Raw genomic sequence first — 275,982 nt, 5'->3', positions numbered from 1 at the left:
AGGGCTACAAAAGGCACACATTGGATGACTTCTCACTGCCAGTGGTCCGGTAAAACCTATTTCAGTGTCTATTATTGCAGAAAATGTTTTTTATTTGAACTTATTAAGTTGTGTGGTTTCAGGTACGCTATTAGCAAATTGTGAGAGTACAGCAGTATGCAATTCCCACTGGAATCATAACTGAAAATCATGACTTCTCACTTTATAATTTAGTTTAATGGAATTTCAGGCAAAAGGGAGGTGCTTTGTCTGAAATCTTACATTGTATTCCACATAGCATATTGCTACCCTACAGCACAGTGGTATACTGTACAAGATAGTAATCTGTCACAATCGGTGATCTGCTTGTGCATCATGACCTTCATTTGAGCTACAGTAGTAGCTTACTGGCTCCAGATTGCTGAAATCACATGTGCCTCACACTCACACAATGTCCTGGTGAGTGCATTATCACTTATTTTGAGTGACAGGAAAAAAAACTGCACTGATCCTGTCTCACTTGAAGCAGCACGTCCAGCACAATAGGTTGTAAGCGAATGTTTGAAGATGGTTTTGAACTGGTGCCCCCTACCCAACTGACACACACACATACACACCAGCTCTCTGATGGCAGAAAAAGCACTACAGATTGAAGTGGGTAAGCGCTGCAGCGGTGAAGCTGACGACACAACCCATTCCCGTAGTCCCTGGAGAGCCTATCCAAACGTTTCAGACTGCATGCAAAAAAATAGCAAATTAATGCTACTGAAGGGCTCCCACCCACAGGAGCACTGCCCTCATTTTAAAAATATATTTTTTTTCCTGAGTATTTTCAAATGAGTTCAAAGGATATGATTTCGCACAAACACCTTGTTACTATCTACCTAAACTACTTGGAATATTGTGTTACTGTAAAGGTGAGGTCATTGTACATTTGGTGTTAGTTGATATGTTAAATTAACCAACAGTTGGTGTTAGTTGATATGTTAAATCAACCAACATTTGGTGCTAGTTGATATGTTAGGTCCACCAACATTTGGTGTTAGTTGATGTGTTAGATCCACCAACATTTGGTGTTAGTTTATATGTTAGGTCCACCAACATTTGGTGTTAGTTGATGTGTTAGATCCACCAACATTTGGTGTTAGTTGATATGTTAGATCCACCAACATTTGGTGTTAGTTGATGTGTTAGATCCACCAACATTTGGTGTTAGTTTATATGTTAGGTCCACCAACATTTGGTGTTAGTTGATGTGTTAGATCCACCAACATTTGGTGTTAGTTTATATGTTAGGTCCACCAACATTTGGTGTTAGTTGATGTGTTAGATCCACCAACATTTGGTGTTAGTTGATATGTTAGATCCACCAACATTTGGTGTTAGTTGATATGTTAGATCCACCAACAGTTGGTGTTAGTTGATATGTTAAATCAACCAACATTTGGTGCTAGTTGATATGTTAGGTCCACCAACATTTGGTGTTAGTTTATATGTTAGATCCACCAACATTTGGTGTTAGTTTATATGTTAGATCCACCAACATTTGGTGTTAGTTTATATGTTAGGTCCACCAACATTTGGTGTTAGTTTATATGTTAGATCCACCAACATTTGGTGTTAGTTGATATGTTAGATCCACCAACATTTGGTGTTAGTTGATATGTTAGATCCACCAACAAATGGATAAAATAATAAAGTCCTATTGTTTTCTAAGGCTGTTAGTGACTACATTTGTATTATTTAATTTGACTAAAATGTATTGATATGACTACACAAAGATTTCTATAATCTTATATCTCAAGGCCAATTGACCTACACAAAATTAGATAGTTTCCCACATCCTCGAAAAATGTAAAAGCCCTTTGAAACACATTACTTGAGGTTGAGTCATCATGCCTACAGAATGCCTTTATATAAGAATGACATAATGTCTGTACATATAATGGTAAATACTGCAATTCAATTGTTATTGTTTCAAGTAAGGCCACTTAAAGGGGCAATCCGGGATTGTAAAAACAACAAACCGTTTTGAAGCTATACAGTGTTTGTTTACAATTACATTGTTCACAAACAGCAGAGTACAAACAAGCTTATATTATGGGTTTTGATAGTGTAAGACAGTTGAACTACCGTAAGCTTGTGAGGTGTTAGTTATATTGTAACAATCTTAACCCATCACCTAGCGACCTCATCAGGAGGCCTAATGGCTAAGGTGTTGGGTTGACAGTCGCTGTAACTTTCCAAATGTGGGTCTGCTGCAGACCCACTTCCTCCTCACTTATCTAACGTAGAAATAAAAGTTATCCGCAAGCTATCGCTTACTTGGGCACATATGGTGCATGTGCAGGACTTCTTCTTTGCCATGAGGTGAAGCAGTGAGCAAGAGATTTGTCAGGCAGCAGACCCATGTTTGGAAAGTTTGTTTATTAATACATTATTTAAGATATTTTATCTCAAATTCCCAACGGTATAAAGACTAACCACCCAGACAACCAACTGTGTAAGTTGAAATGTAATTTTCTCTAACACCTGGCTTTGCACGGACTGATTGTTAGCGACGCTTGTGTTATGTATTGGGATTATGCCGCAGAGCATCATGGGGGTTATGTGTGTTGAGATTATCATATTCTAGATAAATGTTTGAACTGAATTCCTGTCTCCCGTCTCATCATTATTGAATTGTTCTAAAGACGTGGTTATGAAATCCACTAGACATAACAAAACTTTGGCTACAAGTATGTCTGAACCTACATTAACTATTCTGTCTGGAAGAAGTCAGTTTTTACAAGTTTAAAACTGTTACTTTCTGTGGTTTAGTCTGTGAAAACAACATGATTAAAAAGGGAGAAATATGCAGTTCGTAAAGGAAAGGACATTTATTGAACTGTGAAGACTAACTTTGTAATTAAAAACTGCTTAATTAGCGCATTTGAGGATTAAACGTTAGTGAGAGAAGTGAATGAAGATCATGTGACTGAGGAAAATATTGCTGTGGCAGAACAGAACGTAACCATGTTGAGGACAATATTCAAGTGACAATCAGGAGCCTTTTGATGGATGAAAAATGGCTGGAATTGTCGGAAACATTGGTCAGCTTGATGAAGGTATTGAGCTGTTGAACTCATGTACAGAACACTTTGAATATTTTTTTCTTGCAAATGACATTGATAAGGACAAAATTGTGCCTACATGTTTCAGTGTAATGGCGCCAAAGACGTTTAATTTACTACACAGCCTGCTACACCCAGACAGGCCAGGTAATAAGATGTATGGGGATATTGTGGAAATACAATATATATACAAAAATACAGTGGCAAGAAAAAGGTTGTGAACCCTTTGGAATTACCTGGATTTCTGCATAAATTGGTCATCAAATTTGATCTGATCTTCATCTAACAATAGACAAACATAGTGTGCTTAAACTAATAACACACACATTATTGTGTTTTTCTTGTCTATATTGAATACATAATTTAAACCTTCACAGTGTAGGTTGGAAAAAGTATGTGAACCCCGAGGCTAATGACTTCTCTAAAAGCTAATTGCAGTCAGGATTCAGCTAACCTGGAGTCCAATCAATGAGACGAGATTGGAGATGTTGGTTAGAGCTGCCTTGCCCTATAAAAAACACTCACAAAATTTGAGTTTCCTATTCACCGCATTCACAGTTTGCATTCCCAGTTTGCTATTCACAGCATTGCCGAATGTGAACCATGCCTCAAACAAAAGAGATCTCAGAAGAACTTAGATTAAGAATTGTTGACTTGTATAAAGCTGGAAAGGGTTACAAAAGTATCTCTTAAAGCCTTGCCATTCATCAGTCCACAGTAAGACAAATTGTCTATAAATGGAGAAAGTTCAGTACTGTTGCTATTCTCCCTAGGAGTGGCCATCCTACAAAGATGACTGCAAGAGCACAGTGCAGAATGCTTTGAGGTTAAAACTTCTTATGGCTGCAGGGGCAGTATTGAGTAGCTTGGATGAATGGTGCCCAGAGTACACGGCCTGCTCCTCAGTCCCAGTTGCTAATATATACATATTATTATTAGTATTGGGTAGAAAACACTCTGAAGTTTCTAAAACTGTTTGAATTATGTCTGTGAGTATAACAGAACTCATATGGCAGGCAAAAACCTGAGAAGAAATCCAAACAGGAAGTGAGAAATCTGAGGTTGGTTGATTTTCAACCCAGCCCCTATTGAATTCACAGTGGGATATGGATGAAGTTGCACTTCCTAGGGCTTCCATTACATGTCAACCGACTTTAGAAACTTGAATGAGGCTTCTACTGTGTTGTGGGGCTGAATGGGAGCTGAATGAGCCAGGTGTCTGGCAGAGAGCCAGGTCCTGGTCACGCGCAATTCACATGATAGCGACCTGCGTTCCATGGCTTCTCTCCTCACAAAGGAATTCTCAGGTTGGAACTCTATTGAAGATTTATGATAACAACACCTTAAAGATTGATTCTATACTTAGTTTGAAAAGTTTCTTCGACCTGTATTATAACTTTTTGAAGTTTTCGTCCGACGTTCGGATAGACCTGCACGAGCGTTTGGATTTGTGTACTAAACATGCTAACAAAAGTAGCTACTTGGACATAAATAATAGACATTATCGAACAAATCAAGCATTTATTGTGGAACTAGAATTCCTGGGAGTGCATTCTGATGAAGATCGTCAAAGGTAAGGGAATATTTATAATGTGATTTCTGATTTCTGTTGACTCCAACATGGCAGATAATTGTATTTATTTTCTGAGCGCCGTCTCAGATTATTGCATGGTTTGTTTTTTCCGTAAAGGTTTTTTGAAATCTGACACAGCGGTTGCATTAAGGAGAGGTATCTATAATTCCATGTGTATAACTTGTATTTTCATTTATGATGAGTATTTCTGTAAAATTATGTGGCTTTCTGCAATATCACCAAATGTTTTTGGAACTAGTGAACGTAACACGCCAATGTAAACTCAGATCTTTTTATATAAATATGAACTTTATCAAACAAAACATACATGTATTGTGTAACATGAAGTCCTATGAGTGTCATCTGAAGAAGATCATCAAATGTTACTGATTCATTTTATCTCTTTTTATGACTCCTCTTTGGCTGGAAAAATGGCTGGGTTTTTCTGTGAGTTGGTGGTCACCTAACATATTCGTTTGTGGTGCTTTCGCTGTAAAGCCTATTTGAAATCGGACACTGTGGTGGGATTAACATCAAGATTACCTTTAAAACGATATGATATACATGTATGTTTGAGGAATGTTAATTATGAGATTTCTGTTGTTTTGAATTTGGCGCCCTGCACTTTCAATGGTTGTTGTCATATCATCCCGTTAACGGGATTGCAGCCCTAAGAAGATGTATTAAGAAGAATCCTAGTGTTAGCAAAAGACTTGCAGCAAAAGAACATGCTAACATCTCTGTTGATGAGTCTATGATACGTAATACACTAAACTAGAATGGTGTTCATGGGAGGACACCACGGAAGAAGCCACTGCTGCCCTGCCCGGTCAACTCTAAGTGCAGTCATTGTGGTGGAAAAAAAAGGAAAGAGAGCTGGTCAGCGTACCTGAATGGGCAACACCGATAGTACAAGTCCTTAACAAGGATGGTGGAATCACGATATGTGGAGACTTTAAAATCACCCTCTGTTGTTGGCTGAGCTGTATCCGCTACCACACATCAACAACCTTTTCGCAGGCTTAGCTGGGGGTCAAAAGTTACACAAAAACAACCTTTGCAAGCCTACTTGCAGATGCACGTGGATGAAAATTCAAAGGAGATCCTTACCATCGTGACACACAAATGTCTCTTCAGGTACTGTCGCCTACCGTTTGGAATCACAAGTGTGCCAGACCTGTTCCAGAGGGCAATGGACCAGATCTTGAATGGATTACCAGGAGTACATTGCTACCTGGATGACATCCTCGTTACTGGAAAAGATGAAGAGGGACATTTAATTTTTAGCTCAGTGCGCCTGTCTAACTTAGTTTTTTTTCGCAAAGGTATCATTATCTGGCTAATAATGGGGGCCACTCATTGCTACAACGGAATGCCGCTAGTGTCCCAAGAAATTGTCACTTTCCTACAGGTGAATGGCGTACAACACATCAGGTCCGCACCATATCCTCCTTCTATCAACAGGCTGGTGGAGAGGTTTCTACAGACCATGATACATGCCTTAAAAGCGTCTCAGGGTCAAGGGACACTGCACCGATGCTTGAACAGGTTCCTGCTATCCTACAGGATCATACCTCACTACAACCAAGGCTTTGCCTGCATCGCTACTCATGAAGCGAGAGCTATGCACAAGCTTCGACCTACTCAAACCTCTGAATGCAAAGGAGACAGTGTGATGTCAACAGGAGAGTCAAGTCAAACATTGTGAACTGAGAGCAATGGACAGAGCTTTCAATCCTGGAGAAATTGTCTTAGCTAGGAACTACCTCAAAGGACCAATGTGGGTTCCTGCTACAGTCATTGCTCAGACTGGTCCTGTGTCCTACACTGTCCAAACTGCAGAGGACGTCATCTGGAAAAGGCACACAGATCAGTTACTGTTGAGTAAATGCACAGGTTGTTGAGTAAAAGCACCAGTTGTGAGTGGTCTGGAGCTGTTGCTGGGTGATGCCCTGACCCAGCGATTGTCATCTAGAGGGTCACAGTCACCTTCTCAGGACACCAGCTCAGCCGCACCAACACAGGTGTTTGGCGAGACCGTGACACAGGCAACTCGCATGCCTACACCTGTGTCAACGCCACAGTCTAAAGGCATTGTTGAGAGTCCCGTTGACCACCTATGAGAAATAGGTGGGCACCTAGATGTTTGGACTTGTGGACAGACCCTCCCAACAGTTAATGTAAACTCAGCAAAAAAATACATGTCCCTTTTTCAGGACCCTGTCTTTCAAAGATAGTCCGTAAAAATCCAAATAACTTCACAGCTTTTCACTGTAAAGGGTTTAAACACTGTTTTCCATGCTTGTTCAATTAACCATAAACAATTAATGAACATGCACCTGTGGAACAGTCGTTAAGACACTAACAGCTTACAGACGGTATGCAATTCATGTCACAGTTAAGAAAACTTAGGACACTAAAGAGGCCTTTTTACTGACTCTGAAAAACACCAAAATAAAGATGCCCAGGGTCCCTGCTCATCTGCATGAATGTGCCTTAGGAATGCTGCAAATAGGCATGAGGGACTGCAAATGTGGCCAGGGCAATAAATTGCGATGTCCGTACTGTGAGACGCCTAAGACAGTGCAACAGGGAGACAAGACGGAAAGCTGATTGTCTTCGCAGTGGCAGACCACGTGTAACAACACTTGCACAGGTTTGGTACATCCGAACATCACACCTGCTGGACAGGTACAGGATGGCAACAACAAATGCCCAAGTTACACAAGGAACGCACAATCCCTCCATCAGTGCTCAGACTGAGAGAGGCTGGACCGAGGGCTTGTAGGCCTGTTGTAAGGCAGGTCCTCACCAGACATCATCGGCAACAACGTCACCTATGGGCACAAACCCACCATCGCTGGACCAGACAGGACTGACAAAAAGTGCTCTTCTCTGACGAGTTGCGGTTTTGCATTTATCGTCATTTCTGGGGGGAATGGCCAGCGCAGAGCCCGGATCTCAATCCCATTGAGCACGTCAGAGAGCTGTTGGATCGGAGGGTGAGGGCTAGGGCCATTCCCTCCAGAAATGTCAGGTGCCTTGGTGGAAGAGTGGGGTAACATTTCACAGCAAGAACTGGCAAATCTGGTGCAGTCCACGAGGAGGGGGTGCACTACAGTACTTACTGCAGCTAGTGGCCACACCAGATACTGACTGTTACTTTTGATTTTGACCCCCCTTTTTTTCAGGGAAACATTATTCCATTTCTGTTAGTCTGTGGAACTTGTTCAATTTTTGTCTCAGTTGTTGAATCTTGTTATGTTCATACAAATATTTAAACATGTTAAGTTTGATGAAAATAAATGCAGTTGACAGTGAGAGGACATTTATTTTTTTGCTGAGTGTAGGAGGGGAGGAATTATGCATTGGGGTTGTGCCGCAGATTATCAAGGGGATTATGTGTGTTGAGATGATCAGGTTCTAGATAAATAGTTGAACTGAATTCCTGTCTCCAGTCTCATCATTATTGAATTGCTATAAAGACGTGGTTATGAAACCCACGAGATGTAACACCTAGTGTGCATGTCAACACCACCAGCATTGCTAAAATTGAATAGTAGGTTAATTTGGGAGTTCATGTGTCGTCTCCCGGTCAGGGAAAGGGAAGGGGGGCATTGACAGTTCAACTGTTCATTAGTAAGAGGCAGATGTCGGCAGCAGAACAAGTTTTAAATAAGTTAAGACTAGGTAGCTTGTTCCAACAGCATATCTAACTAGCTGATTCATTTATATGCGCTACACCACAGGAGGTTGGTGGCATCTTAATGTTTTCCATGTGTTTGATGCCATTCCATTTGCTCTGTTCCAGCCATTCATTTGAGCCTTCCTCCCCTCAGCAGCCTCCTGTATGCCATACACACTCATAGATTCTACCCACACATCCACAGGCACATACAATGACACTCTCGCACCTCCCCACACATACACACACACCCGCATGCACACTCACACACTGAAGCTCATACACACGCACACACACACACAACCACACGGCAGGTAGCCTCGAGGTTGGAGCGTTGGGCCAGTAACTGAAAGATCGCCCTGATTACACAACTTTCACCAGTATCCCTTTCATTAATTGGTACTGATGTTGACCTTGTATATAGTGTATATTTTTTGTATTTCTCATGTGTATTTCTTTTATATGACATAGTATTACTGCAACGTTGAGGAAGAGCTCAAAGAAAGCATTTCACTTTACTGTTTACACCTGCTGTATCCTGTGCACATGACAAATAAATTCTGATTTGATTTGATTAGATTTAGTATGATCAGCTGATAGCCCGGCCCAGTGGTTGTAGCTTGCTTATGAGTGGAGGCCTTTATATACAGTGCCTTCAGAAAGTATTCACACCCCTTGACATTTTCCACATTTTGTTGTGTTACAGCCTGAATTAAATGGTTCTCACCCATCTACACACAACAAATGTCACTGGCCTACATACATACAATACCCCATAATGTCAATGTGAAATTATGTTTTTAGACATTTTTACTAAATCATTTCAAATGAAAAGCTGAAATGTCTTGAGTCAGTAAGTATTTACCCCTTTGTTATGTCAAGCCTAAAAAAAGTTCAGGAGTAAACATGTGCTTAACAAGTCACATAATAAATTGCATGGACTGTGTGCAATAACAGTGTTTAACACAATTTATTTAGCTGTACCCCACACATACAATTATCTGTAAAGTGGGTCCCTCAGTTGAGCAGTGAATTTCAAACACAGATTCAGCCACAAAGACCAGGGAGCTAAGATGGGTAAAACAAATGAAAAGCAGACATTGAATATCTGTCACGCCTTGGTCATTGTATTTTGTGTTTTTGTTATATGTTTGGGTAGGCCAGGGTGTGACATGGGTTTATATGTTGTATTCGTATTGGGGTTTGTATTATTTGGGATTGCGGCTGATTAGGGGTGTGTCTAGTTAGGTTTGGCTGCCTGGGGCGATTCTCAATCAGAGTCAGGTGCTTGTCGTTGTCTCTGATTGAGAACCGTATTTAGACAGCCTGACTTTCGCGTGGTATTTTGTGGGTGTTTGTTCCTGTCTTAGTGTTGTAGTCACCAGATAGGCTGTAATAGGTTTCACGTTTCGTTTGTTGTTTTCATATACAGTTATTTCATGTACCACGATTATTTTCATTAAAGTCATGAATAACCTACACGCTGCATTTCGGTCTGACTCTCTTCATTCAACAGACAAACGACTTTACAGAAACACCCACCACTTACAGACCGAGCAGCGTGTGAACTGGCAGGATCTAAAGGAGGACGTTATGGACAGCAGAAGCATGGAGTATACTACGTGGGAAGAAATCGACAGGTGGGCAGCCGACCCAGAGCGAGTTCAGGAGCCCGCCTGGGATTCCCTACAGCAATGCGAAGCGGGCTATAGACGTATGGAGTGCACGGCTATACAGAGCGAAAACCGAAAGTAACGGGGAAAGCGCAGAGAGAGAGTGGCTGAGTCAGGAGTCAGACCTGAGCCTACTCTCCCTGTTAATCGTGAAGAGCAGTTGCAGTGGGAAAGGCTGCACCATTTGGAGATTTGGACATGGGAGGAGGAATTAGACGGTAAAGGACCCTGGGCGCAGCCGGGAGAATATCGCCATCCCAAGGAGGAAATAGAAGCAGCTAAAGCGGAGAGGCGCAGGTATGAGGAGGCAGCACGGCGACGCGGTTGGAAACCGGAAAGTCACCCCAACAAAATTTATTGGGGGGAGGCTTAGGGAGAGTATGGCTGAGTCAGGAGATAGACCTGAGCCAACTCTCCTTGTTCATCGTGAGGAGCCAAGTAGGAGACCAGAACCAGAGCCAGTGTTAGAGGTGAGCGAAGCAGAGACTGTGAAGGAGTTAATGGGAAAAGTGGAGTGGAGAGTAATGAGGGAGTTGCTAGCTTGGTGCTATAGATATAATATTCGTCCGACGGATCGTGTCGGGGATTTGATAGCACCTGAGTTAGCGCTCTATACTCAACCTGAGGTGCGTGTTAGTCAGCTGGTGAAGTTGGTGCCAGCCTCACGCATCAGGCCTCCTGTGCACATCCCTAGCCTTGCACGTCCTGTGCCTACACTGCTCTCAAGATCTCCAGTACGCCTTCACGGTCTAGCCCATCCTGTGCCACCTCCACACACCAGTCCTCCGGTAGCAGCTCCCCGCACCAGGCTTCCTGTGCATGTCCTCGATCCAGTACCACCAGTTCCAGCACCACACACCAGGCCTCCAGTGCGCCTCGCCTGTTCAGCGCAGCCAGCGCTTTTCTCCTCTCCTGCACTGCCGGAGTCTCCCGCCTGTTTAGCGCAGCCAGAGCCTTTCTCCTCTCCTGCGCTGCCGGAGTCTCCAGTCGGCCCAGCGCGGCCAGTGCTCCCAGTCTGCCCAGTGCTCCCAGTCTGCCCAGTGCTCCCAGTCTGCCCAGTGCTCCCAGGCTGCCCAGTGCTCCCAGTCTGCCCAGCTCTGCCAGTGCTCCCAGTCTGCTCAGCTCTGCCAGTGCTCCCAGTCTGCCCAGCTCCGCCAGGGCTCCCAGTCTGCCCAGCTCCGCCAGTCTGCCCAGCTCCGCCAGTCTGCCCAGCGCCGCCAGTCTGCCCAGCGCCGCCAGTTGGCCCAACGTCGCCAGTCTGCCAGGATCCGCCAGAAGTGCCAGTCTGCCAAGATCCGCCAGATCGGCCAGACAACCTGAATCATCCAGTTCCACCAGCCAGCCAGGATTTACCGGAGCCTACTACGTGCCTGAGCTTCCTCTCAGTACTGAGCTTCCTCTCAGTACTGGGCTGCCTCTCAGTACCGTGCTTCCCCTCTGTCCCGGGCTGCCCCTCTGTCCCGAGCTGCCCCTCTGTCCTGAGATGCCCCTCTGTCCTGAGCTGCTCCTCTGTCCTGAGCTGCCCCTCTGTCCCGAGTTGCCCCTCTGTCCCGAGCTGCCCCTCTGTCCCGAGCTGCCCCTCAGTCCCGGGCTGCCCCTCTGTCCCGAGATGCCCCTCTGTCCCGAGCTGCCCCGCTGTCCCGGGTTGCCCCTCTGTCCCGAGCTGCCCCTCTGTCCCGAGCTGCCCCTCTGTCCCGAGCTGCCCCTCTGTCCCGAGCTGCCCCTCAGTTATGTGGGGATCAGGGTGAGGACTATTAGGCCATGGTCGAAGGAGAAGGTGGATTATCCCAGGATGCGAAGGGGAGGAACTAGGACATTTATGGAGTGGGGTCCACGTCCCGAGCCAGAACCGCCACCATGGACAGACGCCCACCCGGACCCTCCCTATGCTCTTGAGGTGCGTCCCGGAGTCTGCACCTTAGGGGGGGGGGGGGGGTTCTGTCACGCCTTGGTCATTGTAGGCCAGGGTGTGACATGGGTTTATATGTTGTATTCGTATTGGGGTTTGTATTATTTGGGATTGCGGCTGATTAGGGGTGTGTCTAGTTAGGCTTGGCTGCCTGGGGCGATTCTCAATCAGAGTCAGGTGCTTGTCGTTGTCTCTGATTGAGAACCGTATTTAGACAGCCTGACTTTCGCGTGGTATTTTGTGGGTGTTTGTTCCTGTCTTAGTGTTGTAGTCACCAGATAGGCTGTAATAGGTTTCACGTTTCGTTTGTTGTTTTCATATACAGTTATTTCATGTACCGCAATTATTTTCATTAAAGTCATGAGTAACCTACACGCTGCATTTCGGTCTGACTCTCTTCATTCAACAGACGAACGACGTTACAATATCCCTTTGAGCATGGTGAAATTATTAATTACACTTTGGATGGTGTATCAAACACCCAGTCACTCGAAAGATACAGGCATCTTTCCTAACTCAGTTGCCAGAGAGGAAGGAAACCACTCAGCGATTTCACCATGAGGCCATTGGTGACTATGAAGCAGTTACAGTGTTTCATGGCTGTGATAGGAGAAAACTGAGGATTCGGTAACAAAATTGTAGTTACTCCACAATATTAACCTAACCACAACACTAACCTAACCCATCAGTCGGATTTTAGACCAGGTCATAGCACTATATCTGTTGCATCCCTAGTTATATAAATGAAGTGGTTAACTGTATGGATAAAAGGCAACATTGCAATGTCCTCTTCATTGACCTGTCAAATGCTTTCGATACTGTTGATCACTCACGGCTTTCCCCAATTGGCCTAGACCAGACTGCATGTAACTGGTTTAAAAATTACTATACGGATAGAACTTAATGTGTATCCACTGATGATTTTAAATCAGGTTTCCTGATCAACAGGGGTTGATTCTGGGTCCTGTACTTTTTTACTGTTTACATTAACAGTATCAACTTGTCTGTAAAAACATTTCACCTGCACTTGTATGCCGATGATAGTGTTGTGTATGGTATTGCCCCCCACGGTTGACCAGGCTCTATCTGAACTACAGTCTGTCTTCATTGTATTACAGAAAACCTTTATTGACCTGAAATTAGCATTGAATGCCAGTAAAACAAATTATACTGTATGTTGTTCTCTAGAGCGGATAAAAATAACTCTGATTTAATCATATGTACTTTGGATGGTGCATTTGGATAGATGAAAATATGTCTTTTAAAAAGCATACTGGTGAGTTTATTAAGAAGCTGAGAATAAAAATGGGCTTGTTTTATAGAAATAGGTCCTACCTCTCGCTAAATAGTCGAAAGCAGATTATTCAATCGATGTTCCTATCGGTCCTAGACTATGGCGACATCATCTACATGAACGCAGCTGCCACTTCATTAAAGATGTTAGATGCTGTTTATCATAACGCACTGCACTTTATTACTGGTTAAAATGTTAGTACTCATCATTGCATTCTCTACCAGACAGTCGATTGGCCTTCTTTGATGATGACCAAGCTGATCCTAACTGTTATAATGTAGGCCTATTTCTATTCTGCCCTGTTTATCAAAAGTGTTGGAAAAACTTGTCAAAAATCAACTGACTGGTTTTCTTGATGTCTATAGTATTCTCTCTGGTATGCAATCTGGTTTCTGCTCAGGTTATGGATGCAACCTTAAAGCTCCTCATTGATGTCACCATTGCCCTTGATTCTAAGCAATGTTGTGCTGCTATTTTTATTGACTTGGCCAAAGCTTTTGATACGGTAGACCATTCCATTCTTGTGGGCCGGCTAAGGAGTATTGGTGTCTCTGAAGGGTCTTTGGCCTGGTTTGCTAACTACCTCTCTCAATGAGTACAGTGTATAATGTCAGAAAATCTGCTGTCTCAGCCACTGCCTGTCATCAAGGCTCAATCCTAGGCCTCACGCTCTTCTCAATTTACATCAACAACATGCAGTAGGAAGCTCTCTCATCCATTTATATGCAGATGATACAGTCTTCTACTCAGCTGGCCCCTCCCCATATTTTGTGTTAAACGCTCTACAACAAGGCTTTCTTGGTGTCCAACAAGCTTTCTCTACCCTTGACCTTGTTCTGAACACCTCTAAAACAAAGGTCATGTGGTTTGGTAAGAAGAATGCCCCTTTCCTCACAGGTGTGATTACTACCTCTGAGGGTTTAGAGCTTGAGGTAGTAACCTCATATAAGTACTTGGGAGTATGGCTAGACGGTACACTGTCCTTCTCTCAGCACATATCAAAGTTGCAGGCTAAAGTTAAATCTAGACTTGGTTTCTTCTTTTGTAATCGCTCCTCTTTCACACCAGCTGCAAAACTAACCCTGATTCAGATGACCATCCTACCCATGCTAGATTACGGAGACATAATTTATAGATCGTCAGGTAAGGGTGCTCTCGAGCGGCTAGATGTTCTTTACCATTCGGCCATCAGATTTGCTTTATCTCAATCTCTTCATTCAAAGACTCAATCATGGACACTCTTACTGACAGTTGTGGCTGCTTTGCATGATGTATTGTTGCCTCTACCTTCTTGCCCTTTGTGCTGTTGTCTGTGCCCAATAGTGTTTGTACCATGTTTTGTGCTGCTACCGTGCTGTGTTGCTAACATATTGTTGTCATGTTGTGTTGCTACCATGCTGTGTTGTCGTGTTGCTGCCTTGCTATGTTGTTGTCTTAGGTCTCTCTTTATGTAGTGTTGTGTTGTCTCTCTTGTCGTGATGTGTGTTTTGTCCTATATTTTTAATTTTTAATCCCAGCCCCCATCCCCGCAGGAGTCCTTTTCCCTTCTGGTAGGCCATCAGTGTAAATAAGAATTTGTTCTTAACTGACTTGCCTAGTTAAATAAAGTTTAAATAAATTTGAAAAATTAAATGTCAAATAGGTTGATACATTGCTATGGTTTTATTTATAAAGCCCTTTTTTCAAAAAGTCGAACATCTTTACTTAACTTTAGACATTCGAGGGATGGCTAACTCTGGAAATGAATTTGGTCTCTACGGAGTAAGGTAAATCAGCTTTTAGTTTTCTTGCCCTTTATTTGTGGAACGATCTTCAAAATGTTCTTACATTTGATGTTTTGATGCCTCTAAGGCAATTCAGAAAGCTGACTGAGAATTACTGATGAATGCTTGCATTTTGTGTTCATATTTTGACGTGTGTATTTACTGTAATTTATGCAATTCAGGGCTTATCTGTAAAATAGTATGACTCCCTGATAAAATAAAGGTTCAATTAAATTGACAGAGTGAAAAGAAGGATGCCTGTAGAGAATAAAAAATATTCCAAAACCTGAACCCTGTTTGCAACAAGGCACTAAAGTAATACTGCAAATAATGTGGCAAAAGCAATTAAAAAGTTACCCTAAAATAAATACACTCCATATTTTCAAGCATAGTGGTAGCTGCATCATGCTTGTAATTGTTAAGGACTGGGGAGTTTTTCAGGATAAAAAATAAATACAATGGAGCTAAGCACAGGAAAAATCCCTGAGAAAAACTTGGTTCAGTCTGCTTTCCACCAGACACTGGGAGATTAATTCACCTTTCAGCAGGACAATAACCTAAAACAGAAGGCCAAATATACACCTTTGACTTAAACCTTTGACTTAATGCACACATTTCTAAAAACATGTTTTCACTTTGTCATTATTGTGTGTAGTTGGGTGCATTTTATTATTATTTTTTAACCATTTTGAATTCGGGCTGTAACACAACAATTCAAGCTAACTGTGATTGTGGAGGTCTAAGGTATTATTTTGGCTTCTGTTCCCTTTTTAAAACTTCGCAGGTGTCAACAATGTGTTATGATAGCTGTTGATCAAGAAATCAGACTCGGTAATGTCAATAGCAGAGTGTAACATTCATAATAGTAATTGTTCCTCTCCAAAGTAATAATGGAAATGACAATATTTAGAAAATTATAATATTTGTGTTCAGCAAAGCCTTTCCCTCGAAATGGCTATCTATGTTTCGACCTAAGACTTACAAACTCAGAGACGTTTGGTAATATGTTCAGTCTCTGCAAAAAGCTTGTCAATTTCATAGAACATCCGTGACGCCTCTTATTTACTTTATTTCGCCAACATGCCAATACTTAGAATTCTGCTTTTTAGAGACACACATAAAAAATGTCATTTAATTTTGTCTGTCCATTCTGTAAAACATGGAAGTTGTAATTTTGCATGCCAATGTGATGTCGGTAATGTTGGATTGGCCCACTACTCAAAGTAGTCTCATAGTTTAGACATGTAGGAGATGAGTCACTAAGGGTTTTTTCTCTTCTCAAACCTTTGATTGCGCATAATTGGATGAATTATTTAGTGAGGTTACCAGCCTGTCCAAGGTAGGCGGGTCACTTAACATTCTGGGAAGGACTAGGAAATCCTCTAGATTTGTCGCACTTCAGGAACTGAGGTCACTAGTTCTCCCTGGTCTTATGTGGCATGAGAGAGTTGGCGCTTTGATGAGACCTGTTTACTTTCTAATCCCCATACATATGTACAAACAGAAAGAGGAAAGAGGTGAACAAAAAGAACAAAAACAGACTGGATGCAGCTTTTCTTTCCTCCCAAGGCCTTAGCTTAAAGACAGGTCATGTGATGGGAGAAATGTGTTGGTGGTCTCAAGCTATGACACTCCCCCCAACAACTCCACCGGCTCCCTGACCCCCCTACTTACAAAATCTCCCGGCCTTCTGTCTAATTGGACTGCAGGAGAAGAGAGATAATGGGTGGGTGTAGGGGTGGGGGCATAAATGTGACCGTTTTTTTCTCCAGGGAGAGTCCCAAGACACAGTGGAAAAGGTAAGATTCTCTGCCTGCGTTCATACTGCTGGTAGACAAAAGGCCCTCAGTTTCCAATGCCACTGAAGCATCACTTCATTCACCCACAGCAGGGAGAGGGATTGATGGAATGGAACTGCATCTTAAAATGTTACTTAAGACCCAAGGCAAACATGCGCTGAACATTTTTATAAATGTATATGGGATGTTAAATCTGAACAGGGTGTTGTGTTTCCATGGTACCCCAAATGTAATAGGAGGTGCAGCATCAGCACTCTGAGATCAAATATTTAAATGGACACAGACTGTTCTCGTATCATCAGGTTTCCTTGTAGCATATGTTTCACGGTAACACATGACTAAAATGTTCATTTTACTAGTTCAAAGTTAGGTATCAAAGTAAAAAAAGATGAATCCTTTTTATCAAATTCCATCCTCACATAGGGAAATAAATGTCCAACATGGAACCATAATTTAAGCCATATTGGATTACTCCCCTCTTTATATATGAATCACTGGTTGAATGGCCATGTACTTTGTGTGCAAGCGCTTTGTACTGGTCCATATTTCAATTGTTGCTGTGGCAAAAGAGGGCTATAGAATTTTTTAATATGTGACAATAATTGACAGCCAATGTACCAGGTACAACTTAATGACCTTGGCTGATATAAGCTAACTCTAATACATTTGAAAAAAATATTATTTTTATGAAATAATCATTGACTCAAATAAACAGAAAGCTGTTTGACACATGGTCGTACAATTTGGTACACATGTAGTATGGTAGAGCAGTAGCCATTCCAGGGGTATTATGCCATTTAGCCAGATGGTGGGCTATTTGCTTATTTGTTTGGAAACCATATACTACCTTGATAACAACAATAATCACATTCGTCCCCAGACTTTCATGGATTTGACCACTGCAACTCCTTTTTTAAGAGACGTTTTTTGTGTTTTTTTCTCCAGGGAGATTCCCAAGACACAGTGGGGAAGGTAAGATTCACTGCCTATGCTCATACTGCTGATCGACAAAAGACCCTCAGTTTCCAATGCCATTGAAGCATCACTTCATTCACCCACAGAAGAGAGAGGGATGGACAGAATGGAACTTTGTCTAAAAATGTAACTTAAGATCACTGCAACTGCTTTTTAAAGAGACAGTCCCCCTTGTATGACATTTTTTTGCATTTTGAATGGTTAAACTCTTTTTAAATTCTTTTCATAGGCCGGAGTGGGATTTTTTTTCCTATTCCATAGAAAACAGTACTAATGAAAAGTCCTCCAAGGGTTTTTGAAGACAGAGACTGCAAAGGCCCTTTTCACTGCATTGCTTGGCTTCCAGGCAACGTTTTTTCAGTGTTCATTTTGACAGATCTATAACACTTTTAACAATTGTAATCTTCCAACTAACCCCATCTAGTTCCGAAAGTTTATAGAAGTGAGTCAGACCATATATAGACCATATTCATTCCCTCAATCACATTTTTGAATTTGTGATTGGTCACATTTTTTGTTATATTTATGCATATTTTTATTTTATTTTTTGTTTACCATTTATTTAACTAGGAAAGCCAAATTCTTATTTACAATGACGGCCTACCCCGGACAACGCTTGGCCAATTGTGTGCCGCCCTATGGGACACCCAATCCTGGCCGGGTGTGATACAGCCTGGATTCAAACCAGGGATTGTAGTGACGCCTCTTGCACTGAGATGCAGTGCCTTGGACCACTGTGCCACTCGGGAGCCCTAAGACTATGTACTCTCACTTCCTCCCCTCTATGTTATAATGATCTTTATCCAGTTAACTTACGAACATCTTTTCAAAGTCCTTTGACTTTAGTGGTAATATTCGAGAACACACTGTGAAAACAACATTTTGAGAGAGTTGCACTTTTTGAAGTGCACTTTTTTTTCTATTAATTAAAGGGTAAAATGTATAACATATGACATTTATTCTTCTATGCTCCTATCATTATTTATTAAACTGTCTTCACACAATTTGTTTATAGCAATTCCATCTGCAGCTCACTATACTGTACATTTTCCCATGAGTGAGTGGTTAGGGTTTGGATTAGGGTTAAGGTAGCAAACAAAAACCCTCCCCCAAAACACGTATGCTACTGTTGAACACAATCCTGGTTACCAGCTTAGGGGGACTAATTCCATAACTAAAATGTCCTTCCCCTTGTGTCAGCATTTCCGTTATAGCGCTGTGTGAGTTCACCATCCTCTGAATAGGCTACAATAAGTAGCATTGCAACCCAAAATAATACATAAGAAGGTCTCTGCATAGGGCATTACACCCCATTTGAATACCAACAAAATATGAAATAAACTGCTATTCAAACCCATTGTCAATGAAGGTACAACATGGCCTTTTTATCATAACTGGATTATCATCAAGACGAATCCATGAAAGAAATTGAAACACACATGGCTTTTTTTGGTAGCCATATATATATATATATATATATATAATATATATCCACACTCGTGCCACACATTTCACAAAGTTCAAGATATTTCACAACAACAGCACCAAAGAGCTTTGATTGATTTATCACCCCCCCTCTTTTACATTCATTCATTCATTATTTTGCAGATATACTAATCATCAATTAATTACAGACGTGAATAATTTACAATAAAATAACAATTTTAGGTACAATTCTCATTTTCTTTCTTATCTTTTATACTACAGTGATTTCACTCAGTCACCTCATGCTCATTTCCCTCCAAACCTTCCGCCATGGTGACTGGTCTTAAAACATTTCACATGAGAAAAGTTGTTGTCTCAATTAAAGATTGCAAACCTTCTGCACCATTTTCAATCCTGTCGCATCAAGCTCAATTCTGTATATCCAACTATGCAAGCAGCATTCTGAAGTTCAAAAGCATTCCCAGAACCCATTCTCTTTTCCCCACCCCACATTTCCAAGCTTTACTCCAACTCTTACCTGTACATGTAAATCTGGACTACCACTCTAATATTATTCAAATCACAGACGAAAAAGTGGAATACTGCATCTTTAAGACATGAAAGTCACAAATTTAGACTGTGTTAAAAATCATATTGGGAAAACCCTCACAGAACCATCTAGAAAACAACTAACACAGAACCATTGAACTATCATACTGTATGACAACATTTTTCTTTAGTTTGTTTTGGGCCAAAAATAAAAACAAATACAAACTGGTATAAAAGACTGTTATTGTAGCTTAATATTGGAAAACTGCATATGTAAATGGCATTTGCATGTTAAATACCTGTGTTCCTCATGAGTATCTGCAAATGTAAAAAGAGACCTGCGATATTTTCCGTAAACAGAAATGTCATATTTGACAAAGGGCCAAATTAACTCCAAGTTCACCAGGCCGTCCTGAACTGACAGTCTATCACCTGAATTGCACAAGCTGTAGTGCTTGATAACTCTAAGTCTACACACTGTGACACAAGTCTACCCAAAACAAGCAAATAATAAAACACAAAATCAAAAAAGGTACCATCATGTTACACCCAACCACTCAAAAGCTTTTTATGTCATGTGTCAATTACCAGTAGCTAAACATTTGTGATGTGTTACCCAAACATAAACAGACTCATTTTCTGTGCTTTTTGGGGGATTACTATTGCAGAGAAATACATGTGAGAAAATGTGGCTAAGAAATAAAATGCTGTTCCTTGGTACTCTCATGGATATTTGTTTCTCTGATCATTTGTATTGAAATTCAGAACTTGGAGATTCAATTTTAATTTAGTGCATAAGTAAGAATGAAAATGTATACATGTGTATGTTTTTGCTTTCCTCCCTCTGAGAGGCATCAGATGTTCAGTTGGATTTACATGAACAACAACCACAACACAAACAGGACAGAAGAGGGTGAAACAAACAAACTAAACCAAGACAATAAAAAACAAGGAGAACAACAAAACAAATCCAAATCCTTTGAAAAACATCATTCCAAAACGTGTTTGTCCACACTCTCCTTGCCATTGGTCCGTGAGTAAGGTTCAAAAGCAGAAGAGCTCAGATAGCGGGCAGACAGTTCCTGCAGGTTCCCGGCCAGGGAGCCGGCCATGGAGAGCGGGTTGGAGGACATGCGGGTGGCCACGCTGCCAAGCAGAGAGGGCATGGGGAAGCTGAACAGGCCGTGAGCTGACGGGGAGCTCTGGAGGCCTGCCACCGTCCCTGAGCTCGTCACTATAGGTAGAGGGGGACTGCCGCCGGCCGTCCCTGAGCTGGCACCACTGCTGCTGCTGCTGCTTCCGTTGCTGGCCATGCCCATGGAGGGTCCTCGCAGGGCGGCACCAAGGGAGCCGTTGCCACAGTGCTGCAGGAGCCCCGGCAGGCCTGGTGGCGTGAGGAGCCGGCCCTGCTCCAGAAGTCTCAATACACTGCAGGTGGCCGCCGTCTCCGACACCACCGAGCGCAGCTCTGAATCTTTGCCCTGGTCCTTTTTCTGTTTTGTGCGTCGGTTCTGGAACCAAACTTTAACCTTGAGGGGAGGACAAAAAAAGCAGTAGAGACCTTCAGCAACAGGGTCTATTTACAAAAGCCAAATTAATATACTTTGGTTAATATGGATTATTTTCTAATATCTGTAGGCATTTATTGCAACACCAATGTTTGCAGAAAATGACTGAATAATTTGGATTGTTGTAAATAATTACTAATTCCCTTGTGATCTCAGTATAGGTCACTTTGATGTCCACATGAATTGAATTGTGATAGTAATAACATTGGTAGCATTGGTAGCACGATCAGGGGCCCAGCTTCTACACCTTCTACACAGCTAATTTACAGAAATACGGATTAAATCAAAACCATAATGCCTTGTAAATATTTACATATCAATGTCACATTAATGGATGTTATCAGAGTCACACATATACAATACAGTACTGTTTGTGGTCTAAACTTGAACAAAACCTTCTGTAACGGGAGGCATAAATTACTTTAGAACAGATTTTTCTTCTAGTGAAATGCAGACTGTAAGATCAAGTAGTTAGAAATTAATCAAATGTATTTCCATGACCTTAGGCATTTTATGAAAATGTAAAATAATTTTTGAACTCAAAGACATGAAAGTAACAAAAGCAGGGTCAGATAGTAATGAGTATATATGTACGTGTGGCTGAAGTATACTGTAACAAGGATATGAGTATAACAAATTAAAGTGTGCATACAGATAAACATGGCTATTGTATTCCTATTCATGTGGATAAAGAAAAAAACGTGTTTGTGAAGAGGCCATTTTGACGCTAATGAAGTAATGTTACTGCATTTGCATTGCACATGTTTGATAGTCATTCAACAATGAAAATAGACCTCTCTTTTCCCATTTGCATTTCATATATTTCTATTTTATATATTCTATTCCTTTTCCAAAAAGGATAATTGGAGTTTGTATTTTTTTTGTTGCAGTTTTCTTCATATATTTCCCCACCTCTATCAAGTCTGTGGCAATTAAACCTGATTGCTTTCATACGGACCATAATTAGAGTGAATGTGTCTCAATCAATGAGCCTCCAGCTACAGTACCTCAAACTGCAGCTACTTCAATCACATCTGAATAGCATGTTTTCCTCCATGTAGTTGTTGTAGATAAACAACTCAGTAATTCTCAAGGTTAGTTGGTCAATCGCAAATCTATTTTACACTCTGGAAGTAAGGAATTACATTATGACCATATTCCCTCATGTTATAAGAATATCCTCAATTATTGGTGAACATATTTTATCTGAGAGGATACATTTTCAACAAGGTCCAACAAGGGGCTCTGAAGCCAGCAACCCAAACAAAGATGATTAGGTGTGCACACTTCAGCATATGGCTGTCGTTTCTTAATGTAACACCCCAAGAGTGCATTGGAACAAAATGTTAATTTCATGATGCCATCATTAGAGACCACTTCATCAACGAATGAAGGAGACATTTGAAGATTTAATGCAATCAAGGAGCATGGCGGCGTGCAACATTTAATGTTGCACGTGAAAATACATTAAGAAATTCAAGCCTATTGTCCTCCCTATGAATGGGGACCTAAGGGCTGTGTGAAGTCTAAAGCACCATTATTCTATTCTAAAAAACACCAAAGAATTCTGAATTCATTGTGTGCTGACATGGTAAACTACATGAATACTGTAGCTGAATACAAAATAAAAGCATCAAATGTATTGGTCCAAATGTATTGGTCAGGAAAACATGTATTTATCATTGTAAAATGTATGCATGTATGTATGCATGTATGTATGTATGTATGTATGTATGTATGTATGTATGTATGTATGTATGTATGTATGTATGTATGTATGTATGTATGTATGTATGTATGTATGTATGTATGTATGTATGTATGTATGTATGTATGTATGTATGTATGTATGTATGTATGTATGTATGTATGTATGTATGTATGTATGTATGTATGTATGTATGTATGTATGTATGTATGTATACACTCAAGTATAAATTCCCCGAGATCAATATGAATATCTCTTGTAATGATCAGAAATGTGTGACAGAAACACATGTCTATTCTGTGACTCAGAAAATAACTTTGCATAATGCTCCAGTCTGACCTCTGTCCAAAGTCAAGCTTGTTTAGGCCCACTGAAACGTTCATGATGTACGTAATAAACATAAGGTAAATGTGGCTGACTATGCCATTAGCCAGCTTGCAAGATAAACTAGGAAATAAAATTGTGCTACAAATATTTTGGACTAAGCTCTCTGAAGCAGAGAGCAAATTTCCCTGAAGTGAAAATTATACATTGGAGGGTGACTAAGCTTGGTATCTCTTCGAGAACGAGCAGACAAGTGCAAATACAGTTCACCCACAGTAGGCGCAGTGTGACCTTTTCCTGACCCCACAGCTAAGCACTTTTTTCTTTTTTTAAGGCCTGTGGACTAGAGACATACTGTTTCTGCACTGAAAATGAGCCTCCTTTATGCAACAATTTAGGCTAACAAGGCTATAGAATTTGTTGGGATAGCAAGTGATATGAGATGCATAGTTCACTAGGCTAAATGAAAGAGATTTGATTTGATTTGAGTTTTGTATAGGATCATCACTTAACTTAATACTATTGCTAGAGCTATATGATCAGTGATGCAGCCTTTTTCTAAATGATCTTTAACTAATCAGTCAGCTAAATAGAAAATGCCAGGGTTATAGTAAAACTTGTAAAGATTGTATTGGAATAGGATATGCTTACAGAAGTATGATGACAATATAGAAAACATTGCATAAGTGAGATAAGTGTGTGTAATCATACACTCTATTTTTCACATTTGAGATAAGATGTTGAAATACATAAGGGTCGTTCCACGAATAGAGTGCCCTTTATGTCCATGTGAGATTATCTGTGTACATTTTGATTAACCACTAAATACTCCAATAGTAGTGTTTTCATGTTTGTCCGACTTCTAGGAAGATTGTAACTCACTTAATTTGTTCATATTTAATTTAACTAGGCAAGTCAGTTAAGAACAAATTATTATTTTTAATGACGGCCTAGGAACAGTGGTTAACTGCCTTGTTCAGGAGAAGAACGACAGATTTTTACCTTGTCAGCTCGGGGATTAGATTTGGCAACCTTCCGGTTACTAGTCCAACACTCTAACCACTCGGCTACCTGTCGCCCCTTAACCCCAAGATTTCACCAAGTTTTCACCATCCTTGTAAAGCCCTAGTTCTTTTGTTGCTTTGAAAAGTAATTTCTGAAGATGATTATTTATTTACTGTGATTTAGTGTTTAATATTAAACATCTAACATTGAACATCTAATAGTCAAATCATATTGTAAAAGTAGGTGAGCTGGTTCTACTCCTTTTGGCCATTGGCTGGGGTTTTGTTGTAGAAAACTGAGTATAACGAGCATAACATGTTACACTAGATCGATAGGCTAGCCCAATTTTTTGGAAAGCTTGCATTCAATTGCCCCTCCCTGTTGTACACAACAAGCTTCCATTTCCTCTGTCTCAAGGGGAGTTACAGCTGATTTAAGATGAAATCGTCAACTTTGTTACGGTCAACCCTGTTACGGTCAACCCTATTACTTTAATTGACACTTATGGTCCTTTATTATTTTACTTAACCTCTTGACATGGGAAAACATATTTTTCTATGAAGTTGAACAAGTGCTCTTTATTACAGAATGTTAAAATGGAGTGAAATAGAAACAGTTATTATTTTACAAAATTACACTACCCAAAAGGCACTCTATTCGTGGAATGACCCATAACATATCTATGATAACACAGAATGTGGATTTGGTATTTATTTACTGATGGCCAGAGTGAAATAGGTACATGTATAGTGTTGCTTGAATTTACCTGCGTTTCAGATAGATTTAGCTGGCGGGCCAGTTCTGTTCGTTCCCTCCCAACCACATACTGGCACCTCTGGAACTCCATCTCCAGACGATAGAGTTGCTCTGCGGTGAAAGAGGTCCGGGTTCGTTTGGGACGGTCCAAATCCAGTCCCTTTGGCAGAATGATCTCTCGGATAGACCCTTTTGCATCTACAAAAAAAGAACAAGTGGCCATTGAAGATTTGTCAATGATAACTATATTCAAAATGTAGAAACACTCTTGGCTCATCATTATCACAACATCAGAATGACCATTCATCATTTTTAGTAATGTGTGTAGGCCTTCTGTTGTCCATGAAATGACCGATTACCGTCAATGAAAGACTTAAGTCTTGTTGCAGTGCATAGAATAAAGCTATATGAAGATATCGAGGATGATTTCATGTTTGCAAAATTTAAAAATGAACCATCCAAGTATGCACATGAATATGGTACATAATTTATATGAATGCATCAAATGCACAACATCAACCACAGTAATATGCATAACTAAAATTAACACACTGACATTTTCCAAACCAACTAGTGTACTTTCAAAAAATACTAGGGGATAATCTCAACCACATTAAAAGCAGTCAAAAATAACAATGAAAAATTTTTGAAAAAGCACCGTTTACAGAAGAAAGTTGATCAAAATTATAATACAAATACAAAATACATTGATACATTTTTTTTATTTCATTGTGATCATTTCCTTTGGTCAACCCATTTAATTGCATCAATACTCTAGTCTAGATGATCATATTTTAGCATCTCAATCAGTACTCTCTCCTAAATAGTAAACTAACCTCAAAATAGGTGTTTTCCCTATAGTTTTCTACAATCAAAATGTAGTGTGTAATTAAAAAGTTGTACTTTTGTCATGTAAACAGAAAATAATTCAAGGATATACCTTTAGATAACGTGATATTAATTGTATAACTGTATGAGCTTTTAATGACTTAATAAAAATAGAGAAATGAGGAATAAAAATAAGGAAAATGTTTTTTCTTAAGAATTTACTCAATTAACTAAAATTAACTATTACTTTTTAAATTGTGATTATTTCTCCCATCATCTAAAAGCAGCCAAAGATAACCTGAAAGTATAAACATTTATGTTTGAATTTAGTTGTCATTTCGTTGCTAAATTATTTCCATAACAATCAGCAAGGATATATTCATGTTTTCAAACAGTCTCCATGTTTGACCAACTGTGTTAAACAGATCAAATAAATGATGTGTGCTTATTCTGCTACAATTTAGCCCTGAGGCCAGACGACACTCAGAAAGAGTACTAAAACAACATAACAATTAACTAATTTATTTGTATTAACTGCATATGAAATACCTTATCTTATTTAGAACAAGTTGATGTAAGCAAATGCATTTTACGTCCATTATTATTACTTATTCATCATCTGTGTCAGAATACGATAAGATAGTGAAAACCTGTGTATCTTATGATTTGAAACTTCTATGAATGTTGCTTTCAAATGAAATAGTATTTTCATGGAGAGAGATAATATAGAGTAGCATGAAATTCATCCTTCATTTTAAAACCAAATGTACAGTACTTAATATCTTAAATAAATGTGCTCTATGATTCTAGAAGTGTGCTGTATAATTCAATTTTGGAAGAAACAAAATTGTTGTGAACGCAAACCATTTTGATAGGAGTACATCACAGGGGTAAAATTCGTAACATTCAAAAATCATAAAAATGTGCAGATAGTACATTTTTACAAAAGTGCAAAAAAAAATGTTTGTATTTACTTTGAATTCAAAATGGTTTCACAAAAAAAAATCCCAAAACACTTTTACAATGACTAAAACTACCACGAGACAGAAAAGAGTGAGTGGGGGTGTGTGTTTTTTTATTTTTTTCTTCTTTGGCATAATGTTGCACTCTCACCCGAGAACGCCCCGGAAGCTGCAAAAGGGACTATAGCGCATTGTTAACTGATAGTGCCTAATTTCCTGTGCTTTTTCTGAAAATGAACGAGTGATAAAAACAACAAAATAAACCAAATAGCGCTCGGGAGAAATATGCTTCTTTGTGTCAAATATATAAAGTCAAATAAATAAGTTTAATGATTCTAATGGTTAGGAAATTTTAGCGATCCAATACCTCAAATATACTGTACATACTGTATAAAAACGAAGCATTTGGTTTTGAACAATGGAGCAGTATGTCTGTAAAAACCAAAAGCTATTTCTATCCTTCTTGAGTCTACACAAAGCCAATACCAGAATCCCATATCCAAAACATCCGTCTGGCAATTCAGCATATTTCACATAGCAAACTATCTGATTTCATCCTGTGGATACATATAAAATAAAGCAAATGAACAAACAGAGTCCATACACTGCAACAGGAGTAAACATGAGTGGAAATCCTCTCACCTCGGACAAGTATTCTCCTGCAGTAGTCCGGGTCCCCCGTCCCCCGGTTTTTCTCACAGCTTTCCACCGTCCCAGATGGCGAGAAGGACTCCTGCTGATCCTTTAGGAAGGTTTTGGAAAGGTTTCCCTGGGAATCCTTGCCGTCGTTCCCATCCTTTATGCCGTTCTTCAGCCCCATCCCTGGTTCAGGCTCTTGGTTGTATCTGACCTCCATACTAACTTATCCTCTTCAATGTTTCTTTCTTTTTTCCCTTTGTCAGGTGAAGAAAACAGTGATTACAGAGAGTAGTGCACGTTGTGTTGTCTCAGCTGTGTGGCTTTGTTTTAAAACAGCACCTTTTAGACCAGAGAGTCACCTACCTAATGTTCGGGGAGCGCTTGCCTCACCTGCCAAGGTACCCGATTATCGTTGTCCAACTCACTCGCCCAATGATCATGGACTTATCACTGAAACTCAACAGCCTTGTTACATACACATCAGGCTGATAGATGATCTCCAAATAATCAGAGCCATGGACCGACGCACACTCACTGTTTCAATTGATTACGGTCATTTTGCTGCCTCCACATTTGCGTAGCCTCATGAATACACTAAATTGTTTGGGAAATATATCAGGTCCTAATGGAGGGGTTTGCTCGCTCCGTCCCTCTCTGTCAGCCAGGGAATCAAGAAAAATGATTGGTCTCACTTTGCAAAAAAAGCCTTCCTGAGCACACAGACACAATCACAGAGGTACGACACTTCCAGAAAAGTTCCCAGGCACTTCATTCTTCGATCCCAGAAACATGGCCAGCCATTTTCAGCGTTTCTCCAGTGTTGGTTGTCTGGCCACGATGGCTAACTTTAATCGCATTTACTGTGTCTTTCGCCAATGACCGTCCCTCTGCAACATACAGCTCTCACCGCTATAGTGCTATCCCAGGCGAGTGGGAGGGAGAGAGGGATAGAGAAAGAGAGAGATAGAGAGAGAGAAAGTGAGAGCGAGATGAGAGAGAACAAGAGAGAACGAAGAGAACGAGAGAGACTGAGATAGAGAGAATAAAGGAGAGGCGGAGAGACAGAGGATACAGAATAAAGTGAATCCACCCCAATTGGAATTTGTACTGGCCACGACAGATGATTCACAAAAATCACCCGGCTCTGCTTCACAGGAACTGTGTTCAAGTTTCCTGTGTTGACCCACGTCACTCAGCACGACAAACAACAACAACACGTAGAGTAGCCCACGGGTCCTTGTCATTAACGCTGCGTCCCCACCATTCATATATATGCACCACAGAAGCAGTCTGTTGCACTAATACAATCTTAACCTGCACGATCTGAAAAACACAAAAATGGGACAAAACTTGTCATTAGTGCCTACACTAACACCCCTGGAACGGCCCCCCTCTCCAGCACTCTCCTTCCACCCCGCTACCCACCCACCAACTTTTAGCTATTTTCATTGTCAGAGCAACAATATCTCAGGGAACAGCAGTTGCCAGTAATCCAATAAGACCATTGATTAGGCTACAATGACTCAATTCAAACCAATGGCCTTGTGCAAGGAACATTCTCCGGCCCTTCTCGTCACCTTGTGGGGCCAGAAGCCCTCTTCAAGCTGCCCCCCTCCCTGAACACCATTCATTCCTTTATGGGAAACAGAGAGGAAAAGGAGTGAAAGATGGCAATTATCTAATTGGACTATTAACAAACAATTCTGTGAGTGTGGCTGCCAGGCAGCAAACTTGGGGTGGGTTTAAGGGCCTCATGTTGGACTAACTTTATTCACTGAGTGTTTGGGGGTGGCTGATTGGAGTGGAGAAGGAGCGATTGTTAAATAGAGGTAAAAGGGGGCTAAAAAGAAAGCAACTGAAGGGGACTCCTACTTCTCAAGCTGTGTTGCTGAGCTTCAGCCTGGGAAACAGCTTGTACATGCAGCACTGTGGCCTCTCGGGTTCCAACAATGGCTCATCTTGAAAAATACGGTGCTCAATGGACAGTTCTACAGCAATACTGCAAAGACAGTACCGCAGAATAGTATGAATATAATGTTAAAATGCAAAATCCATGTTATAGACCGGCAAATAGTATGCCCATTCAACATTTTGAGTATTCAAAAATCAATGGGTGGGCTTGTTGGTAAATTAAGTGCTCTATTTTTTGCCTTAGCTACTTGCATGTCATTTCGCAGGCTTCACTGCTAGTTTTACAATTCATTCCAATGTTTTCATCACAATGTGTTTGTTGTGTTTCTCATTTTTAATTATGAGCTCACTTGAAAGCTTTGCATACATCAAACAAGGTCGCTCTGTACCTGTGTAGTAATGTTGTAATTACTATAGTAACACCATTGTATTAACATGTGGTTAATCACTTTGTAATGGTTATGGGGTTGAGTGTTCTTTGTTAGTGAAATAAGGAACAGTCAAGATACAGAAACCCTGGACCCACTCCAATTGACATACCGCCCCAACAGATCCTCAGATGACGCAATCTCATTTGCACTTCACACTGCCCTCTCCCACCTGGACAAGAGGGGAAATAACTATGTGAGAATGCTGTTCATAGACTACAGCTCAGAGTTCAACACTGGGGACCCTGGGACTGAACACCTCCCTCCTGTAACTGGATCCTGGACTTACTCATGGGATGGCCCAAAGTGGTCAGTGTAGGCAACAACGCCTCCGCCATGCTGACCCTCAGCACGGAGCCTCTCAATGGTGTGTGCTTAGTCTCCTCCTGTACTCCCTGTTTACCCACGACTACATGGCCACGCACGACTCCAACCACACTATCAAGTTAGCTGACAGTAGATAGATAGACTGGTAGATCAACGACGGTGATGAGAAGGGAGGAGGTCAGAGACTTGGCAGTGTGGTGCCATGACAACAACCTCTCCCTCAGAGGTAGCAAAGCGCTAAAGAGGGTGGTGAGCACCAACAGCCCAGTACATCACTGGGGCCTAGCCCCCTGCCATCCAGGACCTCTATATCAGGCCATGTCAGAGGAAGTACCAAAGAATTGTCAAAGACTCCAGCCACCCAAGCCATAGACTGTTCACTCTGCTACCATCCAGCAAACGGTACCAGACTATTGGCTCTCATGACCAACAGGCTCCAAGACAGCTTCTACCCCCAAGCCATAATAATGCTAAATAGCCATAAGAGTGTTAAATAGTCCAGATAACCATCATTATTTACCTATCTGCACTGACTCTATGCACACTCACAAGACTATATATACACACTATATAGAGTACCAACACTCATACACACACTACATTGATACTCCCACACACATTCACAAACACACATACACAACACAAGCGCACACACACAGACACGCACACACATGCATACCAACACAACACAAACACACATATACACACACACGAACACACATTTTTACACTCATCATTTTCTGCTGCTACTCTGTTCTTTATTTTAGTCTTATTATCTGTCCTGATGCCAAGTCACTTTACCCTGCCTTCATGTACATATCTACCTCAAATACTTCCTACCTCTGCACATTCATCTGGTACTTCCTGTATATAGCTCCATTCTTGGGTATTTTATTCCTCTTGTGCTACTGATTTTCCTTGTATTATAATTTTTGTATTTGTTGGGAAGGGCTTGTAAGCAAGCATTTCGTTAGGTCTATACACGTTGTATTCGGTGCACGTGAACTCCATTACTACGCAATCAGATTTCAATAACTAAAATGCTCCGTACTAACATGGTTATTACGCAAGTATAATAGCAAGTTTATGTAAATTGTTACCAGAACCAGCAAGTACGCTAATACTGGTCAAAGTGTGACTGGTTGAGCACAATATGAAGAGGAAGCCATTGGTTGTGCTGCGGGTACTAAATGTGCATAGCCTTCGCCAGTATCAGTCCTGGCAGAGCAGTGTGCCTTCGGATCAGATGGCAAAAGCAAAGCGAATACACTTAGAGGCTGCACCCCATGGTGCATCAGATTTTCCACTCTATCCAAAAAAGAAGATTACATCACTCCCAATAACGGGCATGAGACATAACAGTCTAAGTAACAGTAACATTTTGCAACAGAAATAGCACTCTCCTTTAGCATTATCCTCCTACAAATACAGTGGTTTCCGCTTATAAAAATCACAGATAAAATCATTTATGGTGGGAAAAAAACTAAGGGAGAGAAACGTTACTCTGCTCGTAAGAAGCAATTGGTTATAAGATTGTCAAAGTTGTGTAGGTTGAATTTGTTTATTTTAAGAGAAGTACATCATGGTACACATTATTCACGTATGTACAGTTGAAGTCGGAAGTTTTTCAACCACTCCACAAATTTCTTGTTAACAAACTATAGTTTTGGCAATTTGGTTAGGACATCTACTTTGTGCTTGACACAAGTAATTTTCCCAACAATTGTTTACAGACAGATTATTTCACTTAAAATTCACTGTATCATAATTCCAGTGGGTCAGAAGTTTACATACACTAAATTGACTGTGCCTTTAAACAGCTTGGAAAATTCCAGAAAAGGATCTCATGGCTTTAGAAGCTTCTGATAGGCTAATTGACATCATTTGAGTCAATTGGAGGTGTACCTGTGGATGTATTTCAAGGCCTACCTTCAAACTCAGTGCCTCTTTGCTTGACATCATGGGAAAATCAAAAGAAATCAGCCAAGACCTCCACAAGTCTGGTACATCCTTGGGAGCAATTTCCAAACGCCAGAAGGTACCACGTCCATCAGTACAAACAATAGTACGCAGTACAAACAATAGTACGCAGTACAAACAATAGTACGCAGTACAAACAATAGTACACAGTACAATCAATAGTACGCAGTACAAACAATAGTAAACACCATGGGACCACGTTGCCGTCATACCGCTCAGGAAGGAGACAGGTTCTGTCTCCTAGAGAGGAACGTACTTTCGTGTGAAAAGTGCAAATCAATCCCAGAACAACAGGAAAGGACCCTGTGAAGATGCTGGAGGAAACAGGTACAAAAGTATCTATATCCACAGTAAAACAAGTCCTATATTGACATAACCTGAAAGGCCTCTCAGCAAGGAAGAAGCCACTACTCCAAAACAGCCATTAAAAAAAGCCAGACTACAGTTTACAACTGCATATGGGGACAAAGATCATACTTTTTGGAGAAATGTGCTCTTGTCTGATGAAACAAAAGAAATAACTGTTTGGCCATAATGACCATCGTTATGTTTGGAGGAAAACGGGGGAGGCTTGCAGGTCTGAAGAGCACCATCCCAACCGTGAAGCATGGGGGTGGCAGCATCATGTTATGGGGGTGCTTTGCTGCAAATTCTCTGTCCTAAAACAGGGAATTTGTACGAGGATTAAATGTCAGGAATTGTGAAAAACTGAGTTTAAATGTATTTGGCTAAGGTGTATGTAAACTTCCGACTTCAACTGAATGTATAGCTCTATGGCAGATGGTAGGGAAACTACCCCTAATGTTTCCCCAAACTTTCATCAACAGTATCCCACTTACCACTATCCTATCATATAATATGCATCTGTAGCTTCATTCAAAACCTCTTTCAGAACACCTAACAGCAGCAGCCCCAATGACATATTGGTCATCATGGGTGGGCTAGCGACTGTTTACAGAAAAGGCCAAGTGCAAGAAGGGCCAGTACCACAACCAGTTCTACTAATGCCATAAAACATTCATCATGATCACAGCCAGCATGATTGTTGGGAAGGTTCAGTATCAGAACCTTGCTCCTTCAGTGTGATTGTGTGTGTATAGTGCAATGGATTGGGAATCAGAGAGAGGGCATTTCAATATCCTTCCAACAATCAAGGCAGGAAACCAGAGGTTTGCTCTAAACACATTTAATGCCTCGATAGAAATGTATGTGTTTTACAAACAGACGCCCAGAAATCAAATAGGCCTGCAGGTAAAATATAAATTGGTTCAATGGTGTGGCTTGACATTTGTAACTATCTAAAATATGAAATGGTAAATGTTGACACAGTCCCAGACAATAACATCCATCTGTATTTCTATTCTAATTCCTTTATGCTGCCTAAGCAAATGGTACTCCTGGCATTAGTGAAGAACCTGCTCAGTCAACCGAGAGAACCTGAGAACTCTCTTGTTGTAGGTCATTAAAGGCCTAATTACCAAGCTTCCCAGTGTTTTATGTGGGTGATGTTACTTGGCACTCACTAACAAAGCCTCTAATAGTAGATAATTTGCTACCAGGGGATAGATAGACCTATGCAAGTCTTTACATGTTTTTTCAAAATGTTCTATCGAAGGTAAATGCACATATTTAAAGAGTTGTACGTTTGCAATTAGCATGATTATGTCCTGCACAGTAGTGAAGCCAACTGTTTTCCAAACTGAACTCTGTTGTAAGGAGCTTATTGTACATAGGTACCTAGGAGACTGCACAGGGAGCTGAGCTGGAGAGTCTTGTTGGGGGTTTACAGCACAAGCTGTCATTTTTATCCTGCTTTGACATTTATATGTTCTCGTCAAAACCCTTGAGCCTTTACATTGGAGTGCTTTTGGTTACAAGTGATATTTTGAAAATAAACTTGCCTCCCAATTATACTCAACATTTTGAGAAGTGGGTTTGCACTCAGTGTACTGGGGTTTAAAAAATGACCAATTGTGACAAGTGAGCTAATAATTGGGATGAATGAGTTTGTATTGGGTCCAGGTGCCATATGTTCTTAAAGGTCCTAGCTACGCCAAAAGAAACTCTGTTGTTTTCAAAGAGCAGGGCGTGAACTAATCTTATGCCCTTTCTCAATCATCAAGTTATAAAGACCAAGTACTGTAAACGTACTGAATCCTTAACGTATACCACACTGAACACTGAAATGTAGCCCGTAAATGAGGTGAGAGAAAGAAAGAACTTGATATTTAATGTCTTGTCGTACTGCTGTTTCATTTAACAAGGCCTAAATAAATGATGTCTTCATATCAAGAAACAGAAAGGAGGCACCATAATCGTAACCAATTCATATTCCACCAAAGCTTTACCATGAGACCTGTTCTCCCCTCTATGACCTCAGTGAGGGGGAGGGAGAGGGCGAGGAACAAAAGCCAGCAAGAGAGGAGAGTGAGGGGGAATATTTCAATAGGGTCAGTCTTAGAAAACAAAGGGGCTATCTAGAACCTTAAAGGGTTCTTTGGCTGTCCCCATAGTAGAATCCTTTTTACAGAGGGTTTTACATGGAGCCCAAAAGTGTTCTACCTGGAACCAAAAAAGATAAAACCCTTTTCAAACCCTTTTTTCTAAGAGTGTAGGCGGTCGTCACACACCGGGCCTGTCCCTATGTAGTGACTGTACCACAACTGTACATTGCGTAATAGGTACAACTCACAGCAGGAGTAATCCTCAGTAATTCTCTATCACGTAATACAGTTAAGATGAGGTTAAATGGAGAGCACCACAGCCTCCCCCACTCGGCCTCCCATGTTTCCAAACACTCACAAAGATTTACCCCAAAAATCCATCTGTGCGCCTGAAATGACATCTATTGTTGGGTGGGGAAAATTATCTATTTTAAAAGCCTTTATGGAGCTTTTCATCAAGACTGTCATCCTTAGTCGAAAGCTATACAGTGACTGACAATGGCACATAAGTGTTCCAGAGATACAAAGGAACAGCTCAAATTACACCTGTAGCAATTACTACACCGATAAATTATACAGGACAAAGAGTGCTATCTAGAATTCCTCGGGAATACTGTAGAAAAATCTAAGGCCCATACTTGCTTCATCATAGCTTTTAAGCAGTCTGGTAATGTTAAAAAATGTATTATATTTTAAATAGTAGATTAGTGCATGCACACTTTAATGTTTTATTTCTTTATATATATATATATATACCAGCCTCCTGACTATTCAGAATATCCAGAATATTGAAAGATACACCTGCCAATGTAAAATATTTATATTTTCAAATCAATTAGAGATAAAATGGTATAATTTGTTTTCTTATTCTCCTGGCTACACTTCATTGTACAATAAGATCAATTAAACTGTGGGCCTAGTCATACTGATGTGGAGTGATGTAACACAACGGTTTTAAAGACCACAGCACAATCGGTTCAACACAAAGATATCATAGGAAGGTAGGCAGACAATACCCTCAGGGTGAAAACAAGGTGTCACTTTGTATTTCCCTCACCATCTTGTGACCAACGGCATGAGTGTTCACATGGAGGCCTGAGATGCCTTCACGGGGAACAGAACATGAGAACTGTATTGCATGTGAGTAATAACAAACAACGAATATGAAATCTGAATGAATTCAGACTTAAAGGGAACACTGTAGTCTTGTAATGTGGAGTTAGAAGTGCAATGGTGGTCTAATTAAGCAATACGCCCTGAGGAGGTGGGTTATTCTTAAGCACAACGTAATGCAGAGTGGATGGTCACAGCCCTTAGCCGTGGTATATTGGCCATATATCACAAACCCGAGGTGCCTTATTGTGATTATCAATGTAATTAGAGCAGTAAAAATGCATGTTTTGTCATACCCGTGGTATACGGTCTGATATACCACGGCTGTCAGCCAATCAGCAGTCAGGGCTCGAAACAGTTTATAATGAAACATATCTGATCAGATAAAATCCAATTATTTTGCTCTAAAATTGTGAGGGATGCAGTATGAAGAGTTTGATTGGATTCTTGCTGATATACTGTAACTCTCAAGGCTATGATTTTAAAAAGGAACTACACTCTCGACTGATGAGGATATGATCATGTGCATGTAAAAAATCAGATACAGTTTACATCCCAGCAAATGACAGAGGGTATAGAAAAGACTGAACATTTTAAATAAATTACTGCATTTAATCATGTGTATTATGATCCCATTCTATCAATATCACCAGAAAAAAATGGTTCAAGGTTAGTCAAATTTAAAAAAAATATTGTCACCTGACGGTTTCATGTGAATAATTGTTACAAATATCCTCAATAATCAAACAGCATTCTATCTGGATCTGTAGCCATATGCGATCATTCAGTCTCCAAAGAAAATCAATACCTTCATAAGTAGCCTACTTCTTCAATAAACAAACCAATGCAGTGAACCAAGTCTGCACAACAATGACTACCTGGATGAATTCAGCTCTTTTCAAATATGTCCCCATTACCCTGTGTTTATTCTTTCTGTATTGGGGTGATATTCTTGTCAAGTGCATGGCCTGTTCTTCCTCATCAGAAAGGATATGTGCTCTTTTTAGTGTAGGCTCCTGAGGTCCAGATCAAGGGGGGGACTATTTTGATACAACCAGGAAAAAACAGAATCTTACCAACATTGGCAAATCATTGGAAGAGGGAAAGGGATTATTGTGCTGAGAGTGATCAATAACTTGATAAGCATTATAGATGTGCAGTACCATATACTTTAAGGAAATAAATACAGTACATTCAATTTCACGTGTACAGTTGCTCAACATGGCATCAACACAAACTTATGCACAGTGGTTATGCATAAAGTCACATTTGGACCTGTGAATCATTTAAGAGTAAACACTTCAAATAAAGCATATAAAAACCCATTTCATGCAGTCCAGATTGCTTTGATGAAAGGAATAAGAAAAGTAGCATCTATATATAACACTGTCCGAGATGACTAAATATGTCTATGTCCATGTTTAGTTAAATTCATTAATATCTTATTCAAATAGCATAAAACAAGTCATATAACTATGATCGTACTGTACTGTAATTGTAACATTTTGTGCATGGCAAAATGTTTAAAGGAGAAAACATTCAGCATTTGAAGAACGATTCATTATGTATGTTTGCATACAGTTATTCAACACCTGCAACTATGAAATCTTGACATTGTCAACTTCAATGTAGCCAGCATTTGGACAAAGGTGTGCAGAGGTTTATTAGCTTAGCTATGAGATTTTGGGTGTTGGGCTTCATTACAGTATCTTATACAGCCACAATAACATCAATATGAAAACTATAAGCATCTCATGTTTGAAAATATAAAAAAAAGTAACCTTTATTTTACTAGGCAAGTCAGTTAAGAACAAATTCTTATTTTCAATGATGGCCTAGGAACAGTGGGTTAACTGCCTGTTCAGGGGCAGAACGACAGATTTGTACCTTGTCGGCTCGGGGATTCAAACTTGCAACCTTTCAGTTACTAGTCCAATGCTCTAACCACTAGGCTACCCTGCCTAGCTTGAATAATTCAACATATATTTTTTTTTAGATTTGAATATTTCCTGTGCACATTGATTGATTATGGTGCAGCCAGCCACATTTAAGTCTATTGATGAGTATCCCCTCCCCCAACCATCCTCCAGCCCCCCGCCCCTGAGAGTGTCCCACTTTAGCTTGGTATCAGAATTTCGTCTTCAAAGCTCTGCTTATAGGAATATCCTAAAGACGTATTTAAACTCGTCTGGCAGCCTCTTACACATTAGAGCTGTCCCCTGTTCCTAAACGGGTAAATTAGGGGGAAGAACTAATTCTATTTAATCAGACTCTGATTTGGGAATTAAAGAGGTCTGGTTGTGGGCTATTTTGAGATTACAGTTTTAACTGGCATGTCTAATTTAGAACAACAAATGCGAAAGATAAATTGATGATTACTGTAACTCCATCAAAATGCTCTGACACACACCACTGTGAATGGTAGGCCACTGTGACAGTGAGAAAATTACATCCAAACTGGACTTATTTTAGGGTAGAATACCTCAAATGCCCTCCGTATCCCCAAACAGTTGACGTATATAACAGTTACTAACATGCGAACTGATGGTGCATGTTTGGGCTACTAATGGTCAATCAGACTATTTTACATGTTGATTATGGTATTTTTACTGCCTGTGTATTCAAAACATCTCAAATTGAATGTTTATTTGTTTTAAAGAAGTAAGGTGAGCCGTAAACAAACGATGACAAAGACCAAACAGAGAGGTGATCAAGGACAGATGATAAAATATGGCCATGGGTTTCAATAAACTGCAGCCTCCTCAGTTGATGACTGAGACTGGAGGTCTCTAACTATTGAGGCTCTACCGCCATCATGTGGCCATCCCCATCCCCTGTAGTGATAATGGGTGGGGGTATCAGAAACAGATCATTGTGAACAAAGATTATTACGCGTTTACAGATTAGTAGTAAAGCCATAGAGTTGTCAATTCTTCCGTCTGTGACTCGAAAAACATGAAAGGCACTTGTTTTGGTATACAACTAAGGGGTGGAGCTAGGAATATATAACCCCTCTTAAAATATCAAAAACAGTGTTCTACATGCAAGGTATAGCAGTCCATGACATCCAAGAGACAGTTAAACCATATTTTGAAAGTATACAATGTTTGTTTACATTCTTGTTGTTTGTAAACAATGGAGTACTAAAACCATTTTAGCCAATCGCAACCACAGGACAGAACTGCATGCAGATGTGCATTAGAATGTTACTATGGTTGTGTTACACTGCTCAGACGTTGCAGACACATGCAAGCTTATCCTTCTGAAAAATGTAAAGTTATTTCGGGAACATTTAGGCAAGTTGCTGGCTAACTCATTGATCGTGCTTTGTAGTACACCGATTTGCTTTAGTAATTTAGCACACAGTCTTATCCAGAGCAACGAACAGTATTTTTTATTTTAATTGAACCTTTATTTAACAAGGCAAGCCATTTAAGAAAAAAGTCTTATTTTCAACAACATCCTACCCCAGCCAAACTTTTACCCAGACAACACTTGGCCAATTGAACACCACCCTATGAGACTCCCAACCTGGAAATGAACCAGGGTCTGTACTGATGACCCCTAGCACTAAGATGCAGTGCCTTGGACCGCTACGCCACTCGGGAGTGCATGCATTCTACTACTTTTCCATACGGGTCCCCCGTGGGAATCGAACCTACAACCTACAACTGACTATTCCAACTGAGCTACATGGGACTAACCCTCAGCAGATCACTCGATTTCATGTCATAATGAGACTACAATTAAACTAAAACGTTCCTGAGTCCCGCTCTATGGACCTATCAGGAACATTGGCAGTCACAAGTTTGGTAATTATGCAGCGTTCATGCGCTATCGGAGTTATTGAAAGCTCCTAGTTCCCAGTGGGAAGTTTCACTTAAATGACCCTCCAAGTCGGAATTTACAAGTGGGAAACTCAGATAAAATGTTGTTACCCAAGTTGCAGAGTTGTGATGTCTCACCACTGACCAAAACAAATAATTTTTTCCCCATTACAACCTTATCACTATGCATGATGTAGCTAGTTTGACCATATTGCCAATGCTAACCAAGCAAGCTTACTTTATTATTAGCAATGCTAGCTTATCAAGCGAAATAAAATCTTAATGGTTGAAGAATTTTTCCGACTTCAAAAGCACTTGAGCACAATCATGTCGGATTTATCACTTCCCACTTTCCCATTTCCCAGGAGCATGTGAAGCCTATTGCCACAGGAAGTAGGGGGGCTTATGGTGCTACAGCACCCCCTGAAAAATCATAATTAAAAAACAAATGTATTTGATTTTATTGATTTGTTCTTTTATATACATGAAAGTAGTGCAGTGGGCCTTTACTATTCCTGTATTAGCGGTCCTATATAGCCATCTGTCGAGGTGCATTTTCCTACCAGTGGTGTGTTTCCACCAAACAGACTTGTTGCGGATAAAAATGAGTGTGTGATGACATAGTGCACACAAAATGTATTTTTTTCGCTCAAGTTTTCATTGGTTGGTGGCACCTTAATTGGGGAGGATGGGCTCATGGTAACGGTTGGAGCAGAATCAGTGGAATGGTATCAAATACATCAAACATATGATTTTCATGTGTTTAATCAAATTGGACTCATAGTAAATGAAAATCCGGGACACTCAAGTTAGTATGATATGTTATGTTTGGTATGGTAGGTATTAATTTGTGGGATGTTCATTATCCATTTCGTATGATATGTTAGGAATTACAATTCATATGATACCGGTATGTTACAAATTTGCAATACGTATATGTTACAAATTCCAATTTGTTGTGGCTAGTGTTGGCTAGGTGGCTAACACTAACTTTAGCTAGGTGGCTTAACGTTAGCTAGGCTAGGGGTTAGGAGTTCAGGGTTAACCTTTTGGGTTAAGGTTAGGAGTTAGGTTAAAGGATTAAGGTTAGGTTAGGGTTAGGGGAAGGGTTAGCTAACATGCTAAGTAGTTGGAAAGTAGCAAGGGAGTAAATGTTATTTATACTGAACAAAAATATAAACGCAACATGTAAAGTGTTGGTCCCCATGTTTCATGAGCTGAAATTAAAAATGATACATAAGCACAAAAGGCTTATTTCCCCCTTCAAAAAATGCTACGCCAGCCCAGGGCCTTTCTGAGCCCTCTCCTGTACTCCCTGTTCACCCACGACTGCGTGGCCATGCACGCCTCCAACTCAATCATCAAGTTTGCGGACGACACAACGGTGGTAGGCTTGATTACCAACAACGACGAGACGGCCTACAGGGAGGAGGTGAGGGCCCTCGGAGTGTGGTGTCAGGAAAATAACTTCACACTCAACGTCAACAAAACTAAAGAGATGATTGTGGACTTCAGGAAACAGCAGAGGGAACACCCCCCTATCCACAACGATGGAACAGTAGTGAGAGGGTAGTAAGTTTTAAGTTCCTCGGCGTACACATCACAGACAAACTGAATTGGTCCACCCACACAGACAGCATCGTGAAAAAGGCGCAGCAGCGCCTCTTCAACCTCAGGAGGCTGAAGAAATTTGGCTTGTCACCAAAAGCACTCACAAACTTCTACAGATACACAATCGAGAGCATCCTGGCGGGCTGTATCACCGCCTGGTACGGCAACTGCTCCGCCCACAACCGTAAGGCTCTCCAGAGGGTAGTGAGGTCTGCACAACGCATCACCGGGGGCAAACTACCTGCCCTCCAGGACACCTACACCACTCGATGTTACAGGAAGGCCATAAAGATCATCAAGGACAACAACCACCCAAGCCATTGCCTGTTCACCCCGCTATCATCCAGAAGGCGAGGTCAGTACAGGTGCATCAAAGCTGGGACCGAGAGACTGACAAACAGCTTCTATCTCAAGGCCATCAGACTGTTAAACAGCCACCACTAACATTGAGTGGCTGCTGCCAACACACTGACTCAACTCCAGCCAATTTAATAATGGGAATTGATGGGAAATTATGTAAAATATATCACTAGCCACTTTAAACAATGCTACCTAATATAATGTTTACCTACCCTACATTATTCATCTCATATGTATATGTATATACTGTACTCTATATCATCTACTGCATCTTTATGTAATACATGTATCACTAGCCTCTTTAACTATGCCACTTTGTTTACATACTCATCTCATATGTATATACTGTACTCGATACCATCTACTGTATCTTGACTATGCTGCTCTATACCATCACTCATTCATATATCTTTATGTACATATTCTTTATTCCCCTACACTTGTGTGTATAAGACAGTAGTTTTGGAATTGTTAGTTAGATTACTTGTTGGTTATTACTGCATTGTCGGAACTAGAAGCACAAGCATTTCGCTACACTCGCATTAACATCTGCTAACCATGTGTATGTGACAAATAGAATTAGATTAGATTTGATTTGATTTGATACATCCGGCTTCTTCACCTAGATGTTCTGAGACGAGCCACCCGGATAGCTGATGAAACTGTGGGTTTGCACAATCGAAGAATTTCTGCACAAATCTCAGAGAAACTCATCTACGTTCTCGTCGTCCTCACCAGAGTCTTCACTTGACTGCAGTTCGGCATCGTAACTGACTTCAGTGGGCAAATGCTCACCTTCGATAGCCACTGGCACGGGGAGAAGTGTGCTCTTCACGGATGAATCCCGGGTTTCAACTGTACTGGGCAGATGGCAGACAACGTGTGGGCGAGCGGTTTGCTGATGTCAACGTTGTTAACAGAGTGCGCCATGGTGGCGATGGGGTTATGGTATGGGCAGGGATAAGCTACGGAACAACAAACACAATTATCTATGGCAATTTGAATGCACAGAGATACCATGACGAGATCCTGAAGCCCATTGTCGTGCCATTCTTCCATCGCCATCACCTCATGTTTCAGCATGATAATGCATGGCCCCATGTCGCAAGGATTTGTACACAATTCCCAGTTCTTCCATTACCTGCATACTCACCAGACATGTCACCCATTGAGCATGTTTGGGATGCTCTGGATCGATGTGAATCATTTAAATGGACTAATTTCCTTATCTGAACTATAACTCAGTAAAATATTTTAAATTGTTGCATGTTGCATTTATATTTTTGTTCAGTATTTTTAAAAATTGGACCTCTCTGAAATGAAAATGGATGATGCTCCAAAATAGGACTAGGGTTACCTAAACCCTCCCTAAAAGCTTGACATTTAAAAAAAAGTGACCCTCCCCGATACCCAAAATAATAATTAGAACAAAGTGGATAGCAGAGAACATGTCTATTGTTTACCCTCACTTCTTGTGCCTTAGATGTGCAGTTTTAGATGTGCAGTTTTAGGAACTGTTCATCGTCCTGTAAGCACTACATGGCATCGCACATGGCTGCGGGCCAGAAGGTTGTGGTTTTGCAGATCACCGTGGACAAGAGTAGATGTGGATAGATCTCCTGTCACGCCCTGACCTTAGAGATCCTTATTATTCTCTATGTTTGGTTAGGTCAGGGTGTGACTCGGGTGGGAAAATCTATGTTTTCTATTTCTCTGTGTTTTTGTCTAAGTATGGTTCCCAATCAGAGGCAGCTGTCTATCATTGTCTCTGATTAGGGACCATATATACTGTAGGTTATCATTTTTCTTTTGGGTTTTGTGGGATCTTGTTTTCTGTATAGTTTATTTTGCCTTACAGAACTGTGCGCTTTAGTTTTTGTCGTTGTTATGTTGCTTTGGGTGTCATCAATAAAAAGAACGATGTCCTACCATGCTGCACCTTGGTCCGGGCATTCCACAAATGAGAGCCTTAACAGAAGATCCCACCAAAAACAGACCAAGCAGCGTGGCCAGGATGAGTGGACATGGGAGGAGATCATGAATGGAGAAGGATCCTGGACACGGGTAGGAGAGTATCGCCGTTCAAGGGAGCAGATGGAGGCAGCGAAAGCAGAACGGCGACGATACGAGGAATTAGAGCAACGGAGCAAGCACGAGAGACAGCCCCCCTCAAAAATATTGGGAGGGGGGCACACGGAGAGATTGGCGGAGTCAGGTTTTAGACCTGAGCCAACTCCCCGTGCTTACCGTGGCGAGAGTGTGACTGGTCAGGCACCGTGTTATGCGGGGATGCACACTGTGTCTCCAGTGCGCATTCACAGCCCGGTGCGCTCTGTGCCAGCTCCTCGCAGTAGCCGTGCTAGAGTGGGCATCCAGCCAGGACATATTGTGCTGGCTCAGCGGTCCTGGTCTCCAGTGCGTCGCCTCGGTCCAGGATATCCTGCGCCAGCTCTACGCATGGTATCCCCAGTTCGCCAGCACCACCCAGTGTGGCCTGTGTCAATTCCCAGCACTTGCCGTGCTACAGGGGGTATTCAGTCACGACTTGTTGTGCCAGCTCTGCGCTCCAGACCTCCGTTGCACCTCCACAGTCCAGTGTGTCCTGCGTCGGCTCTACGCACTATGCCTCCAGTGCTCCTTCATAGCCCAGTGCGTCCTGTGCCAGCTCTCCACACTCACCGAGCTAAAGTGGGTATCCAGTCAGAAAGTGTTGTGGCAGCTCCACTCACTAGGCTGCCAGTACGTCTCCTCAGTCCGGTGAGACCTGTTCAGGCTCCACGTAGGAAGCATCCTGTGATGATCCATGGCCCGAAGCCTCCAGTGATGATCCATGGCCCGAAGCCTCCAGTGATGATCCATGGCACAAAGCCTCCAGTGATGATCCATGGCCCGGAGCCTCCAGTGATGATCCATGGCACAAAGCCTCCAGTGACGATCCATGGCACGAAGCCTCCAATGACGATCCATGGCACGAAGCCTGCAGCGACGGTCCCCGGTCCGGAGACTCCAGCGACGGTCCCCGGTCCGGAGCCTCCAACGGCGATCCCTGGTCCGGAGACTCCAGCGACTGTCCCCTGTCAGCAGACTCCAGCGACGGTCCCCAGCCCAGAGACTCCAGCGACGGTCCGCAGCCCAGAGCCTTCAGCGACGGTTCCAAGTCCAGAGCCTTCAGCGAAGATTCCCAGTCCAGAAATTACAAGCTAAGAATGAGAGAGAAGATAGGCATGTGTTTAGCATATTTCTCCAATGCCAAATTAGTGTGTCCTGTTTGCAAATAATTAAATCTGAGACATCATTAGGAATCTGAGCATGGTAACTTTCCACCCCAGTCGGAGTAGGCCTACCGAAACAGAAAAATGTAAGCTTTAACTGCTGGCTACTCTTCTTCCATAGCTTAAGTCAATGAGAGAAGGACACAAGTGTGGGGTGGGAGCATGCGGGGGTCCCCCTCCCAAAAAACGTACTCTTCAGAGTTGTAATAGTAGAATGCATTTTGAAAATGGGTCGTGCATCATCAGTTTTCCTCTTGTCATGTCAGTCATTCCATACCTTAGAGAGCACTTTAGACCTTGTCAGAAATGTCCAGATCAACTAGCCCATGTCAGCTAATGTTTTTTTGTACTATTTTACATTAGTAGTCACTCAAATATCACATGAATATACATTAGACATGGCAAAATGTATAGAATTGCAAGAACATGAGCTGTGTGTGTGTGTGTGTGTGGGGGGGGGGGGTACAGGATATTCCCCAATGCAGGAATGGATGACTGAGTGAAACTTTTGGGAAGCACTGTTCTATTGTACAGAGTGAATAGCTTAATCAATTGATAGTGACAGAATTAGATTACTTCCCAAGCAAAGTAAATGTTTTGTCTCCTCAGCTGTAGGTTGTAGCTCAGTCTCAATGAAAAACAAATTAAATGATATCCCCATATGCAATGGAGTTATGTCTTTCCCAGGTACTTTACAGCTTCAAATCAAATCAAATTTTATTTGTCACATACACATGGTTAGCAGATGTTAATGCGAGTGTAGCGAAATGCTTGTGCTTCTAGTTCCGACAATGCAGTAATAAACAACAAGTAATCTAACTAACAATTCCAAAACTACTGTCTTATATACACAAGTGTAGGGGGATAAAGAATATGTACATAAAGATATATGAATGAGTGATGGTACAGAGCGGCATAGGCAAGATGCAGTAGATGGTATAGAGTACAGTATATACTGTACATATGAGATGAGTAATGTAGGGTATATAAACATAAAGTGGCATAGTTTAAAGTGGCTAGTGATACATGTATTACATAAAGCCTTACGGTTGTGGGCGGAGAAGTTGCCGTACCAGGCGGTGATACAGCCCGACAGGATGCTCTTGATTGTGTATCTGTAGAAGTTTGTGAGTGCTTTTGGTGACAAGCCAAATTTCTTCAGCCTCCTGAGGTTGAAGAGGCGCTGCTGCGCCTTCTTCACAATGCTGTCTGTGTGGGTGGACCAATTCAGTTTGTCTGTGATGTGTATGCCGAGGAACTTAAAACTTGCTACTCTCTCCACTACTGTCCCGTCGATGTGGATAGGTGGGTGCTCCCTCTGCTGTTTCCTGAAGTCCACAATCATCTCCTTTGTTTTGTTGACATTGAGTGTGAGGTTATTTTCCTGACACCACACTCCGAGGGCCCTCACCTCCTCCCTGTAGGCTGTCACGTCGTTGTTGGTAATCAAGCCGACCACTGTAGTGTCATCCGCAAACTTGATGATTGAGTTGGAGGCGTGCATGGCCACGCAGTTTCTAGCATAAGCATTGCGGACCAAAGCGCTGTTATGGATCACTTTATATAATTGGATCCTTTTTATTTTCTTCAAAATCTTAAGCTAACAATGGGTAGGCGTGTGCTTTTTGCCATTTTCTTGGCCCTCTCAATTTGAGTCTTGGTTTTAACTTAACCTACCTCCGTGTCAGTGAAGGGCTGTTATTTAAAGAGTACACGGTGTGTGGATGAATTGACTAGGATTTAGCTTCTCTGATTTTTTTAAACATAGTGTGCCAGGCATTCAATCTGCCTTTAACCCTTAATGTTTTTAACGAAGCATGATTATCCACAATAGTATTGAAGGCATCTGCAAAGAGGCTCAAAACTAAATCAGGTTCAGGGATAGCTGAAATACAATCAAAGTCACTAAAATAAAGATGTTGTAAAATAGCCTGTTCTTTGTGATGACACGAGGCTTAGAATTCTCTAATACAAACAGCTGGACAATGGTCACTAATGTTTTTGGCAAAGACACCAGTAGAAAAATATTTCTCTAGTTTATTCTTTAAAATAAGATTAATCAGAGATGACTTTGAAGGATCTCTAGAGTTGGGCCGTGTAGGCATGTTCACCAGCAGGGTTAGGTTTAGATAATTTCACGTTTTTTTAGATTGTCTGAAGCCTGCATTTCCCAACCATAATTTAGTTTATCCAGGATAATTTCTTCTTATTTAGTAAAAGAAGACAAACTCAGTTAACCTTTGTGCACTCAAGGAGTTATCTGAGGGAGGACGGTAGACCCCTATAACAGATCTGTCACGTTCTGACCTTTATTTCCTTTGTTTTGTATTTATTTTAGTATGGTCAGGGTGTGAATTGGGTGGGCAGTCTATGTTTGTTTTTCTATGTTTTGGGGTATTTCTATGTTTCGGCCTAGTATGGTTCTCAATCAGAGGCAGGTGTCATTAGTTGTCTCTGATTGAGAATCATACTTAGGTAGACTGGGTTTCACTGTGTGTTTGTGGGTGATTGTTCCTGTCTCTGTGTTTGCACCAGATAGGACTGTTTAGGTTTTCACACATTTATTATTTTGTTAGTTATTTCATGTCTAGTTCCTTTATTAAAGAACATGAATAACCACCACGCTGCATTTTGGTCCGCTTCTCCTTCACCACAGGAAAACCCTTACAAGATCGTCAAATTTTCCCCAGACAAAGGCTTATAGATAGTAGCTCAAATTTTTGGGCAAGGGAAATGGATTTCAGTAAAGAGACAGATTTTTTAAATTGATAAAAATGCCCACTCCACCACCTCTGCCCTGTCTTTCAGCTCTGACCACATGATAACCATCAATATAAATATCAGAGTCCAGAATGTCCCCAGAGATCAAAGTTTCAGTCAAGGAAGTAGGAAGTAAACTCCTAATGTTCAGATGCATCAACCCAAGACCTTTCCGGTTTTTAAAGTCACATGGAAACTCCAACTCAAACAAGCTACGTTCAATGGGTGGTTGCAGGTCCTGTCTGATGGTTGATATTGATATAGTTGGTATGGCTATGAGATTGCATAGGACTGCACTGTTTGGTTGATCCCTATTAGTAATAGAGGAAGAAATTGGAATTAGCACCATAGGTTAGCACCATAGGGCCTGAGGCCGCACCATAGGGCCTGAGGCCGCAGCCAATTCAGAATTCTCAGAGTAACCAATGATGGATTGTTATAAACTGACTTACATGGTTGCTATCGTACAACAGCCGAAACCCTCTACGTGATTTGAAAACCAAGGGGGTATTCAGGTGTATGGAATTCACATTTGAACTAAAAGCAATGGGTGAGCAGACCACAGTGGGTTTCTCTTTTGAGCTAATAGCAGATCTAAGAGTTGTGTTCAAATGAATGGGTTCAAGATTACAACTGACAATACTCCTGGCAGTATAGACAACCATAAGACGATAAGGCTTAGAGATAATGGGAGGTATTACCTGAGCGGGGTTTGGTCTGTCTCTGAGTCAATATCTTATTGCAGCCTTGAAATAAGCCTGAAATAAGGTCCAGGCTCCTTGATGGTTTGGGGGGGTGTCCCCCAGATACTCTCCCTGTAGAGTATCTTTTGTTTCCAAAAAGTGTTGAAATTGTCAATAAATGTTATGTCAACAGAGTGGCAGTAGTCTTTAAGCCAGATAGGAAGTGCTAAGAGAGTGCTGCACCTTTCTCAGTCATGACCCAGCGACAGCACGGGACCAGAGATAATTGAATGCTTTTATTGATCTGTTGATCAGATCAATAAAATATTTTTTAGTAGCTCTGATTTATCCTTTTTATATAATTTGATCCCATTACTTACTACGACAGCAGCAGCTCTTAGCTGTTGATGTAGGATGGACGGAAGACATTATGTGATATCCTTCACCATAGCCCCTGGGTAGCACAGGGTCTTTGCTCCAGGAACTAAGGTGTGCCTCACCATGGAACTAACAATGATGGCTGGAGGAAGGTGAGTGGCCGTCCGTCCTTTTCTGAGCCTCCTTGAGGACCGACGGGAGATGGAGTACAGAGGACCCACATCATCAATAGAACCCCTCCGAACGGGGAGGTGGGGGGGTGCTGGAGCCTCAGACACAATCGAGGCCTGATGTGTGAGGGAGCCTGGTAGGTACAGGCCTATGGTATAGTCCCCCTGACCTGGATCCTCAGGAGATAGTAAAATATGAAGGAGTAGGAATCTCTGGAAGCAGGGGGGCAAAAAATGTTGATCAGCAGTATGGGACCCCCCCAAAGCCATTTCAGCCCCATTCACCAAAGACTGCTGCCTTGCGTTGGGTTTACGGTGTGTGACATTTCTCCACTTGGATGTAGCATCAATAACTGTGGCATAAGCCAGCTCCTCATAAATATATAATAGGCAAGAAACATATTGTTTTTAATTAAATCAATTATAGTAGTAGCATGCTATCAAAGTTGACCTCCGGTCCTCCTTGTCATCTTCGAGCTCTCTTTCTCAAACTGAACAGAACATAGGCTATAGGCTAGTCCACACGCAAGACAGTGCATTTTTCGGACTAGGCCTAATCAAAACATTTTTTTGCGGTAGAATACTTTTTGACTCTCATCCTGAACTGCCTTAGTTTTATTTACACCATCCCAGCAACTAGCTTAGAAATATAACTTTGCTCTGTGCTTGTTCAAGCATGCACTTCGTAGCCTATAGCTTACAGGCTATGGATCATTTGATTGAGACCACACTAAATAGCTTATAGGCAAACTTGATATTGCACGCCCAGAGGAGAATGCATTATGTATTACGTACCCATTATGTAAATGTAGATCCATCCCTAAGTAGTTGTAAAGTTGCAAATTAGTTAAAATGCTAAAGTTGTCCGTGATGAGATTTAAACACGCAACTTTTGGGTTGCTGGACATTCGCATTATATGCCCACCCATCCACCCTGAACAAACAACCAACCAACCACCCTCCTTTCATTTTCCTGTAAGTGCCCTTCAGTCGTATGTAACCATATCATACTAATTTGAATGTCTCCGATTTTCGTTTACTTTGTTACATCTAGTCTGAGACCAGCCTGGTTTGGTGGGTGATGGTGTCCTGTGACCGTGGGTGATGGTACTGGTAGGTCAAAGTTTAATTAATGGAATGGGGGTGTGGTATATTGTATATCTTAAATGTATTCCTACATTCAGATACTGTTCAATATCACTTACCCTTCCATTTCTTGACCAGCTATCTGGGAAAGGGATGTTGTTTAGTTGGGCCAATTTGTAGGCAAGTTCTGTTATGCAGGTGAATGAGGACCCAAAAGCGACTTGGCGAAAACAGAGTTTTTAATCCAGTAAGAAACTTTACAAAACAAAAAGCATAATACTACTCGTAAAGACGAGAACAGACTGGAGACTTGATCGAGAACTGCAGGTTGCCTCGGGAAGGCACTTGAACCTAGCAGACTCAGACACCTGCTCACCACGCAGCATCTGAGGGAAACACGACACGACAGGGCAAAACATAGACACAGCACGGTGAATTATAGATGAGGATCCGACAGGGCAGGTACGGAAAACAAGGAGAGAAATAGGGACTCTAATCAGGGAAAAGGATCGGGAACAGGTGTGGGAAGACTAAATGATGATTAGGGAATAGGAACAGCTGGGAGCAGGAACGGAACGATAGAGAGAAGAGAGAGCGAGAGAGTGAGAGAGAGGGAGGGGAGAGAGAGGGATAAAAGAGGGAAAGAACCTAATAAGACCAGCAGAGGGAAACGAATAGAAGGGGAAGCACAGGGACAAGACATGATAATTAATGACAAAACATGACAGTACCCCCACTCACCGAGCGCCTCCTGGCGCACTCGAGGAGGAATCCTGGCGGCAACGGAGGAAATCATCAATGAGTGAACGGTCCAGCACGTCCCGAGACGGAACCCAACTCCTCTCCTCAGGACCGTAACCCTCCCAATCCACTAAGTATTGGTGACCCCGTCCCCGAGAACGCATGTCCATGATCTTATGTACCTTGTAAATAGGTGCGCTCTCGACAAGGACGGGAGGGGGGAGGGAAGACGAACGGGGGTGCGAAGAAAGGGCTTGACACAGGAGACATGGAAGACAGGATGGACGCGACGAAGATGTCGCGGAAGAAGCAGTCGCACAGCGACAGGATTGACGACCTGGGAGACACGGAACGGACCAATGAACCGCGGAGTCAACTTACGAGAAGCTGTCGTAAGAGGAAGGTTGCGAGTGGAAAGCCACACTCTCTGGCCGCAACAATACCTTGGACTCTTAATCCTGCGTTTATTGGCGGCTCTCACAGTCTGTGCCCTGTAGCGGCAAAGTGCAGACCTCACCCTCCTCCAGGTGCGCTCACAACGTTGGACAAACGCTTGAGCGGAGGAACGCTGGACTCGGCAAGCTGGGATGAGAACAGAGGAGGCTGGTAACCCAGAATACTCTGAAACGGAGATAACCCGGTAGCAGACGAAGGAAGCGAGTTGTGAGCGTATTCTGCCCAGGGGAGCTGTTCTGCCCAAGACGCAGGGTTTCTGAAAGAAAGGCTGCGTAGTATGCGACCAATCGTCTGATTGGCCCTCTCTGCTTGACCGTTAGACTGGGGATGAAACCCGGAAGAGAGACTGACGGACGCACCAATCAAACGACAGAACTCCCTCCAAAACTGTGACGTGAATTGCGGGCCTCTGTCTGAAACGGCGTCTAACGGGAGGCCATGAATTCTGAACACATTCTCGATAATGATTTGTGCCGTCTCCTTAGCGGAAGGAAGTTTAGCGAGGGGAATGAAATGTGCCGCCTTAGAGAACCTATCGACAACCGTAAGAATCACAGTCTTCCCCGCAGACAAAGGCAGACCGGTAATGAAGTCTAGGGCGATGTGAGACCATGGTCGAGAAGGAATGGGGAGCGGTCTGAGACGACCGGCAGGAGGAGAGTTACCCGACTTAGTCTGCGCGCAGTCCGAACAAGCAGCCACGAAACGGCGCGTGTCACGCTCCTGAGTCGGCCACCAAAAGCGCTGGCGAATAGACGCAAGAGTGCCTCGAACACCGGGATGACCAGCTAACTTGGCAGAGTGAGCCCACTGAAGAACAGCCAGACGAGTGGAAACAGGAACGAAAAGGAGGTTACTAGGACAAGCGCGGCGACGCAGTGTGCGTGAGTGCTTGCTTAACCTGTCTTTCAATTCCCCAGACTGTCAACCCGACAACACGCCCATAAGGAAGAATCCCCTCGGGATCAGTAGAAGCCACAGAAGAACTAAACAGACGGGATAAGGCATCAGGCTTGGTGTTCTTGCTACCCGGACGGTAAGAAATCACAAACTCGAAACGAGCGAAAAACAACGCCCAACGAGCTTGACGGGCATTAAGTCGTTTGGCAGAACGGATGTACTCAAGGTTCTTATGGTCTGTCCAAACGACAAAGGAACGGCCCCCTCCAACCACTGTCGCCATTCGCCTAGGGCTAAGCGGATGGCGAGCAGTTCACGGTTACCCACATCATAGTTGCGCTCAGATGGCGACAGGCGATGAGAAAAATAAGCGCAAGGATGAACCTTATCGTCAGACTGGAAGCGCTGGGATAGAATGGCTCCCACGCCTACCTCTGAAGCGTCAACCTCGACAATGAATTGTCTAGTGACGTCAGGAGTAACGAGGATAGGAGCGGACGTAAAACGTTCTTTTAGAAGATCAAAAGCTCCTGGGCGGAACCGGACCACTTAAAACACGTCTTGACAGAAGTAAGAGCTGTGAGAGGGGCAGCAACTTGACCGAAATTACGAATGAAACGCCGATAGAAATTAGCGAAACCTAAAAAGCGCTGCAACTCGACACGTGACCTTGAACGGGCCAATCACTGACAGCTTGGACCTTAGCGGAATCCATCTGAATGCCTTCAGCGGAAATAACGGAACCGAGAAAAGTAACGGAGGAGACATGAAAAGAGCACTTCTCAGCCTTTACGTAGAGACAATTCTCTAAAAGGCGCTGTAGAACACGTCGAACGTGCTGAACATGAATCTCGAGTGACGGTGAAAAAATCAGGATATCGTCAAGATAGACAAAAACAAAGATGTTCAGCATGTCTCTCAGAACATCATTAACTAATGCCTGAAAAACAGCTGGCGCATTGGCGAGACCAAACGGCAGAACCCGGTACTCAAAATGCCCTAACGGAGTGTTAAACGCCGTTTTCCACTCGTCCCCCTCTCTGATGCGCACGAGATGGTAAGCGTTACGAAGGTCCAACTTAGTAAAGCACCTGGCTCCTGCAGAATCTCGAAGGCTGATGACATAAGGGGAAGCGGATAACGATTCTTAACCGTTATGTCATTCAGCCCTCGATAATCACGCAGGGGCGCAGAGTACCGTCCTTCTTCTTAACAAAAAGAACCCCGCCCGGCCGGAGAGGAAGAAGGCACTATGGTACCGGCGTCAAGAGACACAGATAAATAATCCTCGAGAGCCTTACATTCGGGAGCCGACAGAGAGTATAGTCTACCCCGAGGAGGAGTGGTCCCCGGAAGGAGATCAATACTACAATCATACGACCGGTGAGGAGGAAGGGAGTTGGCTCGGGACCGACTGAAGACCGTGCGCAGATCATGATATTCCTCCGGCACTCCTGTCAAATCGCCAGGTTCCTCCTGAGAAGTGGGGACAGAAGAAATGGGAGGGATGGCAGACATTAAGCACTTCACATGACAAGATACGTTCCAGGATAGGATAGAATTACAAGACCAATTAATAGAAGGATTATGACATACTAGCCAGGGATGACCCAAAACAACAGGTGTGAAAGGTGAACGAAAAATCAAAAAAGAAATAGTCTCACTGTGGTTACCAGATACTGTGAGAGTTAAAGGTAGTGTCTCAAATCTGATACTGGGAAGATGACTACCATCTAAGGCAAACATGGGCGTAGGCTTGTCTAACTGTCTGAAAGGAATGTTATGTTTCCGAACCCATGCTTCGTCCATGAAACAACCCTCAGCCCCAGAGTCAATCAAGGCACTGCATGTAGCACCCGAACCGGTCCAGCGTAGATGGACCGACATAGTAGTACAGGATCTAGATGAAGAGACCTGAGTAGTAGCGCTCACCAGTAGCCCTCCGCTTACTGATGGGCTCTGGCCTCTTACTGGACATGAATTAACAAAATGTCCATCAAATCCATAATAGAGGCACAGGCGGTTGGTGATCCTCCGTTCCCTCTCCTTAGTCGAGATGCGAATCCCTCCCAGCTGCATGGGCTCAGTCTCAGAGCCAGAGGAGGGAGATGGTTGCGATGCGGAGCAGGGAAACACCGTTGATGCGAGCTCTCTTCCACGAGCCTGGTGACGAAGATCTACCCGTCGTTCTATGCGGATGGCGAGAGCAATCAAAGAGTCCACACTGGAAGGAACCTCCCGAGAGAGAATCTCATCTTTGACCACTGTGTGGAGTCCCTCCAGAAAACGAGCGAGCAGCGCCGGCTCGTTCCAGTCACTAGAGGCAGCAAGAGTACGAAACTCTATAGAGTAATCCGTTATGGATCGATCACCTTGGCATAGGGAAGCCAGGGCCCTAGAAGCCTCCCACCAAAAACTGAACGGTCAAAAACCCGAATCATCTCCTCTTTAAAGTTCTGGTAATTGTTAGAACAATCAGCCCTTGCCTCCCAGATAGCTGTGCCCCACTCTCGGGCCCGGCCAGTAAGGAGTGAAATGCGTAAGCAACCCGAGCTCTCTCTCTAGAGTATGTGTTGGGTTGGAGAGAGAACACAATCTCACACTGGGTGAGAAAGGAGCGGCACTCAGTGGGCTGCCCGGAGTAGCAAGGTGGGTTATTAACCCTAGGTTCTGGAGGCTCGGCAGGCCAGGAAGTAACAGGTGGCACGAGACGAAGACTCTGGAACTGTCCAGAGAGGTCGGAAACCTGAGCGGCCAGGTTCTCCACGGCATGGCGAGCAGCAGACAATTCCTGCTCGTGTCTGCCGAGCATGGCTCCTTGGATCTCGACGGCAGTGTTACGAGCGTCTGTAGTCGCTGGGTCCATTCCTTGGTCGGATCCTTCTGTTATGCAGGTGAATGAGGACCCAAAAGCGACTTGGCGAAAACAGAGTTTTTAATCCAGTAAGAAACTTTACAAAACAAAAAGCATAATACTACTCGTAAAGACGAGAACAGACTGGAGACTTGATCGAGAACTGCAGGTTGCCTCGGGAAGGCACTTGAACCTAGCAGACTCAGACACCTGCTCACCACGCAGCATCTGAGGGAAACACGACACGACAGGGCAAAACATAGACACAGCACGGTGAATTATAGATGAGGATCCGACAGGGCAGGTACGGAAAACAAGGAGAGAAATAGGGACTCTAATCAGGGAAAAGGATCGGGAACAGGTGTGGGAAGACTAAATGATGATTAGGGGAATAGGAACAGCTGGGAGCAGGAACGGAACGATAGAGAGAAGAGAGAGCGAGAGAGTGAGAGAGGGAGGGGGGAGAGAGAGGGATAAAAAGAGGGAAAGAACCTAATAAGACCAGCAGAGGGAAATGAATAGAAGGGGAAGCACAGGGACAAGACATGATAATTAATGACAAAACATGACAAGTTCTCTGTATTTGAGGCTACTAAGCTCATGAAACTGGTCTGCGAGATTCTTGATAGAGTATGTTTAGCAAGCTCAGAGTCCATGTCATCAGATAATACCTTGTGTGCCCCTACTACTCTATCATAGCCTCTCTTTCACACAGGTACATGTTTGTTTACATTTTTTGTCAATGTACCTCTTCAAAATAAAAATCCTGCGATTTCCGATTTCAAAATAAGAGTCCCTCGCTTTGTCATGACAAAATAAAAGTCTGACAGTTTACAATTTAAAAATATGAGTCCCACGATTTGTCAAGTATGCTGTTTTTTTTCAATAGTAATATCAAACCGCAGGGGGGGAATGTTATAAAATGAATTGTCAAGGCACAAATATACATTAAACACAATGTCATGCTGTTAACGCACCCCTTTGTCTATGTTAGCCCAATTCATGTTAGGTTGCCTCTGATTACCAGAACAAACACATCTACATCTGCATTTACATCATATTGCTGTTTATGTAAATGATTCATGATACACGGAATGAAACAGCATGGGAATGGCTATGTTTTTGTGGCGGTCTTAGCAATGCATTCAGCTAAGTGTTTGTGCCAAACAAGACTAACCTAGAGACAGCAGTCAGGATTTATTCAATCATATCGGGAAAGGGTAACATAAAATATGTTGTCAACATGTAATTAATAATTTGTTTATGACAAAACAGGTTCAATCAAACAATCACTTTATTCACTGTTTTTAGTCTATCTTGTGAGGGATGGTATTCTGGTGGTTTCCATTTGATAAACACCTATCAAACAGACAGGGTCCTATGTCATTGTGTCATTTGAAGCATTTGTGTCTTTTCCTGTCAGTGTGGAGACGGTTGTAGACACAACTTGGATCATACAGTAGCTGCAGTCTCCTCTTCCAGTTCAGCTTGAGTTAATGGTGTGTGACATCCTGTCATGCAGGTGAAAGAGGACCCAAAAGCGACTTAACAGAAACAGAGTTTATTTAAGTCCAAACAGGGAATAACAAAAATCCTCTAGTCTGTAGAGGGGAATAACTGGAGAAGCGGCCACAGACTGCAGGTCGCCCGGGTAGGCGCAGGCCGTAGTTGATAGAGACACCTGCTCACACGCAGCATCTGATGAAGGCAAAAACACGACAGGACAGGGCGATACACAATCACAGCAAAAACACGACAGGACAGGGCGAAACGCAATCACAGCATGGTGAATACTAAACAAGGAACCGACGGGACAGGAACGGAACACAAAGGAATAAATAGGGACTCTAATCAGGGGAAAGGATCGGGAACAGGTGTGGGAAGACTAAATGATGATTAGGGAATAGGAACAGCTGGGAGCAGGAACGGAACGATAGAGAGAAGAGAGAGCGAGAGAGTGAGAGAGGAAGGGGGAGAGAGGGATAGAAGGAGGGAAAGAACCAAATAAGACCAGCAGAGGGAAACGAATAGCATGGGGAGCACAGGGACAAGACATGATAATAAATGACAAACATGACAGTACCCCCACTCACCGAGCGCCTCTGGCGCACTCGAGGAGGAATCCTGGCGGCAACGGAGGAAATCATCGATGAGTGAACGGTCCAGCACGTCCCCGAGACGGAACCCAACTCCTCTCCTCAGGACCGTAACCCTCCCAATCCACTAGGTATTGGTGACCCCGTCCCCGAGAACGCATGTCCATGATCTTATGTACCTTGTAAATAGGTGCGCTCTCGACAAGGACGGGAGGGGGAGGGAAGACGAACGGGGTGCGAAGAAGGGCTTAACACAGGAGACATGGAAGACAGGATGGACGCGACGAAGATGTCGCGGAAGAGCGCAGTCGCACAGCGACAGGATTGACGACCTGGGAGACACGGAACGGACCAATGAACCGCGGAGTCAACTTACGAGAAGCTGTCGTAAGAGGAAGGTTGCGAGTGGAAAGCCACACTCTCTGGCCGCAACAATACCTTGGACTCTTAATCCTGCGTTTATTGGCGGCTCTCACCGTCTGTGCCCTGTAACGGCAAAGTGCAGACCTCACCCTCCTCCAGGTGCGCTCACAACGTTGGACAAACGCTTGAGCGGAGGGAACGCTGGACTCGGCAAGCTGGGATGAGAACAGAGGAGGCTGGTAACCCAGACTACTCTGAAACGGGAGATAACCCGGTAGCAGACGAAGGAAGCGAATTGTGAGCGTATTCTGCCCAGGGGAGCTGTTCTCTGCCCAAGACGCAGGGTTTCTGAAAGAAAGGCTGCGTAGTATGCGACCAATCGTCTGATTGGCCCTCTCTGCTTGACCGTTAGACTGGGGATGAAACCCGGAAGAGAGACTGACGGACGCACCAATCAAACGACAGAACTCCCTCCAAAACTGTGACGTGAATTGCGGGCCTCTGTCTGAAACGGCGTCTAACGGGAGGCCATGAATTCTGAATACATTCTCAATAATGATTTGTGCCGTCTCCTTAGCGGAAGGAAGTTTAGCGAGGGGAATGAAATGTGCCGCCTTAGAGAACCTATCGACAACCGTCAGAATCACAGTCTTCCCCGCAGACAAAGGCAGACCGGTAATGAAGTCTAAGGCAATGTGAGACCATGGTCGAGAAGGAATGGGAGCGGTCTGAGACGACCGGCAGGAGAGAGTTACCCGACTTAGTCTGCGCGCAGTCCGAACAAGCAGCCACGAAGCGGCGCGTGTCACGCTCCTGAGTCGGCCACCAAAAGCGCTGGCGAATAGACGCAAGAGTGCCTCGAACACCGGGATGACCAGCTAACTTGGCAGAGTGAGCCCACTGAAGAACAGCCAGACAGTGGAAACAGGAACGAAAAGGAGGTTACTAGGACAAGCGCGCGGCGACGCAGTGTGCGTGAGTGCTTGCTTAACCTGTCTTTCAATTCCCAGACTGTTAACCCGACAACACGCCCATAAGGAAGAATCCCCTCGGGATCAGTAGAAGCCACAGAAGAACTAAACAGACGGGATAAGGCATCAGGCTTGGTGTTCTTGCTACCCGGACGGTAAGAAATCACAAACTCGAAACGAGCGAAAAACAACGCCCAACGAGCTTGACGGGCATTAAGTCGTTTGGCAGAACGGATGTACTCAAGGTTCTTATGGTCTGTCCAAACGACAAAAGGAACGGTCGCCCCCTCCAACCACTGTCGCCATTCGCCTAGGGCTAGCGGATGGCGAGCAGTTCACGGTTACCCACATCATAGTTGCGCTCAGATGGCGACAGGCGATGAGAAAAATAAGCGCAAGGATGAACCTTATCGTCAGACTGGAAGCGCTGGGATAGAATGGCTCCCACGCCTACCTCTGAAGCGTCAACCTCGACAATGAATTGTCTAGTGACGTCAGGAGTAACGAGGATAGGAGCGGACGTAAAACGTTCTTTTAGAAGATCAAAAGCTCCCTGGGCGGAACCGGACCACTTAAAACACGTCTTGACAGAAGTAAGAGCTGTGAGAGGGGCAGCAACTTGACCGAAATTACGAATGAAACGCCGATAGAAATTAGCGAAACCTAAAAAGCGCTGCAACTCGACACGTGACCTTGGAACGGGCCAATCACTGACAGCTTGGACCTTAGCGGAATCCATCTGAATGCCTTCAGCGGAAATAACGGAACCGAGAAAAGTAACGGAGGAGACATGAAAAGAGCACTTCTCAGCCTTTACGTAGAGACAATTCTCTAAAGGCGCTGTAGAACACGTCGAACGTGCTGAACATGAATCTCGAGTGACGGAGAAAAAATCAGGATATCGTCAAGATAGACAAAAACAAAAATGTTCAGCATGTCTCTCAGAACATCATTAACTAATGCCTGAAAAACAGCTGGCGCATTGGCGAGACCGAACGGCAGAACCCGGTACTCAAAATGCCCTAACGGAGTGTTAAACGCCGTTTTCCACTCGTCCCCCTCTCTGATGCGCACGAGATGGTAAGCGTTACGAAGGTCCAACTTAGTAAAGCACCTGGCTCCCTGCAGAATCTCGAAGGCTGATGACATAAGGGGAAGCGGATAACGATTCTTAACCGTTATGTCATTCAGCCCTCGATAATCCACGCAGGGCGCAGAGTACCGTCCTTCTTCTTAAAAAAAGAACCCCGCCCCGGCCGGAGAAGAAGAAGGCACTATGGTACCGGCGTCAAGAGACACAGACAAATAATCCTCGAGAGCCTTACGTTCGGGAGCCGACAGAGAGTATAGTCTACCTCGAGGAGGAGTGGTCCCCGGAAGGAGATCAATACTACAATCATACGACCGGTGAGGAGGAAGGGAGTTGGCTCGGGACCGACTGAAGACCGTGCGCAGATCATGATATTCCTCCGGCACTCCTGTCAAATCGCCAGGTTCCTCCTGAGAAGTAGGGACAGAAGAAACGGGAGGATGGCAGACATTAAACACTTCACATGACAAGAAACGTTCCAGGATAGGATAGAATTACTAGACCAATTAATAGAAGGATTATGACATACTAGCCAGGGATGACCCAAAACAACAGGTGTAAACGGTGAACGGAAAATCAAAAAAGAAATAGTCTCACTGTGGTTACCAGATACTGTGAGGGTTAAAGGTAGTGTCTCAAATCTGATACTGGGAAGATGACTACCATCTAAGGCAAACATGGGCGTAGGCTTCTCTAACTCTCTGAAAGGAATGTCATGTTTCCGAACCCATGCTTCGTCCATGAAACAACCCTCAGCCCCAGAGTCTATCAAGGCACTACATGTAGCACCCGAACCGGTCCAGCGTAGGTGGACCGACAAAGTAGTACAGGACTTTGATGGAGAGACTTGAGTAGTTGCGCTCACCTGTAGCCCTCCGCTTACAGATGAGCTCTGGCTTTACTGGACATGAATTAACAAAATGTCCAGCAACTCCGCAATAGAGGCACAGGCGGTTGGTGATCCTCCGTTCCCTCTCCTTATTCGAGATGCGAATCCCTCCCAGCTGCATGGGCTCAGTCTCAAAGCCAGAGGAGGGAGATGGTTGCGATGCGGAGCAGGGAAACACCGTTGATGCGAGCTCTCTTCCACGAGCCCGGTGACGAAGATCTACCCGTCGTTCTATGCGGATGGCGAGAGCAATCAAGAGTCCACATCTGAAGGAACCTCCGGAGAGAATCTCATCCTTAACCACTGCGTGGAGTCCCTCCAGAAAACGAGCGAGCAGCGCCGGCTCGTTCCACTCACTAGAGGCAGCAAGAGTGCGAAACTCAATAGAATAATCCGTTATGGACCGTTCACCTTGGCATAAGGAAGCCAGGGCCCTAGAAGCCTCCCACCAAAAACTGAACGGTCAAAAACCCGAATCATCTCCTCTTTAAAGTTCTGGAATTTGTTAGAGCAATCAGCCCTTGCCTCCCAGATAGCTGTGCCCCATTCTCGAGCCCGGCCAGTAAGGAGTGAAATGACGTAAGCAACCCGAGCTCTCTCTCTAGAGTATGTGTTGGGTTGGAGAGAGAACACAATCTCACACTGCGTGAGAAAGGAGCGGCACTCAGTGGGCTGCCCGGAGTAGCAAGGTGGGTTATTAACCCTAGGTTCTGGAGGCTCGGCAGGCCAGGAAGTAACAGGTGGCACGAGACGTAGACTCTGGAACTGTCCAGAGAGGTCGGAAACCTGAGCGGCCAGGTTCTCCACGGCATGGCGAGCAGCAGACAATTCCTGCTCGTGTCTGCCGAGCATGGCTCCTTGGATCTCGACGGCAGTGTAACGAGCGTCTGAAGTCGCTGGGTCCATTCCTTGGTCGGTTCCTTCTGTCATGCAGGTGAAAGAGGACCCAAAAGCGACTTAACAGAAACAGAGTTTATTTAAGTCCAAACAGGGAATAACAAAAATCCTCTAGTCTGTAGAGGGGAATAACTGGAGAAGCGGCCACAGACTGCAGGTCGCCGGGTGGCGCAGGCCGTAGTTGATAGAGACACCTGCTCACACGCAGCATCTGATGAAGGCAAAAAACACGACAGGACAGGGCGATACACAATCACAGCAAAAACACGACAGGACAGGGTAAACGCAATCACAGCATGGTGAATACTAAACAAGGAACCGACGGGACAGGAACGGAACACAAAGGAATAAATAGGGACTCTAATCAGGGGAAAGGATCGGGAACAGGTGTGGGAAGACTAAATGATGATTAGGGGAATAGGAACAGCTGGGAGCAGGAACGGAACGATAGAGAGAAGAGAGAGCCAAACATGACACATCCATCCAGCCCACAAAGGCAAAGGCATAAAAACAGTATGAGTCAAGACATGTAAGACCTCCAGTGATACTGAGAGCATCAACATGCTTTGCATTATTGTCCAGACTAAACAAAAATTGTGGGTCTACCTTAAAGTTGGTATTACTAGTTAGAAAAATGCGAAATTATCAACATGGTAACTATAGTTGTGATCCCTGTAAAGTTATCTCATACCGTAATATTGGAAAAATACATGTTGTCAGTGGTTTACCAAATTAAGTTTTGACATTCAACATTCATGAATTGTAGACATTCATTAGAACAAATAACACATTTAACATAGCAAAGAGCCAACTGGCTACATAGACAGATCCATGTAATTTCAGCAAGCAGTGACACCCACCATGTCAGATTATATTGACATTGTTTCTGTAGTTAGAAACAGATAAGATTAGAATTCCTGCAACATTATTTTGTTGAAATATTAATTTGATCTCTGAGAAATTAAGATGGTTGATTGCACCCAAATTGGACATTTGAATTTATAGGATTTATCAAATAAATGCATTCAATAAATATAGCACCTAACATTCGATTTGGACCAAACTTGTTTCTAACAATGAGTAAGACACGAGGAATCGCAAGAAATAGTCAAAAGCCACCCACGGACACCCCACACCCCACGCCAATCCCACCCCATCAACAAGTATACAGTATCAGTTCTCTATACAAGTAGTATGGAGCTGGGATTCTGACTGTTGTTTCTTCATGCTATGTAACATATTCTCAATGAATTTGGTGATTTTTTTTGTTGCCCATGTTAAGAGAAATTTGTCTTCGAATTTGTTAGTTTGATGTCCCATCCTACACCCTGATATTACCAAGTTTGAGCACTTATGTATTTTCATTGCAGAGAGGTATGATTTTCTCCATGTACTCCTTACTATAAATAACACAGTCCAGAAGTTAACACCAACATCAGCTATAGAGAGTGGTAATATGGTGGCCAATAATGGTTGCAATTAAGATCAGCTGTGTTAGGAACCTTAGCGCATATTAATGCTTTAACGAGAGATCACCTGCCAACAATGGTACAGTAGCAATGATTGCAACACACACACCTTTTATCCACATCCTTCTTTACCAACATCCTCTCTAACATAGAAATAGGATTTCTAGGATCACACAGGCAGGAATGTTTTGTTGGAGACTGAGATTATGAAAGAAATAAACATTATAGTAACAGGTGGGTGGAGTGAGTGATACATTACAATGACTTGAAGGCCCCACCAGAAGGGAATGCCACCCCTATTTAGACGTAATTCCTGTCCTCGAGCGGAAAAGCTCGTTAAGGTTCCACCTCCGAAGAATGACGTAGTGGTGATTTCTAGGTTGAGTGGAGAAACAACAACAAATAGGGCACTGACAGCAGCTAACCTTATTTAGCTAGCTAGTGTTACTGTATCCGTTGTTGCTTTTTTTTATTACACCGTATAAAATATATTAGCCAGCTAGCTAGGCTATGGCTGGTTTGTCATATGCATTTAGGGAAAACTTAGCCACAGATGGATAGAGAAAACCAGTATCTTCGACTTCATAATCTATTATCTACAACATTTTGGCATCTTCCATAAACTGCGGACGTGAATCCGCCATTGAAATAGTTAGAAAGATTAAGTTTTTATGGTTTCCACTCTAGTTCCCTGTAGCTGATCTGGGTGTATGGTCACTAGATATTGCTTGTTGACAAATGAGTTAAAGACTGCATTACATAGATAAGATATGGTGTGTGTAACTGAGACAGAGATAGCCTGGAAGAATTTAGAACAATCCCTCATTGTCTCAAAATAATCCTTGCATCTGGGAAACTAAGCCAGGGTGGGGTTAAGAAAACAACCCTGTGCAGATAACGACAGGATGAACCCAAAGTGGCTTATGGTGTCTCGAATCTGCATGGGAGGAGTGGTACCAGCCATGGCTAAGTATTCTTGGTGTCAGCTATATAAGAAACAGCATTGTCTGTAAAGGTTCAACTCTCGGCAACACACACTTGGAAGTGTGGGGTTGACGGTTTTATTATTGCAATAATTAATCGATATTGACTGAAGATGATTGTATGAAGAAATGACAAAGTCTCTCTCACTTGATTAGAATATGCCACCACACTACAGTTCGATCGCAGACTGTGTTGCAGCCGGCCGCGACCGGGAGACCAATGAGGCGGCACACAATTTGCCCAGTGTCGTCTGGGTTAAGGGAGGATTTGTAACGTAACAAAATGTGGAAAGAGTCAAGGTGTCTGAATACTTTCCCAATGCATTGTACATGTATTTTCATCATATGATTTTCTTTTCATCAACAAGTAAAGAAAATGTATAAATACATTTGTAATGCTTATTTTGACCATTGCAACTGTCAACACAGGAAAAAAATGTCACAACGTAGCACACACAGACGTTGATGTAAATTATTCATAAGATACACAAAATGAAACAGCATGGGAATGGCTACGTGTTTGGGGCGTTCTTAGCAATGCATTCAGCAACACGACTAACCTAGACACAGCAGTCAGGATTTATTCAATCATATAGGGAAAGGGTAACATAAAATATGTCGTCAACATGTAATTAATCATTAGTTTATGATAAAACAGCTTCAATCAAACAATCACTTTATTCACAGATTTTTGTCTCTCCTGTGAGGGATAGTGTTCTGGTTGTTTCCATTTGATGAAAACCTATCAAACAAACAGATTCCTATGTAATTGTGCCATTTGAAGCATTTGGCTTGGGAAGGATCCTTCTCAAGAAGTGTGTTTGACATGCTTGAGCCTCTCACACTTCTTGAGAAGGGGTGGATCCTTCTCTAGAAGTGTGTATCTTTTCCTATAAACACAACATAGATCATACAGTAGCTGCAGTCTCCTCTTTCAGTTCAGCTTGAGTTAATGGTGTGTGACATCCATCCAGCCCACAAAGGCAAAGGCATAAAAACAGTATGAGTCAAGACATGTAAGACCTCCAGTGATACTGAAAGCATCAACATGCTTTGCATTATTGTCCAGACTAAACAAAAATTGTGGGTCTACCTTAAGGGAGAGGGCCCTCACAGGGAGGACTGTGCCCCTGCTGTTCACCGCTTAGCGTGCCCAGGTTCAACCTCTACGTTGCGGGGTGCTACCTGGTTGATGCTGCCAGTAGCATACAAGTCTAAGTACACACGGCCGGCACAGTGAAACTGAAAATGGCTATGCTAGCAATGATAGTGATAAATATTTTTTAAATATACATAACCAGATACAGTCTATGGTCTAGCTGCCGGTATACTCACCACCACTGGGGACCAACCAACTTCAACCACCTGCTCCGCATAATATGGTCAATCGGCAGGACATGCAAACCATAGTTGTTGGCTGTGCATTCTGCTGGAAGCATGCATTGCATGGTCAATCCGTATAGGCCTTTTCATCTCCAACGGCCGTGATCCTTTGAACGTGCTAAGGGCGATGAAACAAATCAAATCAAATCGTATTTGTCACATACACATGGTTAGCAGATGTTAATGCGAGTGTAGCGAAATGCTTGTGCTTCTAGTTCCGACAATGCAGTAATAACCAACGAGTAATCTAACCCAACAATTTCACAACAACGACCTTATGCACACAAGTGTAAAGGGATGAAGAATGTGTACATAAAGATATATGAATGAGTGATGGTACAGAACAGCATAGGCATGATGCAGTAGATGGTTTCGAGTACAGTATATACATATGAGATGAGTAATGTAGGGTATGTAAATATATAAAAGTGGCATTGTTTAAAGTGGCTAGTGATACATGTATTACATAAAGATGGCAAGATGCAGTAGATGATATAGAGTACAGTATATACATATACATATGAGATGAGTAATGTAGGGTATGTAAACATTATATTAAGTGGCATTGTTTAAAGTGGCTAGTGATACATTTTTTACATATATTTTTCCATTATTAAAGTGGCTGGAGTTGAGTGAGTATGTTGACAGCAGCCACTCAATGTTAGTGGTGGCTGTTTAACAGTCTGATGGCCTTGAGATGGCTGTTTTTCAGTCTCTTTTTTCCTGCTTAGATGCACCTGTACTGACCTCGCCTTCTGGATGATAGCGGGATGAACAGGCAATGGCTCGGGTGGTTGTTATCCTGGATGATCTTTATGGCCTTCCTGGGACATCGGGTGGTGTAGGTGTCCTGGAGGGCAGGAAGTTTGCCCACGGTGATGCGTTATGCAGACCTCACTACCCTCTGGAGAGCCTTACAGTTGTGGGCGGAGCAGTTGCCGTACCAGGCGGTGATATAGCCTGACAGGATGCTCTCGATTGTGCATCTGTAAAAGTTTGTGAGTGCTTTTGGTGACAAGCCAAATTTCTTCAGCCTCCTGAGGTTGAAGAGGCGCTGCTGTGCCTTCTTCACCACGCTGTCTGTGTGGGTGGATGAATTCAGTTTGTCCGTGATGTGTACGCCGAGGAACTTTAAACTAACTACCCTCTCCACTACTGTCCCGTCGATGTGGATAGGGGGGTGCTCCCTCTGCTGTTTCCTGAAGTCCACGATCATCTCCTTTGTTTTGTTGACGTTAAGTGTGAGGTTATTTTCCTGACAACACACGCCAAGGCGAAGGGGTTGGAGGGGTGATTTGCACAGGGATATTTGCACAAGGAGTACTGATATAAGTAGGACACATAACATCCCGGCAACTTTGAGAAAAAACACTTTATATCGGAGTTGTCTTGAGATGGATATGCATATTCATGGCATGAGGCTAGTAGCATAGCATCTCTCTCCTTTTAATACAGGCGGCTGACGTCAACAACCCTCATCAAAAATGTTAAAAAGGATTACAATAATGAGATGTATCCACCAACCCAAAGAAAGGATAGCCAGGAGCAAGACAGCCCACCATGCCACTTTGTGGACAACGACCCCCATTGCTGGGGCTGAGAGACATGTACTGCATTTATCTTGTCAGAATATACATAATCTATGTGGCAGGTAGCCTAGTGGTTAGAGACTTGGACTAGTAACCGAAAGGTTGCAAGATCAAATCCCTGAGCCGACAAGGTAAAAACCTGTTGTTCTGCTCCTGAAAAAGGCAGTTAACCCACTGTTCCTAGGCCATCATTGAAAATAAGAATTTGTTCTTAACTGACTTGCCTAGTTAAAAAAAAAAAAATGTAAATGCTAACATGTTGGTTGCAATGGGCCCATTGGGTTATTAACAAGATAGACAGTTGTGCATGAGACAATGGGGAATGGGCCCATTGGGACATTAACAAGGCAGATGGTAAGTGCATGAGACATTTATAAGTTATATTCTTCAAGAATAAATGGGTAAATATCAAGAATTGAAATGACCATTGAACAGCTTCCCAAATCACAGACTGTAGCTTTAAAGGACCAATCTGGAATTTAATCAATAACAAAGCATATTTCCCACCACTGTTTTGGTAAAAAAACTGAGGGTTGGGGCTAGAGAAATGTAATCTCTCTCAAATTCATAGACGGCGATATGAGAGCAAGGAATGACCATCTATGATATAACAATTATAGTTTAAACCGTGGTTTGAGTCTATATCATGTTTGTTTCCATTTACTTTGTTTACAAACATGGGAGTAAAACAGGCTTATATTTTGGGTTCTGATGGGGTACGACAGTTAAACTAAGTTCATGCTGCATTTATAATAATAATAATGTGATGGTGCTTATATTTGTCTTATTTCACACAAGTGTGTATTAATTTGCATGTGTGAATGGGAAATGAGACACCCTGGCAGAGTGGGTTCACTGTCAGTGTCTGCCATTATCAATGATGAACCTGGAACAGTTAGGGTTAAGTGCCTTGCTCAAGCTAGCAACCTTTTGTTTACTGGCCCAACGCTCTAATTGCTAGGCTACCTGCCGACCTGAACCATCCATGATGTAACCATGTTTTGAAGCTACAGTATGCAGTGTCTGTTTTCAATTATATTCATATAAAAGTTTTTTTAAATGATGTACCATTCCTAATCTAGAATTGGTCATCCATTTTTTACCAAAACAAGTGGCAGGGGAACTGCTTTGTTGTTTTTCGAATCCCGGATGGCTCATTTAAAGGATTTGAAGGCCATTTAATAAAATTTAACAAAATTACGCTTTGACCAGCAGCTTCCCTTGTCAGAACGTTTGCTGTTGATAATAGTTATTTTTTCATGTTGCAACCGAGCCCTTATAAACCCTACATCTCATAAAGGACAGCTTTAGAGCAACCTTCCTCCACATTCGCATTGACCTACATGAATTTTGACATGCTTGAGCCTGAGAAAAGAGGAACAGCGGCTCCTCCCATTTTGCCTCACCTATATAGTGTTTATACCTTCCACTCTGTATGGAGAAGGATACCCGACAGCTGACAGGACATTCAATTCTCTGCAAACCTACTGTAGGAGGAACATTAACTAACCATGTTGAAGGTACACTCTTTATTTTCAATATGTAGCTAGAATATTTATGCAACAAATCTTCTGAGAACTTGTGAGGACAGTGTAGGCCCAGGGTTACTCAACTAGTGGCCCGCGGGTGATTGTGTTTGGCCAGCCAAGTTGGGGTGGCAGGTAGCCTAGTGGTTAGAGCGATGGGCCAGTAACCAAAAGGTTGCTAGATCGAATCCCTGAGCTGAGAAGGTAAAAATATGTTGTTCTGCCCCTGAACAAGGCAGTTAAATCCATTGTTTCTAGGCTGTCATTGTAAATAAGAATGTGTTCTTAACTGACTTGCCTATTTAAATAAAATAATAATAACATTTTATGAGAATTTTTTAAAATATTATATATATATATATATATATATCAAAAGTTTGGACACACCTACTCATTCAAGGGTTGTCTTTATTTTTACTATTTTCTACGTTGTAGAATAATAGTGAAGGCATCATAACTATGAAATAACAGATATGGAATTATGTAGTAAAGAAAAACCTGTTCAAAAAAATCAAAATATATTTTATGTTTAAGAATCTTCAAAGTAGCCACCCTTTGCCTTGATGACAGCTTTGCACACTCTCGGCATTCTGTCAACCAGCTTCATGAGGTAGTCACCTGGAATGCGTTTCAATTAACAGGTGTGTGTGCCTTGTTAAAAGTTAATTTGTGGAATTGATTTCCTTCTTCATGTTCTGTACATCTGTATATTCTTTACTTTACGCATAGAGAACAGGCCACTCAAGAGAATGATTGGTCATTAAATAAAGTTAGATTAAAGCTGAATCAGTGTCTGCAAGTGCCCATAATGATCACATTATTGTACAAAACAGAACCAAATATTTTTAGCATAGTATTATAATGTAACACCACCACATTTTTCTGTCACGTGGTCAACATTCAACAGCGTGTGCCACTAGGCAAAATACACAGGTAGGCTCTTCTATGGTTTGTTAACATCATCTGCTCACCATTCAAAATAACCCTGTAGGCTACTTCAAAACAACACTGTAGGCTACTTCGAAACAACACTGTAGGCTACTTTGAAACAACGCTGTAGACTACTTTGAAACAACGCTGTAGGGTGCTTTGAAATAACACTGTAGGCTACTTCGAAAAAACACTGTAGGCTACATCGAAAACAACGCTGTAGAAACCCCACCTCTTTAAGGAATACCTAGGATAGGATAAGTAATCCCTCTCACCCCCCCCCCTTTAAGATTTAGATGCACTATTGTAAAGTGACTGTTCCACTGGATGTCATAAGGTGAATGCACCAATTTGTAAGTCGCTCTGGATAAGAGCGTCTGCTAAATGACTTAAATGTAAAATGTAAATGTAAATGTACTTTGAAACAACACTGTAGGGTGCTTTGAAACAACCCTGTAGGCTACTGAGAAACAACACTGTAGCATACTTTGAAACAACACTATAGGGTACTTCTTCTGAGTAGCCTGTTCTCTACGCATAGAGAATGATCCACACGCCCAGAAGCTTTGGGAAGCTCCGGATCTTTAAGTCAGCAGATCTCCAAAAAGTTGGATCCGCATCCATGGCCTAAAATAAAAGTGTATGCTATGATCATTTCTTGTCAAGATTAGGGGTAAATAATCCCTGGGCTGTACATATTTAAAATGTGTAACTAAATCTTGTCAATCGAGGGAATTGAGTTATTTGTGCCAGCAGGGCATGGCCCGGAATCAGTGGGCCGAAATATGCGAAGGCAGCGGCCCTAACCAATAGATCACCCCAGGCCACAATTCAACAAAATGTTGACAGTTGATTTGTAAAATTAGGTTCGCTAGAAACGTTAAGATATCCTCTGATGGCCCAAATCAGCTCATCAACTCAGTCAGGGAAACACAAAGTAGCCTGTTATCAGTAGCCTGTTATCAGTTTTCACACTTTCAATTATGTGACAATGGATAGACCCGCTGGTCCGAATGACTGCCTCCGCATGGAGAAAAGAGGCATGTGGGTTTCACAAAGCTCATTTGAATTTCCGGATGCGCAAGGGAAAACAATTGCGACTTAAGAGATCCGATATCTGTACACCATTCAGCACATTTGTCCATAATATGTATATAGTATGTAGTATGTGTTTGTATTTCTGTAACCATGTATGTTTTTGCCTCCCCTATTAGAGAGAGGTTATGACCTACCAGAGCCTGACAGTTACCGTACTCCGAGCAATAAACAACTGCTCTCATGATTATTGTGAGTCATATTGTTTTCAATATATTTTTCATAGATTTCTAAATTCATTATCAGAGCAGACAATTATTTCAGTTGAAGATGTATTTATTTATTTTACAAAAAAAAGTCTATCCCTTTAAGCATTTAATTTCTGATCTGTTTTTAAGAACAAAATGGTTTCTAAAGGTCGTGTTTTGTTTTGCAGGGTCTGAGTCCGACTGTTATGTTACTGTAGGTCTCCCCACAGCGTCTGCCAGGACCCTCTGTACTAAAACTGTGCCCAACAGCAAGACCCCAGAGTGGAATGAGAGTTTCCAATTCAGGGTCCACAGTCACGTCAAGGTAAACCCCCTCATACAGTATGCCAATCACTAGGCAGATATACTGTTATGCAGGTGAATGAGGACCCAAAAGCGACTTGGCGAAAACAGAGTCTTTAATCCAGTTTAAGGAAATAGCAATACTCCTAGACAAATCGGAGCGGTAAATAAAGCATAAAAACAATTTCACTCGTAATCACGAGAACTGACTGGAGACTCGATAATAAACTGCAGGTTGCCTCGGGAAGGCACTTGACCGTAGCAGACTCAGACACCTGCTCACCACGCAGCATCTGAGGGAAACACGACACGACAGGGCGATACAAAGACACAGCACGGTGAACAATATACAAGGATCCGACAGGACAGAAACGGAAAACAAGGGGAGAAATAGGGACTCTAATCAGGGGAAAAGATAGGGAACAGGTGTGGGAAGACTAAATGATTGATTAGGGGAATAGGAACAGCTGGGAGCAGGAACGGAACGATAGAGAGAAGAGAGAGAGGAAGGGAGAGAGAAAAAGGGGAACGAACCTAAAAAGACCAGCAGGGGGAAAACGAACAGAAGGAAAAGCAAAATGACAAGACAATATAAGACAAAACATGACATATACAGTGCCTTGCGAAAGTATTCGGCCCCCTTGAACTTTGCGACCTTTTGCCACATTTCAGGCTTCAAACATAAATATATAAAACTGTATTTTTTGTGAAGAATCAACAACAAGTGGGACACAATCATGAAGTGGAAAGACATTTATTGGATATTTCAAACTTTTTTAACAAATCAAAAACTGAAAAATTGGTCGTGCAAAATTATTCAGCCCCCTTAAGTTAATACTTTGTAGCGCCACCTTTTGCTGCGATTACAGCTGTAAGTCGCTTGGGGTATGTCTCTATCAGTTTTGCACATCGAGAGACTGACATTTTTTCCCATTCCTCCTTGCAAAACAGCTCGAGCTCAGTGAGGTTGGATGGAGAGCATTTGTTAACAGCAGTTTTCAGTTCTTTCCACAGATTCTCGATTGGATTCAGGTCTGGACTTTGACTTGGCCATTCTAACACCTGGATATGTTTATTTTTGAACCATTCCATTGTAGGTTTTGCTTTATGTTTTGGATCATTGTCTTGTTGGAAGACAAATCTCCGTCCCAGTCTCAGGTCTTTTGCAGACTCCATCAGGTTTTCTTCCAGAATGGTCCTGTATTTGGCTCCATCCATATTCCCATCAATTTTAACCATCTTCCCTGTCCCTGCTGAAGAAAAGCAGGCCTAAACCATGATGCTGCCACCACCATGTTTGACAGTGGGGATGTTGTGTTCAGGGTGATGAGCTGTGTTGCTTTTACGCCAAACATAACACTTTGCATTGTTGCCAAAAAGTTCAATTTTGGTTTCATCTGACCAGAGCACCTTCTTCCACATGTTTGGTGTGTCTCCCAGGTGGCTTGTGGCAAACTTTAAACAACACTTTTTATGGATATCTTTAAGAAATGGCTTTCTTCTTGCCACTCTTCCATAAAGGCCAGATTTGTGCAATATACGACTGATTGTTGTCCTATGGGCAGAGTGTCCCACCTCAGCTGTAGATCTCTGCAGTTCATCCAGAGTGATCATGGGCCTCTTGGCTGCATCTCTGATCAGTCTTCTCCTTGTATGAGCTGAAAGTTTAGAGGGACGGCCAGGTCTAGGTAGATTTGCAGTGGTCTGATACTCCTTCCATTTCAATATTATCGCTTGCACAGTGCTCCTTGGGATGTTTAAAGCTTGGGAAATATTTTTGTATCCAAATCCGGCTTTAAACTTCTTCACAACAGTATCTCGGACCTGTCTGGTGTGTTCCTTGTTCTTCATGATGCTCTCTGCGCTTTTAACGGACCTCTGAGACTATCACAGTGCAGGTGCATTTATACGGAGACTTGATTACACACAGGTGGATTGTATTTATCATCATTAGTCACTTAGGTCAACATTGGATCATTCAGAGATCCTCACTGAACTTCTGGAGAGAGTTTGCTGCACTGAAAGTAAAGGGGTTGAATAATTTTGCACGCCCAATTTTTCAGTTCTTGATTTATTAAAAAAGTTTGAAATATCCAATAAATGTCGTTCCACTTCATGATTGTGTCCCACTTGTTGTTGATTCTTCACAAAAAATACAGTTTTATATCTTTATGTTTGAAGCCTGAAATGTGGCAAAAGGTCTCAAAGTTCAAGGGGGCCGAATACTTTCGCAAGGCACTGTACCTCAGAGGGATATGGTGTCCCTAAAACATATGTATTTGCACATAGGGTGTAATGACAGCAGTGTTGCCAACTTAGCGACTTTGTTGCTATATTTAGCGAGTATTCAGACCCCTCTAGAGACACATTTTCAAAAAGGCAACTAGCGACAAATCTAGCAACATTTTCTGGTGCTATTGGAGACTTTTGGTGAAAGCAGGTATCGTTCTTACTCTTCTCAACGAGCAGTGGGTGCTGCCATGGGCCCCAGCCCTGTCCCAAAGCACTCACAGGCGACCCAGTCCTCGCGCAGCAGTCCCTCCCAGCTGTAGTCAGAGCAGGAGATGTTCACCCCTCCCGTCCAGACTGCAAATGAATTCGCCGGGAAGCCGCAGCTGGCTGATCCCGCCCTGGTTTACATTCAGGACGGGATGTAAATGTAAAAAACTAAACAAAAAAATGAAATACAATTTTTTTTTAAATTAAAAATTAAGTTACTCCGCCAGAGTGTTTCTTTTGGGTCACTTTTACCGGTCCCAAGCCCGGATAAAGGAGGAGGGTTGGAATTGTGACAACAAGAATCGACAGAAGAAAGTACAAACGTTTATTCCTCTCTCCTACAGCATACATGACAATTACAAAAATAAAACCTAATATAACCAATTATGCAAATTAGGCGATGATGTCATTTTGTGACTTTAGCGACTTTTAGGACAGCCAATATAGCTACTTTCCTTACTGAGGAGTTGGCAACATTGAATGACAGGCGTCGCTACACATTTTGGGTGTTCGGGCATGCTGGTAAGTCATATCCCTTGGAATCCCCTTAAGGCCGCTACACACTTTAAGCAAACTACGCAAAACTTTAAGCAAACTACGCAAATGCAGCGACGTACTTTTGTGCAGCTCAAATAATAAATTTTATTGTAACATCAGTTTAATTTTAAAACATAAAAAATACATTCTACCCGACTTCACAAACACTTGAAAAGCTAGTTTGGATGCATTTTTTCCCTTAAATATATTGAAAATAATAGGTTATCGTGTTAATTCACATGCCATTAGAATTGCAAAAGGAATGCGTTATCTTGTGTGAAAATTCCAGAATGAGAGTTTATAGACTTACTAGTTTTGCATGTGTAAACAAACATATACTGTAAATCAAAATACAGTACATCCAATTGTGATAAAGAGATGCCCTTGTCTTTTCAGAATATCGTGGAGTTGAAGGTGTACGATGAGGACAGTTTCATTGGCAATGACGATGACCTGTGCTCCACCGTAGTTTTTGACATCAATAACCTCATCCCTGGGAAGAAGGAGACCAAGACCTTCATCTGTGAACCGGTAGGACATGTTCTAGCGCTAAGGAATATAACTAGAATATGTAATTAATGAATCACATCCTTAGTCTCCTATGCCTCCTCTCTATTTCAGACCAAAGATGAATTGTGGGTTGAGTTTGAGTTGCTGGAGAGGTGAGTGTCAACTTTGACATCCATGCCATTGTGGGACCTCTATCAAAGCAAAAGATGGTGAAAAGTTTTGTTGTAACAACCTTTACAAAAAAGCACAAGTGAAATAGCTGTTTTCACAAGTTGAGCTTAAATTTCACCTATGGAATTGCAAGTTCACATGTGAAAAACAATCTCATTTACAGTTTCTTATGTGAAAAACTTTCCATTGTGATTGTTTCTCCAAATGTGATAGTAAAAATCAAATTTGCAGTTTCACATGTAAGAAAACAATTATTCATTTAGCAGACACTCTTATCCACAGCAATTAGGGTGAAGTGCCTTGCTGAAGAGCACATCGACAGATTTTTTTCACTTAGTTGGCTCAGGGATTCGAACCAGCATCCTTTGGGATATTTGCCCAAAGCTCTTAACCTCTAGGTTACCTGCCACTCTTAACCACTAGTTTACCTGCCGCTCTTAACCGCAAGGCCAGTGGTGTGCCTCCAAACAATTCTAAAAGTATTTTCAGGTGTTCGACCCAGGGCTGTTGCAGTGACCGTCATGAAGGCAGTCAAATTACATGTGACCGTTTAGTCACTGTAATTAGGCTTCTCCAAGCTCTGATGCTGCTGGTCATTAGTAGCCTACCAAACCTGCTAACTGCCTGGTACTCAGCACTCTATTGTCCCTCTAATCACTCTGACATCAATGCAAATGTAGTCAAAAATCTAACCAAACGCTTCACGAGAGCCCATGAGCTCATGTTGCGCAACATTTCAATAGGCCATGCAGTTGCGGGAGAAAACTGAGTGATGGCCTCTATTAAAAAGAGGAGGATCCCATCAGCTTTCTATAGGCTAGGCCTACTAAACTCAGCAAAAAAAGAAACGTCTTCTCAATGTCAACCGCGTTTATTTTCAGCAAACTTAACATTTGTAAATATTTGTATGAACATAACAAGATAACAAGACTGAACAAGGTACACAGACATGTGACTAACAGAAATTGAATAATGTGTCCCTGAACAAAGGGGGGGGACAAAAGTAACAGTCAGTATCTTGTGTGGCCACCGGCTGCATTAAGTACTGCAGTGCATCTCCTCCTCATGGACTGCACCAGATTTGCCAGTTCTTGCTGTGAGATGTTACCCCACTCTTCCACCAAAAAAAAGTATGCAAGTTCCTGGACATTTCTGGGGAGAATGGCCCTAGCCCTCAAACTCCGGTCCAACAGGTCCCAGACATGCTCAATGGGATTGAGATCCGGGCTCTTCGCTGGCTATGGCAGAACACATTCCAGTCTTGTAGGAAATCACACACAGAACGAGCAGTATGGCTGGTGGCATTGTATGCTGGAGGATCATGTTAGGATGAGCCTGCAGGAAGGGTACCACATGAGGGAAGAGGATGTCTTCCCTGTAACGCACAGCATTGAGATTGCCTGCAATGACAACAAGCTCAGTCCGATGATGATGTGACACACCGCCCCAGACCATGACGTACCCTCCACCTCCAAATCGATCCCGCTCCAGAGTACAGGCCTCGGTTCATTCCTTCGACGATAAACGCAAATCCAACCATCACCCCCGGTGAGACAAAACCGCGGCTCGTCAGTGAAGAGCACTTTTTGTCAGTCCTGTCTGGTCCAGTGACGGTGGGTTAGTGCCCATAGGCGACATTGTTTTCCAGTGATGTCTGGTGAGGACCTGCCTTTCAACAGGCCTACAAGCCCTCAGTCCAGCCTCTCTCAGCCTATTGCGGACAGTCGGAGCACCGATGGAGGGATTGTGCGTTCCTGGTGTAAGTCGGGCAGTTGTTGTTGCCATCCTGTACCTGTCCCACAGGTGTGATGTTCGGATGTACTTGATCCTGTGCAGATGTTGTCTGCCACTGCGAGGAGGATCAGCTGTCCGTCCTGTCTCCCTGTAGTGCTGTTTTAGGCGTCTCACAGTACGGACATTGCAATTTATTGCCTTGGCCACATCTGCAGTCCTCATGCTTCCTTGCAGCATTCCTAAGGCACGTTCACGCAGATGAGCAGGGACCCTGGGCATCTTTCTTTTGGTGTTTTTCAGAGTCAGTAGAAAGGCCTCTTTAGTGTCCTAAGTTTTCATAACTGTGACCTTAATTGCCTACCGTCTGTAACTGTTAGTGTCTTAACGACCGTTCCACAGGTGCATGTTCATTAATTGTTAATGGTTCATTGAAGAAGAAAGTGTTTAAACACTTTACTATGAAGATCTGTGAAGTTAGTTTGGGGAAAATCATTTCCACCATAAAATGCGCCTTTATAATTAAAGCATTACATACATAATTGCATTTATGGTCACTTTTGATAATCGTGTTTTCTGCTAATGGAACATTCGGCTGATAGCCTACTACCATGTGCTCATTCCTATGCTTATAATGTGAAGAAATATCCAAATAGCTTCTCAACATTTTAAGCTAAACGTTCTGATCTGCTGCGTCAGTCACATCGCGTTAAAAAATGTTTTGATGCTAGTGGTTATATTAATTTGGGATTTATCGCATCCCACAACTGTCCCAGACTATGTTTGGAATATTTATTTATTGCACAGAATAGAATAGGTCAACGTTTATACTATGGGAGATAGTAGATTGACATAGGCTAGTGCTTTTGCTGTTTGTTAGGCCTACTCATCTTCTTGGCTGATGAAAAGTAAATGTGGACAGTTCTTCCAATATCTTCAATATGCACCTCAGAATTGGATAAGGATGCCCACAGTTGCGTCCCCGATGTGTCTGCCTTCACTTGTAACCTGTCAGAAAGACCCGATCACTTAATGGAGAGCCATGTGAGTGAGAGGTGATTCTGAGCGCATGGATTTGTTTAGGGTGCATTATGGCCACAGAAAGGGGATGCCACCGCGAAATTTTAGGCATTATCAAGTGCTTGTCAAATTGTGAATGAGAGACTGATGAAGTGTGTACAGCCTGCACCCCCAAAAAACTGAGCTCATGCCAATCAAGTGACTTTTTTCAAATCATCATTAGAGTTGCATCATGCAGCCTTACAATGTATTAAAAATCAAAACATATAGACCAACATTTGTATAGTAAATATCTATTTCTTTGTTAATTAACGGCTCAAAATAGCCGCATGTGCACACTACCTCAAATCGTTTGGAGAAAATATCCTTTCTATTTTATTCAGCTTTGTTCAATTGAATTCTTCATGCTATAAAATAATGCCACGGAATTCTAAGCAAATCTTGTCTGCTATATGAACTAGTGTAGCCCACAGCCATTTGACGTAACCAGATCATGACCTAACGTAAGGACAACTCAGAGTATGATATTCTGGTCTTCTGAAATAGGCTACATTTTCTTCATATCGTGCATCTTTAGACCTGTCTAAAGTAAATAATAGATTTACTGTGAAGTGTAGGCTATATTACATTAATTTATTAGACTTTTTAAAATGTAGATATTCATCAGAGGCAGTGTGTTTATGTTAATTAACTGTCAATTACCATGAGACCAACAGTTATTTGTGTGACAATCACCGGATGACAATATTTTGTGACTGCCACAGCCCTAGTTCCACCGTAAACTGTCATAAACAAATCTCACAAATATCTCCTAGCGACTATCTAATCAACGCAACATTGACATTATCCCACACCTGGTTAGCCACTATTGGCTTAAAAAGCCAATTAATTTCCTGCAATATTGCCCCTCTGTGCCGCGCTTGTTTATCACTCCCATGTGTAGCCAGTGGATGTGATAACCTCCTTGTGGGTTGACAGAAATACTTTCCCCAAAACCTTTATATTAAATGTTAATTGTAAAGTAGGCTTTCCTGTCAGAAGTATATCATGAGTAAGTAAAGTGTATCATTTGTATCTATTATTTGTTATTTGAAAACTTTGCTATGAGCTGCTGTAGTACAGAACCATCTCTAGACCGGCACATTGCACATTCCTCACTTGCTAGATGCTCAATTAAAGGGCCAGATGCACAATTAAAGAGGAAATACACTCAAAAGTCAACATTTCTTCCAGACCAATTAAAAAATATATATGTTTTAAGCATTGACATGCTGCATTGACAACATCCAATGTAATCGTTTCTCTATGAACAATTGTAATTTTAAGATATGAAATATGACAATTATTTTACCAGGTATATTGACAGAAAACACTACAACACTACTACTTCACTACTTTCTCTTGTACACTAAGGACCCGAGGCAGAGTTGCAGGTGAGAGGGAAAGAATGTGCCTATTTGTAAGTTAGAAAGAAATGACTAGCTCGTGACATGTTTCATTTTTTAAAAGGAGCTCTAATGCAATAAAAGGTTGAAGACCCCTGTACTAGGCTACCTGTCTCCAATGTTTGTAAACAAAGTAAATGTAAACAAGCTCTGTGTAGCCTAAAAGCATTGTTACAACTAATTATGACATCATGGATGGTCAGTCCTTGCATCCATAGAGTAATCGAGGGGTCCCCAATTACAGTTGAAGTCGGAAGTTTACATACACCATACATACACATACACCTTACATACACCTTACATACAGCTATACAGCCAATTACATTTAAACTAAGTTTTCACAATTCCTGCTATTTAATCCTCGTAAAAATTCCCTGTCTTAGGTCAGTTAGGATCACCACTTTATTTTAAGAATGTGAAATTTCAGAATAATAGTCGAGAGAATGATTTATTTCAGCTTTTATTTCTTTCATCACATTCCCAGTGGGTCAGAAGTTTACATATACTCAATTGGTATTTGGTAGCAATGCCTTTAAATTGTTTAACTTGGGTCAAACTCCTCATAATTTTCCTTCCTCATGAAGCCATCTATTTTGTGAATTGCACCAGTCCCTCCTGAAGCAAAGCACCCCCACAACATGATGCTGCCACCCCCGTGCTTCACGGTTGTAATGGTGTTCTTCGGCTTGCAAGCCTCCCCCTTTTTCCTGCAAACATAATGATGGTCATTATGGCCAAACAGTTCTATTTTTTTTTCATCAGACCAGAGGACATCCCTCCAAAAAGTACAATAGTCCACTGGAGCAGTGGCTTCTCCTTCGCTGAGCGGCCTTTCAGGTTATGTCGATGTAAGGACTCGTTTTACTGTGGATATAGATACTTTTGTACTTGTTTCCTCCAGCATCTTCACAAGGTCCTTTGCTGTTGTTCTGGGATTGATTTGCACTTTTCGCACCAAAGTACGTTCATCTCTAGGAGACAGAATGCATCTCCTTCCTGAGCAGTATGACGGCTGCATGGTCCCATGGTGTTAATACTTGCATACTATTGTTTGTACAGATGAACGTGGTACCTTCAGGCGTTTGGAGATTGCTCCCAAGGATGAACCAGACTTGTGGAGGTCTACAGTATTTTTCTGAGGTGTTGGCTGATTTCTTTTGATTTGCTAATGATGTCAAGCAAAGAGGCACTGAGTTTGAAGGTAGGCCTTGAAATACATCCACAGGTACACCTCCAATTGACTCAAATGATGTCAATTAGCCTACCAGAAGCTTCTCAAGCCATGACATAATTTTCTGGAATTTTCCGAGCTGTTTAAAGGCACAGTCAACTTAGTGTAAACTTCTGACCTACTGGAACACTGGAATTGTGATACAGTGAATTGTAAGTGAAATAATCTGTCTGTCAACAATTGTTGGAAAATGTACTTGTGTCATGCACAATGTAGATGTCCTATCTGATTTGCTAAAACTATAGTTTGTTAACAAGACATTTGTGCAGTGGTTGAAAAACAAGTTTTAATGACTCCAACCTTAGTGTATGTAAACTTCCGACATCAACTGTATATTCAGCTGTGGCGCAATTTTTCCTTAAGCGGATAGTCGTGGGGTCGGAACATAGTTAAAAACTGAATAATTTCAAACTTTAATTACATTGGGATACAAACAAACATGCCTCTCTATTACTTGGGAACAGATTTCATAAAATAAAATCACGCAATTTAATTTCCGGGTGATTTTGCAGTCTTTTATATCCGACAACAAAATGAATACAAAACAAATAAAATCACCCGTGTGCCGAATTTGGACAGCGGGCTGCTTATTGGGGAACTCTGTTGTCACGCCCTGACCTGAGAGAGCCTTTTTGATGTCTCCATTTTGGTTTGGTCAGGGTGTGATTTGGGTGGGCATTCTATGTTCTGTTTTCTATGTTTTTTTGTATTTTTTTGTTATGGCCGGGTATGGTTCTCAATCAGGGGCAGCAGTCTATCGTTGTCTCTGATTAAGAATCATACTTGGGCAGCCTTTTTTCCCTGTTGTGATTGTGGGAAGTTGACTTTGTTTGTGGCACTATAGCTCGCTTAAGCTTCACGGTCGTGTGGTATTGTTTATTGTTTTTGTTGGCGACATCAGAAAAGAAGTAATGTACACTCACGACGCTGAGCTTTGGTCCATTTCTTCTGACGGTCGTGACACCTGTAGTCTATGGATTTGAGAGTGGTTGCAATTCTTCAGCCCCATCCCTCAGCTTTTTACCGAAACTGGAGGGGAGAACACTTTGTTAATGTTTCAATTAAGGATTGCTGCTTTAAACACCTTTTTTGTAAGGGAACTACTTCAATGACTGAAAAAAGTTTGTTTCTTGTGTTCCCTGTTTGCAGTAAAGAGCCTGCTGGCGAGTATCTCTCTAATGGTGTACTCGTGGTAAGGGCATTCATTTGGTTTGCTGATCATTCTAAGGCAAAGTCAACATCACAAAGATGGTCAGAGATGGATAATGATGAGGTCAATAATGACAGGACATAGCATTGTGCTATAAGAACCAACAAATTATTCACACCCCTTTTCCCACATTTTGTTGTGTTACAGCCTGAATTTTAAAATGGATTAAATTGAGGTTTTGTGCCACTGATCTACACACCATACCCCACAATGCCCCACAATTTTGACAAATTAATAAAAAATTAAAAGCTGAATTGTCTTGAGTCAATAAGTATTCAACCCTTTTGTTATGACAAACCTAAATAAGTTCAGGAGTAAAAATGTAACTTAGCTTAACAAGTCACATAATAAGTTGCATGGACTCACTCTATGTGCAATAAAGGTGGTTAACATGGTTATTGAATGATTTCCCCATCTCTATACCCCACACATGCAATTATCTTTAAGGTCCTTCAGTCAAGTAGTGAATTTCAAGCGCAGATTCAACAACAAAGTCCAGTAAGGTTTTCTAATGCGTCGCATAGAAGGTAATCTATTAATAGATGGGTAAAACATTTGAAAAAGCAGACAATATATATGAGTTTGAGCATGGTGAAGTTATTATTATGCTTTGGATGGTGTATCAACACACCCAGTCACTACAAATGTACAGGCGTCCTTCCTAACTCAGTTGCCAGAGAGGAAGGAAACCGCTCAGGGATTTCATCATGAGGCCAATGGTGATTTTAAAACAGTTTATTGGCTGTGATGGGAGAAAACTGAGGATGAATCAACAACATTTTAGTTACTCCACAAAACGAACCTAAATGACAGAGTGAAAATAATATATAATAATAATATATAATATAATATAATAATATATGCCATTTAGCAGATGCTTTTATCCAAAGCAACTTACAGTCATGTGTGCATACATTCTACGTATGGGTGGTCCCGGGGATTGAACCCACTACCCTGGCGTTACAAGCGCCATGCTCTACCAACTGAGCTACAGAGGACCAAAAGAATACAGTGTACATAATTAAACTATTCCTAAACCTACACCCTGTTTGCAATAATGCACTAAAGTGTGGCAAAACTTTTTGTCCTGAATACAAAGCATTATGTTTGGTCAAACACATCGAAACACATTCATATTTTCAAGCATGTTATGGATATACTTGTCATCAGCAAGGACTAGAGAGTTTTTTGGGGGCATGAAAAGAAACGGAATAGAGCTGACCACAGGGAAAATCCTAGAGGAAATCAAGTACAGTCTGCTTTCCAACAGACACTGGGAGACAAATTCACATTTCAGCAGGACGAAAACTTTAAACTCAAGGCCAATTGTACAGTACACTGGAGTTGCTTGAATGTGGCCTAGTTACAGTTTTGACTTAAATCGGCTTGAAAATCTATGGCAAGACTTGAAAATGGCTGTCTAGCAATAATCAATAACCAACTTGATAGAGCTTGAATAGTTTAAACAATAATAATAGGCATATTGTGTACAATCCAGGTGTGCAAAGCTCTTAGAGACTTACCCAGAAAGACTCACAGCTGTAATCACTGCCAAAAGTGATTCTAACATGTATTGACTCAGGGACTTCAACACTTATTTAATCAAGATATATTAGTGTTTTATTGTTTCATAAATCTTTAAAAACTACATTTTTCTTCCACTTTGACATTACAGAGTATTTGGTGTAGATCGTTAAAAAAAAAAAAAATACAATAAAATTAATTTTAATCCCAATTTGTAGCACAACAAATTGTACAATAAATTAAGGGGTGTGAATACCATCTGAAGGAACTGTATGTGTAATGTAATGCTGTACAAAATTAAAGCAAATAATTCACACCCACGAACAGAAGGCAATTCTATATGCTGTTTATTGTAGTATACTTTGTCCTAGGCCTCCCCATTCTCTACTGTGGATGTGAATGTAGAAAAGCTGATGACCACTGCCAGTGAGTATCATTCAAATTATTATCTACTGTATCAGGTCTGCTTATTTCTCCAAGTGCCTGTTGAACATTGTTTGGCCTTTACTTGACCCATAAAATGTTTGCAAAATTAAAGAAGAAAGTTCTATTAGTCTAAAGACTGCCCCTGCTGCAAAGTTGCTTGCAATGTATGTATTATCTATATTGTTATTGTTCTAGTGGAGGGGCCACTTATTCTCTAAATACCTCCCAATGTATGTATGCATTCTGTCTGTCTGTCTGTCTGTCTGTCTGTCTGTCTGTCTGTCTGTCTGTCTGTCTGTCTGTCTGTCTGTCTGTCTGTCTGTCTGTCTGTCTGTCTGTCTGTCTGTCTGTCTGTCTGTCTGTCTGTCTGTCTGTCTGTCTGTCTGTCTGTCTGTCTGTCTGTCTGTCTGTCTGTGTCTGTGTCTGTGTCTGTGTCTGTGTCTGTGTCTGTGTCTGTGTCTGTGTCTGTGTCTGTGTCTGTGTCTGTGTCTGTGCGTGCATAATCAGACCGGTCTACACAGGATATTCATAGATCACTGATCACTGAACTGAGATCATAGATCACTGAACTGAGATCATAGATCACTGAACTGAGCAACCACATCTATGTTGTTATTGTTCTAGTGGAGCAGAATGTGGTCCTGAAAATGAGTGGGGCCTTTCCAGAAGAGCATAAGATTCTTGCTCCTCAAATAACATCCAACCTGACCAAAACTCTGCGCTACTACATCAACAGAGACCTGGAGACAGAGCTTTGCGTGAGGGTGCGGTTAACTGATCCTTTACTTGACCAATATCTTCCCTATCTTTATACAAGTTCCATATGATTTTTTAAAATTCCACAATCATATTTTTTGTATCCCCAGGATAAATTGGGTGAGGTAGAAGATCCAAATGTCACTGGCTTATCTACTGTTCCACTCCTGCAACTTCCAGCCAGTAATGATTTCAAAGTATCTTTACCTGTGGGAGAGGTATAGCAGACCTAATTTAAGTCTTTGCACCCTTCTAGTGTATGTATAAAGTGCCAAGGAAAGCTTATTGATGAACAATGTTTATAAAGCCCATATGATTTACATGGACACTCAACCCTTCACAGGACATGGTGGATCTACATTTGAGAACAGAGGACTGGTAAAGTGCTTTACTTTTTATGAAACAAAGCATCAGTATTTGAAGAGTTTCTTTCCAAAATGCTATATATCCATTTTCAGAAATATTAAAATAGCTTGTATTGTTTAAAGAAAATTTGAAAAGAATTGGTACATTTTTTCACGATCTAATCATGTCATGGCATTGTTCAATGACAAGCATGTATTTGTTAAATATCTTTCACTTTACGGTTTCATTTCAGAGAGACAAATAAATCATGTTTTTTTGCCAAATGCTATATATCTGCCTTAGTTACAGAGAAATAAGTAGTACAGCTACAGCCGGTTGTGATACAGCCCTGGATCGAACCAGGGTCTGTAGCAACGCCTCTAGCACTGCAATGCTGTGCCTTAGACCGCTGTGCCACTTGTGAGAATATATACACTGCTCAAAAAAATTAAGGGAACACTTAAACAACACAATGTAACTCCAAGTCAATCACACTTCTGTGAAATCAAACTGTCCACTTAGGAAGCAACACTGATTGACAATAAATTTCACATGCTGTTGTGCAAATGGAATAGACAACAGGTGGAAATTATAGGCAATTAGCAAGACACCCCCAATAAAGGAGTGGTTCTGCAGGTGGTGACCACAGACCACTTCTCAGTTCCTATGCTTCCTGGCTGATGTTTTGGTCACTTTTGAATGCTGGCGGTGCTTTCACTCTAGTGGTAGCATGAGACGGAGTCTACAACCCACACAAGTGGCTCAGGTAGTGCAGCTCATCCAGGATGGCACATCAATACGAGCTGTGGCAAGAAGGTTTGCTGTGTCTGTCAGCGTAGTGTCCAGAGCATGAAGGCGCTACCAGGAGACAGGCCAGTACATCAGGAGACGTGGAGGAGGCCGTAGGAGGGCAACAACCCAGCAGCAGGACCGCTACCTCCGCCTTTGTGCAAGGATGAGCAGGAGGAGCACTGCCAGAGCCCTGCAAAATGACCTCCAGCAGGCCACAAATGTGCATGTGTCTGCTCAAACGGTCAGAAACAGACTCCATGAGGGTGGTATGAGGGCCCGACGTCCACAGGTGGGGGTTGTGCTTACAGCCCAACACCATGCAGGACGTTTGGCATTTGCCAGAGAACACCAAGATTGGCAAATTCACCACTGGCACCCTGTGCTCTTCACAGATGAAAGCAGGTTCACACTGAGCACATGTGACAGAGTCTGGAGATGCCGTGGAGAACGTTCTGCTGCCTGCAACATCCTCCAGCATGACCGGTTTGGCGGTGTGTCAGTCATGGTGTGGGGTGGCATTTCTTTGGGGGGGGGCCGCACAGCCCTCCATGTGCTCGCCAGAGGTAGCCTGACTGCCATTAGGTACCAAGATGAGATCCTCAGACCCCTGTGAGACCATATGCTGGTGCGGTTGGCCCTGGGTTCCTTCTAATGCAAGACAATGCTAGACCTCATGGGGCTGGAGTGTGTCAGCAGTTCCTGCAAGAGGAAGGCATTGATGCTATGGACCGGCCCGTCCGTTCTCCAGACCTGAATCCAATTGAGCACATCTGGGACATCATGTCTCGCTCCATCCACCAACGCCACGTTGCACCACAGACTGTCCAGGAGTTGGCGGATGCTTTAGTCCAGGTCTGGGAGGAGATCCCTCAGGAGACCATCCGCCACCTCATCAGGAGCATGCCCAGGCGTTGTAGGGAGGTCATACAGGCACGTGGAGGCCACACACACTACTGAGCCTCATTTGGACATGTTTTAAGGACATTACATCAAAATTGGATCAGCCTGTAGTGTGGTTTTCCACTTTAATTTTGAGTGTGACTCCAAATCCAGACCTCCATGGGTTGATAAATTTGATTTCCATTGATAATTTTTGTGTGATTTTGTTGTCAACACATTCAACTATGTAAAGAAAAAAGTATTTAATAATAATATTTCATTCATTCAGATCTAGGATGTGTTATTTTAGTGTTCCCTTTATTTTTTTGAGCAGTGTATATACAGTACCAGTCAAAAGTTTGGACACAGCTACTCATTCAAGGGTTTTTCTTTATTTTTTACTATTTTCTACATTGTAGAATAATAGTAAAGACATAACAACTCTGAAATAACACATCATGTAGTAACCAAAAAGGTGTTAAAAAAAATCTAAATATATTTTACGTTTGAGAATCTTCAAAGAAGCCACCCTTTGCCTTGATGACAGCGTTGTACACTCTTGACATTCTGTCAACCAGCTTCATCAGGTAGTCACCTGGAATTTATTTCAATTAACAGGTGTGCCTTGTTAAAAGTACATTTATTTCCCTCTAAATGTGTTTGAGCCAATCAGTTGTGTTGTGACAAGGTATGGCGGGTATACAGAAGATAGCCCTAATTGGTAAAAGACCAAGTCCTTATTATGGCAAGAACAGCTCAAATAAGCAAAGATAAATGACAGTCCATCATTACTTTAAGACATTAAGGTCAATCAATCTGGAACATTTCAAGAACTTTGAACGTTTCTTCAAGTGCAAGTGCAATTGCAAAAACCATCAAGCGCTATGATGAAACTGGCTCTCGTGAGAACCGCCACAGGAAAGGAAGACCCAGAGTTACATCTGCTGCAAACAATTAGTTCCTTGGAGTTACCAGCCTCAGAAATTGCAGACCAAAAAAATGCTTCACAGAGTTCAAGTAACAGACATATCTCAACATCAACTGTTCAGAGGAGACTGCATGAATCAGGCCTTCATGGTCAAATTGCTGCAAAGAAACCACTACTAAAGGACATAAATAAGAAGAAGAGACTTGCCTGGGCCAAGAAACACGAGCAAAGGACTTAGACCGGTGGAAATCTGTCCTTTGGTCTGATGAGTCTAAATTTGAGATTTTTGGTTCTAACCGCTGTGTCATTGTGAGACACAGAGTCGGTGAACGGATGATCTCTGCATGTGTGGTTCCCACCGTGAAGCATGGAGGAGGAGTTGTGATGGTGTGGGGGTGCATTGCTGGTGACACTGTCAGTGATTTGTTTAGAATTCAAGGCACACGTAACCAGCATGGCTACCACAGCATTCTGCAGCGATATGCCATCCCATCTGGTTTGTGCTTAGTGGGACTATCATTTGTTTTTCAATAGGACAATGATCCAAAACACACCTCCAGACTGTGTAAAGGCTATTTGACCAAGAAGGAGAGTGATGGAGTGCATGCATCAGATGACCTGGCCTCCACAATCACCTCACCTCAACCCAATTGAGATGGTTTGGAATGAGTTGGACCACAGAGTGATGGAAAAGCAGCCAACAAGTGCTCAGCATATATGGGAACTCCTTCAAGACTGAAGGAAACAATTCCAAGTGAAGCTGGTTGAGAGAATGCCAAGAGTGTGCAAAGCTGTCATCAAGGCAGGTGGCTACTTTGAAGAATCTCAAATCTAAAATATATTTTGATTTGTTTAACACTTTTTTGGTTACTACGTGACTCCATATGTGTTATTTCATATTTTTGATGTCTTCACTATTTTACAATATAGATAAAAGTAAAAATAAGAGAAAACCCTTGAATGATACTGGTACTGTATATACATATTTATAATAATAATATAATACAGTAATATGAGACATGTATGTAAAACATTTACATTTGACATTTTAGTTATTTAGCAGATGTTCTTATCCAGAGCGACATACATTGAGTGCATTGATCCTAATAAATATACAGGATGCAAACCTTCCATTCCAGCTAAACAATGGATAGCGTTTTGCAACAAAAAAAACGAAATTTTCATACACATCTAAAATCTATTCATAACAAATCTGAGAACAGTAATATTTTACACATGAAGGTATCCATAAGCAATCATTTCTGATGAAAAACCAAAAAAATTGGTTGATATATAGATGGAAATAAACTCTTCATTTCATTCAGAAGTATGCAAACACGTGGCGTATTTAGTTGTTATTAATGTGTGTGTGTGTGTGTGTGTGTGTGTGTGTGTGTGTGTGTGTGTGTGTGTGTGTGTGTGTGTGTGTGTGTGTGTGTGTGTGTGTGTGTGTGTGTGTGTGTGTGTGTGTGTGTGTGTGTGTGTGTGTGTGTGTGTGTGTGTGCTTGCGTGCGTGCGTGCGTGTGTGGGTTCGTGCGTGGGTGGGTGGGTGGGTGTATTGTATGGCCTCTGTAAATCCACAGCTCAGACATTGAATTTGAGGTACGTCTTGATTTTGACATCCCTCCGGAGGAAAAAGAATTCCTGAATAAGAGAAAGGTGCTCGTGGGTCAGGCCTTACAAAAGGAGTTGGGCCTCACCTCTCCCCCTGACGCTAAAAAGGTACATGGTGATTATTTTTATGCACTAATTTACACACCACACTAATTGCTGCTTATCAGCCATAATTTCAACACTAATGGAGACTGAATATTGATGCTGACCAAATTTGTTTGCCTTTTTTCAGTCTCATTGTTGTGGGGAAATTGTTCATTTCTACTGTGATGTGCAGATGTCATCCACTGTCATTACGAAACAAGGCTCAACAGAATGTGTTAAAACAGATTGACTGACAGATGGAAGATCCAACCAGAGATGTTGTTTGTCTTTCTTCCCCCAGTTGCCTGTTGTAGCTGTGGTTGGCTCAGGGGGAGGGACTAGAGCAATGACCGGCCTGTATGGCAGTCTGAAGGGGCTGCAGAGACTGGGCCTACTGGACGCTGTGAGCTACATCACTGGTGTGTCAGGCTCCACATGGTGAGCATGGCATTTATCTCCATCGCAATTAAATCTGCAGTATACTATAAGCTGAATTAATTAATGAATTAATCAATTAATTAATTAATTAATGAACGAACGAACAAACAAACAAAAACGAACAAATAACATTTGTCATTTTGAATTTCCTTATGAGCTCAGACAGTTTTGTCTCACAGGTATTTTTACCCTGTAACCTGTCTTCACTTACTAAGTTTATACTACTGAGACTCCTACTTACAGTAAGTGACATAACACATTCCTGTTCAACAGGGCCTTAGCCACCCTGTATCAGGAAGCAGATTGGTCACAGCGTGATATGGATGAGTCCATCTCGGCTATGGAGGAGGAAATCACCAAGAGTATCCTCAGTGCCTTCACCACTGAGAAGCTGCTGTACTACAAACACCAGATGGCAGAGAAAGAGAAGGAGGGACATATGGTGTCACTCATAGACATGTGGGGTCTGGTCATTGAGCACTGCCTTCATGGGAAGGTACAGCAGCCTACTGTACACTCATACTTTACAATACACACTGTACTAATCACACTGCAATAGGAAGAAGTTATGCAAAAATGGTTTTGTCGCCTTTAATTACATTGAAACTATGAGATGTTTTTACTACAGACACACTATTATGTCTTTCACACTGAGTTATGATACTTTACATAATGTGTTTTGTGAATTTGGTTACAGCAGCGTATTTGACAGATTGATTTCTCCCAATGATGTATATGAACCCTGGATTGCTGATGCTATTGGCCAGAGAGGCTTTGAAGCCATCAGTTGGCCATTTTGGTACTCCCCAGTAGGAGCAGTCCTCAATCGGAATGAATGTAATTCTAAAGTATTTCAATTAAATGTTTCAAGGACAGAATTACATGTATTTAAGTATTTTATGTTGTGGTGGGTACAGTAGCATATAACATATACTTGAAGGATGTTTAGTATGTTTAGCTCATATAATATAATTTCAAAGTATGCATTAAGGTGTCTGTGAAATAATAATGTGGTAAAAACAAATGTAGACATTAATAAATGCATTATATAGCTTCCAAAACACTTTTTTACTACGGTGGGGGAGTACCAAGATGGAGGCACGGTGGTATCAACACAGCGCCCCCCTGTCCGTCATCTAGTTTATATATAAATCATTGGTGAGAACTCTAACAACCAAGAACCAACCTCTGTCTTCAGCCTATTCTGATTGCTAGAGTTTACCAGAGATTCATCTGATTAAATGAGAATAATCAAATAACAGGATGATTGCCGGTAGACACGGAACACAATAAAATGACTATAGGATCGAGCAGATCCAGAAACATGGGTAAATCAATCCTGTCAAAACAAAGCATGACTGACATGACTATTTGTTACACCTGCTAAAGAAATGAGCCACCAAATCAGAAAAAAAACAGAGGGGCAGAATTTGCTCTCCACTTAGATAGTAGATTGGATGAGATGTACCCGACCTAGTATTAAACTTTGTAACTGTGTGGCGATCTAGATAGTCTTAATTAATCAGCTCTCTATTTGAATGGAGCAGGGCTGCTTTCTCAGTCAAGTCTCTCACACTCCACACTGTGGGTCTGGGAGTGTTTATCACCAGGTCTCTCTGATGTCACAGCAAGCCTTGCTCTGTGCTCAGTCAGCCACTTCAGCCTGTCTGTCTGTCACTACCCATGGAATGTGGGGATTGTGGTGCTTTAACTCCCTGCTATCAACCAATCACCATCTAGGATACAAACAACCCTTTCAGAATAGAATAAAGGTGGCAAAATTGTAGACATTAATAAATGCATTTCTATAGCTTCCAAAATATGGTTTACAATGGTGGGAGAGTGCCAAGATGGAGGCACGGTGGCTTCAACACAGCGCCCCACATTAGTGTTGTACATACTGTGTAAATCATTGATTTCTCCTGTGGGGTTTGTAGAAGAAACCCAGTACCCTGTCTGACCAGCAGAAGGCAGTATCAGAGGGCCAGAACCCTTTACCCATCTGTACTGCTGTCAACCTGAAGGACGGAGGGAAAGGCATCACAACAGAGTTTGGTAAAGCTGTTCGAGCAACTTGTGTTTGATATGTATTTGAATGAAACCCAAACAATGGTCCACATGTTGAAGCAAGGAATATTGTAACACCATTTTGATGGTGTTAACTTATGTTATTTACATATCCTTATGAATCCAGTTACACACTAAAACGTTTTTGTAGTGGGAGGCAAGGCATAGATAAAATGCCTTACAACCGATTGAAAATAGCAGTTGCAGTATAAATGACCTATAAATGTAATAATAACAGAACAATTGGTTTCTCTTTCTATTCCTATCCTTTTAGAGTGGTGTGAGTTCACACCATATGAGGTGGGCTTCCCAAAGTATGGGGCCTATGTCCATGCGGAGGACTTTGGGAGTGAATTCTACCTTGGTCACCTGGTCAAGAAACATCCAGAGATATGTATCGCCTCTCTGCTTGGTGAGAGAACACTTACTTGTGTGTGTGTGCATGCGTTTCAGACAGACAGACGGACGGACGGACGGACGGACGGACGGACGGACGGACGGACGGACGGACGGACGGACGGAAGGACGGACAGAGTTGAAGTCGGAAGTTTACATACACCTTAGCCAAATACATTTAAACTCAGTTATTCATAATTCCTGACATTTAATCCTAGTAAAAATTCCATGTCTTCGGTCAGTTAGGATCACCACTTTATTTTAAGAATGTGAAATAATAATAATAGTAGAGAGAATGATTTATTTCAGATTTTATTTTTTTCATCACATTCCCAGTGGTTCAGAAGTTTACATACACTCAATTAGTATTTGGTAGCATTGCCTTTATATTGTGTAACTTGGGTCAAATGCTTTGGGTAGCCTTCCACAAGCTTCCCACAATAAGTTGGGTGAATTCTGGCCCATTCCTCCTGACAGAGCTGGTGTAACAGAGTTAGGTTTGTTGGCCTCCAAACGTTTTTTCAGTTCTGCCCACACATTTTCTATAGGATTGAGGTCAGGGCTTTGTGATGGCCACTCCAATACCTTGACTTTGTTGTCCACAACATTGGAAGTATGCTTGGGGCCATTGTCCATTTGGAAGACCCATTTGTGACCAAGTTTTTACTTCCTGACTGATGTCTTGAGATGTTGCTTCAATATATCCCAACCATTTTCCTGCCTCATGTTGCCATCTATTTTGTGAAGTGCACCAGTCCCTCCTGCAGCAAAGCACCCCCACAACATGATGCTGCCACCCCCGTGCTTCATGGTTGGGATGGAGTTCTTCAGCTTGCAAGCCTCCCCCTTTTTCCTCCGAACATAACAATGGTCATTATGGCCAAACAGTTCTATTTTTGTTTCATCATACCAAAGGACATTTCTCCAAAAAGTACAATCTTTGTCCCCGTGTGCAGTTGCAAACCATAGCTTCTTCTTTGCTGAGAGGCCTTTCAGGTTATGTCAATATAGGACTCGTTTTACTGTGGATATAGATACTTTTGTACCTGTTTCCTCCAGCATCTTCACAAGGTCCTTTGCTGTTGTTTTGGGATTGATTTGCACTTTTCGCACCAAAGTATGTTCATCTCTAGGAGACAGAACGCGTCTCCTTCCTGAGCGGTATGATGGCTGCGTGGTCCCATGGTGTTTATACTTGTGTACTATTGTTTGTACAGATGAACGTGGTACCTTCAGGCATTTGGAAATTGCTCGCAAGGATGAACTAGACTTGTGGAGGTCTACAGGTCTTGGCTGATTTCTTTTGATTTTCTAATGACGTCAAGCAAAGAGTCACTGAGTTTGAAGGTAGGCCTTGAAATACATCCACAGGTACACCTCCAATTGACTCAAATAATGTCAATTAGCCTATCAGAAGCTTCTAAAGCCATGACATAATTTTCCAAGCTGTTTAAAGGCAACTTAGTGTATGTAAACTTCTGACCCATTGGAATTGTGATTCAGTAATTGTTTTGTAAAATAATCTGTCTGGAAACAATTGTTGGAAAAATTACTTGTGTCATGCACAAAGTAGATGTCCTAACCGACTTGCCAAAACTATAGTTTGTTAACAAGAAATTTGTGGAGTGGTTGAAAAACGAGTTTTAATGACTCCAACCTAAGTGTATGTAAACTTCCGACTTCTACTGTATGTCACAATATACCTGCTACTAATGATCTATGGATTTCAATGTAAATGCAATACTTTCTACAGTGTGGGCACCTTTACCTCTGTGTTGACAGGTCTTTGGAGCAGTGTCTTCTCTCTTAACCTGACCCAGCTTTGGGACTTTGCAACTGGAGGTCAGACATCCTGGAGCACATGGCTGGGGGAAGAAATCAACAAAATAGGTCTCTAACATGTTTATTTGGTATTTTGTATTTATTAGGATCCCCATTAGCCGCTGCATAAGTATTAGCTACTCTTCTTGGGGTCCACATAACATAATACATAATACAGAACATTATTAGTCAAGGACTGAAATATGTCACAAATAGCCTACAGTACATACACACAATATTATGTATAATATATATTACAGTGCAAATTGCTCTGTCTTTGTGCAGTGAGGTGTTCTTTTATCTGTTTTTGAAACTGATTTTAATACTAGCTTGAGTTACCTGGGGTGGCAGAGAGTTCCATGTAATGGCTCTATTTCATACTGTGCGTTTCCCAGCCTCTGTTCGGGACCTGGGGACTTTGAAGACTCTTCTGGTTGCATGTCTTGTGCTGTACCGATGAGAGTCTGAGCTGTGTGCCCACTGCTTGAACAGACAGTCCGGTACCTTCAACACACCAACAGCACAAAGATCAATAGTGATGCGGTCAATTTCTCCTCAACTTTGAGCCAGGAGAGACTGACATGCATGTTACTGATACTTTCCCTCCGTGTACATCTAAATGCGATACGTGCTGCTTTGTTCTGGACCAACTGCAATTGACCTATGTCCTTCTTTGCCGCACATGACCACACAGCTGGGCAGTAGTCCAGGTGCGACACAACTAGGGCTTGAAGGACCTGTCTGGTCTACTGAGACGTCACGAAGGCAGAGCAACGCCCTATCAAGGACAGACCTCTTCCCATTTTCACAACCATTGAGTCTGTTTTGACCATGACAGCTTGCTATCTAGGGTTACACCAGGCAGTTTAGTTTCCTCAATTTGCTCAATAGCCACATTATTCAATAATTGATCTAAACGAGTTTTGAGCAAGTGATTTGTCCCAAAAATGATGCATTTAGTTTTTGATATATTTAGCACCAGCCTATTGCTAGTCACCCATTCTAAAACTGACTGGAGAGCTATGTTAAGTGTCTTATTTATTTTACTGCTGCAGCTAACATACTGCTCTGCCAAACTCACAAAAAAAACTCTGTGTGGCAATGTTTGAGTTGTTTGACACCGCTCCGCTTCTTCCTCTAAAGAATTTGACAATGAACCAACCACCCTGGACACCTACCTCTTCAAGCCTATCACTAACACTGCCTCGGCGCTGACCAGCTTCTTTACCAGCCGGCCAGTCATCACTCAGATCTACAACTTCATGCGTGGGTTCTTCCTGCACCGGAACTACAATGACAACCGCAACTTTACATCCTGGAAAGGTGCCACTCATGAACCACCCTAACTGTTGCTGTTAATCCAAATTCAACATGGATTTACTCAAACACTGTTATACGATTCAGATTATGTTTGTGAAGTTTTTCTCCCAATCTTGCTGCAGATATGCATCCAGATGCCTTCCCCAACAGACTGACTCCAGCTGACCCCACACTCTACCTGGCGGACTCTGGGTTCTCCATCAACACAGGCTGTCCCCCTGTCTTGAGACCAGAGAGGGGTGTTGATATCATCATGTCCCTCAACTATTCGTGGTGTGAGGACCAATTCAAAGTAAATGGGTTGAGTTTATGAACAATACAAGAGTGAACTTAATTTGCTAGATCCATATTTCGTGCAAGTTTGCACACACACACTAGGCCAGAAGGTGCATATGACTTGTAACTGCCATACACAGTGTTTGAATTGTCTGACTGACATCTCTTTAATCGATCTACCAGGTCCTAAAGAGGACTGAGGTTTACTGTAAAGAACACAGCATCCCCTTCCCCCGCATTGACTGCAGCAGCCTGGAGGGACAGCCCCTGAAAGAGCTCTACGTCTTTGAGGATGAGGAAAACCCCAAGGCTCCCATAGTCCTTCACTTCCCTTTAGTCAACATCTCATTCAAAGAGTTCAAGGCCCCTGGTAACCACTGTCAAGATTATCATAATTGTAAAAGAAGCAGAGGTAGTCAATGACCTACTGTAGCTAGCTAATGGCTCAACCTGTCAATATGCCATTTGCCCTGTGCCTGTCAATCAAATCAATATTCTGTCAATTTTCAATGTTGTGTGCTTTAGAGATCAGGGCCAAAAATCATTGGCATAAACCTTTGTATCGTTTTGTATTGTATTGGACTGGATTGTATTGCACTTTGTTGATATTGTTAGTTAAACCACAGTTTGATGTTTGTTCGTTTAATGTTTAAGGCTGACAGTATTGTTATGTTCTCATTCTGAAGGTGTGGCACGTAAGGGTGAGGAGGAGAGGAAGGCAGGGGATGTTGACATTAGCTCAAGCAGCTCCCCCTACCTCACTAAACATCTCACCTACACAGCAAAGGACTTCCGAGCACTGACAGACCTTACCTCATACAACATCCAGAACAACAAGGAGCAGATCCTCCAGGCTCTCGGGAAGGTCCTCGAAAGGAAGGTGCCTGTGGAAGAATCAGACCACCATGAGCAGCACTCATATCATTGACAGGGGCCCATCCATGGAGGAAGAGAGAGAACAACATGCATACAGAGCAGATTTAGAGGAGCAACTCTAACCACAATTTCTTGGTGGTGCGTCCTAAGCTGTGTTTCCAAAGGTTTAAAGGGGAGAATGCATTTTGTTGTAGCTTTGAGTTCTTGTTTCCGAGCTCGTGGGTTGTTTTTCTAGACGGTCTTTTTTTACATTCTACCTTTATGAACCTTACTGTATGTTTCATATTATGAATTGTATCTTGTTGAGTTCATTTTAGCACAGAACTCCTGTGTGTTTATACACACATAGTATTTTCTCTCTTGGAGGTTATTCTGGAGACACATGTAACCACGTTAAATCGTATTTCTTGATAGTAATTTACTCTGCTTTATTATGTACCATGTCTTCAATGTATACTGTTGTTTGAAAGTGAATTTATTCATGACTAATAAATCTATTAGTTGATTTGAGTTAATGCATTCCTCGTTTATAGAGTAACTCTTTGAATGGCTATTTTCATAAGTTAGTAATGGTTACTCTTAAATTGGCTAATTGCACACACAATAATGCTTCGAGATCCTCACAGAGTACACCTTCAAAACACTGTCAAATAAGTGTCACACCAAAGCATCACTCACAGGAAAAATAAATGTTTACAAAGTGGTTCTTTAACACAGGCGTCTTTCGAAATGATAGAAAGCTTGGCATCTGTCCCAGAGCAAATGAGACTTCTAAACATTATGTGTTTGGTGGTAAAGACCGAGAGCAGGCTCATTGGAAATAAATTCACGATCCGAGCTCTGTCTTGAGACTCATAATATGGGAATTAGATTGTGTTAATGGCACTGGGTCCAGCATACAGCATTGTATCTAAAGGATTGAATAGAAATCGTACACAACTCATCATAATGCAACTATAGACTTGATGGAAAATGTATATTTTCAGCACTCCAGATTTTCAAATGCTTTTGCTATTGACCTAACTTTAGAGGTTAATTCCTTCAAAGAGGTGCAGGTGGTAAAATGCAATTCTCTGGTGATGTGAGAACACATGATGGCCTATGCTTGTGACATTGCTTATACTTCAGTCAATGTCCAGAGGATGGAAAAATAAATCACCTAAATAAACGGATTGATCGTTTTGATTGTATTCCCTGGATTGCCAATCAAACTTTGTTGAAATGTCAGCATAGAGACAAAGTGGAGTCGCATTTCAATGGCTCAGAAACGGAACAAATGTGGCAGGGTCTACAGACAATCACGGATGACAAAAGGAAAATCAGCCAAATCACGGACACCGACGTCTTGCTTCCAGACAAGCTAAACACCTTCTTTGCCCGCTTTGAGGACAATACAATGCCACCGACACGGCCCGCTACCAAGGACTGTGGGCTCTTCTTCTCCATCCAGACAGTAAGACATTTAAGGTGCCTGTGGAACGTGTTAACCCTCGCAAGGCTGCCGGCCCAGACAGACATACCATGTCTCTTCCTCAGAGCATGACAGGCCCATCCTGGCTAGTGTGTTTACAGACATACATGCATCTCAGTCTGCTGTTCACATGCTTCAATATAACCACCATTTTTCCTGTACTCAAGAAGGCAAAGGTAAGGGGAACTATTTTGTTGTAGCTTTGAGTTCCTGTAGCACTCACTCGTGGGTCATCACCAACACTTTTTTACCTGTCACCATAGAACACTTCGATTTGCTTACCGCCCCAATAGGTCCACAGACGATGCAATCTTTATCACACTGCATACTGCCCTATCCCATCTGGACAAGAGGAACACATATGTAAGAATACTGGTCATTGACTAGAGCTCAGCATTCAACACCATAGGACCCTCCAAGCTCATCATTAAGCTCAAGGCCCTGTGTCTGTACCCCGCCCTGTGTAACTGGGTCCTGGACTTCCTGACGGGCTGCCCCCAAGTGGTGAGGATGGGAAACAACATCTCCACTTTGCTGATCCTCAACACTGAGGTCCCACAAGGGTGCATCCTCAGCCCCCTCCTGTACTCCCTGTTCACCCATGACTGTGTGGCCATGCACACCTCCAACTGAATCATCAAGTTTGCAGACGACACAACAGTAGTACGCTTGATTACCAACAAAAAAGACAGTTTACAAGGGAGGTTCTTGAGGGCACTCGGAAATGGTGTCAGGTAAACAATCTGTCCCAACAAATCAGACAAAACAAAGGAGATGATTGTGGACTTCAGGAAGCAGCAGAGGGAGCAAATAAATCCACATCGACGCGGACAGCAGTGGAGAAGGTTGAAAGTTAATGGCACTGGGTCATCAGGACAAACTGCATTGGTCCACCCACACAGACAGTGTGGTGAAAAGGCGCAACAACTCATCTTCAACCTCAGGAGGCTGAAAAAATGTGGCTTGTCACCTAAAATTTTCAAAACTTTTACAGATGCACTTTAGAGGTTAATTGAGTAAAACATCCTGTCGTGGTGATCACCGCCTGGTATGGTAACTGACTGCCCACAACAAAAGGCTCTCCGGACAGGGAAATCAAAAGAAATCAGACAAGACCTGTAGACCTCCACAAGTCTAGTTCCTCCTTCCAAGCAAACAAGCAAAAGCCTGAAGTACAAAGTGGAGTACGCAAGTCAATAAACACAGAAATGGGAACAAATGTGGCAGCCATCATACAGACAATCACGGATGACAAAAGGAAAATCAGAAAAACGTACTTTTGTGCGAAAAGTGCAAATCAATCCCAGAACAACAGCAAAGGACCTTGTGAAGATGCTGGAGGAAACAGCTACAAAAGTATCTACAGTGGGGCAAAAAAGTAGTTAGTCAGCCACCAATTGTGCAAGTTCTCCAACTTAAAAAGATGAGAGAGGCCTGTAATTTTCATTATAGGTACACTTCAACTATGACAGACAAAATGAGAGAAAAAAATCCAGAAAATCACATTGCAGGATTTTTTATGAATTTATTTGCAAATTATGGTGGAAAATAAGTATTTGGTCACCTACAAACAAGCAAGATTTCTGGCTCTCACAGACCTGTAACTTCTTCTTTAAGAGGCTCCTCTGTCCTCCACTCGTTACCTGTATTAATGGCACCTGTTTGAACTTGTTATCAGTATAAAAGACACCTGTCCACAACCTTAAACAGTCACACTCCAAACTCTACTATGGCCAAGACCAAAGAGTTGTCAAAGGACACCAGAAACAAAATTGTAGACCTGCACCAGGCTGGGAAGACTGAATCTGCAATAGCTAAGCAGCTCAATTCCTACTTTATTGACTCTGTCAGGGTACTGACACAGAACCCCTCCACTGGTTTCTTGGGCTCAGTGCTAGTGAATGACACTCAACCTGTCTTCATCATAAGGGAGGTTTCTGAGTCAAAGGTGAACAAGGTGATTAGCTCACTAAATAACTCTAAAGCCAAAGATGTGTTTGGGATGGACTCTACCTTTCTTAAAAACTACAAAGAGTCACTCATTGGCCCCATTACTAAGGTCACCAACACATCTATTGGTCTCGGTGTGTTTCCAAGGGTATGGAAGACGGCCATAATAACGGCCATCTTTAAATCAGGTGACCCTGCTGACGTGAGTAACTACAGGCCCATTAGTATACTACCTGTGGTGTCAAAGGTTGTTGAAAAGTGTGTAGCAGAACAACTGATTGCCCGCCTCAACAACAGCCCCTTCACATTACACTCCATGCAGTTTGGCTTCAGAGCGAAACACTCCACAGAAACGGCCAACTGCTTTCTTCTGGAAAATGTGAAGTCCAAGATGGACAAAGGGGGTGCTGTTGGGGCTGTGTTTCTGGACCTAAGGAAGGCTTTTGATACTGTTAACCATGAGATTCTCATCACAAAATTGTCCAAGTTCAACTTTTCCCCTGATGCTTTGAGATGGATGAAATCATACCTTGAAGGCAGAACTCAGTGTGTCAGAGTGAGCAATGAGCTGTCGCCCACTCGTAGCTATGATGTGGGCGTGCCCCAATGGTCAATACTGGGGCCCCTCCTGTTCAGCCTGTACATTAATGATCTGCCTTCTGTCTGTACTGGGTCTGAAGTTCAAATGTATGCAGATGATACAGTGATATATGTGCATGCAAAGAGCAAACAACAAGCTGCACAAGAACTCACTACTGTAATGGTCCAGGTTACAAAGTGGCTCAGTGACTCGTGTTTGCATCTCAATGTGAAAAAAAACATTTGCATGTCCTTCACAAAGAGGGCAACAGATGCTACTGTTGCCGCTTTCCATGTTGTCTGTTGTCTGTAGCTTGTGAGGTGTGGAAACACTTTGTTGCTTTTATGAATTTTGTCTTGCTGCTTTTTGTTCTATGTTGCTCTGTCTGTATGCTACGTCTTGCTTGTCCTATGTTGCTCTGTCTGTATGCTATGTCTTGCTTGTCCTATGTTGCTATTGTCTATATTGTAATTGTTTTTAATAACCTGCCCAGTGACCGCGGTTGAAAATTAGCCGGCTGGCTAAAACCGGCACTTTTACTGAAACGTTGATTAATGTGCACTGTCCCTGTAAAAATAAAAAATAAACTCAAACTCAAGAAATAGGGAGTTTTTCCTAGCCACTGTGCTTCTACACCTGCATTGCTTACTGTTTGGGGTTTTAGGCTGGGTTTCTGTACAACACTTTGAGATATCAGCTGATGTACGAAGGGCTATATAACTAAAATTTGATTTGATTTGAAGAAATCAACTGTGGGAGCAGTTATTAGGAAATGGAAGACATACAAGACCACTGATAATCTCCCTCGATCTGGGGCTCCACGCAAGATCTCACCCCGTGGGGTCAAAATGATCACAAGAACGGTGAGCAAAAATCCCAGAACCACACGGGGGGACCTAGTGAATGACCTGCAGAGAGCTGGGACCAAAGTAACAAAGCCTACCATCAGTAACACACTATGCCGCCAGGGACTCAAATCCTGCAGTGCCAGATGTGTCCCCCTGCTTAAGCCAGTACATGTCCAGGCCCGTCTGAAGTTTGCTAGTGAGCATTAGGATGATCCAGAAGAGGATTGGGAGAATGTTATATGGTCAGATGAAACCAAAATATAACTTTTTGGTAAAAACTCAACTCGTCGTGTTTGGAGGACAAAGAATGCTGAGTTGCATCCAAAAAACACCATACATACTGTGAAGCATGGGGGTGGGAAAATCATGCTTTGGGGCTGTTTTTCTGCAAAGGGACTAAGACGACTGATCCGTGTAAAGGAAAGAATGAATGGGGCCATGTATCGTGAGATTTTGAGTGAAAACCTCATTCCATCAGCAATTCATTGAAGATGAAATGTGGCTGGGTCTTTCAGCATGACAATGATCCCAAACACACCGCCCGGGCAACGAAGTTGTTATTGACCAATTACTTATTTTCCACCATAATTTGCAAATAAATAAATTAAAAATCCTACAATGTGATTTTCTGGATTTTTTTCTTCTCATTTTGTCTGTCATAGTTGAAGTGTACCTATGATGAAAATTACAGGCCTCTCTCATCTTTTTAAGTGGGAGAACTTGCACAATTGGTGGCTGACTAAATACTTTTTTTGCCCCACTGTATATCCACAGTAAAACGAGTCCTATATTGACATAACCTGAAAGGCCGCTCAGCAAGGAATAAGCCACTGCTCCAAACCCGCCATAAAAAAGCCAGACTCTGGTTTGCAACTGCACATCGGGACAAAGATGGTACTTTTTGGAGAAATGTCCTCTGGTCTGATGAAACAAAAATAGAACTGTTTGGCCATAATGACCATCGTTATGTTTGGAGGAAAAAGGGGGAGGCTTGCATGCCGAAGAACTCAATCCCAACCGTGAAGCACGGGGGTGGCAGCATCATGTTGTGGGGGTGCTTTGCTGCAGGAGGGACTGGTGCACTTCACAAAATAGATTGCATCATGAGGAGGAAAATTAGGTTGATATATTGAAGCAACATCTCAAGACATCAGTAGGGAAGTTAAGCATACTTCCAAAGTTGTGGACAACAAAGTAAAGGTATTGGAGTGGCCATCACAAAGCCCTGACCTCAATCCTATAGAAAATTTGTGGGCAGAACTGAAAAAGCGTTTGTGAGGCAGGAGGCCTACAAACCTGACTCAGTTACAACCAGCTCTGTCAGGAGGAATGGGCCAATATTCACCCAACTTATTGTGGGAAGCTTGTGGAAGGCTACCCAAAACGTTTGACCCAAGTTAAAGAATTTAAATGCAATGCTACAAAATACTAATTGAGTGTACGTAAACTTATGACCCACTGGGAATGTGATGAAATAAATAAAAGCTGAAATAAATTATTTTCTCTGCTATTATTCTGATATTTCACATTCTTAAAATGAAGTGGTGATCCTAACTGACCTAAGACATGGAATTTTTACTAGGATTAAATGTCAGGAATTGTGAAAAACTGAGTTTAAATGTATTTGGCTAAGGTGTATGTAAACTTCCGACTTCAACTGTATGAATATACTGTATTTTATACCATCTATTGCATCTTGCCTATGCCACTCTGCCATTGCTCATCCATATATTAATATGTATATATTCTTATTCCATTCCTTTACTTAGATTTGTGTGTATTATGCAGTTGTTGTGGAATTGTTAGATCGCTACACTCGCAATAACATCTACTAACCATGTGTATGTAACCAATACAATTTGATTTGATACAAATGTATACCTTATTTGATCAATTGCTGACACGTTCTACCCAAGCATGAGAACATTGGCAACGAACAAAGAGTTTAAAATACTGTGGCCCCACCAGGCTAGAAGCTGAGACTATAGCAATCATCCAACATCAAAAAGCACGTCACCTAATTCAAACAACAGCTGACTTACTTCACTAATAAAAGGTTTGTCTGAGAGTATATGTCTGCTCCAGACATAAGAATGTGAGCAGCCCGAATGCCGCCTTACTTGGCCGTTAAGCCACCTATCAGAGCCTTGTGATTCTGAAACTCACTGATCTCTGTTTATACCAGCCTTAATTTCAGCTAAATATTTACAAAGCTAACATTGACCAGACATTAGCTGTTAACACAATAGGTTGTTTTATATGGTAAGAGCTCTTGTAGCTTTCTCAAGGTTTACTACTCACATACTGGGATGTGTTCGGACAGTATGTACAAAACATACAGTGCAAGGTTTACATTGAACAGTCGTTGATAATGGTTGAGGGACAAGCTATCGGTGTTGAGAGTATTCAAGCTATGGAATAATGCACACTATAATTAAGTAATTCATTGTTGAGTACAAATGAAACACTTTTATGGTGATTGGGATCAATCATCCACCAGACTGATCAATTGCGATTGTAGACGTAGTGTGACACAGCATGTCACAGACTACAGCAATGTCTGTGTATGGTACTATCAATTGATCACTATTCATTGGACCATTATATGATTGTATGATGCTCAAATGTGTGTGATGACCATACAGATAGTGCAGCAAGTTTCACAGTAAGACCACTCCTCATCTGAATTATTGTACAGTAGGCCTATATGTACGCCCACTGGAGGATGTTTTGCAGAAGTAGTGTCATGGGGTCTAAACTCTGAATGGTTTGGTATTCACCTGGAGAGTAGCCTATATAGTCAGGCTCAGAGAACTCACATGGTCAAATGTGTCCACTTACCTCTTAGGCCAGGTAAGGCTTCTTCTTAGGCCTAACAATTTTCTTACAATTGTCTGCTTTAACCTTTTACTGCAGTGGGCTAAATCAGGGTCACACAGAGTGTTTCTTGGTAGTCTTAAGCAAATCTACTTTGAAACAAAAGTATACACCTCATACACATGGTTATGGGCTTAAAAAAAGTACCATGTCAGATTACATTTTTAGTTTGCATCCCAATATTACACAGTATATATATCAAAGAAGACTGAAATACAGTATAACAAAACCATTATGGTATCGGCTTTTGTGTTACCATGTATTATTATTATGGGTCTCGTCCCTTTGTATTATTATTACGGGTCTCATCCCCTGTATTATTATTACGGGTCTCGTCCCCTGTATTATTATTACGGGTCTCGTCCCCTGTATTATTATTACGGGTCTCGTCCCCTGTATTATTATTACGGGTCTCGTCCCCTGTATTATTATTACGGGTCTCGTCCCCTGTATTATTATTACGGGTCTCGTCCCCTGTATTATTATTACGGGTCTCGTCCCCTGTATTATTATTATGGGTCTCATCCCCTGTATTATTATTACGGGTCTCATCCCCTGTATTATTATTACGGGTCTCGTCCCCTGTATTGTTATTATGGGTCTCGTCCCCTGTATTGTTATTACGGGTCTCGTCCCCTGTATTATTATTACGGGTCTCGTCCCCTGTATTATTATTACGGGTCTCGTCCCATGTATTATTATTATGGGTCTCGTCCCTTTGTATTATTATTACGGGTCTCATCCCCTGTATTATTATTACGGGTCTCGTCCCCTGTATTATTATTACGGGTCTCGTCCCCTGTATTATTATTACGGGTCTCGTCCCCTGTATTATTATTACGGGTCTCGTCCCCTGTATTATTATTACGGGTCTCGTCCCCTGTATTATTATTATGGGTCTCATCCCCTGTATTATTATTACGGGTCTCATCCCCTGTATTATTATTACGGGTCTCGTCCCCTGTATTGTTATTATGGGTCTCGTCCCCTGTATTGTTATTACGGGTCTCGTCCCCTGTATTATTATTACGGGTCTCGTCCCCTGCATTATTATTACGGGTCTCGTCCCCTGTATTGTTATTACGGGTCTCGTCCCTTTGTATTATTATTATGGGTCTCGTCCCTTTGTATTATTATTACGGGTCTCGTCCCCTGTATTGTTATTATGGGTCTCGTCCCCTGTATTGTTATTACGGGTCTCGTCCCCTGTATTATTATTACGGGTCTCGTCCCCTGTATTATTATTACAGGTCTCGTCCCTTTGTATTATTATTATGGGTCTCGTCCCTTTGTATTATTATTATGGGTCTCGTCCCCTGTGTTGTTATTATGGGTCTCGTCCCTTTGTATTATTATTATGGGTCTCGTCCCCTGTATTGTTATTACGGGTCTCGTCCCTTTGTATTATTATTATGGGTCTCGTCCCCTGTGTTGTTATTATGGGTCTCGTCCCTTTGTATTATTATTATGGGTCTCGTCCCCTGTATTATTATTACAGGTCTCGTCCCTTTGTATTATTATTATGGGTCTCGTCCCTTTGTATTATTATTATGGGTCTCGTCCCCTGTATTGTTATTATGGGTCTCGTCCCCTGTATTGTTATTACGGGTCTCGTCCCTTTGTATTATTATTATGGGTCTCGTCCCTTTGTATTATTATTATGGGTCTCGTCCCCTGTGTTGTTATTATGGGTCTCGTCCCCTGTATTATTATTACGGGTCTCGTCCCCTGTATTGTTATTACGGGTCTCGTCCCCTGTATTATTATTACGGGTCTCGTCCCCTGTATTGTTATTACGGGTCTCGTCCCGTGTATTTATTAGAGGTTTCCACCTCGCGCTTGGTTTGGGTTACAGCCCTGTGTTATATACAGTTGAAGTCGGACGTTTACATACACCTTAGCCAAATACATTTAAACTCAGTTTTTTAAAATCCTAGTAAAAATTACCTGCCTTAGATCAGTTAGGATCACCACTTTATTTTTAAGAATTATTTATTTCAGCTTGTATTTCTTTCATCACATTCCCAGTGGGTCAGAAGTTTCCATACACTCAATTAGTATTTGGTAGCATTGCCTTTAAATTGTTTAACTTGGGTCAAAAATTTCGGGTAGCCTTCCACAAGCTTCCCACAATAAGTTGGGTGAATTTTGGCCCATTCCTCCTGACAGAGCTGGAGTAACTGAGTCAGGTTCGTAGGCCTCCTTGCTCGCACACGCCTTTTCAGTTCTGCCCAAAAATGTCCTATAGGATTGAGGTCAGGGCTTTGTGATGGCCACTCCAATAACTTTGTTGTCCTTAAGCCATTTTGCCACAACTTTGGAAGTATGCTTTGGGTCATTGTCCATTTGGAAGACCCATTTGCAACCAAGCTTTAACTTCCTGACTGATGGCTTGAGATGTTGCTTCAATATACCCACATAATTTTCCTGCCTGATGATGCCATCTATCTTGTGAAGTGCACCAGTCCCTCCTGCAGCAAAGCACCACCACAACATGATGCTGCCACCCCCGTGCTTGGGATGGTGATCTTTGGCTTGCAAGCCTCCCCCTTTTCCTCCGAACATAACGATGGTCATTATGGCCATTATGCTCTATTTTTGTTTTATCAGACCAGAAGACATTTCTCTAAAAAGTGCGATCTTTGACCCGATGTGCAGTTGCAAACCGTAGTCTTTTTATGGAGGTTGTCACGCCCTTGTCGAAGTATTTTGTGTTTATCTTTATGTATTGGGTCAGGCCAGGGTGTGGCATGGGGTTTTTGTATTGTGGTGTGTTTTGTCTTGGGGTTTTGGTGTTGGTATTGTAGCTTAGTGGGGTATCTAGCAAAGTCTATGGCTGTCTGGAGTGGTTCTCAATCAGAGGCAGGTGTTTATCGTTGTCTCTGATTGGGAACCATATTTAGGCAGCCATATTATTTGGTTGTGTTGTGGGTGATTGTCCTTAGTTCCTGTGTTAGTTGACAAGTATAGGCTGTTTTGGTTTTCGTTACATTTATTGTAGTGTTTGTGTTTGTTGATTAAACATGGATCGCAATCTACACGCTGTGTTTTGGTCCGACTCTCCTTCACATCTAGAAAACCGTTGAGGTTTTGGAGCAGTGGCTTCTTCCTTGCTGAGTTGCCTTTCAGGTTATGTTGATATTGGACTTGTTTTATTTTTCCTTTATTTAACCAGGCAAGTCGGTTAAGAACACATTCTTATTTTCAATGACTGCCTGGGAACAGTGGGTTAACTGCCTGTTCAGGGGCAGAACGACAGCATCTTCACAAGGTCCTTTGCTGTTGTACCTTGTCAGCTCGGGGGTTTGAACTCGCAACCTTCCGGTTACTAGTCCAACACTCTAACCACTAGGCTACGCTGCCGCCCAGATACTTTTGTACCGGTTTCTTCCAGCATCTTCACAAGGTCCTTTGCTGTTCTGGGATTGATTTGCACTTTTTGCACAGTGGGTTAACTGCCTGTTCAGGGGCAGAACGATAGATTTGTACCTTGTCCGATCGGGGATTTGAACTTGCAACCTCAACCTAGTCCAACACTCTAACCACTAGGCTACCCTGCCGCCCCTGTCAAGCAAAGAGGCACTGAGTTTGAAGGTAGGTCTTGAAATACATCACAGGTACACCTCCAATTGACTCAAATGATGTCAATTAGCCTATCAGAAGCTTCTAAAGCCATGAAATCATTTTCTGGAATTTTCCAAGCTGTTTAAAGGCACAGTCAACTTAGTGTATGTAAACTTCTGACCGATGGGAATTTTGATTCAGTTAATTATAAGTAAAATTTGTCTGTAAACAATTGGAAAAATGACTTGTGTCATGCACAAAGTAGATGGCCTAACCGACTTGCCAAAACTATAGTTTGTTGACAAGTAATTTGTGGAGTGGTTGAAACACTTAAGTTGGAGTCATTAAAACTAGTTTATGTAAACTTCCGACTTCAACTGTATATACGTGTTTGTTTTGGGCTTCGTCCCTGTCATGTTCATGACGTACTCTATTTTGGGCAGAGAAACAAAAATCCCTCTATTTCGTATTCCGGTGCCTGTCTCCTACATTATACAACATGACATGAAGAATAAGAAAAAACTAGTCTGAGAATAAACCCTTTGTTGGCTCCTACCCGTACTCAATCCCTTATCCCAGCATAGGGCAGCAACAAAGGCTCCTACCCATAGAAGGTTCTTCATTGCCTGTCTCACAAAATTGGACAACCTTCTGGTAGGTTTGTTTCGTTACTTGTGTTTTGGTGAACCCCGCTCACATGATGAAGCACCTTGCTTGAGACCTTAAAACACACACCCATCCATGCAGTCCTTTCGGACCTTGGCAACAGTCTCAAAAGACTTTGAAGTGACCGTCTGACATTGTGCACCTTTTAATGTGATTTGTTGGATTAAACAGGACAGGATTAATTGAAAGCTAAATACAAACATTTAGAGTATATTTCTTGCTTTGCAGAAGGCTCTTTATTCAGATGTAGGATCTTAATTTGATCACTCTGTTGCAGAACATTTCTGCAATGCAGGAAATGTAAAACTTATAGTGTATCTGCAGTTTAAAAAGGCTTCTGAAGTTTGTAATTCCCACTTTTAAATGTTCCCTTACACAAAATATATCAACCAGAGGAGGCTGGTGGGAGGAGCTATACAGGCTGATTGTAGTGGCTGGAATGGAATCAATGAAATGGAGTCAAACGCATTGTTTCAATGTGTTTGATGTGCTTATACATTTCCACTGATTTACTCCCACCAGCCTCATCTGGTATCAACCCTACAAACATGTTCATGAATTATAATCCACATAATAATTCATTTTCCTGCTGTAGCAAACTGTTTCAAATTAAGATCCTACACCTAAACAGGTAATATCACAACTAAGTAAAGCAGTATGCCTATTTAGTCAATGTTTTAGGCAATGGTCATAATTCACCCAATGATTTCCATTGTGATTCACAGCAGCAGAAGTTTGTTGTAAAGTTTGTAGGATGCTTTTAATGCAGTTTTGTCGCTGTGCCTTGTAGGGAAATGCCTGTTTTACTGGCTGGAATGTGTCAAGCTCCAGTTGTTCTTCTGAAACAACAGCTGCATTCATATGGGGCTAGCTAAATATAGATGGCATCAACACCTGTCGCTCAATGCTCAAAAAGGCGAGGGGGCAAGATCAAATTGTGTTTACTGATTCAAATGGCAATTGCATTATCCAGTTAAGGAGGCTTTAATGTGGAATCAAATACAAAACGAATAAATGTCCTATTTTGTGGAGTTTTAAAATAGCCTACCTGAGAGATGAAGTCAATAGCACTTGTCTCCCGGGGGACTTCAATTTGGTGTTTGCTTAATGCGGGGGGATGGCGGACACATATCATTCTGCGCTTCTCGCTGTCGGACTGTCTTGACAGCCATGGAGAGAGAATTTGGCATCACGTTCCAATAGCTCTTCAGAGACTGCAAGATGTCGTTGGCATTGGGTAAAACACGAAGTTCGATAGAGAATTCCAAAAAGTGTACTTCAAAGCTATGGAAGCTGTTTCCTCACGTTTTTCTCATACTTTCACTCGTCGGATATGCCGCCTTGGGAGCGGTGCTATTCTGGTGCATTGAGGGAGGGAGTGTGTACAAAACAGAAGGGGAATATCATGAGTTTTTGGGTAAACTGTTGCGCACAATTCAAAATTATCCAGGTAAGGTAAATCAATCAAATGTATTTATAAAGCCCTTTTTACATCAGCCGATGTGCTATACAGAAACTCAGCCAAAACTAGATCGATGTTTATTATTATTATTGTTATAACTTGTTATAATATATGGCTACAGTCTTTATAGATGGGGTGAAAATAGGATTTTTACATTATGTTCAAAAATGTTTACGATTAACTTCATTCAAATAACTGCCTTTTATTTACAGGTAATTTGTCCAGCAATTCTTCTCAAGAACAACAGTTGGTGAAAGAACTAGAGAAAGAAATCAACGGAGGGTTCAAGTCCATATGGCTTCAACGTCCAGAGCGATGGACATTCTATCCATCCCTGTTCTTCTGTTGTACTGTATTCACAACCGTGGGTAAGTCATCTAAATGACCAACTTTTAAGTGAAGTTTCGTCTTAAAGTTAAAAGACATGCAAAACAAACACAAAATAGGCCTAATTAAGACAGCACATTAGGCCTACAGTATACTAAAATATAATTGTGCTGGTGTTGTAGACCATTTGCAAATGTTTTGGGCTCATTTGATTCTCTTTGTAAATGTATAGCCTCATTAGGACAATATAGATAGATACTCTCAATTGTTATGTCTGGTTATGCATGGTCACCACTGATATAGATTGCCTCTAAGCAACAATGGCTTTCCTGTCAAAATGAAGCCCACCTGAAATAAATATCCATGGATTTGGAACACCAGGCATGATGTATTATTAGTACATTGTCATTACTATGTTTGTTTTTTACAAATAGGACACTGTCTCTCTCATCTCTTTAGTCATTGAAATTTCCACCACATTAAATCATGTTGTTGGCCCTCAGGCTTGATGAACTTTGGTCTTAGTGTGCTGAGTGCCATGCTCACTGAGTGAACTGATGTTATCAGGCTGTAAATGAGAGTTGATCCGCTCTCCATCAATCAGCAGTCAACCATGAAACAACGGGTTTGGCCAACAGGGATTGAAAATGTGATATTTTGTGGATTTGTCGTGGATTTGTCGTGGATTTGTCTATCTGTAATTGCTACCATAGCTGATTTGACTCCTACCATACCTCCCTGATAAATAGTTTGTCGTTAAATGGAAATACTGTGGAATACACATTACACATTTGTGCATGTCACATCAGAGCATTTCATGGACAAAGTTATCAGTAGTATTAACAGATCGATGCGTAAACATTTTCCCAAAAAAAGTCTGGACTGTAGTACGAATTCATATCCATCTAACCCTTATCATTTGTCAAATGAATTGTTAAAACAATGGTTGACATTGACATACTTGTATCTAGTAGCACATGCAATGTCGATATACATAGAGTAGATTACCGCGTTCCCTAAATTAAACAAATGTGGTTCCTTGACCACCTCCCATACAATTATTTTCCAGAGGCAACCATTTTTTAATTGAGTTTAAAATGACTGCATTAATGTCAAATAAATTAGCCTTTCCGGGGACAACAGGAACGAGCTATGATGGCAGTATTCAAAACCAAATGAGTTAAATGGCAGACTATGTTAGGGATGTTATTCTTACACGTTATAAAACTTACAGACATAAAAAACAGTTGGCTGTGCTCTGCATTCATTCTTGCAAGCACCTTGTGGTTCTCATCTGCAGACAGCTGCTGCAAAGAATGGGGGGGGGGGGGGGTTGCTATGTTCTGTGCGCCTTTCATGTGTCAGTCCCTGGTGCAGGTTCACGCTGGGCTCAGACCCTCTCTGATTGCGATGATCACCACCAGGGACAAAACCACTACTTTGATTGCACCTTAAGATGAAGATGTCATATAAATAATTGAAATCAGAGGCTGTGCCCATAAGAATAATACAGGAGTATTTGTGTCTTAAGATGTGCCTATATACATAATATGAACTGTCAATGATATATGTGGTCACTGACTATACAACTACTACCATCTTGAGGGAGTGTGAGGGCAATGTAATGTATGTCCAGTGGTTAAAGTAACAAGATAAGATACTGGTTAGCCTTCTCTTTCAGCGCTCCTTTAGTGAAGAACATAGATCATTGACCTGGCCTCACCCCCAGTCTAGACTTCACTCAACAGCCATTTCAAGCCACAGCTTCAGCATTAGTGCCTAGCCATGATTGCTAATGGACCATTCCCATCAACTGCATTTGCAGACAGTTTTTCACACATGCATATTTTGTAGTTCTTGTTCAGCATTGTTCTGAATCTCGAAACTTTTAGTGTATCAAATCAAAAATGTATTTGTCACATGCTTCATAAACAACAGGTGTGGACTAACAGTGAAATGCTTACTTACGGGCCCTTCTCAACAATGCAGAGAGAAAGAAAATAGAGAAATAATGAAAAGTAAAACTGTAATAATAAAGAGAATTTTAACTGCAATAATACTATAGATACACAATGAGCAATGATATCTTGGCTATATACATGGGTCGATGTGCAGGGGTACGAGGTAATTGAGGTACATGTAGATACAGGATGTGCATATAACAACCCCTCTTTTACGCTACTGCTACTCTCTGTTCATCATATATGCATAGTCACATTAACCATATCTACATGTACATACTATCTCAATCAGCCTGACTAACCTGTGTCTGTATGTAGCCTCGCTACTGTATATAGCCTGTCTTTATACTGTTTTATTTTTTTACCTACCTATTGTTCACCTAATACCTTTTTTTGCTCTATTGGTTAGAGCCTGTAAGTAAGCATTTCACTGTTTTATTCGGAGCACGAGACAAATCAACTTTGATTTGATTTTGATTTAACTAGGAATAAAGGGACAGATAATGAACAGTAACAGCATCGTATGTGATGAGTCAAAAAGGTTCTATGCAGATAGTCCGGGTAGCTATTTATCAGTCTTATGGCTTGGGGGTAGAAGCTGTTCACGGTCCTGCTGGTTCCAGACTTCATACATCAGTACCATTTGTCATGTGGTAGCAGAGAGAAGTCTATAACTTGGGTAGCTGGATTCTTTGACCATTTTTAGGGCCATCCTCTATACAGTTGGCAAGCCATACACCATTCAATAGCATGATTTTCTAGTGAGCCATGATGTATTGAACCAAACATTTACTGATCATATATCGGAAAAGGGAGAGGTTGCTAGATTCCATTTGTTATTTTCTAATGTTGTGGGAGTACCTGCAGGGGAAGTTCACACATTTTTACATGTAGGCTTCTTTTCACTCTTTCTGTGATTGTAGTTGATCCCCCAAAAACGTTTTTTTCCCTCCATATTTTGTTTCAGTACATATACAATTGTCATCACTTGCCATTGACTACAAGGCATTATGCAAATGTTGCTAAAACATGTTGGAAAACACTCAAACACTCCAAACCAAGTAATATTACATCAGAATCCCATTTTGAATGACAATCTCTGCACTCTATTTTTTTGTTAATGTTCCACTTTATGTTCATAAAATACATTAGGAAGTCTGTTAAGGTCTGATATATGATAGCTATCATGGTCCATTTATGTTGGGGTTAATGGCTAATAGCTTGGTCGGCAAACAGGAAGGCCGCAAATTACTGAAGAAAGTCCCTCGAAGACCAAAATGCATTTCACATCACCAGAAGCAGATTAGAGGTCTCAAGACTGACTTCTTTCCACATTATTGATAATTATTGCTTTCTAGGTTCCAATCTCCAAGATCACCACAATATATCCTTATGTCACTACTAGAAAACCACAATGGATCTCATCTCAACTATTTTTCCTCTTTATCCCTTGGTCGTCAAATTGTAAATGATTGTGCTCGTATGACATATTGTTATTATACATTTGTTGTTAATGCTATGATTTGCGTCTATAGTCACTCTTATGAAGCTTCACTGTTCCATCATGAAACCATCATTGCCAGGGACACTCTCTCAATAGTCTTGGATATGTCCGCTTCTCTCTGACATTTCAAAAGGGAGAAAAAAAATCAGGGTAGGGTCCTTTTCAGACAGACAACTCTCCCAGCAAATCACAAGTTTGGGTATGCGGGGCTTAAAATGCAGGTGGGAATTGTGCTCATGTTTAGCTCATTGAGGTATAGTAAGAACTGGAGACTTCATCCAAGACCTTTGTTTTCAAGGTTATCTACTCATGTTCACATATGCCAATTTATGAACCGTCTATATCCGGATTGCATCCCGTTTATACCGAACAACATCACATGCTAGTACTCGGTGTGCACAGGAAGCAGCGTGAGCAGCGACGGCATCATCACGTAATCCAAAAATATAACGAGCACGCTGAGAGTCGAGAAGCAAGTTCAGGGAGTGAGTGTTTTAATAAGTAAATGAAACAATTAAACACGAAACACAAACAAGACGCCAACATGAAAACCGAGTCAATAACACCGGAGGAAAGAACCTCGGGGAGTGACATACATAGGGAAGATAATCAAGGAGGTGAAGGAGTCCAGGTGATTGTCAAGAGGCGCAGGTGCGCGAGACGATGGTGACAGGTGTGCGTGATAATCAGCAGCCTGATGCCCTAGGCTGGAGAGGGAGTATACGTGACAAAAAAACATGGCAGACATTGGATGAATGTACAATTTGAATCTCTTCGGCTGTGAAAAAAATGTATTGGCCTCAGCGACAATTATTAGAATAATTCAATTGATGTTTTGTGCACAAAGGTGATGACTAAAGTGTCTTAATAGGAATTTTCTAATCTGACTTCTCTATGTAGCCGTGTATGAAAAATGTCTTTCTGGGCCAAGCATCAGTTAAGCTGCAGTACCGAAGCAAAATTATAGGAGCAGTCAAAGCTGTGCTTCTAGACCGGCACCCTGGTACCTTGGTTTAACTAGGGCAAAATGCCGCTACGGCACTGAGCAAATTTCAGGTCTGCTGAGCGCAAACTTGAACGTTCTGAAAATCATGTGCAACTTCCAGCGCTCTTTTATTGTGAACATTGAGGCTGTGCCACCATTAAGTTACAGTTTTAACAGTGGCCAAGTAGGCTTCTGTGGCTATTTGATCATAATGTAGACCTACCAGAGTGGACTACCATTAAAAAAAAACTATGGAGAAAATGCATCCTATAACATTTGAGCTGTTCTATCATTCAGCATTCAGTTACAGCCAATTTGTGGTGTTCAATGTAGGGCCTACGTTCTATGAGAAAAAAAACATGCAGGGCTTGACATTCACCTGTTTTATCCACTTGTCCTTCAGACAAGTAGGTGATTGAAAATGTTGTGTGTTTGATGCAAGAAACCACTTTACAAAATAAAATACATGATTTCCATACTATTATTAGTGTCTAGTTTGAGAAACAGACACCTCAAGTCCTCAACTGGCAGCTTCATTAAATTGTACCCGCAAAATACCAGTCTCAACGTCAACAGTGAAGAGGCGACTCTGGGATGCTAGCCTTCTAGGCAGAGTTGCAACGAAAAAGCCATCTCAGACTGGCCAATAAAAATTCAATATTTAGATGGGCAAAAGAACACAGACACTGGACAGAGGAACTCTGCCTAGAAGGCCAGCATCCCGGAGTCGCCTCTTCACTGTTGACGTTGAGACTGGTATTTTGCGGGTACTATTTAATGAAGCTGCCAGTTGAGGACTCTGTTTCTCAAACTAGACACTCTAATGTACTTGTCCTCTTGCTCAGTTGTGCACCGGGGCCTCCCACTCCTCTTTCTATTCAGTTTAGAGCCAGTTTGCGCTGTTCTGTGAAGGGAGTAGTACACAGAGTTGTACGAGATCTTCAGTTTCTTGGCAATTTCTCACATGGAATAGTCTTAATATCTCAGAACAAGAATAAACTGGCGTGTTTCAGAAGAACATTCTTTGTTTCTGGCCATTTTGAGCCTGTAACGAACCCACAAATCTGATGCTCCAGATACTCAACTTGTCTAAAGAAGGCCAGTTTGATTGTTTCTTTAATCAGCATGACAATTTTCAGCTGTGCTAACATAATTGCAAAAGGGTTTTCTAATGATCAATTAGCCTTTTAAAATGATAAACTTGTCTAGCTTACACAACGTGACATTGGAACACAGGAGTGATGGTTGCTGATAATGGGCCTCTGTACGCCTATGTAAATATTCCATTAAAAATCTACCGTTTCCAGCTACAATAGTCATTTACAACATTAACAATGTCTACACTGTATTCTGATCAATTTGATGTTATTTTAATGGATAGAAAAAGTGCTTTCTTTTTCAAAAACAAGGAAATTTCTAAGTGAACCCAAACTTTTGAATAGTAGTGTATCCCTGTATGGTCAAAAGACTATATATGAAAATAACTTGTTTTGATATAGACATTGGCATTGAGGGCTTCCTCCATTTTTTTTAAAGTAGTCAACTGGGTGGGGATTCCTATGGGTTGGGAGTGATCAGCCAATGATCAGAGAGCATTGTCTATTTCAAATTGGGTTGCGTATAGTTCGTAAACCAAAGACTAAGGTAATATCTAGGAGCCAAGACTTAAGATTTATACCAGGACATTGGTCCCAAGATTCAGTCGCAGAGCCAGTGAGTTGAGACCATGACAAGTTACTGTGCTCTGCTATACTGTATCCTACTGTACTGTACTCTACTGCTCTGTGCTCGAGTTTACTCTTCTTGCATTTCTAACAATTGAAGAAAGGGCCCCTGAACTCTTGATCTAGTGGTCTTGGTCTGTAGAGTAGAGCACAGTATAGTAGAGCACAGTACGGTAGAGTACAGTCGAGAATAGTAGAGTAGAGTACAGTATAGCACAATATAGATGTCTGTTTTGGCCAAATGGATGTCAATGTTTGTCCACTACCCACATCGTGGTCCTCTGTAGTAGAGGTCTGCGGAGAACTGATTTTCTAGTACCGTGCCCACCCCCACAGGTTTTTTTTGCCAACACTGACCTGCTCCTGCCAGATCTCATCCAGCTCCTGCCTGCAGTCCCACAATGTTAAAATTACACATCTTCAAAACCACCATCTTATGCATTATCATGTGCAATGAATGCATGATTTCATAAGACATTTTGTAGTTGGAATGAAGTAATGGTATTAAAACAAACTCCAGTGTAACCCATTTGAAGCAGCCCAGACAAAAGTCACTGCAGACAGAATATTTTTAAAAGAATGAATGAGTTCACCTCGTAAACTTTCCAATTCCAAACGCATCTCAACTCGAACTGTCAGTAAGAGAAAGCTAAGGCAACAAATAGGCTATTGATAGGCTGACTAGTGCCCAATCATAATATCCATTATTTCATTACCTTTAGAAAATTATTAACAACATACTGTCCAGTGAGAACTGCAAACTGATTGCTTTTATAAATCCTTTTAGAATTTATCACAAGTGGCCAAATAAACACAATCATATCGGAGAATTGTTTTTGCCAACACTTTTTGAAGCAGACGTGCGAGCCGGTTTGTGTAACGTGAGCCCCAGTTAGAGATGGGGAGAGGAGAGGGACACATGCAGCCAGAATGAAATCAAATCAATTGTTATTGGTCACATACACATGGTTAGCAGATTTGATTGCGAGTGTAGCGAAATGCTTATGCTTCTAGATTCGCCAGTGCAGCAATATCTAACAAGTAATATCTAACAATTCCACAACAAATACCAAATAGAATGATTCATGTGATGGATAAATGGTTTAATAACAATTCAAAGTGCATTTAAAACAGCGACGCAACCATCATGAAATCATTTACGGGATAAAGTCTTGGAAGAGTATTGGCGGTTCCAAACTTCTTCCACTTAAGAATGATGGAGGCCACTATGTTCTTGGAGACCTTCAATGCTGCTGACATTTTTAGTACCCTTCCCCAGATCTGTGACTCGACACAATCCTGTCTCGGAGCTCTACGGACAGTTCCTTCGACCTCATGGTCTGGTTTTTGCTCTGACATGCACTGTCAACTGTGGGACCTTATATAGACAGATGTGTGCCTTTCCAAATCATGTCCAATCAATTGAATTTACCACAGGTGGACTCCAATCAAGTTCTAAAAACATCTCAAGGATGATCAATGGAAACGGGATGCACCGAGCTCAATTTCGAGCCTCATTGCAAAGGGTCTGAATAGTTATGTAAATAAGGTATTTCAGTTTTTTTGCAAACATTTCTAAAAACCTGTTTTTGCTTTGTCATTGTGGGGTATTGTGTGTAGATTGATGAGAGAAAAAATAATTATATCCATTTTAGAATCAGGCTGTAATGTAACAAAAAGTGAAGGGGTCTGAATAATTTCCGAATGCACTGTAGAATTAGACATAATTATTATGGCTCTAACCCCCCCCCCCATCCTCACATACTTCGTGCCCCTTATAAAATAATGGGTGTATGATGCCCCTGAATGCCCTTAGAGAAGCATCAGCAAATCCAGTATTAGAAATGACCGACAGATGGCAGCAATAGATCTAAAACCATGTTTGACAACCTATATTCTTTCAATCTTCTGCACATATTTTTTTGTGTGTTAGGAGCGGACATTTTTACAATATAATTTGAGGTTAGACACAAAGTGATTGTTGTCGAGAAAGAATATTTGGATATGAGAGGGAAATAAGGAAGCTACCTACCTGTATGATCCCATACCCTGCTGCTCTTCTTGTCTCAGGTTATGGAGAGATCTATCCGGTGACCCTGCCTGGTAAGGTGGTCTGTATCCTGTATGCCATGGTGGGTATCCCCCTCATGCTCCTGGTCATCACAGATGTGGGAGACCTCCTGGCCATGCTACTCTCCAGGGCCTACTGCCACCTTCACACTCTTTTCTGCAGGTTGCCCCAATACGGCCGCTGGTCCCCCTCCCATGACACAGAGAAGCCAGGGCAGGGGGGCCTCCAGGACGGGACCTATACCTTCAGCCACGAGGTGGTGGTCCGGGAGCCCATGGACATCCGACAGGTCCTCCACAGCCAGCAGTCTGTGAAGCGCAATTCCATCCAGCTGCGAAACAACACAGAGATCTTCAATCGCATCATTGCCCGGGAGAACTTCAACAGGCAGGGCCCACTGGTGCGGAGCCTTTCCTGCCCTGAGCTGGATCGCATGCCCCCCTTGCCCAAGGGCTTTGCCATCTGGGACTTCACAGGCATCGGGGACAATATGGACAAGCTGAACGTGCCGCTGCTCCTCATCCTGGTGGTGGTGTTTGCCTACATCCTGTTTGGAGGCCTCATCCTGCCCCTGTGGGAGACAGAGTTCCACACCTTTGACGCCTTCTACTTTTGCTTCATCACCCTCACCACCATCGGCTTTGGTGACATCGTGCCCAACCACCCCAAGTACTTCATGCTCACTTTTGTCTTCATCATCATGGGCATGGCCATCATGTCCATGGCCTTCAAGCTGGGCCAGTCACGCATCGTCAGCTGCTACCGCCAGTGCATGCGCTGCATCAGCGGGGGGATGGTAGAGAGGTTTGACGAGTTGGGGAGCGACTGAGAAAAAGCGTTTCGTCCTCCTCCAGGCGGCTCAAGAGTTTTAGGGTTATGAGGCCCTGCCATTGTGGGTCCAAAAAGCACTAAGCACAAACTTCTGTACGGCTGACTTGGGAACAGTGTCTAGCTCAGTGGGGTGCAAAGCTAAGCAAATGAAAATGTGCATGTGCCCAAAGCTTAAGCAAAATTATGTGACTTTATGTATGTGAGATTTATCTTACATTTCTTTTGCCCGAATATAGATATACACTCTGTCTGGATATATTTATCCAACAAGTTACTTATACTATCTATGGTATGTACACATGTTGTCTACAGTTCAACCTGTTGGTCCAATATTCTACCTTTGATTTAGGATGGGGACATCCCAATCTACTGTTGGTAGATATGACTGAAGCTGCAATGACTCTTGCATTGGTTAGAATTGTTTATGAGTCTTTGTACAAGTTGTGAGAAGTGCACATTAAAACTTTCACCTGCATTTTTCAGTGCCTTCTCTATAGGGAATAATGTGGTAGCAGTTTATTTTTACAGTACTGTACCACTGTTATTTCTTTACCTTGTATTTATTATAAATGTATACTTTCTGGTGCTTACTTAAAATAATTCAACACAATTAGTAGCTATAGTACCTGGTACCAAATGGTTATTGTTGTGTATGTATCATGTATAAATACTAATGTATGTACGGTAAAATGAAGTACTACCAATAAGGTTTTTTCAAATTGCCTTGTGTTCATTGAGCTAAGGTGTCTGTTATTAAGGTAGTCTTTGACTGTGTGCTTTTTATGTGCCAGCAGTATCTCCTAACATGCAAATATAGTAGTGTAATGGAGAAATGCATGTTTGTTGTTAATCACCCTGCATGCATAAGCTTATGCTGTCTAGCAAACTGTATATCCTGCTTTCACGTCACCATTAAAACACGTTCAGGTCAATGTGTGGTGTCTAAATATTTTATGAAAGAAATGACACGAGACATCGTGAGACATTACTCACACAGTATATTCCAAAGAGCAAAATATGATATGCTTATATCCTTTTAGTATGGCAGCAAATTCTCAGGGCACAGAAAGAAAAAAGAAAGGTAGAGAGTGGTCTGAAAAAAGGCCCATAACTCAACCTGAGGAACAATGTTGTAAAGGGAGGTTTGTTGTCAATGGCCAATCACAAGAGACCACAACCAACATACCACTTCACATAAAACCCCAGTAGCAACAGCACAGGCCAACTACATCTCAGGAAAGCTGTGTCATTACATGTTGAGGTAACCAATAGATACAATAGTTGGATCTACTCTTACAGCAACAACATACTAATAAATCACAAAAAAAACAAAGGTACAAATTCACTTACGGTTGAGAAGAGGTGTTCTTGGTAAACTTATGTTGGCTATGTAATCGAAGGGACGGGAGGCTATGGTTACTCAATGAGCTGGAGATCTCATAGGTCAGTCAAGGGGGTAAATAGGCTACAATGATTGTAGGATTATGTAATTGGGTGAAACGTGATGGTCATTTAAAAAACATATAATACAAGTCATCTTGGACAACATCCTGACTTGGTGATCCTTTAGATGTGGATGAAACTGGTGGGAGTTTGAATATGTCAATATGGTTAAGATTTGCTTCAGTTTAACTGGATGAAAGTGGTGGATAAATCCAGGGCCTAAAAATGCAATGCAATTACACTTTCAGTCGCGTGAAGTCTAGACAGATTACAGCCGCATCTTTAAGTCTCCACAGAGGTGGGAATGCAAAGATAGGTTGTTCCCCGTTTATGCCAACACATAGGCCTGCTAGTGTTCGTTTTGCATTGTCTCATGAAGATGCAACAGACAGCATAAAACACAAGGTGGTGCCATTGCCACCCTTTACTGCAATGAAGTGCTCAAAAGCATTCATAATGATGATTCCTTTTCAAAATAGACAGAGTTTAATCATTGAGAGATGATTCTGCAATGATCTTGCATACAAATATAGGAAGATGAGGGTCTCTGACAAACACAGAGAGCGAATGCTCAGGAGGTCAAGTTACATGGTTGATAAACAGTGATTTTTGATAAGGCAGGAGTGGTCAACCGTGTAAAAACGGGGTCTGACAGACTTTGTGAGGGTTGACTGTTGGCCTGACAGGTTTTGTGGCATCTATATAACATTGTAGAGATCCTGTCGCTGTATTGAAACATGGGAAGTTACAAGTGTGTGTTCTTGCTCCAGCTTTTGGTTCGCAGCCCCATGCGAAATATATTTTAAACGTGTTCCACATTGCTCGCGTGCTAGCAAGCACACGCACACACACACCTACTGCACACATATAGGCTATTGCTTATGTATGATAATGAATTAACCGCATTTGACTTACATAGTCAACAAAATGCTAGATTGTCAGTATCATACTGTTACTCTGTTAAACTGTAGTTGGTTTCAAAATGATAATGATATCCCTCCGCAGTGTAAGTAACTAAAAACTTTAAGTAACATGCAATTTTGTTAATTTCATAGTATGCACATCATCAAAACCCCAACTACCACATTGTCTCACGATTTCGACTTTGTATTCAATGTTATTTGCTTGTGCGTATCCCTCACTGTGATGCTGTATGTGAGGATGTTCATGATAAAGGTTGCATGACGTCAAGGAGCATTCAAGTAACTAAAACGCCCCGCATCTATCGTTCCTTTCGGATTTGCGGCCGCAAAGGGATTTTTGCTAATGTGCATCTAAGGTAAGATTTCAACCATTATGGCACTTTTAACACATTTAAGGTCACGATCTTTTGAAGCAGATGTCCCAATTTCTACTTTATTCCACTGGCACATAAGCAATGTATATTAGTTTATGCCACTCTGTATAAGAGCATTTGACATTGCCTTGTGTGAAATCTATACAATTTATACAAAATTAACATTTATTTATTTGACATTTTAACGTGCGTAATTTGCAATTAGGCTTCTATACTATGGTAGCCTACATTTTTGGTTTCCAGACTGTCACTATCTGGTGTCCATAACGTTTGTTCTTTTCAGACCGAATATTTTTTCACTTGCTCCTTTGTGGACTCTAAAAATGGGAAGATTAGACACACTGAGAGAATTTAATTTATTGTCATGGATGAGAGAGGAAAGACAATCGAGGAAGTTGATCCTGGTCATCGTTTTCATCGCCTTGCTGCTGGATAATATGCTTCTAACGGTGGTCGGTAGGTTCAACTTTGGATAAAGCATTTTCACACTGCTTACCTGTTGCGTCAACTGTTATTTCACCCGTTGAAGTTCGAATAAAAATGCATTTCTAAAACCAATTCGAGTCCGTTGCTAGCCTAAATAACCCATAAACAATTTGGACACATAACATATATTATTTTGAACTATGCAATGTTTTGTTATTTCCATTTTAAGAAGGTAGTATTCTCCTCTTTGTTTCGAGTAGTTAAAAAAAAATTGGGTGTGGAACAAAAGTTATTCATGTCAGCGTCCTGGCTATTGCTTTCCAATAATAAAAAAAAGAAATAAACTAGGCTAGTCTAAAGCCTATGATTTGCTCATAATTTAGCCTTACCTGAAGCTTTGTAATAATATACGAAATTAGACACTAGCTACTTCAGTTCTTACCTGTGCATAGACCTGGTCATATCATTTAATTTAATTCAAATAAGATGGACATTGATTGGTTTGTCATCCGATATGACAATGAGTAAGAATGAATGCATCAAATATTTCATAAACCAAACAGATTCTGAATTAAAATGCTATTATACCCATAATAACATATTAGTAGGCGGCCAATGTGCAACATTGTTGCTTAAACGTTTAATCTGTCCATTATGATTAGTCATGTTATCAGATTGCGTCAAATTGCTTACAACTTTAGGGAATTTTCAAACGCTGTAGCCTATAGTGTGAAGCTTCACAAGGAGATGAATTGTTCATGATTTAACATAATGTATATTGCCTTTCACGAAGCCAAGTACAGAGTAATTATTAAATCAAATCTGGTGGACCGGGATGGTGTACCCGCTACAGATATGTTTTTGGTTCCAATGTCCCTAGTTCACTTGATTTACCTGAAAGCATCAAAACTGCCATTGCCAATGAATCTCCCAGTCGTATCCGATAGATTATAGATGGCAAATATGTGTGCGTAAATGCTGTTATTTCGCGCGAGATTACACCCTCAACGCTGGTCAGGTCTCCCGGACATGTCCATTGAGCACTGGATACAGGTGCGCATTGGAAGAATGTCAGAATATGTCTGTCAGAAATCACTCTACAGTAGCTAGCCGTATATGCCTATATGTGATTGGAGGCAAATCTATATACAGCAAGGGCATAACTTTGTGTTGCATATTAGGTCAATGGGTTCCGCTGGCAACACCCCTCAAGGTGGGTCTGGGGGAATGCCCCTCAAGATATAAAACATAGCTGTGAAAGGGTTGTTTCTCATCAATTTCTTAGGGAAAATACATCCAAAAATGTCCTGATAATTTGGTCAATATACATCAATTAAACTGAAATACCAATATTACTTCTAACTGTGTTGTTACTCTTAACAGTTCAGAAAGTCACCACCACAACCCTTCTTTAACTACATTTAAATGTAAAAACCCATGAATCTATTTGTGTAACCTTCACCACGGTTGGCTAGTACATGGTCTTGAATAACTAATTTCCCATACTGAATTCACTTCAAACGAGTCGAGGCCATCTGAATACAGAAACATCTCACTTGGTTACACTATTTTATTGCAATATTATTTCATACAATAATTCAGTGACAGTCAAAATATAACTCCTCAATAAGGAATAAAATGTTATAGCAATAGACTTCAAAATAAATGAATGAGTATGCCATCATGCTCAGGAAATAGACTTCAAAATATCCCAATCAGTATGGCCTCAGGCTCAAGCAATAGCCTTCAAAAATACATAGCAACAACTCATTGTCATTCAGCATCACGTAAAAAACAAACACATTCAAAAACAGTCAATAACCGGTTGCAACCTTATACAAAGGTGGGCATATAGTGGTCAGATCTTTAGTCTCAATTCACTTAAATGCACCAAATACCTTTTTATGCATGTCACTGCACGCAGATTGTTTTCCTATCTATGGTATCCAGCTTTTCCAGGTGGATATGACAGACATCAACATGGTTCAATCTGATGACCTGTTCGTCCTCTCCCTGCCTCAGCATGGGCGGTGCTCTCTCTCCCCCTCTCTCTATACTACCTGTCTCTGACCCCTGCCATGACAACCAAATTAAATCAGGATGTGGGCAACAACATTTGTTATAGCACTTGGGCACCAGTCTATTAGGAATTGTACAGTGTAGTTAGCTAGCTAGCTATGTCGCCAGTTATTCATTTACATAGTCTTTTGCACTCCCAAAAATAAACGAATGTACAGCACTTTTATCCTCTTTGGTTTTGGCACCTCCATTAAAGGCACTATCTACTTTTTCACAAAGGTGAACACTGACTTACTGAGTGCTGCTCATCGGAAACTGCTGTTGAAAAGATCCAGATACTGTGCTAGCTTTGGTGCTAGCTTAGCTAGCTAATTTAGCTTACGTTAGCCTAGCTACAATAGCCAACCTAACATTGCATGCATCCGTATAACTTGTATAAAACTATTTTTACACACTATTATCTCATCACCATTAGTTTGCTAGTTACACAACAACATAGGGATACATCTATGAAATGTTCATGAAGTTTTACTAATTTTAAACTTTCAAAACATGTATACAAAGAGAAGGAGAGAGAGCGGTTAGTGCAGGCTGCTGAACAGTTACTGCAGAGGGGCACTCTGGTGCAAAACCACATAAAGCCAGGTGCTTTAGATTGGGAGTTTTTTTTATCCAAACAATTAAACTGATCATGGTATATTATTGGGGGGGGGGGTCAAATTGTCCTGTTTCAAATATTGGGACGGTCATGACCCCCTAATAATCATATCGTTACCATATGATAAAACATGATAATAACATAATAATATGAAAGTAATAGGTTAAAACCATCTTCATGGGGCCAATTATTGTGTTATCTGCCATATGTATAGCTAAATTAGTGAAATCCAATCAGTCTATTCCTAACCTTTGAAACAAATGTAGTGCGTGTCCTAATGTCCCATCCGCTACACAAATCAAATAAATACGAAATCATTTCTTAATTATATTCCCCACAGACGGTGTTCAAATTGTGGGTGGGTCTATTGGAGAGAAGTTATATCAGAATGTAAATAGACCCCCCCCCCCCTCATCTCTTTTTCTGATCCTTTCTTCCTGGTAGTCCCCATCATCCCTAGCTACCTATACACAATTGATGATGCAGCAGCCAACATGGCCAAGAATCACACTACGGCCTCCCCACACACCCCTTCTGGAACCTTCCAGACCATCGTGTCCCTCTATGACAACTCTGTCAGGGTAACCAGCGGGGACCCAATGGACTCCACACCCATACCCTTGGGTCAGACGCAGGGGGTCTCTTCTTCCACCTCGGCTCTCACACCCCACAACTCCACACAGCCCGACTGCCCCAAAGCAGACGACCAGCTGCTCAATGAGAATGTGAAAGTGGGACTACTCTTTGCCTCCAAGGCCACTGTACAGCTCATCACCAACCCCTTCATTGGGCCTCTCACCAACAGGTGGGTGAATGAAAGCTTTTAACCGTCACATTTCCCCATGTCCCCACTGGTGTGTTTTCTGTTACTCACTCTTTTTCAAATTCAATAGTTTTATGTTTATTTCTAGATGATCTTAAATTGAATGCCAGCTGTGAACTGGTTTGCATGGCAACTAGCTTAGCTGTATAGTCATATAATTCAGGTTTCATAAGACATGTCTATTTATGTTTCTCTTGTTTATGAAGAGCGGCGGCAGGTAGCCTAGCAGTTCAGTGCATTGGGCCAGTAAGCGAATGTTGGTAGTTTGAATGCCCATGCTGACTAGGTAAAAAATCCGTCAGTGTGCCCTCGAGCAAGTCACTTAACCCTAATTAATTCCTGTAAGTTGCTCTGGATAAGAGCGTCTGCTAAATGACAAAAATGTAAAAGTTTTAGCATTTAAAATGATTCACTGCTGGCACTCATTTATTTTTATTGAACCTTTATTTATTTAACTAGGCAAGTCAGTTAAGAACAAATTCTTATTTTACAATGACGGCTTAACCCTCGCCTAACCCGGACGACGCTGGGCCAATTGTACGCCACCCTACGGGACTCCCGATCACAGCCGGTTGTGATACAGCCCGGGATCAAACCAGGGTCTGTAGTGACACCTCTAGCATTGAGATGCAGTGCCTTAGATCACTGTGCCACCCGGGAGTATGAAGTGGTTGTTTCATACAGTTATGACTTGATTTGACTAATAATTAAAACAAGTAGTTTTGAATTACACTAAAATGATATGACAGCAGGCAGGCAAGCTGGACCAGTGATTGTATCTTCCCAGTTCAGTGCATAGCCCCATGCAGTGTGGGTGCCTGCCAGGTCACAGTGGCTTCCTGCTAGCCCAGAGCTGAATGGTGACTAAGCTTATCCTGAGTTTGGGTACTCAGTCAAAGGTCATTATTTAATCATATTTATGTATTTATCGAAGTCAAATCACAGTATTCATGGAAAGAAAGATCAGTAACCGACTATTTTCAAGTGACAGGGAGGAAAATCAAAAACGGATAACATTTATATACATTATATTACATTATATTGCTATTTTGAGACCAATTGTTATGTAAGTTAGATCTAATCCATCCTGCTCCCATGTAGCTAAATTCCTGTTTTGTGATTTGTGTTGGATTTATGCTTCCCTGTAAGGATCCCTGCTTGTAGGGCTTTACAAGCACTTGTAGTTATAGTTTTGAACTACTTACTGTGTTCTAAAATTGCTCAATATCGATTATAGTCTAGAACAAGTATTTTATAGACATACCTGTATGTCAGCACACATTCTGAAAGACCAAGGTGTCAGAGACATTACTGTGAGGTATTTTCTTATGGAATGCGCCCATGGGTAAAGTATGGAATCAGTCAAGATGTGAGCTCTAGCAGTGCTCTCTGCTCAGTATTGGCAAATGCATCAAGGCTAGTACTTACCGTCTCAACTGGGCACCACAATATGCTGTAATTGAAGCAAACAATAGAATCCTATTATTTCCCCTTAGTCACCTTCGGCTTGGATAAGGACAACACAAGGCAAGTCATGCATGTCAGTTACATGGAACAAGGCCTGCAGTACACACTCAAGTTGTATAACAACTGATGTGCAATTTATTGTGATACGACAGAGTTTTTCCTGCACAAAAATAATTACAAGGCATTGACACCACACAACAGTTGTGTAAACATTTCTGTGGAGACCAACTCTCAGTTGTGCATCACACAAATATCAGTTGTATCACAACCATTGTGGCAAACGCATTGTACATCAGTTGTACAACCTGACCTGAGTGTGTACAGGGCCAAAGAGTATTTCTGCCCGACTGCTGCAACTAGACTGCCGAGTGTTAGATGAGCTGTAGTTATTGTTGTCTTGTTTTATATTGTATTGTATTACATAGAACGGTATTGAGAAGGGATGTCTCTATGTGCCTACAGAATAGGATACCAGATCCCCATGTTTGCCGGGTTCTGTATTATGTTCCTGTCAACCATCAGTAAGTATAACCCACATCCACACCCGTCACATCCACACCCGTCACATCCACACCCGTCAAATCCACACCCGTCACATCCACACCCGTCACATCCACACCCGTCACATCCACACCCGTCACACCCACACCCGTCACATCCACACCCGTCACATCCACACCCGTCACATCCACACCCGTCACATCCATACCCGTCACATCCACACCCGTCACACCCACACCTGTTTTCAGATCTCACACAGTGTTTCAATGTTTTTTCATGATTGATGTTTTCTTTTGTCTGAATTTCTATTGTCGTCGTTGTTGTTAAGTGTTCGCCTTCTCATCGAGCTACACTCTGCTGTTTCTGGCCAGATCCATGCAGGGTGTGGGCTCCTCCTGCTCCTCTGTGGCTGGTAAGGTCCTTGGCATTACCCCTGACATTTATGGACGCTTTCAGGATTAGCTTCACTTTGAGACAGCTGCGCAAGAACATACAGTTTCTCCAGAAACTTCACATTTTCATTACTGTGGGCCTACCTTGTTATGCATCTTTATGTCTCTCAAGTTGAACAATCATTTATCAAAACTAGACGTCTGTGCCCAGTGGGTAGCTACATGTCCTGTTCTTCTTCTAGGGATGGGGATGCTTGCCAGTGTGTACACAGATGATGAGGAGAGGGGAAATGCCATTGGGATAGCCCTCGGTGGTCTCGCCATGGGTGTGCTGGGTATGTGCACAATTCATGATGCACTTGAGCACTTTGTAGACTACAGTAACAAGCTATGTTTGGCCAAAACCCTTGACCATCTTTACTTTCTTCCACCCAGTGGGCCCACCATTTGGCAGTGTCATGTATGAGTTTGTGGGGAAAACGGCACCTTTCCTCATTCTGGCTGTTCTGGCTGTGCTGGATGGAGGTAATGTGGTCATGTTTCTCTCTATCATGAAGCAGACATTCTTTTTTCTCCAATCAGAAGTTACCTGTTAGGGATGCTAACTAAGTTCAGACTCTGTCTCCCAACAGCACTGCAACTGTTCATTCTCCAGCCCTCAAAGGTGGAACCAGAGGTGAGTGTATGGCTATCGATTTGACAGTAAATTCATTGGAATTGTGCTGGAATGTGTTCACAATCACCAGATCACTGTGATATCAATAGTGTATTATATGTGATTTGATTGGGATTGGATTCAAACAGCGTTTTTCCAGATGATTAAAGTGCTTTACACCAGTGATACTCAAGTCGGGGTTGCTACTCGCAACGGGAGGTTTTAAATGGGTCGCGGGTGTCTGAGTAAAAACAACCAAAAAAACAGTCTGAATTTAAACCACTAAATGTGTGGGTCTCTGGTATGATGGTTTACCATTCCAGTTAGAGGAGATGTGTGCCTGTGATAGAGATTCCTATCACAGTCCCTATGACTTTGGTCTATGGGGCTGATGTGTATCAGTCACCACGGATACCAAGAAGACAGAGACTGAATCAGAGCGCTAGATGGTGGCTGTGATTGTCAGACCAATGGCGCTTAGACGTTGTTTAGTTGTGGATGATAGGGGAAGGTTGTTTATGTTTGAAATCGTTTTTTGTTTGATATTGAGGTCTTGAAGAATATTAAAAAGGGGAAAGTGGAATTGGTCTGGGTCATGACATAATCCTCACAATTAGTACATATCTGTCATTAAGCTGAGAGATGGTGTCAGAGGGACTGATAACGGGTTGTTGTCAACACTGTGTCAGTCTTTTGTAAACTCATTGGCTATGTGTGGACATTTTCTATTCGCTACTGTAAGAGCAGGGATCCTCAGAATAGAGAGGGAGAATTGTGTTCCAGTTTGACATAAGCACAGACAGTAACTAAACATCATTGTGGAATGATGTAAAAGCACGGTAGTAATTACGTTCCCTAGATCATATTTTGGCTGGCTTTTTGTATTAATCTGTTTTGACATGAAACTCATGGCTCTCTGTTTAGCTCTACATTTCCTGTCCCTTTTCTCTCTACAGAGCCAGAAAGGGTCTTCGCTATGGAGTCTTATGAAAGATCCATACATACTCATTGCTGCAGGTAAGAACGCGTCACTTATTAATACTGGAATATTATTGCTTCATTCTGAAGCACCTGCTGTGCCATTTCCCATTTCAGTCACACTAAGCAAAGAGGTGGAAGCAAAGAGGTGGAAGCAAAGAGGTGGAAGCAAAGAGGTGGGAGCAAAGAGGTGGAAGCAAAGAGGTGGATGCAAAGAGGTGGGAGCAAAGAGGTGGAAGCAAAGAGGTGGAAGCAAAGAGGTGGGAGCAAAGAGGTGGAAGCAAAGAGGTGGAAGCAAAGAGGTGGGAGCAAAAAGGTGGAAGCAAAGAGGTGGAAGCAAAGAGGTGGGAGCAAAAAGGTGGAAGCAAAGAGGTGGAAGCAAAGAGGTGGGAGCAAAGAGGTGGAAGCAAAGAGGTGGAAGCAAAGAGGTGGGAGCAAAAAGGTGGAAGCAAAGATGTGGGAGCAAAGATGTGGGAGCAAAGAGGTGGAAGCAAAGAGGTGGGAGCAAAAAGGTGGAAGCAAAGATGTGGGAGCAAAGATGTGGGAGCAAAGATGTGGAAGAAGAATTGATTCAGATGTTCCATCAAATTCTATTTCAGTGGTTGAATTTGTGCCCTGAGCCAGGGAAACACAGTATTATTGTCAGGGAGAGTGTTGAGAGGGAGTGAGCGCAGCATGCTAGATGGGGTCATCTCTCCATTAGAATAGAATAGAGTGAGTGAGTGTGAGCATCCCTGCATTCGTGTGTGCATTCACACGTGCATTGGTGCATGTGTGCTTGTGCATGCATGTGCACGTGCGTGCATGTGTGTGGTCTGTGACTGTATGTGTGTGTGTGTGCGTGCTTGCTTGTGTGTGTTGAGTATGTGTAAGACTGAAGTACTGGGGGAAAATGCATTTATGTGTCAGTGAGCCTCCCCACCACTTCAATTACCAGGTCCTTTGGCCAGGGTGGACTAATACTTGGTATTATGTCTGAGGCTGCAGGAACGGGGGGGGGGGGGGGGGGGGGGTGAGGGGGGTTGATAGGGACACACAAAACGTGTGAAGATGGAGAATAATAGGCCCAGGGTCCACTTATCCCCAATCACATTCTCTTTTTCAGGATCCATTTGTTTTGCGAACATGGCCATCGCCATGTTAGAACCAGCGTTGCCTATTTGGATGATGGAGACCATGTGTCCAAGAAAATGGCAGCTAGGTATTTTTACATTTATTTTCCTTTTTTTCCCTCTTGTAAATCCTGTTTCCCCTATTGACAATGCTGCTCATGAAACCATTCTGCCCGCTGAATGTATTTAGAATAAAGGTCCTCATTTCAACTCAAGGTTTGGATTATAACTGTAGACTTGCATGGACTTCAAACAGTATGTAGGTGAACATTGAAAATCTCATTGAACCTTCCATTGAAACCAAATCACTCTTTTTCTTTTCTGTCATTATTACTTATTTTATTAGTGGCGTTGCCTGTGAGGACTCGCACAGACAAAAGGGGATGAGAGAGGGTCTGGAGGAAGATGGGGGGACAGGGCAGGATATTAGGGTGTCATTTGAGGGCGAGTGTAGAGCGGGAGTGTTCATTACTGTGTCTAGGAGATGTGCTGGAGCCCTATGATGAAGGCTGATAATGTGGATGCTTATCTGGGCCTCTCTCGCTACCCTGCTCTCTCTCTCTCTCTCTCTCTCTCTCTCTCTCTCTCTCTCTCTCTCTCTCTCTCTCTCTCTCTGTCTTCTCTCTCTCTCTCTCTCTCTCTCTCTCTCTCTCTCTTGTTCCTCTCTCTACCCTGCTCTCTCTCCTCTCTCTGTCTCTCTACCCTGCTCTCTCTCTCTCTCTCTCTCTCCACTCTGCTCTCTGTTTCTCTCTCTCTCTCTCTCTCTCTCTCTCTCTCTCTCTCTCTCTCTCTCTCTCTCTCTCTCTCTCTCTCTCTCTCTCTCTCTCTCTCTCTCTCTCTCTCTCTCTCTCTCTCTCTCTCTCTCTCTCTCCCTCTTCTCTCTGTACCCTGCACTCTCTCTTTACCCTGCTCTCTGCTCTCTGTACCCTGCCCTCTCCCTCTCCCTCTCTCTCTCTCTCTCTCTCTCTCTCTCTCTCTCAATCTTGCTCTCTCTTTCTCTCTCTCTTCCTCTCCCTCTCCCTCTCTCTCTTTCTCTCTGCTAGGCATTGCCTTCGTGCCAGCCAGCATCTCTTACCTTATTGGAACCAACATCTTTGGCGTCCTCGCACACAAGATGGGGAGGTAGGGAGGGAAATTACTCCCGTTTTTCCGTCTCCTTATCTTCTCCCGCATTGGTATCTGTTTCCTGTACTATTGAGCAACTCTGAATGAGATTTCTCTGGCAGGTTGGGTATTTGCTGTTTATTGAAGTCTCAGTGTGACAATGAGTTTATGACCTCTTGGCTAATGTTTGTTTGTTTGCCGCAGTTGATCAAGTGTGCGATCTGTCACATATGAATCATTCTATTTTTAGCTCACACTTTATGAAAATAAATGTATTTCAGGACTCAAATGTTTCCTGTAGCCATAGCAGTATTATTTAAGAAAGTTGAAATAAAGCAACTCCTATTTGTTTCATAAAATGTCCTAATCCTGACTCAAAAGAAAACAGATTGTGATCCATTTACTTACATTTACATTTATTTAAAGTTTAATATTAGAGTAAATCAGATTGCGTGGCCTTGCGGTACAAAACAACGGTGGAGGGAGGGGAGAGGGACGTTGACTGTTGTCATTGGCAGACACTGAACTGCTCTTTCTTCCTTTCCCAGATGGCTGTGCGCTCTCATCGGAATGGTACTCGTGGGGGTTAGCATCCTCTGTGTGAGTACTAGACACATCTTCCTCAGCTAGAATTTAGCATCCAGCTCAACACGGTGCTTACCTTACCTGTTTGGCATGGCATCGTCAGTATTAGGGGATCCATCTAAAGATTGTTTGTGTAATACTATGGGTATAGGTGAAAGCTAGGGTTTGACAGGAATTACATAGAGGAAAGGGGGAAGTAATGATGCATTTTCAAAATATTGGAACAGTCCCATTGTCTTAATGTCCTACTATATCTCATTAGTCTCCAAATCACATTCTGAGTCTAGGGAAGGGGAGTTCGGTCAGAAGTCAACCGGCAAACAGCCGATTCTCTGGAAACAGACAATTCCATTTCCATTGTAGTGCCTTATGCAGTTGTGTTTGTGTGTGGGAGAACACATATCTTGAGTCCCACATAAAGAATGGTATTCTGGATAACACTGTAAACATTTGATCAATAAAACCCCTGTTCCACTCTTTACCTTGACTATGTTCTGTGTCACAGGTTCCTTTTGCTAAGGACATCTACGGACTAATACTTCCGAATTTCGGTGTTGGTTTTGCAATTGGTAAGTCAATTTGTTTTCACACTGTACAGGAAAACCGCAAATGATGAAACTAGCATCTGGTTTGTAACAGATACTACTGTATTCTCACTGTTTTGTCTCTTGTCAGGCATGGTGGATTCCTCTATGATGCCAATCATGGGCTACTTAGTGGACCTGAGACACGTGTCAGTCTATGGCACTGTGTATGCCATTGCTGATGTGGCATTCTGCATGGGCTTTGCTTTAGGTAACTCAGATGCTTGGAAATAACCCAGTCAAGGAGCATAGTCTTTTAAACATTTCTGTCACACATTATTTCATTTTTTTTATGATCCGTTTTTATTTTGGGGTTGACAAGACAAACTTAAAAAGCACAAACCAAAAGACATTACTCAAATACACATTTATCCCCCCCAACCCCCTCCCCATCCCACCCACAGGACCCACTTACTTAAGTACACATATTTAAAGTAACAATTTTAAACTGCCAAGTTGTAGTCCATATTTTTATATTCTCTGATTTTGTACCGTGCGTTCTTATGTATGTTTTTAAGGTGTGGCATAGTAAGAGTTCGCAGATTTGCCGTCATGGGGATAGTTATCATGATATGTCAAAATGGCAAAAATAAGGCCTCTATATTCAACTCCTCTATAAGCTCATTAGCCTTCCTTTGCTGATGAAGGTCCATCCGCTGGGGGCGCCATAGCGAAGAGCATTGGGTTCTCCTGGCTCATGACCATCATTGGCGTCGTGGACATCCTCTTCGCTCCCCTCTGTTACTTCCTCAGGAGTCCTCCTGGGAGGGAGGAGAAAATGGTGAGACACTGAACCCCTCGTACACACACACAAGCTCGCACACACACACACACACACACACACACACACACACACACACACACACACACACACACACACACACACACACACACACACACACACACACACACACACACACACACACACACACACACACACACACACACACACACACACACACACACACACACACACACACACACACACACACACACACACACACACACACACACACACACACACACACACACGGGCAAACCGACTACACACACATCAGCAGAGGTATGCATTTGAATGCGAATGACTTGTAAAAGCTGCGTCTGATGCAGAGAGAACTGCCATACCCACAGGCTCAAACTACTGCCGTCTTTTACAGGCAATAGTACCAGGAGAAACAGAGAGAGAGGAACTCGAGACTCGAGTTCTGATCAAGACACACTTGCCTTCTTAGATTTGGCTGTCTATTTAAGTTGGCCTGTTCAAGTCTCACCATTGCTGTGTAATGCATTCTACTGCTATTGGCCACCCCCACCCCAGCTTCCACACGCTTTTTCTTCTCTAGACTGAATTAGTTTAGAGTGGGGGTCTCCAGCAGGTCGATCGCGCGCTACCAGTAGCTCACAGCCCACCTATGAGTAGCTTGACATCATCCCACACCTGGTTAGCCACTATGACCTAAAAAGCCAAACCTAACATATTATCAGCCAATTAATTTCCAGCAATATTGCCCGTCTGTCTGTGGGGTGAGCGCGTTTGTCTATCACTCCTCTGTGTGCAGCCAGTTGATGTGATAACCCAATTGTGGGTGGACAGAAAACCTTCTGAATTAAATGTTAACTGCAAAGTAGGCTTACCTGGCAGAAGTAAATCATGAGTAAGTATATTATTTGTTATTTGCAAACTTTGCCATGAAGTGAGCAGCAGCAATACAGAACCATCTGTAGACCGGCACATTAGACAGAACATTCCTCACAGATGCTCAATTAAACCATAAGCGTGTAAGGAGGGTAGGGGTGTACTACTAAGCTGTATGGAATTGTTTTAAGAAGGTCATACCAAGGATCATTTTTCTATTTGATTTAGAATTCTAAGAACCGTTGAAGTACCCCAAAAATATATGGGGAAATGATTTGAGGCCTCCCGAGTGGCACAGTGGTCTAAGGCACTGCATCACAGTGTGGCAGCATCACTACAGCCTGGGGTTTGATCTACATGGAACAACATGAAGAGTCTATCCTATATCTGACAGATGTAAGAAAGATCAGGTTATAAAAAAGAAAAATATTGAACCCCTTATTTTTGTCACCTACAGACTCCATATATACTACAAGGCCAAAAGTATGTGGACACACCTTCAAATGAGTGAATTCAGCTATTTCAGCCACAGCCACTGTGCTGACAGGTGTTTAAAAATGAGCCATGCAATAATCCATGCTATCTCCATAGACAAACATGGCCAGTAGAATGACCCGTACTGAAGAGCTCAGTGACTTTCAACGTGCCACATTCCAACAAGTAAGTTCGTCAAGTTTCTGCCCTGCAAGAGCTGCCTTGGACAACTGTAAGTGCTGTTATTGTGAAGTGGAAACGTCTAGGAGCAACAGCTCAGCCGTGAAGTGGTAGGCCACACAAGCTCACAGAACAAGACCACCGAGTGCTGAAGCGCATAGCACGTAAAAATCATCTGTCCTCAGTTGCAACACTTAGTACAGAGTTCCAAACTGCCTCTTGAAGCAACGTCAGCACAAGAACTGTTCATTGGGAGCTTCAGGAAATGGGTTTCCATGGCCAAGCAGCCGCACACAAGCCTAAGATCACCATGCACAATGCCAAGCGTGAGGTGGAGTGGTGTAAAGCTCACGGCAATTGGACTCTGGAACAATGGAAACGAGTTCTCTGGAGTGATGAATCATGCTTCAACATCTGACAGACGAATCTGGGTTTGGCAGATACCAGTAAAGTTTGGTGGAATAATGGTCTGGGACAGTTTTTCATGGTTCGGGCCACTTAGTTCAGTGAAGGAAAATCTTTGTGGTACAGCATCACAGTTCTGTGCTGCCAACTTTGTGGCGACAGTTTGGGGAAGGCCCTTTCCTCTTTCAGTATGACAATGCCCCCATGCACAAAGCGAGGTCCATACAGAAATGGTTTGTCGAGATCGGTGTGTAAAAACGTGACTGGCCTGCACAGAGCCCTGACCTCAACCCCATCGAGCACCTTTGGGATGAATTGGGACACCGACGTGTGAGCCAGGCCGAATCGCCCAACATCAGTGCCCGACCTCACTAATGCTCTTGTGGCTGATTGGAAACAAGTCCCCGCAGCAATGTTCCAGCATCTAGTGGAAAGCCTTCCCAGAAGAGTGGAGGCTGTTATAGCAGCAAAGGGATGACCAACTTCATATTAACGCTCATAATATTGGAATGAGATGTTCGATGAGCAGGTGTCTTTCATACATTTTTCCGACTGGTCCCGGGCGACCTTCAGACGAGTCTTGTGAGGCCTGTGGGTGTAATAGAGCAAAACATACGTGTTTGTAAGAGTCTCACCTAGACGCAGAGGGGTCATATTAGTGTCTAGTCCGAAGTGTCCGGACGCTACAGACAGAAATTGGCAGATCGGCTGTAACGACTTCAGACGAGTCCCAAGATGCTTGTGGGGGTAGTAGAGCAAAATGGAGTAGAGCAAAATGCTACAAATGATTTTGTGATGTCTCATGATATGAAAAACACTGCTCTAGCTCTGTCACCTTTCTCTGCAGGTGCGGAAGTGTTACATAGGCTGATGGAGTAGACTGACACGCATCCAATGCCAAAACTCTGATATCTCTATTTTAGAACAGATGTAATTTTATGGGGATTATTTGATTTACGGATGGACGCTGGGGTTTTAAAAGGCCAGATGCTCAATGAAAGGGTAATTACAAAATCCAAATGTACTAGTTTTCTTCCAGACCCCCCCCCCCAATAAAAGGTTTACTGATGTGATTTAAGCATTGACATGGACTCAGAACATCCAATTTTATTTTTTTCTCCAGGAACAATTGTAATTTTGAATATGATTAACAAAAAAATTGAAAACCAGGAAAAAATAATTTGGGATAATATAAAACATAATATGTCAGGAAAAAAATCACTGATTTTAAAGGGCCTCCCTTAGAGTTGTTTATTAAAAATACATTACTTGCTCTCTATGTTTGATTTTTCTAAAGTAGCTCTCGTGCTAGAAAAAGTTGGAGACCCCTGGTTTAGAGTATGAGTAAGCTACAGTATGTATGGACAGGTAGAAGAGGATAGCTTATTTGTGCACATTGTGGAGGGATTGGTGGATAGATTGTACACATCGCTGAAGGATAGGTAGATAGATTGTGGACATGGTGGAGGGATAGGTGGATAGATTGTACACATGGTGGAAGGATAGGTGGATAGATTGTACACATAGTGGAGGGATAGGTGGATAGATTGTGGACATTGTGGAGGGATAGGTGGATAGATTGTACACATAGTGGAGGGATAGGTGGATAGATTGTGGACATGGTGGAGGGATAGGTGGATAGATTGTACACATGATGGAGGGATAGGTGGATAGATTATACACATGATGGAGGGATAGGTGGATAGATTGTACACATGATGGAGGGATAGGTGGATAGATTGTACACATGGTGGAGGGATAGGTGGATAGATTGTACACATGGTGGAGGGATAGGTGGATAGATTGTACACATGGTGGAGGGATAGGTGGATAGATTGTACACATGGTGGAGGGATAGGTGGATAGATTGTGGACATGATGGAGGGATAGGTGGATAGATTGTACACATGATGGAGGGATAGGTGGATAGATTGTACACATGATGGAGGGATAGGTGGATAGATTGTACACATGATGGAGGGATAGGTGGATAGATTGTACACATGGTGGAGGGATAGGTGGATATATTGTACACATGGTGGAGGGATAGGTGGATAGATTGTACACATGGTGGAGGGATAGGTGGATAGATTGTACACATGGTGGAGGGATAGGTGGATAGATTGTACACATGGTGGAGGGATAGGTGGATAGATTGTACACATGGTGGAGGGATAGGTGGAACACTTTCAACGCCTTGGCCCGACGAATTGAGGCTGTTCTGAGGGCAAAAGGGTGTGGTGCAAATCAATATTCGGAAGATGTTTTGTACACTCAGGGTAGTTTCCCCTTTGGTTGCACATTTTGGGGGTAGATGGTGGTGGTGAATCTACATAGTTTGAAAAGCTTTTATAAATTGCACATGGGTGTCTCTGTAACTAGATATTGTGACAAAGGTTCAAAGAATTATACCTCTCGAGGCAGACTAATAAATTGACCTAGGTAGTTGTCTTCCATCAAAGCTACATGACTGTATACGATACAACCACAGTACAATGCTCTTTGTTTTCAAACGAGACATCTTTCGCCTCTGATACTTTTATCCTTGATAACAAATTATTGGTGACCATTTTATTCTCTTTTTCCATTTATGGTCCATTTTTTGGGTTGTACTCTGACTCTAGACAATTGTTTTCTTCTCAGGCCATCTTGATGGACTCCAACTGCGCAATGAAGACCCGATCATACTCAACACAAGGGAACACAGAGTACGAAGAGATGGAGACAGAGTATGATGAGTAGTAATGGACACCAGACAGGTATGTTACCTTCCAGAGGATCTATTTTGTTGTACAAAAACAGAGATAAAAATTGAAAATACAAAAAAAAAACAGCTAAGCTGTTTCGATGTGAATGTCCTCCGTGCGGTCGGTCTTCACTGTTCTATGTCATTGTGATCGTACGACTGGAGCAAACCAAAGTTGTTCTCATCCCCCTGTGGTCACAAGCACGTTGCTTGTGTTTATTTTTAGCCAACAGCCTTATCCAATGGAAGTGGAACACATGTCAAAACAGGGTTTTCATAGGCCGTAATAGTAGAATGTTGTGAGTCATATTTACTGGATAGTTCAGCTGACAGTGATCTTATAGATCACCAAATTGTGTACTGTAGGTTAGCAAGGAGTACAAACCTGTCTTAATAATTCACCTTTTGCCCATTAACAGTCTTCATCAACATATCTAATACAGAAATATGAAACAAATGGGGGTAGAGAGTTACTTCTATCTGTGTAGAAACTGACTTTGGATCAGATTCAACATCTCGAACAAGGCACTATGAGAACACTGCTTTAGTGTTTGTCATTCTATTTGTTGATTATAATTATATTATGATGAGATGGTAAATGATTTAGATATAAAGTATTACTTAGTCTATACAAGTTACTCAATACATTTGGAATGAGAATGTGTTAACTGCTTTGGACAAGGCAAATCACAATGTATGGGTTACATTTTACCTTGAAATTAGCCTTTTTTTTCATTGATCCTACAAACATGTTTTTACGTTGACATTCGAATTGAGGAAATACCTGAACTGAAACCTTTGACGTCATAGAAAGTTATATCCCCAGAATCCAGTGTTGTCCTGGGTTGACTGCTTATGGCTATTTGCATGATATACCACATAAAAAACACAGCATCACTCCAATATCATCCTCAGTTTCACCTTCCACATAAAAAAAATCATTAATGAAACACATTTAAAAAAAAAACATATTTTGCTTTTTTTATTTCTACATTTTGGAGCCATTTGAATGTGTGGAAATGTAAGACTTATATTTGAGTGATTTTTGAATACAGATAATAGATCTTTGATCTTTCCGTTTACCCTCAGCTCCATTTACAGACAATTAGAAACATCGTATAGGCTTTTCTTAGTGTGTTTGTGTCAATAAAATGTTTAGGTAGATGATGTGTAACTAAGATTCTTTTAACTTTCCCTATTGATATGACAAGCCATAAAATATACTGTGGTGAAAAGTAAACACATACGGACACAGCTTTAGTTAGTTGTCTCTGTTTAAACATCACCTTAAGGAGAGGAGAAATTCCAGAAGCACTTTATCAGAGTAGATATCCACACTGTTTAACTCCAAGGACAGTTCTAGTATGTTAATGTTGGTTTAGCAGAGAGAGAATATTGAGGTGATCAGTCTGTTTGGTCATGTTGTCTGTTAGTAAGAAAACACTCTCAAAGTTTTATCAAAGATACGTGCACTGATTATTATTGTGTTTTAAGTACACTTTCCCAGTAGTGTTAATTCCTAAAATAAGTAGAAACTCAATGTATTTTCAAGCACTAAGGTTACATTTTAGGTCCCAATCTTTACCAATTTTAATCTTAGTTAAACTAATCCCTTGAGAGCATTAACTTTATTATATGTGAATTTATTGATCACTTCCAGGTCATCAAAAAGTAGACTCTTTTTCTAGCTGTTTAACACACAATACAGAAAGCACAGCATACATTGTTTCCAAAATGAAATAAGAGTTTATTTTATTTTCCAGCAGTGCATGCACATACACTGAGTATACCAAATATTAGGAACATCGTCCTTATATTGAGTTGATATCTTCCCCCTTTGCCCTCAGAACAGCTTCAATTCGTCTGGGCATGGACTCAACAAGGTGTCGAAAGCATTCCACAGGGATGCTGGCCCTTGTTGACTCCAATGCTTCCCACAGTTGTGTCAAGTTGGCTGGATGTTGTTTGGGTGGTGGGCCATCCTTGATACACAATGGAAACTGTTGAGCGTGAAAAACCCAGTAGCGTTACAGTTCTTGACACAAACTGGTGTGCCTGGCACCTACTACCATACCCTGTTCAAAGTCACTTAAATCTTTTGTCTTGCCCATTCACCCTCTGAATGGTACATATACACAATCAATGTCTCAAGGATTTTAAAAAGAGTCCTTCTTGAACCTGTCTCCTCCCCTTCATCTCCACTGATTGAAGTGGATTTAACAGGTGACATCAATAAGGGATCATAACTTTCACCTGGATTCATCTGGTCAGTCTGTCACAGAAAGAGCAGGTGTTCTTAATGTTTTGTATACTCAGTATACATACACACTTAAGTCTGAGGATTTGATTGGCTGACTGGGTCCTGGCCTGCACATGTCATTAGTGAATTTTGTGTGCAGTCAGTCACCAGTATTAATCCACAACACAGGGCCATGAAGCCCCCCCCCCCTTTTCCCCACCCCCTCTCCTCTCCTATTTGTCCTGAAGCAGAAAATGAAAATAGACTCATCCACTATTCTGCTTTTTGTCAAAATCATGGTGATCTAACAGAAAAAGCCAGGCATACAAAGCACAGCTAATAACTGTCAAATATATATGTAATTGTTTGGTAAAGTGCATTTATTACAAACCATTATTTGGTTCTTCAAGCAAATCTGACATCTAGATATCCTGGAAATATGTAAAAATCTTTGAAAATACTTTAATGCCCTTGCCACAGAAAAGCACAATAACCCATATTCAAAATGTCAAATAAGATTGCATTTTGAAGTATATGGACTGTTATTTGCCGAACCCTGGGTTTGCTGGATTGCAGGTCTGTTTGAATGGACACTCGAATGAGTTTCATTGTATATTAATGATATAAGCAAAATTGTCTGTGTTGGAGTTGACAGAGATAATTACCTGATAACGTCAATATTAGTTTCATTATTTTCTAAAATGTATATTTAAATTCGCCGCACCCTTAATGAAAATATTTCTATGTGAAGATGGCTACTATTCTGAGAGGTTGTCGTTATTTTGCAATACATTGTTGGGTCATGTAGGTTACATAATTGATTATATATTGTGGAGATTAATATATTTTTTGTCATTTGTTTAGGTGCGAAATGTATTGCACACATGCACAAAAATGTGTGTGTGCTCATGTTGGTGTGTGTGCCTTCTGACATGTATGTCATTGGTTTGTGTGTATATCAAATACTTACTAACTGGTACAAAAAAACTAATGTTGACATTTTATAATCTGGACGGGTTGTTTACGTGTAAAGTGTGCTGATTGTGTAATATATGTTGATACTCAGTGGGGATGGCAAACAAAAATAAATGTTGTATACTCTGAAAACGTGTTTGGATGGAATATGTTAATGTTAACATTGGATGTCCATTTATTTTTCATTTTTAAACAGTACATTCAACCAACCTATGTTTTTTTAAATATGATTAATTGTTGTTGACTGAGGAGAAATTACACCTTTTCTTGATGTCTTGGAAGCAGTAGTGGGAGACATGAGGATGTTGGGGGAGCAGACTGAGGATAGGGGGGTGTCACCAGTTCCCCATGTTTGAGACAACACACTCTAATCATCATGTCCATCTCACCACTGGGCTCCAATTACTTACCAGATGCTCAAACAATGATTTCCCATTCCACCAAGGAACTGTCAAATATAAACAATGATTTCCCATTCAACCAAGGAACCTTAACAGTTAAAAGACAGCCATCGGTCTTGTACTGTCTTTCCCTGTGTCTACAGAACAGGCCAGTGTGAGAGAAAGGCCATTAGACCAACGTAATGTTAAACTGACTGAGAAAATACCTTAAAGTCTTACAGTACCTTCAGAATGAGTTCAGTATTGCTTAATTCAAAGAGTATTTAGAGTAGGAACACACAGGAACTCAAATGGACTTCAGGTGAGTTTTTTTATTGAGGCCATGTACAATAGCGCTTCATCACATGATCCATGTCTAGTACCGTGTACAACGTCCCTCTTACAAAAACAAAATTCCGCAGCAGAAAGCCATGACACTATGTTAGTATACTGTGAATCGTAGGGAGAGACAGATCAGGAGCGTATGAATGGGTTTAGAGAGTACAGAGTTACAACAGCAGCAGAAGTAGCATGACAGCCCAAAATGTGGTTTTGTTTACTCTTCTCATGAGCTCAATTCCAGCCCAGGGGTCCCAAGTTACCTAACGGTCAGATACGGTTTTCTATGGAGAGAAACAACGAGAAATAGAAAACTGAAGAATCCTTTCCCGATTATCACTTTTGTCTTCATTTCCTACAAAAATATTGCACGACAATCTGACTATACAACAATTGAAGAGAGATCAACAAGTAGCAGCCAAGCCAGCTTCAACAAGAGCATCACGTCTATTGCACAGAATTTAGTTTAGCTTTCTTTCCCCTTCACCCTTTTTCTTCCATCTCCTGTCTGACCCAAAGAGCCACTTCACCATCTCTGGTCCTATGCTGAAGCAATGGCAGCACAGCCACAGAAACGCACTGTGATTTCAATGAGCCTGGTGAGAATAGAATAGAAGTCATAGGCTGTGTCGAAATCCTGCTTGCTACATACTATTTAGAACATACTGTTGAGTACAAACATATGCAGTCAGCAACAAATATCAACATACTACTCATCCATACTGAGAAGGCGTCATGGAATGCGCGCTTGTTCCCCACCATTTAATATTCTTTGCAAGGCGTGCTCCTTATTCTGATTATCAGTTGTTCTCGAACAAACGTGGGCGTGAAAAGACAATTCTCTTCCTCAATAGTGTGCAGCGTATTCTACTAGATAAAAAAGCTGAAATGAGTATGACATCCGGGCATTTAAAGTATACTAGATTTTCAACATTTCACATACTAAAAAACATTCTTTTTTTCTCGCATATTCAAACAGCCTACTATTTAGGAGTATAGCTATGGGTATTCAGGCACACCCGTAGTGATCCTATCCAGAGGCTTTGGGTCCCTTGAGAAGAGAATTACGCTTTCCTTATCCTAAAAGCAGAGCTTTTCCTTCTGTGCCTTACAACAGTTGTAATAGTTTTGTATGGAGTTTGTTTGTGGCCTGTCATGATGACATCACTGTATTGGGGTACAACAGTGGTTGCATTTCTGTAGAGGGTTTGTGCTGGACTGTATTTACACATACATAGAAATGGACAAACATTCGTCCATAATTGAGAACAACTTTCAAAGGCCAAGAACTTTACACAATCACAGCCTAACTGCTCTGAGTATTTCTCAAAATCAGACCCAACACCCGTCACCAAACCACATAAATAAAGACCGATATACATACAATAAAACAAAAAGAAATCCACGTGTTCCTGTATCTTACACAACACTCATCACAAAATTAACCAAATAAATGAATTTTCTGCCATAAATACATAAATACTTTGCATCTATCAATAAGAATTTGAACAGCAAGCATTTAGTCTCAAGTAACATGATCGGATAAAACCACCACCACCATCATATTTGAGTTGAGTTTTAGTCCAGGGTTATTATATCCATACAAATAAACCATTTGGTAGGGGGGGCAAGAAAACAGGTGCTTAATCAAATAACTTAATTAGAAACAACTATTACATCCTTATATCCCTTCGCCCAGAAAACACGTTACAGAAAGTAATAACATGTACAGTTAATATGCTGGTTAAACAATGGGTCATATACATAGTCAAACATGTTTGGCCTCGGTGACAAACATTAAACCGAGGATGACAGGGATTGACCACTATCTTCCCCACATTATTGCCCATTTCATTGAATTATCACATGAGCTTGTAGTTCCAGAACCTCCAAAAACTAAAAAAAGAAGAGAAAAGTCATGGGTGACCTAAAAAACTTGATTATGCATTAATTAAAAGTACTCAAACAGAAGATATGACTGACATGAAAAGTACATAATCTGAAACAAAACACATTTCCATATGGTTGAGTATATACAGTATATATTATATATATATACTAATATACTACACTAATATTTATTTCCTTGCCCAAAGACAATTTAGATAAAAACAGAACCATTTGCAATTTGCATAGCTCCTGCTATGGTGATCACATTTTGATTGTAAACTTATGCCAAATTTGAAAAGCGGTTGCTGTAACTTGAAGTGATAAAATATCGAACAGTTCCATTTAAAACATTGAATACAAACATTTAAGCTCACATTTTCAAGCAATAGGAAAATATGTTTTGTTTCAAGGTGCCTTTGTAAGGAAAACAAATGAATTTACGTCAATAAAAGCTAAAATAGAATGGAATATTAATGTACAGTATGTTTTCAACTTTTATTGAATCCAAGCACTTACAGATTGACTTGGGAGACTGTTCTTAATGCCAATTGAAGCAGGTCAATCTAGCTTTCCAGCTTCCCTTTAAAAGTATGACTAAGAAAACTAGAAAAAAAAACAAGAATGAATCGCATGACCGATTGGTTTACAAAACAACAATTGCACCCTCACCAGACCACTTCAGATAATCTTCAGATGGTAACCTAAACCCCACCACCCCTAAATAAAAAGATTCCAATAATTTTGTTGTAAGTCTCAAGCCCATGCCTCATCCTCTCTAGTGGAGCGCCTCCACACAAATCTGCTCCTCTGTGATGTCATCCAGCAGCTGAGCCTCCACTGGGTTGCATATGTCACTGTCATAAACCTCTGTCCCCAGTATTGCCTCCTCCAAGGCCCCGCCCTTGGCCTGGAGGCCATGTGGCTCCGAGGGGGAGGTGCCGGCACTATCCACAGACTCCAGGTCCTCGATGCCTGCCCGGTAGTGGATCATGAGCAGGGTGAGAGCCTGGAGCCTCTCCCCAGACTTGGCCAGGGCGGCCGTGATCAGAGCCTTCCTCCGGGCGTCCCCAGTCTCCCTCTCCTCCTGCATCAGGGCGTTGTTGTGCTCCAGCTCCTGGTCGATCTCCTGCTGCAGCTTGTCCAGCATCAGCTCCAGTTTCTGCGAGCGCTCGTCGGTGGGAAGGCCCCGGTACAGGTCCCGGCCGATCTCCTTCACCGCGATGAATACACTGTCATCAAGTCCTCCCTCCCTCCTTACCAGCTTAGTGGTGACGCCGGCTGCATGCTTGGAGGGGCTGGCCCCGGCATAGGTTTCTGTATCGCTGCTCTCGTTGTCTGAGATGTCGGGGGTGTGCACCACGTCAGGCACAACGTCAGCCGCTTGCTCTGCCAGCCGGCTCTTGGGTACCTGGCGCAGGTTGAGCAGACGGGAGCCGGTGTTGATGATGTGGCGGCTGAGGCCTGTGGTGGCGCGGTTGATGGTGGACTTAGCCTCCGGGTCGGCACTGCGTCGGTCTGTGGCGGCCACGCAGAGAGGGTGCTCGGCCAGGCACTTCTCCTGGCACTTCTTGTGGCAGACGTAGGAACAGATCATGCACTGGGAGGCAGCCTTGGTCCACACCTTCTTCTTGCAGTACTCGCACCAGGTGGGGTTCTGGAACTGGGTGTCCTGGAAGTTGTGGCGCACCTCCACCAGCTGCATGGTGCTGTAGGCCAGATCATCACTGGGAATAGAGGAAGGCTGCTCCCTCTCCCTCTCCCTCAGCTCCTCGTCCGGCATGCTGGCCTTCTTCTCCCGCTCCGCCAGCCCGCCGCACGTCTCTGACTCTCCATCAGCCAGGTAGCTGAAGTTGAGGATGATGTCTCCGTAGCATAGCTTCTCATTGAAGCCCTTGTGGGTGCTGAGGCTGCGCAGGGCGGTGCGGCTGACGCTGGCCCTGGGCTCTGGGGCTTCCAGCCTGAAGGTGCTCTGGTACTCAGATGAGGACGTGGACAGACACTCCAGGGCCACGTGCTCCAGTGTTAGGCTGACGTGGCCCAGACACAGAAGGCTGCCCAGCTTGAAGGGGTCTTTGCACCACAGTGCCACATTAAGGTACTTATGGTTGCTTTCCACCTCTAACACCACAGAGGCATGGCCCCAGTGGGCCGTCCGGTTGCGGAACATCATCTCTGAGGACTCCCACATTGAGTGATCCTCCATGCTGTCTCGGGTGTTGATGGAGCTCTCAGAAACCTTGTCTTTGGCCAGGTCCTGCTTGCTGGGAGTGGAGGGGGGCGCTGGCGGCTCTTCGCAGGGTTCGGGTGATTTGACTGCTGGCTTTGGTTCGGGCTGTCTCACAGGAGTCGTCAAAACACTGCCTTTGTCACCATTGCTTCCAGTGGAGTGTGTTTGAGTCTTTTCTGGAGTTCTCTCAGCCCCGTTGGTAGCTTCACTCCCCTCCAGCAGACTTTGGGTTTCAGAAGAGGCGGACGTTAATTTAATGTGGGGTCTAGGAGGCACCGGCGGGCGAGTGGGTGGGGGTGGAGGGGGGCCGGTGGGGCGCTGTGGCCCCTCTCCAGGCTCAATGCTCTTGTGTGGCGAGGGCTTCGGTGTGGGTGGGGATCTGGCCGGCGACTGAAGCCCTGCCAGGTTCATTTTGCGGTTGAGGATGGGCGATATGCTGCCGAGGGGTTTTGAGGCCAAATTGGTCACAGTCCTTTTGGGGCTTTGGTTTACGGACAGGAAATCCTCCTTGGCCTCCGCGCTACTGCTAAGGGGGTTAGGCTTGGGGTCCACAGTCAAGTCTTCATACTCACAGTCCATGTCTTTGCTGTCGGCTATGTCGGCGAGTGTGGTGATGGGGGCCGGGTCCTCCTCATAGCCCCCCGGCGGAGGGATGAAGCTGGGCTCCTCTAGCTGGCTCAGCCCCTCCTGGAGGGCTCCCAGGCCCACGGTGGGACTCTGGTGACGCACAGGCCTCTCGTACAGGACCAGCACCCTGTCCCCCGCCTGCTTCAGCAGTTTGGGCACTTGGACAGAGGATGTCACTTTGACACCTGCCCGGAAGAAAAATAACATGTTAAAGTCATATTTATATACCAAAACAACATGCATTCCAGTGTTATTGTATGCTTCTGATCTTAAGTCACTTCAAACATTCTCCGGGTTGCCAGATCATGCTAGTTAGGTTGCATGGTTTTAGGGTCTTACCTCCAATGGCGATGAGTCGATCGCCCCTCTGCAGGTCTGCCAGGGCAGCAGGAGAGTTGGGAGTGACCGTCTCGATGCTGACATGGACTGCGTCACCCTCACAGGCAGGGACGTGCCTGAACGTCATACCCACATTGCCAAAGGGTCCTTTGATCACCTCCGTCTGAAACACACACACACACAGACAGAGAGAAACGAACACACATTAGAACTTTCAACTTAGCATCACTTTAAGCTTGCTATGGATTTCAGAACAGTGAAGAAAATGCAGTAAGCCTTATCCTGTAGGCTACTCTGCCTTAAACCATCACAAAACCGTTAAATTGAAGAATATTAATGGCAGCATACCCTTACAGCATACAAATATACAACAATATGAGACCTAGTTGAAGAAGTTCATTTCTAGACATTAAGTAAACACGCAGCTTCTGGTGAGGGCCTCCATTTATAGCAGAGGACTAAATGGTATATAAAGAGAGAAGACTAATGTTTCAGAACAAGAAGTCTGCCTCCACACTCCGGGTTAGATGACGGTAAAACACTGCATGCTAATTCGGAGATAAAGGAAGGTCTGCAATTATGGGTCAATTTCACCCCTGGAGTTTACCAGATGCCTCAATCACTGTCACAGCACATTGAGCACAAGTCACGTATCCCACCATGCACCTGTTATGATGTCGGGGCAACCTGCTTTGTGTCTCCCTGGGCCAATGCAACATGACAACGTGTTGCTATAGTGCAGTACTTCTAATGTAGAGTCCCCCCCTCTTCTATGCAGATTCTCATAATACCATGTCATCATGGGACGATTCCAACTATCAAAATGGCATACACACCAACACAACTATAGAATTGTGGAGGAAGTTGATGTCTGTCAGATCTTGAATGTGAGGTCAAATGTGATGAGAGATTGATGGTTGTGGGAGGAGAGGAAGAAGAGGGGATAGGTAGGAGGGGAAGTGGTCTGGGAGACAGAGGGGACTCAGAGAACCCAGAGAGACGGAGACAAACGACTGTAATTTCCCAGCTGTCATTTGTTCTAATTCTCGAGGAGGGCACTGATCGAGTTAGGGGCGGGGATGAAGAAGCAGATGATCTATACGAGTTGACAAGCAGAGGGTAGTTGATTCATTTGACGCTGACGGATGATTTCAAACCTTGGATAAGAACCTTCAGGAGAAATTTGGCGATAAAGAGATCAGTCCAGAACCTAAGCTACATGTGGGTCTATCACAATGTGACACGGTAGGCAAGAACAGCTCATAATGGTCTCTACTTCTATTAAAAATGTTCCAGGTATTTTTACGACAAAAAAAACATTTTACTGTTGCACAAACATTTGGAAATCAAATGATTGTGCAATCATACAGTATTGCTGATTATCTTGACTATGTTCACACATGGTTTAAAAAGACTTCCAGTACTATAGAAACATAACAAATAAGTGTGTGAACCATAAAAATAGCCTGTAGGCCTCGTCACAATGGTGGCAACTGACAGGAATATGGTGTGGACAGCAGTTGTTCAGTCAGTCCTATTACCGGTCTCTAAATCCTGTAGACCAAGGAACCTGCCTTTTCATTTGAAACTTTCCTAATTAATTTAATGCAGGTCCCTGCCTCAAGGCTCAACCAGATCTGGCCACATTGCACCCCCTTTCCTAGAATGCCCTAATTACATTTAAAAGCCAACAGGTGTTAGTGGGGAAACAATGAGGGCTGCAAAGCAAAAAAAACACTAAGTTCACCCAACGATGTACGGCAGCTATAAAGACAACAAAATGTGCACAAGAGCCTATAAATCATCAAGCTATTGCCATGTTAGGCTACATTGTGCACAAGTCAATGATGAAGAACACTGTGTATCTTTGAGTAGCCATTTGGTAGTGTCTCATGAATAGCTGGCCCGCGCAAGCAATATTTGATTCCGAGTTCTGATATTAGGCATTTGGCTGCTGGCATATACTCTCTCACACAAAGCCAATTTTTCATATGTGTCAAAACTCTTCCATCAGAGTTGACAGCATGGTCTTGTCATAATTGAGTAGGAAACAATACATACATTGTATGTAGGAAAGTCAAACTATGGGGCACAATCTTGCCAAAGAAAACACATTTTTTCCCCCTTTCTAATGGAAGAGGCCAGTGAGATTCACAAGAGGGTCTGAAACCACTTACAGACAAATAAATAAAGCAATTCAAGCTCAACAAGTAGCTGGGCAGGAGTGAATATCAAGGGTGCTGCTGCTATTACTGAGGCTAATATCTTCTTTGTGCCAGGAGAGGAAACGCTGTGTGATCTAAACCTGAGGCTTTCATCTGAGGATGTCTGCCTCTGAAAGCATTGCACTCCACTTCAGTCGCTGGTTATGATGCATGTCAATCGCAAATCACACACAAGGCTGCGACTGACAAAAGACAATTCAACATCAGATCGAATGGCCTGCTATACACTGCTATAGTCACTAAGCAAATTCAATTGAGTGAAAACCATCAGCTGGACCCTCATGTGTTTCAGTATCCATCCTGAAGAAATACTGATCTCTGCATTAGCCATTCAGTCAGACACAAACCTAAAAAGCATTCAAACAAAAATTGTTTTCATGTTACTGCACCAGTAGTGAGTGTTTCACGGTATCAATACTTTGTGATAAAGCTCAGCAGGAGGGTTAGGCTTGATGCTCATATGTATGCCTTAAACAGATCTCCTACACATCCTATTCATCTGATAGGCCTGTCACCTCTTGAAGGCGCTCACTAGAACTACAGAGTAGCTAGTAAGACTAAACAAAAGAAAGAGTGAATACTCTCTGTTATGACTGTTCTACAGCAACACCCTGAGAGAGACATCCTGTGTCAATGTTCCCGTTTTCCCCAACAGAGGGGGCTTCATTATCCTAAAACGCTCACAGAGAGGCGTCATTGAGCGGCAATTATGGTTTACTTGCAAGGATGAACGCCAACTAAAGGGCAATTATGGAGGAGACGGTGGGAGCTGTGTAGGATTTAGCCAGGCCAATAACGTCAGGGAGCAGGTAAACGGCTGCTGCCTCTCGCCAGTGCCGTGGCGTGCAGTGCCCGCTCCACATCCATTTACACCGCTGCTGTACACAGTCCCTAAAGATCAGAAGGTCTGGCCCACAGATGGCCCATCTGTCATTAGCTGAAGAGGCCACACACCTCCCAAGGAAGAATATTCATTCATCAGCATAACTGTCCCCTGGAGCTGGGCGTAAAAGATGTTACCATTTTGCCTTGAGTGACATGTAAATGCAGTGACATAACACTAGAAAGCTGTGCAGTTAGATTACGAAGTTGAGGGGCAGCAGCAAAATACATGATAGAATAAATCTATGCTTGTATCTCTAAGTTACAGCACTTCAAGTACCCATTCTGAAAAATGTTCACCATGCACTAAGCTATGCGGTGATCATATCTTTTTCTGTAAAGGTAGTAAGTTTGGTGAGTCAACACCATTTATGACTAATACAACTCTACTGCATCCTTTGTTCATTTACTGTTCACAGGGTCCCATGTACACTACAGGAAGCATCACACTAAAAACCACAATACACCCACAAACACAATTGTATGCTCTGCTAAGCTAACACATTGCCGTTGAACAAAATGTATAAATACGTGACATTGTGCACTGCAATTGTAATGACAGGCCATCTGAAACTACAATTGGTGAGAAACAAATTACCCATGTAGCAGATGCCAAGATTTGAGCAAATATGCCAAGTGACATCAACGTTTGAGGTACATGGATGGTTTACTGCAGAGCGTGTGTGTGTGTGTGTGTGTGTAGGTGTTGAGGGACAGTCATTGAAGCCATTGTGCTGATAAACACAGTATCCTTGTGTATACACCTGTTGCTCGAGCGATGCCGCTGTCCAATCTGCCTCCTCCTCCACCCCCTGGGTCATCTGCATACGAGAGCAGAGTTTTTTGTGAAGTGCAAATAGTGCCCTCTCCCCTCCCACGTGATATGTGCACAACACTCACACATGGCGGACAAGATAGAGAACCCCTACTGAATTTAGTAATAAGACCACTACTCTCTCCCAGGTGCTCATTAAATGGAAAAATCCACCCCAAACCACTAATTCCTATAACATAGTGTTAAATAACACTAATATGTGACAATGTTTTGTGTGAACAAATGTTTCATTTTGTCATTATAATAAGGTGGGTATCAACATGTGAAAATCATTGTGGAAATCTGTTGCAGCTCAAGTCGACTACAAAACCCGCAATGCTCCATGGGCCGGCTGCAAACGTAGCTATACACAATAATACCAAAGTTAATATCAGCATGTAAAGTAGCTAGTTAGCTGTAAAAAAATCACCTAAACAAACCGCACTATCAATTTAGTAGTCCACAATCTCACCATTTTCAACCTGCAGATCGATGTGCCACAGAGTGGAGTCTGATATTCGCAATGGCACAATGCAATGTACCCTGGATTGAAGAGGAAGACAAATAGGAGAAATGTGGTGGACCCTCTTAAATATATTTTTTGAGGTAGGAATACAGCAAAAATATGATCAATGGATCCTTCAAGAGAAAACATTGAAATATGACATGTATGATAGATGTTCTTGCAATCTAAGTCATATTCCTATTAACTTCCAGTGTAATGAGACTATCACAGTTCTACGTCATACCGGACAGATTTCTGCCTACTTGAACACCAATAGCTCAGATACACATGAACACATGAAATGACCCTGGGAATTGATCGAACGTCGCACAGAGATGCACAAAAACAACAAAACAGTCAAAATGGGTGAATCGTTCATTTGGAGAATGTGATCCCGGTCCCACAGCTCTCCTTCAGTGTTACAGTTTAATGTTCACTGATGCTTCATTCAACTAACATAAGAGAAACCAGCATAACCTCTTAAAATATATTTTCAGCTTGACGTTAGTAATCGTTTCAGGTTGATGTTAGTATCCAAGTATTCATAAAAATAATGTGCGTCAGTAAACACGTTTCTGATTATTAAGAAATCAGTGGTGGTCAGTGATGTTTAAGATGAGGACAATTTTTTTTTTAATGATAATGGCCTTATTTCTATTACAACATATTGGATGACTGTCATTCATATTACATTCAACCAGCTCAATGAAACATAGATAGATTTAGGCTACTACAAATTCAGTTATGTTTTTCCCTGTTTCACCATTTGCTTCCGTTTAAGAAACGTTTTACAACCGGCTGAATGAATGCACCCCTAATCACATGCAAACACAGTTCACATTGATAGCAGCCACTTAAACAGCATGATCATTTTGGCTGGCCGTTGTAAAATTCCTTCTTACACCGACGCGCTCACCTCCGCTCACCTCCTTCGCTTGTGGACTTCAGTACACGACACATCAGCAGTCTGACCAGGCAAAAAAAAAAAAAAAAAAAGACTTTCCAAGGCAAACCTTCACATCATAACCACTAACCTCTACAGGCAGCCTACATTGTTGTCACCATGTTAGCTAATGTCATAGTCAACATAGCTACTAGTAGTAACGCGTTAGTAAACCTGCTACAATCATGCAGTACAGTATACAGTCAGCAATCAGTTTAGCAGTTAAACTGGCAGGCCCCAGTGGCAATACACCAATAAAACCCTGACTTGGAAGACTTCCAGTGTTGGATAGCCATAGTCAGCTAGCTAACATAACATCCTGCTCTGTTTGAGCCGGGTGTTTGAGTAGGCTAAACTAGCTAGCTGCATTCGCTAGCTAAGTGAACAAAATATAATTGTCTCTTGCTTCTCCATAATTTAAGAAACTAATTTGTTCAAACCAGTTCAACTATTGTCTTTCTCTTAGTCAACTACTCACCACATTTTATACACTTCAGTGCTAACTAGCTGTAGCTTATGCTTGCAGTACTAGATTCATTCTCTGATATTTTGATTGGGTGGACAACATATCAGTTCATGCTGCAAGAGCTCTGATAGGTTTGAGGACGTCCTCCGGAAGTCATAATTAAACCTTTGGAAGGGGGTGAGAACCATGAGCCTAATAGGTTTTGTATTGAAGTCAAGGTACTCAGAGGAGGATGGAAACTAGATGTCCTCCGGCAACACTATGGTGCTACAGTGTGTTTTAATCAATTATTTGATAACATGAATATATTTAGCATAATTAAATTATAAAAAGGATAACCTTTTTTTATGTTTCACTTTTTATTTTTATGAATTTCACTGAGGATGGTCCTCCCCTTCCTCTGAGGAGGAGCCTCCACTGTAAGAAATTGAATAGACTGCGGATATAAATAATGGTGTTGAACAAAAACAGACCTGAAATTCAACTAATGAAAAACAATGGGTGCCAAAAAAACTCCATTCTACGGAACATTTTTTTTTTTAAGTTATTTTTTTGTGGCCTTGTACCCTCAAATTACATTGTTTTATTATTTTATGTGGGAGATTTATCTCAAACCTGAGCTGAAGCAACAGAGTAATCTAGTTAACATTGACTAAGAGAACAGACAGCTCTTGGTTGCTTCTCACTGAGGAGAAAACAAACAGGCAGTGTAGCAACAGTGAATGGCCCAGATGTAAATAGCACAATTTACTATCTATTTCAACAAACCTCTCATATCTGTGCTGCCTTGGAGAACAAATGAAAGGTTAATATGACTATTAAGCAGTTATCACTGCTTTAAATACACAATCTGTAGCCCCATCCTACGCTTGAGTAAGAATACAGTCAGACATTTTCTTTGATTCATCACGTTATAGTATTTATTCAAATCTCAAAGACTTGGCCAGTACTGAAAGATGTATTCAATAGTTTGTAGATACTATGTGTCTGTGTATTCTTTGTTATTATGTAGCCGAATATATTCATGTGAAATTCACTGAAAGAGCAATGTTAGATAAGCAGCAAGATAGATGTTCAATTGCAGCACTCCCTACTTCTTAAATGAAGGTCCGTGTGTACACACACCATGTTAGATGCTAGACTATAACACAGCAATATCATGACATTAGGAGGAAAAAGGTGCAAAACTAGAGAGGTTCGACAAAACATGCAAAACAAATGCTTGCAGTGATCTCACTATTCTGACAAAAGGCAAAACATGTTAACGATACCAGCCCCTTCTTTTCCTACTGCCTCCCATTTTCCTTATAATACTGTTTATAGGCCAAGTAGTGCCACAGCCGTAGCTAAACCAGCTTCATCGATGCGCTGCTCGGGTGGTCCAAGGGGTTGCACGTGAGCAGAGCATCTGCCGGATGCTGGTTGGGGCAAACAAATCCTTTTCCCGGTCACTAGGCTGCCCAGTAATCTAATCTAATACCACATGTCAGATCGATTTGTGTATGGTTATAGGGTACAAGTCCCTGCGAGGCAGGCAGGCAGCAATTCGCTGCCATGTCCAATTAGTGGCACCATCGGAGGAGCCTTGGATGGCCACTGGCTATGGGGTCCACATGAGCACTGTTCAAGTTGATTAGCTCCTTTAGAAAAACACTTGGAAATCACAGTTGCAAATTTGAGGGCTCTTAAATGAAAAACCAGTTAAAACATGTTGACCCCAACCATTTAAAAGGGCTCCATATGGTTTGGCTGGATTGGGCTGTTTTTTTGCTATATAGAATAGAATGTGTGAGAGATTGAGAGAGTGTGATTGTTTTATATGGCTGGTTATGGCTGACTGTTTAACAGATTATTGTGTATCATAATGGAGGTTTCATAAATAATCTGTTTGGGATACGAAGCAATGCAAGCTGGACTTTTAATTGAAGGAGAAAGCAAACACGTAACTGATATAATTATTGCCTGTCATGGTTGCCCTTTTCTGTTTTGTGAAAACTCAAAACTCTAAATCAGTATTACCTGATCTCCACCAGCCCACTTACAATTTCAACATCAGAATTCATTGAACCAATCAATGTTGTCATATCAGTAAACACTGAAATTAAAGTAGGAAAGCATGAACGGTCCTGATATCAATGACTCAAAGGTTTAAATGATGCAACCTATTCAGGATGAATTACCTTTGTTAGGTTCTTATTTTTCAGAGTAAATAACTCACGGACATTAGAGAAGCTTTAACCAAGTTTAATTCTTCCCAAAGGGTCGTCACAGATGTATTCAGACAGCCAAACATTTCTCACCATCACAGGTATATATATCCCACTTAAGACACTCCTCTCGTTCTCACATCCATACATCTTAAGGTTCCACAGGAAAAGGGTAGTATACCCTTATTACTCCATTCAGGGGATCTGAACTGACCTCAACCCCTCCTTCACCTAATCCATAGAGGTCCATCTGCTTCCCCTACAGCAATCCTTTGATCTCCTCCCTTCCACCCAGCACATTCCACAGCCACTCTTTCTACAGATCTCACTCCTTATATTCTATGGTTCTAATCTATCATTTTTTATTTTTTTAAATTGATTTTACCTTTATTTAACCAGGTAGGCCAGTTGAGAACAAGTTCTCATTTGCAACTGCGACCTGGCCAAGATAAAGCATAGCAGTGTGAACAGACACAGAGTTACACATGGAGTAAACAATAAACAAGTCAATAACACAGTAGGAAAAAAAAAAAAAAAAAAAAAAGAGTATTTAATTTCACAATGCTCAATGTTTAGCTGATTCCAACACCTTCAAAGAAAAAATAGCTTAGGGTAAGCAACATGTGAAATGAGAGCATAAAATGACAGTTACAGATGAGAAGCACAATCTGAAAATCCACCAAGTGATCCAGAAGGTAATAAGTTTCAGCATACCACCCTGCATCTCACTGCTGGCTTGTCTAAGCAGGGTCAGTCCTGGTCAGTCCCTTGATGGGAGGAGACCAGATGAGGGCACACAATCTCCTTAGACTGGAGGGAAGTGAAGGGGACATTGCCCTGCGTAGGGTGCTGTCTTTCAGATGAGGCGTTAACGGGTGTCCTGACTCTGTGGTCATAAAAAAATCCCTTTTCACTTATCGTAAGAGTAGGGGTGTTAACCCGGGTGTCCAGATCAATTTCCCAACCTGGCCCCTTTCAATCATAGCCACCTAATTACCCTCTGATTGGCATATACCACTCTCCACCATGACAGCAGATGTGTGGTGAGTGTTCTGGCACAAAATGGTTGCCGTGCATCACCCAAGTGGCTGCTACACATTGGTGGTGGAAGAGTTGAGTTTCTCCCCTTACGATGTTAAGCACTTTGAGCACCTACAGTAGGTGGAAAGAACCTATATAAAGTGCAAACAATTTTATTTCCTTTTTCTAATCTTTGACAAAGCTTGCAGTCAAATTTATGCTTGTGTTTGTCATCAAGAGGTTCTTTGAATTTTCATGTTGCTACTGTGGCTTATGATAGCAGACCGGCTTCAAAAGCAAGGGGACAAAGGAGTTGTTATGGAGACGGAAGCGAACACAAAAAAGGTGCTCGTCCACCCCCCCTTCCTAATTTGCACTTGCATATACAGCCTCCCTTGTAGGTTCTTCACCCACACGTAGTCCACTCAGGTCCGTTTATAGCATGTCCATTGTCCTTCACGCCCAAAGAATTATCTCTCATCAGCATCATGCTTGAACAGTTTTCCAAAATGGAAATAAAACCACCACCTCTCATATCAGCAATTTCCTTTCAAACAGCAAAGAGAGAGAGGGATGGCATGACATACTTTTTTTCTTTTCCTTATCACATTGGTATTTAATTCTTTCTTCTTCGTCCTTTGAGCTCCAACGTGCAGCTAGGATCGCCAGGTGCCACTCAGCTCTCTGGAACTTTTCAGGGCTGACTTGCCTGATTAACCCCTTGCATCTCCTCAGCTTGCTTTTGGAACTGATTGGAGCCCGCAGGTAAACAGCAACACAGTGCATTAGTTTGGTCCAGCCACAGTATCAGTCTGGCTAACCACAGTGTATTAGAACATCTCCTGCCAACTAGCCTCCAGCACCTCCTCCAGCACCAGTCTCTCCATTTGCCATTTTATTATCCTTCTGTTTTGGGGCTGTACTTGCACTACACATCGTGTGTACTATCAGTTTTGAACAGAGGAAATACAAACTGCAGCAGAATAAATTCTAAGAAATTATAATTACCATCAATTTATTTCAAACTGAATAAAGTTAAACAGAAGATAACATTGACATGGTCAGATGGAATACAAAACTAAAGTACTCCTTCAGTTCATCTGAGCAGTTTGCCAACCTGTGTGATCTACTGTATAGCCTAAGATTCATCTGCTTTGAGTCTAAGGGCTTATTTTCGGCTGGCGTTAGGGCGTCACTAGTGTCAAACGATCAAATCAAATCGTATTTGTCACATGCGCTGAACACAACAGGTGTAGAACTTACTGTGAAAAGCCCTTAACTCGATTTCTTAAACTGCATTGTTTAAGAAAATATTTACTAATTAAACTAAAGTAAAAAATAAAAGTAAGAAAATTACAAAACAATAACAAGGATATAGACAGGGGGTACCGGTGCCGAGTCAATGTGCGGAGGTACAGGTTAACCTCTTCAGTCGACCCTCTACTTTTTCAAACATTCTGTTAAAAATCGCGCAACATTTCAGCGCCCTGCTACTCAGGCCAGGAATATAGTATATGCATATGATTAGTATGTGTGGATAGAAAACACTCAGACGTTTATAAAACTGGTTAAATCACGGCTGTGACTATAACAGAACGTGCGTTTCATCGAAAAGTGCAGGAAAATCTGATCACTGAAAATGGAAATAAATATCCTTGCGCTACTTCCAGGAATTGTTCAAAGTGAACCGAATTACATGAGGCCGAGGTTGCAGTGCCTACAGCTTCCACACGTTGTCTAGAGTCTTGTCATTTGATTCAGCTTTGATTCTTGGTCAAACCGAATCAAGGGAACCGATTCCCTCCGGTCTCCGACCGGATGTTTTGGTCGAGCTCTCTCCAGACATTTTTTCGAGACGGACAGCTATAGAATTTACATCGCCTCCTGATGAATTTTATCGCTTATTAACGTGTACTAATACCTAAAGTTGCATTACAAAAGTATTTCGAAGTGTTTTGTGAAAGTTTATCGTCGACTTTTTGAATTAAAAAAAATGATGTTACGTTATGAAACGCAATTTTTTTCTGTTTATCACACAGTCTTCATAGATCGATATCTAGGCTATATATGGACCGATTTAATTGAAAAAAAGACCCAATAGTGATTATGGGACATCTAGGAGTGCCAACAAAGAAGATGGTCAAAGGTAATGAATGTTTCATATTTTATTTGTGCGGTTTGTGTAGCGACGACTATGCTAATTATTTTGTTTACGTCCCCTGCGGGTCTTTTGGGGTGTTACATGCTATCAGATAATAGCTTCTCATGCTTTCGACGAAAAGCATTTTAAAAATCTGACTTGTTGCCTGGATTCACAACGAGTGTAGCTTTAATTCAATACCCTGCATGTGTATTTTAATGAACGTTTGAGTTTTAACTAATACTATTAGCATTTAGCGTAGTGCATTTGCATTTCCAGAGCTCTAGATGGGTCGCCTGCGTGCCAGGTAGGAGCAAGAGGTTAATCGAGGTCATTTGTAAATGTAGGTAGGGGTAAAGTGACTATGCATAGAAAATAGACCGGGTGGTCATTTGATTAATTGTTCAGGAGTCTTATGGCTTGGGGGTAGAAGCTGTTAAGGAGCCTTTTGTACCTAGACTTAGTGCTCAAGTACCACTTGCCGTGCGGTAGCAGAGAGAACATACTTTTATAAGGGTGGATAGAGTCTGATAATTTCTTGGGTCTTCCTCTGACACCGCCTAGCATATAGGTCCTGGATGGCAGGAAGATTAGCCCCAGTGATGTACTAGGCTGTATGCACTACCCTCTGTAGCGCCTTACGGTCGGATGCCGAGCAGTTGCCATACCAGGCGGTGATGCAACCGGCCAGGATGCTCTAGATGGTGCAGCTGTAGAACTCTGAGGATCTGGGGACCCATGCCAAATCGTTTTAGACTCCTGAGGGGGAAAATTTATTGTTGTGCCCTCTTCACGACTGTTTTGGTATGTTTGGACCATGATAGTTCGTTGGTGATGTGAACATCAAGGCATTTGAAACTCTCGACCTGCTCCACTACAGCCCTGTCAATATTAATGGGGGCCTGTTTAGCCCTCCTTTTCCTGTAGTCCACGAACAGCTCCTTTGTCTTGATCACATTGAGGGAGAGGTTGTTGTACTGGCACCACACTCGCAGGTCTATGACCTGCTCCCTATAGGCTGTCTCATCTTTGTCGGTGATCAGGCCTACCACTGTGGTGTCGTCAAACAAACTTAATGTTAGTGTTAGATTTGTGCTTGGTCACAAAGTTGTGGGTGAACAGGGAGTACAGGAGGAAACTATGCACGCACCCCTGAGGGGCCCTGGTGCTGAGGATCAGCGTGGTGTATGTGTTGTTACCTTACCACCTGGGGGGGGACCCGTCAGAAAGTCCAGTTGCAGAGGTAGGTGCTTAGTCCCAGGGTCCTTAGCTTAGTGATGACCTTTGTGGGCACTATGGTGTTGAACGCTGAGCTGTAGTCTATGAATAGCATTCTCACATAGGTGTTCCTTTTATCCAGGTGGGAAAGGGCAGTGCTGAGCGCGATTGAGATTGCTTCATCTGTGGACCTGTTTCAGGCGGTATGAGAATTGTTGTGGGTCTAGGGTTTCTGGGATGATTGTGTTGATGTGAGCAATGACCCACCTTTCAAAGCACTTCATGGCTACCGACGTGAGTGCTACGGGGCGGTAGTCATTTAGGCAGGTCACCTTCACATTCTTAGGCACAGGGTTTATGGTGGTCTGCTTGAAACATGTAGGTATTACAGACTCGGTCAGGGAGAGGTTGAATATATCAGTAGACACTTGCTCTGAGAACATGTCCTGGTACTCCGTCTGGCCCTGCGGCCTTGTGAAGTTGATCTGTTTAAAAGGTCTTGCGCACATCTGCTACGGGGTGCGTGATCACACAGTTGTCCGGAATAGCTGGTGCTCTCATGCATGCTTCAGTGTTACTTGCCTCGCGGCTAGGTTTCGGTTTGTAGTCCATAATAGTTTGCAAGTCCTGCCACATCCGACGAGCATCAGAGCCGGTGTAGTAGGATTCAATCGTAGTCCTGTATTGACACTTTGCCAGTTTGATAGTTTGTCTGAGTGCATAGCGAGATTTCTTATAAGCTTCCGGATTAGTGCCCCGCTCCTTGAAAGCGGCAGCTCTAGCCTTTAGCTCGGTTCGGACGTTGCCTATAATCCATGGCTTCTGGTTGGGATATGTACATAGAGTCACTATGGGGATGAAGTCATCAATGCACTTATTGATGAAGCCGGTGACTGAGGTGGTATACTCCTCAATGTCATTGGATGAATCCTGGAACATATTCCAGTCTGTGCTAGGAAAACAGTAGAATTAAGGTCAGATTTGCCAAATGGAAGGCGAGGGAGTGCTTTGTATACTTCACTGTGTAGGCCACTAAGAGCGCCGCGTCTGGATGAGCATTTTCTTGTTTGCTTATGGACTTATACAGCTCGTTGAGTGTATTCTTAGTGCCCACATTGGTTTGTGGTGTTAAATAGACACCTACGAATTCTCACAAGGCACCCCGACCTTCTCAGTGTATCCCCGTCTTTTCTTCACACTAATGACAGGGATTTGGGCCTGGTCTCTGGGAAGCAGTATATCCTTCGAGTAGGACTTATTAAAAAATTTTTAAATCTTCCGGTTCGAAGTGAGTAATTGCTGTTCTGATGTCCAGAAGCTATTTTTGGGAGTGATGCACTGATATTACATTTTTGGCCGACACCTATATCCAATATTTTCCTTGCAAAAAAAAAATGATACCAATAACCGATATTTACAATTTTTGTTGCCTTAAGCATTCTAGTACAGTTAAATAGTTAACACACACACCTGGATGCACCAGTCTAAGGCACTGCATCTGTGCAAGAGGCGTCACTACAGTCCCTGGTTCGAATCCAGGCTGTATCACATCCGGCCGTGATTGGGAGTCCCATAGGGGAGCGCAAAATTGGCCCAGCGTCGTCCGGGTTTGGTCGTGGTAGGCAGTCATTGTAAATAAGAATTAGTTCTTAACTGACTTGCCAAGTTAAATAAAGTTTACACACAAAAACTAAAAAGTTATTTTGTTGGCATTTACGTATGTTCCCATTACCAGTAAAACATAATCAATACCCATTTCTTTCACTTACTTGCTGTGCTGTTTCATTGTTCATTTGTTCAGTCATTTCATTCTCAACCAGGATTTCTATGGAACGCCGTTTGGGTCTCTGCATGTCAAAAAAGATACTTCAAATAATGCTATTTGACGTGTCAAATAAGCTTGTTGACCAATCAGGACCTGAATATGACTGCAAGTCACATAATAATTTAACCCGTTCATTGATTACACTCTTATTTCATATGTCACAATTCATTGATACATATGCTATGATGCTGGTAAAGTTGTCTCGCGCACCTACAACGCTGGTCATTAAAAAAAAGCTTGCTAGCTCATGGATGCAAATATTTTTCTTCCCCAAAAACAGCAAAACGACAATGTTTCAGTAGCTATCGTTAGCTAACTAACAATATAGCTAGGTGTCATCTAAAATAACCCTAATTTATAAGACAATTCTTATTTGATTAATGGTGGTCAGACCCATCAATGTGAGGCTAGCCCAGACAAGGGCAAACTACGGCCCGCGGGCCACATACGGCCCGTTAGGCTTTTTAATCCGGCCCGCCGAACTTGTCCAAATTATAGTAAAAACCTCCTTTTTCCCCCTTTCCCTGCAATGCCCACGTTTCCCCAATAGATGGCGCACTCAAAACACATTGACCGTTGTTGGAGTGGCGCGTATTTCTCTTTATTTCACTTTAATTTTCACTTCGTTTCACGTCACCATTAAGCCCTTCTGTGAAAATGAGCGGACCAAAGAGAAGGAAAGTGGACAGCGAATGCCGAGTGTTTAATAAGGAGTGGACAACAAAATACTTCTTCACTGAAGTCCGATCAACGGCTGTATGTCTGATATGCCAAGAAGCTGTTGCGGTTTTTCAAAGAGTACAATATCAGCCGTCACTTTGCCACGAAGCATGCAAACTATGCTAGCAAGCAGTCAACACAAGAAAGGGCGGCTACTGCTCAGAGGTTGGCAGCTAATTTACAGAGTCAACAGAACTTTTTTCACCGACAAACTGCAATTCAAGAGTCAAGTACCAAGGCAAGTTATTTGCTGGCATATGGAAAGTATATGGAAAGTTTGGAAGTGCGTCTTTTAATTAAGAGCAATGCGCATTTACGCACAGCAGCGGTACAGTAGCTTAATTAACACACCACACATCACTCTTAATTTAAATTTAAATTTTCAGCTGCAGGTAGGATATTTAATACAGCCTATGTCTGTGTGCTTGGCAACGATACACGTGTACTGTTTGCGCGTGAAGGCGAGGGCGTCCGTGGCGAGTTTGTAGAGCGCGCGGTCAGGACAATCCATCCATGATTTTGCGGAGTTTAACACAAGTAGATATTATTGAGCTTGAGTATTTCGTTGTGTAATAATATGTTTTGAATGTTGAAAGTGATTCCATTTTTCAATAAATGTTGATTTCTTTAACTGTGCACCTTCGATTGAAACTTATTAAAAACAGACGCAATCTTGATAAATCACAGTGCGCATGTTATTTTAATCTATTTACATTTCCTCCTCCCAGTATCTGCGAAATAGTATGTAAATGCCATATCTTGCATATTCCTTGAGACAAATTTATTAACTGATAAGGGCTATTTTTCACATTTGAAAGACAGTTAATAAATTGGGTTGTAGTGTTCTTACTGTGCTATGAGGTTTGCACACACTACATTTAATGCTTTAGTATATCCGGCCCAAACACTCCCTCCAAATGCTCCTGGCCCGGCCCCTCTGTCAAATTTTAGAACCCATTGTGGCCCGCGAGTCAAAAAGTTTGCCCACCTCTGGGCTAGCCACAATAAGGATTAGCCACAATAGTGGACTTTGCGGTTAGCCTTCAATATAAAAGTATGGCATAATTCTACTCTTTTTATTCATTTGCATTACTATCAATGATATACTTTTAGTTTGAAAGCAAACCTCAAAATCCAGTATTGTTCCTGATCCTTATTGTGCCTAGCTTCCCAACACATAACCCGGTCCGGTCGAGCCTCAGTAGCCAGAAGAAGCTAGCTGGCTGCTTATAATGTTACCTTTGGGTAACAGGGTTTAGTAGCTGGCTAGCTATTAATTTTCATATTCTGAAGTTCAATTTCTATAGGCGAACAACAAGTGGCAACCTAGCTAATACTTACTCAAGTAAGTACAAGCGAAACTAAAGCAGGAAATACCAGTAACTTGCTCGATAAGGAAGTAACCAGATGATACTACTAAATCATTGCTAAGAATAATGAAAATGACTGCAGTTTCTACTGGTCATTGTTTTCAGGCTGGTTGTATTGGTGCTAGCTAGGTACCAATTCTAAAGCTAGCTACCCCAAGAAGTTGCGGTCAAACAAATGATGCTTTATTACCAACGCGGTATTGTAAACAGACCGTCTTGCAGAGTTTCTTGAACAGCTTTGACAGTGCTACTGCATCTTTTTTTTGACACGCAAAGGCTTTCCATAGTATGTATGTCGGGAATCTATTATACTCTTTTTTTTCTTTAACTAGGCAAGTCAGTCATGAACAATTTCTTATTTACCATGACTGCCTCGGAAAAGTGGGTTAACTGCCTTGTTCAGGTACAGAACGACAGATGTTTTACTTTGTCAGCTCGGGGATTCGATCTAGAAACCTTTCGGTTACTTGCCGAATGCTCCAAGCACCCAAGCTAATAGCAGTGACGCCATTACTGTGTAACTCCGGTAGGGCAACATCTGAAAAATTGCACAATTGGTAGTGTGTACCGGTGCTGGACCAGTCAGCAAAAACAAACATCACCAATGACAGAGAACAGTTGATTGTCAAGGGCAATGAATTCCATTATCTTGGCTTTAATGGATTTCGCCTTTGAGTTGTCTCGCTGAAATGTCCTTACTATTTCAAATGACTGCTCGACTTGTTGACTGCTCGAGCTACACAGCAGACATTGTGGTCTAGGTTAGGAATGCTATGTTGCAACAGGGAAGGTAGCAGCAACTTTATGTAAAAAAATAAGTTGCAAAAAAATAAATACAAAATAGCAGTTGGTTAGAGCACGTAAAACGGCAGCCATCCTCTCCGGCGCCATTATCCAAAGTGCTAATTTCAGGCAGCGCCGACAGGGATATTTAAAACCAACCAAAAGCTGGTTTTAGCGGTACCACTGATGTTTTAGTTTTATAGGATTAAAAACCAAGCATAGCCTCCCCTCCTCTCTATGAAGGCTTTTTTTGTCTGCCCAATGCAATTGCAAAGTAGTCAAGACTGTCCGATAAAGGGTTTGGCTTCTGTGACCACTTGGAAACAAATCTTAAACACCAAAGCTTTATTAAAATATCAAGTTTGAGAGGAGTAAAACTGAGCTGACATTCCCTTTTCATCTATGCATTGTAGACAGGCCCACATTTTAGCTATGCAGGTCCCATTTTGGATGTGCGTCAAACCCTCCATAGTCTGCTCTGTTTTAATATTACATGCCCACGGAGAAAATGATGGCGCCTTGAAGTGTGACAGACTATTTAAAACAAGTTGTTTCGTTTTGATTATAATTCTCTTTTTAGGCCTTAACAATAATTAATTTAATCTTGCTTATTGACAATGTTTGGCATGTCCATGCCAAAATGCAATTTAGAATGGACCTAGCCCCTATATCAGTGTGAATGCCATTGAAGCCACGCAATTACTGAAAATTGGATCAAGTTAACCCATTTAGCAAAGATGGGACAGGTCTACCTTTTGTCATTTCATTTCTGTAAGTTATTTAACAAACTATTTTAGACTAACATTGGAATTGAAGTTGATTCTAAGGCAATACATAAAATACCATAAATACAGACCTGAAGCAACCACATATTTCGCCATGGAGCACGTTCTGATTGGCCAGTGAGGGGCCAAGCCTCAACACAATCACAACATGTTTATTCATCGAAACCCAGCCCTTTCGAGCCAACGCCAACAAGTGCGCCAACAATTGTGATTTCTGACACCCACAAACCTATAGCGCAACTACCTACACTTAGATTTACTAAAATGCGTAAAGTTTGTTAAAAATAGAGCCGTAAACCAAAGCCAATTCCAACAAAAAAATATCATTATACCAGAACTAATGAAACATCCTGGGACAATTCTGACATACAGCAGCAAATAACGTAAGGTCATTTGCGCTCTAATGAGCAACGCTGTCCAAGGCATCAGATAAAGGCATTCTGAGCACAATTGACAGGAAGTCAGTAATGCGGTTGGGGTGAGGTTCGTCATGCACACTATCGCCCGTCAATTCCGCCTTCACTGCTGCAAGCCCCCTTCCGATGTGAATTGATTGTAAATATAATGATAACCAGCCGACGAGATCTGGTGCCCGTTTCTTTAATATGTTACCACCTTGCAGACACACAGCTGTAAACAGGATTAGAGTGGGCCATTTAAAAATCTGCCACACCTACAATAGGAGGAAGGGGCTGATAACGGTCACACACTGTGGCAGCCAATTTGTTTGCTATGTAACAGATTGAGGTGACAGCAGTCCCCAAAATGGCTAGATCATCAACCCCACTGGGTTGAGAAACAAAGTATTTTACCAGCTTTTGAGAGCATTGAATCATGTCAATGTTTTCCACATGCATTTCCTAACCATTAGTATGTGTCAAAAGACATTTTGTCCACTGAAAGGTTACCTACACTCAGTGGTCAGTTTTTTGGTACACGACCACGTTCACGAAAATGGTTCGCTCCTACAGAGTGAGTCAAATGGCCGTGGCATGCCATATACACTAACAGTCAAAAGTGACTCATTCAAGGTTTATTTTTTATTTTTTACTATTTTATACATTGTAGAATAGTGAAGACATCAAAACTATGAAATAACATATGGAATCATGTAGAAAAAAAAGTGTTAAACAAATCTAAATATATTTGATGTTTTACATTCTTCAAAGTAGCCACCCTTTGCCTTGACAGCTTTGCACACTCTTGGCATTCTCTCAACCAGCTTCTTGAGGTTGTCACCTGGAATGCATTTCAATTAACATGTGTCTTCTTAAAAGTTCATTTGTGATAGAAGATGACACTATTTGGTAAAAGTTCATATGGAAAAAACACGTCACATGCACCGAAAACAACAGGTGTAGACCTTACAATGAAATGCTTACTTACGAGCCCCTAACAGTGCAGTTTAAAAAAAATACAGATAAGAAGAGATAAAAGTAACAAGTAATTAAAAGAGCAGCAGTAAAAAAAAAAAAATATATATATATATATATATACAGGGGGGTGCCGGTACAGAGTCAATTTGCGGGGGCACCGATTAGTTGAGGAAGTATGTAGGTAGAGTTATTTATGTGACTATGCATAGATGACAACAGAGAGTGGCAGTGGTGTGGAGAGGGAGGGGGCAATGCAAATAGTCTGGGTAGCCAATTGACTAGATGTACAGGAGTCTTAGGGCTTGGGGGTAGAAGCTGTTTTAGAAGTCTTTTCAACCTAGACTTGGCACTCCGGTACCGCCTGCCGTGTGTTAGCAGAGAAAACAGTATGACTAGGGTGGCTGGAGTCTGATAATTTCTTGGGCCTTCCTCTGACTGATATAGAGGCCCTGGATGGCAGGAAGCTTGGCCCTAGTGATGTACTGGACCATATGCACTACCCTCTGTAGAACCTTGCGGTCGGAGGCCGAGCAGTGGCCATACCAGGCAGTGATGCAATCAGTCAGTTATACAATCAGTCAGGATGCTCTCGATGGTGCAGCTGTAGAAACTTTTTAGGATCTGAGACACATGCCAAATCTTTTCAGTCTCCGGAGGGGGAATAGGTTATGTTGTGCCTGCTTCACTACTGTCTTTGTGTGCTTGGACCATGTTAGTGTGTTGGTGATGTGGACACCTAGGAACTTGAAGCTCTCAACCTGCTCTACTGCAGCCCCATCAATGAGAATAGGGGCGTACTCGGTCCTCTTCTTCCTGTAGTCCACAATCATCTTCTTTGTCTTGATCACATCGAGGGAGAGGTTGTTGTCCTGGCACCACCCGGCCAGGTCTCTGACCTCCCCCTATAGGCTGTCTCGATGTTGTCGGTGATCAGGCCTACCACTGTGGTGATTGTATGTAATGACAGTGTTGGAGTCATGCCTGACCATGCAGTCATGAGTGAACAGGGAGTACAGGAAGGGGCTGATCACGCACCCAAGGGGCCCCTGTGTTAAGGATCAGCGTGGCGGATGTTTTGTTACCTACCCTTACCACCTGGGGGCGGCCCGTCAGGAAGTCCAGGATCCAGTTGCAGAGGAAGGTGTTTAGTCCCAGGGTCCTTCGCTTATTGATGAGCTTAGAGGGCATTATGGTGTTGAATGCTAAGCTGTAGTCAATGAATAGCTTTCTCACATAGGTGTTCTTTTTGTCCAGGTGGGAAAGGGCAGTGTGGAGTGCAATACAGATTGTATCTGTTGGGGCGGTATGCAAATTGGAGCGGGTCTAGGGTTTCAGCTCTCAGCTGTGCTTCCCTTTGTAGTTTGTAATGGTTTGCAAGCCCTGCCACATCCGACGAGCATCAGAGCCGGTGTAGTATGACTCAGTCTTAGTCCTGTATTGACGCTTTGCCTGTTTGATGGTTCGTCGGAGGGCATAGCGGGATTTCTTATAAGCTTCCGGGCTAGAGTCCCGCTCCTTGAAAGCTGCAGCTCTAGCCTTTAGCTCAGTGTGGATGCTACCTGTAATCCATGGCTTCTGGTTGGGGTTTGTACGGTCACTGTGGGGACGACTTCATCAAAGCACTTATTGAAGAAGTTACAAAAACCATCAAGCACTATGATGAAACTGGCTCTCATGAGAACCGCCACATGAAAGGAACACCCAGAGTTACCTAAGCTGCAGAGGATTAGTTCGTCAGAGTTACCAGCCTCAGAAATTGCAGCCCAAATAAACGCTTCAGAGTTCAAGTAACAGACACATCTCAACATCAACTGTTCAGAGGAGACTGCGTGAATCAGGCCTTCATAGTCAAATTGCTGCAAAGAAACCACTAATAAAAGGACACCAATAAGAAGAGACTTGCTAGGGCCAAGAGACACAAGCAATGGACATTACACTGGTGAAAATTTGTCCTTTGGTCTGGAGTCCAAATCGGAGATTTTTAGTTCCAACCGCCGTGTCTTTGAGAGACACGATGTGGGTGAACGGAGGATCTACACGTGTATTTCCCACCGTAAAACATGGTGTCACTGTGTGGGGGTGCTTCGCTGGTGACAATGTCAGTGATTTATTTAGAATTCAAGTCACACAACCAGTATGGCAAACACAGCATTCTGCAGCGATACGCCATCCCATCTGGTTTGGGCTTAGTGGGATTATTATTTGTTTTTCCACAGGACAATGACCCAACACACCTCCAGGCTGTGTAAGGGCTATTTGACCAAGATAGAGTGATGGAGTGCTGCATCAGATGACCTGGCCTCCACAATCCCCCAAACTCAACCAAATTGAGATGGTTTGGGATGAGTCGGACCACAGAAGGAAAAGCAGCCAACAAGGAAGAAGGACAGGAAAAGCAGCCAACAAGTACTCAGCATATGTGGAATTCCTTCAAGACTGTTGGAAAAGCATTCCAGGTGAAGCTGATTGAGAGAATGCCAAGAGTGTGCAAAGCTGTCATCAAGGCAAAGGGTGGCTATTTGAAGAATCTAAAATCTAAAATATATTTTGATTTGTTTAACACTTTTTTTGGTTACTACATGGTTCCATGTGCCACTTCATAGTTTTGATGTTGTCTTCACTATTATTCTACAATGTAGAAAATAGTGCAAATAAACAAACCCTTGAATGGGTAGGTGTTATAAAACTTTTGACCGGTAGTGTGCAGACGGGCATCAAAGCATTCAGTTAAGGTTTGATTGAACGTTAGAATGGGCAAAACGAGTAACCTAAGCTACTTTGAGCGTGGTATGATCGTCAGTGCCAGGCGCACTGGTCCCAGTATCAAATCAAATTTTATTTGTCACATACACATGGTTAGCAGATGTTAATGAGAGTGTAGCGAAATGCTTGTGCTTCTAGTTCCGACAATGCAGTGATAACCAACGAGTAATCTAGCTAACAATTCCAAAACTACTACCTTATACACACAAGTGTATAGGGATAAAGAATATGTACATAAAGATGTATGAATGAGTGATGGTACAGAGCGGCATAGGCAAGATGCAGTAGATGGTATCGAGTACAGTATATACATATGAGATGAGTATGTAAACAAACTGGCATAGTTCAAAGTGGCTAGTGATACATGTATTACATAAAGATGCAGTATATGATATAGAGTACAGTATATATGTATACATATGAGAAATAATGTAGGGTATGTAAACATTATATTAAGTAGCATTGTTTAAAGTGGCTAGTGATATATTTTACATCAATTCCCATCAATTCCCATTATTAAAGTGGCTGGAGTTGAGTCAGTGTGTTGGCAGCAGCCAGTCAATGTTAGTGGTGGCTGTTTAACAGTATGATGGCCCTAAGATAGAAGCTGTTTTTCAGTCTCTCGGTCCCAGCTTTGATGCACCTGTACTGACCTCGCCTTCTGGATGATAGCGGGGTGAACAGGCAGTGGCTCGGGTGGTTGTTGTCCTTGATGATCTTTATGGCCTTCCTGTGACATCGGGTGGTGTAGGTGTCCTGGAGGGCAGGTAGTTTGCCCCCGGTGATATGTTGTGCAGACCTCACTACCCTCTGGAGAGCCTTACGGTTGTGGGCGGAGAAGTTGCCATACCAGGCGGTGATACAGCCCGACAGGATGCTCTCGATTGTGCATCTGTAGAAGTTTGTGAGTGCTTTTGGTGACAAGCCAAATTTCTTCAGCCTCCTGGCGTTGAAGAGGCGTTGCTGCGCCTTCTTCACGATGCTGTCTGTGTGGGTGGACCAATTCAGTTTGTCTGTGATGTGTACGCCGAGGAACTTAAAACTTACTACCCTCTCCACTACTGTTCCAGCCGTTTCCTGAAGTCCACAATCATCTCCTTAGTTTTGTTGACGTTGAGTGTGAGGTTATTTTCCTGACACCACACTCCGAGGGCCCTCACCTCCTCCCTGTAGGCCGTCTCGTCGTTGTTGGTAATCAAGTACCTCAGAAACGTCTGGCCTCCTGGGCTTTTCACAAATGACAGTGTCTAGGGTTACCATGAATAGTGCGACAAACTAAAAAAGTCCAGTCAGCGGCAGTCCTGTGGGCGAAAACAGCTCGTTGATGAGAGGTCGAAAGAGAATGGAAAGAATTGTGCAAGCTAACAGGCAGGCCATAAACAGGCAAGTAACGGCACAAGACAACAGTGGTGTGCAGAACGGCATTTCTGAACCCACAACTCGTGGGTCCTCGTCATGGATGGGTTATTGCAGCAGACGACCACATCGGGTTCTACTCCTATCAGCTAACAACAAGAACAAGCAGCACCAGTGGGCACACGATCACCAACACTGGACAATTGAGGAGTGGAAAAACATTGGCTGGTCCAACAAATCCCAGTTCCTGTTGCGTCATGCTGCTGGCAGTCAGGATTTGGCGTAACCACATGATGGCGGTAGTGGTGTGGCGAATGTTTTCCAGGCACACCTTAGGTCCCTTGATACCAACTGAGCAACGTTTCCATGACCTGAAGAATTAAGGTTCTGGAGGCAAAAGGGGGCCCGACCCAGTACTAGATGGATGCACCTAATAAACTGGCCACAGTGTATATTATCACTGAAAGGATACATCAGGGAATTGAATGGCTACACCTACAAGTTGAAATAATTTAAAATACCTGATAAATCATGTACTTTCTCTACATCCTCACCATGTAGATCAAACATTTCCCTCGAGACAGGAGCTTTATAGCTCTGTCACACAATAAGGGAGCCAGTCAGTGCACTGTGTATACCACGCCGGTATGGTGGAGTTTAGGGTTGTCTGGAGCCCATCAGCCCATGGGCCTGAATGAGCCTCATCTTCGCAGGGCAGAATGAGCAGGGGCAGGTGAGGTGGAAGAGAGCGTGTGCGCATGCGAGAAAGAGGAGTCTATTGACAGCCTTTCATCAGCCGTCAGGGAGCGCCAGGCGCAGTGTGGATTAAAGACACACAAACACACACACACACTGAAATGGAACATCAAACAGAGGCAAGTGGAGAGCTGCGTCAGAGCACCTCTGATCACCCCAATGGGCACAGGAAGTGCCCCCTCGCTATCTCTACATACCAGTGCTGGTGAGATGCTGAAGGCCAGACTGCAGAGATGAACTGGGGGAGTTGTTCCAGGTGAATTGGCAAAATGAAAGGATCCTTTGACAAAACATGTACAAAAGTGGCAGGTCTTACAGTGAAAAATGAGGGAATCTCACTTTAATAATTAGTGAAAAGACAGTGGGAGTGACTGAAAACACAGAAAGACAAAGAAAAAGATCAAGTATATAAAAAGAAGCAAGCTCTCTAGGTCAGTGTTGAGGGATGCCCAGTGAGCACCTGTAGTCTTGTCCTACTTTTGACACATCAATCTGTGGGGAGCTCCTCTGAACAGACGGTGTGCACCGCTCTACTCCGGACTGTGTACAGACAGACTCACTAGGAGAAGCTCAGTCAGCTGAAGACAGTGAATATACTCAGAGATTGCTCTTAAATCCAGCCACTGAGCCATCATGAACCTCAGGATAGCCACAGTTATTTGCTCTCTGAATGGGTCCGAGTCTGAACCCCTCCCTGTTCAACTGGGTCCTAGACTTCCTGACGGGCCGATCCCCAGGTGGTGAAGGTAGGCAACAAAACTGCCATGCTGATCCTCAACATGGGGGCCCTACAGGGGTGTGTACTCAGTTTCTCCTGTACTCCTTGTTCACCCATTACTGCGTGGCTACTAGAGTTGACCCCAATTATTTGGTCGATAGGCTGTTGGTCAAAGCAGTAGAATACACACACACAAATGTCCCTTTTTCAGGAGCCTGTCTTTCAAAGATAATTAGTAAAAATTTGACAGGTGAAGCTTATTGAGAGAATGCCAAGAGTGTGCAAAGCTGTCATCAAGGCAAAGGGTGGCTACTTTGAAGAATCTCAAATATAAAATATATTTTGATTTGTTTAACACTTCTTTGGTTACTACATGATTCCATGTGTTATTTCATAGTTTTGATGTCTTCACTATTATTCTATAATAATATAATAAAACCCCAAACCTTTGACTGACTGACTGCATGTATGTATGCATGCAAATATAGATATATATTTTTTAATGGCTCGAGGCACCAGCGTTTTTCGCACCCATCTCAGTGTACTAACCCATTGTTAGGCCGTGGGGATGACAGTCCAAGAAGGGGTGTGGCTGCACGTCTCTCTCCAGAATGTGCTCTCCCACCAATTTGTACACATTCATTGTTTCATAACGTCATTGTGTTTGATTGTTAGGTGTTTATCAATTCCCCATTACATAGATCACTAGTATTACATCTCCCGTTAATTCCTATAATTTCTCATCTACAATGTTTGGTAACGTCTGTTAATGCAATCAATACATTATTATTCCAGTCTTAACATTCTCATTGTCAGAGTGGACACATTGTTTTCAGAGAGCACAACCTTGTGAGAAACAAGTTTGTTTATTTCATTCTATTTACGAGTTGTTAACTTAGTCACTGTTTTTTTGGAGCGCTCCTGTCAATGTTGAGTAAGGACACACACCTGGTTACACATAGAAGTAGGCCTATAGGATACCTGGCCTGCACACAAATGTAGGCATAAAAATGTTCCCATTTTGGGGTTCTGATAGTATTTCTGATTGGCTTAACGCACCACCAGTAATGAGCTGTGGAGCTTCTCAAAGTATTTTTTTCTTCACCTCAAACAGCAAGCAAATGATGCACATCTCCAACTCAATCATCAATAAATTCATTTAAAAAATCTACAATGTGATTCTGGATTTTTTCTCTCTCATTTTGTCTGTCATAGTTGAAGTGTACCTATGATGAAAATTACAGGCCTCTCGCATCTTATTAAGTGGGAGAACTTGCACAATTTGTGGCTGACTAAATACTTTTTTGCCCCACTGTATGTACATACAGTTATTGAACACTGGTCACTTTAATAATGTTTATTGTTTTGAAATAGTTTCTGTAGTTAGAAACAGATAAGATTAGCATTCCTGCAACATTTTGTGCAAATGTGATTCGATCTTTGAGAAACTAAGCCAACTAATCAAACTGTCCAGTTAGGAAGCAACACTGATTGACAATAAATTTCACATGCTCTTGTGCAAATGGAATAGACAACAGGTGGAAATTATAGGCAATTAGCAAGACACCCCCAATAAAAGGAGTGGTTCTGCAGGTGGTGACCACAGACCACTTCTCAGTTCCTATGCTTCTGCTTCCTGGCTGATGTTTTGGTCACTTTTGAATGCTGGCGGTGCTTCCACTCTAGTGGTAGCATGAGACTGAGTCTACAACCCACACAAGTGGCTCAGGGAGCGCAGCTCATCCAGGATGGCACACCAATGCGATCTGTGGCAAGAAGGTTTGCGGTGTCTGTCAGCATAGTGTCCAGAGCATGGAGGCGCTACCAGGAGACAGGCCAGTACATCAGGAGACGTGGAGGAGGCCGTAGGAGGGCAACAACCCAGCAGCAGAACCACTACCTCCGCCTTTGTGCGAAGAGGACCACTGCCAGAGCCCTGCAAAATGACCTCCAGCAGGCCACAAATGTGCATGCTCAAACAGTCAGAAACAGACTCCATGAGGGTGATATGAGGGCCCGACGTCCACAGGTGGGGGTTGTGCTTACAGCCCAACACCGTGCAGGACGTTTGGCATTTGCCAGAGAATACCAAAATTGGAAAATTCGCCACTGGCAGCAGGTTCACACTGAGCACGTGACAGAGTCTGGAGACGCCGTGGAGAACGTTCTGCTGCCTGCAACATCCTCCAGCATGACCGGTTTGGCGGTGGGTCAGTCATGGTGTGGGGTGGCATTTCTTTGGGGGGCCGCACAGCCCTCCATGTGCTCGACAGAGGTAGCCTGACTGCCATTAGGTACCGAGATGAGATCCTCAGACCCCTTGTGAGACCATACGCTGGGTGCGGTTGGCCCTGGGTTCCTCCTAATGCAAGACACTGCTAGACCTCATGTGGCTGGAGTGTGTCAGCAGTTCCTGCAAGAGGAAGGCATTGATGCTATGGACTGGCCCGCCCGTTCCCCAGACCTGAATCCAATTGAGCACATCTGGGACATCATGTCTCGCTCCATCCACCACAGACTGTCCAGGAGTTGGCGGACGCTTTAGTCCAGGTCTGGGAGGAGATCCCTCAGGAGACCATCCGCCACCTCATCAGGAGCATGCCCAGGCGTTGTAGGGAGGTCATACAGGCACGTGGAGGCCACACACACCACTGAGCCGCATTTAGACTTGTTTTAAGGACATTACATCAAAGTTGGATCAGCCTGTAGTGTGGTTTTCCACTTTAATTTTGAGTGTGACTCCAAATCCAGACCTCCATGGGTTGATATATTTGATTTCCATTGATCATTTTTATGTGATTTTGTTGTCAGCACATTCAAATATGTAAAGAAAAAAGTATTTCATAAGAATATTTCATTCATTCAGATCTAGGATGTTTTATTTTAGTGTTCCCTTTATTTTTTTGAGCAGTATATATATATACACATACTGTATTCTCGACATAGCTCATCCTATTGTACATAACTTGTACTACTTCAGTATTGTCCATACACACCACATATTTATATTCTGGGCTCTGACATTGCTTATTCTAATATTAATTTATTATTTTGCGGGGGGGGGGGGATTATTTGTGTATTAGTATTGTACTGTTAGACACTCACTGTTGACTAACCCCATTCCGTACAAATTTGCACAACCGCAGCATTCAAACAACGCTGTACGTTAAATTGTGACATGTCATGACGTGACGTACAGCATGCAACTCATTCTGTGTCGTACAGCCTCTCTCCACCAGGTGTAGCGCTTCTCTTGCACATTAAAAACAAGGGACATGGTAAGGGGGGATACCTTGTCAATTGTACAACTGAATGCATCACTGCAAGACATCATGACTCAATAGCCGCTGTTTACTTCTGAAGATAAAACAGATTCAAATTCAACACAAACCTTCAAATAATGACACATTAAATAAACTCTTTATAGTGTTTATTTACATTTTAGGAGGTGACAAGTTGGACAGATCGGGTGAAAAAAGCCGTTTGCCCACGGCTCACGCAGTAGGTTTCATTCCCCAACCGCCATTTTTTTAAAGACCCCGACAGAGCTTATTGCCTTCTTCAATCATGCAGAGACGGGCAGCATCAAGGTCTCGTCATTGATTTTGCAGGAAAGGGGAGAAACTGTGCCTTACAATGGTATTCATATTACAGTTGACCTGGAAGTATTGTTTTTGGGCGCTAAAATAAGATCAATTGTATGTTACAGCGCGATGTACAAAAGTGCTTTAGGTGACTATACTTCACTGTTGGAGCTAGAAACATAAGCATTTCGCTGCACCTTCTTTAACATCTTCTAATCTGTGTACGCGACAAATATAATGGTACTAGCGGTAAAAAGAACCCGCTGTATTCTCTCTCAGTGTCTTAACCATCTTGGTGAGGTGATCCTATAAACAGAGCAGTGCCTTTCCCTTAATGTATGGAAAGAGATACACTTGGGGGGGGGGGGGGGGGTGTTCATGTGAAAGGCACTGAACCAGGACACCTTTGTCACAGAGGAGAAATAGACATCAGTTCTTGGGAATAGCCATTCAGCCAATCACTTTCTAATCTAAGCACACACCTTCAGGACAACAGAAGAAGAACAACAGTCTAAAAAAAATCTTGTTGAAATCAATCAAGCAATTTTTTTACCATTAAAGCAGGAATCCTTAATGGTGAAACTGCCATGTCCATGTGATACTACAACAAAGAAGTTACTTCAAATACCAAACAGTTTTTTTCCCGCTCCGATGATTTATTTTTACCACGATGCCGTTTTATCAACAAAACAGAAAATGTGGTGGGGGTGAACAGTGGCGCCATTACCCTTACACGTATTTCAGCTTTAACAGTTTTAGGGTACTCAAGACACACCCACACAAATGTAAAAACACATGTAAAGTATAAGCACACATTTATAATATTATATACTAAAGGCATACAGATAAACACTGTGGCTGGTACACTGTTGTCTTCCCCCCTGTTAGGCTGTCAGGAAGCATCAGCACTCAGGGCCAATTGATGGCTGATGATGGAATCAGTGAGGCAGATGTGCAAACACGCCTGGTGGAGCAGCCCGCACCACAGGCTTCCTGTCACTATTAAACCCAGCCCAGCAATGGAAAAGGGCTAATCTACTCCACAGCCCGCAAAGTCCCCTCACCCTTACACACAGGTGTTTGAGTGGACTTTACATATTGAACTGGGTGAAGGATCGTGAGGACACTACAGGGGTTGGCCTGGGTATTATGGGATGTCAAGAAGGAGGGTAAAGGAAGGAAGCACCCCTCTAGTCTACAATAGGATGGAAAAGACTTCTAATAATCGGTATTACGAAAGGAAAGCAAACAATGTTATTACTCAATGTAGGCTAAGTATGGTCAAGGTGAGGGTCAAAGGGAAGCAGAAAGCTCAGTAATTGTTAAACTATTCTAGGTTTAAAATTCAATTCAATTTAAAAACCTTATGCTGAATCACAGTAACTTACCTGTAATACTGTAATATTAAATTAAACTATACTCTGATACACAAATGTGACCACAACACTACTCAGTATGACTGAAAATACTATTTTTGTTCAAAAAAAACATTTGGATTACCTAAAATAATGGGGAACAAAGTAAGGAAATTGTCTGTTGGCGTTGCATTAAAAGACCACAATTGGTTAAATAAAAAAATAAAAACCGTCTCATTTAAGCACCCAAAAAAATGTACAGCTGTGCCATATACAGTGCCGTCGGAAAGTATTCAACCCCTTGACTTTTTCTAAATTCTTTGAGAAAATATTAAATTAAAAACTGAAATACCTTATTATTCATTTCAGACCTTGCTACCTTGCTATAAGACTCTAAATTGAGCTCAGGTGCATCCTGTTTCCATTGATCATCCTTGAGGTTATGACTTGGAGTCCACCTGTGGTCAATTCAATTGATTGGACATGATTTGGAAAGGCATACACCGGTCTATATAAGGTTCCACCGTTGACAGGGTATGTCAGGGCAAAAACCAAGCCATGAGGTCCAAGGATTTGTCTGTAGAGTTCAGAGACAGGATTGTGTCGAGGCACAGATCTAGGGAAGAGTACCAAAAAATGTCTGCAGTTGTGAAGGTCCCCAAGAACACAGTGGCCTCCCATCATTCTTAAATGGAAGTTGTTCGGAACCACCAAGACTCCTCATAGATCTGGCCGCATGTCCCAACTGAGCTATTGGAGGAGAAGGACCTTGGTCAGGGAGGTGAGCAAGAACCAAATGCCCAGGTTCCCTTCTCATCTGCATGAACATGCCTTAGGAATGCTGCAAGGAGGACTGCAGATGTGGCCAGGGCAAATAAATTGCAATGTCCGTACTGTGAGACACCTAAGACAGTGCTACAGGGAGACAGGACAGACAGCTGATCGTCCTCGCAGTGGCTGACCACATGAAACAACACCTGCACAGGATCGGTACATCCGAACATCACACCTGCGGGACAGGTACAGGATGGCAACAACTGCCCGAGTTACACCAGGAACGCACAATCCCTCCATCAGTGCTCAGACTGTCTGCAATAGGCTGAGAGAGGCTGGACTGAGGGCTTGTAGGCCTATTGTAAGGCAGGTCCTCACCAGACAACACCGGCAACAACGTCGCCTATGGGCACAAACCCACTGTCGCTGGCCCAGACAGGACTGGCAAAAAGTGCTCTTCATTGACAAGTCGCAGCTTTGTCTCACCAGGGATGATGATTGCAGGCAATCTCAACGCTGTGCGTTACAGGGAAGACATCATCCTCCCTCATGTGGTACCCTCCTGCAGGCTCATCCTAACATGACCCTCCAACATGACAATGCCACCAGCCATACTGCTCGTTCTGTGCATGATGTCCTGCATGAGAGGAATGTCAGTGATCTGCCATGGCCAGCAAAGAGCCCGGATCTCAAATCCCATTGCGCATGTCTGGGACCTGTTGGATCGGAGAGTGAGGGCTAGGGCCATTCCCCCCAGAAATGTCTGGGAACTTGCAGGTGCCTTGGTGGAAGAGTGGGGTAACATCTCACAGTAAGAACTGGCAAATCTGGTGCAGTCCATAAGGAGGAGATGTACTGCAGTACTTAATGCAGCTGGTGGCCACACCAGATACTGACTGTTACTTTTTGTTTTGACCCCCCCTTTGTTCAGGGACATATTTTTCCATTTTTGTTAGTCACATGTCTGTGGAACTTGTTCAGTTGATGTCTCAGTTGTTGAATCTTATGTTCATACAAATATTGACACGTTAAGTTTGCTGAGTTTGTTTTTATTTTTTATAAACCGGCAAAAAAATCTAGCAGCCTGCTTTTGCTTTGTCATTATGGGATATTGTGTGTAGATTTGAAGAAAAAAAAATACAAATAAAAAACATTGGTCCATTTTAGAATAAGGCTGACTCCTTTCAGATTTAGCTAGCTAACTCTGCAAATAGTATTGCTGGGTGATTTAAAAATTCAGTCAATCGATCAATAATATAATAATAATAATGTTAGCAAAATGTAAAATCTGTAAAAATGATAGGAATCAAAAAGGTACTGAACTTGTGAAACATCACAGCACTGTTGAAAAATATATGTCAAAACTGGATGGTCTTCAGAAATAGATGGAGGTGTTGAGGGTAGCTGAAGGAAGAGACTAAAAACAAACAAAATATAACTAATGTAAAATATACTGTCTCCGTAAAATAAATGTATTACACTACCATTCAAAAGATTGGGGTCACTTAGAAATGTCCTTGTTTTTGAAATAAAAATATTTTGGGGCCATTAAAAAAACATCAGATTGATCAGAAATACAGTGTAGACACTATTAATGTTTTTCAGTTCGCTGCAGCTAGAGAATGGAACGAGTTGCAACACTCAAACTGGACAGCTTTATCTCAATCTCTTTGTTAAAAGACTCAATCATGGACACTATTACTGACAGTTGTGGCTGCTTTGCGTGATGTATTGTTGTCTCTACCTTCTTGCCCTTTGTACTGTTGTCTGTGCCCTATAATGTTTGTGCCATGTTTTATAGTGATGCACCGATAGGACAATTTTGGGATATACCGATATCCAATATTTTCCTTGCCAAAAAACAAAAACTATTTAATTCGGCCTTGATTGGGAGTCCCATAGGGCGGCGCACAATTGGCCCAGCGTCGTCAAAGTTTGCCGGGGTAGGCCATCATTGTAAATAAGAATTTGTTCTTAACTGACTTGCCTAGTTAAATAAAGGTTTCTACTGGTCATTGTTTTCAGGCTGGTTGTATTGGTGCTAGCTAGGTACCAAGCTAACGCTCTCTACCCCAAAAGTTGCGGTCGAACAAAATCATGCTTTACAACCAACGCGTTATTGAAAACACATCATTCGTGGCCGGTGTTTGCAGACTTTCTTGTACAGCTTTGACAGTGCTACTGCATCTTTTTTTGACACACAAAGACCCAAACGGTGTTCCATAGTATGTATGTCGTGAAGCTAATAGCAATGACACTATTACTGTGTAACTCTGGTAGGGCAACATCTGAAAAATAGCGCTGTTGGTAGTGTGTACCGGTGCTCGATCAGTCGGCGAAAGCCAACATTACCCACGACCAGAGAACGGTTGATTGTCAAGGACAATGAATTCCATTATCTTGGCTTTAATGGATTGCGCCTTTGAGTTGTCTCACTGAAAGGTTCTTACTCCTTCAAATGACTGCTTGACCTTTTGACATCTCGAGCCACACAGCAGATATTGTGGGCTAAGTTAGGAATGTGTGTTGCATGTGTAGCGCAACATTTTACGTGGAATTATTACGTCACGTACCTACTATATAGGTATGCACGTCAGCTTTGACATCAGTTTTGCACATAGGCGTTAAACTAGACATTGGCCGATACCGATGTTAGCATTTTTAACGAATCTTGGACGATTCGGATTTGGTCACAGATATATCGTGCATCCCTAATGTTTTGTGCTGCTACAATGTGTTGCTACCATGTTGTTGTTATGTTGCCAGGTGTTGCTGCCATAGGTCTCTATGTCGTGTTGTCTCTCTTGTTGTGATGTGTGTTTTGTCCCATATTTAGATAGTATTCTTTTCTTTTTTTTAATCCCAGTCCCCGCAGGAGGCCTTTTGGTACACCGTCATTTTAAATCAGAATTTCTTCTTAGCTGACTTGCCTATTTAAATAAAGGTTAAATAACAAATAAAAATGACTATTGTAGCTGGAAAAAGGCTGATTTTTAATGGAATATCTACATAGGCCCATTATTAGCAACCAGCACTCCTGTGTTTCAATGGCACGTTGTGTTAGCTAATCCAAGTTTAGGATTTTAAAAGGCTTACTGATCATTAGAAAACCCTTCTGCAATTATGTTAGCACAGCTGAAAACTGTTGTCCTGATTTTTTTTTTAAACTGTCCTTTAGAATAGTTGAGTATCTGGAGCATCAACATTTGTGGGTTCGATTACAGGCTCAAAATGGCCATAAACAAAGAATGTTCTTTGTTTATGAAGGCTATTCCATGCAAGAAATTGTCAAGAAACTGAAGATCTCGTACAATGTTGTGTACAACTCCCTTCACAGAACAGAGCAAACTGGCCCTAACCAGAATAGAAAGAGTGGGAGGCCCCAGTGCACAACTGAGCAAGAGTACATTAGTGTCTAGTTTGAGAAAAATAATACCCGCAAAACACAGTCTCAACATCAACAGTGAAGAGGCGACTCCGGGATGCTGGTCATCTAGGCAGAGTTGCAAAGAAAAATACATATATATCTCAGACTGGCCAATAAAAAAAAAAAGATTAAGATGGGCAAAAGAACAGACACTGGACAGAGGAACTTCGAGTCGCCTCTTTACTTTTGACATTGAGACTGGTGTTTTGCGTATACTGTTTAATGAAGTTGCCAGTTGAGGACTTGTGAGGTGTCTGTTTATCAAACTAGACACTAATGTACTTGTCCTCTTGCTCAGTTGCGCACCGGGGCCTCCCACTCTTTCTATTCTGGTTAGAGCCAGTTTGGTGAGTATGCAGGCCATGGAAGAACTGGGACATTTTCAGCTTTCAGGAATTGTGTACAGATCGTTGCACATGGGGCCGTGCATGACCATGCTGAAACATGAGGTGATGACGGGGGATGAATGGCACAGCAATGGGCCTCAGGATCTCATCACGGTATATCTCTGTGCATTCAAATTGCCGTTGACAAAATGCAATTGTGTTCACTGTCCATAGCGTATGCCTGCCCATTCCATGACCCCACCCGCCACCATGGGGCACTCTGTTCACAACATTGACTTCAGCAAACCGCTCGCCCACACGACGCCATACACGCTGTCTGCAATCTCCCCGGTACAGTTGAAACCGGAATTAATCTGTGACAGTGGCTATCGAAGGTGAGCATTTTCCCAATTAAGTCGGTTATGATGCCAAACTGCAGTCAGGTCAAGACCCTGGTGAGGAGGATGAGCACGCAGATGAGCTTCCCTGAGATGGTTTCTGACAGTTTGCGCTGAAATTCTTCAGTTGTGCAAACCCACAGTTTCATCAGCTGTCTGGGTGGTTGATCTCAGATGATCCCGTAGATTAAGAAACCGGATGTGGAGATCCTGGGCTGGCATGGTACCACATGATCTGTGGACGTACTGACAAATTCTCTAAAAACGACAGAGGTGGCTTATGGTTGAGAAATTAACATTTAATTCTCTGGCAACAAGTCTGTTGGACATTCCTGCAGTCAGCATGCCAATTTGCATGCTCCCTCAAAACTTGAGACATCTGTGGCATTGTGTTGTGTGACAACTGCACATTTTGGAGTGGCCTTTTATTGTACACAACACAAGGTGTACCTGTGTAATGTTCATGCTGTTTAATCAGCTTCTTGATATGCCACACCTGTCAGATGGATGGATTATCTTGGCAAAGGAGAAATGCTCACTAACAGGGATGTAAACTAATTTTGGCGCAACATTTCTGGGATCTTCCATTTCAGCTCATGAAACATGGGACCAACAATTTAAATGTTGCATTTAAATTTTTGTTCCGTGCATTAACATACATGTGCCACACAGAGAGCCCAGTTCAGACGATAGTTGGGCCTCATCTCCAGCGATCATTCTTGGAATAAAAACGCAAAGGAATATGCAGAGAAAGAAAGGGAGGGTGGCCTTTTTAAGATGGTATCGCCTTTAATCCTTAGCATGGGCCTGCTTGGGACACAAGCTGCACGAGGCTGATACAACGGCCCAAATGCCACCTTGCATCTGCATCTCTAGGTAGCATATTAATGGAGAGCTAGATACAGCACTCTGTCTGAAGAGGATGTCATTAGAGGGACACACCGGGTGACAGCCATATTGGTCAAGTTGAACACTTACCTCAGCGGCTGCAGTAAATGGGTTGTACATTGGAAGGAATGTTGAAAAATTGTGTTGTAGCATGTCTGAGAGTCATAGCTTTTATTGCAGGCAGGTAGCCTAGCGGTTAGAGCATTGGGCCAATAACCGAAAGGTCGGCAGTTTGAATCCCAGAGCCGACAGGGTGAAAAATCTGTCGATGTGCCCTTGATCTAGGCATTGCTCCAGGGTCGCCGTTGATAATGGCAGATATCACACACACACACACACACACACACAACTCTAACTTACAGATCGTGGCAGGCTAGAATGCATGGCTTACCGAGAGTACATACAGTAAATGAAGATTACTGATATGAACTATTTTACTGAAAATGTCCCTTTATTTTTTTGCGAGCATTGTCGCAAGGAACAAATGTTATAGTGGCATTGCCCTCTGCTGGACAGGATGGAAGCTGCTACAACATAATAACATTATTCTGAAAAATGACCTCTTAAATGAAACTAAAATGTATTTTGAGCCAATGCAAATGCCAGTTGTTCACAGAGAGAAGCAGCGTCGGGATGTGAGAGTGATGGTCAGTAATTAGACTTGCCATTTTCGTCTCAAACAGTCATTAGTCACTTCCGAACAAGTTCCATGTTATAATGTTAATATCTCTGAATTACTGCAATTAGAAAAGGTTTGCTCTAAGGCTCGATTATTTTTTGTTGCTTTCAAAATGTCACTGGGGGATATTGACTTCTCAGATGGGGGAAAATAAAACGTTTGAATCAATAGAGCAAGTATTCCATGCTTCTTCTCTAATGACTATGTCTCGATCATGTTAATATCTTTGAATAAAATATACCATCAGTGAAACCGGTAAATGTCACCATAAGGTGTTTTGTACCAGCCAATTAATGTGTCATAAATGTAACTCATCTATAAGAAGTTAAACACCATTGTCATATTGTGACAATTGATTAGGACCACAAAAATAACATGGAGCACCAATACGATACTGCTTGCTGTTCTTCTTAAGGAAAAACCTATGATTCCCTAGCTCCCCTAGTTGAACATGGCAGATTAAATATGTGTCAGTAGCCCTCTGGCTCTTTGTCTGACAGATAGGCATTACGCTTGGGTGGTCTTTAAGAAAGATGACTGGTGTTGTTTTACATGGGGGGGGGGGTATCTTAAAGAAGCCCACCGTTTTGATGGAGCTGCGTGTTTTCTCTTTCCACTCGTGGCTGCTCAGCTCAAAGGTGCAGTGCACGTAGGTCTCTCTGTCGTACGAGCCAAGGATAAAAAGCCTGAGGGAGAAATTAGAGAAGAAAAGCTCATTTTAGACAGTACATCATTGCTGATTCTCTCAGTCTCCCTATGTGTAGTGCATTGCCTACAATTATGTAACAGTATATTTAAAATACAGGCGTACACACTTGAAAGACCTTGATGCCACTGTGGACGAACCAAATTATTTGGGCTGGGACAAGTGTTATCAGGTACTACTAGAATACATCAGAGACCCCTGACAAACACTGTCAAGGCTATTGCTGCCCTTTTGTGAAGTGATGAAAATATACCAAAAAATAGTAAAATACTAAGGTAGTATTGTGTAGATGTGCATTTGAAGTGTTAAACTAATTATATTACAGAATTACTTTCTAAAATATACAGTAGGTAGACCTATTTGAAATTGATAGTTTCAACTTATTTTAAAGTCATAAAAATACAATTGACAAGTGTTTTAAAAAAGTCAACAAAGAAACAGTAGTAACTATTTAGATTTGCCTCAATTACACCACTGGATATGTATGTTCTTGTCCCATTAACTCAATTGAGTCCCCAATTACTGTATACAACAAGCTCTATCTGTATACAGGATGTGCAGATGACATACTGGATTCTGGATGAACAATATGCTGACTGTGTCTCCATCTGCTGGTGACAGACGATACATTTTACACAGATTTGACAACCTAATCCTGCCAGTCAATGAATTGTCAAACTCCTTTAAAAATGCAGGTTAAATCTGGCCACTTAAACTTTGGACACCCTTCTGTCTTGACCAGTGTCTTAACTAGTTCACTAGCCAGTGCCTGACTTTAAATACGTTACCAAAACACACCTAATGTTTTCAATTCATGTATTATATACAGTCGTGGCCAAATGTTTTGAGAATGACACAAATATTCATTTTCACAGTCTGCTGCCTCAGTGTCTTTAGATATTTTTGTCAGATGTTACTATGGAATGCTGAAGTATAATTACAAGCATTTCATGAGTGTCAAAGGCTTTTATTGACAATCTGCATGCTGTAAATTAACTTCTGGGCCACATCCTGACTGATGGCAGCCCATTCTTGCATAATCAATGCTTGGAGTTTGTCAGAATTTGTGGGGTTTTGTTTGTCCACCTACCTCTTCAGGATTGACCACAAGTTCTCAATGGAATTAAGGTCAAGGGAGTTTCCTGGCCATGGACCCAAATTATTGTGAGGTTTTGTTCCCGAGCCACTTAGTTGTCACTTTTGCCTTATGGCAAGGTGCTCTATATCATGCTGGAAAAGGCATTGTTCGTCACCAAACTGTTCCTGGATGTTTGGGAGAAGTCACTCTCAGAGGATGTGTTGGTACCATTCTTTATTCATGGCTGTGTTCTTAGGCAAATTTGTGTGTGAGCCCACTCCCTTGGCTGAGAAGCAACCCCACACATGAATGGTCTCAGGATGCTTTACTGTTGGCATGACACAGGACTGATGGTAGCGCTCACCTTGTCTTCTCCGGACAAGCTTTTTTTCTAGATGCCCCAAGCAATTGGAAAGGGGATTCATCAGAGAAAATTACTTTACCCCAATCCTTGTACCTTTTGTAGAATATCAGTCTGTCCCTGATGTTTTTCCTGGGGAGAAGTGGCTTCTTTGCTGCCCTTCTTGACACCAGGCCATCCTCCAAAAGTCTTCGCCTCACTGTGCGTGCAGATGCACTCACACCTGCCTGCTGCCATTCTTGAGCAAGCTCTGTACTGGTGGTGCCCCGATCCCGCAGCTGAATCAACTTTAGGAGACTGTCCTGGCTCTTGCTGGACTTTCTTGGGCACCCTGAAGCCTTCTTCACAACAATTGAACCGCTCTCCTTGAAGTTCTTGATGATCCGATAAATGGTTGATTTAGGTGTAACCTTAATGGCAGCAATATCCTTGCCTGTGAAGCCCTTTTTGTGCAAAGCAATGATGATGGCACATGTTTCCTTGCAGGTAACTATGATTGACAGAGGAAGAACAATGATTCCAAGCAACACCCTCCTTTTGAAGCTTCCAGTCTTATTCAAACTCAATCAGCATGACAGAGTGATCTCCAGGCTTGTCCTCGTCAACAATCACGCCTGTGTTGACGAGAGAATCACTGACATGATGTCAGCTGGTCCTTTTATGGCAGGGCTGAAATGCAGTGGAAATGTTTTTTGGGGATTCCGTTCATTTGCATGGCAAAGAGGGGCTTTGCAATTAATTGCAATTCATCTGATCACTCTTCATAACATTCATCATACAAACTGAGGCAGCAAACTTTGTGAAAATGATTATGTGTCATTCTCAATTTTTGGCCACGACTGTACAGTTGAAGTGATAAGTTTACATACACTTAGGTTGGAGTCAATAAAACTCTTTTTTTCAACCACTCCACAAATGTCTTGTTAACAAACTATAGTTTTGGCAAGTCGGTTAGGACATCTACTTTGTGCATGACAAGTAATTATTCTAACAATTATTTACAGACAGATTATTTCACATAATCACAATTTCAGTGGGTCAGAAGTTTACATACACTAAGTTGACTGTGCCATTAAACAGGTTGGAAAAATTCCAGAAAATGATGTCATGGCATTAGAAGCTTCTGGTAGGCTAATTGACATCATTTGAGTCAATTGGAGGTGTACCTGAGGATGTATTTCAAGGCCTACCTTCAAACTCAGAGCCTCTTTGCTTGACATCATGGGGAAATCAAAAGAAATCAGCCAAGACATTGTAGACCTCCACAAGTCTGGATAATCCTTGGGAGCAATTTACAAACGCCTGAAGATACCACGTTCATTTGTACAATGAACAGTACGCAAGTATAAAAACTATGGGGACCATGCAGCTGTCATACATTTGTGCATCAGGTATCCTTGTGGTTAGAGCGTTGGACTAGTAACTGAAAGGTTGCAAGATCGAATCCCCGAACTGACATGGTAAAGATCTGTCGTTCTGCCCCTGAATAAGGCAGTTAACCCACTGTTCCTAGGCCGTCATTGACAATTAGAATTTGTACTTAACTGATTTGCCTAGTTAAATTAAGGTACAAATAAAAAATACCGCTCAGGAAGGAGACGCGTTCTGTGTCCTAGAGATGAACGTACTTTGGTGCGAAAAGTGCAAATCAATCCCAGAACAGCAGCAAAGAACCTTGTAAAGATGCTGGAGGAAACACAAAATAATCTTTTCAACAGTAAAACGAGTCCTATATCGACATAACCTGAAAGGCTGCTCAGCAAGGAAGAAGCACAAAAAACGCCATAAAAAAGCCATACTATGGTTTTTTGGAGAAATATCCTCTGGTCTGATGAAACACAAATAGAACTGTTGGCCATAGTGACCATGGTTATGTTTGGAGGAAAAAGGGAGAGGCTTGCAAGCCGAAGAATACCATCCCAACCGTGAAGCATGGGGTTGGCAGCATCATGTTGTGGGGATGCTTTGCTGCAGGAGGGATTGGATTGTATGTAAACTTCTGACACACTGGGAACGTGATGAAAGAAATAAAAAGGCTGAAATAAATCATTCCCTCCACTATTATTCTGACATTTCACTCTTAAAATAAAGTGGTGATCATAACTAACCTAAAACAAGGAATCTTCACTAGGATTAAATGTCAGGAATTGTGAAAAACTGATTTTAAATGTATTTGGTTAAGGTGTATGTACACTTCTGACTTCACTGTATACAGTATATGTTGGATGCATGGTAGGCAAGAGAAAGCCGCAATCAATAAAAGACAGTACTGTGCAGCCGTCTTCATCGACCTGGCCAAGGCTTTCGACTCGGTCAATCACCATATTCTTATCGGCAGACTCAGTAGCCTCTGTTTTTCGAATGACTGCCTTGCCTGGTTCACCAACTACTTTGCAGACAGAGTTCAGTGTGTCAAATCGGAGGGCATGTTGTCCGGTCCTCTGGCAGTCTATGGGGGTACCACAGGGTTCAATTCTCGGGCCGACTCTTTTCTCTGTATATATCAATGATGTTGCTCTTGCTGCGGGAGATTCCCTGATCCACCTCTACACAGACGACACCATTCTGTATACTTCTGGCCCTTCCTTGGACACTGTGCTATCTAACCTCCAAACGAGCTTCAATGCCATACAACACTACTTCCGTGGCCTCCACCTGCTCTTGAACGCTAGTAAAACCAAATGCATGCTTTTCAACTGTTCGCTGCCTGCACCCGCACGCCCGACTAACATCACCACCCTGGATGGTTCCGACCTAGAATATGTGGACATCTATAAGTACCTAGGTGTCTGGCTAGACTATAAGTCTATAAGTACCTAGGTGTCTGGCTAGACTGCAAACTCTCCTTCCAGACACATATCAAATCTCCAATCCAAAATCAAATCTAGAGTCAGCTTTCTATTTCGCAATAAAGTCTCCTTCACTCACGCCGCCAAACTTACCCTAGTAAAACGGACTATCCTACCGATCGTCCACTTCGGCGATGGAAGCTATTTTGTAGATGACAATACTCTACTCAGCGAACTGGATGCAGTTTATCACAGTGCCATCCGTTTTGTTACTAAAGCACCTTACCACCCACCACTGCGACCTGTATGCTCTAGTCGGCTGGCCCTCGCTACATGTTCGTCGCCAGACCCACTGGCTCCAGGTCATCTACCAGTCTATGCTAGGTAAATCTCCGCCTTATCTCAGTTCACTGGTCACAATGGCAACACCCACCCGTAGCACGCGCTCCAGCAGGTGTATCTCACTGATCATCCCTAAAGCCAAAACCTCATTTGGCCGCCTTTCCATCCAGTTCTCTGCTGCCTGCGACTGGAACGAATTGCAAAAATCGCTGAAGTTGGACTTTTATCTCCCTCACCAACTTTAAACATCTGCTATTTGAGCAGCTAACCGATCGCTGCAGCTGTACATAGTCTATCGGTATATAGCCCACCCAATTTACCTACCTCATCCCCATACTGTTTTTATTCATTTACTTTTCTGCACATCAGTATCTCTACCTGCACATGTTCATCTGATCATTTATCACTGCAGTGTTAATCTGCTCAATTGTCATTTTTTTCTCCTATGGCCTATTTATTGCCTACCTCCTCATAACTTTGGCACACAATTTATATAGATTTTTTTTCTACTATGTTATTGACTTGTTTATTCCATGTGTAACTCTGTGTTGTCTGTTCACACTGCTATGCTTTATCTTGGCCAGGTTGCAGTTGCAAATGAGAACTTGTTCTCAACTAGCCTACCTGGTTAAATAAAGGTGAAATTAAAAATAAATAAAAAAGCAAGCATGCATGAAGAGGTTTTTCACTGTCCTTGGGCAGCAAGCAACAGACAGAAAGTAACCAATCAAAACTAAGAGAACATAAAAATAAAGAACATGACAGGCAGTTTAAAATGATCGTGTTGCTATTTACAATTTATAAATTATTCATCTGAACTAATTCACTGATCATTTCAGGTCTATTTAGAATATTATAATGTTCCTCTGAATATCAACAACCTTTTATTCCTCCTCTTAAAAATGCATGGTCTATTCAGAAAAACGAAGACTTTCTCGCAATTCGGTTTCATTTGGCTCCAACCCAATGGAATCCTACAGAGACAAACGCAATATTAGGCACAGTAGAGCCGGTGTAAATTGAAGTGGATGGCGTCATTGTTAGACATATCTGGCTGCGCCCAGTGAGGTAAGAGGGTATCCATTTGCAGCAGCTGTAAGGATAGAAGTGCCAGCCAGCCATAGCTTGGGCCTGGCCTCATAATGGGCAAGGACTGTGTATTATTAATGAGGAGCTTTTCTGGTGTCCTACAGTCTTGTGGCCACTCCACTACTATACCCAAGCAACACAACAAAGACTTACACCGCCATCAGGACAGGGTGGAGGAGATACTTCTCAGGCCCAGAGCTGACATGTTTAAGTTGTCATTGGCCCAGAGGAGATGTGGCTGTGTTTTAGGAAGGGAGGGGACTAGACGAGAGATACATGACCTACCTAAATACGAACAAACTGCTTTTTAACTGTGCAAGGCATTGTCACCCAAATGGATTAGGCTACTTTGAACAGGAGGTAACATAATTATATATATATATATATGCCATTTAGCAGAATACCTGGTAAATTACCTGGTAAATGTGTAGCCTTGCTGGTTAAGTTTATTATTGATTTATTTCCTTCATGGGTGAGGCTAGAGCCTTTACCAAGAGCAGGATTGGACACCTAGCACATATAGTGGCGAAAAATGCAAGGTCTGGATATAGTCCAGACTGTTTTAGCCCCACCATGGGTTATAGATGTGATTCAGATCTGGACTCCAGAACAGAACTCCAGAACAGTCCAGCGCTTGTTCTTGAACCATTCAAAGGTGCTTTTGATGTGTGTTTGGGGTTGTTGTCCAGCTAGAAAACCCACAACCTTTAACAGAGATCCAGGTTTTTTTTGACACAAGGTTGAACATTGCACTCCAAAACACCTTGACAATCTGCGGTTTTCATGATGTCTTGCACACATTCAACACCCCCATTACCAGAGGCAGCTTAGCACAGCATTACTGAACCTCCCCCATGTTTGATTTTAGGGAGGGTATGATTATCTTTGAATGTTTCATGTGGTCATTGGTAAACATAGGAAGACCCCTCTACTGAAAGAGACAAGAAAGCCTCATTGAACTTCTTAAAAACCCACCTAAAACAAGCTTAAATCCTGGGAAAACTGCTGTGGACTTTTGAAACAAATGTAGAGCTAGCTCAGATCAGCACTGTGTATACCGAAAACCAAATTAAGCTTTCAATGAAAAGAACACCTTCTCTACAATCAAACATGGCATGGTTTGATAATATAGTGGGGTTGCTTTTCTGCCTCTGGTACTAGGGTCCTTGAACACGTGCAAGGCATCATGAAATCAGCAGATTATCAAGTTGTTTTAGAGTCCAAAGTTCAACCTTGTGTCCAGAAACTGGGTTTTCATTGAAGGCTGTGGATCTTCCAGCTGGACAAGGCCCCAAACACGCATCAAAACGCACCCAGGAATGGATCAAGAAGAAATGCAGGACTGTTCTGGAGTGGCCAGCGAAGTGTCGGTATCGGAATCACATCCAAAACCTACGGCGAGATCTGAAAGCAGCAGTTGGTAGAGGGCACCACTCATACATAGAAGAATTAGAGCAGTTGCTGCTTTAGAGTGGGCCAAATTGCCAGTAGAAAGGTACAGCAAGGGCCTTCCGGGTGGCGCAGCAATCTAAGACACTGCATGCGGTGTCACTACAGCCTGGGGTTTAATCTTTGCCAGCCGCGTCCGGGAGACCAAATGGGGCGGCGCAATTGGCCCAGTGTCGTTCGGTTATGGTAGGGTTTGGCCGGGAGGGACGTCCTTGTCCCATCGCGAACTAGCAACTCCTGTAGCGGGCCGGGTGCAGTGCACGCTGACACGGTCACCAGGTGTATGGTATTTCCTTCGACACATTGGTGCGGCTAGCTTCCGGGTTGTGTCAAGAAGCAGTGCGTCTTGGCTGTGTTTCGGAGGAAGCGCGACGCTCAACCTTCGCCTCTCCCGAGTCCGTACGGGAGTTGCAGTGATGAGGCAAGACTAACTCCCAATTGGATACCACAAAACTGGAGAGAAAAAAGGACAACATATTTATAAAACTTGCCGATGACAACAGTAGGGCTGATCACAGATAACGATGAGACAGCTTACACGGAGGAGGTCAGAGACCTGACCATGTGGTGCCAGGACAACAACCTCTCAACGTGATCAAGACAAAGGAGATGATTGTGGACTACAGGAAAAAGAAGACAGAGCATGCCCCCATTCTCGTTGATGGGGCCGTAGTGGAGAAGGTTGAGAGCTTCAAGTTCCTTGGCGTCCACTTCGCCAACAAACTAACATGGTCCAAGCACACCAAGACAGTCGTGGAGAGGGCACGACAAAACCTATTCCCCCTAAGGAGACTGAAAAGATATGGCATGGGTCCTCAGATCCTCAAAAGGTTCTACAGCATCCTGACTGTTTGCATCACTGCCTGGTATGGCAACTGCTCGGTAACCGACCATAAGGCACTACAGAGTAGTGTACATCACTGGAGCCAAGCTTCCTGCCATCCAGGAACTCTATACCAGGCGGTGTCAGAGGAATGCCTTCAATTGTCAAAGACTCCAGCCACCCTAGTCGTCTGTTCTCTCTGCTACCGGCAAGCGGTAGCGGAGCACCAATTCCAGGGCCAAGAGGCTTCTACCCCCAAGCCGTAAGAATCCTGAACATTTAATCAAATGGCTACCCAGACTATTTGCATTGCCCCCCCCCCCTTCTATGCTGTATTCAGTGCATGTGACAAATAACATTTGATTTGAGGCGTTCTCCAGACATGACGCTTGGCATTCAGGCCAAATAGTTCAATCTTGGTTTCATCAGACCAGAGAACCTTGTTTCTCATGGTCTGAGAGTCTTTAGCTCACCTCACTGACAAAGGCCCTTCTCCCCCAATTGCTCAGTTTGACCAGGCGGCCAGCTCTAGGAGGAGTCTTGGTGGTTCCAAACTTCTTCCATTTAAGAATGATTGATGCCACTGTGTTCATGGGAACCTTCAATGCTGCAGACATTTTTTGGTACCCTTCCCCAGATCTGTGCCGACACAATCCTGTCACGGAGCTCTACAGACAATTCATTTGACCTCCTGGCTTGGTTTTTGCTCTGACAACTGTGATACCTTATAAAGACAGGTGTGCCTTTCCAAATCATGTCCAATCAATTGAATTTACCACAGGAGGACTCCAATCAAGTTATTCAAGGATGATCAATGGAAACAGGATGCACCTGAACTCAATTTCAAGTCTCATATCTAAATAACGTATCCTTTGCTAAGTATTATTTTACATGTTTAATACATTTTCAAAAAATCTGTTTTCGTTTGTCATTATGGGCTATTGTGTAGATTGCTGAGGATTTTTATTTATTTAATACATTTTAGAATAAGGCTGTAATGTAACAAAATATCGAAATGAAATATGTCACTATGTAAACAGGGCATGAGACATCCTACCTGCTACATTCAACAAGGGTGACCCTAAGCCGGCCCTCCACCAATCCTGAGTCCTGAACGGAGAGGTCCAAGTCACAGGCGGAAGACCCAATAGGAGGTTGCACTTGGAAAGGGAAAAAGGGTTTGTATCTGTAAAAAAAACACAAACAGACAATGATTAAATTAGAAAATGGTTGTCCATTTGTTGTATACTGCTAGTGATTTCAGGTGTGAACATCACAACTGAGGGATTCAACACTTCATTGAGCAGTGTTTGACAATCTATGCATAGGCCTATGGCTATTCCACTGGGGGAAGAAAATAACAGAACTTGTGATTACTTCCCTCAAATCCCAAACACTACTGTATCAGCAATTTGATTCAGCGTTTAAGCATTGCTTAAAACACTTCTGCTTAGTTCTGCTATTCTAGCCACCATATTGTTGGAGAAGTTGAGTAGCAAAGCCCTGAGGACATCTGGTGCTAACTCGCTACTGTCTACGTTTCAGATGATGTGCTGTTAGCCCACGGCAATAGTTTAACAGACACAGAACCGGTTAGAGTCTCTGCTTTGTCATCATCCTCAGGATTGTTTCTCTTGAGTGACTGAAATACGGGCTCAGTGATTAGGAAATAGCCAACGGACTAAAATGTATGCTAAAGCTGCTATTGACTGCTTCATCACGACACCTACACTATCAGCATAGGCACACAGTAGGCTGTCGAATAATTAAATGTGTAATAATAAATAAGTACACAGTAATAAGGTCACTGTAATACAAAGTGTAAGATACACATCTCCTTGCTCAGAGGACAAATGGATTGGAAAGTGGAATGTAAAAGTGAATGAGATAAGTAGAAATGTAGAAAATTGAGTAGAAATGAAGTTGAGATTGAGAAGACTTGGAGTTGAAAAATTGGGATGGATGATTGAGGGATGGATGATTGAGACACGAGGAGGATGGTGAGATGGTGAAAAGTGGGGGAGAAGAGATAGTGTCTTTAGAAAGTATGCATACCCCTTGACTTATTCCACATTTATTGTATTACAGTCTGAATTCAAAATGGATTAAATCAATTTCTCTCCCATCTACACACAATACCCCATAATGACAAAGTGAAAATATGATTTAGAAATGTTGGTAAATTATTGAAAATTTAATTCAGAAATATCACTTACATAAGTATTCACACGCCTGAGTCAATGCCTTGTTGAAGCACCGTTAGCAGCGAATACAGCTGTGAGTCTTTCTAGGTAAGTCTGAGGGCCCGAATCAGATTAAGGGCCCGATTAAGCCATGCAAACGGGACACAATTCTCTTTTAAATGCACTTTTCTCTATGCATATTATGACCTTTAACTTAAGCATGAGAATAGCGTGCTATTCACCTGCTATTACTTTTTTGTGTGTCTACAAATACACTGTATTCTGACCTTGACTGAATTCCCAAATAATTCCACCACCTTTATTCGCAAGAAAAACATGAATAAGGTCTAGCGAACCTACCGGTTCCAAGGGGAGAAAGCATGTTCTTTCTCCCCCACCCCTCAATAGAAATAACACCATTCTCCATTACCTGTAATTAACAACTTCATAAGAGCTAGGTAAATGAGTAATCCGTTTGAATAAGGGAATTGTAAATATAAATGACACTTGCTTTAGATAAACTACATGACCAAAAGTATGTTGTCCCCTGGTACCAGTCAGAAAAAGAAGTATGTTGTCCCCCGGTACCAGTCAGAAAAAGTTATGAAAGTACATGGCCAAAAGTATGTAGACACATGCTCATCGAACATCTCATTCTAAAATCATGGACATTCATATGGAGTTGGTTCCCCTTTGCTGCTAAAACAGCCTCCACTCTTCTGGCAAAGCTTTCCACTAGATATTGGAACATTGCTGAGGGGACTTGAGGCACAAGAGCATTAGTGTAGTTGGGCACTGACATTGGGCGTTCAAGCCTGGATCGCAATCAATTAATTCCAAAGGTGTTTGATGGGGTTGAGGTCAGGGCTCTGTGCAGGCCAGTCAAGTTCTTCCACACCAATGTCATTAAACCATTTCTGTATGGACCTCACTTTATGCACGGGGCATTGTCATGCTGAAACAGGAAAGGTCCTTCCCCAAACCGTTGCCACAAAGTTGGAAGCACAGAATAGTCTAGAATGTCATTGTATGCTGTAGAGTTAAGATTTCCCTTCACCTATGGGCCTAGCCCTTGAACCATGAAAAACCACCCAGACCATTATTCCTCCTCAACCACAGTTGGCACTATGCATTCGGGCAGGTAGTGTTCTCCTGGCATCTGCCAAACCCAGATGGTGAAGTGTGATTCATCACTCCAGAGAACGAGTTTCCACTGCTCCAGAGTCCCATGACGGCGAGCTTTACGCCACTCCAGCCGACGCTTGGTTTTGCGCATGCTGATCTTAGGCTTGTGTGCAGCTGCTTGACTATGGAAATCCATTTCATGAGCTCCCGAAGAACAGTTCTTGTGCTGATTTGCTTCCAGAGGCAGTTCGGAACTCAGTAGTGGGTGTTGCAACTGAGGACACACAATTTTACGCACTTTAGCACTCGGCGGTCTTGTTCTGTGAGCTTGTGTGGCCTACCACTTTGCAGCTGAGACTTTGTTGCTCCTAGACGTTTCCACCTCACAATAACAGCACTGACAGGTGACGGGCAGCTCTAGCAAGGCAGGAATTGTGACGAACTGAAAGGTGGCATCCAATGATGCTGCCACATGTAAGACCATTCTACTGCCAATGTTTGTCTATGGAGATTGCATGGCTGTGTGCTCAATTTTATACACCTGTCAGCAATGGGTGTGGCTTAAATAGCCGAATCCACAAATTTGAAGGGGTGTCGACATAAAATATAAACAATAGTATCTTATAATCGCTGGAGACAAATGTGAAACCAGTCATAAGGCAGAAAACTGAAGCATATCAACTTTCCCACAGTAAGGTTTATGAAATGTTGTGCCGCAATGCATAATTTAAATTGTATGGCCTTTTAACTTGCAGGGAGGGGCATTCTCAAATCTCTTAATTATAGGCTACCCCAACTCTCCTTCTTATTTGAATCATGTACAATTTTAGCCACTATCAGTATCGTCAGTAGGCCTAATAACCACACATAGTCAACTGCCAATTTACTGTTAGTTCCCTTCAGCTGGTATAGCCTACATTATCATTCCATTTAATTACAGTGTTTCGTTTACCTTAATTTGCTTCCCCTGTAAAAGCGATCACGGCCAGGTGGTTGTTGCTAAGGATCATTACTAACAGTTAATTTTTCTTTTTAAACATGTAGGCCAATTAAATCATTATGAAGCAGAGTGCAGACCAAGCCGTAACAGTTTGAAGCCGCAGCATAGCGCAATACTTGGCTGTGCCAGCACACAGTTGCATGGTTCGTGCACTCAATAGACGAGGGTACAGCCTACTAGTGTACACATGTCTCCCTGTTAGAATTCTATGTACACTAATTTTCTAACATCACCATGGGTTAAAGAACTGAATTAGACAATTTTCAGAATGAATCAAACCACCGTTTTTTTCTTTGGTGCGTAAAGGCTCTCCAAACCTCTTTATGATTCATAAATACTTTCCTAACCTTTTTAAAATCTGCCAATTGGTGCTGAAAGATGGCTTCCTTTTATTGATCCCTAATATTCTGAACCCGTTCTGTCGATATGTTCTATTGAGTCTGTAGACATAATTCAAGCAAAGGTACACCATATTGAAAGGGATGTCTTAAGATAAATGTACTGAAAACCCTATTTAATTCCAAATCCACGACAATATCAAAAAAAGGTACTTTGAATACCAACTACTGAGAAGTGCATTGGAAAGGCATAAGGCATAATTTAATAAATTGGAATCTGGCTCGAAAAGCTTTCCACAACTGGATTGTGCCATAGATTTTCAAGTATATTTAAGTCTAAACTATAACTCGGCCACTCAGCAACCATCACTGTCCTCTTGATATGCAACTACAGTGTAAATGTGGCCTTCTGTTTTAGGTTATTGTCCTGCTGAAAGGTGAATTAATTTCCCAGTGTCTGGTGGAAAGCAGACAACCAGTTTATCCTTCACGATTTTGGCTGTGTTAATTAAGCTTCATTCCATTTCTTTTTTATCCTGAAAAACTCACCAGTCCTTAATGATTACAAGCATACCTATAACATGATACAGCCACAACTATGCTTGAAAATATGGAGTGTGGTACTCAGTAATGTGTTGTATTGGATTAGCCCCAAACATAACACTTATTCAGGACAAAAAGTGAATAACTTTGCCACACCTGTTTTGGAATATTGTTATTCTGCACAGGCTTCGTTCTTTTCACTGTGTTAGTTCGGTTAGTATTGTGGAGCAACTGCAATATTGTTGATCCATCCTCAGTTCTCCTATTCCAGCCATTCAACTCTGCAAATGTCTTAAAAGTCACCATTGACCCCTGAGGGGGTTTCTTTCCTCTCCGGCAACTGAGTTAGTAATGACGCCTGTATCTTTGTAGAGACTGGATATATTTATACACCATCCAAAGCGTAATTAATAACTTCACCATGATCAAAGGGATATTCAATGTGTGCTTTTAATATACCAATGGGTGTCCTTCGTGAGACATTGGAAAATCTCCTTGGTTTTCATGGTTGAATCTGTTAGAAATTCACTGCTCTAATGAGGGACCTTACAGATAATTGTATGTGTTGGGTAAATGAGCTAATAGGACCGGTTTGGGTTTTTACTACCTTCTATACTGGTATTTCAATGTTTAATTTGTTAAATGTGATATTCCGTGTGTAACGTCCATTTTTATAGTTTACTCCTCTACTTGAGTCATAACCTCTCCGCTCTCTCCACAGACCGAATCCCACCCCGTCACTGAAGTAGCGCATTTGTTGTTGCTTGACCACGAGACACTTTCATTCAGTCTGCAACACATGCAACAAGTTTGATGACAACGATGTTGTTTGCACTATGATCTTAATATAAATCCACAAGCGTTCTATAATTACAATATTAGTTTGTTTCATACATCTGCAAAGAGCTAGTTTGTATTTTCTTAGCAAGTTAAGCTAAATCGTGTTAGACACTAATGCTAATCGCTAGTTTTATATCGATGGCTAGCTAACTAGCTAATAAAAGTACTTAGTCAGAGCAAACGTAGCTAGCTAATACAGCCTGATACCAGTACTGGTGGAGGCATATATCACCATGTTGTTTGTACATCAGTATCTTCTAAAATAGGCAAAGCATGTTAGCTACGTGAATGAAGATTTACTGTAGTCAAAATTATAGGGTCACCTAGGAAACACTCAACATCACTTTGGTTCCTACCCTGTCACAATAACTCGTCCATATCATTTTTTAAATTCGCTGTCATGTCAAACACTATTCAAAGTGCCCCCTATTATTTATATTCTAACTATAGAATTATAATAAACATTTTATTTCCATGATTCCAAACGTTCACCCAACTGTTATGATCTAAATTGCAATTGCAACATTTGGTTATAAATAAGGCCTAGTATTTTTGCCCATATTGTGGCAGTGTGGAAATGATCTCAAATGAATGCAGAAAATGCAGAAATTGATGGAAATGCAGGAAATAATTTTAGGTTGAAATTGAATTGAACATTATAAAACAATCAGAATGGAGAAAGACCAATTTAAATCATTTAGAATTTATATGTGTTGCCACCCTAGGGTCACGCACTACTCATGAAGCAAATTTAGAACTGTTATTAATCAAAAACATAACAAATTGACAAAACAGTCATAAATTTGAAAAATACCATATATGATATTTTGGCCATATCACCCAGCCCTATGAGGTAGTCATTCAAAAACCATGTTAAACACTATTATTGCACACAGAGTGAGTGCATGCAACTTATGTGACTTGTTAAGCAAATGTTTATTTAGGCTTGCCATAACAAAGGGGTTGAATTCTTATTGACTCAAGACATTTCAGCCTAACATTTGTAAAATTTCAAAAAACATAATTTCACTTTGACATTACAGGGTATTGTGAGTAGGCCAGTGACAACAAATCTATAATTAATCCATCTTCAATTCAGGCTATAATGTAGAAAATGTCAAGGAGGAGAATACTTTCTGATGGCACTGTAGATGCGAAATGGAGTAGATGCTACAGGAGCATCTACTGGAGGCCCACGGTTCCATTGGGCATGTGGGCGGATAGGAAATCCCTGCCCTGCTGGGATCAGATTATCTAACAGATCCTGAGTGTTTCCTGCTCTCACTCCACAGCAGGAGGACTGACCTCAACCAGTGTGGGGTGAGACACACAGCTTGGCTCTCCATCTCTCGGTCTCACCCTAGTTCACACGCTGACCCACTCATACAACATGATGTCCTCCAAAACATTTGGTCCCAGCACTGTGACTTCCTCTATTGGGTGTGGTCATTGGCTAAAAGCAAAATTAAGGCCAATGATTAAACAGTAATGAAAATCCTCATTGTATTTATGAACATCATGTTGTTTTGGACTACACGCCTGCCTCTACTATTTTTGGCCCCTGGTGCCATGTCTGGCCTGAAGCCTCTGGCATTCTATACCAGAGATGATTTTGCGTTACTGTTCGTTAATATAAAATGCTAGATATGAGACAGCCTAACCATTGAAATCAAATAAATATAAATAACTTAGTCTAGTTATGAGCCTAACCTACATCCAAATATTATATTTGTTTTCAAGATGAAGTGTTTATATCGATGCCTCTACAATAGCTACCACTTTGATTGTTTATTTTTTTATTAGCTTTTTTCCAATCCAGCATCTTGAATTCCCAATGTTGACATACATAGCAGCTTATCTGTCATGCTTCAACAGGTTGTCCAGAGAGGTCAAACAACAAGGTGGAAGAGAATGGTACCACTACCACATTCAGCATCCCAGCCCTGGCTGTACCCTCCAGGTTCTTTGTGTACTGAACAAAAGCAGAACCATTGTTCAGGGCTCAGTTCCTTTAGGCTCCTTTGTGGTTGTCAGCACACTGTCTCCAATACATTTCCACAGGGCGAAAACAGAAATCCAGAAGAGGGGGAGAAGAATGTGACAGGGGACATTCTGAAGGACTTCGCTGGCTAACTCACCGGCAGCCTGTTTTTTAAACCGGCAACATTCATCTCATGCTAAACTCCAAGATGAACAATGTCTTAGCACGTGAGAATGGCTAAACAACACTTCATTAGTCCTTAAATATGATGAGTGGTAGGTTATGATCTACAAAAGGTAAACTAACTCCCTAAAGGGACAGTATACTTTCAAATCAAAGCCTGTCAGATGTTTGGTGAGTGGCTAATTATACTGTACTTTGTACAACCAAATGTTCACATCAGCAGTTGACACTGTTGTGCGCCTCCGTGGTCATGAATGAACCCAGTTCCAAAACCACTTATCACAAAGGCCACACCGGTCTACATTCTTAAAACACAGAGGCAGCTCAGCTCAGTAACATTGTAACAATGATTAGGAGAACATAGCAGATTATTAGGCATGACGGCTTGACAGCACCATTCCACGACAAAGTCATCTTAATTGGAAAACACGTTTGCATTTTGTCTTGGTGCAAGTACAAGCGGGCAGACGTGGCCTATCACATTCCAGACACCATTAGCCTCATCAAAAAGCCTCTATTAAAAATGCATAGGGAACATCCCTATCCCCTTGGCCTACCTGCATCTTGCATTTAGTCTCGTTACAATTATCCATTAGATTAGGCCTTCACAAATACCGTACCCTGTCACAAAAGCTAACACCACCTAATTGCTGAAAAGAAAACATGCCTATTACAATGTAAACCAAACATGATTGTTGCTATAGGCCTAGTCTCTTGCTAAAATATTATCAATAATTGTTTCTTGTATAGAGGGATCTAAAGATCGCCTTATTTCTAGTGGTTGGGATTTAGAGCCTTTAATAATTAAGTAGGACCAAAGCAAGTCTCAACCACAACAACCATGGGTGTTACAGTAAAAGTGAATATCTCGTTCTGAGATGGACACACAATACAGTTCTTGAATAAGTTTGGCCAAATATTTATTGTATTCTGTTCTTGGCATCTCCCATAGACCCGGTCCGTTATGGCAGCTCAGTAGTGCTGAGCAATTAGTATTTTTAAAGTAATTTCGGATTCCTTCAGATTATTAAAAAATAAAATCACACTAACAACAGAACAAAAACTATTAATAAAAGTCCCATGATGGTAGTGACTTCCCACTACTCACTTATTAACCATAATTTATTCACATGACTTTACTTGAATAAAATATTTCAGTTGTGTATACTTTATTACATTTGTTTAATTTGATGAGTATCATTCTGTCCCAAGTCATCTCATCTCTATAGAGGTGCTGCATATGCTGTCTGACAAAGTCACTATTTTGTAGTTCTTCAAAGTAAATTAAGCATACATTCTGTGGTCTCTTCTGTAGCAAGCATAAAAACAAACAGAACTGACAAGTAGGTGCACAATGGATTATGGTCATTGTAGTCAATTACCACGTTTTCCACTCTACACTATATATAATTATGGCCTGTTGGAAACTAGAGGTCGACCGATAATGATTTTAAACGCCGATACCGATTATTGGAGGACCCAAAGAAAAGCCAATACCGATTAAAAATCGGCCAATTTTTTTAATGTAATAATGTCAATTTCAACCATACTGAATGAACACTTATTTTAACTTAATATAATACATCAATAAAATCAATTTAGCTTCAAATAAATAATGAAACATGTTCCATTTGGTTTAAATAATGCAAAAACAAAGTGTTGGAGAAGTAAAAGTGCAATATGTGCCATGTAAGAAAGCTAAAGTTTCAGTTCCTTGCTCAGAACATGAGAACATATGAAAGCTGGTGATTCCTTTTAACAGGAGTCTTCAATATTCCCAGGTTAGAAGTTGTAGGTTGTAGTTATTATAGGAATTATAGGACTATTTCTCTCTATCCCATTTGTATGTCATTAACCTTTGACTATTGGATGTTCTTATAGGCACTATAGTATTGCCAGTGTAACAGTATAGCTTCCGTCCCTCTCCTCACTCCTACCTGGGCTCGAACTAGGAACACATCGATAACAGCCACCCTCGAAGCAGTGTTACCCATGCAGAGCAAGGTGAATAACTACAAGTCTCAAAGAGAGTGACGTTTGAAACACTATTAGCGCGCACCACGCTAACCATTTCACATTGGTTACACCAGCCTAATCTCGGGAGTTGATGGGCTTGAAGTCATAAACAGCGCAATGCTTGAAAGCACAACGAAGAGCTGCTGGCAAAACGCACGAAAGTGCCGTTTAAATGAATGCTTACGAGCCTGCTGCTGCCTACCATCGCTCAGTCAGACTGCTCTATCAAATCATTGACTTAATTGACAACCTCTCTGAGTTGGGCATCTCCGGCGCGGCCCACGCTTGGATTGCGTCCTACCTGACAGGTCGCTCCTACCAGGTGGCGTGGCGAGAATCTGTCTCCTCACCACGCGCTCTCACCACTGGTGTCCCCCAGGGCTCTGTTCTAGGCCCTCTCCTATTCTCGCTATACACCAAGTCACTTGGCTCTGTCATAACCTCACATGGTCTCTCCTATCATTGCTATGCAGACGACACACAATTAATCTTCTCCTTTCCCCCTTCTGATGACCAGGTGGCGAATCGCATCTCTGCATGTCTGGCAGACATATCAGTGTGGATGACGGATCACCACCTCAAGCTGAACTTCGGCAAGACGGAGCTGCTCTTCCTCCCGGGGAAGGACTGCCCGTTCCATGATCTCGCCATCACGGTTGACAACTCCATTGTGTCCTCCTCCCAGAGCGCTAAGAACCTTGGCGTGATCCTGGACAACACCCTGTCGTTCTCAACTAACATCAAGGCGGTGGCCCGTTCCTGTAGGTTCATGCTCTACAACATCCACAGAGTACGACCCTGCCTCACACAGGAAGCGGCGCAGGTCCTAATCCAGGCACTTGTCATCTCCCGTCTGGATTACTGCAACTCGCTGTTGGCTGGGCTCCCTGCCTGTGCCATTAAACCCCTACAACTCATCCAGAACGCCGCAGCCTGTCTGGTGTTCAACCTTCCCAAGTTCTCTCACGTCACCCCACTCTTCCGCTCTCTCCACTGGCTTCCAGTTGAAGCTCGCATCCGCTACAAGACCATGGTGCTTGCCTACGGAGCTGTGAGGGGAACGGCACCTCAGTACCTCCAGGCTCTGATCAGGCCCTACACCCAAATAAGGGCACTGCGTTCATCCACCTCTGGCCTGCTCGCCTCCCTACCACTGAGGAAGTACAGTTCCCGCTCAGCCCAGTCAAAACTGTTCGCTGCTCTGGCTCCCCAATGGTGGAACAAACTCCCTCACGACGCCAGGACAGCGGAGTCAATCACCACCTTCCGGAGACACCTGAAACCCCACCTCTTTAAGGAATACTTAGGATAGGATAAAGTAATCCTTCTCACCCCCCTCCCCCCTTAAAATATTTAGATGCACTATTGTAAAGTGGCTGTTCCACTGGATGTCATAAGGTGAATGCACCAATTTGTAAGTCGCTCTGGATAAGAGCGTCTGCTAAATGACTTAAATGTAATGTAAATGTTAATTATAACATAAAACACAGAAATACGAGCCTTTGGTCATTAATATGGTTGAATCCGGAAACTATCAACCATGCTGGTCATTTATGAACATTTGAACATCTTGGCCACGTTCTGTTATAATCTCCACCCGGCACAGCCAGAAGAGGACTGGCCATCCCTCATATGTCAACTCTCTAATCCTCTTTCTTTCTCTCTCCAAAACTCTTGGAGGACCTGGAGCCCTAGGACCGTGCCCCAGGACTCCTGACATGATGTCATTCAACTTGCTGTCCCCAGTCCACCTGACTGTGCTAAATGTAAAGTTTAAACTGTTCTGCCTTTTCATTTATTGAATCCGGAAACTATCAACCATGCTGGTCATTTATGAACATTTGAACATCTTGGTCATGTCCTGTTATAATCTCCACCCGGCACAGCCAGAAGAGGACTGGCCACCCCACATATGCTCTCTCTAATTCTCTTTCTTTCTCTCTCTCGGAGGACCTGAGCCCTAGGACCGTGCCCCAGGACTACCTGACATGATGGCTCCTTGCTGTCCCCAGTCCACCTGACTGTGCTGCTGCTCCAGTTTCAACTGTTCTGCCTTATTATTATTCGACCATGCTGGTCATTTATGAACATTTGAACATCTTGGTCATGTTCTGTTATAATCTCTACCCGGCACAGCCAGAAGAGGACTGGCCACCCCACATAGCCCGGTTCCTCTCTAGGTTTCTTTCTAGGTTTTGGCCTTTCTAGGGAGTTTTTCCTAGCCACCGTGTTTTTACACCTGCATTGTTTGCTGTTTGGGGTTTTAGGCTGGGTTTCTGTACAGCACTTTGAGATATCAGCTGATGTACGAAGGGCTATATAAATAAATTTGATTTGATTTGATTTGAAAACAAGACATTTATTATTTCAGTGAAATACGGAACAGTTCCGTATTTTATCATATTTTAACGGGTGGCATCCATAAGTCTAAATATTCCTGTTACATTGCACAACCTTCAATGTTATGTCACAAAATGTAAAATTCTAGCAAATTAGGCGGCCCAAACTGTTGCATATTCACTGACTCTGCATGCAATGAAAGTGAAAATTTCACCTGGTTAATATTGCCTGAAAATAAGAATGTGTTCTTAACTGACTTGCCTAGTTAAATAAAGGTGTAGAACAAAATGGCCAAATCGGTGTCCAAAAATACCGGTTTCCGATTGTTATGAAAACTTGAAATAGGCCCAAATTAAATCGGCCATTCCGATTAATCGGTCAACCTCTAGAAACCACTCCAGTACTCCATACTCACACAGTTCAGGCTGAATCTGATTTATCTCATTAGAAACTGTGCAACATGCGCATTGAGCTCACATAAAAATTAATGGAATTCAAATCAATTTTACCATTTAAAAAATTTAAAATAACCAACATTTTTGTTAATTGTTCAGCTAATGAGAAGTCAAAAGCTTTCTGAACAATGTTCCGGCCAGACATTCCTTCAGTAAGGAAACTTGATTCTTTAATCAGAAGGCCAACTGCCTAATCTTTTAAGAGCTAAGGCGTAGATTTGTTTTCTGTGAAAACGGTTTGTGCACACACAAGGACAAGAGGAATGTACTTGTAGGCTCCTATATTGGTAAGGAACAACTGGATGCAATAATATTGGTATCTTATTCATTCAAGAGCTTACAAGCTAACATACAGTAACTCAAAAGATGAATATTTGTACAAACCAATAAACATGTAACATCAAAATTCAAATGGAAAGGGCAGTAATAAAACTGATGGCAGTAATAAAACAGTAACAAATAGCTCTCTGTTGGGCTCAAAGCATTTAAAAAAGCTACATGAGAATATGGCCTCTTCCTGCTATGAAACCACAGATTAACTGTCCGATTTAGATTTCACAAATCCTGATGTCAAACCAGGCCGGGCTTTGGTAAGCCATCCCCAAAATCTGATCGTGACAGCCCAGGTGTTCCGTGTCAGCAGATTTGATTTGCGATTATGTACCAACTGCCTGGGTTGCATACTAAAGATCTGCACACTCAAAAGTTTAATCGTCCTGATGTATCGGTGAGCATTAAAGTCTATTTTTGGGGGGGGGGGGGGGGGGGGGCTGGCACAAAACATAGCCAGGCCAAAGTCCCAGGCAATAATCCTAAAATGACCATGAGGGATGAATGTGAGGGGGCATGATACGCAGAGGTTATATGCAGTAAAACGCAGAACTCTGATGGAATAGCCAAACGCATTGTGATTCTCCTAAATAATGTATGTGAGCTACATTACACAGCAAAGCAGACAAAAAAATCCCTACTCTACTTAAACTGCATTTTCTGTAAAGGTATCAAGTCTCAATATGAGAAGATGCATGTCTGGAAAATGGGGTAACCTCAATTACTTGTTATAAAAATGGACTCAACACCAACTGTGCAACTCCCCAATTCCCTAACAAAACCAGGGAGCACGTGTGTGCAATCATAAGCTTGTAGCATGTGTGGAAAAGAATGTAGAATAGCATTTGCTGCAACTTAACTAGAAACTGAACTGAATAATTACATGCATGCTTCTTAAGTTATTACTGTACTCAAGACAAAATGTACTTTTTCCTACTGTATCTCCTTTCCTCAGCTACGAGTCAATTCTAGTACCCCATTGCATATGGTCAGTTCCCAAGCAACAGTAAGATCATAAGATGTTACATTACAGATAGAAATCTTGAGAACCTTGGAGTTGAAACGGGTTGTGCAGATCCATATTTAATAGACAGTGGGTTGTCACTTTAGAAGGTAAAGCATTTGGCCAGGCCCCCCCCAAAAAACAACAAAGAAGCTTTGCTCCAAATTTCAAGCAAAGAAGTTATTCTCTATCAGGATGTCATGAACATGTACTGCAGTGGACTTTATGTATAACTACAGGGCTCCTTTTCCACACATTAGCAATCAAAGCTTTCAAAAGTATTATTGATTAGAACCCTGACCACCAGTCATTAACACACTAATGCAAGAGTATGCAATATTTCGTTCTATTGAAAGAGGTTGGACATACTGTAAGGGGAGATTTAAGAGATGGACTTTGCCCTCCCACACTATTTGTTCACTATGACGTAAAAATAGGTCTGGCAATTGCAAGGGACCTCACGAAACGATGTTATCACGATACTTAGGTGCCGATACTACAGTATATGTATTGCGATTATCACATTATTGTGATTTGATACTGTGATTTTATTCCAATGTTCCAAACATATTGCTCACCATATGTCTGCTGCAGAGACAAGAGAGCCACGAGAATATTTGTCTTGATCCGTCAAGGAAATATAAGTGCTGGGGGAAAAAAATTGTCTCCCTATTTAAAAAGATGTAGAACAAGCTATGAAGGGACAATACTGGGGTTTTAGCGCAGGTACAGCCAACTAGCACAAAAATAGTGATATTGTCAAAATGACACATCGTCCAAAATAATATCCCGATATGCAACTGTATGAAGTGCATTATTGCACCAAAATGGTGGCTTTCTGGCTAGAGGCTGTAGTATTACTTCTCTGGGATCCAATAGAACAGCTAAACAACAATGACAGCTCAATCAATGAAGGGTATGAAGTAGGGTTGTCACGATACTTTCGTCCTTTAAAAGCCTACATAATGTAAAATAGTTATATACCTTGGAATAGAAAAGTGATTCTGGATGACAACATAAGGCTGCTTGTTTCCAAAATGAGGACTGTTTTCCTCAGGAAATGTAATCCTCTTCATGTTTTGTTTCCTTGCTGCGCGCCTCGCGCTACCGCTGCATAAGCAACCTCCACACGCTACCGCTGCATAAGCAACCTCCACACGCTACCGCTGCATAAGCAACCTCCACACACTACCGCTACGTGCAAACGCAGCAGCTCAGGAAACATGGAACCAACACTTTATATGTGGCATTTATATATATTTTTTCAGCATAGTTCCTGTTTTTACTGATCATTTTGTTTGTTGATTAAAATGAGTCAATCTGTTATCAAATCGGTAACAGAGTGCCTGAAAAATCAGTAACAGTATTTTCGCAATTGAATTGTCCACAATGAGAAATCATAGTTAAAAACCAAACGGAAAAAAAATATGAAAAAAAATATGGAAAAAAAAAACAAAAGTGCAGTAGAGTGCAGTACAGCAGAACACAGTACAGCAGAGTTTCCCCAAACTCTGTCCAAATTTGATCTTGTTTGAGGGCGGAGCTCATTAGAATAATAGCCAGCGGATAGAATAGTATCGAAACACAGGAGGATATTACAATTTTCTACCTATTCAGGATACATCACAAAATTCACATAGAAATATAAGTTATAGATGTGTCATTTCTCAATGAAAGCAAGTCTAAGAAATTGTAGATCTGTTCTATGTGCCCTATTTTCATGCTTCCCATTTTTAAAATTTAGTTTTTGAATCTTTTACTTTTGGTTTTGTACACCAGCTTCAAAACAGCAGAACATACAATATTTTGTGTTATGGAAAATATATTTCACAGCAGTTTAGATGGTACAATGATTCTCTACACTATACTTGCTTTTTTGTCAAACTAATACATTTTTAGCAACCAGGAAATGGCAGAGCACATGGTCACAAAAAACATTGCTATCAAACTTTGCATCTGCACTGTTCCTCAAGTAAACGTGTTTCAGTAAAATATTCTGTGGAAATTGTCAAAACTAGACTTCTATATATAGGTGTATGGTTTATTAAACTTTGCAGTCAATGGTTTTGGCTTGGCATTAATTTTAAAGTGGATCTGAGCATCACTCTGATATAATGGAATTTCCCGTAAGAAACAACCCAGCTGACAGTGGATAAGGGAGGGATGGGGGGGTAATGGGTTCATTACATATTGGTACACATTACTGATGGTCCAGGACAAATCAAATGTAATAAATTCAGAATTTCACACAGGATATTAGAATCATATCGAGGACAAGCCAGTCCAACAACCACCCAAAGTCATGAAAATGACAAAGGAATGGCACACGGTAAACCCAAGCTAACAAAGAAATGTTGCCAATCTAGTATTTCCTGTCCAGATAAGGATGGGGACAGGGGTGAATGGCTCAGTGCATTTGCCTGTGATCTAATATGCCAAGTGATTGGCCCCCTACTTTGCAGACCTGGAATGTGGTTAATGATGTGCTCAAGTTAACACTGGTCCAGTGTCTGAGAATTCTTCTCTTATAAGTTTAAATACTCTGACCCCCCAAAAATATCAATAGGCTTAATACCATTTGAGGAAGTAGCCAGAATATTCAGCAATGATCTGTTCACCACCCCCATCTATTATGCTAAGAATACCTACCGCCTGAGCGCAACATTTGAGTGCATTTGCAATGCATGTAAACAAGAACTCTCCAATCCACACCATGTGGGTTTGCAGAGATTGCAGGGCTATCAGTGTTGCCTTAGTGAAGATAGGAGCAGGTGAAAGGTTGATTCCAGTACTTAATCAGCCATTCATCTTACGCTTTTTAACTGCATCGTCTCCTATCTCATGAACATTCCATTCAGGTTTGTAGAGTAGAGAGGGGAGGTCGGTCATCATAACTCTCAACCCTCACCGTAAATCTGGAACACAAAGAATGTTACCCTCTCTGAAACTAACTGCAGAGATAAAGCTTTATTCTATGCTACAGAGGATTGCTGTAGTATCTCATTCCCCACTGTTTCAGTACAGTATCCATATTGCTTTTGTTCTGACTCAAGATGGGTGTTATGCCTGGATTACCTCCAGCCCCCCCTCCCCTCCTGAGTCCTGCCATCTGTGACATTCAGCTAATCCTAATGTCCACTGCTCCGTCCTCAAAGGCTGTTTTAGATGACATCGCCTCACAACTCTCGCTCAGACAGAGTCATTATCATGGGCACCTCACAAACATGCACCATTTTAGGTCAATCCTCCAGATTGTTGCATTTAGCCTACATGTAACATTTAGCTCCCACACATGATCCAAACCAGATATTTCACAAGAAGTAGCTATGCCATGCCAGTAGAGGCCTGTGGCTGCACAGATGGACATAAACTTGTTACATTTAGTTGTTGTTCTCACAAAACAACCAAACCATTGTTTGCCTGCTCTGCAGCCCACATAGTAAATATGGTGGACAAAAGCAAAGTCTGTTCATTTTGTCAGGCACAAGACAGCGTTTCATTGATTTTCAAGTGAAACCATGTGCCTTCTCACAGTCTGGCATTGTAACAACAATAATCACCTGATTAATCCCACCTAATTATATACATTTAACCTAAATCAATGAGAAATGCTGGTTTTGTATGGACCGTTTGCAGCATTACTATATAAAATGTCTTCATATTAAATCAAAATTGTAAATGGCAACAGCCAGGTTATTTATTTATTATATCTGTCAAAAGTTTGGACACCTACTCATTCAAGGGTTTCTCTTTATTTTTACGAATATGGAATATGGAATCATATAGTAACCAAGAAAAGATAGGTACACACCTGTTACCTTGATGACAGCATTGCACACTTTTGGCATTCCCTCAACCAGCTTCATGAGGTAGTCACCTGGAATGCATTTCAATTAACAGGTGTGCCTTGTTAAAAGTAAAAATTTGGAATTTCTTTCCTTTTTAATCCGTTTGAGCCAATCAGTTGTGTTGTGACAAGGTATGGGGTAGTATACAGAAGATAGCCCTATTTGGTAAAAGACCAAGTCCATATTATGGCAGGAAGAGATCAAATAAGCAAAGAGAAACGACACCCCATCATTACCATAAGACATGAAGGTTGGTCAATGCGGAACATTTCAAGAACTTTGAAAGTGTCTTCAAGCGCAGTCGCAAAAACCATCAAGCACTATGATGAAACTGGCTCTCACGAGGACCACCACAGGAAAGGAACACCCAGAGTTACATCTGCTGCAGAGGATAAGCTCATTAGAGTTTCCAGCCACAGAAATTGCAGCCCAAATAAATGCTTAACGGAATTCAAATAACAGACGCATTTAAACTTCAACTGTTCAGAGGAGACTGAGTGAAACAGGCCTTCACGGTCAAATTGCTGCAAAGAAACCACTACTAAAAGGACACCAATAATAAAGAAGAGACTTGCCAAGGGTCAAGAGACATGAGCAACGGACATTAGACTGGTGGAAATCTGTCCTATGGACTGATGAGTCCAAATTTGAGATTTTTGGTTCCAACCGAAGTGTCTTTGTGAGACGCCTCTAGTAGGTGAACTGATGATCTCCGCTAGAGGTCGACTGATTAAATCGGAATGGCCGATTAATTAGGGCCGATTTCAAGTTTTCATAACAATCGGAAATCTTTATTTTTGGACACCGATTTGCCGATTTAAAAAAATATATATTTTTTATACCTTTATTTAATTAGGCACGTCAGTTAAGAACACATTCTTATTTTCAATGACGGCCTAGGAATGGTGGGTTAACTGCCTCGTTCAGGGGCAGAATGACAGATTTTCACCTTGTCAGCTTAGGGGATCCAGGCTTGCAACCTTAAAGTTAACTAGTCCAACGCAATAACGACCTGCCTCTCTCGTTGCACTCCACAAGGAGACTGCCTGTTACGCGAAGGCAGTAAGCCAAGGCAAGTTGCTAGCTAGCATGAAACCTATCTTAGAAAAAAAACAATCATAATCACTAGTTAACTACACATGGTTGATGATATTACTAGATATTATCTAGAGTGTCCTGCGTTGCTTATAATCTGACTGAGCATACAAGCATCTAAGTATCTGACTGAGTGGTGGTAGGCAGCAGCAGGCTCGTAAGCATTCATTCAAACAGCACTTTCGTGCATTTTGCCAGCAGCTCTTCGCTGTACTTCAAGCATTGCGCTGTTTATGACTTCAAGCCCATCAACTCCTGAGGCTGGTGTAACCGAAGTGAAATGGCTAGCTAGTTAGCGCACGCTAATAGCGTTTCAAACGTCACTCGCTCTGAACCTTCTAGTAGTTGTTCACCTTGCTCTGCATGGGTAACGCTGGTTCGATGGTGGCGGTTGTTGTTGTGTTGCTGGTTCGAGCCCAGGGAGGAGCGAGGAGAGGAAAGGAAGCTATACTGGTTCACTGGCAATACTAAAGTGCCTATAAGAACATCCAATAGTCAAAGGTTAATGAAATACAAATGGGATAGAGATAAATAGTCCTATAATTCCTATAATAACTAAAACCTAAACTTCTTACCTGGGAATATTGAAGACTCATGTTAATTAAAAGGAACCACCAGCTTTCATATGTTCTGAACAAGGAACTGAAACGTTAGCTTTCTTACATGGCACATATTGCACTTTTACTTTTCCAACAATTTGTTTTTGCATTATTTAAACCAAATTTAACATTTCATTATTTACTTGAGGCTAAATTGATTTTATTGATGTATTATATTAAGTTAAAATAAGTGTTCATTCAGTATTGTTGTAATTGTCATATTTACGAAAAATGTAAAATAAAATAAAAAATGTAGTTTTTTTTTTGTAAATCGGCCGATTAATCGGTATCGGGTTTCTTGGTCCTCCAATAATCGGCATCGGAGTTGAAAAATCATAATCGGTCGACCTCTAATCTCCGCATATGTGGGTCCCACAGAGAAGCTTGGAGGAGGTGGTGTGATGGTGCTTTACTGGTGACACTGTTGGTGATTTATTTAGAATTCAAGGTACACTTAACCAGCATGGCTACCACAGCGATATGCCATCCCATCTGGTTTGTGATTAGTGGGACTATCATTTATTTTTCAACAGAACAATGACCCAAAACACACATCCAAGCTGTGTAAGGGCTATTTGAACAAAAGGAAAGTGATGGAGTGCTGAATCAGATGACCTGGCCTCCACAATCACCCGAACTCAACCCAATTGAGATGTTTGGAATGAGTTGGACTGCAGAGTGAAGGAAAAGCAGCCAACAAGTGCTCAGCATATGTGGGAACTCCTTGAAGACTGCTGGAAAAGAATTCCAGGTGAAATTGGTTGAGAGAATGCCAAAACTGCAAATCTGTCATCAAGGCAAAGGGTGGCTATTTGAAGAAAATATATCACATATTTTTTTATTTGTTTAACACTTTTTTGGTTTCCACATGATTTAATGTGTGTTATTTCATAGTTTTAATGCATTCACTATTATTCTACAATTAAGAAAATAGTACAAATTAAGCTAAAAACCCTTGAATGAGTAGGTGTGTCCAAACTTCTAACTGGTACTGTATATCTCTATATTACAATTATACAGATGTATGTCATGGACCAGAACATATTAGAGTAGCTTATTTCACAGCCCAATAAATCACTACTACATGCACACATGACTGTAAGTCGCTTTGGATAAAAGCGTCTGCTAAATGGCATATATTATTATTATTATTATTATAAAAAGAAAACAACTTTTCCCCACAATTAAACACGACATCTTAAATTAAATCACCTGCAAACAACCAACCCAGGATGTTTGAAGACCATTTCACTTCAAAGGATAGAACAGGCAACAATATAACATTTTGCTGGAATTGTGCTATTCTAAAGACGTTTTGGTGTTCCAATGTGGCTATCGCTGCAGTTCCAGCACACCAGCGTGACCCTTCCAGACATAACACAGACGAACCAGCTACATGGGTCAGTGTGCCATGTAATTGAGGCCACAAATGCTGAGCCCAGTAAGTGCTGTCACAACATTTGTGACAAGCTGACTGGACAAAAGAAGCACTAACAAGAACCTCAACAATAGCGACTTCTGTAGGTGATAGGCTAAGGCTTACCCTTTCAGCATAATTCAATAGATTTGTTTTCCACATCCAGAAATAGCCTAGATTAATTTAACATTCAGGCCTAGTCATGTTGAAAGCTAAAACTTAGAGATTTTCTGGTACTTTTGTATACTTTTTAACCAGTAGTTCTTAAAGTAGCACTCGCACGCTAAAGGTGGTCCCCGAAAATTGCATACATATGTGCAGATACAGTATGTGCACCACGTCATTGCTCTCTCGCTCTGCTGTACGTGCATCTTGCCAACTGTCACTCAAATGACAAGGTGCTGAAGCTCAAATTGCTAGGGGGATGGCCAACGTGGGGAAAATGTAGGCAAAATGGCACAGCACAGCTTCCAGAACAACAGTCGCTTTCAAACTAGGCATTTCATGGATAATTAAGGTATTATCAGTATTTCTGCTAACAGATTATGCATGTATGAACTACACATTGACACATCCTGCCCAAAGTGGGAGGTTTAAATATACTTAGTAGTCACCACAGTTTGAGAGCATGTCTTTAACATTAAGTTGCTCTTATAACTGAGAAGTTAGAATATACTACAGTAACATATTAGCAAGGAAATATATTTGTTAAATTGTTAAATCTAGGCTGTGTGACATCAGGTCTGTTTTAATACAGCCATAGAAAATAAGTATACTTTCAGGCCTAGTTAAATCTATATTGGTGTTTTTTGCCTTGAGCGAGTGCAACTAAATACAAAAGTGATGGTGAACACTTCCTGCAAATAATCCATCTGCAAAAGGGTACCTGTCTATAGTGAAAGAGTCTAAAAGAAATAAGAGGTGACAAGATGCTGCACATGCATTCATGTTACTAACAGGGAAGTACTAAAAAGCTTTCTGCCTTTCGGTTTTAGTGTTGGCAAAGTGTTTAACTGTGACTTTTTCACACCAGGTTGTGGTCATTTCAAAATGTTCTCAATGTAGTGACAGGGGGCACTCCTCTGTCTCAGAAGGATCAACACTATCCTTTGTCATTTCATAGGTACGCAACTATGATGTCGCTCAATGGCTTCCTTTGCAACAGGTGCTGTCCCATGTCTCAACACTGTATACTACCACACTGCCTACTGACAGTCGGTAGGCCTATGCCCTGACAGATGAAAAAAAAATAAAGACTGCATGTTTGTCATCATTTAACCTTTCGCTGCAACCTGGACTTAACAAAGTTGCTAATTATCTACAATGCTGAAGTTGTCCATGGATGTGACTCAAACACAACCTTTGGGATGCTGTACACACGTTATACGCCCACCCATACTCCCCGAACAAACTCAATCCTTTCGTTTTGTAACCTTCGGTTTAATGTAACCATACCAAACATATCATACTCATTTCAGTTTCACAGATTAACATATATTCTGTTACGTCTAGTCTGAGGCCAGGCTGTTAAATAACGTGGTGGACAATTTCAACCTAAAATAAATATCTACAAGGTTGCATTAGGATAGAAGGCCTAAGCAGAGCCTTCAATTTAGCCAAATAGAAGGCTATATGGCTATGCGTTATCACCCATTTGGAGTCCAAATGTGCATCTTACAGATCTTGGAAGCTATCAAAATAATAGTTGGGCTGTTAGTTGGGCCACTTTCCCTTGTCCTTAAATCAGCTTGAAATGTTGATGATACATTTCTCTGACCATCTCTTGGTAGGCCTACTGACTTGCATAGACCTAAATAAATATAAAAGTGGTAGACTCCGTGCAAGTTTTACCTGATTTTGTAATTTGGCAAGGTGTGTTTCTTCTTGATGATTCTTTTCAGCTGGTTGACAATGATTGAGGTGAGCTGGGGCAAGGGCCTTCCCTCGAACTGTGACTTCACCTCGAAGTCTATCAGTGGGTCCTCAAGGAACGCGAAGGACCAGTGCGTAAAAGGCATGCGAGTGAACTGCAGCTTCAGTCTTCCAACCACACGCGTCATTTTTACGAAGAGGTATGCTGACTTCCCAAAAACGAGGTCTACATCAATTGCTAGATGGAACCCGCCATTATATTCAAGGTCCACATCGAAATTGAGTTCCTCGGGCATGCCATCTTCATTTAAACTCACTGGCTTCATAAGTTTTGCCGTTTTAAACACGGGCAAAGAATTACCAAGGGAGATATCCCTGAGACTGAGTCCCTCCAACAGCCGACCAGCTGTCTTGGTTTGTAATAGCTCCTCGAACTCCACCTTGAACTTTTTGGTCAGCCAGTGCCTAACGACGGGAGTGTCGCGGAGTTCTCTGAATAGGAACAAAAATATAGCATTTAGAAAATTGCACGTCTCCGGTTTGGAGGTGTGGAGGGGCTCACTTTGACAAGGCGGTGGCGTTTGTTGTTTAGGGCTACTGCTGGTGGCAGCCGCTTCCTGATGCCTAGGAGTGATGGCCTCTTGCTGTTTGGGTGCAGCGGAAGATGTGTTGTCTTGTTGCTGCTGGCCTGATTCTGCATGTTGGTTATTAAAGTAATCCTTCAATGCGGGATCAGGCACTGCTTTGACATATTGCACTGTCCTGGCTATAGGCTCGGGGCTTCTCCGGTAAAGCAGTAAGAACTGTAATACCAATGTAAAGAGTGCTCCAGATAATGCGGAAATGACTATCAAGTAAATCATTTCGAGCAGTGTCCCTCTCCCTGTTTCCGCGTTAAAATGTTTTCATATTCCGACGTTTAACCGTCTTAACAATGCAAGTTCCACCTGGTCGCTCACAAAGCTGCCATATCATCTGCCTCTTCCCTGATCAGCGGCTCGTCAGCGACACTAAAAAAGTACTTCCGGGTCACAGAATTTCAGAAATTATCCAAATGAAATTTCCCCCATACTCGTAGGAAAGCATCATTAACCTATATGTATTCATGACGTATGAAAAAATAATTGTCTAAACATGAACAATGATTAATATGTGTTCAATTTTCAGTTACATTTGCATTAAATCATGTTTTAAAAAACATGTTCTAGGATCAAGGTGACCTGTACACAAGATAGTACAACTATAGTGGTACAGGGAAAAATGTTTTGTGCAGATGTAAAAGTGGGGTGTAGAGACTTCAGTAGGGTCTGTATATTCTATATATATATACTGCTCAAAAAAATAAAGGGAACACTTAAACAACACAATGTAACTCCAAGTCAATCACACTTCTGTGAAATCAAACTGTCCACTTAGGAAGCAACACTGACTGACAATACATTTCACATGCTGTTGTGCAAATGGAATAGACAACAGGTGGAAATTATAGGCAATTAGCAAGACATCCCCCAATAAAGGAGTGGTTCTGCAGATGATAACCACAGACCACTTCTCAGTTCCTAAGCTTCCTGGCTGATGTTTTGGTCACTTTTGAATGCTGGCGGTGCTTTCACTCTAGTGGTAGCATGAGACGGAGTCTACAACCCACAAGTGGCTCAGGTAGTGCAGCTCATCCACGATGGCACATCAATGCGAGCTGTGGCAAGAAGGTTTGCTGTGTCTGTCAGCGTAGTGTCCAGAGCATGGAGGCGCTACCAGGAGACAGGCCAGTACATCAGGAGACGTGGAGGAGGCCGTAGGAGGGCAACAACCCAGCAGCAGGACCGCTACCTCTGCCTTTGTGCAAGGAGGAGCAGGAGGAGCACTGCCAGAGCCCTGCAAAATGACCTCCAGCAGGCCACAAATGTGCATGTGTCTGCTCAAACGGTCAGCAACAGACTCCATGAGGGCCCGACATCCACAGGTGGGGGTTGTGCTTACAGCCCAACACCATGCAGGACGTTTGGCATTTGCCAGAGAACACCAAGATTGGCAAATTCGCCACTGGCGCCCTGTGCTCTTCACAGATGAAAGCAGGTTCACACTGAGCACATGTAACAGACGTGACAGAGTCTGGAGACACCATGGAGAATGTTCTGCTGCCTGCAACATCCTCCAGCAATGACCGGTTTGGCGGTGTGTCAGTCATGGTGTGGGGTGGCATTTCTTTGGGGGGCCGCACAGCCCTCCATGTGCTCGCCAGAGGTAGCCTGACTGCCATTAGGTACCGAGATGAGATCCTCAGACCCCTTGTGAGACCATATGCTGGTTGGCCCTGGGTTCCTCCTAATGCAAGACAATACTAGACCTCGTGTGGCTGGAGTGTGTCAGCAGTTCCTGCAAGAGGAAGGCATTGATGCTATGGACTGGCCCGCCCGTTCCCCAGACCTGAATCCAATTGAGCACATCTGGGACATCATGTCTCGCTCCATCCACCAACGCCACATTGCACCACAGACTGTCCAGGAGTTGGCGGATGCTTTAGTCCAGGTCTGGGAGGAGATCCCTCAGGAGACCATCCGCCACCTCATCAGAAGCATGCCCAGGCGTTGTAGGGAGGTCATACAGGAACGTGGAGGCCACACACACTACTGAGCCTCATTTTGACTTGTTTTAAGGACATTACATCAAATTTGGATCAGCCTGTAGTGTGGTTTTCCAGTTTCATTTTGAGTGGGACTCCAAATCCAGACATCCATGGGTTGATAAATTTGATTTCCATTGATCATTTTTGTGTGATTTTGTTGTCAGCACATTCAACTATGTAAAGAAAAAAGTATTTAATAAGAATATTTCATTCATACAGATCTAGGGTGTGTTATTTTAGTGTTCCCTTTATTTTTTTGAGCAGTGTATATATATATATATATATATATATATATATATATTTATATATATTTATTGAGCAGTATATATATATTTCCCAAAAAATTGACCAAGGAAAAATAAAAAACATAACTTATTTTATCTTTCATCTCTTTTTGTTTCATAATTAACCTTCAATTCGCTGTATCTCACTGGAGAAAGCATTCGACAAAGTGAAACAGCGCCCCTCTGTCTCTGTATGTGTAGCCAATCTATCTGATGTTGTCAGGTCAAAAAGAGTATGTATGATATCGTTGCCACCGTAGGGTTGTGTGCAAGGAAAGCCGGAAAGCATTTGACCTCCCTTGATTAAAAATAGCCATTCAGTATTGAGCTAAATTGAATGAACTCAACTGTGAATGGTACAAAAAAAGTGTAAAGGGAAGCCAGGTTGGATTTGGCTTCACACCAATCACTTTACATCAAAAGACAAATGTCATTAACAAAAAGAAAAATTGAATTGTTGCATGTCGTTGTGTTGTTGTCCTCCAGTGGCGAGCTATCTAGCTAAAATTGCCCTATCCTAAATTAGCCATTTGTGGAGATAGGGATTTGGACTTGTGGTTTAACTTAATTCTCAGTACTGGCCAATGATAATAAAGGTGATTCTAACCCAACCATAAAATTATACATTGTGTCTCGGGGCTGAGAGGCTGGAAGTTCAATATGTAGGTAGTAACCTAATGTTAACTAGCTGGCAAATCATTGCTCATGAAAGGAAGTTAGACTAGCGAGCAAGCCTAGGACAACAAAAACTAAAAGTGTGTACTGTATGACAGCCATAGATTGTTTTGGCAACATGAAAGAAAGGAGGATGGCATTGGTGTTTCTCTACAAGTAGGGTGAGCCAACATGTTTTTCTACTTATGTACACACACAAATCGGTACCAATAGACAGACACATGGTATTTAGCTTACGTTTATTGGACTAAATTGTTTTGGGAATCTTTTAGTTGTCACTATATTAGACATCTATTAGCATAGGTGATTTGATGATGTTGAAATGGTGCTGGAATAGTGGAAGCAGCTCCTGTTTTCTTTGCGACTTGTAACTTTCCTGTGTTCATTTAGTAGTCCGAAAATGACGAAAACATTAACTTGTTTTACCATGCTGTCAGTCATGTTACATGCAATATGCCTTGTGGACTCCACTAGACAGATGTTGCGCTCCAGTTTTGTGATCAAACAAAGGTGTGGTTGAATTTATTCTGCCACTGTGTCTTCTTATTGTCTCGGCCTTAGGCCTATTTATCACAGTGGCAAGGCATATGAACTAACAGGTTATTGAGGAAATAATGAAAATATCACAATACAGGTTGTAATATGGCATTATTGTCCTGGCTTGGCTTCCCCAGGGATTTTACCCACACACTGCTACTGCTGTTCAAACTAATACAGATCTCTTGCACGGTGTATTAGAGTGTATTGCATTGGGGGCTACGGGGGGGGCAGAGTGAAATGCCAGCAACAGGCATTGCAACACATTCCCCCTCCAAAATTATCATATTTGGTTAGTAGAGACTCTACTGAGTATTCCCCCCCCCCAAAAAAAAATACTCAGTAGAGTTTCTAGAAACCAAATATTATTCGTTTTTCAAGGGGGACTGTGTTGCACAGCTTGCTGCTGGCTTTTGACATTATGCTCTATATAAAGCTGCAAAAATATATAGATTTTGTATCATACGCCTAGCGTTTTTACCGCTGACTTTTATTTTGAAGGCTAAATTCAAAATCCGGAATTCTTAATGTGGATATGATCCAGCTGGTGCTGCTGCCGTGACACTAATTCTTTCCTGGGGTTCAAGCTCCTCATCTGATTGGGCGAACGTTTTACGTAGTTGTGCGTAATGACGGAGTTCACAAAAGTGTACGTTAAGCAACACAACGCATGGGGCCCAGGGGTGTAATTCACAAGAAACCAAACGGAACGAAACGGGGAGATGCATACTTGCATTTCTCCAATATGAACTCTTATTTTCGTTGCAAAATGGAACCTTTAGCAACTGTTTTGATGAATGGTTACACCCCAGGAAAACTGAAGCCAAATGATTGTCTCTTTCAAAGTCACCTGCCAGTTTTACGCAGTGAATCATGCCTCGTGAAGAATAATGCCAAATACCGGGCATATTTCATCTTTCCACAAGAACATCTGCTTGCCAAAACAACACTTTAAACAGTAAACAGTATAGGCTCCAAAATAATTTATGCGTAAAGAACATAATATTGCGCATTGATTCAGGCCTAGACTATAGACTGAAATTAAGTCTTAATAAATGCATAGGCCTAAAAGCAGGTGTTGCATTGCATTTCGAAGGGAACCTGTGTTCGTACCCATACATGACGTACTCACACATGACAGCAGATGGCAGCACCTTTACATTTGAATCTGCAAAATACACTTTAGAAAGGAAAAATCTTGCGCAGTGCAAACGCAATGGTGCATTGCAAGTAAGCCATTAAATGATACCATGATGCAATGCAACCTTGTTACATTGTATCACTGCTTTAGCAGTCAAGGCAGTGTCAAAGAATGTATCTGTTTATTATTTACCATAGCACAATGTGTGTTTGTTTTTTCACATAGCGGACACCACCAACATTTATTTCAACATTAGTTTCTACTGGAGTCGAGAGTAGACAATGTATTGTAATGACCTAACTAGATCATAAATGAACAATTGTCCAGACAGAGGCTTGAGTTTGCGAATTGACGGTTTATTAAACCAACTTTACACAGGCTACTGTTTGGGCCGTAGCCCACGCCAAATAGATGACAGATAACCCACAAGCCAACTGTGACCTTCTCTTGTGAAGTCCAGACGTAAGAGAGAGAGAACAAAGGCTGAACCTGGTCTTAACTTCCAATGCTCCACCCCCCTGCCCAACCCCCCTCCACGCCACTCAGCCAACCACCAGGATGCCCGGCATCAGAACATTCCAGGCATTCCCGTGATTGGCAGATAGCAGGTTGATTGACATGTCGGACCCCGCGAACACCGGGTACTGGTCAGTTCAACACAACCACCTCCTAGCCTAACACATAACACACAGCTGTCTGTGCGGGTCGCTACAGTATCAAGCCTATTGGATCGGCTGCTATATTTCATTCTGGGATATTTCCTACTGTTCAATGTTCACATTTCAATAATGTAGCTAAAGCAACTGATATACATTGATTCTTGAAGAATATAACTTATAAATGCATCATGATGCATCAAGATTAGGCAAAATCTCCTCTGCACACCAAGTGGCATGGCTGCCTTTGGAAGCATGATTACTGTTAGGCCATTTTCGACAACAGTGTTATGAGACCTACAGTACCAGTCAAAAGTTTGGACACACCTACTCACTCAAGGGTTTTTCTTTATGTTCCCTATTTTCTATATTGAAGAATAATAGTGAAGACATCAAACCCTTGAAATAACACATAAGGAATCATGTAGTAACCAAAAAAGTGTTAAACAAATCAAAATATATTTGAGATTTGAGATTCTTCAAAGTAGCCACGATTTGCCTTGATAACAGCTTTGCACACTCTTCAAATCAAAGTTTATTTGTCACGTGCGCCAAATACAAAAGGTGTAAACCTTACTGTGATATGCTTACTTACAGGCTCTAACCAATGGTACGAAATAAAAAGTATGTGTGTGTGTGTGCGTGTAGGTAAGTAAAGAAATAAAACAACAGTAAAAAGACATTTGAAAAAAGAGTAGCAAGGCTATATACAGACACCTGTTAGTCAGGCTTATTGAGGTAGTATGTACATGTAGGTATCGTTAAAGTGACTATGCTTATATGATGAACAGAGAGTAGCAGAAGCGTAAAAAGAGGGGGTGGCGGGGGGAACACAATGCAAATAGTTCGGGTAACCTTTTGGTTACTTGTTCAGGAGTCTTATGGGGGTAAAAACTGTTGAGAAGCCTTTTTGTCCTAGACTTGGCACTCCGGTACCACTTGCCATGCGGTAGTAGAGAGAACAGTCTGACTGGGGTGGCTGGGGTCTTTGACAATTTTTAGGGCCTTCCTCTGACACCGCCTGGTGTAGAGGTCCTGGATGGTCCAGTGATGTACTGGGCCGTACGCAATACCCTCTGAAGTGCCATGCGGTCGGAGGCAGAGCAATTGCCACACCAGGCAGTGATGCAACCAGTCAGGATGCTCTAGATGTTGCAGCTGTAGAACCTATTGAGGATCTCAGGACCCATGCCAAATCTTTTTAGTTTCCTGAGGGGAAATAGGCTGTCGTGCCCTCTTCATGACTATCTTGGTGTGTTTGGACCAATCTTGTTTGTTGTTGATGTGGACACCAAGGAATTTGAAGCTCTCAACCTGCTCCATGACAGCCCCGTCGATGAGAATGGGGGCGTGCTCGGTGCTCCTTTTCCTGTAGTCCACAATCATCTCCTTAGTCTTGGTTACATTGAGGGATAGGTTGTTATTCTGGCACCACCCGGCCAGGTGTCTTACCTCCTCCCTATATGCTGTCTCGTCGTTGTCGGTGTCGTCAGCAAACTTAATGATGGTGTTGGAGTCGTGCCTGGCCATGCAGTCTTGGGTGAACAGGGAGTTCAGGAGGGGGCTGAGCACGCACCCCTGGGGAGCTCCAGTGTTGAGGATCAGTGTGGAAAATGTGTTGCTACCTACCCTCACCACCTGGGGGCAGCCTGTTAAGGAGTCCAGGATCCAGTCGCAGAGGGAGGTGTTTAGTCCCAGGATCCTTAGCTTGGTGATGAGCTTTGAGTGTACTATGGTGTTGAACGCTGAGCTGTAGTCAATGAACAGCATTCTCACATAGGTGTTCCTTTTGTCCAGGTCGGACATTGCAGTGTGGAGTGCAATAGAGATTGCATCATCTGTGGATCTTGGGCGGTATGCAAATTGGAGTGGGTCTAGGGTTTCTGGGATAATGGTGTTTATGTGAGCCATTACCAGCCTTTCAAAGCACTTCATGGCTACGAACGGGAGTGCTACGGCTCTGTAGTCATTTAGGCAGGTTGCCTTTGTGTTCTTGAGCACACGGACTATGGTGGTCTGCTTGAAGCATGTTGGTATTACAGACTCAATCAGGGACATGTTGAAAATGTCAGTGAAGACACCTGCCAGTTGGTCAGAACATGCCCGGAGCACACGTCCTGGTAATCCGTCTGGCCCCACAGCCTTGTGTATGTTGACCTGTTTAAAGGTCTTACTCAAGTCGGCTACGGAGAGCGTGATCACACAGTCGTCCAGAACAGCCGATGCTCTCATGCATGCCTCTTGGCATTCTCTCAACAAGCCTCACCTGGAATGCTTTTCCAACAGTCTTGAAAGAGTTCCCACGTATGCTAAGCACTTGTTGGCTGCTTTTCCTTCACTCTGCGGTCCAACTCATCCCAAACCATCTCAATTGGGTTGAGGTTGGGTGATTGTGGAGGCCAGGTCATCCCTATGTCATCTGATGCAGTACTCCATCACTCTCATTTTTTGTCAAATAGCCCTTACACAGCCTGGAGGTGTGTTGGATCATTGTCCTGTTGAAAAACAAATGATAGTCCTACTATGCACAAACCAGATGGGATGGGGTATTGCTGCAGAATGCTGTGGTAGCCATGCTGGTTAAGTGTGCCTTGAATTCTAAATAAATCACCATCAGTGTCACCAGCAAAGCACCCCCACACCATCACACCTCCTCCTCCATGCTTCACTGTGGGAACCACACATTCAGACATCATCCGTTCACCTACTCTGCGTCTCACAAAGACACAAAGATTGGAACCCAAAATCTCAAATTTTGACTCAGTCCAAAGGACAGATTTCCCCCTGTCTAATGTCCATTGCTCGTGTTTCTTGGCCGAAAGAAGTTTCTCATTATTATTGGTGTCCTTTAGTAGTGGTTTCTTTGCAGCAATTCGACCATGAAGGCCTGATTCACGTAGTCTCCTCTGAACAGTTGATGTTGAGATGTGTCTGTTACTTGAACTCTGAAGCATTTATTTGGGCTGCAATTTCTGAGGCTGTTAACTCTAATGAATTTATCCTCTGCAGCAGAGGTAACTCTGGGTGTTCCTTTCCTGTGGCGGTCCTCATTAGAGCCAGTTTCATTATAGCTCTTGATGGTTTTTGCGACTGCACTTGAAGAAACGTTCAACATTTTGACAGACCTTCATATCTTAAAGTAATGATGGACTGTTGTTTCTCTTTGGTTATTTGAGCTGTTCTTGCCATAATATGGAATTGGGCTTTTACCAAATAGGGCTTCTGTATACCACCCCTACATGGACTCCACATGTGAATTGATTGCCCCCAATTTATCTTCAGAGTTCGTACTGTTAGGTGACCTAAATTGGGATATGCTTAACACCCCGGCCGTCCTACAATCTAAGCTAGATGCCCTCAATCTCACACAAATTATAAAGGAACCTACCAGGTACAACCCTAAATCTGTAAACACGGGCACCCTCATAGATATCATCCTGACCAACCTGCCCTCTAAATACACCTCTGCTGTCTTCAACCAGGATCTCAGCGATCACTGCCTCATTGCCTGCGTCCGTTATGGGTCCACTGTCAAACGACCACCCTTCTCTGTCAAACGCTCCCTAAAACACTTCAGCGAGCAGGCCTTTCTAATCGACCTGGCCCGGGTATCCTGGAAGGATATTGACCTCATCCCATCAGTAAAGGGTGCCTGGTTATTCTTTAAAAGTGCTTACCTCACCATCTTAAATAAGCATGCCCCGTTCAAAAAATGTAGAACTAAGATCAGATATAGCCCTTGGTTCACTCCAGACTTGGCTGCCCTTGACCAGCACAAAAACATCATGTGGCGTACTGAATTAGCATCAAATAGTCCCCGCGATATGCAACTTTCAGGGAAGTTAAGAACCAATATACACAGGCAGTTAGGAAAGCAACGGCTAGCTTTTTCAAATAGTAATTTGCATCATGTAGCACAAGTTACAAAAAGTTTTGCGACACTGTAAAGTCCATGGAGAATAAGAGCACCTCCTTCCAGCTGCCCACTGCACTGAGGCTAGGAAGCACTGTCACCACCGATAAATCCACGATAATCGAGAGTTTCAATAAGCATTTTTCTAAGGCTTACCACCTGGCTACCCCACTGTATACATGTGGCCCTTCTTTGGGCACTGTGTTAACTAACCTCTAGAGGAGCTTCAATGTCATACAACACTCCTTCTGTGGCCTCCAACTGCTATTAAAGGCTAGTAAAACTAAATGCATGCTCTTCAACTGATCACTGCCCACACCTGCCTGCCCGACTAGCATCACTACTTTGGATGGTTCCGACTTAGAACCGTCCAGAGTTGTGATGCTAGTCGGGCAGGAGGGTGCGAGCAGCGAAGTTGAAGAGCATGCACTTAGTTTTACTTGCATTTAAAAGCAGTTGGAGGCCTTGGAAGGAGTGTTCATAAGCTTACTGATCACTGCACCTGTACACAGCCCATCTGTAAATAGCCCACCCAACTACCACATACCCATATTGTTATTTATTTTTGCTCTTTTGCACCCCAGTTTCTCTACTTGCACATTATCATCTGCACATATATATCTCCAGTGTTAACACTAAATTGTAATTATTTTGCCACTATGGCCTATTTATTGCCTTACCTCCCTAATCTCACTACATTTGCACACACTGTATATAGATTTTTCTATTGTGTTATTGACTGTACATTTGTTTATCCCATGTGTAACTCTGTGTTGTTGTTTTTGTCGCACTGCTTTGCTGTATCTTGGCCAGGTCGCAGTTGTAAAGGTGAAATAAAATAAAAACATAAAAAATAAATACCTTGTTACAATACAACTGATTGGCTCAAACGCATTAAGGAAAGAAATTCCTATTAAAAATGGTACCAACACATCCTCCGAGAGCAACTTCTCCCAAACATCCAGGAACAGTTTGGTGATGAACAATGTCTTTTCCAGCATGATGGAGCACCTTGCCATAAGGCAAAAGTAATAACTAAGTGGCTTTGGGAACAAAACATCGATATTTTGGGTCCATGGCCAGGAAACTCCTCAGACCTTAATCCCATTGACAATTTGTGGTCAATCCTCAAGAGGTGGGTGGACAAACAAAAACCCACAAATTCTGACAAATCCCAAGCATTGATTATGCAAGAATGGGCTGCCATCAGTCAGGATTTGGCCCAGATGTTAATTGACAGCATGCAGGGGCGGATTGCAGAGCTCTTGAAAAAGAAGGGTCAACACTGCAAATATTGACTCTTTGCATCAACTTCATGTAATTGTCAATAAAAGCCTTTGACACTAATGAAATGTTTGTAATTGTACTTCATTATTTCATCGTAACATCTGACAAAAATTCTAAAGACACTGAAGCAGCAAACTTTGTGAAAATTTATATTTGTGTCATTCTCAACTTTGGTCACGACTGTATATAATTCCTTGGCTATATAGTATTCAATAGCATCGCCTTGGCTAAGGAAAGTTATTGGGTCATGTAGTAATGGCGGAACGTAAATGGTTAATCTCCAGACAGGTCTTTCGGTCTCCATGACATGTCTTCCATTGTGTACGGGAAGTTGCTCGATATGAGACACTTCTGATCAGAGAAGAGGCATATATGATTGAAGTCTGAACTTTTTCTACTATTGAGCATCATCATCATTACATTATCTTTAACCTCCCACCCCCTCAGCTCAGTCTCGGGTACTCAGTCGCCGAAGTGGTATCGCCACTCCGCATCAATTTTGTTATTAGACGTTGTCATTTTACTATTAGGCGCAACGGACTTTTCTCTTATGTGTACGTCAATTTGTGTCAAGATGAATAGCTTGAAGGCGTTTAAGGAGCCATTCGGTAAGTCTGCACTTTTATTTAAAATGTTTAAACTATCTAGATATGTCGTTTATGGTCCTCTTGTATGTTATCTATAGGCTTCTTACTGGTTGTGGATGAATGTTATCCTTAACGCATGTTTGAATCTACATCTTCCCACTGGGCGAAAACTGTTTGAATCAACGTTGTGTTCACGTCATTTCAACAACAAACAATTCAACGTGGAAAACTGATTTAATTTGTATAAAGACATATACGTAGTTTTTCACCCAACACATTACTTTATTAGGCAAGTCAGTTAAGGACAAATTCATATTTACAATGACCGCCTAACGGGGAAATGTGGGTTAAAAATATACGTTGAATGACGTCTCTCCCCAGTGGGTTGTGTGCTTTTTGAACAACCTACTAATTTACAAACGGACAGTCTAACTGTAAATTTGGAATGTCCTTTTGATTTCTTTTTTAAAAATGTAGGCTATAAGAACTTTTTTATTAATACATATTTCCACATCTTAGTTTTAAGAATGTATTGACATAACAGAGAACTTGCATTTTATTGGTTCCATTTCAATGTTCTCTTCTCACAACTGGCATTTCCCCAAACATAAAAAACCCCTTCCTGTATCAATGACTGTAAGGGACTTGCACCTTATTCTCAGTCAGTGGCGGTTGGTGCAGTTTAAGATGAGGGAGGATGATACATTTTTTTTATGAGCATGGCCTTATTTCTATTACAGCGTATTGGCTGGCTGGCTGTCATTCATATTCCATTCAAATCAAATCACATTTTATTTGTCACATGCACGTATTTAGCAGATGTTATTGTGGGTGTAGCACAATGCTTGTGTTCCTAGCCCCATCAGTGCAGTAGTATCTAACAATACAAACAAATCTAAAAGTAAAATACTGGAGTTAAAAAAATATATAAATATTAGATTGAGCAATGTTGGAATGGCATTGACTAAAATATAGTAGAATAGAATACAGTATATGCATATGAGATGATTAAAGCAGTATGTAAACATTATTTAAACATTTATTAAAGTGACAAGTGTTCCATTATTAAAGTGGCCAGTGATTCCAAGTCCATGTGTAAAGGGCAGCAGCCTCTAAGGTGGAAGCTGGCTTGTGATGGCTATTTAACAGTCTAATGGCCTTGAGATAGAAGCTGTTTTTCAGTCTCTCAGTCCCTGCTTTGATGCACCTATACTGACCTCGCCTTCTGGATGTTAGCAGGGTAAACAGGCCCGTGACTCGGGTGGTTGATTTCCTTGATGATCATTTTGGCCTTAAGCTTTCCACCTTCTCCACTGTGGCCCTGTCGATATAGATAGGGGCATGCTCCCTCTGCTTTTTTCCTGAAATCCACAATCAGCTCCTTTGTTTTGTTGACGTTGAGTGAGAGGTTATTTTCCTTACGCCACTCTCCCAGGGCCCTCATCTCCTCCCTGTTGGCTGTCTCATCGTTGTTGGTAATCTGTTGTGTTGTCTGCAAACTTGATGATTGAGTTGGAGGCGTGCATGGCCATGCAGTCATAGGTGAACAAGGAGTACAGGAGGGGGCTGACCACGCACACTTGTGGGGCCCGTGTGTTGAGGATCAGCAAAGTGGAGGGGTTGTTTCCTACCTTCACCACCTGGGGGTGGCCCGTCAGGAAGTCCAGGTGCCAGTTGCACAGGGCGGGGTTCAGACCCAGGTTCCCGAGCTATCGTCACAGCATTCTTACATAGGTATTCCTCTTGTCCAGATGGGATAGGGCAGTGTGCATTGCAATGGCAATTGCATCGTCTGTGGATCTATTGGGGCGGTAAGCAAATTGAAATGGGTCTAAGGTGTCAGGTAAGGTAGAGGGGATATATATATATATATCCTTAACTAGCCTCTCAAAGCACTCCATGATGACAGAAATGAGTGCTAAAGGGCAATAGTCATTTAGTTCAGTTACCTTTGCTTTCTTGGGTACAGGAACAATGGTGGACATCTTGAAGCTAATGTCCGGAAGCAAGACGTGGGTGGTTTTCCCTTTGTAGTGTGTGATTGTCTATAGACCCTGTCACCCAGCTCAATGTAAAATTGATAGGTTTAGGCTTCTACATGACACTTTACATTTCTCTGTACCCATCACAAGGTTGCTGCTACGTAGCCTAGGAATGAAAGTTTACAACAGAGAATTTTGAGTAATCAAGGTGACAGACAGTGACACATTCAATACGGCCTTGCACACTCTTGCCTGCAACTAGCTGATCTAGGGAGTAATCATTAGTCCAACAGTTGCAAATGTGAATTTCTATTGGACAAATTCAGGTATTTTTATCCCAGTTTCGTTCTGTTTAAGAAATATTTTTGAACAGATTCGGTGGAATGAATATGCCCCTAATAACAGTCAAATACAGTTCACTGCATTCTCTAGCTAAGTGAAAGTAAGACAAAATACAACCAAATATAGCTACGTAGCTCTTTCTCTCGCTTCTCCTTAATTTTGGAAGAAATGAATTTGTTCAAAACTGTTCAACAATTGTCCTTCTCTCTCTTTGAGTCAACTACTCACCACATGTTATGCACTGCAGTGCTAGCTGTAGCTTATGCTTTCAGTACTTGATTCATTCTCTGATATTTTGATTGGGTGGACATGTCAGTTCATGTTGCAAGATCTCTGATAGGTTGGAGGACGTCCTCCGGAAGTTGTCATAATTACTGAGTAATTCTATGGAAGGGGGTAAGAACCATGAACCTCCTAGGTTTTGTATTGAAGTCAGTGTACCCAGAGGAGGACGGAAGCTAGCTGCTGTTGAGGCTACTTTAGACCTTCATTGCAAAACAGTGTTTTAATCAATTATTTGGTGACATGAATATATTTAGTATAGTTTTATCTAAAAAGGCTAACTTTTTTAAATGTTTCACTATTTGAATTTTTATGAAATTCACTGAGGAATATAGTCCTCCCCTTCCTAATCTGAGTATCCTCCACTGCTCTCAGTGGATGAAAAGATGTGTGGGAGTTGGAAAATATAAAATTCTGTCAGTGATAAAAGTGAGTAGGTTAGGCCTAGGCTATGGCAAACTCTACTAACGTGATTAAACATAGCATAAAACTGTTACCTCAAATTTGAGACATTGGACACCCTGATGAATCAAACCTAAATGGAAAGCTATGCTACTGTGTTTTTTAAATGTCAATGTTGTAAAAAATATAACCACAGATTTTATATGTTTGGTTTTCACTGTGAATCTATAATGATTTTAAATGGTTAATCAATAATGTTTGCAAATGTAAATGGTTGTTTTGGTGTGTGAAAATGTGAGCTGTCCCCTTGAGCTCATGCAAATGAATGAAATTTACTCTGTGGTCTGTTTGAACAGATATTTGTTGGGTCTTGAGGATGCCTTTTCACTTGAATGAGCAGAACAATAATACCCCACTGCTGCACAATGCTCTGGTTCTTTCATAAAAATGTCTGCTTTTTTAATACTGAAACGTTGTCCTCATCAGCATGTCTTGAAGAACCAGATCTCTATTATTTCTTACTATTGCGTTGTCAATTTTAGTATAGCAGCCAAGGCCTCTACTGTAGCCGACGCCTTTACAGCAGCCGAAGGCTTTAGGTCAGCAAAGTACGCCTCATCTCACTCAACAAATCACAGAACTTATTTTTCGTGCTGAGCATGGTGGAACTTGAGTTTTCCAGCACAGACACACACACACACAACCCTCAATAATCCACCGTGCATAGATGAGGCAACAAGGCATTTGTCCATCTTTGTGTTAGAGATAGAAACTGCATGGATTGAGTTAGGTATTAGCACGTCAGCACGCCATTCATCTCAAGCCATTTGTGTGCCTTTGTCACTGCTGAGCAAATGCACCGTTACACGATCTGATTAAATGTTTAAAAACTTGACTTATCTTAGCAGCAAAGGCATGGGTGGTCAAAAAGGAGAAAATCTAGGTTCATCTCTGTGGAATCATGGCCTCGAGGGATCTAACGTTATTATGATGTGGCTTATATTTCATCTCTTGAACTTTTTCCTGAGCGAGTAGGTACATGTCTCTGCATTCCCTGTGCAGCAGAAACAATACTGAGATGAGCTGGGTTTCTGCTTATAGTTGATGAGTAGGGGATGTGGGGCTGATGTGTCTCAGCATTGCATGTACTAATAAGGAGCAAGGTAGAGTGAGTATGCATTACCAAAGGATCTGTACATAACTCTGTGCAACCGCAGGCCTAGAATGAGACTCTATTTCTATGTATGCAACAGCAATTACATGGTTATTACAGTGACACTGCATAAAACATCACTAACTTTTCTGCTGTTATTGATCTTACTGAGAGCTTGGCATATGGAGAGGTAACTGGCAGGTCCTCTCTTGTCTCACTGTCATCATAATCATGTAGGAAACAGTTGAGAAAATACTGCAAGATGACAATATGCAGAAAACACTGCAAAATGTACTCTTTTTCCCACGTGGCACAGATGTCAATTCAACGTCTATTCCACGTTGATTCAATGTAATTTCATTCAACATTAATTGAACCAGTGTGTGCCAATTAAGTTGTTTGTAGCCTGCACAGAAATTATCACAGTTTCTGGACCGTGATCTATGACTAGAATATGTGAAAATAATTTTTTTCAATCAAATCTCGTGAGGGTGTTTTAGTAGTTATTTGATGTCTTGACAAAATCTCCCTTCTTGTTGGTGATATGTTCAATCAATGAAAGACTGACAGGCCCCTGGTGCGAGTGACCTTACAGCTCCATTATAATAACATTTGCTGTGGTAAAATTGATTACGGTGCATCAGTTTGTGTGTATATGTTTGCTCACGTCACCAATGTGAGAGAACCCTGAAAATGTTGTCTCTGGTTCGAGGAAGTGAGTCCACCCACGTGTTTTCATTTGAGATCTTTGCCTGGCACAGTTTCAACTGTGTCACTAACTTAATGTAGCTATAGGAAATGGTCTTTAGTTCACTTGAATGTGTTTACAAACCCAATGTTCCCATCTAAGCCGAAGTGAGTGTCAGCTTCATGGAATGTAACCTAAGAAAGGCCAGAAAAGTCAGAGCAGCTCTTTATTTGGAGCCCTCAGGTCTCATACAATAGCCTTACAATGATGCAGACTGATGGAAGCCTGCATGACCTTGTAGAGGTACAGGTAAGTGCCAAAGTAATGTAAAGATGAGCAACTGAGGAATACAAAGTAAATTGAAAGCAGGTGCTTCCACACATGTGTTGTTCCTGAGTTAATTAAGCAATTAACATCCAATCATGCTTAGGGTTATGTATAAAAATACTGAGTAGGCCATTATTTTGGCTACCATGACTATGCCCCCATCCACAGGGCACAAGTGGTCACTGAATGGTTTAATGAGCATGAAAACAATGTAAACCATGGCCGTCTCAGTCACCAGTTCTTAACCCAATTGAACACTGATGAGAGATTCTGGAGCGGCGCCTGATACAGCGTTTTCCACCACCATCAACAAAACACCAAATGAGGGAATTACTAGTGGAAGAATGGTGTTGCATCCCTCCAATAAAGTTCCAGACACTTGTAGAATCTATGCCACGGTGCATTGAAGCTGTTCTGGCTCGTCGTGCCCAACACCCTATTAAGACACTTTATGTTGGTGTTTCCAATATTTTGTCAGTTAGACTTAGGTGTATGTTTTAAAGCCAAAATTGAGGGCTTTGTACATCTGCAACTCATCCATGTGTGTCCATGTCCACTATATCAAGAACCAGGACAATCAATAATTTCAGATTTAATCTATCCTCTTCATTCTGATATTTGCTTTGTTGAAAAACTGCATTCCATCATTTCCATCAGCCATCATTATATATAACATCTGCAATATGTTCCTTTCCATTGTTCTCTTCATGTAATATCCCTGTTTTGTCTTGACAGATAGAATCATCTCTGAACCAGTGGAGGACACAGATACTAGTAGCTTCATGGCAGAAATGGTATGGCCGTCTATCATCAGAAACAAACTAGTGTTAAGAAATGTACAATCTGAATTTAATTGAACGTTTTCTAATTTCAAAAGAATAGAACAAATTGAGTGCTAACTCTTCAGTCTGAGTAGACTGAGAAAAGACATGTTTTCAGAAAATAGCTATGTAAAGTAATTTAACCATCGTTGAGTACATTATGCTGGGATTTCTTACGCCCAGGGACTAATATAGAAGCAAGTTGCAACAAGCCACTTTTTGCTATCCAACACAGAGTATAATTTTTCTCCACAGTTTGTGTTTTAATTGCTATCTCTCTGTCTTCAAATATTTCTATCACTATAAAGATCAGAATCGATCAGTGTCATTTTGTAGCAAAGCTGAACATGTGTGTTTGTGTCTCTTAGTCCTTGAAGTCCAACTATCCAGTCCAAGTCACAGAACCTCAAGGTAGGTGCTCTAAGCTCAATACATCTGTTCACACAACTGATGTGCCTTTCTAGGGCCTCTGATGAGAAAGTACAATATTCATCTATACCTTCGATCTGTCCTTTCCAGATACAGTGACACTGCAGCTGAGGTCCATGCCACCTGGCTACCTTACACCTCTCTCAGACAGAATAAGACAGGTGGGTGATGGGCTCACTTACACTGAGATAGTGTAGTTTCTTTGTGTTAGTTTCATATTAATGTGAAAATGTGGTGATGAGCCTTGACAGGATGCTCCTGTAAACTGTAGATTACTAAAGATGACTCCAACCGCTAAGCCAGCATCTGAAAATGTCATGACCTGGTCTGTAATGTTTGAGCCTTTGTAACTGGAACTAGTGGTTGGTGTCAAAACCACAAGACCGTTTTAATGAGTGAGAATGATCGCTTGTTTCCGTATAGGAAAAGGTTTATGAGTTGGTTTAAAAAGGTTGTGTTATTTTAATACTATCATTTAGAATACTGTAAGGCAGGTATTCCAAATAAAAATGTGATTCACATGTTTTATATATATATAATAAATATCATATTTATTTATTTATTTATTTATTCACATTTTCAAACAGTCCGTGTATATTTTCCAACAATACATTTGGGTGAGTTTTTTTTCTCGCCTGAGCAACCTCGTTTCACTGCCAAACATTTCATTAAACCATCTAGTGTTCAGCGAAATAACAACACAATGTCAAAAACAGGTAGCCTAGTCAAATAATTAACATCCAATCACATTCACCGTTACTCTCTCGCGGGAATTACACTAATGGTCCGTATGTAGCCAAATGTAGCTGCTGCTCATGTTGGTATCTGTACTGATGGTGCAAAACCCATGACAGGGAGACATAGTGGAGTGGTAACGCACGTGCAAGCAGTTGCTCCCGACGTGACATGGGTACACCGCAGCATCCACCGAGAGGCTCTTGCTGCCAAGGGAATGCCTGACAGCTTGAAAGACGTTTTGGACACTACAGTGAAAATGGTTAACTTTGTTAAAGCAAGGCCCCTGAACTCTTGTGAATTTTCTGCACTATGCAATGATATGGGCAGCAACCATGTAACGCTTTTACAACATACAGAAGTATGCAGCTTATCAAGGGGCAAATTATTGACACATTTTTTAAAATTGAGAGACAAGCTTAGTTTTCTTTACTGACCATTTTGTCACACGACTGGCCTATCTGGGTGATATTTTTTCTCGCCTGTGATCTGAATCTAGGATTATAGGGACTCTCCGCAACTATTCAATGTGCGGGACAAAATTGTGGCTATGATAAAGAAGTTGGAACTCTTCTCTGTCTGCATTAACAAGGACAACACAAGTCTTTCCATCATTGTATGATATTTTGTGTGCAAATGATCTCAAGCTTACGGACAATGTCAAATGTGACATAGCGAAGCCCCTGACTGAGCTATGTGAGAGTGGATTCTCGGCCCTCACTAGCATGTGTGTGTGGAAAATGATTTAAGACTGAGACTCTCTCCAATACAACCAAACATTGCAGAGTTATGTGTATCCTTTCAAGCACACCCTTCTCATTAACCTGTGGTGAGTTCTTCACAATTGTTGATGAACAAATAAGGTTTCATATGTAAGATCGTTAACCTGTTAAGTCGACCCTCTACTTTTTCGAACATGGCCGAGCTCTCTCGGCCATGTTTTTTTCCAGACGACACTATAGAAGTTACATCGCCTCCTGATGAATTTTATCGCTTATTAACGTGTACTAATATCTAAAGTTGCATTACAAAAGTATTTCGAAGTGTTTCGTGAAAGTTTATCGTCGACTTTTTGAATTTAAAAAAATTACGTTACGTTATGAAACGCTCTTTTTTTTCGTTTATCATACAGTCTACATAGAACGATATCTAGGCTATATATGGACCGATTTAATCGAAAAAAGACCCAATAGTGATTATGGGACATCTAGGAGTGCCAACAAAGAAGATGGTCAAAGGTAATGAATGTTTTATATTTTATTGTGCGGTTTGTGTAGCGCCGAATATGCTAATTATTTTGTTTACGTCCCCTGCGGGTCTTTTGTGGTGTTACATGCTATCAGATAATAGCTTCTCATGCTTTCCCCGAAAAGCATTTTAAAAATCTGACTTGTTGCCTGGATTCACAACGAGTGTAGCTTTAATTCAATACCCTGCATGTGTATTTTAATGAACGTTTGAGTTTTAACTAATACTATTAGCATTTAGCGTAGCGCATTTGCATTTCCAGAGCTCTAGATGGGACGCCTGCGTGCCAGGTAGGAGCAAGTGTTAAATAAAGAGCTAAAATATTGATTATTATTAGTTGTATGATGGCAACAAAAGAAACATTTGAGAGTGCGCAGACTCTGGTGCTAGAGGGGGTATGCAGCTGGAGGTTGAATGTTTGAAGGGGTACAGGACTATAAAATGTTTGGGAACCACTGCTGTAAGATATTCTGAATCATATCGTAGTTAATTCCTCTCTATAATTAGAACTGAATGTAATGTTTTGTTTTATCCAACCTCGTACAGCCAGTGGAAGATGGTGTAGAGTGCATCTGCACAGGCTCCATCTCACCAGGTAATTTTCATTTTATCATGATATATACTATACCCCTGAACAACATTTCCAAGCACATGTTGTAGATAGATTATAGCAACACATCTTTCAAGACAGATGCATTACATTTGCATACAGCACATGTACCAAAATAGTAGACTAATCATTTTCATGTGCACTGTATATTTCCAAGGCTGTTGGTAATTCCATTCTCCCTTGCCCCAATCCCTACCCCTTAGACTTCCCCAAGGAGCTGCAGTTCTTGAACAACCAATGTGAGAAGTGCTGCTGCTCAGCTCCACCTCCAAAGATCAGTGACCTAATGGATGACAATGACTTGCTTGACTTACTGCGTCTTAAACTGGATCCAAATCATTGCACTGTCAAGAACTGGAAGAACTTTGCGAGCCGTTGGGGTATGAGCTATGATGAGCTGACTCTGCTGGAGCACCGGACCCAGGGCTCAATGTGCCACAGCCCCACACAAGAGTTCCTGCTGCGCAACAACCACAAGACCGTCACTGAGCTCACCGAACTTTGCCGGGTCTACCAGCGCATTGATGTGCTGCGGCTTCTGCAACGCTGGATGGAGAACGACTGGCCCTCACGCTGGCAAAATGCTCATTAATCACATATGCCCTCATTAATCGCTATCCACTTTATTGAATTAGCAATGACAACAGGGACTTGGACCATTTGTTGTCAGAAGCCTATTTATTAAACAACCAGTGGTTCCCGGATTTTAGATGATTTGGTGTGCAAAAGACAACTGGATCACATGCTATGACTCCTGTGGAGTTGAGGACTTAATGGGACTGATTGTCGTTTTGTACTTGTTACCAATACTGTAGTTCTGATTATCTCAACCGGCACATTCTTTTCTTTTTCAAAAGGTTCCTCATTCTCTGAATTGTTGTATGTTCAAGTGTTGGTGTACCCACAAAAATAATGAGGCGGCTAGAGCATAAAAAGTAGAGCTGTGTTAACCAACATAGCACATAAAGAAGGTGAGGTGGGAAAAAGAGAACGAGATTAAAAGGGTGAATTGTTCATCAATTGTAATTTTTTTTAGAACAGTGACCATGATAAGAATCAATGTAGTATATATCATATGGCAAAGATGACAGTGTTGCGTTTAGGTCATTATAGTCTCATAAAAATAGGAATAATCTCCAAATGTATTGTTCGTATTCATAGTTATTGAGTCTTGATTATTTTGGGATAGTTTGATGAAGCTGAGATTGTGTTTTTCAATTTCACTACAGTTTGAATTCTAATTAGGAATTTGCCCTTATGCTTTATATTGACTGTGGTTCCAATTCCTCTCCCCAACCCCACTTGAAGCAAATAAAAGCTAGATGTTTTGCATATTCTTGCTAATCTTATTAACTTTCCCTCAATAACACGTAAAAAAAATAATTATATCCTCATATCATCATTTACTTTAATCATGTCAATTAAAATACTATTTAAGGGATACTGTGAGATTCTTGCATCAGTTGAACTCTTGGATACCATTTGTATGTCTCTGCGTGCAGTATGAAGGACATTAGCGGTAGTTTCGCGAACCAATGCTAACTAGTGTTAGCGCAATGACTGGAAATCTACAGGTACGGAAGCATTGAAAATACAAGTGACAAAAAAAAGGTTTACTATAGGAAGTCTTCCATGAAAGTTTGAGCTTTCTGTGTGTGTGATGATTATATCAACTTAGTTAATGTTTATTTGTTTTAATTTCAGTGATGAATATCCAATCAAACAGGAATTCAAACCTGCCATGTAATATAATTCTGTTACATATTGCTGTAGTCAATTACAGTATAATTTATAGTCAATCATCAATAAATTATTGAGTCATATAGACATTGGAGTTTATTGGAGTAGGAAATAACAAATTAATAGTAGAATTACATTTCACTGTTCAACAATTGTTTTAGCTTAAAATGTGAAGATTACAGCTTCCATAAAGATTGTCTCCTTTATGGGTGAAACATGTCTGAATTGTGAAAGATACAATACTGAGGCATTTGTAAAAAAATAATAATAATAAGTAAACTTCCAAGTGAACAGCATTTGGGAAACATTACCATAATTTAAATACGTTTGAGTACACATAGAGCCAATGAGCATATTTTCCTTCATTTTGCTGTCAACTGTTTGAATATAGATGTAGTAGCATATGGATTAACTAAGTTATCAGAGAATCGACAAACAAATAATTACATGTTTCTGTTTTGTTTGTACATAGAGACAAAACACATCCTTAAAATGGAGTCAACTCATGAACAAATTGATGTATTTACAAAGTAGTTACAATCATGTTGGTTTATCCCAAGTGTACGGTTCACATGACTGGAAACTATCAATAATCTGTATCGGGCTCTTTGATATTCAGACCAAGCATATTGGAGAGGCTTATTGACATGCTATCGTTTCCCTCTGAGTCCACTACAGGGTATTCCAGGCCTATCCCAGATTCAGGTTTTGTAACTTTGAAAGTCCCTCTTTTAAGCTTAGTGGAACTATCTATGTCTGAGGTAGAGCTGACATCAAGGCTAGGGGTATGGAGCTCACCTTTCACTTCTGGTAGAGAGACATTAGCTGTGGGTGTTTTTGCTTTAAATCTATTCAACCGCTCCATGATGTTAATAAGTCCTGAAGGTGATGTCACCTTCTGTCCTTCATTCACTTTAGGCAAACTGACCTCTTCGCTAGCTGTTTCAAGGCCTCCTTCAAGCTTTGGCGTGTCCATCGGCTCACCAAGGGCCTTGGCAGCATCTTGGAATGCACTCTCAATCTTGTTGTTCTGTGGCAGTCTGTGAAATGTAAACATTGGCACCTCCACCTGATCACGCTTTGATTCTTCCTCATCGTCCATGTCAGAATCTTTACCTTTTGAGCCAGATAAGTTCAAGCTTGACCACTTGAATGGCCATTTGAATCTACTTTTGTGAGTGTCTCCCTCTTCCTCAACATCTACTTTGAGGTCAGCTTCTGGTACATTTACATCCAAATCTGGCATGTCAGCACTGGCCTCAATGCCAGGAGCAGAGAGACTCAGTTCAGGGGTACTAATCTCTCCCTCCTTTTTGGGGACTGAAACTTCCACATCAGGTGTATTTACATTTGCACTAGCATTAAATTCTGTGCCCTTTATTCTAGGCCCCGAGAGACCAGACTTTGGCATCTTAAAATGTGGCAGTTTTTCAGAGGGAGCCTCAATGTCAACCTCTTTAGCTTTAAACTTGGCCTCGGGGCCTTTAATGTCTGGGACACTTACTTTAAATCCTGGGGTAGAGAGATTTAGATCAGGACCATTCAACTCTACCTCAGAGCCCGAGAGGTCAGTTTTTGGTAAACTTAGATTTACATCTGGAGCACTGATATCACTTTTAACATTAGGATCTGATAGCTTGAGGTATGCTTGAGGTAGAGCTATATCTACCTTTGGGGCTTCAAGTTGACTCTCAACTCTGGGAACTGAAACTTTAATGTCAGGTGTCTCAACGTCAAGGTTTTGTCCCTCAAGTTCAGAACCTGAAAGGCCAAATTTGGGGAGTTTAAAATGGGGCAATTTGAATTTGCCTGAAGGGGCATCAATGTCTACATCTGGAGCTTTTAGAACTAGTCCAGGTCCTTTGAGATCAGTTTTGGGTACATCCATTCTAATCTCTGGTACATTCACTTCACCATCAAGTTTGGGGGCAGAACGGTTGAGATCTGGTGTTTTCAGCTCTACTACAGTGGCTTGGAGGTCAGCTGTCGGTAAATTGACATCCACATCAGGAACAGAGACATCCAATTTTGGGGCCTTTAGCTCAGCATCAAGGTTTGGTCCTTTAACCCTTGGTCCTGTTAAACTGGATTTGGGGAGTTTCAATTTGGGCAACTTGAATGTTCCAGAGGGAGCATCAAGGTCAACTTCTGGGGTGTCGAGATCTACCTCTGGACCTTTGATGCCAGCTTCAGGCAAATTGGTCCTCAAATCTGGAGCAGCCATAGATCCCTTGATTTTGGGGGCAGAAAGGTCTGGTGTTTTCAGCTCTACTACAGGGGTTTGGAGGTCAGCTGTCTGCAAACTGACATCCACATCAGGAACAGAGACATCTAATTTTGGGGCCTTTAGCTCAGCATCAAGGTTTGGTCCTTTAACTCTTGGTCCTGTTAAACTGGATTTGGGGAGTTTGAATTTTGGCAACTTGAATGTTCCAGAGGGAGCATCAAGGTCAACTTCTGGGGTGTCGAGATCTACCTCTGGACCTTTGATGTCAGCTTCAGGCAAACTGACACTCAAATCTGGAGCAGCGATGGTTCCCTCAATCTTTGGAGCAGAAAGGTCCAGGTCGGGTGTTTTCAGCTCAACTACAGGGGCTTGGAGGTCAGCAGTTGGCAAACTGACATCCACATCAGGAACAGAGACATCCAATTTTGGGGCCTTTAGCTCAGCATCAAGGTTTGGTCCTTTAACTCTTCGCCCTGTTACACTGCATTTGGGGAGTTTGTATTTTGGCAACTTGAATGTTCCAGAGGGAGCATTTGGGTCAACTTCAGGCAAACTGATATTGAAATCTGGAGCAGCAATGTCTCCGTCAATTGCTGGTGCTGAAAGGTTGAGATCTGTTGTTTTCAAGTTGAGACAAGGTCCTTTCAGATCTGCTTCAAGTGAATTAACATCAACAGCTAATTCTGGGGTCTTAAGATCAACATCAAGTTCTGGTCCTTTTACTTTTCTTATTTTTGTCCATTTTAGTTTTGGCAACTTGAATTTTCCAGAGGGAGCATCAAGGTCTAAATCTACATCTGGTCCTTCGAGGTTAGCTTCAGGCAAACTGACATTGACATCTGGAACAGTGATGTTTCCTTCAATTGCTGGTGCTGAGAGGTTGAGATCAGAGCCTTGGAGATCTGCTTCTGGTAAATTCACATCAACCTCTGGAGCTGAGAGGTTCAAATCTGCTTTCTTTAGATCAGCATCAATATCAAGGTTTGGTCCCTTCACCTTATGTCCAGACCAGTTAATTTTGGGCATTTTTAAAGTTGGAAATCGTTTCTTTCCAGTGGGTGTCTCAATGTTAACTTCTGGTGCCTGAAGATCTACATCTGGAACAGCAATGTCTGCTGTAGTTGATGGTGTGGAGAGGTTAAGATCAAGGCCTTGGAGATCTGCTCCTGGTAAATTCACATCAAACTTGGGAGCTGATAGGTCCAATTCTGCTCTCTTCAGATCACCATCAAGCTTTGGTCCCTTCACCTTATGTCCAGTCCAGTTAATTGTGGGCATTTTTAAAATTGGAAATCTTTGCTTTCCAGAGGGTGTCTTAATGTCGACCTCTGGTGCTTGAAGATCTACATCTGGACCTTTCAAATCAGCTGTGGGCTTCTTTAGGTTGAACCACTTGAATTTTCCAGAATGGGCATCAGTGTCAACATCTACCTCTGGGCCTTCCAGGTCAGATTTGGGTAAAATAAGATCTACATCTGGTGCATTTATTTCTCCATCAACGTTTGGAGGGGCGAGATTCAATTCTTCGAGACCCTTAACCTTGGGTCCAGAGAGACCAAACTTTGTTTTTTTTAGAGTAAACCATTTTAATTTCCCTGAAACGGGCTCAATGTCCACTTCCGATGCGTTCAGGTCTACTTCAGGGCCTTTGATATCTGCATTTGGCAAATTGGTGTGCAAATCAGGCATGTTAAGCCCTGCCTCAACTTCAGGGACAGAGAGACTGAGGTCAGGTGCCTTCAGATCTGCATCAACATCAATGTCTGGAGCTTTTATATTTGGTCCCGAGAGCCTGAAATTGGGCTTTTTGAGTGTTGGGAACTTAAGTTTCCCAGTGGGAGGATGAATATCAACAACATGGGCTTTTACATCTACCTCAGGGCTGCTGAGGTCTGATTTGGGTAAATTCAGTTCTAAATCTGGGTTGCTCATTTCAGCCTCAATCTTTGGGACAGAAAGATCAACTGTTGGTTTCTCCAGATCTGCTTTAACATCCACACCAGGGGAGTTGACTTTGGGCCCATGAAGACCAAATTTGTGTTTATTTAAATGAGGCCATTTAAATTTACTTGAGAGAGCCTCAATGTCGATATCTGGAGCTTGCAGATCTACCTCAGCTTTTGGTATACTCAAGTCTACATCTGATGCGCTTATCTCTCCATCAATGTTTAGAGTGGAGAGATTCATGTCAGGTGCAGACAGGTCAGCATCTATGTCCACTTCATGTCCCTTCATTATTGGTCCAGATAATCCAAACTTGGGCTTTGTGAGAGTAAGCCATTTGAATTTGCCAGAAGGAGCCTCTATGTCAACAGCTGGAGCTTTCAAGACCGCATTTGGCCCATTCAAATCTGGGCGTTTGATTTCCACATCAGGGGATGAGAGGTTCAGATCTCGTGTCTCTAGCTCTCCACTCAAACCAGGGCCTTCTAAATCTGCTGATACATTCACATCTCCCTTTGGCATGTTGGCTTTTACTTGTGGTAGTTTGAAGTGAGGCATTTTGAATTTTGGAGGCTTGTACATCAATCCACTTGTCTTAACCTCAGGTTTCTCCAAGTCAAGTGAAGCATCTGGCGTGCTGAACTCTGGTGTTGATAGACTGACTTTAGGGTGTGTGAGGGTGCCCTCCTGATCTGCTCCTTTCATTACTGGCCCAGACATTCCAATGGTGGGGAACTTTGCACCTCCATCAGGTCCAGCTGTGTCCAATGTCATATTGGGCAATACCCCATTCAAAGTGGGACCATTGATTTCATTCTTCAACCAGCCTTCTGCATTTAATTGTCCATTGAGGCCATTAACCTCAATAGATGGTGCCTCAACTGCTCGCTGCATTCTGCTGTAGGTATCTTTGAGCATCTGTAGACAATCAAATAGCAATTAAGTGGTAGTCAATGGACAAATACTAAGGTATTGATCCATAATACATTATTAATATAATTGTTCAGAAATTAAAAAGAACCTTGAGCATAGTGTAATGACTGCTGACATAAATCATGAAGTAAATTTGATTCGGAAACGTACATCCCCGGGACTTTTGAGACCACTGTCCAGTGAGCTGAGACTGACGCTGGCATTCAGATCCGGCTTTGTCACAAAACTCATGTTGTCTTCGTAAGGCTCCATGATCTTAAGTATTTTCATCAGGTCATCTTTATTAAGGTGGTTAAGATGTATGGTGGCAGCGACAATCTCATCGCCTAAAACAGTAGAAGAAATGGAGGGTTTAAAAGGGTTTTCTTATACAGTGGGGCACAAAAAAGTATTTAGTCAGCCACCAATTGTGCAAGTTCTCCCACTTAAAAAATGAGAGAAATTAAAAAAAAATACATTGTAGGATTTTAAAATGAATTCATTTGCAAATTATGGTGGAAAATAAGTATTTGGTCAATAACAAAAGTTTATCTCAATACTTTGTTATGTACCCTTTGTTGGCAATGACAGAGGTCAAACGTTTTCTGTAAGTCTTCACAAGGTTTTCACACACTGTTTCTGGTATTTTGGCCCATTCCTCCATGCAGATCTCCTCAAGAGCAGTGATGCTTTGGGGCTGTTGCTGGGCAACACGGACTTTCAACTCCCTCCAAAGATTTTCTATGGGGTTGAGATCTGGAGACTGGCTAGGCCACTCCAGGACCTTGAAATGCTTCTTACGAAGCCACTCCTTCGTTGCCCGGGCGGTGTGTTTGGGATCATTGTCATGCTGAAAGATCCAGCCAGGTTTCATCTTCAATGCCCTTGCTGATGGAAGGAGGTTTTCACTCAAAATCTCACGATACATGGCCCCATTCATTCTTTCCTTTACACGGATCAGTCGTCCTGGTCCCTTTGCAGAAAAACAGCCCCAAAGCATGATGTTTCCACCCTGTGCTTCACAGTAGGTATGGTGTTCTTTGGATGCAACTCAGCATTCTTTGTCCTCCAAACACGACGAGTTCAGTGTTGACCAAAATTTTTTCTTTTGGTTTCATCTGACCATATGACATTCTCCCAATATTCTTCTGGATCATCCAAATGCTCCCTAGCAAACTTCAGACGGGCCTGGACATGTACTGGATTAAGCAGGGGGACACGTCTGGCACTGCAGGATTTGAGTCCCTGGCGGCGTAGTGTGTTACTGATGGTAGGCTTTGTTACTTTGGTCCCAGCTCTCCGCAGGTCATTCACTAGGTCCCCCCGTGTGGTTCTGGGATTTTTGCTCACCATTCACTTGTGATCATTTTGACCCCATGGGGTGAGATCTTGTGTGGAGCCCCAGATCGAGGGAGATTATCAGTGGTCTTGTATGTCTTCCATTTCCTAATAATTTCTCCCACAGTTGATTTCTTCAAACCAAGCTGCCTCCCTAATGCAGATGCAGTCTTCCCAGCCTGGTGCAAGTCTACAATTCTGTTTCTGGTGTCCTTTGACAGCTCTTTGGTCTTGGCCATAGTGGAATTTGGAGTGTGACTGTTTGAGGTTGTGGACAGGTGTCTTTTATACTGATAACAAGTTCAGGTAACGAGTGGAGGACAGAGGAGCCTCTTAAAGAAGAAGTTACAGGTCTGTGAGAGCCAGAAATCTTGCTTGTTTGTGGGTGACCAAATACTTATTTTCCACCATAATTTGCAAATAAATACATTAAAAATCCTACAATGTGATTTTCTGGATTTTTTTCTCATTTTGTCTGTCATAGTTGAAGTGTACCTATGAGGAAAATTACAGGCCTCTCTCATATTTTTAAGTGGGAGAACTTGCACAATTGGTGGCCGACTAAATACTTTTTTGCCTCACTGTATGTACAACCAATAACAAAACGTACATATCCTTTACATTTTATAATTAAGAATGTTTTTTGTTGTTGTAGAAATTAACTGATCTGTGACACTTTACCTTCTTTCAAGCCACTCTTATTAGTGACTCTAGGGTCTGTGATTCCAGTGATGACAACTCCTCCTCTGTCTGAATCCTCCAGGACCAAGCTTTCGGAATAACATCTTTGCTGACTTTCCCCATTCTAAGATGTCAACAGTGAAATACAATTAAATCAAATCAATTGTAGTCACTATCATGAAGTTTAAGCATCAACTGTTTGTAACAGTTACATTAGTATGTGAGCAGTATTCAAAGACTCTGGTAAATCAAAATATTTGCATGGTTTTAGGATCTGATTTCCAACAGGATAGATAGCTTGTTTTTAGGAGAACATACTTCCTCAATGCTTCTGTTCTTTTAAAGGGAAAATCTGCATTTCAAACACTGTTTTTGTAAAAAAAAGTTGAGGGGTGAGGCTAGAGAAATGAAACCACTCTCAAATTCATTGACAGAGCAATGGATGCAAGGACTGAGCAACCATGATATAAAAAGTATAGTTTTAACATGGTTGGAAGCTAGTGTTGGTTTATAAATCAATTGTTTACTAACAATGTAGCAAAATACGTGTATATATTTTGGGTTCCGATGGGGTATGACAGTGGAACTAAGCTAATGAAGCTTTTTTAAGTTAGATTTTTCATGAATCAATGGGTATAATTCATTTAAAAGTTTTAAATAATGGATGTACCAATCGCAGATTGCTTCTTTAATGGGAAGCATGAAAGGTTATCAAATGTCAGGAAACTGTATAAATAAAGTATTTCACTCACCATGATTTCTGAAGTATATTTACAGCAGCATATCAAGAAAAATGTTCACTATAACCTGTAAAAACAAAAGTAGTGAGATGCAGTTAATAATGTGGTTTAAGAAGCAGATATAAAACAATCTTACAGGGTTTTATCTTGCACTACATTAAAATGGACATTGAAACATCTTCAAGGACAATTTTCTCCTATCATTTTGTGACAGAATAATGAAAAATTTGATGTCACAAAGCTATCCAGTACTTTAAAAATATCCTCTCCTCTTGTCCTGGTTTCCAGTGGTGTGCAGAAGAGGATGTCTTCCTTAATTGACCCCCCATAAACGTAACGGACATACACCAGAAGCTTTGCCAGGGCCCCCACGTTTGTTGACTCATCCAGCTGTAACGCATAGAATTCACTGGCTTGTATGCAAAGCAGTAATTGTTTTAAAACATATCCTGCCATGTCACTGATGCATCGTGAAACCGTGTTTGATGAAGACATCGTTTTTTTGGCCTTTTCCCCCAGCATTGTCCAAGCCATATCCGTGGCAGCAGGAAGAATTAAGTCCTCCACAATAGTATGAGGCTTGCCTGTCCTAGCCACTCGGTAGCTCACCATATAAGACGCTTCTAGCCCCTTCTTATTAATGGTATCTGTTGCTTTTATACATGTCTTACTACTTGAAAGTTGTCTTAATTCTCGCTCAAAAAACTCCCATGTCTTATTTTTCAAATTGTCATGATTAGTTTCTAAATGTCTGCACAAGAGTGAAGGTTTCATCGAGTTGTGAGATTGTACTTTTGCACATATAGCACACTATGGCTGAGGAAAGGCACTACTCCCAATATAAGCGAACCCCAAATTAATGTCGTTCTCATCATATTTGCGCCTCTTCGATTGTCCAACGTCCCTGTCTGTTGTTCGGTGCTTTCACGGGTAAGGGGGCAGTACCCCCAACGGCATTGTACGTATACCTTAGTTTGGGAATAGCCGGACTATACTATACACTACGTATACAAAATTTTATGAACACCTGCTCTTACCATGACAGACTGGCCAGGTGAAAGCTATGATCCCTTATTGATGTCACTTGTTAAATCCGCTTCAGTCTGTGTAGATGAAGGGGAGGAGACCGGCTAAAGAAAGACTTCTAAGCCTTGAGACAATTGAGACATGGATTATGTATGTGTGCAAGACAAACATGTAAGTGCCGTTGAACGGGGTATGGTAGTAGGTGCCAGGCGCACCAGCTTGTGTGAAGAACTGCAGCGCTGCTGGGTTTTTCATGCTCAACAGTTTACTGTGTGTATCAAGAATGGTACATCACCCAAAGGACTTCCAGACAACTTGAACCAACTGTAAGAAGCATTGGGGTGAAGATGGGCCAGCATCCCTGTGGAACGCTTTCGACACCTTGTAAAGTCCATGCCCTGACAAATTGAAGCTGTTCTGAGGGCAAGGGGGGTGTAACCACAATATTAGGAAGGTGTTCTTAATGTTTATAATGACAATAATACTTCATATCCACGCTAAAGCTTGTCAAAGCTCTCTGCCTTTAATTTATTGCTGCCAGACTGACAGAGTGACAGCGACACCCACCTACAGCCTCACGCCTCAGGAATCCAAGGCATGGCCCCGTGCCAGGACGCTCAGGGGAATGTATTGCAAACCAGTTGGTTGAGACACATGCTAGCTTACATGCCATACCTACTACCACAGCCACACACTGCCACACACACTACTCTCAATGAATGTCAATACATTCACCTGCATTGTGATAATGAGGATTTGGGTGGGCAGCATGTCAGAAAGAAGAAATGGTGTAAGTGGAATTATGAGTGTCATGATATTGGCTTCAAAACAATACATTATTACACCACCACAAATGCATTCTGTGAAAATGTAAAACATGAAGCCACATAAGTTTGGTTACAACTTTAACTGGTCTCTGTTAACTGTTTCATGAAAAGGAAAAAAGTTATTTTTCAATTTAGGATAAATATTAGAAGTAAAAGAAGATATAAGACAGTTGAAGCAAGTCAATAGTTGTGGGTATATAATTGTGGCTTTATAGACCAGCAAAAATACAGCATGAATGGCTTGGCTTGGTATGCAACACATTAAAGAGCGTCTGCTAAATGACTTAAATGTAAATGTAATTAAATATGTAAAATGAGTTCTATGAGACAATGATTGAAATGCTGTATACCTTTTCATCGTGTTATGGTGGCTTCATTCTTATCTCACCACTATGAAGAACGTAATGCAACAGCAACATCTCAGAGATATAAAGTAACATGGGTACTATAAAAGACACAATACACATGTTTCCATGACATAGATTAAGCTTGGACTAAAAAGCGTGCTCAACTGGAGAATCTCAATGGAGAATTCTATTCCAGGACTAGGCTTAATGTGCATCTGGAAAACCAGCCCTATATGTTTGATGAATAGTACCACACTAGCAAAATCCACTTCACCAATCATTGATCAATCTACAGTTCTGGGCAAGGTATTTTGACAAACAATCTTTCAGGGTGACGCCAAGTTCATTAACAATCAGCCAACAACAATAACCCATGTGGCAAAATACATTACTGGAGTATGACCCTACATCCACCCACAAATGTCGATACCACACAAATCAAGTCGTAGGGGCACACGAATCAAATGATTTGCTACCTTCACCTGCTCATGTACATTGAAGTCAAGACAATTTCATGAGGGACCATTTAATCTGTTTAGCAAAACATTTAAAATATAAAACTAGAAGAATTTCATAAAATTGCAGAAACTATAAATCCATTACTAGTTTCAACACAGCATGATGAACAACTGTTCGTGCTGTTGTACCATCAGCACGAACGACAATGTTAAATATCACATTCTTATGGCAACAGAAGGCTTATAAAGCTCATCTTTGTATGCTGCAGTTTCGCTGGGCTCGGATTAGGGCATAGGATGGGAAGGACTCACCTTGTCAACGTCTTAGAGTCCTCCAAAAGCCCAGGCAATGTTGTCTCCTCTGTACCTCAGCTGTTCTGTCAATTTAAGAGGATCTGTCAGTTAAATGCCTTCTCTGACCACCACCCGAGCTGGAGAACAGGTTAGGCTACACCTAGACCTGCTCCTCAGTGCCACCCCAACCCCCACCCTGAACCCTTTCACAGGGAGAGGGACATGTCATACACATTTGTAGGGCTGGTGACAACCGAAACTTGCGAAGAGAGTGATAGGTCATGAATAAGAGAAGTACACACCACTCCTCCTTAACAGGCTGAACCAGGTTTACAAAGAGAAAAGAAACAGAGGCCTGCAATAGTTGCAAAACATACACTTACACTCATCAACAAATTAATGCATTCACACACACACACACACACACACACACACACACACACACACACACACACACACACACACACACACACACACACACACACACACACACACACACACACACACACACACACACACACACACACACACACACACACACACACACACACACACACACACACACACACACAGAGAGCTCTGGAAAAATGAATGGAATCAAGAGATTCCATTCATCAGTATTTGCCATCTCCTACTGTATCCAACTGACCTGTGTAATGAAGGGGGACTGAGGTGTTCTTATTTTTAAAGGCTTGAACTTTATTGTGATCTCTCAAAAAGTTTATTAATTATCTTTAATTTAATGAAAAGTCTTTGTATTTTTGTTATTTCAACTTTGGGGGTTTGTGTGTCCATACAGTTGGTACATGGCAGGCATCTTACCTCTACCCATCAACCCCTCCACTACATCATCATCATCATACTGTATACTGTGATTTACTATACTTACAGATTCCACTTTGTCCCAGGTGGGACATAAGGCCATATACTATGAAATTACAGAGTTATGCTTACTATGTGCACCATACCAAAACCAGACATAGCATAGTGAGTCATTGCCCTACCCACTCTGCCGATGAATAAAATTTTAGAACAATGCATCACAGGAGTAGGGCTCAGCTCCAGGAAAACAGTTGTTCTCTACAGTGGTAAGTGCTATAAAAATGCCTCTGAACTCAAGGTTTAATTTCCTGATTGGGTGTTGGCAAGTGAACATGATATCTCAGGATGAGACAAAAACCTACTTGCATTGAAGATATCGAAAGACAGAGTGGTGAACAATTGATACGTGGGTAACATGCAGATCGATACTTTCCTGAATATTTTCATTCAGAGACAATCAACATAACATCTGTCAATAATATGATTTATAGTCAGACTGAAAACATTTGCATATCTGAAGGGACTGGATAGGTGAAGCATGGTAACAGCTTCACCAAGCCTTCCAATACCCTATGAAAGTCCCGCCTACTTCCTGGTGCAAGTCCCGTATTGTTTTTGAATGGGAGTCAAGCTTACCATCAAATTCATGAAAATGGGACCACTTAAGATATACAGTACCAGTCAAACATTTTCACACGTCAGGACCCAGTTACGAACTCGGGTCTCCGGTGTGAGAAACAGTCACTTAGCAAACTGAGCCACTAATAGTCGGCAGAACCCAGAAGATGAGGCAGACACAGCAGTACTTGAGACGATGTTATAATAAAGTAAAAAGGAAAGTACTTCATGCAAAAATATAAATCCCCAACGTCAAAAGTAATTCCAAGTGAAAAGGAAAATCCACAAGGTAGGTACAGCAGGAAAAAAGCCTCAAAAGATAATCAAAAATAAATAAACGAGAATAAAAATAGAGTACCACAAGAGAGTCCAACTGGAGTAACAAATGTTCACAGCATCGCTGGGGCTGGGTGCTAACATTCAAACACAGAGCAAAGAACTGAGGAAAACTAAGGGTTTAAATACATTCAAGGGAAACGAGGCACAGGTGCAAATAATAACTGGAAACAAGGGAAAGCAAAAGGGTCAAAAAAGCACAATGGGGGCATCTAGTGGCCAAAACCGGAACAATCCTGGCCAAATCCTGACAGAATCGCCCCCTAGGAACGGCTCCTGACGTTCCTAACAGCTTTCTCGGGGTGGAGGGCCCTGAACTGTCGAATGAGGTCAGGGCCCATTATGTCTTTGGCAGGAACCCAGGAGCGCTCCTCGGAACCGTAGCCTTCCCAGTCCGCCAGATACTGCCAGGACCGCTGCACCCGGTGGGAATCCAGTATCCGATGGACCGTATAAGCCGGCTGGCCTCCGATGACACGGGGCGGAGGGGGAGGTCTGCCTGCCGGGACAAGGGGAGAAAAAACAACAGGTTTTAATAAGGAAATGTGAAACGTGGGATTAATCTTAAGGGATCTGGGTAAGTGCAGGCGATATGTAACGGGGTTCACTCTCCTGGCAATCTTAAAGGGACCGATGTATTTCTGGGACAGCTTGCGAGATTCCACCTTTAGCGGTAAGTTTTTTGTGGAGAGCCAGACGCTCTGGCCGGGGTGCAGGATAGGCCCGGCACGGCGACATTTGTTGGCTTGTTGTTGGTACCGCTGTGAGGCACGCAGAAGATTAAGACGGGTCTTCCTCCACGTAAGCCGACAGAGTCTGATGAACTTCAAGGCTGGAGGCACTCCGACTTCTGCCTCCTGGTCCGGGAACAATGGAGGGGCATAGCCAAACTGACACTCGTGCGGGGACATACCAGTGGAGGAGGAGCGTAAGGTGTTGTACGCGTACTTGGCCCAGACAATGAAGGACGACCATGTGGATGGGTTGTTGGAGGCCATACATCTGAGGGCGGTTTCCAGCTCTTGATTCATCCTCTTGGTTTGGCCTTTGGACTCCGGGTGGTACCCTGAAGATAGACTGGCAGTGGCCCCAATGAGTTGGCAGAAGGCCTTCCAAAACCTTGAGGCGAACTGGGGACCTCTGTCGGAAACTCGGAACACATGGTTAATTGCCAACTCAGCCGTTGGCAGAAGGCAGAAGGTAACTTAGTCAAGGGGACGAACCTGGCCACCTTAGAAAACCTGTCGATGATGACTAGGATAGTAGTATTACCATGGGACGGAGGTAGGCCAGTAATAAAGTCCAACGAGATATGGGACCAGGGTCGGTGGGGAACAGGTAAAGGGTGAAGGAGTCCTTGAGGGCGGAAGTGAGAAGATTTGCCCTGGCAGCACACGGGACAGGCCTTGACGAAAGTGGCAACGTCTTCTTTTATGGTGGGCCACCAGAACTTTCGCTGGATGAACTCCAAGGTGCGACCTATGCCCGGGTGACAGGTGAGACGAGAAGAGTGCCCCCACAGAAGGACCTGAGTCCTCGCTGTGTTGGGGACAAACAACCGATTGGCAGGACCTCCTTTCGGACCCGGTTCGATAGCTTGAGCTCGTCTCACGGTATCCTCAACTTGCCACGAGATTGGGGCCACGATCTTAGCGGCAGGAAGGACAGGCATGTCAGTATCTTCTCGAATGGCAGGAGCGTAGACTCGGGACAAGGCGTCCGGTTTGAGATTCTTCGACCCTGGCCGATAGGTGAGGATAAACTGGAATCGATTGAAGAAAAGAGACCATCGAGCTTGTCTGGAGTTCAACCGCTTCGCCTGCTGGATATACTCCAGATTTTTGTAGTCCGTAAGCACTTGTAACGGTTGAGAAGCCCCCTCGAGCCAGTGTCTCCATTCCTTCAATGCCATCTTAACCGCTAGGAGTTCACGATCCCTCACATCGTAGTTCCTCTCGGCCGGGGTAAGCCGGTGTGAGAAGAAGGCGCAAGGTTGGAGCTTCTTGTCTTCACCCCTCTGAGACAGGACAGCTCCAACACCAACCTCTGATGCTTCTACCTCCACCACAAAAGGTTCATCCGCAGTCAGAAGTGTCAGGATGGGAGCAGAGAGGATGCGCTGCTTGAGTTCTTGGAAGGCCGTCTTCAGCTTATTTTCCCACAGAAACCTTGCGTTGCAACCCTTGGTTAAAGCTGAAAGAGGGGCTGCCACCAAGCTGAAGTTCTTGATGAACTTGCGGTAAAAGTTTGTGAAGCCCAGGAAACGCTGAACTTCCTTAACGTACTTGGGGGTGGGCCAATCCGCTGCCGCCCCTACCTTCCTGGAGTCCATTTGGACTCGACCGGGATCCACTACAAATCCCAGGAATTGTACTCGGGAGGAATGGAATTCACATTTTTCCGGCTTAACGTACAAATGGCTGTCTAGGAGGCGTTTGAGTACTTGTCTGACATGCTTTGTGTGTTCATGAAGGGAGCCCGAAAAGATGAGGATGTCATCCAAGTAAACAAACACAAAGATGCTAAGCATATCCCTAAGGACATCGTTTATGAGCGCTTGGAACACAGCCGGGGCATTGGTCAGGCCAAAGGGCATCACCAAGTATTCGTAGTGACCAGTAGGCGTGTAGAAAGTGGTCTTCCACTTGTCACCGTGTCTGACCCGCACAAGATGGTATGCGTTCCGCAGGTCAAGCTTAGTGAGGACAACTGCTTCCAGGAGCAGCTCAAATGCTGTGGCCATAAGGGGTAGCGGGCAGCGGTTACGGACGGTTATGGCATTGAGTCCCCGGTAGTCGATGCAAGGATGTAATCCACCGCCTTCTTTGGCCACAAAGAAAACCCTGCTCCAGGCGAGGTGGACGGACGAATGAGGCCTGCTGCCAGAGCGTCCTTGATGTAGGTATCCATAGCAGCTCGTTCGGGGAGGGGGGGGGGGGGGCGGTGCCCGGAAACAGGTCGATGGGGCAATTGTAAGGTCTATGGGGTGGTAGCATGGTGGCCCTCTGTTTGCTAAATACCGGTTTGAGGTCATGGTAACACTCGGGAACTCGGGGCAAGTCGATGGATTCTAGAGACTCGGGAGGAGAACTCGGGGAACTCGGGAAGATACAAGTCGCTTGGCACGTAGGGCCCCACTGCTTGACAGTGCCCACAGACCAGTCGATGTGAGGGTTATGGCTGTGAAGCCAGGGGTAGCCAAGGACGAGAGGGAACTAGGAACAGGGGATCAGATAAAAGTTCATCACTTCCTGGTGTTGGGAAACTGAAAGTCGCAAGGGGGTAGTGACAAGTCCAGATCCCAGAGGGCTTCCATCCAACGTAGTAACCCTCATGGGGTCCCTTAGAGGTTCAGAGGGGACGCCATCGCCCCCCAGATACCATCCATGAAGTTTCCTGCGGCTCCAGAGTCTACCTAGGCTTGAAGGGGAAGCTTGTGGTTGTCCCAGGAAAGGGTGACTGGAATGAGCAGCTGGGAGTTGGACAGATGGGAGGAGGTTATGTTTCCCGTTACAATCCCCCCAGGCCTGCACGGGACAGTGCGTTTCCCTGGAGCCCGGGACACGTGGAGCGGATATGGCCCGGTTTGCCGCAATATAGACAGCATCGCTCCCTCATCCGGCGGTCTCTCTCAGCCTGGGAGATGCGTCCAATCTGCATGGGTTCCGGTGGAGCCAGTGAGGATAAAGGTGGGGACTCGGAGCTGGGACCGATAGGAGCTAGGGCGAGAGGTCTACGGTTGAGTTCTCTCTCTCTCAGATGCTGGTCTATGTGCAAGGCCAACTTGATCAGGGACTCGAGTTTGTCCGGTGGTTCCCGAGTGGCCAGTTAATCTTGGATGGTGTCGGAAAGACCCTTCAGAAAGCACACTGTGAGCGTCTCGTCGTTCCAGCCACTCGTTGCTGCCACCGTGCGGAACTGGATGGCATAGTCCGTCACGCTGCGCCAACCTTGGCGGAGAGTCAGGAGCTGTTTGGCTGAGTCAGGGCCGACTGGTTGGACCTTGAATCCCTCGCTTGAAATCCTCAGCAAAGGCAGAGTAGCTGGCACAGCAGGGACTTTGGGCATCCCGCACAGCAGTAGTCCAGAACAGGGCTTTTTCTGACAGCAAGGTGATGATATATGCGATCTTGGACCGCTCGGTGGGAAACGACGAGGGTTGCAGCTCAAAGGAGAGAGAACATTGTGTGAAAAACCCCTTACAAGCACTCGGACCACCTGAGAACCATTGGAGAGGCGGAAGACAAGGTTCAGCCACGGGGTTACATGCCACGGGCACTTGAATCTGAGGTACTGGGGTGGGAGCGGTTGCCGGGGGGAAGTCGATCAGATATCTGCTTTATGGAAGTCAGCATCTCCGACAGAAGTTGAGAATGTCTAGCCATTAAGGCCTCTTGCTGAACCAGAGCGGCTTCGTGGCATTGGAGGGGGGGGGGGGGGGGGGGGGGTACTGTCACGTTCTGACCTTTATTTCCTTTGTTTTGTCTTTATCTAGTATGGTCAGGGCGTGAGTTGGGGTGGGCAGTCTATGTTTGTGTTTCTATGTTTTTTCTATTTCTGTGTTTGGCCTGATATGGTTCTCAATCAGAGGCAGCTGTTTATCGTTGTCCCTGATTGAGAACCATATTTAGGTAGCCTGGATTTCACTGTTGTTTTGTGGGTGTTTGTTTCCATGTGTGTGTTTGTCGCCACACGGTACTGTTTCGGTTTGGTTATTTCACATATTTGTTTATTGTTTTTGTATTTCATAGTGTTCAGTGCTTTTCTTATTAAAATTGTCATGAACACTTACCACGCCGCATCTTGGTCCGATCCTTACTCCTCTTCAGATGAAGAGGAGGAAATCTGCCATTACACATTCCTCCTGACAGTGCTGGTGTAACTGAGTCAGGTTTGTAGGCCTCCTTGCTCGCACACGCTTTTTCAGTTCTGCCCACAAATTTTCTATAGGATTGAGGGCAGGGCTTTGTGATGGTCACGCCAATTCCTTGACTTTGTTGTCCTTAAAGCCATTTTGCCACAATTTTAGAAGTATGCTTGGAGTCACTGTCCATTGGCAAGACCCATTTGTGACAAGCTTTAACTTCCTGACCGATGTCTTGAGATATTGCTTCAATATATCCACATAATTTTCCTCCTTCATAATGCCATCTATTTTGAGAAGTTCACCAGTCCCTCCTGCAGCAAAGGACCCCCATAACATGATGCTGCCACCCCCGTGCTTCACGGTTGGGATGGTGTTCTTCGGCTTGCAAGCCTCCCCCTTTTTCCTCCAAACATAATGATGGTCATTATGGCCAAACAGTTCTATTTTTTTTCATCAGATCAAGGGACATTTCTCCAAAGAGTTCGATCTTTGTCCCCATGCACAGTTGCAAACCATAGTCTGGCTTTTTCCTTGCTGAGCGGCCTTTCAGGTTATGTCGATATAGGACTCGTTTTACTGTGGATATAGATACTTTTGTACCCGTTTCCTCCAGCATCTTCACAAGGTCCTTTGCTGTTGTTCTGGAATCGATTTGAATTTATCGCACCAAAGTACGTTCATCTCTAGGAGACAGAACGCGCCTCCTTCCTGATCGGTATGACGGCTCCGTGTCCCATGGTGTTTATGCTTGTGTACTATTGTTTGTACAGATGAACGTGGTACCTTCAGGCATTTGGAAATTGCTCCCAAGAATGAACCAAACTTGTGGAGGTCTAAAAAAGATTCTGAGTTCTTGGCTGATTTCTTTTGATTTCCCCATGATGTCAAGCAAAGAGGCACTGAGTTTGAAGGTATGCCTTTAAATACATCCACAGGTACACCTCCAATTGACTCAAATGATGACAATTAGCCTATCAGAAGCTTCTAAAGCCATGACATCGTTTTCTGGAATTTTCCAAGCTGTTTAAAGGCACAGTCAACTTAGTGTTTCTAAACTTCTGACCCACTGGAATTGTGATACAATGAATTATAAGTGAAATAATCAGTGTGCAAACAATTGTTGGAAGAATTACTTGTGTCGTGCACAAAGTAGATGTCCTAACTGACTTGCCAAAACTATAGTCTGTTAACAAGACATTTTTGGATTGGTTGAAAAACGAGTTTTATTGACTCCAACCTAAGTGTATGTAAACTTATCACTTCAATTGTATTTACGAAATGTCCCGTAGCACCACAATATAGACAGCCCTGGGTGTGGAGTCAGTGGAAGCCCTACCCAGGTGCATGGACTCCAAAGGAGGCAAGTGGACAGCCCTCAGTGATTCCCGAGAGAACACGGGTGACGTCGGGGTCACTCGGACATGTAGACTTCGGGATTCTTCGGAGGCGAGGTGGGAATCGAGGTTGAATGAGGGCGTCAGGGCACAAATTCCCTCTCCCTCCTACGTTCTTGAAGCTACCCATTGATCCAGATGGTTAACGCTATGAGGGAGTCAAGGTAAATGGGCAGCTCCAAGGGCAAGAGCTCATCTTTGATCACCTCCGATAATCCGTGAAGGAACATGTCAAACAATTCTTCTGGGTTCCAGGCAGTCTCAGCCGCCAATGTGCAAAAATCCACCGCGTAGTCTGCCACACTACAGGAGTCTTGACATAGCTGGAGCAGCTGACGAGCAGCCTCTCTTCCAGACAATGGAGAATCAAACATATTCCGAACTTCCGCCATGAACTCCTCCAGACTGAGGCAGACGGAGGACTGTTGCTCCCACACAGCCGTGGCCCAGGCGGGTGCCCTCCCGGACATCAGCATTATGTTGTACACTATCCTCGAGCGGCCCGTGGGTAACGAAGAAGGCTGCAGCTCAAAAATCAGGGAGCAATGGGAGAGAAAAGCCTGGCAGGTTCCAGAATATCCAGCAAAGCGCTCCGGAGGAGGTAAGCGGGATTCTCGGGACACTGGGGTAGGCTGGGAGATTACGGATGTGACCCGCTGCCCAGTGGGGAATCCATGGAATTGCTCCAGCAATGTATCGAACTCCTGGTCATGGCGTTCTGCCAGGGTATGGAGTCCCTCCATAAGACATTGCAGTAACTCCTCGTGTCTTCCAATGGTGGCTCCTTGCAGGGAGACAGAATTGTGAAGCTGGTCTGAGTCTGCTGGGTCAGCCATGGCCAGTTCATACAATCAGAACTCAGGATTGAGCATTATGTTGTGACAAGGTAGGGGTGGTATACAGAAGATAGCCCTATTTGGTAAAAGACCAAGTCCATATTATGGAGAAAAAAAACAGCTCAAATAAGCAAAGATAAATGACAGTCCGTCATTACTTTACTTTAAACCATGAAGGTCAGTCAATCCGGAAAATGTCAAGAACTTTTAAAGTTTCTTCAAGTGCAGTTGCAAAAATCATCAAGTTATCAGAACTCAGGATAAGACCCAGATGCAGACAGCTAGAGTCACAGATGTTTATTGACCCAAACAGGGGTCAGGCAAAAGACAGGTCAAAGGCAGGCAGAGGTCTGTAATCCAGGGCAGAGTCAATAAGGTACAGAACAGCAGGCAGGCTCGGGATCAGGGCAAGCAGAATGGTCAGAACCGGGGAAACTTGGAAACAGAACTTGAAAAAGCAGGGAGATGGGAAAATACGTTGGTAAGACCTGACAAGACAAGACGAACTGGCAACAGACAAACAGAGAACACAAGTATAAATACACTGGGGATAATGAGGTAGATGGGTGACACCTGGAGGAGCACAAAGACAGGTGAAACAGATCAGGCGCTATGATGAAACTGGCTCTCCACAGGAAAGGAAGACACAGAGTTACATCTGCTGCAGAGGATAAGTTCAATAGAGTTACCAGCCTCAGAAATTGCAGCCCAAATAAATGCTTCACAGAATTCAAGTAACAGACACATCTCAACATCAACTGTTCAGAGGAGATTGTGGCCTTCATGGTCAAATTGCTACAAAGAAACCACTACTAAAGGACACCAATAATAAGAAGAGACCTGCTTTGGCCAAGAAACACGAGCAATGGACATTAGACCGGTGGAAATCTGTCCTTCCTCTGATGAGTCCAAATTTTTTATTTTTGGTCCCAACAGCCGTTTCTTTGGAAGACGCAGAGTAGGTGAACGGATGATCTCAGCATGTGTGGTTTCCACCGTGAATCATAGAGGAGGAGGTGTGACGGTGTGGGGGTGCTTTGCTGGTGACATTGTCAGTGATTTACTCAGAATTCAAGGCACACTTAACCAGCATGGCTACCATAGCATTTTGCAGTGATACGCCATCCTATCTGGTTTGCACTTAGTGGGACTATCATTTGTTTTTCAACAGGACAATGACCTCACACACCTCCAGGCTGTGTAAGTGCTATTTGACCAAGAAGGAGAGTGATGGAGAGCTGCATTAGATGACCTGGCCTCCACAATCACGTGCATTCCAGGTGACTACCTCATGAAACTGGTTGAGAGAATGCCAAGAGTGTGCAAAGCTGTCATCAGGGCAAAGGGTGGCTACTTTGAAGAATCTCAAATCTAAAATATATTTGGATTTGTTTAACACTTTTTGGTTACTACATGACTCCATATGTGTTATTTCATCGTTTTGATGTCTTCACTATTATTCTACGATGTAGAAAATAGTAAAAATAAAAATAAAAACTTTAATTTGTAGGTGTGTCCAAACCTTTGACTGGTTATCAATTTAAAAAATGCAATTTTTCAATCCAGGAACATAAATATTATTTTACATGCATCTTAAAATGACCACGTTTTCATGAATTTGATGATACAGTATAAGCTTAAAGCCCATTCAAAAATAGTACGGGACTTGCACCAGGAAGTAGGCGGGACTTTAATAGGGGATCGGCACAGAGAAGCTGCTATATTGCTTACACCAATCCTGTTCTCAAATCTGCTAACACCAAATTGCATCGCCAGTAGGCCTCTTGAAAAAAGCATATAGTACGCAGTAACTGAATTATAAGCAATCTATAACCCTTGCTATGTAATACTTCTGAAGATACGGTAGATATCTGGCTTTGGCTTTACACAGGGGGTGATTGATGTGAAATGACCATGTAGGTAAGGGAATAAACAGTGAAGAGCTGGTTTTACACAAATCGAATGGATTAGATTAATTACATCTGCACAAGGTTGCAGATTTAATTGCAGGGTACAGTGAGGAAGGAAATCCAGGTGACAGGAGGGGGACAGGGGGAGCAGGTAGCTGATGGTGTGGGGGTAGAAGCTATTGGCCAGTCTGACTGTTTTTGCCATGATGCTCCTATACTGCCTGCGTCTGAGTGATGGAAGAGGGAGAACAAGCCGTGGCTGAGGTCCTTTTGATATTATTGGACGTCCTGCGACACCTGGTGTTGTAGATGTCCCGGATGGCAGACAGCATGCACCCAATTGTTCGTTTGGCTGAGCATACCACCATCTGTAGAGCCTTGCAATCAGCCGCGGTGGAGTTGCCGTACCAGTATGCTCTCAATGGTGCTCCTGTAGAATACTGAGGGCCCTTGGGAACAGCCCACATTTTTTCAGCCTCCTGAGGCTGAAGAGTTGCTGTCGGGCCTTCTTCACCACGGTGTCTGTGTGGTCTCCACAGCGGCCCTGTTGAGGATGGGTTGTGCCCAGCCTGGTTCCTCCTGTAGTTCATAATTATCTCCTTTGTTTTGCTGACATTGAGGGAGAGGTTGTTTACCTGGCACCACTCCATCAAAGTGCCTACCTCCTCTCTGTAGGCCGTCTCGTCGTTGTTGGTAATCAGGCCTACAACTGTCATGTCGTCAGCAAACTTGATGATGGAGTTGGAACTGTGTGAGGCCACGCAGTCATGGGATATACAGGGAGCACAGGAGGGGACTGAGGACGCACCTTTGTGGGGCCCCATGTTGAGGATCAGTGTGGAGGATGTAATGTTGCCTACCTTCACCACCTGGGGGACGACCCGTCAGGAAGACAAAGGCATGCACTGCAAGGAAAATACCAGATGTTCGCATAATGAATGAAAATTGCACAGGGAGGTTGTGAATTTGTTCCGACATGTCTGCAACCAAGTCAAATGGTTTCGCCTGAAGGTAGGATTCTGGAATCAGAAGAGAAAAAAGGATGGCTTCTTGATTCATGTTTCACTGACTGTTTCAGCTTCAGGTCTAAACATGTACTACTCTCATAGCTAGACTTCTCTTTAATGAAAGTCTCTGAAGTGTCAGGTGAGGAGTTCTCTAAAACAAAGAAACCCTCCCCCTCTGTTTGCACAGGCCCGAGCACCACACTGCGCACATAATTGAATCGTTTGTGCCTCATATATAGTAAACTACAACCATGTTGAAAATGTTACAAGTCTTTGTGTCATACCACTAACATTCTTCGACAACAACATTCTTCACATACTTTGTATCCTTTAAGTTCAAAGATATTCTTAGTTTAACAATCCATGACAGCAAGGCCCTCCAGCAGGTGATGAAGAGGTTCCAGTACATCACTGGGACCTTGCTCCTACCCATCCAGGACATCTACTTGAAACGGTGCCTGAGGAAGGCACACAGCATCATCAAGGACCCCATTTTTTACTCGTTATTTTTATTTGTTATTCACTGTTCCACTATTTCTATTTTTATCTCATCATTAACTTGACATTGTTTGAAAAGGAGCTGTAAGTAAGTATTTCACTGTTAGTCAACACTTGTTGTCTACGAAGCATGTGACAAATACAATTTGATTTGATACACCTCAGCCATGAGCTGTTCTCTCCTTTACCGTTGGGCAGACTGTATCGGAAGATGAGGTCTAATACCAACAGGCTCATATGCTCTGATTCTCTGCACCTAACATATACACTACCGCTCAAAAGTTTGGGGTCACTTAGAAATGTCCTTGTTTTTGAAAGAAAAGTTTTGGTCCATTAAAATATAACATCAAATTGATCAGAAATACTGTGTAGACATTGTTAATGTTGTAAATAACTATTGTTGCTGGAAACGGCAGATTTTTTAATGGAATATCTACATAAGCGTACAGAGGCCCATTATCAGCAACCATCACTCCAGTGCTCCAATGGCACGTTGTGTTAGCTAATCCAAGTTCGATTACAGGCTCAAAAGGACCAGAAACAAAGACCTTTCTTCTGAAACTCGTCAGTCTATTCTATTTCTATTATTTTGCTATTCCATGTGAGAAATTGCCAAGAAACTGAAGATCTTGTACAACACTGTGTACTACTTCCTTCACAGAACAGAGCAAACTGGCTCTAAACAGAATATAAAGAGGAGTGGGATGCCCACAACTGAGCAAGAGGACAAGTACATTAGTGTCTAGTTTGAGAAACAGACACCTCACAAGTCCTCAACTGGCAGCTTCATTAAATAGTACCCGCAAAACACCAGTCTCAACGTCAACAGTGAAGAGGCGACTCCGGGATGCTGGCAGAGTTGCAGAGCAAAAGCCATATCTCAGACTGGCCAATAAAAAGAAAAGATTAAGATGGGCAAAAGAACACAGTCACTGGACAGAGGAACTCAGCCTAGAAGACCAGCATCCAAGAGTCGCCTCTTCACTGTTGATGTTGAGACTGGTGTTTTATGGGTACTATCTAATGATGCTGCCAGTTGAGGACTTGTGAAAGAAAATTTTGCTTTAAAAAAAAAAACAAGGACATTTCTAAGTGACCACAAACTTTTGAACGATAGTGTACATTCATGTTACACACATCACAACTGCTGCTACCAGACTCATACCACTCAATGAATACACTGCCCCCATCCCCAATACACGTGTAAATATGAAGACTATAGATTGTGCCTTCCTGTATTATACTTGCTAAAATGTTTATTCTATCCTACTGTGCCACTTACTTTATGTTCGTATTCTTATCTTGTATCATGTATTATTGCTGTTACATTATCGAGAAGGAACCTGTAAGTAAGCACTTCATTGGACAATGTATACCATCCCCGGTACATTCGGCTAATACAACTTGAAAACTAATGCTGCTCGAGCCATGTCTTGCATTTGTAAGTCCTCCTATGCAGCTCGTCATTGTGGAATGTCGAGGGGAGGGGGTATTTTTTTCTTGCCGATGTGACTGGCTCTGGTAGGTGAATAGTTAGACGCTGTCAATACGGATATTGGGACTATACGTAATTGGTACCTATTGTAAGAGAAAGAATTCTGAGAATGCGACAGGCTGCTTTTTCTAGCCTACCTGCTCCATTTGTAATGACACTGATGTCCAATCCACACAACATTGTATCAAGGGTTACACACCTTCAATTTGGAATCAAGGGCAATCATCTGTAATGAGTTTAGCATAATGGTTATGACAAGAGGTGGAAAAGTGACATGTTCTTTCAAATCTGGGTTGATCAGGCAGAGTGAAGTAAAGACCAAACACAAAGGGAAAGTTTCAAACATTTTATGGCATGGTTCTGTCCATAACTTTGCAATCAAGTCTCAACACATCCTATTTACATCTTATGCTTGTTTTAGCTCTTACGTAATATCAATAAGTTACTTTAAAAAGCATGCAAAGATTTAAATAAAAACATACCCTAATGTACAAAATTTTAAAAAGCACAGGAAGCTGTGGAGCACAGGAAGTAGGCCTCCATGTTCTATAACCATTAATGTCACAACCTTCAGTAGTCATGTGCTCTCACCTACTGCTTGCTACATAGATGGGTTGGTTGTCTAGCAACAAAACTGACCCGTGCACAACTATGAAGCAAAACAGACAGGGTTGGCTTACATTGTTGACGACATGTAAACTACAGTATATTTAGTCTCCAATGTACAGTATATTGAAAACATAAATAAAGTTGAACAATGAGCACTTGCCTCAAAAACATTATAACAGTTAGCCATATTAACATAGACATAACATCAGTCAAAAAAAACTCAAAACAAGGCATGGTATCAAGAACAAAATAAAACTAACTGAAACAATCCACTTCTGATTCCCCACATGGAAGTTTGTCATTGTTATCTAGCCATCCAGAAAATCAACACATGGCACATGGCGTTCTGCCCCATTGAAGTGGGTGCATTGTTTTCGTGGCATTCATAGCTAACCCGTCTATGCTTTCTGCCAACAGGGTTCCACCATGCCTCCAGACTGCCTCTCTTCCTGTAGGCGGGCGCCTAGAACTTCTTCTTGTTTGATGAGGTTCAAAGGCAGGTTGGCATCCAATTAATGTTGCATTACCGCCACCGACTAGACTGGAGTGTAACTCCCTTATACTTTGCTTGGAAAAAGGGAGAAAAAAAATCAACAAATACTACCATCTAACCCTACACTCATTAACAATCCACCACCTTACTCCACTATTTAAACCTATCTAGTCCTACCCCAGGCCAACAGCCTGAAAGGACAGGACACCACCACTCAACAAACCCTGTAACTCTTCTGACATCCAATCTCATACACCCAAATACTTCTCTGCAGCTGCCACCACAACCTCTATTTTCCGTGACTTTACATGGCCAAAATGATGTGGACACCCCTTCAAATTAGGGGATTCGGCTATTTCAGCCACACCCGTTGCTGACGAGTGTATAAAATTGAGCACACCGCCATGCAATCTCCATAGACAAACATTGGCAGTAGAATGGCCGTAATGAAGAGCTCAGTGGCTTTCAACGTGGCACCGTCATAGGAACAACGGCTCATCCGCAAAGTCGTAGGCCACACAAGCTCACAGAATGGGACAGCCTAGTGCTAAAGCGTGTAGCGCATAAAAATATTCTGTCCTCGGTTGCAACACCCACTACCAAGTTCCAAACTGCCTTTGCAAGCAACGTCAGCACAAGAACTGTTTGGCCCTTAGTTCCAGTGAAGGGAAATCTTAACGCTACAGCATACAATGACATTCTAGACGATTCTGTGCTTCCAACTTTGTGGCAACAGTTTGGGGAAGGCCCTTTCCTGTTTCAGCATGACCCCTGTGCACAAAGCGAGGTCCATACAGAAATGGTTTATGGAGATCAGTGTGGAAGAACTTGACTGGCCTGCCCAGAGCCCTGACCTCACTCCATTGAACACATTTGGGGTGAAATGTAACGGCGACTGCGAGCCAGGCCTAATTGCCCAACATCAGTGCCCGTCCTCAATAATGCTCTTGTAGCTGAATGGAAGTAAGTCCCCGCAGCAATGTTCCAACATCTAGTGGAAAGCTTTACCAGAAGAGTGGAGGCTGTTATAGCAGCAAAGGGGGGGGGGGGACTACTCCATATTAATGCCCATCATTTATGAATGACATGTTCAACAAGCAGATGTACACATACTTTTGGCTATGTAGTGTACGTTCCATCCCTGCAGTACAGTTGATAAACATGGCTATGCCAATCTTACTGAAGCATATATCACACGTTGGCCTATCCCTCTGTACTGGTACAGATCTACTACTCACACAAATCCTCTCAGCACCCCCCCCCCCCCCCTTGACCCATCTTCCTCAATTTTCTTCACTGCCTCAGCATGCAACACCCTCTGCTCTCCTCTAACCTTGGTAAGCTCAACCTGACTCTCTTATAGCGGACATTTCTGATCCCCAGCTCCATGAGCACCCCTACAATTAACACATACCACTTATTTCCCCAATGCTACACATTCCTTTGTCTCAAGCCCTTCTGCACACTTCTCACACCTAGGAACCTCCCTCCTACACACTGCTGCCATGTGCCCATAAGCCTTACATCTGTGACAATGTAATGTATTCGGTACAAAACCTCGTACGGATAACTGAAATATCCTAACATCACTTTGTTGGGCAAAGACTCAACATCAAAAAAGAAAGAAAAGACAATGACTCCTGTTTCACCACTCACACCACCCAATCTGCATCACACCAAATAACAAGCATTACAAACACTGGAAATATTTCCCTTCAGTTGGTCCACTTTTACCGCTACCCCAGTAAATCACTCCTTTCAACCCCACACTTTTCTTGAGAGCAAAACAAGTGTAACGTAGACGCAGGAAGTCAGGAAGAAAGCGTAGTTAGTGAGTTTAATTACGAAGAACATGGACCGATGCAAACCAAGGGAAGCGTCTAACATGGAAACATAAACAATATTACCTGGTGGGTGATAACAAAGGAGTGCTATATAAAGGGGAAGTAATTAGGGTAGTGATGGAGTCTAGGTGTGCCTCATGATTAGGGCAGTTGAGGTGACTGTATTAACACCACACTGGTGGTCACAAGTCATGAAGGCAGTCAAATTTCGTGAAGTTTAGTCATGGTAATTAGGCTTCTCCAAAATCTGAGGCTGCTGATGGTCATTAATAGCCTACCAGACGTGTTAAGTGCCTGGTACTCACACTCTTTTGTCCCTCTAATCACTCTGACATCAATGCAAATGTAAAAGGAAATCGGATCTAACACTTCTTGAGAGCCCATGAGGTCTATAGACTAGGCCTACTATATTTATTTCTCAACTTTCCTAATATTAAGCACATTGTTTTTCTTTAGGAGTATAGCCAGGAGTATAGCCTACCTGGCTGGCATGAAAATGAACCACAGGAAAAGCATCCTCCATTCGCTATTTAAGTGCATATGTCACGTTCTGACCTTTATTTCCTTTGTTTTGTATTTATTTAGTATGGTCAGGGCGTGAGTTGGGTGGGCAGTCTATGTTTGTTTTTCTATGTTTTGGGGTATTTCTATGTTTCGGCCTAGTATGGTTCTCAATCAGAGGCAGGTGTCATTAGTCTCTGATTGAGAATCATACTTAGGTAGCCTGGGTTGCAATGTTTGTTTGTGGGTGATTGTCTATTTTGATGGCTTGTTTCAGCGCAGCTCACATTAGCTTCACGGTTGTTATTTTGTTTACTGTTTTTGTATAGTGTTTCAGTGTTCAGTTCTTTCTTTAATTAAACGTTCAACATGAACACATATCACGCTGCATATTGGTCCTCCGATCCTTCTCGCCTCTCCTCTTCAGATGAAGAGGACGACCGTGTCAGCATAGATGACCAACAGGTGCATGATAATGGTCCATTCTAAATCAAAAACAATTCACACATATGAGTTAGCATATGTAAAGACAATATTAAATCAAGAATAGTCTGATGGGTGATAGTATTAGCCAATCACGTGTGAATTATATATTATCTGCTTCCCCCCCGCCCCCCCCCTCATTGCCTTTCAAGCGACTTTTTCAAATCATTAGTCTCATCATGCAGCCTTACAATGTAATACACATCAAAACATATAGCCGAGCGTTTGTAGAATAACTAATGAATACATGAACTCTTCATTAAGCATATAGGAGTACATATTTCATTGTTAACCGCTCAACACAGAATAGCCACGTGCACACTCCCTCAAATAATTTGGAGAAAATATTTATATTTTATTCAGCCTTGTTCAATTGAATTCTTCATACTATAAAATAATGGCACGGAATTCTAAGCAAATCTTGCCTGCTAATGTAACGGATGTGAAACGGCTAGCTTAGTTAGCCGTGTGCGCTAAATAGCGTTTCAATCAGTTACGTCACTTGCTCTGAGACCTTGAAGTAGTAGTTCCCCTTGCTCTGCAAGGGCCGCGGCTTTTGTGGAGCGATGGGTAACGATGCTTCGAGGGTGACTGTTGTCGATGTGTGCAGAGGGTCCCTGGTTCGTGCCCGGGTATGGGTGAGGGGACGGACGTAAAGTCATTCTGTTACACTAAATGAACTAGTGTAGCCCACAGCCATTTGGCAAAGCCACATAAGGACAACTCAGAGTATGCTATTATTTTATTCTGAAATAGACAACATTTTCTTCATATCATGCTTCTTTAGACCTGTCTACAATACATCATGGATTTATTGTGAAGGTGTTGGCTATGTTACACGGATTTATTAAACTTCTTAAAATGTAGATGTTGCAAGTGGCTTGTGTGGAAGCCAGTAGATAGTAAATGTGTTTATGTAAATTAACAGTCAATTACCGTGAGACCGACAGTTATTTGCTAGACAATCACCGGCTGACAAAATTTTGTGACCTGTGGGCGACGTCGAGCGCCGGACAAGAAGTCATATCTCTTCTCCCGATTTGTTTGGCACGAAGAGCCTGCTCCCTCTGACCAGCAGAAACACAAACAATTATCACAAGACCATTTTAGCGGAGATCTTCTGTGTATTATGTGATGCAGGAGGGCAAAAAAGCATCTAACGACGCACTTAGCTGTTCCACAAGTGGTCTGAGGAAGGTTTTGTGCTACGTAGCATAGGTAGCCTAGGCCAACAAAAAATAGAAGTGTGTACTGTATGCAGTGGCGATTTAAGCATGTACAGCTTGCTGAGAAAACTCAACAACAACAAAAAATTAAAGCCACTACACAACATTAAACAATACATTCAATTAATTTGACTATAACGGCTACAAACAGTGCTCACAAACTGCATAACGCTGTCCCGACAGCGGAGTCCCAACACCTTACCAACGCTACACATGGCTATCAGGGGAGCTTTGTTTGGCAGCAAAACATTTAATTAAACCTCATTTACTGCCTTAAAAAACATATTTGATATGGCTAACTTGCTTAAACAAATGTGGTACACTACAGCCTTATTCTAAAATTGATTAAATTGTTGTTTTTCCCCCTCACCAAACTACACACAATACCCCATAATGACAGAGCAAAAACAGATTTTCTGAAATATTAGCAAATTTCTAAAAAAACAAAAAAAACGGAAATATCACATTTACATAAGTATTCAGACCCTGTACATTTTATATTGAAGAAGCACTTTTGGCAGTGATTACAGCCTTGAGTCTTCTTGGGTATGATGCTACAAGCTTGGCACACCTGTATTTGGGGAATTTCTCCCATTCTTGTCTGCAGATCCTCTCTGTCAGGTTGGACGGGGAGCGACGCTGCACAGCTATTATCAGGTCCCTCCAAAGATGTTCGATTGGGTTCAAGTCCGGGCTCTGGCTGGGCCACTCAAGGACATTCAGATACTTGTCCCGAAGCCACTCCTGCGTTGTCTTGGCTGTGTGCTTAGGGTTGTTGTGCTATTGGTAGGTGAATCTTCACCCCCAGGCTGAGGTCCTGAGCACTCTGTAGCATGTTTTCATCAAGGATCTTTCTGTACTTTGCTCCGTTCATCTTTCCCTTGATCCTGACTAGTCTCCCAGTCCCTGGTGCTGAATAACATCTCCACAGCATGATGCTGCCACCACCATGCTTCACCATAGGAATGGTGCCAGGTTCCCTCCAGATGTGACACTTGGTATTCAGGCCAAAGTGTTCAATCTTGGTTTCATCAGACCAGAGAACCTTGTTTCTCATGGTCTTTAGGTGCCTTTTGGCAAACTACAAGCAGGCTGTCATGTGCCTTTTACTGAGGAGTAGCTTCCATCTGGCCACTCTACCATAAAGGCCTGATTGGTGGAGTGCTGCAGAGATGGTTGTCCTTCTGTAAGGTTCTCCCATCTCAACAGAGGAACTCTGGAGCTCTGTGAGAGTGACCATCGGGTTCTTGGTCACCTCCCTGACCAAGGCCCTTCTCCCCTGATTGCTCAGTTTGACCGGGCGGCCAGCTCTAGGAAGAGTCTTCGTAGTTCCAAAATTCTTCAATTTAAGAATGACGGAGGCCACTGTGTTCTTGGGGACCTTCAATGATGCAGTCATTTTTTGGTACCCTTCTCCAGATCTGTGCCTTGACACAATCATGTCTCGGAGCTCTACAGACAATTCCTTCGCTCTCATAGCTTGGGTTTTGCTCTGACATGCACTGTCAACTGTGGGACTTTATATAGACAGGTGTGTGCCTTTCCAACTCATGTCCAATCAATTGAATTGACCACAGGTGGATTCCTATCAAGTCATAGAAACATCTCAAGGATGATCAATGGAAACAGGATGCACCTGAGCTCAATTACACATAGCAAAAGGCTCTGAATAGCAAAGGGTCTGAAAAAAGAGTCCCATAGCAAAGGGTCTGAATACTTATGTAAATAAGGTTAATAAAATAAAATCTATACATGAGCAAAAATGTTTAAAAACCTGTTTTTGCTTTGTCCATTATGGGGTACTGTGTGTAGATTCCTGAGGAAAAAAAGATTTTCAAAGTATGATTGACATGATCAGTCCAATCAAAGCTACTGTAGATATAACGTGATTTGAAGTAATTTCATCTGTGGCCAATGACCTCGAGTCTTCTTGAATGGGCCCTTCTAATGTAACTCTATGGCAGCCCCCAAGGGGCTTGAATTTTCGAGCTCTTCCCGTAGATTTTGCGGTGACGTAGTGTCCCCATGAGAGACAGAATACTGGGCCAATCAAAGTGTAACTAAAGAACACTACCAACCCCTACGCTACGGATTGTCTGCTGGCTGCACCACCACAGAAAGCACTGAGCTAGGTTGAAACACCTGAATTTTGGAGCTGCCTTACTCAAGAAAGCAAAAAAGAGAACATGTTTGTATGCGGCTTTATTAAATCAATTATTATTATTTGTTTACATTGTTTGCAAACTAATATGTGACACATATTAATGCCAAAATAAAAGGCAAACAGGCAACAACAACAAAAAAGACACAGTTGAAGTCAGAAGTTTACATACACCCTAGCCAAATTAAACTCAGTTTTTCACAATTCCTGACATTTAATCCTAGTAAAAATTCAGTTTTAGGATCACCACTTTATTTTAAGAATGTGAAATGTCAGAATAATAGTAGAGAGCAAGATTTATTTCAGCTTTTATTTATTTCATCACATTCCCAGTGGGTCAGAAGTGTACATACTCAATTAGTATTTGGTAGCATTGCCTTTAAATTGTTTAACTTGGGTCAAACGTTTCGGGTAGCCTTCCAAAAGCTTCCCACAATAAGTTGGGTGAATATTGGCCCATTCCTCCTGACAGAGCTGTTGTAACCGAGTCAGGTTTGTAGGCCTCCTTGCTCGCACACGCTTTTTCAGTTCTGCCCACAAATTTTCTATGGGATTGAGGTCAGGGCTTTGTGATGGCTACTCCAATACATTGACTTTGTTGTCCTTAAGCCATTTTGCCACAAATCTGTAAGTATGCTTAGAGTCATTGTCCATTTGGAAGACCCATTTGCGACCAAGCTTTGATTCCCCGACTGATGTCTTGAGATGTTGCTTTAATATATCCACATAATTTTCCTTCTTCATAATGCCATATAATTTTGTGAAGTGCACCAGTCCCTCCTGTAACAAAGCACACCCACAACATGATGCTTCCACCCTCGTGCTTCACGGTCGGGATGGTGTTCTTTGGCTTGCAAGCATCCCCCTTTTTCCTCCAAACATAACGATGGTCATTATGGCCAAACAGTTCTATTTTTGTTTCATCAGACCAGAGGACATTTCTCCAGGAAGTACAATCTTTGTCCTTTATTTAACTAGGCAAGTCAGTCAAGAACAAATTCTTATTTCCAATGACAGCCTAGGAACAGTGGGTTAACTGCCTGTTCAGGGGCAGAACGACAGATTTGTACCTTGTCAGCTTGGGTATTTGAACTTTCAACCTTTCGGTTAAAAGTCTTAACTCTCTAACCACTAGGCTACCCTGCTGCCCCATGTGCAGTTGCAAACCGTAGTCTGGCTTTTTTATGGCAGTTTTGGAATAGTGGCTTCTTCCTTGCTGAGCGACCTTTCAAGTTATGTCGCTATAGGACTTGTTTTACTGTGGATATAGATACTGTTGTACCCATTTCCTCCAGCATCTTCACAAGATCCTTTGCTGTTGTTCTGGGATTGATTTGCACTTTTCGCACCAAAGTACGTTCATCTCTAGGAGACAGAACGCGTTCCTTCCTGAGCAGTATGATGGCTGCGTGGTGCCATGGTGTTTATACTTGTGTACTATTGTTTGTACAGATGAACGTGGTACCTTCAGGCATTTGGAAATTGCTCTCAAGGATGAACCAATATTTTTTCTGAGGTCTTGGCTGATTTCTTTTGATTTTCCCATGATGTTAAAGAGGAACTGAGTTTGAAGGTAGGCCTTGAAATACATCCACGGGTACACCTCCAATTGACCCAAGTGATGTCAATTAGCCTATCAGAAGCTTCTAAAGCCATGACACCATTTTCTGCAATTTTCCAAGCTGTTTAAAGGCACAGTCAACTTAGTGTATGTAAACTTCTGACCCACTGGAATTGTGATACAGTAAATTATAAGTGAAATAATCTGTCTGTAAACAATTGTTGGGAAAATGTCTGGTGTCATGCACAAAGTAGATGTCCTAACCGACTTCCCAAAACTATAGTTTGGTTAACAAGACATTTTTGGAGTGGTTGAAAAATGAGTTTTAATGACTCCAACCTAAGTGTATGTAATTTTCCAACTTCAACTGTACAAATGGTATATCTTACAGTAATATTATAGCAATCTTATAGTGATACAACAGCAATAACTATAGTAGACCCACATTTTTTTGTTCAGTGTACATTAAGATACGAGAACATCATATTACATTTTTTAAATACTTTTTCACTGAGTTAACAAATAAAAAAGTTACGCCTTAGCCTCCAAGTTACTACAGTTTAAACCTAAATCTTGGACTTCTTAAGCAATTTCGACTCATTGTTATGCTTCAATATAATTATTTTTAAGACTTCCTTCTTCTCCATCTGGTTTCGCATAATAAAAAAACGCTGTTGAGAAAAAGAAAAAGAGGGTTTTAACAAATTTGCTTTGAGTACAGAATGGCCTGCCAAACCCTAAATTAATCAACAGTCTTGGCACAAACTAATAGACCTGGGATCAGGTTACACACACACATTCACACTCTTGTAATAAATAACTAAAATAAACTACAAAACCCCTTTTTGGCCATTTACAGTACTAGCAGTTCTGCTGTATTTTGAAGTAAAAGTCTTATCTTTCATAATTCTACATATTATTGTACATTATTTATAGCAAAAAAATTACTATGCAACTTACTGCAAATGGCAGACACTTTGGTTGGGCACAGCGGTTTCTTTGCCTCCTGGTCCCAGAATGCATTCAATTTTTTTTCTGTCAACAAAGAGATGATGATTACCTCTCTGGGAAACAGCTGTCATGAGCTCAGAAATATCACTTTGATGGTTATTTGCTCAGTCGAGTGATAATGTTCGCATGGAGTTTAACACCTTCTGCCAGTTCCACCAGTAAAACATCAGAAAAAAAGCCAGTTACACATGATTTTGGGCCTCTAGAAGCTGTGGTCAAAATGTGGTCTTTTTACAGCACTGTACTAGTTATCAACAATGTATTCAAACTTTTAAACTTTTTTTGTTGTTGTTATGGACAGAAAATTTGTTTTGTTGCATGATATTAGAATATATTTTTTAAATTATCGAAATCAATACAGTATTTTAATATTAGGATTTGCTCTGACTTGCAGTTTGTGTGCACCTGTTCTAAAATACCCTTGCCTTGTTAGCGCAATCATCCCCAGTATGTTTTTAATAGGGGTGTGCCAAGTATTCGGACAAAACCAGTATTGTTACCGATATTAGTACTTTGCAGAACACATGAATAGTTTATTAACATCATTATCCGTGATTGTAAAAAGTTGCTGAAAACAGAATTTCTTGAGTCGACTCACAAAACATTGTTTTTGACATTGGCACTTCGTCGCCATTGATGATGGATGTAGTCCTATACCCCAGCACTAGTGGTAACTAATTCGTATCTTTCTTTGTATTGCCTTGTTTAATGTTTCAGTCAACTATGTTAGAGGTGTTTCACTAGAACATTTTCCTAGGCATTAGCCTTCACCAGAGACAGTTTTTATGTTGGTTGGATCAGTATTTAGTTTAGCTCATCAGCGAATTCTACTTCCCCCTCTCCCAAAGAAACCCCATTTAATGTCAACGTTTATCATAAATACCTTCAGACACCACTGGTGCCTCCAATCACTGCAATAGTCCTTGTAGTTAAAATCTCTATAAGATTACTTTGCTAAAATATTGACCTAGCCTAATATTTCCCAATGATATTGGTCATGTTTTCATTCAAATCCAGGAAGTCATTTTCGATTAATCCGCGCCGGGCGCGACTTGGGTCAGAGTCAGAACCTACTTACAAATCTTTGAACCAAGAGGAAGAGTATCAACCAGATGACAAACTGAAGAAAACATAAGCTCGAGTAGTTTGATTTTTGTAACATGTTTTAAAGCAAAACAGATTGTTTTGGGGTAATTAAATGACGAGACAACATTTGTTGTATAAAGTGAGGATAAATACTTAGTTTTTCATACATTCTAGATATAATTGTAAATGTCACATTTTGAAATAAAATGGCAGAAGTCTAAATACTGATCTAACTAACCAAAAAGCTGTCTCTGGTAAAGGCTATTGCCTAGGCAAATGTTCTTATGAGGTTAAAAGTATTTTTCGATGAACCCCTTCCCTACGAGAACTACGAGAATGAACCCCCCCTACGAGAATGGTTTTATAATTCAAATTTTCCTTAAGTAAAATTTGAATTATAAAACCATTCTCGTAGTCCTTTCTGCCATGACTCATTGTTTGCTTGATGTACTTCGTTAGCTAGTTTTAGTAGTTAACGAGAAATAGTTTCGTGACTATGTTTTGCATAATCCTATATGGTGCTCTATTAGTTAAAACACTTCAGACAAATTATCATTATACAATATGTATAAAACATTTATGTTAAATTAAGCAAAATTGCACATGCATGCAGTATTTTTCTGCTTGCTGTATTGTTACAATGTTAATACACCTGCTTTTGTATTCAAATTGTGACTAGTTTGCATTCCCGCTTTCCAGTTCAAGGTTTGAAGTCATTCTACCATGCTGTCTGGGAGGGTTTTGACAGCTATGTCTTGGGAGTGCTGCTTTTGGGGGTTGGAGGAAGGGTGTGGATCCACCAGCCCTGATGTCTGGAAACACACAGTATGACAGACAGTTAAAGAGATTTAATACAGATTCATTCAACCACCTCCTTACAACTTTTAATCATTCCTCCAACTCTCAATCTCTACTCCTCATATTCTGGTCATCATGCTTAAACCAAACACACACACCATTAGAAACTGTGTTTCCTCTCCTACCATTGTGAGTTTTGGAGATTGGTGTGGATCCACTAGCCATGTTTGGTAACACACAATATGACAGACAGAGAAAGTGGATACAGATTCACTCAACCACCTCCATCTGTCTCGCCCTGACCTTAGATATCCTTTTTATGTCTCTATTTTGGTTTGGTAAGGGTGTGAGCATTCTGTTTTCTATTTCTGTGTGTTTGGCCGGGTGTGGTTCTCATTCAGAGGCAGCCGTCTATCGTTGTCTCTGATTGAGAACCATACTTAGGTAGCCTTTTTCCACCTGTGTTTTGTGGGTAGTTGTTTTCTGTTTTTGTGTCTGCACCAGACAGAACTGTTTCGTTCGTTCTCTTTGTTGTTTTGTTATTCAGTGTTCAGTTCTATTATTAAATCATGAACACGTACCACGCTGCACCTTGGTCCTCTTCTTCAAACAGCCGGTACACCTTCCAACTTCTCATCATCTTTCCTACTCTCAATCTCTACTCCTCATATTCTGGTCATCATGCTTAAACCAACCACTGACACCCTTTGAAGTTGTGTGTCTCATTCGCTCCCTCTAGGTTTATCACCTCCTGGCAACTCTGAAAATATAGAACATAATGTGCTATCATGACATTTGCATGCAATATTTATTCAACTAATAGATTGGTAGACACTATACAACTGCACCTACTCAGAGATACACCTACAACTGAACCTAATCACAGTATATATGGGTATAAACACAAGGACAAAGATTATTTGTACAATTTACAAAGTTAGACATGAATAGGGGACATATTTTTTAAAGACAAAATCCACCAATTGACACTTTGTGGTGTTTTTTTAGTCTCATTTAGTCTGATTGGAGGTGTTTCAGACATAATTATTAATCACAACTATTTGTAAATGTATTTGGTGTGTTGAGGAGAAATCTGATTTCAATGACAAAGTTTTATCATAATATTAGTGATTACTGCATTAAGTAAGAGACAGGGTTAAATTCACCTTTAATGCATCAACTTAAATTGCACAACTAACGTTAACGCTACAAAGTGTTAGAAACTTACTTGAGGTGATATACTGGTCATTATGTCTGCCTGATGGTTTTTTTCCAGACTCGGCCCAATTATTTTTCTGTGACACACTCTGGTAGAGTAACATAGCAACAGTCAGAAAATTACAGGTTTTGTGCAAAGATATAATTAGCTAGTCAATTTCACAACTAAGCATACCTAGCCAGTGATTAGCATGCTACCTACACATACTAGTGAACCTAAGTGATATAACTAGCTCATTGGCTATCTAACGTTACCTACATTAGTTATTGTTATAGCCAATGTCTTGGCTGTATTACTTTTGTATAACTAAGTTTAACGATTGATAACATTAACCATATCTTGTTAGCTAGCTACGTTATACTGTGTCATTAGCTGGGTAACGTTAGCTAGCTAACGTGAGTTAGCTTATCATCCAGAACCATGACATAGGCGGGATGTCTCTTCCCAGTGAGCTGCAAATGAACAATACATTATTTCACATTGTCGCACGTCCCATCAAACTCTTCAATATGTTCCACTGGAACTATTTCTGATGTCCCTTCAAAAAAATTCACAAGTGCATACATACATGTTTGGTAATATTTTGCTTGTGCTGCAAAATGCAAACAAAGTAAACCGTTATTTTCTTTGCTCGCGCCTCGTTTCTTTTAGACTTTCGGCCATGCGCAAGACTTAGTTACGTAGAGCTTGGCGCCTTTTATGCTTTGCAGCAACGTTTTTTTTTACAGCTAGCTACGGAATCAGTTTCATTAGCAGTTGACATGATGCAAGCAGTTTTCAACAATTAGCTATTTTGCTTACCCTTATAAGAAATGCCTTCAGTCTGAGTGATAAGGGGACCATATACAAAAATGGATGCGTGATGAAAACTTCCCTTTTCCTCGACAGACCAGGTCAATCAGGAATATTAAAGTATTATTGTTATATTGCCTTAGCTAGGTGTGAGTTCTAGAAAACTAGATTTATTTTTTAATGGAGCTACAACCATATTACTGCTTGGGGTGTTCAATTTATTATGCTAT

General features: G+C 42.2%; 7 protein-coding genes and 2 long non-coding RNA genes across 17 annotated transcripts in view; 5 read left to right on the top strand and 4 right to left on the bottom strand.

The window, feature by feature from the left end:
• Window positions 1–19,127: 19,127 nt before the first annotated feature.
• LOC124041304 (ventral anterior homeobox 1) lies at window positions 19,128–28,837 on the bottom strand. 3 transcript variants are annotated; one of them, XM_046358747.1, is made up of 4 exons: window positions 27,891–28,837; window positions 27,531–27,781; window positions 25,109–25,296; window positions 19,128–21,266 (listed from the first exon to the last, which is right to left on the bottom strand). In XM_046358747.1, exons 2-4 carry the CDS (start codon window positions 27,742–27,744, stop codon window positions 20,727–20,729), a joined length of 942 nt encoding a protein of 313 aa, XP_046214703.1. In that variant the 5' UTR covers window positions 27,745–27,781; window positions 27,891–28,837; the 3' UTR covers window positions 19,128–20,726. The 3 variants fall into 3 exon arrangements, with proteins under 3 accessions (XP_046214703.1, XP_046214705.1, XP_046214702.1); XM_046358749.1 differs by having other exon boundaries at window positions 27,918–28,837; XM_046358746.1 differs by having other exon boundaries at window positions 27,531–28,837.
• A 39,161-nt stretch (window positions 28,838–67,998) lies between these two features.
• On the top strand, window positions 67,999–96,000 carry LOC124041303 (cytosolic phospholipase A2 zeta-like). 2 transcript variants are annotated; one of them, XM_046358744.1, is made up of 20 exons: window positions 67,999–68,078; window positions 70,229–70,301; window positions 70,486–70,622; window positions 74,033–74,167; window positions 74,258–74,298; window positions 80,894–80,936; window positions 82,850–82,904; window positions 83,529–83,668; window positions 83,771–83,878; window positions 84,004–84,038; window positions 88,188–88,326; window positions 88,604–88,740; window positions 89,014–89,236; window positions 90,678–90,795; window positions 91,082–91,219; window positions 92,986–93,093; window positions 94,168–94,347; window positions 94,467–94,636; window positions 94,804–94,990; window positions 95,307–96,000. In XM_046358744.1, the coding sequence occupies exons 1-20, from the start codon at window positions 68,070–68,072 to the stop codon at window positions 95,546–95,548; spliced, it is 2,418 nt and encodes an 805-aa protein (XP_046214700.1). In that variant the 5' UTR covers window positions 67,999–68,069; the 3' UTR covers window positions 95,549–96,000. The 2 variants fall into 2 exon arrangements, with proteins under 2 accessions (XP_046214700.1, XP_046214701.1); XM_046358745.1 differs by lacking the exon at window positions 94,804–94,990.
• Window positions 96,001–108,569: 12,569 nt separating this feature from the next.
• On the top strand, window positions 108,570–119,249 carry kcnk18 (potassium channel, subfamily K, member 18). The gene is made up of 3 exons (XM_046358743.1): window positions 108,570–108,902; window positions 109,127–109,282; window positions 117,486–119,249. The coding sequence occupies exons 1-3, from the start codon at window positions 108,674–108,676 to the stop codon at window positions 118,313–118,315; spliced, it is 1,215 nt and encodes a 404-aa protein (XP_046214699.1). The 5' UTR covers window positions 108,570–108,673; the 3' UTR covers window positions 118,316–119,249.
• A 1,700-nt stretch (window positions 119,250–120,949) lies between these two features.
• LOC124041300 (synaptic vesicular amine transporter-like) lies at window positions 120,950–141,139 on the top strand. Its single transcript, XM_046358742.1, has 16 exons — window positions 120,950–121,039; window positions 121,341–121,513; window positions 124,605–124,965; window positions 126,913–126,971; window positions 127,280–127,363; window positions 127,586–127,678; window positions 127,779–127,868; window positions 127,976–128,019; window positions 128,955–129,015; window positions 130,082–130,177; window positions 131,132–131,210; window positions 131,741–131,792; window positions 132,283–132,346; window positions 132,453–132,572; window positions 133,009–133,142; window positions 137,700–141,139. The coding sequence occupies exons 2-16, from the start codon at window positions 121,381–121,383 to the stop codon at window positions 137,796–137,798; spliced, it is 1,569 nt and encodes a 522-aa protein (XP_046214698.1). The 5' UTR covers window positions 120,950–121,039; window positions 121,341–121,380; the 3' UTR covers window positions 137,799–141,139.
• Window positions 141,140–141,713: 574 nt separating this feature from the next.
• Window positions 141,714–215,921, bottom strand: LOC124041299 (PDZ domain-containing protein 8-like). Its single transcript, XM_046358741.1, has 5 exons — window positions 214,906–215,921; window positions 192,816–192,944; window positions 183,705–183,807; window positions 146,819–146,981; window positions 141,714–146,664 (listed from the first exon to the last, which is right to left on the bottom strand). Exons 1-5 carry the CDS (start codon window positions 215,787–215,789, stop codon window positions 144,401–144,403), a joined length of 3,543 nt encoding a protein of 1,180 aa, XP_046214697.1. The 5' UTR covers window positions 215,790–215,921; the 3' UTR covers window positions 141,714–144,400.
• A 10,382-nt stretch (window positions 215,922–226,303) lies between these two features.
• On the top strand, window positions 226,304–237,092 carry edaradd (EDAR-associated death domain). The gene is made up of 6 exons (XM_046358740.1): window positions 226,304–226,653; window positions 232,544–232,602; window positions 232,998–233,040; window positions 233,149–233,219; window positions 235,588–235,636; window positions 235,855–237,092. Exons 1-6 carry the CDS (start codon window positions 226,596–226,598, stop codon window positions 236,241–236,243), a joined length of 669 nt encoding a protein of 222 aa, XP_046214696.1. The 5' UTR covers window positions 226,304–226,595; the 3' UTR covers window positions 236,244–237,092.
• A 377-nt stretch (window positions 237,093–237,469) lies between these two features.
• On the bottom strand, window positions 237,470–248,344 carry LOC124041297 (neuroblast differentiation-associated protein AHNAK-like). Its single transcript, XM_046358739.1, has 5 exons — window positions 248,204–248,344; window positions 245,246–245,300; window positions 244,494–244,617; window positions 242,646–242,821; window positions 237,470–242,480 (listed from the first exon to the last, which is right to left on the bottom strand). Exons 2-5 carry the CDS (start codon window positions 245,246–245,248, stop codon window positions 237,978–237,980), a joined length of 4,806 nt encoding a protein of 1,601 aa, XP_046214695.1. The 5' UTR covers window positions 245,249–245,300; window positions 248,204–248,344; the 3' UTR covers window positions 237,470–237,977.
• Window positions 248,345–271,097: 22,753 nt separating this feature from the next.
• LOC124041295 lies at window positions 271,098–275,630 on the bottom strand. 3 transcript variants are annotated; one of them, XR_006839910.1, is made up of 6 exons: window positions 275,529–275,630; window positions 274,970–275,048; window positions 274,323–274,501; window positions 273,596–273,755; window positions 271,807–271,881; window positions 271,098–271,517 (listed from the first exon to the last, which is right to left on the bottom strand). It is a non-coding gene; the product is annotated as an uncharacterized LOC124041295 (long non-coding RNA). The 3 variants fall into 3 exon arrangements; XR_006839911.1 differs by having other exon boundaries at window positions 273,666–273,755; XR_006839909.1 differs by lacking the exon at window positions 273,596–273,755.
• Window positions 275,623–275,982, top strand: part of LOC124041296 — a 3,052-nt gene continuing 2,692 nt past the window's right edge. For 2 of the 4 annotated variants that reach the window (XR_006839915.1, XR_006839914.1), the window contains exon 1: window positions 275,636–275,982. This exon is cut by the window's right edge and continues 384 nt beyond it. This is a non-coding gene — a long non-coding RNA (uncharacterized LOC124041296). The other 2 variants (XR_006839912.1, XR_006839913.1) reach the window with 2 other exon arrangements.

This window comes from Oncorhynchus gorbuscha, linkage group LG08, assembly GCF_021184085.1.
Source record: "Oncorhynchus gorbuscha isolate QuinsamMale2020 ecotype Even-year linkage group LG08, OgorEven_v1.0, whole genome shotgun sequence".
Taxonomy (NCBI): domain Eukaryota; kingdom Metazoa; phylum Chordata; class Actinopteri; order Salmoniformes; family Salmonidae; genus Oncorhynchus; species Oncorhynchus gorbuscha.
Note: the sequence above shows the minus strand (reverse complement) of the source record. Positions and strands in the feature narration are given on the sequence as shown.

Bases quoted from the DNA above. Each gene is read 5' to 3' on its own strand.
- LOC124041304 (XM_046358746.1), bottom strand. From the start codon at position 27,744: ATGGAGGTCAGATACAACCAAGAGCCTGAACCAGGGATGGGGCTGAAG. The intron at 25,297-27,530 runs GTGAGAGGATTT...CTTTTTTTGTAG, and splicing joins CAGGAGAATACTTGTCCGAG to ATGCAAAAGGGTCTATCCGA. The intron at 21,267-25,108 runs GTAAATTCAAGC...CCTCCCCTCAAG, and splicing joins TAAATCTATCTGAAACGCAG to GTTAAAGTTTGGTTCCAGAA.
- LOC124041299 (XM_046358741.1), bottom strand. From the start codon at position 215,789: ATGATTTACTTGATAGTCATTTCCGCATTATCTGGAGCACTCTTTACA. The intron at 146,982-183,704 runs GTGGGCTTCTTT...TGTGTGTTTCAG, and splicing joins CACGCAGCTCCATCAAAACG to ACGGAGGTGATCAAAGGACC. The intron at 146,665-146,818 runs GTAAGACCCTAA...TCTTCCGGGCAG, and splicing joins TCGACTCATCGCCATTGGAG to GTGTCAAAGTGACATCCTCT.
- LOC124041303 (XM_046358744.1), top strand. The intron at 83,669-83,770 runs GTGCGGTTAACT...TTGTATCCCCAG, and splicing joins AGACAGAGCTTTGCGTGAGG to GATAAATTGGGTGAGGTAGA. The intron at 83,879-84,003 runs GTATAGCAGACC...AACCCTTCACAG, and splicing joins TATCTTTACCTGTGGGAGAG to GACATGGTGGATCTACATTT.
- LOC124041300 (XM_046358742.1), top strand. From the start codon at position 121,381: ATGGGAAGATTAGACACACTGAGAGAATTTAATTTATTGTCATGGATG. The intron at 128,020-128,954 runs GTGAGTGTATGG...TTCTCTCTACAG, and splicing joins CCTCAAAGGTGGAACCAGAG to AGCCAGAAAGGGTCTTCGCT. The intron at 133,143-137,699 runs GTGAGACACTGA...TTTTCTTCTCAG, and splicing joins CTGGGAGGGAGGAGAAAATG to GCCATCTTGATGGACTCCAA.
- kcnk18 (XM_046358743.1), top strand. From the start codon at position 108,674: ATGTCGTTGGCATTGGGTAAAACACGAAGTTCGATAGAGAATTCCAAA. The intron at 108,903-109,126 runs GTAAGGTAAATC...TTTTATTTACAG, and splicing joins CACAATTCAAAATTATCCAG to GTAATTTGTCCAGCAATTCT. The intron at 109,283-117,485 runs GTAAGTCATCTA...TTCTTGTCTCAG, and splicing joins TACTGTATTCACAACCGTGG to GTTATGGAGAGATCTATCCG.
- LOC124041297 (XM_046358739.1), bottom strand. The intron at 242,822-244,493 runs GTAAAGTGTCAC...CTACTGTTTTAG, and splicing joins TAAGAGTGGCTTGAAAGAAG to GCGATGAGATTGTCGCTGCC. The intron at 242,481-242,645 runs GTACGTTTCCGA...GATTGTCTACAG, and splicing joins GTCTCAAAAGTCCCGGGGAT to ATGCTCAAAGATACCTACAG.
- edaradd (XM_046358740.1), top strand. From the start codon at position 226,596: ATGTGTACGTCAATTTGTGTCAAGATGAATAGCTTGAAGGCGTTTAAG. The intron at 232,603-232,997 runs GTATGGCCGTCT...TGTGTCTCTTAG, and splicing joins GTAGCTTCATGGCAGAAATG to TCCTTGAAGTCCAACTATCC. The intron at 233,041-233,148 runs GTAGGTGCTCTA...TGTCCTTTCCAG, and splicing joins CCAAGTCACAGAACCTCAAG to ATACAGTGACACTGCAGCTG.